This window comes from Hyalella azteca, unplaced genomic scaffold (assembly GCF_000764305.2).
Source record: "Hyalella azteca isolate HAZT.00-mixed unplaced genomic scaffold, Hazt_2.0.2 contig5093, whole genome shotgun sequence".
Lineage (NCBI taxonomy): Eukaryota > Metazoa > Arthropoda > Malacostraca > Amphipoda > Hyalellidae > Hyalella > Hyalella azteca.
Genome location: NW_025935295.1, coordinates 1 through 232,202, shown reverse-complemented (window position 1 = coordinate 232,202; position 232,202 = coordinate 1). Strand labels below are relative to the sequence as shown.

The following is a 232,202-nucleotide window of genomic DNA, read 5'->3' as shown; positions in this document are numbered from 1 at the left end:
GCATTCGAGCGTAGACTAAGTGCGATGCCTCGTATGAGTTATGGGGCAGCCCTCCAAAGCCGGTCTGTTTGTCATGAACTTTTGCGTTCCGTTCTACCGAAGAGCCTCCATTAAACTCGAATGCCAAGCAATTTGTTAACCACAAATCGAAAAGTGCAAGGATATTTCTCCCATAAATCAGGCGCGAAAAATTTCCGGTACGGGGAAACTGAAACAGAAAATGTAGAATTCGCTTTGTGAATCGGAGAATTTTTCGAAATTCTCAGGCCTGTCAATTACGAAAAAGCACTGGGGATTTTTTTAGATAATCGACACATAATAGTGAAGCAACGCAAGTTCAACGAAAAAAAATATCTGAAAAATTATGAGGAATATAATGCAAATTTCCATGAACGATTTTATTTAAGAGGCACGATTCAATGCGAGATAATTTTATAACTCGTACTATAATTTCACTTCACGTCAAATTTTCGATCAGATGAATGTTTTACCACATAAACCTATTATGATAGTTAATTATTACAATCCACTTCCATGAATAAATTACCTTTAATTTTACAATTGTAAACGGTAACCAAAGAATATGACGATTTTCCTCGCAACAAGCTATCTTTGAGACTACACCCCACTGGTAGTACTAGCAAACTCCCAACTCCTTGCAATAAAAGTGATGATGGCTCAGCCTGATGCAAGGCAAAGGTTGCACGAGGCATTTTGGCTAAGGAGGCAGTGATGGCACTTATGCAAATAAGGCACTCATCAAAGCCACAAAATGGAGTTAAGTGGCTACCCTCCGTCCATGGCCAGCGCTTCTGCCAACACTCGATGCCTGAGAGCGAAGAGCGCTCATGCAGGTCCCTCATCGGCGCTCAGGCCGGGACCCGAATTACCGAATTGTATTTGCCGCTGAGAATTAAAATTGCTAATGAAAGTTCAGTACGAATATTTGCCGATGATCGAATCATTCCTTTAATTTTATTAGTCGAGTTGAAGTCCTAAATTTAACCAACTACAAAATGTATTCAGCTGTAAGCCGAAATATCCGAAACGCATTTATAACGTAAGTGTTGCACTATATTTCCAAGCTCATTAATTGGAGTCAAGAATATTTACCTCACACAAGACCATAATAGATGTATACCATTGAAATAGCGGGAAAAATTTATTACAACATATAAGAACCAAACTAAACTAAACCTAATAATGAAACTAAACTTAATAATGAAACTAAACCGAATAAGCGTAATACAATACAATTTGAATATTAAAGCGTCAAATAGTTCCAGAATTCTTTGTAACTTTACCGAGTTTATATTCTCTTTTTACAAGGGATCATTTTTCAAGTCAAAGAGTATAATGAAATGTAAAGTTATGGATTCGTTAATTGTGATAGAGATGATCGATCCTATCAATGTTCACGAGTAGATGATATTTTACTTAACACTCTACCGCCTGAAATTCGAAATCGTGATGAAATAATTTTTATCTCATTTTTGTGTTATTTGCGATGCAATAAGATCATATCTATGGCATTTTCAAACTTTTAATGTTACATCCGGGACCCTAAGGCTGGGCAACCTGCCTATGGACGACTTGGCGAAGGAGGATGACGAAGGCGGCGCATCAGCGTGACCTTGGACTGAGAAGTCTTAAACTCATTATTTCAAGGGGACCATCCGTCAAAAGAAGTCAATAATATACGTGTCACTCATAAGGAGCATCAGGCAAACAGCTAAAATATTGGATATTATTTTCTATTATGAACATGATTAACTGTTATGAAGTGTCGACGAATAAACAATCAGTTAAAAAAATGTACTCTACCAAGATTCAAAGACTTGATAAATATATTGTCCTTTTTCTATATTATTAGTAAATTCCGTTTGAAGCTTCAGTTCAATTTCCGCTATTATAATCAACAATGGTTGAAAATATCTAGAAATAAAGAAAATGAAAATTTGAATAGATGTTCTAAGGATATATACGAATTATATACCTATTGACTATATAAGTATTTCATGGGACAATAATTAAAATTTATAAATGTTATCAGTTGAAAATGATAAATTTATCTGAAAATGCTGGCAAATATCATATTGTTCCACAAACAATTTCATGCAATACAATCTCGTGACAGTTGTTTGCTCTCAGTGACACACTAAGAACAGTGGAGTGCCTGGTGATCCCTCACATTGACATACAATAAACAGTTTAAAACAAATTCGTTAAAGAGCAGGAGGAGAAACCAAAGATATCAAACATGACCAAGCTTGATGCACAAGAAAAGCGTATAAAAAATCACAGCACTGTGCCTCACAATTGCTTTTATCCATGACCAGTTGAAGATGACAAACCAGAGCAATATTGTCACAAGCCTACTTCACAAAATTGATACGAAGCTAGTGAGCACAAAATGACTTGCATTGCTGGTTGCTTCCATGTACGACAACTTTAAGATGTCCACGGTAGCGGACAACCCTTAGGGTCGCTACGGACAATAATTTCCGTACAATTTAACTTAAAAGTTATATTCCCGGAGAGCAACATACGGCGGTAGAGAGTTAACTTCTCCAGAGGATTAAGTTTAATCAATTTGCTATTCATATTCAAAAAGATTCGCTCAATTATAAAATATCCATTAGGAAATGAAATTATCACAATAGATCAGCATGACTGATAGCTGATCGATCATATGGAAGAAGAAGACAGAGTGCAATACCAGCTTTCTTTAAGACCAGGACATTTTATGGATGATTGAAGAGCAGATGAGGCAATCTTTTCTGAGTAAAGGCTAATATTTCAGGTATAGAGAGAAGGAGCAGAGCACCTGAGACTGCCATCCATCAAGATCCAGCGGCTCATTACACTCGAGGCGTTCATGGCACCGAGGATAAATCATCGAAGAGCTTCACGTGGTGCGCGGAGTAGAACACGCATGCAGTTCGTGCGTGACTGAAGCATTTCGACGTGTTCAACTTCAAAGACATTCCCTCGCGCCAAAGTGGCGCACATCGCACCTCAGCTGTTAATAGTCGGCTGCAATGCGCCATCCATCACAGAGCCTGGCATAATTTACTGGCAATTGAGTCGACGCAGACCTCCAATAAAGTCGTGTAGCCCGATTACCGAGATTGTTGGTCGCGCTGCTAGTGAGCACCGAGTGAATAAATGTGCAGTTATGTTATTGGAATCTACGAGCACTAGAACTGAGATATTGGAGCTTTGCATGAGCCGCGATTAACGACAATAGTTCCGCTTAATTTCCAGGGCCCAGGTATTGTTCAGCAAGCTATGAATTCGCAGTGCAATTCAGACCGCAATATCGCATAAAGTAGGAAGATATAAAAAGATTCATAATGATCTCATAATTCAATATGAAGCCCTTTCTTATTCCTTAACCATTCTACAAGATCTGTGTTATTAAATTAAATAACAAGGCAGCACTTTGCCAAAAAAAGGCCTGAACAATAAGGAGTAATTCTCATTGAAAGTTGTTACATCGTGTAAAGATCATAAGAAATCATAGTCTTCACAAGGATATTAACATATACATGTTTTTTAGACATATACATTTTTTTATTTGAAAAATTGAAAAAAAAATATTTATTGGAAATTAAAGTGATAAAATAAATCTACTTCTTACATTATGAGTCTCCAAAAAATCGAGAGACCACCGTAAATAAAAAACGCTATGCAACCAAACTGTGATGAAATAAGACATATTTTTGTATTTATATCAAAGCTCACATGAAGACCAGGTATTAAATACTTCACGCACATCCGTACTATAACGTACTTCATTCTGTACTGTAACCACCATCCCTGAGTGAAATTATTAGCTAAAAATAAAATATATTCCATTTTTATTAAATATTTTGTAGAATATGCAATTATATGATTTACAGTTGCCTTTAGATATCTCAATTTCTCGTCATCAAAAATAAAGTATACCTTTAAATGGCCGCCCTTATGTACTGACCACTTGATCGTTTCATTTACAGTAAAATAATAAACTTGGTAGGGCAAATTTCTGATGACACGGAAAGAGTTTACCCCAAACACCAAGGCAAAACAAACTATAACTATGCGGCAATCTAGCACGATCTTGCACTCCAGTGAATTACGTAAAAATTATATTGGTCCAAAAAATGTAATTGTGTCATCTAATGAGTAATTAATAAATTTTCGTCACCCGAAATCAAAATTTTTGCACGTTTATGGTCATTGTACTGGTCATTCATCTATTTATGAATTAAACTATTTTAAAGCAACTGATAAAGACGCCAATCAATGTGACAAACTTACTGGAGGCGGTTTTAACTGGTAAGAGTCTCTACTAAATTTCTACAATAAAACTCGGGGGCTTGGTAACTTGAAAGAGTTCAATCAGGAGCCCGCACATGTGCTAATAAAAATAGTGTAGCAGCGAATCTTTTGGAGCGCAAAGAGAAATATGCCTAAAGAAAACTCTTGTTGAAGTCATTAGAACTCCTCGCTTTAAGTCCTGAAGATTGTCCCTGCGTGACTACTTGTTGAGCCTCGTCTCCACAAAAGAACACGCCGAGAGCTCACGCCAACAATTCAAACTTTTATCGGAAAACTTTATAATGGCTCGAAGGTTTTAAGTCGCTGCGAAAAGCAATTTCAATCCTAGGGATGCTTTTCACGCAAGCTCGCGCTCATTTATGTCACAAATCTGCGTCCCTGGGAACAATACCAAAGAAACTTTGATGCATTACCTAAAGATGCCGGATAAAAATATTGCATCCTTTAGGGCAAAAGTTTTTAATGGATTCACATGTAAAAAGTAAAATGAAAATTTTTACGTCTGCTAGACAGAGCAAAGGGCCATAGTGTTCAACAACAATCCGGTAAGCAATGTCTTCATAAATTCAAACTCTACGCTCTGTTAGAAACAAAACCAATACTTGGATCAATGCCAAAACATATGCCTAGAACTCGACGCTGGAAACAAACACTTGTTTTTTTTATTTATCCATCCTTTTATGTGGAAGTTTTGTGCGTATTCGTCACATAGTGCGTCCAATTCGCATGCATTGGTCATTCAAGCGGAGGTCATTCTGAAAAATAATGACCACTCGGTCATTTTATCTACCGGAAATTGCCCGGGGGTCAGTTTTGGAAGATACATACTTCCACAACATAAATAGCCAATAAAAAAATAAATTACATCCTGTGGGATGAACTTTCTTCGCGCTTGTATTTCGAATATACTTTTTATTCGCAGGCTAAATTCTGTTTTTTTAAAGCACTCATAACATGGGTACCGAAGTGAATCGTAATTTAATACTAAATCTTCGTTAGATACAAGCAAAATACAAATTTTGCATAAATGTAAACTATAAAAATGATTGAGACAAAAACAAGAAAATACTTTTTCGGAAAGAGCCCACCGTAACTCGAACTTAAGTCTTTCCAGCTCGGTGCTGAAAATTACAATTTCTTCTAAAGTATGATAATTATTCTTTCTTCAACCCCTGCTATTTTCTTGAGTTAAATATAATCGAAGCTATGGCAACATATATTCTATGTATTCAAGTTTTGGCCGAGTGCCGATTGAAGGAGGAGAGAGAAGATTTTACTGTCAGAAATTATTCCACACCTTGAGAAAATAAAGTCCATTTCAAAATTTACATGTTCATTTCAATTGGAATGTCAATGAACACTGTTCATCAATAGCGTTATGGTACATAACTGTCCAAGATAGGAGTAAATACTGTATTATGATAGAACCATCATACACTCTAACGCAGATCTTCTCTTCGGCATTCCGAAAGTCCAATCTGTTATTTTTTGAAATTGTACATAAAAGGAACATTTACGCACAGAAGTGAGTTCTGCGAGATCAAAAGTTAGTGATCAATGGATGAATGAAGTCCATGATGCGATTGCAGGATGCAAAGACGCTTCAATATACCTCGCAGCGATTCACTTTACTCTCTCAAGCTGAACACAAAAGAAAAAATAATCAAGTTTACTGAAACTCCTGACAAACATGGAAGCAAAAGAAGTAACGCGATCTTCCATGAGTCAATGCGAAGGATTTGGAGTCGGCTCGGTCGGAGTGAATGTGATTAGAGAGCAGCTAACTGCATCAAGACTGAGCAGTCACTTTCATCCTGCCCTCTGCAGGCAACAAGTACGACTTGTCTCTGACTAGTCAGATGATTGTCAAATTCTTCCTTGAATTACAGAAAAAATTGTATTAAAAAAATCACATTTATTAAAACTCGCACGAAGCACACTACGGCACAACAGCCGATTACGCACGTGGCAATAAATACATGACCAATTTTATTTATACAACGCCGGTTAAAAAACTTTTTATATTGTATTTAAAATCTTTTCTTTAGCTTCAGGACACAGAAGCCGTTGTCGCTGGGTTTTGGAAGCCATTGATTCCAAAAGCCGCCGGGCTTGTAGACTTTCGAACAACAAGCACTACTCTGAGGCAGACCCGATGAACTGGAAGCCATTTTTCTCTCCGTGTAAGCCAAGCCTAGTAAACAAAGCTGAGTTTGCTTCATGCAAAACACATCTTAAAGATCAGCCGCTCTTTGATCGGCAATCGTCGCTAGGATTTTTCTCCGTCGAAAATTTATGGACAGCAATGCGATACCGAGAACCCGTCAACCTGACTGTCAACTTGAGCTGTTTGGACTTGAGAATAAATAGGCGTTCAGCGATGGGGTTTTCATGTAAATGGAGTGGCTGATCTGCAACGCGGCACGGGAAAAGCTTTCGTCGTGCTTTTGGCACATCCTGCAGATGCTGGTGTTATTGGTCGCTTTGAGTGACATGTGCGCCGTTGAGAGCCGAGCCAGACTCAATTTCACACCCGTCAACATCAAATTGATAAGGACTAAAGGGGCGACACTGAAATCTTCAGCACACGAGCACAAACTTTCATAAAGAAAACTGCCAAATAATGCCTGAGATTGATTAGGAAGCTTTGACACGAGGCTTGCCTCAATCTCACTTGGAGATGATGGATCGGAAATTTATCTCTGATATGGAGAGTGATATGGTTTTCTCGAAAAGACTAGCTGTACTTCATCAGAAGTATGGTTCTCAGAGGTTGAATTTTACTGCATAAATGTGTTTGTAAAAAGTAGTCGACGAAGACGACAGAATATCAAGAAAAGGCAATACCTGCAGATCAGATTTCCTTTGAAGCTGGTTTCTCGTTAGTTCAAATAGATTTGGCTCCTTGCCTCACGCAAAAAGATCTAAAATCTAAATCATTGATATAGCGTTCTAAAAATGGCTTAACTAATCAATAATCTATCATGAAATACGAATATCGAGTAAAATTTCGTTTCAAAATTATGGATACACAAGTTGAGGTTGCAAACGACGTCGGATGATGCGTGCAACAGTTATTCAGAATTAGAGTAAATTTCTAGTGAAGATGATGTCAATTCCAAGTTTTTCAAAAGGTCTTCAAAAGCCAATTACTTCAAGTATTTGCAACTATGAATAATCAATTATACGATGCAATGTTCATATGTTATTGTTTAATTACTGAGATGACCAACAAATCATCACTGTCATATTCTAAAGAAATTCGTAGATATGCAGAAGATAAGCAAACGAGTGATTCAAGGAAATAACAGACTCCGTGTTAACATAATTTTCAACTTGATTAGCAGGCCAGTGTCACTTGGGCAGTAATTCCGTTTCTTTGGAACAAAAAAAAATACAAAAACAGCTTTATAGTTTGAAAAATTCTCATAAGAATTGACGCACGTGAACAATTCAAAATTAATTTGGCCAGCCTGTGATCATAAGCGCAGTCAAGCATAAGAGAAGAAACAGCGGCATTGCTGGCCGGAATGCAGCAGACTGCAGGAATGCGTGTCCAGCGAGGTCGGGAATGCAATTAGTCCTTTACACTTTGCAGTCAACTTACGGAGCCTCCCGCCTCTGCGCCTAAACTTACGGGCCGTCCGGGCACCTCGATCATTGCGAGCCTGCATGGCTAAGTTACATTATATAGCTTTCTAATAATAATTATATAAATAATAACTTATAATTTCTCACACTTTTTCGATTTCATTACAAACACAAATTATTTTTATAAGCCTTATTAATAATAATTAGCATAGCAATAAGCCACATGATAAGAACAGCTAGAGCATGCAACAATAACAACAAAAAAAACGCACAACAATAACAAAAATAACACGCGGAACAAGATTTACACAACATGCATAACAACAACACCGGTAACATTCAAAACAACAACACCGGTAACATGCATAACAACAACACCGGTAACATGCATAACAACAACACCGGTAACACGCATAACAATAACACCGGTAACACGCACAACAACAGCAATAACAATCTCTAGGTTGTCAGCCCGCAATTTGGCTGTGTTGGCTATAGCATAATTTCTCTGACCAAGAAGATTCGCTGTAACTCTGCGCTAGGATAATTAAACCAACGAAAATAAAACATTCTGATTGGATATATACAATTTTACTCAAGTTCATATATCTCCAATTTACGATAATTTAACTGGAAATATAAAAATCTTGTTATTTAATAGTAAGGGAAAGTGAAATTACGCAGTGTGCCGCTTCATTCTTCACTTATTGCATTTTTTCTGGACTGCCCCGTGCTGTAATATTCGTGACTGGCTCTTCGATTTTTGAATTAACGTCCATGTAGGCGAACTCTAAATTTGATAGCTCCTTCGTCACAGCTGGAAATAATTTTAATCTTTTGTTTTCAACATTTCTAACATTTTTCTAGTATTTGTTTTATTAGGTTTCAGCTCGTAAGGTTACCATGGCAGCACTCGTGAAATTTTAACTCCATTAACACTGATCCACATGCACGAGCTATTCACTGGCCACCGATAAGCCGCTCGTTATTTGTTACGAGGATAAAGTGTGCCCGCGTGGTTGTCTATTATGTCGCCTATGACATAAGTAGGATGTCGTTTAAATGTTGTCACACCTCAAGCTGAACCTTGCTCTTAAGAATTTATAGTCTTTGTAAAAACTTACTGGAATCTTTCTTTACACTTCGAGGACAGCTGAACTCACTTCCTGAGCTCCTGCATCTTTGAAGAGATCCAGAATCGCTAAGTTGGGGACAAAAACATGCCAGTTTAGTTCCACTTCGGAATTATGGTCGTGAAGTTAAATTTTTAAGCGACATTGAAATATAAATTTGCTTTCTAAGCTTGAGACGTAGTCTGTAAGGCAATGTTTGCAGATAGATTCTATGCACTAATAAAGTTATTGCAGTACTTTCATCAGTATAAGTTATTCCTTTCATCAGCATTCATGAAAAATTCTAGACACGAATTTGTGTTAGGTCTCAACAAACTTCTATTACTCGATTTAATTTAAACCTGTTTTTTTCAAAACTATGACCTGATTTAATTTAAACCTGATTTTCATAAATTTCAGTATGTACTATAATGCAAGAATATCTACGTGGATAATTCACCCGAAGAATTTTTTGTTTAAATTATTATCATTTACACAAGAGTGAATGCACTCTTGTGTAAATGGTGATCGTGCATTCTAAAATATTAGTCACTCGATTGCTCGAATAATGAATTAGCTAAGAATTCAATGGCAAGTATTCGTCCATCTTCACTTTTGTGAATTTCGACTTTGCAACTTGAGCAGTCCTTGATTTGTGGAATTTTTTGACAGAAGACTAAGCTGGTCTCCGAAGCATTTTCTAAAAAGGAATGAGTGATTGATGCTGAATTTTTTCTAATTTTTCAGTGCATTGATTAAACTTCAATTGATTAAACTTCAAAAAGTTTGCAAATTCGGCTCGTTAAATAATTTTAATTTATATGTCTGCATGAGGTAAAAAAAATACAAATGATCATATATCAAATTCATTGTTTATTTATATAAGTACCACACATGAATGAACGAAAGATTGCAAATAAATTCACAAAGGAACGGCAGAATTTAATTTCGAGAAAAACGTCTGAAGGCAGCAGCGGAATTTGCAGCGTGCATGAGAGTTGGCATTAGGATGATGGTCTGTGATGCGAGCTGACTAAAACCGAGATTCATTTGTCAGTCGTGGATGAGGTAATGAGGGACTCTGAGCCAGCAACATTGGCCCCAGTCATGTGAGCCAAAACATGCAAGTCTCGTGAGCACCAACGCCCGAGTCCCAGTCTTCTATGGCCGTACTATCTGAACTCGCTTAGTACACGTAGCAGCCTAAGACATGTAAAGGCCTGAGTACACGTAGCGGCCTGAGTACACGTAGAATTTTGGTTGAAAGTCGTGGTACCGAAGACCAATGATGAACCTTCCGGGCTGCTATTGGTAGACATGCATTGAAATCCCGGCCAATAATTGGTCTAGATTATAAAGTTAAATTTAGCTTCCCCATTTGTTAAGTCTTCAAGAGCATTTGTGTAGTGTCTCTGGACTCTTGTAAGAGTAGTCTATCTACGCATGGACTTTTAAATTTATTTCTTGTTTAGAAAAAATCAACTCATTTAACCGCTTGTATGACTAGCATAATTTAATTATGTTGCACTTTACCATAACTTTGAAGTACTAGTTTCATGAAACCAATGAGTAAAGTGCAAAATTATCGATGAACTGTGTACGACACGCGGAAAACATTTTAACTGATCAATTGTGAATGAAAAATGTATTAGCAATCTAGTTAGCTTAAATTTTAATCAGCAATAACACCATAAATCAAAACACTAATTTAATGAAGCAGAGCTCAAGTGCATTCAGAAAGGTCCCCATGATTAAGCGCGGTCCTGCGGGCGGCGTTAGCGAGGTAATGTGGTCCTGGATCTCCGGTGGTGAAGGGGAAGCGGAAGGTACGTAGGGTTGAGGTTCTATTGTTGCGTCGCCTCTAAGTGGCTCCCTGTCACTGGTATTGTCAGTCTCTTAGGCCTCTGTTATGGCACTGCTTTGCTTCTGTCTAGAGAAACAGACCGTGATGGCAGACGCTGTTGTGCCACTCAAATTGCCAAACGCTGTTCATTGCAAGAGCGTTTTGCCGCCATCCAAACACGCCATTGTCCGGCACCGTCGCGTCTCAACAATTAGGAGAGATGCATTCGCTGGAAATGCTATCGTTTCACTTCAATTCCTGATAATTTAAACGGTCATTCAAGACGAGCGAAATCGAATTGACTGGTTGCGCAAAGCAGGACAACACAGCTTGGAAATGGCATTTAAATGTCAACATTTATGCCTGCTCTTGAACACACGATTCTAAAATAAATTATTTATATAACAATTCATCCGAATTTTACGTACAGTGAGATTTTACGTACCCATGATTTGTACGTTAACACAAACATTTTAATTGGCTGCGGAACTCGTAAGTAAAATTTTATCCTGACATGGCTCCCTACTCACGAATTGCTTTCATTCTCAGCCCATTTGCTTGGCAGATCCGTTTTCATACCGAGCTCCAAGAAAAATCATACCAGTACAGAAGTCATCTCAAGAGCTTACAGCAGATATGAAGGGATCGACCTCATTGATACGAGCTTCTCATTCCCACACGCTACTTGGGCTGCTCGGAAACTGGTATGGTTTGAATTCTGACGAAGAGAGCTGAACGCTGCAATTCTTGTGTAAGTGACTCCATATAAAGATTACGCTCAGAAACAATTTGTCCTGCGCAAGAGGAGACTTAAAGTAGAACAACAAAGATTGCTCTTCGGCTTATCGTGACAATCAATTTGATTACCTAGAACGAATGTAATTATCAATCGTCACTCATCATAATGATTTATTTTAAATAAACGATAAAGAAGGATTGTTTGGCGCATTGCAGTTGCTGTCCTGGTACAAGTGACAACAGCGACTTAATGAAAGAGGATATTTGTTGCATGTTCGCGCCAATTTAATCATACACCTGAACTCAATATTATATAATTCTAAGCCAACGCTTGCGCTCAATAATTATGATTTAATAGCCATCTCTTTTCGAACTGCCATGAAATCAGTGCAAGGATGATATTTGATAGCGTTGTGGTATTTAAAATAAACGCAAAAATGTCCATCTAGGCAGAAATTCCAGGGAAATGTGAGGCAATTTAGCAATTTACTTAAAGAAGAGAGATTTATAACAGACCGTATACCTAACGTTTTCAAAGTTGGCCGCTTCATGTAGTCGTGTACATGGAAATCTAAAATGCGTACATACGAAAATCATTCAATGATATTTACATGGAAGGCAAAATTACAGGTAATATCAGTACATTTACTGGTTCGTCACAGAGCTTTGTGCTCAATGAAAGTATTCTTGCATAGTCCTTCGTCTTGAAATTTTTTGGTTCTTTCGTGCTAGTCATAACATTATTCAGAACTCATTCTCGATTCCATCGCCTGATGCTGCAATAATTAAAGGTATTTCAATTTTAGCACTTTCAGGTTAACTAAATTTTCATGGGAACTATTAAAAACCGAAGAAATTATGAAGTTTGCCTTCCATATTTTATTCATGTAATCAGTTTAAATTTAGTGAATTGTAATTTACAGTTCAAGTTATTTCAATTTCTTGTTACTTGAATTTCTTGTAATAACAATTTCTTGTTACTTCCAAACAAAAAAATTGCAACGAAGAAAAGTGGTTATTTTATTCATAAATTTCCAAGTGATAAAATAGCTCAGCAGGCTACGAAGACATTTGTTTTTCGGACATTGTTGACTGCACAATTTTGTTCAGGAATTTTCTCCAGATCCTGCAAATGATCTGGAAGTACTTTCGAGCACTAGCAAATAATGCACGAATTCTTATCAAGGAAAATAATGAACACGTGCGATGCACCTAAAAAGTTTGGTCAATTTAATTAATAAGAACCAGGGGATATTTTCCCCGCCAGCTTATGGAAGTAACTTTTCGTGGATAAATTTAACCTTATAAGAACTATTTTATGCAAGAGAAATACTTTCTTATCACGGCCCTCTGCCGTTTGTCAGCCCTACCAGAATATTTTCTTCCGTAGCACATGAAGATATTCAACCGTTTTAACGTCGTACAATATGGCCTTTACATTAGTAATAATATTACTCAATGCATTTTAGGTAGGGAAGTTCAGCACAAACTTAGGAATAGCCAGCCGCAAGGAAGTCTGCGCAGCCGCCGGCTAGGAAGATAAACAGGCTTTTCGTGTCCAGGATTGCCGTCATCAATAAATCTCAATGGCGCTCAGTTAATCCCATCAGTGGGGATTTGTGTGCACCCTTAACGCGATTTCCAGGAATCTGGGACACATAAAAAGCTCGAGGTCTTTTAGTATTTTGCAGATGCAACAAGTGAGATCAATGAGGCTTGGGTGCGCATTCCCGTCAAACGACGCAGGCAGTGAGCCAGAAACGCAAGCATTCACAGAAGCCATTTCTACGATCTTAATATCTCGAGCGTTAGAGCCCTGAAATCTCTGTCAGTTTTGTCTGAACGTTGAAGTCTTGAAATTTGTCTGTCAGTTCTGTCTGAACGTTGAAGTCTTGAAATCAGTCTCTCAGTTCTGTCTGAACGTTGGAGTCTTGAAATCAGTCTCCAGATTGGTTCTACTACAAGCACAGCGAAATGTAATTCTAGAAAGAAGCATGCAATCCGATTTAGCGTAGATTGAAATAGCTCCTTAAATTTAGCTGTAGCTACCAGGCCATCCAAAATGGATAGAAATAAGGACGGTTAATATATCGGTAGACATAGGACAACTTTATAAAGCATACACTGCATGGGGCAACATTCACTACTATTGGAGTATGAAATCATTGACTTCGTACAATCAATATAAAATACCACTCATAAAATCATTCAGAAAGGAAACTCTGGAGGGACTTAGTCTTTAGAATTTTATTACGAATGCCTGCCTGATTCCCGATCATGCAACGTAGCTACGTAACTTAAGTGAACATATGTCCAGTAATGTCCTAAATATTACGGCTTACGTCATCGAAAAGATATTCCTGGAAAAATATCGAAAGTTTTCGCTGTCAATGTACTGATGAAGCACCATGGTAACTTGTAAAGAAATAATGCACTTGTATCAAGCGATAACGTTGAAAGTAGAAGGTCTGTCATCCTATCTGCTTGACGAGGGTGACCCAGTCTGGGCTTATAATTTACATCTTTTCGCGCCACCTAACTTCCGACGACAACATTTAATTCATGCGCGGCCTAATAAGAGTTACCGTCTAGCGCCAAAAATACGTCTTTCATCATTTCATTCTACATAAAATTGACGTCTGAAAGTTTTTTTTAAAGGCTAAACTTAATTAACTTAAAGTTCATTGTTACCAAAGTAGCTTCATTTCCAATTTCCCTCTACATTTAATGATGAGAAATGATAAAGATAAAACCACTTAAAATTCCTACTTGGTTGAAACTTCACGCCTGTTCAATTACAAGGTCCGTGAAGCTAAGAAACCTACAGTATGACGCTTTCTATTAGACAATTATTCCTTATTGCACGAAGACGATCCATGGTTTATGGTACGGTATTAGTTGGCTACTGCGACACGCAAGAACTCGAAAAAATTTGTGATAGCGGCATGAATTTTCCGAATTATCATTCAGGACCCAAAAATGCATTAAATATAAATATGAATAATTTACTAATAAACTATATTAAATTGTTACTCTGCGAAACAGACTGAACTCTACATAGACAATTTGGAGCTCAAATTAGATACGCGTAGTTACTGCTCTCAGATCGTGGAGGCGCGGTCAATTTGAAGACGACACAAACATTTAACTTACCTAAATTCTCATCATTTCTTGAATTGACGCGTCTCCGTAAACATAAAAATTTCTAATGTATGGATTTCATATTAATTTGCTACGAGCGGTGTCGAAAACAGAAACAAGGGCACATAAAAGCTACATCTAAAACAAGCTAGACGTTAGAGACAATTTGCAGAAGCAATTAGTCAAAGGGTACACAAATTTTCAAAGGGTACAATTTTCACCTTTCACTGCGGGCACCAAGCTGTTGTGCCAGACATTTGCCAAAGCCCAAACGATTAACTATTTTTATTATGATTTCAAGGCTTCGGGTATATCATTAACCCACTTCCCAGCCTGAGCACAACTGAGATTTCAAACACTTCACATTTAGACCACCTCACTCTTCTTTTTCTCTACTTCTACTTGCGGCATTTCCACGTACATACGTGTTTCGAGCCATGCAGTTCTTGTCTACTTCTGCATAGCAAACTTTCAGTAATACGACTGACCACTGAGTCATCTTTTGAGTGTACGCGAGCCTCCTGAGTCGAACAAAATATTAGCTCCCAGTCACCCACAGGACGACACAGCATACAGTACATTTGATCTATGAATAGATAATTAAACTATAAATAATTAACGACCTTCACAATATTAGCAGAAATGAGAACAATTACGAGTTTTAATGACAAGTGTGCTCACTCTACGCAGAAACACAGGACTAGGTTTGTTGTCGCGGAGACTCCGGTAAGTTATCTTTTTTCTTCCGTCGGTACGCTTTGAAATTGTATTTTTTTCTTATTTTCGTGAAGCAGTGCGACTCAAACGAACAAAATGATTGTTTTTGTTGCAGCTAAGCCTTTAGGAAGCGACCCTTTGTTCTTCAGATCCCGCAGAGCAAAACCGGTGCGGCTCGGGTGTTTTTGCTCGGACACCGCCGGATTTTGCCCGGACGCAGCATTTTTAGCACTTCAACGGCAAATGGATTGCTTCCATTCCGCTCTCAATAATTTAAAGCGATAGCAAAGTCGTTCATTTCGAGGGATGAAGGCGCGTACGCACTGATGTTCTTCCTCGAGAATTGAGTTTTTCTTTTGCGTAAGAAGCATCGACATTTTTGATAGCGAATAGACATGATTGAAAGAGGTAGAGTGAGGGTCATGATGGAGCTATTATTCTGCTTTACACGAACATCGAATAGTTTCACTGAAATGATATGAAAATCGATTACATCTCTTTTCATTACCTACACAATACTACATTCTTCATGTGCATGTCTTCAAATGAAAGAAAATTTTAAGTTAGTTCATGGCCATTGCATGTAAACTAATCTCATCAATTTAAGTCATTTCGTTATATAAATAGTAATTATATAACCTTAGATCCATGCTCTGAGTTCACTCAGGATTCTGAATCATGCCTTGAGGACGCGCGATATTCTAAATTGTACGAAATAGAGATGGCAAAAAAATCTAAATTGCATCGTAATAAATACGGTTACGATTTTGCGTTCATGTAATAAAAGAAAATTTTTAAGACAGCGCTTTAAGTGTCAAGATCTACTTACATTTGTACTTCTAACTAATTAATCACGCAGCGTAAAATTTCCTCGTTCAAACTTCGAAATTTGACTTTCTCGTCGGTACCTGACACACCATTCATATGCAGGAATTCAACATTGATGATTAATATCTTCATGCACAACGCTGTGGTGATACAATATTCGAATAATGTTTGGTAGAGCCAGAGATCCCAGCTCCTACAATTCAGTGCTTTTTAAGGCTCGCGGCAGCCATAGCATGTATTTCTGAATTAATTTCACTGCATCTTTTCTGTTTAAATTTTAGTGCCCGCGGCTCAACAGCATCCCAGATTTACGACAGACTTCGCAATTTAAAGCCCAAAACCCCTTTAAAATACCACAAATTGCTGTCGCAGAAAACTTCGGTGCGGCCTGTTTATTAGGCAGACTACGCCAAACACAGCAATGCCCAGAAGTGCAAACAAATAACATTTAACGAACGATTCTCACCAAATAAAGGCCTTGGCGCAGCTGCTTTATGGTCAATAAAAAGCTAAAACGACCAAATTTACGCAGCTAACGCCAAACAAAAATCGAAATATAAGCTCACGAACTTAGTGTCTTCAAATTCTTGACCTAGTCTAAAGTCAATGTAGGTATTTCATGACGCAATATAAGAGATTGCTTTCTTGTAACTCAATGTTTCATTCCAACTTAACGCTTAACCTCCAAAAGCAGCTACAATAAGGTACTTTGAAGAAAACATCTATGCCGAAACATCTTTAATTAATTATTGACTGTCAATTGATGCATAACACATTGTGTAGTACATCATAGCAGTATCATCATTATTATTATTTTAGGTTATTTTTTTTCCTGGTAATGATATTTATATTATACCCAATAGATAAAAGAGTGGGGGTGGCATTAGAGTGATTATCATCATTCCATTTTTATCATTCCATTTAGTTTCGACTGAAAGCTAACCCATCATCATTCAAGCTTTCAGGGCCAACTCCAGCTATACGGAACACGTTGATCCAATTATATGAACTTTTACCCAGCGCATAAGGCATTAATTACTCAAGCGAGGATTTACCTACCAATGTATGCTTAATTCTCACATCGCTCATTCATATGATTCGTTCCATATAGGGGAAAAATTCAACAAATTACCGTCCAAAACAGAAACTAAAATCATACCAAATAACAAAAAAATGCGCGAAGCTCAGCGTAACATTAGAAACACTCTTTCGCACAGAACAATAAAAATATAATAAGTCTCTATAATAAGTGTCAATAATAAGTGTCTCTGATTATAATAAGAGTAGTAAACACATAAGAGATAACTGAAAACGAACAACTTATTACAATAGACTTCTTAAGAGTTGAGTTCACAATATCCACACATTGAGTGTGGCTCGGCAGCGCTTACTTTTGAAGCGCGCGCGTGCAGTTCTCCAGGCCGATCATAACTCGCATGGCGACCGCCATAACGGCCGCTAAAATGCGCTCTCACAGCCCATTATTTAGGCGGCTATGGCAAATCCAGGCCTTGAAGCTACAATGCAGCTGCACAAACACACACAAAATCTTATAATTCTTTGGGATTTTCATCTGTCAATGATGTGTCTTACATGGCGGTTGTTGCATGGCGTGGTGGTGTTGCGATATAAGCGTTTCATATAGGCTTTTTAAACGATGAAATACCATCTCTGAGAAAATACTTCATGGTGTTGATGGTCACTTTATTTGTATATTTTTCAATTATCATACACTTTTTTAGAAATAATTCCCACAAGAGAAATGCTGACATACAGTGGGGGGAAATAAATATTCGTACACTTGAAAAATCGTATTTTAATGTATGTAAGTAAACAAACTTAACAGGAAAAGTGATTTAAATTATGTATAGAGACGCATAGTATTCAAAAATACTATCAAAAGAAATTGAATCTCAATGCAACAAAAAACAATGCAACATGTTCACTTTTCGGGTGAAAAAGCATTCGTACAAACATTAATCCGCATTATTTTAATTTAATACTTGGTTGAATACCCTTTATTCAGCTCAACAGATACCAGTCTATTTCTATACGTCTCGACCAATGATTTGCAGATGTCAACCAAGTATTAAATTAAAATAATGCGGATTTATTGTTTTGTACGAATACTTTTTTCACCCGAAAAGTGAACATGTTGCATTGTTTTTTGTTGCATTGAGATTTAATTTCTTTTGATAGTATTTTTGAATACTATGCGTCTCTATACATAATTTAAATCACTTTTCCTGTTAAGTTTGTGTACTTACATACATTGAAATAAGATTTTTCAAGTGTACGAATAAATATTTCCCCCCACTGTAAATTCAACGTTTAGTCCTAGTGATAAGATCTGTAATCTTCCCAGAGTTTACACATTTTTTATTTGTTTCCGCGACAATCAAGTACACTTTTAGCGTCCTTTAAAACTTGTATATCCTTAGATATTGCGAGTTAAGGCGCCTAATGGAAGGATAACTGTGTGAGATAGAACTCGCTCAACATAAACATCTCATAAAACATAAAGATCGATAACTGTTTAGCTACGAATTCAAAAAAAAATTTAATATGTCGGCATATGTTTTCCGCTTGACGTTAAGGTGTAGCTTCTTTAGCATATTGATCTACCCTCCGGGAATAAGATGGTAAGAGATATTTTTCAACTACAGCTGAAATTTTTTCAGTATTCGTTAAGATTGAACACCTGCCTAGTTCTTATTGGCAACATATCGTGATCTACACAGCAGATATTTGCATATTTCCGCATGAATGTCTTGGCAAATGGACAGCTCCGTCTACGTTTTAAGCTAGCCATTTTCTGCCTAATTTTTCAGGGATGAAATATCAGGCAACTCGACTTTGCTATAATATTTTGTGAGTCCGTTTAGCTATACTCTCGTAACATTCAAAACTTATTGTTAGAAATTGAGGCCTTACATCTCAAAATATTTTAATGGCACTTCCGACATTTTTCATCAATAATAAAAGGCCTTTTATGAAATTATGTTATTTTCACTTGAGTGCCTCAAGTGAAAATAATGAAAACTATATAGAATGGTTGTAATAAAGTGAAAGAGCAGTTCTTCAATATGCAACACCTTGTGAATTCACCAGGAATTTAAAAGCAAAGAAAACAGCCAGAATATTAACCATTTCTTAAGAATGAAAACGTTTCGGAGTCCAGCTCCATCGTCAGTTCAAAAGTTCAAAACCTATAAGAAAATCAGAATCAATTAGAAAACTAAATTCACATCGAAGACACATTTTCATTCTTAAGAAATGGTTAATATTCTGGCTGTTTTCTTTGCTTTTAAATTCCTGGTAAACTTGCGACTTAAGCAATCTAGTGATTTTTGCGCTTGTGAATTCAATGTCAGGAATTGAACTGAATATCAATAAATTATTTTAAACCGAGCGTTACTGCCGTCTAACTAACTAATTGCTCATAAAATCTGGTCTATAATCAACCTGGCACGGACTGAAGCATTCCTAGGAGTGAAAATTATTGAATATGTTTAAAAAAGTTGCCTTCATATTCTACTAAACTTAAAGAACAATGTACGGCCGAACAGATGCTGGACAAACATTGAAGATGTTCTGAAGTACGGCAGTTTGACAAATAAGAGACGATCCTGGACTATTTATTGTGGATTGCATGCCCAAGAACTTGACATTATAAAATTCCTCAATGTTGCGGCCTGAATTCTTCTTCAGGCCGCAACATTGTTAATAATATCTTCAGAGGGTACGAATGTATTCCTGACAACAAATGTCACGATTAATGTACTTCAGATGTTATGTCAGATCAGTTTGACATAAGGAAGAACCTTCAAAACTGAGCAAATGATTTTAAAAGTTAATTTTCATATATGCACTCAATGAATGAGAACATTTTTGCTATGATGAAAACTTGCAAGGGCTATAAGCAAAATGTATGTCATCGCATCAGAAATCAATTATTAGGCAATATAAAAAATAATATGTATATAAAAATTCTTTATTGAGATGACTTGTGCATGAGATTATTGATGCAGGACGAGTAGTATGCTAGGGCAGCTAGAACTGGGCACCCGCCAGCAGCTCGTGGTGCCAGTCAGTTGGCAACAGCATGCGCTGCTGCAGCAGCAGCAGTACACTCTCGCCCCTTGCTTGCTTTCAAACTCTAGAGAGCAAAGCCCGTGAAACAGAACAACAATGCCTGCTTAAAAGCCGAATCAAATACCGTTTGTTTACTGCTGAGATTTTAATCTGATTTTCGCTGTGGCGGTGCTACTGAACAATGCTTCTTCTGAATTGAGCGTAATTTTTCAAACAGTAATTCTCGTTATAAGAATGGTTGATTTTACATCATGAGAATAATATAATTACCGGAATATACCGATCCATTAATACGCGTTCCACAGAGTAGTGTCAAAGAGTGGACTGCTAACATTACAGCAACGTTGCCGAGTTTACTCTATAGAACTACGCTTATTTCCTACGAGTGCTATGCGCTGCGTGAGATGACAAAGATACGCGCAACAAACGCTCCTAGTGCTGTGTTTTGTGAGATAATGAATGAAATGATGATGAAAAATATTCAACTCGTTAAATACTTGCAGTTGTCTCTCTGAAGTTGAAGCCATGGTGATTTATCCTGATTGAATTAGATTTATCTCATGAAAGTCACGAAAATGTGTTTGCCACGAGTTTACACCGAATTACCTAAGAACTCTGCCTTCAGAAACTTGAAAATACCCAATGCATATCCAAGAAAACCTTATATTTTTGTTGCACTTTGTCACTTAAACCATCCCACTTATAAATTTTTTCCGGCATCTGTCTAATGTACTAATACATTTTTCTGTCATTAATGATGTTGTGTTGTATGGATGTTTACCAACTTCACACATACACATTTTTAACGGCAGTGTTTGAGTTTTAACTTAAAACTTACATTTTGAACTTTGAACCAAAGATAAGCAACAGTGTGCAACATTTTTACAATTAATTTTGCACTGTCGATTTTTCAGAATTATTGATTATTAAGCACATACAAACTCTTTCAGGATATCTAAATTTTGCGAGCAGCACCACAATGTGAATCGAAATATCCAAGAACTCACTACTAGGTGAAATCCATTATCAATCTACAAATGATAATATCTTTGAAAATATGCTAACAGATGTATCACTCATTTAACGTAATACAATATAACCAATCCTCAGTATTTCAAATATTCACGTATTAACTCACAACCTGTAACGCACAACTCTCTGTAGCAGAAAACATCTATTTCTTCTCGTTATGAACATACATAGGATAAAATAGAACGTTAACTAATAAGTGAGACGGAATAGTGCGGACAAAAATGCGGGATTATTGGGGCTACCGTGCAAGGGAGCAGCGGAACAAGAAAATATCTCTGAAGAAAGGTGAAGTTGTGCTCACGTCGGAACCTTTCGCTTACGTTATTGAGAACGACCGGCGAGGACAATATTGCGAGTCCTGCCTCGTCTCCAACAGGTGAGTGCTGTGATGCATGTCTTCTTCCTTGCCGGATCACACAGATTAACGCTGTAAAACAAGAAACCTTCCCTGCCCTATCTTACAGATTAACACTGTAAAACGTGCTTCCTTTATACTTGCCGTATCTTACAGATTAACACTGTAAAACGTGCTTCCTTCCTTGCCGTATCCTACAAATTAACGGTGTAAAATCAAGCTTCCTTGCTCGCCATATTCTACAGGTGAGTGCTGTAAATCATGCCTTCATATCAACGCTGTAAAATATACGTTCTCCCCAACCGTATCCTACATGTCAACGCCGTAAAATATACCTTCTCCCTAACCATATCCTACATATCAACGCTGCAAAACATACTTTCCTTTTTGCCACATCCAACATTTGAGCTTTAAAGAAGCAACATAAAAAACACCTTGTGATCAATAGGTACTTAGTTATTTAATTTAGAAAGTAAAACTGCTCTCACCTTTATTTTTTCAGATCAAGATATTACGCAGACAATAAATGGTAATAACTCGGTGCACATTTTGTGTCTTGTAATCATCCAGTCATTTGTACTCGAAAAGAATAATGAGAGTATAAAAGAAACACACAATGCCGAATTAATGGTTATTTACGAATCAGTGAAAGACTTGGCATCGCGAGTCAGATAACAATTTAGGCATCGCCTAACGAGCTCCTCTGTCTTGCGCCTTCGAATTTACGACGCTCGCAAGAATCTCGTACAATTGCCAGAGCGTTGAAAAACACACACTATTGAAATTCTTGGCCGAATGATACGTGGCCAAAGCCGGTGATTGTGTAGCCATCAATATGATCCTCCAGTCGGCTTTTCGCATCGGCGATAAATTGATGAGCTTTGTTTTAATCTGAATTCCTTTGATCCTGACTGAACGATTTCGTTGCCTCATTATCACTGAGCTTGGATTACGAATCGTTCGTTTTCTAGATTACTTGATGATGAAATTTTAAATTCGCGAATTGCCGGAAAGATTATAATTATCCGTTCAGTTGCTTCGGAAAGACTGATAGATAACGGCAGCATAATATCCTTTTCTTAATTGAGATAGATATTACAGAATGCATCAATAGAATATTATTAAGAGTAATATTAAATAATAAAAGTTGTTACAAATGGATTATTGTTGAAAGCATTAAACGTAATATTACTGAAACCATTTTTTAACCAAGGAACATCAGAGTTGTTTCGAACAAAAATTTACAAAATACAAAAATGAGTGCCAAAATACATTATTGGGTGAGATAAGCTACAGCTCTATAACTGTAATGTGTCTTGTCTTCAGCTTAATTAAACTTTGAGAGTTCTGAAGCTGAAATCCCTAACGGTACCGACAAGATTATTCTGCTGTTCTTTGAAGTGATAAATTAATGTGTATAAATTATTGGAACAAATGGATTCATATTGATCATAAAAGAAAAAAATTGCAGTTATTTCAGAAATGATAAATTCTTTCATTTGGAATTTGAACGTTTTTCCATCACTTGCGATACAAAAGCATTTTATTTAAATAGTAAAAATTACTTTGTGCTCTGAACTACTCACTGTCATTTCTTTCATATGAAAAACCTTAACTTCCATTTATCATAACCGGCTTAAATTTTAAAAAAGACGGAGTGATAATTTAACGTTTTTTTGCAGCTTCAACCAGCAAAAGCATGTAAATTTTTTAATATGGCGTTGCCCAAAAGTCTTCGTAACTTAGTATAACTCGACGATTTAATATAAGGGGCTTTCAAAGCAGAAAAAATTGCCGCCTGCCAGTGCTTTATCATATCCACAAAATAAATAAAATTTTTACTCATAATAATTTTGAATTAACAAAATACAAACCTCCATTAAATATTGTAATTAAATTTACTCGAATATATATCTATTCACATAATATATAAACTTGCAGTTCATACAGTGCATTCGGCACGCTAAAAACTCAGTGGTCATAACACTGGACTGACTGTTATATTTAGTGTGTTAATTGGGTTAACATTACGTACATTACGTACATTATTTGAGTGAACATTACGTACATTCATTGGGCTAAAATTACGTATTTTTTACAAAATTAACAATTTTTTACAAAATTAAAAGCCCCACACATTAGCCTGTGTGGGGCTTGGACTGCTATATTCTCTGTGTAAGTCATTAGGGTGAAAGACTCATGTTCTGAACCGCAAAACATTGCAGCGTTCAGTGTTCGTGTGAGCCCCTGCTCAGCGAGGTGATGTCTTTAAGGTGTTAAAAAGTTGACACCAATAAACCTGGTCGTGCGACACAACACAAGCTGGTGTGCGAGAGTTCAACCTGCGGAGCTACAGGGGGAAGGGTGATCCCCCCAAGTTACAAGTAGAGCATAACAATTTAATTGTGAGCAAGTTTCTATAGTAAAATGTAAAACTTAAAACGCAGCTAATTTTGATATTCATCTAATTTTTTTACGCTTAAAATATTTAATTATCATTTAGTATATTAGCCATAAAATGGTTGGTGTAAGTAATTTCGATAACTGATGGATAATGTTTTAGCAAAAAATAAGAGGAAGGGAAGAAATTATCTTTTTAATGGATAAGAAACTGAAGAAACTTCAAAAAGTTTATGATTATAAATAACTACTAGTCTACTAAATTGCCATAGAGGTAAATATTGATTAAAAAATCGCATGCTTGTGGCGAATCTGCAATAGAAGCATCTCTTGAGTGACTGCATGCCTCAGTGGGCAATAAATCTGTCACTCTAACATCTTCCGCGTGCAAACACTCGTGACAGGAACTGCAATGCAGGTCAGACTGCAAAAAAAAAACTATCCTAATCCCGCGAACAATTTTTGTCTTGGGATATGAGATAAGGGTAGTACAGGGTGCTATTTGAGCAGAATTTCACGTACATAAGAGCATCTCAACTCGTGAATGCGTGTGCAATGTGTGGAAGTTCAACTCGACCAATAAAATTTATAGTGGCCCGTGTGCCAACATTCACGCTACGGTCACACACGATAATGCACACAGAGAAATAACTGAGCTTTTGTTCAAATAACGATGTACTTTTGCCCATATGTGTGCCATCCTGATCCAGTTTGTCCCAGAAACAGGACGTGTCAGTGCTACACTCAGCAAGTTCGTCACTATTTGGACAATTTGACCCATCCATTTTTCTAAGTGTTTGCACAGAATCGCACCACTTTCCCCTGAAAGTCTTGGCGCCAACGGAACAACAATGTGTGCTGGTAATGCTATACTCGATGCTGCTTCAGATACCTCCGAGCGTCTCGTCGTAATAGAATGAACAGCTTGCTAGTATCCGAGTCGTGGTCGAAGGTGGTGCAGTGTTCGTTTCATACCGCTGTTGAACTGTAGAAAAATGGCGATCAGGAGTGAGCTGACATTTTGTGTGTAAAAGCTATTCCATTTTTGCAAAGCTGAAGAAAATTGTGAAAAAATAACAAAGGATCAGTTTCCGGTCTAAAGAAGTCTAAAGAGGTCTAAATCAGTTTCCTGTAATAAAAATTGCAATATGCCCTTCCTTCGCACAGAAGCAGTAATATATTTTTTAATATTTCCAAATAAAAGTCATTTCGTTTGATCATTAAACTGTACATAATAATTTGGCTTGTGTTGAGCTGTCTTCTTCTGCTTGAATAAAGAAATAAGTGAAATTTTCAAGGCCTTTTCAAGAGGTCACTTGACATTCGAGTGGCTGCGTGCCAGCAAGACGCTTAGGAGCCTCAGGAATGAATCATTGACAAACATTTTGTGTATAACTGATTTAGAAGCTGTGCGCAAAATGTTGATTTGTTGTACGAAATTTTAGACGATTTGTACACTTTTTTCCTGAACTTTGAAGTTATAAATAAAATTTTGATGAGTTGTACGAAATTTTAGATGATTTGTACACATTTTGTGTTCAACCTAGAAGTTGTACATGAAACGTTGATTTGTTGTACGAAATTTTAGATGATTTGTACACGCGTGTTGCGTACAACTTAGAAGCTGTACACAAAATGTTGATGAGTTGCTCAAAAATTTTAGATGATAACTAAATGTGTACAATTCATCAATTGTTTTTGAATACTGAAAAATTAAGTGAAAAATAAAGTCCATGTATATTAAGTAATTAAGTATAAGTTCATGAATATTGAAAGTAAGTAATTAATATACATGCAAAATTATTAATTTATATTAACGTTTAGTTCTATTGTGAAGCTTTTCTTAACTTAACTAACAAAAAATTATTATCTTCTGAACACAGTAACAGAAAAAATGCAGAAATCTGTCAACAGTAAATGTAAAAATTATCGATTGTTTATTTCGTTAAAAATACAATGCATCCTCGGCATATATCTTTTAAACATTTGTAATTGAATTTTTGAGGAATTGAAAGAAGCAGGAAAAACAATAATTGGGGGAAAATACAAACATTGTCACACATATTGTTTGCAAATTTGAGATCAACGGCGCAAGTTTTTTGTTATAAGAAGAATACTATACGACGTTTGCTACGATGTACTGCTTATTAATAATGGGATAGAATGAGTTTATGGCAGCCAAATTCATAGAACATATGAAGATTGAAACTGTTTCTGACTTTACACAATTCAGGATTTTTACAAGTTATATTGTTCATTATGGAAAAAATAAATCATTGTATGAAACTTTTTACCTTTTTGGTTTATATCAATTAACGGTCAGAATAATTTCGATAAGGTTACAGAAATTTCCATTCTTCGCGTGCTAATCAAGTATACGAACTAGAACGCATACAATTATACGTATGTTAGATCAATATATATCTAATATACATAAAAAACGTACATTAGATAAAAATACTTATCGATTTCTAGAATTTATAAAAGAAATTCAGGCACAAAAATGCCAGATTTCGTGAGCTTCAAGGCGCGGGAGCTGACTGGGCGACGGCCGCTCAAGAAGGGCGATGTTATTCTCACCTCAACGCCCTTCGCTTATACAATTTCCAGGAGCAGACGCGGCCAATATTGCGAGAATTGTTTCGCCAACTACAGGTAAGTATCGGGTTAGGAAAACGCGCCTTAAATCTTCCTGTTTTAATTGGACATTTGTGGGTAGGGGTAGTAAGAAACCGTTGGGGAAAAAGTTCAAAGCTGGGAAACGGTAAAACAATTGAATGATTTGTAAGAATGGTGTAGCTGGTGCTGAAAAAATTGTTTCGCATTATACGTGTACATTACACAGCCTAAAATTAATATCATATAATCAATGAAATGAAATGGTAAATTATTGAAGCAATTTTAGTGTTGAAACAATGGAATGTAATATTTAAGCTAAGCAGGTAGAGCAAAAACTGACATGATATTCCATCAGGCTTTCGTATGAACAATTAACGTGGTGCGGCCTGCAGTGTGAATAAGGTCGTCATTGCATTAATCCTTCGCAGTATTAATCCTTAAGTGAGCTAACATTAAATCAGCATCGATTCCTTTAATCCTGAGTTATGCTGCAAGCTGCAATATGAATGTTGAATATGAGTCGGATCTTTAGTAACTGCATCCCAGCTCTACAGTGATGTACTTTGCTGACAATGTCTAACCTTATCTCATAGAATTTAAGCTGATAATTAATTGAACGCTAATGAAATATTATGATATGAGGTATTTAAACAGTTCCACGTTAGAATGCAGGCGTCTGATAAATCTGGATTTCTTTTTAGAAAAAAAGAAGCACATATTTTGTGTACTATTCACGTTTTTCCATAAAACCAATTGCAGTTAAGAATAGAACAATTATTCACACATGATCGCGTTCGAATCGTTTTCTAAAAAAATATCAAACTGAGAATAAGAAAAACTTAATTATTACTTAATGCTATAATAGTCTTATTAAAAGAAATAGCAATAGCTTTTGTATTTTAAGAAATACCGAAGTTCAACTGCGTCTTGAGAAGCAGCACGTTATTGCCAAGCCCAGTAGACACGTCCTACAAGAAGCACATAAATAAATCATGAGAAGGCCGCGAGAAGAACCGCTGCTCAGCGTATAACTTTCTGAACAAAGAAATATGTCGGCGTCAAGCTCGACACTCCGCCTCTGGAACATCGGCCAGTCGATGCTTCTTGCTTCGGCAGTTGGAGCAAAAGAGGTGTACAGGAGTGGTTACATAGCTATCTTTAGCCAATAATTTACACTATCTATATATTATATTGTTTAACCTATTTAAGCTATGGCAACAGCATACTAACTTCAGTGTCCAAAGTAAGGTTCAAGGAACCAAAACAACAGGCTCCTAAACCGCGTGTCTGCCCCCACCTTTTCATATCTTCTCAGAGCTCAAAACCTAGAACACAGGTACAAACAATTAGTAGCCTAAAATTCACATTCAAACAATTCACCAAAACTTGGGACAAGAACTAAAATCGAAGATAACAGAAATAAAAATGAGATGACATGTAGAGAAGGTTCTATATATTTACAATTTGTAGATGATAGGAACTGAATGCAGCATTTAAACTGGTTTTCTGTTTGAAAATAAATAATGATTCTAAAATTCGTAGGTCAGAAACACCGGTTGTGGAGGCTAAAACTCTAAAATCACTATTGGACACCAGGACGTTGCACTGCTCGGCATGAATACGTACGGCTGAATGAGGGGGATGCGCAAGTATGTTCCCTGTTCTATAACTCCTGCCCCTATGCTCTGCAAGCCTAGCATAAAAATTGCGCGATGTCATACTGACATGCGCAGATGCGCACTGCGCACAACTATATTGATAAACTAGGGATGATTGCATAAAAACCGGGAGAGGATCTTTGTACTTGAAAAACGAGCTAATTTTAAAGTTGTTCACTAGCAATACATTAAGATTAACATTCGGGAGGTATTTAGAGAATAGATCTTTCAACTCCTTTGCCATCGTCTCAGATGCGGGGCCAAAGTAAGGAAAAGAACAATAAGCACGATTCCTATCGTCACTTTCGGGAACCACCTCAGCATATTGTTTAGACAAGAATTTCTTAATTTGAGTATACACCAATTGTGAAGGAAACCCATTCAGTGAGAACATACTGCCCAAATATTCAAATTCCGTGTGCACACTATGGGAAGTAGAGCAAATTCGGAAACCGCGAATCCCATTTAATTTAATTAATTTAAATCCCATTTAATTTGAAACGAAAAGAACAGAAGCTAAAAACGAAATGTTTTCTCTTATAAGAAATGGTGAATTTTTTGGCACCCAAGTGATTTTAATTCTCAGAGCTCATAAAAAAAGAGGATCTATTATGAGCTGGCTTAGCTGTTGTATTCTTTGATAAAAATGTTTATGGGTCTGTATAGATGAAGTCCTTGCTAAAGTTTATTCAATAATAAATATACCATGAGGAAAGTTGGTTACCAACGAAATTAACTGATTCCCGTTGCTAGAGAAACTAGGATCAAATTTTGAATTTATTTTAGAATTTTGAAATATGACTCGGATATTGCACAATATAAATTAACTTTATTGAGAATTTAAAAGCAAGGAAACTGCCGACGAATCTTCTGAAAGACTTTTCGAGAACCTTTAGCAATTTCCTCCTCTCCTTTGTTAATAAAATATCGCGATTTAACTAACGATATAAATAAATTTACTGTGCAACAGAATGGATAAAAGCGATGCTCTGCCCGCAACAAAAATCAACCATTGGCCATCGATATTCGTTATTTTGCTAATTATACTGTTAACAAGTACAAGTTGCACGGAAAATTTGATTTGCCACCTACGCAAAATACGTGCTGCAATGCTTTCTAAAATAATTAAGGCGCTTTGAGAAAATGTTTCAGGCTCAAAAACGCAATATTTAAAAATTTGAAATCAATTTCAGAAATTGTCAAAGTGTATAAATCGGAATATCATCGTGAACTAGAATATCCTTTTATTATGAACTTTTTGTTTGTTCAGATTGGAGATTTAGTTAATAGGCTACTTTATTTTCCCCCATTTAAAACTTTGATGAGGCAGCCTCCTCAATATTTTAATTAGCATTGTATGTACCACTTACATAACAAGAATGCCTAATAAGAGAAGTATTCATCCAACAGAACTACATTAAATAATGAAACATAACATAAATACGCAGAGCAATTACCGGTATCTCTGAACATTATAACGCTAAATATCGTTATACTCCGGTAATATCATGCAATATGAGCTCGTATATTCTAAGCGAATAAAATTGATTATTTACGACACCCAAATTCTCGGTTCTCAGACTTAGGCGTCTTATGCACGCGTTGGCAAGAGGCTTGCGATAATCTCTTTAATATCGCACCCACTGCAAATTATTTCAGGTCATTAGAAGTTTGGCAGCTCAGCAGCGATCTCCATGATCTTGGAGAACTCATTACCTGGAGCTGCTCACTACTCCAGGCCTCGTATATATTGGGCTTCATGCGTTGCGGCTTCTAATGATACCCTGGCCACGCGTGCACTTCTCACGCTGATATACTCAAACATATGTACGGCAAGCAGGCATTGTGAGAAAATGTAAATAAAAACAAATAGCTTAATGCAAAGGTATAAGTATATTTTATTGTGTAACTATTATTAAGGACTGTGGTGTATATTTGATAAATACACTGCAGTAATAATTTCCTGTTATTGTTCAAGTTTACGTGCAAGCAGTTAAAAAAGCCATCGTCGTCTAATTCCCTTGGGCTAAAGAAAATGTTAGGCAAATTTTTCTTCATTAGGTTCATTGAATAATGTTGCGTAGTATCATTTATCTAGGACGGAAACTAGCTCGCTCTAAAACTTCTTGCGAATAATGATTTGGAAAAATATTTTTCGATGACGTGATGCATCAGATCCGCATCCTGATAGCGGACTAAAGTACTGATTAAAATAATTTTTTACAAGTTCCGATGCAATTTGTAAATTTTTAATCTCATGTGGTCGTCAACTTTTCTTAGCAGCTAAGAAAAACGACCCTTGCTTGGATCGAATATGAGGCGCGGTAGGCAGAAAAAATCGCAACGTGAGCTGCAGTAATGAACATCGGCTCGGCTGTCGGTGCCTCCTCGAGGGTTACAAGAAGAGAATACAAAAATTTCCTTTAAGCTCAATTGGATAAAAAAGTTATACGTACCAAAGACGGGAAACTCCTGAGAATGTTAAGTTACATAAGAAACATAAAGCAAGTATTTCCATTTAAAATATCGATATAGTGGAGAAAGAATGATTTTATCATCTCTCATTTTCCTTTCACTCAAAACTGCACCAATCAGTGATAATCCAATATTTCTTTGATCTCAGTTACGTTTTTCGTTAATTTGCGACATCCATAATTAGGTTATTTAACCATCTAAGTACGAATTATCGACACTAATAAATATCCGAATGCAATTTATAACAAAAATATCAGATCATCGCCTGGCTGTAATGTTTTACGGACACTGGTAGTTTGCATGCAAGCTTGCATATTGTTTAATTAACTATGGCTATTGCACCACAAAAGAGAATGAAGGCATTAATGTTGATGAAAATGAATATAAGAATAATTTTATCATAAGTTGTATTCATTATGAATGATGAATTGCAATGCACATAGAGAAATGAAGCTTTTCTTCTGGCTGACTGAACTCACTGGCCACTCCTGCTAGTCGCCGGGCCTGGTCAGGGTTGGTCAATCTTTTGGTCCTATACTGAATTCTCTATGCCGTGTGATGACGTGGTCCCAGTTCATGTCCCTATCCGTAATGCACAGTCGGAATTTCATTGAGGCAAAAATACCTCCTTCGGTGACGCGATTCATCTTGATTAAACAAAAATAGTAAGCTTGTCCTTGTTTTCGACCAGACTGAAGTCGATGTTGCTCTGCGAGAAGTATTTTTTTTTGTATCATGATACAGTCCAAGTAATTTATTCTTAAAGCTCAATAATTCCCAATTTCCCTTGTGTCCGACCAGACTGAAGTCGATGTTGCTCTGCGAGAAGTATTTTTTTGTATCATGACACAGTCCAAGTAATTTATTCTTAAAGCTCAATAATTCCCAATTTCCCTTGTCCCCGACCAGACTGAAGTCGATGTCGCTCTGCGAAAAGAATTTTTTTGTATCATGACACAGTCCAAGTCTCTTATTCTTAATGCTCAATAATTCCCAATTTCCCTTGTCCCCAACCAGACTGAAGTCGATGTCGCTCTGCGAAAAGAATTTTTTTGTATCATGACACAGTCCAAGTTTCTTATTCTTAAAGCTCAATAATTCCCAATTTGCCTTGTCCCCGACCAGACTGAAGCCGTTATCGCCATGCAAGAAGTGCGGCTTCACGTTCTACTGCAGCGCAGCGTGCGTGCAGGAGAGCTGGGACGCTGTCCACAGTCGCGAGTGTAGCAAGCTCAAGCAGTACCGCTGTGGCAAGGGCGAGCTCATTCCTAGCTTCGCCAGACTACTCGCCAGGATATTGTTCAGGCTCCAGGTCGGATTAGTATTTAAGAATATATTCAAATGTTCACGTTCTTCACACAGCAGTTTGTTTATTATCTATTTTGTTATCCTTTCATTATTGACCGAATTCGAAATTACTTTAAAACTGCCTGATGTCGCACACGTTTAAAATATTGATATCTCTCACGTTTAGATAAATCAAGAGCAAACAATGCAATTCATCCGGAAGTGCAGTGTTACTGTAGCTCAATCTCGTTACCAAACCTGGCAATATTTCTGTACTAAAATTGGCACTGCAATCATGCTATCAATATTGTCACGAAGTTACAACATAAATTTAATTCCAATGTGACAAATTCGATACGACAAAAAGAAAACGAGAAAGTAAATTCTTTTTAGATTCTTCATATATTAACCCAATACATTTCGGAAACTAAACCAAATATAAGATACATTTTCAAATTGCAGTCCATGAATTATACCATCCGGGACAATAATTCTGCACACGAAATTCCGAAGTGTAATTATTATATGAGATTTGCGTTTCAATTTCTTACTTTATATAAATCTGGCTTATCACGAGAACATTTCCCAGATTAATTTCTTCGATAGATTGCATCTTTATTCGCGCACAAGCCTCACAACCACAATAAAACTTAACGCCAAATACAAACGCGTGCTGGAACGTTCAGTCACAGAACATAGTTCGGTTGCAACGAATAACTTGGAGCAAAATCATCACATGAGTTCCTTAGTGATTTTCTCGCTTAAATTGAATACTTTTGCTGATGTTTGGTAGGAATCAAGAACTTACCTATGAATACTAATTTTTTCTACAATGAACTACTATTTCTATGTCTCTGATAGCTGTCCTAGTGATACTAACTCAGGCTTATTAATTCTTTTTTGATGGTAGACTTACCGGAAATTAAACTCTTCCTAATTATCCATGCAATTTATTAATTTAAGTCGTGATCCTATAGCTTTCTACGACGAAGATTTTGTGTTTAAATCTTTCATTTGCTAATTATTCAATTAAAAAGATGCACCTTTCATCATTCTTAACTGTTAAAAAGATTATATATATTAAATTAAATTGCTGGTTCTTCCATCGACCTTCTGTTTTCCAATTCTTGTAATGGCTCACTTAGAGCGCATGGGCTGAGAAAAAAATTCGATAAACTCAAATTTCTTTTCTGTTTCGCCGTATATTCAGGATGGCGGAGAAAAATTTGAGGAAAAATACTGTAACAATCGGGGAAGAAAGTTCAAGGATCTAATGAATCGTAAGTGCTTATTCCGGTTATGCATAACTAAAATGCATGAAAATTGGTGGGTTGTTTTCTTTCTGAAAGATGCCAGGGCTCACTTAGCTTCATTTTATTTTTGCTGCTTATTGGAAGGGCATATTTTTTGACTCAGTCAACTAACCGTAAAATTCTATCTAAGGTCTCTTTTTGGATTCCAATCCCAGAGCATATGAAGTTTCGTACATTTCCTACGTGTTCAAAACGGTCGTCTAGACTTAAATCTAAAAAGCAAAAACAAATCAAACAATCAGACGTAAAACGAGTCACACAAATCTAACGTTTTAAAAGTCCAGGGAAGACTTTTTTCGAGACCTCCAATTTTAAAATGGAGTTTTGAACTCTTTAAAAACAGTTTTCTGAGGATAATGATAATGATATTTTTTCTATTTTTTTAACGCTTCGGCTTCAGAACTATTATTAATCACTAAATTACTAAATTTTATTTTATGACTCTTTATCTTATTACTCCATTGAAAGTGCTTGTGAACAATTTATTTATTTATTTAAAATACTAATATAATTAAAATAAACATTTTAGCACATATTTTTTACAATTATTCGCAAATATAAACTTTCCCTGCCGGATTTTAACATAATTAATTTGATATAAAATATTAATACTTTGCCTTTATTACATCGGGAAAGGAGAAATTTAATTCACGCTACCATTATTGCATCATTAAATTTGGGCAAATTAGTTATTGACGTATGTGCATGAGAGTTAAAAAATACATAAGTGGTGTTTAATGAATTCCAACTATAAATAACCTGCAAATTTTGTACATCTATAGGTAAGCTAATTGATTTGTTCCAATCTATTTCTCAATCGTGAATAAAGTAACGAGTATCTATCTTTTTAATTATAATTTAAACGGATTTCAGTGTGCCGTCGGAGAGCGCAGTCTTTAATATTAGATGATGAAATTTAATATTAACTTTAAAAATATTATTAAACGTTGAAAATTCTTATAATTAATTTTCCCTCACGCAGATTATAAGGACATAAAGAACGATTCTGTGCGCATGCGCGACGTCCGTTCAATGATGAGAATTTTGAACGAGTTTATTGGGCACGAGAACGTCCCCAACGAGAGCGACTTCATCGGGATATATGGCAGGGTGAGTATGACTTATGGTATTTTTTTATTCTAACTCTCCTTTAATTGTTTATGGTTCGGTTAAATGGAAGGGTGTGTATACCTTATGGTATTTTCTTATTCTAACTCTCCTTTAATTGTGTATGGTTCGGTTAAATGGAAGAGTGTGTATACCTATGGTATTTTCTTATTCTAACTCTCCTTTAATTGTGTATGGTTCGGTTATATGGAAGGGTGTTTATAACTTATGGTATTTTCTTTTTCTGACTCTTATTCCGATTAGTTTTAGAAACCAATTTGTGACATTCATGTAATTTTAGACAGTTCATGATTCCTGCTCACATTTACAAGTTGAAATAAACAAAAGTTTATATCAAAACATGATGGATGCTCTTAATGATAAAATTTATTGCAGCTTATGTTTACGGCCGAAGAATAATTTTCCCATTGTTTTCTTAATATGACGGATCAAACTTCTTGTACGATTCAAAAGTTGGATTATAAGTCTAACAAGGGACATTTGAGTACAATACAACGATGTTACGAATACGCATTATTAATTAGAAAGGATTGTGAAGGTTAATTGAAACTAAATTATATTTCCAATCCCACACTATTAACTTTAATTGTGTAAGCCACAGCTGCGAGTTATTCTTACCAATATAATTAATGTCCACACCAGTGAGCCTATCAAGGCCTGCCATCATGATGTGTTTTATAGCCTCTTCAGGCATATCAGGCGCAATTTTTTTATTCAGTCTTACACAAGCGCTCGATTCAGCATCATCGTAAGCCATTAATTCTCAAGGCACGTCAGATGATACGAAGCATAAGGAAGTGTCAATGGTCTCGTAGCTTCCTCGTCTTTGATATTGCCAGTAAAACAGCTACGTATTAAAAACATTTTCAACATCACGCCCCATTGCTCGCCATATTATTACTCCTCCAGGAGCTCACGGCTTTTCAAATCATCAGTCTACCGGCTTGAGTTGTCAGCAAACTAAAAAATTCACTATTTTGCAAAAAAGTGAATTCCAATTTACTAACTCGATTGGGACTCATATTTTTATCATGGCTAAAGGCAAAGTTTCTGTCAATAACGTTGCATTTAAAAAGTGAAAAACTTTTGGAAGATAGTAAATGTAATACGATTATACCATATATACTCGTACATAACTTGTTCACACACGATCTTCTTACCATCAAGAAAAATTAATGCATAAAAGTCAATTAATAACTACGGACAATTCTGTCTTATGAGATTTCATTCTCTTTACCGATTGTATGATTCATTGAAGACATTTTCATAAAACTTTCACTCCTGCTGAAGAGTCATGTAACAAAATTATTCTATTATTTGCTCAAAAATAATTTATTATGCAAATAAGTTGTCATTCTTTTGTAAGCATGCCAGCTCATAGTTAAGTATGAACGATCCTCGTGAAGGTCTCATCTTTTTATGTCTCTGGCATGAGTCCAAGACACGACGTCACTGAGTTATATACGGTTAGTCTCTGCTATTAATAAGCGAACACCAGTCTAACCAGCTGCTTTGGCTCGAGAACAAACGAAAGCCGCGTCTAGCTTTCTTATAATGTCTTCAAGTGACTTAAGTACTCCGATATGGTCGTCGAAGCCATTAACGCTTTTGGCCATATAATTTAATATATTATTCTGTTCTTGGCAACACTTTAAGCGATATTTTTGTTTCACTTTCAACATCGTTGATTTTCGCTGCATTTTAATAATAATATTCATTCCAACTGTAGGTTAAATTTTTGAAAATTTGTCGAGAATTCCTAGGAACTGCACTATTTGCACTATTTTTCCTAGCTCGAGGAACTGCACTATTTTCACAATAATTTGTGTTGAATAATATTCTATTCAGAATCACGACGAACGCGTAATATTTGTTTCGTTGAGAGATTAATTTTCACAATGTGGCTCATTTGAATATGTATTTTATTATAAAATATGCGTAGCTTGTATGTTCATTTCAGTATCTCAAACCGATCTTATGAACATGAAAACTAAAAAAGGATTCTCCATATTTTTCTGCCGAGGTGCAAGAAATAATTAGTCAATCGTAGTAACTTAAACGGAGGCTTTGCCTTCAGATGTTATCTATAACAGCATAAGACAGAGCAAAGTTGAAGTTTAATTGGATATATAACTTTTTAATGTATTAAAAATTCAATACCTCCTGAATTCATAACCTGCAAGTTCTTTCACATTTGGAAACGATGTTCAGATGAGGTTTTCGGCTAAATTTGCGCTTAAAACATTATTTCTCTAGCTTTCCTGTCTTCACTTAGAGAACTATTATGGCAGCGGTGAAAATATTTTTTAGCCCAGTTAAGTCAAATTGTTCATGAACATTTCGACTGGTTTTAATCATAAGTGTTCATGAGCCTTTGTACCTGGAATAATTTGTCAAATATATCTAAGAAATAAATTATATCTAACACTGAAACAGTTGATTAAATTACCAAGCATTTTGGACGGAACTCGGAGGCAGCTTTAATGTATATCTCAAGTTGCTTCGGGTCTACCGGCTGTTATATTTCATTAATTGCCGCAGGCTCTGACAAAGAAATCTTTATAATTTAAAGAGTTCATGGTCTAATATTCAGGCGCTGGTGAACCGCTTCTGCTTGAGTGATGAGGTGAACGTACCGATGGGATCTGCGGTGTTCCTCGCCGCCTCGATATTCGACCATTCATGCATGCCCAACGCCCATCCTTCCTTCATCGGCAAGAAGCTCTACATCAGAACTCTAGTCGATCTCCCGGAGCTAAATCTGGACAAGGTATTCCTCGTAATTACGTTATTTAGCTTTCTTTCCCTGATTGATCATCGATGTAAATTAATATTTTGAGGTCAATCCACATATGCCAAACTTTACTCTCACTATAATCATCTGAACAAGATGCGCCTGTGTCTTGGTGATAACGATGAAATTTTATTTTTACCAACATATTTAGAACATAAATCTCCGCCTGTAGATAAGCCCTTAGAGTATAAAAACCATAAAAATTTTCTTAAATTCTTACAGATTCATAGTGCATATCCTGACTAACATCTAGGAATTTAGATTTAAAAAATGGCATGAATGCAAATAACTTCGAGGATATGTTCTTGGCCGCCCCTGGCAGGTTTTCATCAGTTACATTGACTGTGTGAACAGCAGAGAGATGCGACGCCTGGACCTGCACCGCAACTGGTACTTCATGTGCGAGTGCGACCTCTGTAACGACCAAGAGAGGGCGCTCTATGAGAATTACATCACTTGCGGTAATCTATTTATTATGATACTAAAATTCATCTATAAATTATTGTATTCAATTGAATTAGATTCATTCGTGTTATTCGAAATTCGAATTGAATATGTATCAAGCAAATATCATTTCATTGTTGACAAATAAACGAAACCTACGGATAATAGACCGAACATTTAAATACCTGCAAATTTTGTAATAACATTTAAATGCCTAATCAGACCAAACAACACATCATGCTCGCTTCATGAACATGAACACTAATATAAAAAAACTATCTTTGCCGTTATTTATCTCAAATTGAAAAAATTTTGACCCAACAGAAAACCCTATGTGCGAACAAATGATCCGAGTGCCAGACCGTTACAGCAAGCCTGAATGCACGCAGCCTCCTAAACCCATGGACGATGACAACTCCACAGCCTTACAGAAAGCCTTGCAAGCTGCCAAAATTCAGTTCAAGTTTGCCAGCGTTCCAGTGAACCCTTTTGCATCCCAGGACGCTTGTCTGTCCTACATGTTCTACGACAAGAACCGGTTCCAGCCAGCCTCTGACTCAGAGTGCTCTGAGGTGACCGATGAGTCGGAGCCTAACACGCCGGAGCGAGCGCGCTCGCCTGAGCCGAACTTAAATGGGTCTGGTATGCTCTTCAAATTATTCGAGGCAATTTTAAATATACAAATAAAATAACGCTCCCATATTAATGAGCTATAAATTAAATTTTGCATATAAATTTTATGAAGTTATCTTTGGGGTAATTCAATATTGAAAAACAGAGCTAGTAAAAATAGATCTTTCTAGTCTCCATACATTTTTTATATGAATTCCTTCGTGTGATTTCCTTTCATCAGTATTAATCCTCTTGCACTCTTCCATAACATCTTGGCATGAGGTCATTGAATCATCAATATTTTTCTACGTCTCCATAATTAAAAATTATGGAATTATAAATAAGGCTTAGATAATTGCAATCTCGAAATAGAATTAATCTCAACTCATAAATAATCTCAACTCATACTTAATCTCAACTCATAAGTAATCTCAACTCATAATTAAATTTCAACTCATAATTAATCTCAACTCATGATTAATCTCAACTCCTAATAAATCTCAACTCATACTTAATCTCAACTCATAATTATTCTCAACTTCGCTTCCGTGACAGAGGAGGAAATGCTGCAACCTCCTAATGGAAATGAAGAGAACATTTCACTCGAGAGTGGACTGCAAAATTCCGAGGAGTCCCAAAAAGTTCATATCAATGGCGTGAGTGATGAAAAACAAGATAGCGTGCAGAATGAAAGTAATGACGCTGTTGTCATTCACAAAAATAAACCTCGACATGAGGATGCGCTAACGAACGGCGAGCTTACCTGCGCAGCGAATCGAGACGACGCAGCGACAAATAAAGCCACGGGAGCCAAGCCAAAAACATTCAAGAAGAAAAACAAAGCTCTATTGGAAAATAAAAAATCCGGAAACCCTGATGGTAGGACTGATAAATTGTTGAATACGAACGAAGGAAGCGTAAAAAGCAGGAGTAGTGACAGCGAGTTGCAATTAGTCATAAGTAATGACATTGGTAAGGACGAGAGTTCGTCTCACATGACTAATGGTGGTACGTCAACAGAAGATTTTCACAGCGCCACAGAAAACAAGACGCCAGTTGTTGACGGTGGGAGCCAGCCAGAAGCTCCCCGAAACAAAAAGATAAAGAAACTACGGCGCAAAGCGCCGGTTTTTGAAAAAAGTGACGTGCTGTGCGAGGGATGCAAGTGCTACGTGGACCGGAACACTCTACGGGAGTATCGCTCCACAGTCAGCTTCACGATACAGAGGCTCAAGGATATGAAGGAAGACAACCCCAGTATCCTTTATTGCGATCAATCAAAGTGTTTGTTCATATTTATTTTTCATTTTCACACATTTTTATTATATTTATTCATGTATTACTATCTGCCCTTGTACTTGAACTTGAAGGTGATTTTAGATTTATTATTTAAGTTTTTCTCGTGGGGAAGTTGTATTCAACCTTAGTTGAATAAATAAAGTTGTATTCAACTTTATTTATTCAAAATTTTAGTCCATAATCTTAATGAATACAGATAATCGATCATAAAAAATCCAATCGATGCTAGCATCACATAAGTGACAGCAGTTCCTGAAATGGTATGGCCAACCTTGAGAATTCTGAGAAACTGAACTGCAACGCCAGACATTAATTTCATTTTCAATCGGTTGTCCCTAACATCGGGATCCCAAATAATCTATTCCCATGGTTTGAACTTTGTTCATATCATAACAAGAACCCACTTAACTTGAAATGATTTCTTTGACTAAATGCTCGCAGATTTCCAGGTAGTAACGGACGTTCTGGAACGTCAAGGAACCATCCTGCCAAAGTTGAATGTGTGGCGAGTGCGCGCCTTAGACTTTGCTTTTAACGCCACTTTTTGCGGTGGCGCTTGGATGCTTGCCCTCAAATACGGCATGGACAACTTAGAGGGAATGAAGTGAGTCTTGAATTAATATGATACTTGACCGAATGTTTCGAATGGAGTATGATAGAATTAAGTTCTACTCACAGGGAAAAAATTTGATAATTAATAATTTAATTTCACTAAAAACTTGAATGCAAAGAAAACTCCTCAAAAATTCATAGTACGGTATCTTTAAAGAAAACGTTTCGGAGTCCAGCTCCATCGTCAGTTCGAAAATTGAACACAGATAAATCAGTAATTAGTACAGTCAAAAATACAACGAAAACCCTAAGCTGTAAAAACCTACCTATTTACAATTTCAAGTAGGTACCTACCTATTTACAATTTTCGTTGTATTATTGACTGTACTAATTACTGATTTATCTGTGTTCTAGAATTTTCGAACTTACGATGGAGCTGGACTCCGAAACGTTTTCCTTAAAGACACCATGAATTTTTGTGGAGTTATATTTGCTTTTAAGTTTTTAGTGAATTTGCGATTCAAGCAAACGAGTGACATTATAATTTAATTTCAGTACTCGTACGTCTTCTGAGTTGTCAGATTGTCCTGCGCAACTAAGATTGCCCAAAATAGAACGTTTCAAAACGTGATGAAGTTGTGAAATTTTCACTCGATTTTTCCCTCACGTAATAATAATAATAATATTATTATTCAAACTATCGTCAGTCATGAAAAGATCCGGTCAAATGACACGATTTTAGATCTTCTATGAACAAGGCATGAAAAGGAAAAGAATCGGCGACAGGCCACATCAGGCCTACACTTCAGCGCCGACATCACTATGTTATGTTATGTTATCTCCAACAAATGCGTAAAGAATGTATTTCAATGCACTAATATAAACTGAACTAAAGATTAAGGACCATTTCAGGTATTACTACGGACCAGAGCATCCAACACTCGGCCTATACTTCATGAAGCTCGGCAAAGTGCACATGAACCTCAAGGAGTACAGAAAAGGCCTTCAGTTCGTGCAAGAAGCACATAATATTTTATCGGTGGCGATGGGCCCTAAGCATCCGTTCATCACTGAAGAACTTCATAATTTGGAAATGATGGCTAATGAAGACATTGAAATTTACATCGAAAGACGACTAGCGAAGCGTTGCCAACAACGAACTGAAAGCGCGTGTCCGTGTTGCGGCAAAAAGAAAGGCACGTCACATTATGGTGGCCATGTTCAGGAAGAAGATGAGAAGCCTTGGGAGAAAGATCGGAGAATCAAACAAATGATGCAAGAAGATTCAAAATATTTCAGCTCCAATGATTTCACAAAGTACTGATTAATGTTGTGCTCGTAGTTGTTTCGTCTATAGTTTCTTGTGTCGGAAACAAAACATACGTGCAAATCAATAGTTACTCTAAGAGTTTTACGTGCGATTGCAATTTATTCCGGAATTTTGTGAAGCTAAGCTAGCCTCGAAGAAATCATTATTGAAAAATTGCTGCTGGCAGCGTTTTCATTTGCTGAATTAAAAGATTGTCAAGACATGTTTGTGTATCTAAGAAAACGTTTCATATTTTACTCATGATTAGTGTGCAATATGAATGTTTTTTTATCCAAAATACCACCCATTGCATGGCAAATTTTAAACTGTATCCTGTGTCCCTCAGGAAATCATCTCTAGACGATAGTCATGAACTCATATTGAACTCGCGTTCTTTCTTATTTGTTCGAAATGTAAGCTGTGGACACGAGAAAATAGTGATAAACCGGATTTCATATATTGTCAGACCAATTTTTATGTCAATAATTCGACATATAATATATTGTGCCTTTATTTGATTGTGTTGATAGGAATTTTTTGCTGATTTTCATTTTTGGCTTGTAACTTTTTTCAGGGTTGAGTCAAAGCCACCGACAGCTAAGATAGTGTTGAAAAAGTAATGCCTTTCTCAGCTCCTGACAGCCTGAGAAAAATTAAACAGAAGTTTCTGCATCATTTTCGCTATTGCTGAATCTATGCAGCCGATTTGGTGAGATGGTGCGAGCAAACCCAATTGCAAAGTTCTTTTCTCGACTTTTAGCCAACTAAAACAAAATTATAGGGGTCGCTTTAAACTAATTGAACTGGGTTGGATATAAAATCATTTAGGAAATGAATTTAGCAGGTGTCACCATAAAAAAAAATCGCAATCGGAAAACGAAATTCCAAAAAAGGTTTTTATACTTCACGATTTTTTGATGGTTTGTCGATAGTCATTTCAACGACTAGGGCTTTTGATAGTGCCCAGGCTCCACCCTGCTCTCAAGAATGACTATTCATTGATCTGCGGCAATCGATTGATTTTTGAAATTGAGAATACATGTAATATTCAGCATGAATGAGAATAAGATGTCAATTCAAATCTTAAATTAAAATATGCCAAATGAAGTTGTTTTTGTGCTTCTACGGCAATAGACATTTTATAAAATAAATGGCTATTTGACAAGATTTCAGTAGTGACAAGTTATCCTTGAATGAGCCGAGGGTTTTTGCCCAACATGATTTTATTGAAAAAAAAAATGTGAAGAGCGAAATAAATGTTTCATTAGACCCCAAATATCGTATTGAAGTAGGAGGACTGCAATGCAACTAACTGATTCCATGAACAATTGATAATTCTAACTGAGAACTTGGTTAGCAGTCCTTATGGTTGTTTATTTGTTTTGGTGGCCACTTTTGCTAGCGCTTCAGATCGAGCTATCTCGCGCCGCATGTCGCGTTGGGCATCATGGACTGAAATTTGAGTACATTACATGTATTAGGGTACAACACATACCGGGTTATATACCGTCGAACACACTTGTTTCCCTTAGCTGTTCTCTGAGTCGATCGACATTATAATGGCCGTGTTCTGCTTGGGCCAAAAGACTTGTTGTGTGTCGGGGTTATTTCGACATAGGTGAAGGGAAAATTGCCGTCGGGCATCACCAAAAGACGGGAATTCAGAGGAAGTAGCAATCCTTAGGCAAATCGATTGATACCTGAAGCTTAGTTTGAATCTACCAGCGATTTCAGATTATCTCTGAGGTCATCAAAGGACCTAATCAATACTTATAATCACGAAATTTCAGTAAATATTTTATGTTTCGCCAATTTTATGTGCAAGTGATCAAAACCCACTTTTGAAATACTGAATATGTTTATTCATTCCTCTACGTGCATACAAAATATATATACAAAATGTAATCCTTCAAATATATTATCTATTTTCTACATGACACTAGCTTTCAGTAACAAAGCTTACATTGCCGGTTAAATTACAGAAAATAGAATTCGCATAAAATACATTGTAAACGTGCACGCTATTTGGGCTTCCATCTCTAGCCATGACACAGAAGTTTCCTCCAATACTCTAAGCCTATAAATGCAGGCCTAAATAAAATCATGTCCGGAATGTGAAGCATAACAAAACGCGACACACATCCCATGCTCTACAACGAGTACGGTATCTCCAGACACAACCGGACTCTTGAGTAATGTAGGCAAGATAATGTTTACAATGGCAGAATATAGAAGGCTTCTGAAGTCCTGCAATTAACAATAGGCACCAGGCACATCTTCGCAAACTAAATGCCAGGCCCTGCACTAATAAAAAAGTGAAGAAAATGTACATAAAAATAAGGAGAAACCGAATATTTTAGCTACCCTAACAGTTCAGGCCATAAAATAAATTCAATACCACAGAAAGCGAATTGTGCAAAATTTTCCGGTAACTTTGACACCTTCTCTTAGAATAATGATGCCTATCAATGGTCATAAATGCTTTTTGCTGACTTGTACATCACGCTGGTTATACACGATAATCTTAGAAAAGCGAAGTCCGGAGAAGACGTTCCAAAGATAAGCTACGTGTGAGTCTTTAAAAACAGTCAAGAAATTGTCAACGTGAATGCTGCAGAAAATGTGGTAATAAATCTGTCTGGCTTTGTAAAGCCGTTGTAAAAACCATACAAGTCATCGTACCATATGTGCTTCACATATACCCTGGACATTGATTGCTTGCATTCAGAACAAAGTGATAGCAACAACTACCATGTCGTGGGAATTGCCTCAAACTTCATTAAAGCTCTGGAGAAATTGGCAGCATTTCTAGCTTTCGTGATACGGTGCATTAATTCTGATATTTCTCATGCATTGGTTCTTCAATATTATACAATAGTGTGATAATATCATATTAGGAATCCATCCGAGCTCAAAAATACGTTGGAAGAATAGTCATCTTGTGGCTAAGTGGAAGAGCTAGAGAGCGTTCAATGGACAATGCAGCTTTTAATCCCTGAGAAACTGGTCTCGGAAAATCTTTTCATTCAATACTCGCGTGGATCATCGCAAAGAACATCAGAGGTAACCAACAAAATCAATTAAAAAATGTCTCCAAAAACTAAAGAAATTCTTGCGCATTCATCATATTAAAAAAAAGTAACATCAAGAATGAGGTCGCAGCTACAGTGAAAGTTGGAGATAAACATATTCGAAAAAACGTGCTATCAGCTTTGGAATACCAGCAAAAAGTAGTATCGTCAGCAATTCGCTGATGTCTTCATAAAAGTTGGCCGATTAACGTGGAACGTTATCCTACTATTAAAGGCATTAATTACACAAATAATTTGAGCAAAAATCAAAATTACAACTAAAAGATAAGCTAAGACCAAGGACGCCAGCTGACGATATCAAATTACATCGATATTTTTAGCCGAAGAACGAAGTAATTTAATGAACTTAAGCCTCAAACTATTTAACCGTTCCATTAACAACAGATTATAAACTAAGCGTTTAAAATGATCAAACTGTTTCATTACTCAAGACCAAACTAGCACCCATTTTAATTATTTTAGTAACAATATATGATATGATATAGTAATTGCAACAGCTCTAGGGTTGTCATCATACATTATTTCCTAGCATGATAAGTGAACTGATCAGCAACCAATGCACTGGCACATCATGGATTCCTGTCTAGGACGATGACAGCTGCATGAAAAATATTGTCGAAATATGGCACGTATCATTCATCACGAATATAGGATTCAGTGCAGCAGGTATTGGAATGTTACATAGGAAATGCATGGTAATGTTCACTTGATCAGTTCACATCGAGTTGACTTGGTCCTGCATAAGAATAATACACAGCCACTAGGAAGGCTCCACGCTCTACTTCCAGACAGTGTTGAAGAGGTCCATGAAGGAGTCGTAGATCATGAAGGTTATCGCTACGTCCAGACAAACTCTGCTCAGTCGCGGCACGGTGCCTTTGTAGAACCTGCGATCAAATGCATGTATTAGTTCTGGTTAATTGTATCTCCATGCACATATGGAGTCGTGACACTATAAATCCCACGCGCTTCTGAGCTTCATAGGTGACAGTTTCATAGTTGAGCATTCAAACCTGAACAAAAAATTGAACAGTCAAAGGGAAGGAGAGCAGTAAACTCAATTGCTATGATGATCCTTCTCATATGGGGTGATTAGTCGCACTGAATAAATCAAGTCTTAACCATTAACCGTCGTCAATGCAACTCGCTTCTACCTGCCTGGTTACCAGATTTGAGACATAAACCCTTGTCCGACTCCTTCATATTACAACGTTATAAGTAATCTAGCCGTGTGTGAGCAGTCCGAAAAAGGTTAAACAAACAGCTACAGATATAAACATAGTACTGAAGGTAAGATAAAGGTGAGCACGACTCACGCTCTTGGTCCCTCATTCTTCCATATTTGTACGGCGCAGTCGAGCGTGTTCTTGTACTTGCTCGCCTCGAGGCCCTGCATGCGGGTCTTCACGACGTCCACGGGCGTGTTGCCGTACACCGACGCCGCCCCCGCCAGCCCGCCGAACATTCCTGCCCAACAGAAGATTTTAATAATTTTTGATGCATGAACAAAAAGGCTTCAAAGGGGCTCGTCAACAGCACCAGCCAGCCCGTCAAATATTCTTGTCCACCAAAGGCTATTATACTTCGTACTGCATAATACAATGCTACTCGTATTCCACAACCGCCATGCCAGCGAACATTTTGGTCCAGCAAGCTGTTAGAAATTACGACTACCTACAACACGAACTTAATTTTACTGCTCATTTTTAACTCAGCCTATTCACCGTATATTACTGCCCAACAGGAGTCTTGAATTTTAACTACACACACTTTATTAGTCATTTCCCTCGTCAGTCTGACTCATGAATACTATGATAGTGTTAACGAGCTTTCATAAACTTTATTTGAATATGAGTTATTTATCAAACATTTTCTTAGTAAATATTAGACATACTAGAGATCCTTCCTTTAGCCTACTAGTACTCGTACCAAACCGATGTTAATATAATTTAAAAGCATGAAAGCTGCCAAGAAAATTCACAGTAATTTTATTGGAAACGTTTTGAAGACCAGCTACATCATACGTTCAGAAATCAAAAGAAACAAAAAAAATCAAATCAAAAGAATGACCAGTTCGTTGTGCTGAATTTGCGCTTTTAATGAAATTAAGGCGAATTTAATAGGAATTTTCTTATATTTCAAATTATGGATTCATTTGTAATCTAAGCAAACTAATGAAATAAATTCAGGTTAAAAGTTGAAGAAAATAATGCAAGTTATCAGCTGCCGTACCATCAGAATTTGATTAGTACAAGTAGAGGCCGATTCCTCGTCTGTAATATGAGCTTTCTGCCTGAACACCCGTCAGTGATTAACTGACGGAGTTTCGAACAGATGATAAACGGTCACAGATGTCCACTAAACGCTCCATTTCCACTCCAATATGGTTTCCGCGCAAGGTGACTAGGTACTATTTTAGCATGGAAAATTTCCCCGTGATTAATATTAATGCACGATGAGCGAAGGTCGTGCACTCATATCCAGTACTGACCCACAACGAGCTTGGGAACCTTCTTGTCAGGGTCGCCTCCTCTGTACCAATCCTTCAAGGTCTCCATCACGTAGAAGCGGATCGCCTGGTTGCTGCCCTGCTTTATGATGGTCGCCGTCACCCCCTGGTAAACTCCCCGAAAACCTGAGAATTTAACAGCAATATTTATTAATATTGAAACGTGTGAAACGAAATCATTTTGGAAATTCAACGATCATGAACGATACATGAAGCAAGACTGTCCGATAATTTTGGCACGGAAATAAACCTACAGCAAAGAAAACTATGAACGACAGTTGCTCAAGCAAAACATCCCATCGATCAACAATTAACACAAATCTTAACTATATATGAAGTTCTTCCCAACTTTCTTCTAAATACTATTCGTTCAATTTCAAGTTAGTTAGTTAGTTTAGTGACCCTATGATTACTAGCGCTTCAGCTGCTAAGCTATCTCGCGCCGAATGTCACGTTGGGCATTATGGGCTAAGAACATATTGCATCACATGTATTCAGCGTTGACCAGATCATATACAGTCGAACATGTTTATTGCTCTCAGGTACTCTACGAGGCGGTCAACATTATAGCTACCGTGTTCTGGTTGGGCCAAAATACTTTTTAGGTGTGTGTCGGGGTCGTTTTGGCTTAGATGGGGGAAAAATTGCCGTCGGGCCACACCAAATGATGGGCACTCACAGAGGACGTGGATTATGGTCTGGGGCACTAAGCAATCCATGCAATAAGGTGCAGGCGTGCGTTCCATAAGATGGCCATGAGTGATTCTTGAGTGTCCAGTGCGGAGGCGGGTGAGGCATAGTTCAATTTCAAAATTATAACCAATTTCCAAGCTGTTTGAACATGCCGCACATACAACAAAATAACAACATGATTTAATAACTACACACATTTTATTTCTGTATAGTTATTAACACATATTAAAAGTGTAGTTCACGAAATGTTGCAACTTGAATACTGGTAACGTCTCAATTCAATGACATTTTAATTATGCCTCAGAGCAAAAACAATTCCAAGATGGATAAGCATTTGAATTTTAATTTTCGTTTTATTTCTGAAAACTCGCTCAGTGAGGACGACACAATAAACATTATTAAACAACCCAGTCCCCGCACCGCTCTCCTTGATGATGCACGAGACGCCGTGAGCGAACCCCCTGAACCTGGGGTTGGCCGACCGCTGGTCGTTAATAAACTTGACTTTGACGGTCTCCATGGGCGTGACTGCGAGGATGGCCTCCGATACTCCGGCGCCCAGGCCGCACAACAGTCGCTTGCTCGCCGTCAGGTTACCTGAGGCGTCCACGTTGCGCTTCTTCAGCTCCTCGAACGCCCCGAATCTAACCAATTAAATTCGTTAGATTAAGTTAAATTAATCGAATTGAATTAATCGAGGGAGAGGTCGCTATGCTTTCATCACCCATTATTATAGTGAGAAAACTATAATTAAGGATTTTTAAAGTTTTTATCTACTGAAAAACAGAAGTATAAGACAATAAATTAATAAACAATGCAGATAATTTAATTTAGAGAGACAATGTTTTGTATTTATCACTAGCAGCCAAAATAACTATAAATAAACTAATCATTTATTTTTGCTATTACCTGACTGCACTTTTAGGTATAGACCCATAAAGCAGCACAGAAAGACCTCTATAGAGTCCTCGCACGCCGTTGGTTTTGACAGTTTTCTTGACGCAGTCGACGATGCCATCGTATTTCTTGGCCGCCGTGCCGCTCTTCTCGTCCAGCTGCAGCTGAGTCTTCACGTACTCAGTGGGGAATGTGATGCAGATCTCGATCCCACCCGTGATGCCGCCTGTACAATAAGAGGTGTATACCCGTTAATGCAGGGATTAATGCCAGCAAATAATGTCCATATTGAAGTGAATTAACTAGAAGGATTCACTGTTGAAACGAGTTCTATACCCGTTAATGCAGGGATTAATACCAGCAAATGATGTCCATAGGGAAGTGGATTCACTGTTGAAACGAGTTCTGAGTCGAGTAACAACTCAAAGAAAAATAATATACCCTTGACAATAACTTCGGCAAATTAACGACTGGGCGGAAATTGGCACATTTAGCGACTGTTTACATATAATACTATAGAATCTCTGAAAGCAATCACTTATTATAACAAACAATTTTCATGACAACCAATCATTTTAGCAATTACTTTTCCCAAGGGCATTTCGATTGTTGCCCGAAAGAATGATTTCGGCCGTATACAATCGACATTAATGGACCAAACTAAGACTCTAGAGTATGCGATGCATTGACTATTACTGACAACCACGTTTGATGCACACACTAGAAAAAGTTCGTGTGCCTGAGCCTTTTTTATCCGAAGATAATTGTGATATATAATAATCTAAGCAACACTCGACCAAAAAAAATCAATCGGTCTCGCAATAGATTTAGAAATAGGCACATCACGAAAAGATTTCATACTTCTCTCAGTGAAAGATTATCAATAGTAAAATAAATTTATAATACGCCAATTTTTTAGATCCCCTGTAACCGAAGATCCGTGTAGAGACTCGAACTTTACGCAATTCTTGAGGTAAGGTGCGCCGAAGATGATTTCCAAACTATGGTTGGCAGCGAGAGCCAGGAGTAAACGGAATTCGTCACATTATCTACACGCCAATTGTGGGCTTTTGAAGCCATGTGATAAGGGCCATTTGATAGCAAACGCATGTGTTCGATTGGAAATACGGCGTTTAAACTAAATAATTAGGAGTCCAACACCTGGCAGATTTCAGACACAATAAAGATACTGAGTACACGGGTTCATGCTGCGTTTTTTTTATTAATGCCGACAAAAATGTTAAACTAGATATATAATTTATTCAGAGCAGAAATTGATTATGTTTGCGAGTTATGAGCAAATGCAAGAGCAGCGTAGATTTCTGTCGTTTCATCCATTTCTTTAGCAGAATTTTGGATCAGCTTGCTTCAATGAGCTCACCGGTGGAGGGGCGACCTGCCTATATCGACGTCTTGGAGACGGAGGGCGACGAAGGTGGCGCATCGAAGTGGGACCGTGGACAAGAACTTCTTAAATTTTACATAAGGACAAAAAGTGTAGACTCCTCCTCAGGAAGTTGAATTGTTACACGCAGCAGTGTAGGCAATGAGCAATTGGCTGGCAGAGCCACCGGTGAACGCGCAGGGCAGGAGCAGAGAAGAGCGGGGCAGCGCTCGGCAGGTGTGGGCGGGCAGAAGAAGTCAGTATTGATCCCAGGCGCGGTCGATGTCACCTCGACAAGCGTGCCCAGGGTACCAACACGCCCTCTCAGGCACCCCTTTCATGAGCGACGTTATGTACCCCAGAACCAAACTTGAGGTACAAGTGACATATTACTCCATCGTTCATTATTCGGAGAGAACGAATCTAGGTAAAAAGTAAGTGTAACCGTTACATGTACACGAATTATAAATTTTTACGAAAAAATAATTATTTAAATCACAGCTTAAACCGAACATCAATGCTTTTTCATCTGACCTCTTCTAATGTACGGACAGTTGAAGTATATCAACAAATACTAATGCTCGATTTCCCCGTTGTGCTGGGAATATAAGAATTCAAGACCGACATTAAAGTATCAATTTAAGCATCCTATCCAAAATGGAATACCAGTAGTCAATTGAGAAGCTACTGAGAATCACTTTAACATCAACGACAAAGATTAATTTGAAATTGAAATCAATACTTTAGACCCCGTTACTTAAGTATCCGAACGAACATTTTCTGTGAACGACTCAATAGCATGAGCACTCACTACCACCTTCATCAGCATCTTCGTTAGTTAATTAACATTACGAGACCAAAATGCTCATACTGCATGTATTCATTTTTAAATCGATCGACCGACAGCCACACCAAATTTCCCAAGCAGCTTCGCATAAGCCGAGCAAATGAAGGAAAATACGCGTCTAAAGCGCACGTTCTGAAGACCTCACACATTTGACAATATCAATTTGTTCAGCGTTTAAGTCAGGCTACTTTTGGACCGTGTGTCTCGCGCACGATCGCCGGAAAAAAATTACTCGATGTTTGACTGGGTGATTCATAATTTCTACAGGCACGACACCATCTACCAAAGGATTTTCGACAAACATTGACTTATACTTCGAGTTATTAAAGGCAGAATCACAGATCTTGGAGGCAGCATTAGGTTGCGTTTCTTGGTACCTATTTGAGCTCTAAGCAGGATTAGAAGTCGAGGGATACCGTGAATGTAAACAGGTGCCAAAGACCATATAAAACACCTATACACGCTGTCGTAAATCACCCACCTTCGCATAACAAAAACTACGAAATGAAACGAAAAACGTGCTTATACACAGCCTGTGGCTCAATACAAAGACGTAGACTAACTGGGCACAATGAAAAAAATGTAGACAGTCTGGGCTCAATAAAAAAAATGCAGACAGTCTGGGCTCAAAAAAAAAATTACACTGTCTGGGCTCAATAATTCTCAGCTTTGGCACTGTTTTTTTTCTCAACTGCACAAGGTTCTAGACACTGATTTGTACGCAAGGCGAGCAAGGACCTACTGACCTTTACTGTTAGCTGGTAAATTAGCGAATAGGGCACTAGCAATGTCGATCACAATATTGACTACAGGAAGCGTTAGTCCGCCCAGAATGCTGTTCAGTGAACGACAAAACAATTTTAGCAAGTCAGAATTTCTAGACACGATTCCCCAGAAGCTGTCAGGACTGGTCAAGTGGCTTCGAGAGTTGAGATAACGGCGGACTAGAAACAGGTTTCAAGGTTGCTAGGGTAACCCTGAAGGAACACCCTCAAATTAAACTAAATTAAATTACCAGACGGTCAGACAACAAGATAATACTTTACATCTTCAACTATAACTAGGCACATTATGGAATAATCAAAACTTTCAGCCCACGATTATATTCATGAGCCAACAGAACGCAAAACTCAGTGAGATATGGCAGAAGAATCCAAGTACAACTAAAATACACTAAAAAATAATTTCTTTCGCTTATGTGAACAAGGTGTCAAATAGGTCTACGAATGAATGATAACAGTAAATTCCTACTGGTTTCACTTTGTGATAGGTCAAATATGATACTCGTACAATACGTAGCATGTAACTAGTACCGTACCTAAAATAGAATTTTTTACAATAAATCAATCTAAATCAAGTTAAATTGCAATCCACTGTGAATAAATAATAATTAAAGAATGAAAATGAAACGCGCCACATTCTAAGCGTGAGCATGTTGCGTCAAAAACAATAACGCGCACTCCATAATTGTGTCAGGAAAAATGCGGTAGGAGGCCATAAACGCAATACGAGAGCTGCCTGCTAATGACAGGACAAACAAGCGGTTGCCTCGAGACGAGTCACTGCCATTACCGGATAGACACAACGTCAACACGTAGCGTTAACTACAACAAACACAAGAGATGAAGTATAACATAACACTGCCATTAACGGACTGGAATACGACACTAGATAATAGCGTCGTGAACGGAAGAATAGATGTCAGGCCAGTTGACTTTTTTATTGGCGATTGAGGACTGCAACCAATGGGACAATCGAACGGATATCACGCAATTTCTGTGTCATTTTGGAACAAGAATCTATTCATCTCCGTTGCGAATGAATGTCTATATTTCAAATAAAAATACCGCCCGCACCGATTGCATGACAGCGGCGAAAGATTTACCTAGAGGGAGTTCGGTTAGAAAAATAAGACCTAGGGCCTACGTCACAAATTTTCATCAGACGTTTGTTTGTAATTACCCAATATCCACTATGGGTCGTCCTCTCTTGGCCGCGCACAAAATTTATCAGACGAACAACTTATCTCGCAGCCTTATCTATGGCGGTAATGGGTTTGTTATGTAACACTCCTTGGTTAGACGAAATACGCTTCAGGCAAGTTTCGCCGTACGTTAGGCAAAAAGGAAGAACGGAAAGGTCTCGTAACTAGAAAAAGTTCACGATCAAAACGACTATATACAGCCGCAACGATAGCATCGACTTGCAAGTTTGGTTTAATCGAAAATAATCATAATATTTCTAGTAACATTTCCTTAAATGCATTTCCTAAACATAACACCTTAATCAATAGATTTTTCGGTTTGATTTTGACAAAGGATAAAACATTTCACCAGACATCCAGAGCAGAAGATTTACAACGCTCCTCGACGATAACAACTTTTGAGCTCCATTGCTGAGAGAACCAGTGAAGCGATTCAAAAACACAACTGTAATCAAGTTAGCTCTAGACGTAACACGTAATAGAGCTTGTAGATAAACAAAGTATTCAGTACCAATATTAAAGGAATGTAAAAAAATTAGTGTCTTCACCTGGAACAAAGAAATTTGTTCTACGTTGAAAAATTGAGTGCATCATTCGATTTCTCCTGGAACAACAAAAAAAATCTGTTCTACATTGAACAATTGAGTGCATCATTCCATTGAGCAACAGGAGTGGTCAGCAGCAAAAGACGACACTAAGATCAAGCAGTCAGTCATCACTCAATAAGTCAAGTCTCGGTGATAAGAGAAGCTTATCAGTGTCCCTGTGATTGCATAACAATGGCGAGGTTTGATGCAGAACAAGACTCTTTGAATTAGGCTCTAGAAAAGCTTCAAAATAGACATGTATAATACTGGCGTTCAAAAATAATGTTATCCATAAAGGCAAGGAAGGTTACTCATCTTGAGCGCATCTGTATGTAATTCATATTTATTAAAAATTCATATATACCTTTAATAACATGAGCTTTGATATGACAAAACATCCAAACTTAGCAAAAATAGTAACAATGAAAATAAAAATTCTGATAAGCTGTATTTGTAACTGGCACAAATTTTTAAACAAAAATGCACCTACATATGAACAGGAAAATGCAGACAATTTTTCAGTATGGGTAACATTAAAAAAAAAAACTTTTAATTCAGGACAGAAAAAAGCAATTCCCCAGAGTAATACATATGGACAGAGAGCTAAAGGGAATGCAGTGAGAAGTTGTATTTCACAGCCAGGAATTTAATTTCCACAGGAATTCCAGCATTAGTGCCATAAACATGAATGCTTTATGTCATCCATTGTCACTCTTAAATACCTGTAACCTGGCTATGGTCTTTGAAATTCACACTTCTAAATTTTTTAATCATTGATGAAGGTATTAATCGAGCAATACTTATCCACTTTTATCAATAAAGTTAAATACTTTTATTTTCCTAATAACTTTTGTTAGACCATTGCAAATAATCAAACTCCATCAAATGGGAGTTAAGTAAATGTTCTAGAATTTGCATTCAGACAACAAGTTTCCCAAGACCAACACAATCATGTCAGTGAAAGAATCAACTGTAGGCTTGATTCAGTAAATAAATTATCCATTAAGAGACAAGAAAATGTTATTCTTAAACTTAACTCAACTTTTTAACTTGACCTTTTCTTCAGTCCAAACTATTACATCTGTGAAAAGCAATAATAGAATCATTTATTTGAAAATTAAACTTGAAAATTAATGCAGGGATTGTGGTAATTGTCAAGTTCTTTAAGATCAGAGCACAGTTCAGAAAACAAAAGGTATTCCAAAATAAAATGTGCCAATAATATGAAACATACAGACAAGATGGAACATAAAAAATATAGACTAGAATAAACCAATCATTACCAATGTATTTCAATAAACATAGCTTACCAAAATAAGCAATACACATAATAGGTATTGAAAAGCATGGCACATATTTTACACTCAAAGTATGAACTTGGAGTAAAAATATTAGTATAATAGCATCTCAAAGAAGAAGCAAAACAAGTACCTAGTTGAGTACTATATTATACATTATATAAAATAGGATGTTCATGTCAAATATATTTTGTTGGAGTTTCAATTTCTTTGATTTGAGAATTCAATATTTGTATTTTGATATACAAGTCAAAGATGATTAATAATACATAAAAGAAAAATTATTTTGTCAATGTTAATATAATTTTGGAGCAGTTGCTGGCAAAATGTTTTGAAAGCAATTGCTAACTTATATTACATTTATGTTGAAAATATCAACCTTAAGACAAGTTGAATGATGCTAGACAATTTTACATTTAAACCTTCCTATTGATATGTACTACTAAGATGATAAGCAAAATCATTAATGGTGGTTAGTCTGATTCATCAATATAAAAAGATTAATTGAACTTATGAATGCAAAATTCAATTGATTTTACAATAAATGCTGTTATGAAGTTACTGGCATCAAAAAATTCATGTTAGCCAATAAAATTAGCCTTAATATATATGACAGTAGCTAATAAGAAAAAGGCTAGTTCTAAAACATACAATAAATTCTTGGGTTTCTCTTGACTCTTGAGAAAAAATTTTTTTTACTAGCATACTAGGCTACAATCCAATCCACTACGTACATAATGTGCTTTTGAAAGATAATTGTTAACTCATGCTTAGCAAGCACTTATGAGTGGTAGACTGTAGAGCAATACAATTATTTACTATGTAGATCCATGATAAATTCTTCCTATTAGCATCACAAATATCAAATTTCAAATTTGTGTCATTAGTATTACTGCTACTGGAAGCATGCAACCTTATACATTGCTTCTTTTTTGCTTCTAGCCTAATAGTCCAATTCTATCTCACAAATTATTTCTATAAATCTATTCATACCCTAAGGCTAAGCTGTCTCTAAACAGACTTAATTGTTATTTAATTTGCCCAAAGCCTGCACAATTTTACATTTTCTAGTATAATAATTACTAAATCTCAATGAATTATGAATAGGGAAGTTTTACTTTTCTACAAATCTTAGCTCCAAAATTGTTTATTAATTTATTAATTAAAGCATTTCAGTGTCTTATAACTTGAGCTTGAGCCATGCATGTAGAATTATTCTAAAATCCTTGACCAGGATTATACAAACAAATGATTTGACAAATCAGCATAAATTTTCAAGCTTGAATCCCCAAGGCCCAATTTGCTTATCATCTGGATTGCTGGTAAAACTTAAAAGTAGAGAAAATACCATGCATGAGCTGACAGTGACAGTACTGTAAATGTGACAGTGAGGCAATGAAATGATATGACTATATGAGATCTGAATAGTGCCGAGTGCGGTAACGGGAGTCGGGAAGTGACATCCACACGATAGCGATGTCCAAACCAATTTCTTTACTTTGGTATTGACGACAGAAATTCTGCAGCATAATCATTTTAACGATAATGGTGACTGATACCCATCTCTTCTTAAGCATGATATAAACATAAAGTGTTGGCATGAAACTCAGTGATATGTAAGTCAGTAACAGTAAGTGTATTCGGGTAATAGGCTGTTCCGTAGGGCAACTGGCAAGCGAGGTCACTAGATCCGATCGTCCGTCTCAAGTTCATACACAGCGCGAAAATTTTGCAACCACTTTCACCGAAAGACTGAATTAACATTTATTCATTCACGACAAACTCGCCTGCAATGATTCCCTTCAGTCCTTTGTTTCCACTTCCGGTAGCAGATGCAGCACCACCGGAATAGCCCATCCAAGGCCTTCCAAAAGGACTCTTGAAAGGCGGGGAGCTCATTGTGGAAGGAGAAGGGAAAAAATAACACAACCGTACCACGCGGTGGCTAGTCAGCTACTGATTGAAAATTACATAAAAAATGATCAAATCTGAGTTGGTGAATACGCAACATATAAATTAAAAAGTCTAGTGAAGTACCTCAATTCCTTTTTTACATACGCCTCAAGCGCTGTTGAAGCGAATAAGTTGCTACCGAAATTGAAGAACAGTTCTGTCCTAGAGGCTAATGTCAGAATCAATATATCTAATACGCAGCATCAGAAGAAATATTTGATAATGACTGCCGTAACCGTTGTCAGAACTCCATTTTACTCAGAATTTATTAAGAAACCCTATTCATCCATGTTATTGTTGAAAGTATGATAGTTTCGGGCTACCTTATGACTGCTTTAAAATTAGATTTAAGAACATTTCATCAATTTAAAGGATTTAGGCAATAAATTGTGAAATTTTGTCCTCTATAGTAAGAAAAATATTAATTTAGTCGTTCCATATAGATCAGAATCATCATTTACTTTGAGTATCAAGTTGATATTAATGACTTTTGTTTTAATTTTTTTTTTATTTCAGTAGGACATTATCAGTAAAGTGCTCCGCGAATTAGGTGTCGCGGCTGAAGATGTATTCCGGCTGATAATCGCTCGTTTCACAAATGCAAAAACGGCGGAGACTTGGAGGAAGAGTTAGGTTCGTTGTGAAATTTCCACAGGTGAACGCAGAATTTTTTGTCGCTAGTTGACTTGAGTGTGTAAATTGGCTTTATCAAGTATTTAAGGTTATAAATTGTTGTGAAATATATGTGACACAAGTCACACAACTCACACAAGCAATTCTGGAACTGAACAAGTTAGTTCTTGCCTTTCCTCTTGCTCTTGGAAGCTGCTGTTGGAGACTTGGAGTACTGTCTAGCATCTTGGTGTCAGCAACTGGCTCAAGTAAGTTTGTGTAACTGATGAATAAACCAATTTAGGTCATATTGAATTGATATTATCAATACAGGCTTTAACTACTCTTTAGACCCAATGCCTTTGGTTTGAGCTGCCAGAGCTGGATTGTGCACATTGGAAATTTGGACTTCTTACCAATCAAGTCAGGAAAAGATCTACTCTGTGAGCCGCATAGTGACAAACCAGAGAGTTTTTAGAATCAGTTCATTTTTAATTTCCTCATTTACCCAAGATTTAAACCAATTTCTCAAGTATGATAATGCTGGTATCCAGGATACTTTACTGGTCTACTTATAGGACTCAAAAATGAACTTGAGGGAGAGTCTAAAAAACTCTCATTTAAACCAATTTCTTAAGTATGATAATGCTGGTATCCAGGATACTTTACTGGTCTACTTATAGGACTCAAAAATGAACTTGAGGGAGAGTCTAAAAAACTCTCTGCTTTGCCACTATGGTGAGCCGCGACTGGATTTTTTGAGCCGCGAAATAATGAATTTTCAAGCCGTAAGTCTATTTCTCAAGCCGTGGAAAGCCATTCTTGAACCGCAAAGTTGCGAACTCTTGGCGGCAATGGCACGCGCGCAGCGCCGCCAGCGCGCGATCACGATTCACGAATAAGCTCAAATTTTGCCCTAGAAACAGCAGTTAAACATTATTCCCTTAATTTCCCTAATTCCCCTAACTAATTTCCTAATAAGCTAAATAAGGAAATAGCTAAACTAATTTCCTAATAGTTTAGCTCATGCTAATGCCTACCTTACGTCTTACGATATTGCAAAAATATAACACAGTTTTACAAGAGTCTGAGAGGCGAGTTCAAGATCTTCATCTCTTGCTGCTGTCACAGTTTAACATATACGTTATACGAGTATGACGAGAGCGTAGTACTAAATCGCGGAGGCGTGGACTTTAATATTTGATAATGATAAATTTTATGATAAAGAAAAAAAAAGAGTCGAACATACAAAGTTCGGGAAACACTTGTTAAGATGTTTTGACCAACCAGTGAACAAAAACGGTTCACCTGCAATCCACACTCAGGATGATGCATGTTTTCGGTAAATTTTCCCGCGCATTTTCACTTTTTTTAAGCTATTGCTGTGCACAGTTGGCGCAATGTAATGAAAATTGATCATCTTCGTGCACGTGTTCGCGCAATCCCGGCAATCAATTCTACGTCGCGCTGCCGCGCACGAGCAGTTTGTGGAGGAACAGACGTAATACTCACATTACTCAGTACAGTATGCCTTTAATTATCTTTCAATAATATATGATTTTTCTTGATACGGAAATTTGGTGAATGAGAAATCTAGAACTTTATTTTAGAAGAAATTTTCTCCAGTCATATGGCAACACTGAACACCGTCTGTTTACATTTCGTATGTATAATAGCCGCAGTTTACAATTACCGTACGTTCCGTATCTGACAAGCGGAAGAGTCAGAAGTAACCCGGACATGTCTTACATCTTATTATTGTCAGTTCGACTCGCGTAGTCAATATACTTGCGTATATTGTCGACTAAAATGGTAGAACTATTTTAGCTTTCTAAAGTACGGCGCACAGCGCCTTTTTTTACCAGCATAGTACGGCGCACCGCGCAGGTCGTTAAAATGACAAAATAAATTCCCGCGCACCTGGCACATCTTCCTGACCATGGCCTGCAATCAGGATGGAATTCTAATTTTGGAGGTTCATATATTATTTCGATCCACCAAGACCACTTCTTCTATCCAACTATTCCAACATCGTTATTTGAGGCAAAAAATGAACTTCTTGAAGGCTTAAAACACGCACGCTAACTTGCTCAGTTTCTATAAAGTACCTAATCACTTGGAAGTTGTAAACCTGCACCTATCACTCAACAATTAAAATTAGACTTATAAAAAAGTATTAGTTAGTTGAAAATTTGTATCTTAAGTTGACCGCAATGAACTAAACTTCATTAAGTAATCATTAGGCAGAGTTTTTCATCATGCACACTAAACACGCAATTCAGAGTTCAGACGAGACGAACTTCATAACACGTGATCTAGGCTAACATGCTACTGAATTGAATTGCTTCTTTCCCGCTAACGGTGATCTAGCGGGATGATCAATCGTTACTTAATTCGTATACGGTTGTATACGAATTACGAATTAACTAATCGTTTGTAAACTTGATGCAAGAGAATGAATAATTATGTTGTTTCTGATCAAACAAACAAAAACTTTTTCTGTTTCTGATCAAACGAACAAAAACTTCTGATCAAACGAACGAAAACTTCTGATCAAACGACTGAAAACTTCTGATCAAACGACTGAAAACTTCTGATCAAACAAACGAAAACTTCTGATCAAACGAATGAAAACTACTTTGAATTCTAATACGGATCGTTAATTTTAACATCGTATTTCCAAAAATCAATTATTGCATTTCTTTTAATTGAAAAACCTCCTTTTACATAAAAAACAACGAATTTTTTCTTACAGCTTCTCAGGAATGATGAATGAATGCTCCTCATATTGACAAATGACAATCTTACTCTTTTAGCTAAAAATTTTAAATTGAATGATTTTGTCATTTCAAAAACTCCATTGAATACAGAACTTTAGTTTTTGGAGGTGTATTCAAGAAAAGTTTCTGAAATAGTAGAAACATTTCCATTATCATTCTGAAATAGAAGCGTCATTTCCGTTCTTATATATAAACAGGATTAATAAAATACCTATCAAATCCATCCAATGTCATTCAATTTGTGATGTATGAACGACCGTTTTACTTTGATTCCTATGATGCTCATTTTAACCGGTTGAAGCTGTAGAATTAAATTAAATTAAAAAATTAAATAAAATTAAATTTTACTTAATCAAAATTTATTATTTAATACACTAGATGGTACATGCTGTAGAATTAAATTCTATTAGAAAAATGTTGAATTAAAAATCTGATTATATTTTTTAAATTAAAAATTAATTTTTATTGAATTAAATTGTATTATTAATTAACTTTATAATTGAATCATGTTAAAGACCATTCACAATATAATTCTACTACTAGTCTACGTTCTGTTCGAAACGAACTATTGATAAGGCCATATGTATATGATGATAAGAATACTTACAGGTATCAAGCCACCATGCATCGCAGACCGGCGCCAAGCCTAGTTGTTGTGGAAATGGGATTAGGAGTTATCACTGCACAACCGCACGTGGCAACAACATGAGCTCAAATGATACAGTGATACATCGGCCGGTGCACTTGTCTTTATCGTTTTGCTGCCGACAACTGCCAACCGCTGGCTTGCCCTTCCATCACACGTCACGTGACCCATTTCGGAGCCGCGACATTTCTAAATCAATATATTTTACCTGACTTCCGAGCCGCGAGATTTCAAACTTACATATAAATGGGAGATCTCGGGCCGCAAAATTTCCGTTAAAAGTAGATGTATTCCACCCCTGTTACCAATAGATGGTACTTGGTGCCACCAAGTTGGTGGCTCTGTTCCAAAACATTAAGCATTATGATTTGTAGGCAGGATTCAAGATTGAAATTATTCTACTTATCAATGAATTTTGCAACTTGCACAAGACATTTTTTCTCACATTTAGATATGAATCCTTCCAATTTGAAATATTAGCATAAGTTTCCTAAAATTGCAAATAAAAAATAGGGTAAACGCGGTATATTCCGACACTCTAAGGGCGCATCAAGAAATGAAAAACTATAAAAAAAGTATGTGTTACGTAAGTTCTGTTGCCTTCACATGACTCTCAAAACACTTCACTACGCGTCAGCAACGATGAAACGTCACAAAATGTTGCCAAATTTATTAAAAAGTCTTTAGAATGGAAACCTACCAAATCCCTATATTCCGTCACTTTGTGTGGCAACATCCGACACGTGGTGAGTCGTATTGTGTCAGCGCTTCAAATTTAACTGATACGTATTGCCGACATCCACGTGTTCGAATTCCGTTTGCTGTGTGAGCTGTATTGGGATACAACACGCCGACACGGCTTTGAATTAGAACACTAACGAATATTGAACACTACTTAATTACGTTTTAATTAACAGCTATTAGGCTTTTAATTAAGCGAATTTCAATTTTTGTACAAAGCTTTGAACAATCTGTGTGTGTCCAATTCAAGTTGTGTCGGAATTAGTTTTCATGTGTCGAAATCCAACATCTCAACTTAATCATCTATTAATTTATTTACGACTTGAAATCAGCGAATACAAGTATACTTAAAGGATTCCTAATATATTCACAGACGTATTTAAAAGTCTCAAACCATAATATTCTTCCTATAAAAACAGTTATTCACTATTTGGTAGAGCCATGTCAACTGTCAAATTTGACACATTTTTCGATGATCTCACCACGTGGCATGCATTGTCTCTCTTTGGATCTCAATATTTTCCCACTAGATGGCCAAGACCTAGTGTTTTTGCAGTATTTCGACACGCAAATGTATGATGTCACCATTTCAACCATCAATGAACGCATGGAACTAAAACAAAGCTTAATATGAAGGAAAAACTAGAGAAGTGACGGAATTACCTACGATGTTGGAATATACAGCGTTTACCCTAAGAATTTCACAGATGATTTTTGAAACAGGCAGTAACAACTAACTCCTAACAATAGGCCATTATTTTTCTTTTTCCTTGTAGAAATTATTCAATGGCTATGTGAACCCCAGCATAGTGGCAAAGCAGAGAGTTTTTTAGACTTTCCCAGTACCCTAGGGCGCAGAGGGTGGATGCAGTGTTGCCAATATATGGGTTTTAAAGCCCAAAGCGTCGCCGGGTAATTTTAAGATGCATCGCCGGGTAATTTTGAGATGCGTCGCCGGGTAATTTTTAATGAAAAGCCATTTACGCTAAGTAATGAAAAAACTATTTACAAGCCAGTGAAGCCACAAACTTAGTTACAAGGTTGCATGCACGTGTTACCCCAAATAACTAATTTTACCCTAAAAACAGTCCGATTGTACAGCAAGTGTCAACTGAACAGGTGATAATGCAGTCTAACCGCTCTAATGTGACCGCCACTACGTAATCGTAAGCTTGATGTTTACATTTTTTGGTGGGAACTCATCGCAACTGATTTCCGTACAAGCTTCACTGCATCCTGATCCATCCAACATATCGGAAACCTTACTTTTTTTTAAATAGTTGGCAGAAGACTGACAAATATATTAAATGCAAGAATTTCAATCTAAATGTGTTGGCAAGATCTTCTTAAGGCGTAAATTTTGCTACTGAAACGTCACCAAAGATCTTGCAATATTCATCCACTCTCTGCACAGTGGTGTGAACCAGTCAAATTGGCCTGATTCACAATAATTTCGGTCTGATTCACAAGTAGCTGCTGCATAATTTTCCAATTAGGTGCCTGGCAGAGTGACAAAAACTGCATAGTGACAAACCACAGTTTTTTAGAATCAGTTCATTTTTAATTTCCTCATCTACTCAAAATTTGAACGAATTTCTTGTGTACCGTAAAATGGGGTAACTTAGACCGTTGGGGTAACTTAGACCACTTTTCGTTTTTTCAACAAAAACCCCCACAACTCAAAAACTATTTGACATAGAAAAATTTTGTCAATATGCATTAAAGGCCTAATACTGAGGCTACATAACACAATAGAAAGATTTGAAAAGTTTGCATATCTAATAGGTTGAAAAATTGAAAATGTGACCCATGAAAAAAAGCTATTATTTAAAGCCTGTCAGAGTACCCCCTCCAATTTTTCTATTTTTTGGTTAAATAACTTCAGGTTTTGATGCATTGTAGTAGAACTCTTCTAGTTACATATGCAAATGACAAATTTTAGGAAAGTGTCATAGTTTGCAAATGGGGGGCACCATCCCCAAATGGGGTAACTTAGACCACCTAATGTCAGCCCTGACGGGGTAACATAGACCGGCTTGGAAGTTAATATAAAATTACCATATATAACATATTTTATGTTTGACAGCCTATTTATGTCTTTTCTTTACGTTTCAGACTCTACAGTCTTATATATGGTAATTTTAACTTAATTTCCAAGCCAGTCAATATTACCCCATCAGGGCTGCCATTAGGTACTAGTCACATTTCCCTCATTATGGGGCGGCGCCCCCCATTTGCAAACTAAGACACTTTCCTCAAGTTTGTCATTTGCATATGTAACTAGAAGAGTTCTACTACAATGCACCAAAACCTGGAGTTATTTGGAGTTATTTTACCAAAAAATATAATTGATTTTACCACCCGGTCTAAGTTACCCCAGGAGCTGGGGTAACAAAGACCATCACTTTTTTTGAGATTACATAAAGACTATGAGAGGCAGGAGCCAGCAATTTATGGTGAGTAAAGCTAGAGTATAGACCTGTATTTTGCATGTTTCAATTCAAGTTTAATTTAGCTAGTAAAACATGGCATCATTTATAAAAAAGAAAGTGGTCTAAGTTACCTCATTTTACGGTACCTTAAAATGGGGGTAACTTAGACTACTTTTTTTTTAAATGATGCCATTTATTTACTAGCTAAATTAAGCTTAAATTGAAACATGCAAAATGCAGGTCTATACTCTAGGTTCACTCACTATAAATTGCTGGCTCCTGCCTCTCATAGTTTTGATGTAATTTCAAAAAAAGTGATGGTCCTTGTTACTTCAGCTCTTGGGGTATCTTAGGCTGGGTGGTAAAATCAATTATATTTTTTGGTAAAATAACTCCAAGCTTTGGTGCATTGTAGTAGAACTCTTTTCGTTACATATGCAAGTGACAAATTTGAGGAAAGTGTCATAGTTTGCAAATTGGGGGCATTGCCCCCAAATGGGGAACTTAGACCACCTAATGTCAGGCTGACATTAGGTGGTCTAAGTTCCCCCATTTGGGGGTGGCACCCTCCATTTGCGAACTATGACACTTTCCTCAAATTTGTCATTTGCATATATAACTAGAAGAGTTCTACTACAATTCACCAAAACCTGGAGTTATTTTACCAAGAAAATAAAAAAATTTGATGGGGTTCTATGTTAGGCTTTAACTAATAGCTCTTTTTTGTGGGTCATATTTTTCAGTTTTCAACCTATTAGATATGTCTAATTTTTTTTATCTTTCTATTGTGTTACGTAGCCTCAGTAATCAGTATTAGGCCTTTAATGCCCATTGACAAAATTTTTCTATGTCAAATAGTTTTTGAATTTTGGGGTTTTTTGTTAAAAAACTAAAAGTTGTCTAAGTTACCCAGGGAGTCTAAGTAACCCCCTTTTATGGTATAATAAATGCTGGTATCCACTATCCAGGGTACCATACTGGTCTACTTATAAAACTCAAAAATGAACTTAGAGTTCATAAAAGTGCTTTGATACAAATCTTACAATGCAGTAAAGTATGGCTTAACATAGGTTGAAGACACCTCCTTAATTGCCCAAAGATGCCAAAATATGATCAGAGTGGCAAGCTAGAGATTGTTAAGAATTGGTTCATTTTTAATTTCCTCATGTACATGGTGGTTTCATGTGGTGGCAGAATCTGCATAGCAATTGCTATTACAAATAGCTAACTTACAGTCCCTTACCAAATAGAGCCCCATTGTAGTCTACAAAAACAAAAGTTTGTTCACATAAAATATAACCTTCACTGACCTACTTACATCACCATCAGTCACATGCCCAGAGCACAAAAAGTGGGTGAATATATAAAGATCTTTGGCAATGCATCAGCAGTAAAATTTACGCCTTCAGAAGATCTTGCCAACACATTTGGATTGAAATTATTGCATTTTAGAAATTACTTTGAAATTATTGCAAATCTGAAAGACTCAGTCATGGAAAACCTGGAAAGTCATGGAATATGATTTTTCATTTTCCAGGCCTGGAAAGTCATGGGATTTAATTTCAGGTTATGGACAGTCATGGAATTTGCAAATAAATGAAAAAAAGAAGTATTTTTCTGTGCTGCGTGTGTTAACCCATTAATGCCAAGCGGTTCCATTTGGAACCAGTGGAGAAAAATGGATTCATAATAAAATTTTAAGATCAAATAAATATACAAGTGGATGTGTATATTTGATTAACATCTTGTACATGTTCTGGGAAAGTTTGGTTCTGCTGTGCCAACTACCGTCAACCGGGGCTACTCGGGACAGATTTGATCGTTTTTTTTTTTTTTTAATAACTGTTAATAACTTCTTACGATGAAACATTTCATAAACAAATTTAGGCTCATTTTATAGCTCTTTGCAAGGGCTATCGAATGGCATTGTCAAAAAATTCCATATGCTATTCGTAAGGTGCCAGACGCAAAATAAAGATTGTCCCGAGCAGCCCCGTCAGTCGGGGCTACTCGGGACAATGGTAATAAAACTTCATTTCAAAACATTTGAAGCATGCAGAGCGTACTCATCCATTACTAACAGTACTCTGAAGTCCTCCTCTTTCATTGTAGATGATGTAGAGGTAGAATAAATGACATTTCTGTGATTTTTACTTGTTTTTCCTTTATTGATATGATATTGCCATATACATTAATTACCGTATTATTGATTTGCAATTATCGTATTATTGATGCGATATTACCGTATCCATGAACATGCCATTGAGCATTTACAACAACCTTGTCCACTGCAAGCTTCATATCAGCAGCCTTATAGCAATTTTTTTTTTGTATCTGTACGCTTACAAGACGGCTCGTAATTTCACATCATTTTAATTGGGTTAAGTGAATTTACTATAGTAAAAAAGATAGTGAAAAACATACCTGAAACAGAAAGGAATGTTTCAGTGACAACCAACGTATCTTTTGGATAAATAAATCATAGTTTAGGTCAATTACTTTTCATTCTATGATGCCTGGTGCAAAATTCTATACATGACATGCTATGCACAATTTTGTGATGACCGATGATGCACTAATTTTTTGATAAGTGAAATTTTTTTTGCTGAGCAAGGAAAATGTGATCAATATTCTTTGTTTTTTATCAATTTTTTTCGTAATTGGAGCCTTTGCTGAGGTTCTACTGTAAATGCGTTTTTGGGGGTGTCCTGAATAGCCCCGGAGGGGTGTCTTGAGTAGCCCCGCTGTGCGGAAAGGCTGCAATTTCTTTTTGGAATGAGATAGGCAAATTCTGTCAATTACATTTTCAAGCCGACGCCTGGGTGTAACTTTTACGTAAGTAAAATGTTTTAATACGGCGAATATTTTTTTTGCACATGCCTTAGCAGTTGTAACTTTACAAAATATAGTTTTTCACCATTTTTTTTCAGGAATTTTTCAAAGCAAGTAAATGTAGTATTTTTTGACTTTTTTTATACTACTACATAGATAAGAAAAATGTTGACGTTTACGCCACTATTTTTAGTTTTGCAATATTCCAATTAGTTTCGCTACTACAACAGTTTTACGCCGTGTCAGAGTTTCACTACTACAACAGTTTTACGCCGTGTCAGAGGCCTGTTCCGAGTAGCCCCGCTTGTCCCGAGTAGCCCCGGTTGACGGTACTCTCTTTTCAGTTATCATTCAAAGATTACTACAACCAGGTCATGGAAAAGTCCTGAATTTTTTTTCTATATACCGGTACCGGAGGTACGCACCCTAAAGACTGCAAGCGTACAGTAAGGTTTCTGGTATGTTGGATGGATAAGGATGCAGTGAAGCTTGTCCGGAAATCAATTGCAATGAGCGTAAGTGTTGCAGTGTGTGGAGAGTAACTTGGGATATACTATCAACCGTTCAGTTTAAGGTCATGTATGTATTATAGATTGATTGAAGAATGCATAGCTTCCAAATATGCTTTTCTGTCTTAATGCTTATTTTGATTGTTGGTTCCAGCTAGGTCACCTGTTTAATCCATAAATGGCAGCCAAGTTTTAAAACAAAGGTCCAGTCTCCAATAAGATTGCAATATGGTAATCCATGCTATTTTCTACAGTCTTGTCAATCTCTGGCCCCTCAGAGGGGCCCTGACATGTGTCTGTGCTTGTTAGAAGTCCTATGGGATTTCGTGCTCCGGGGGATTGTTCCTGAGCGCCCCACCGCAGAGCTTGCGGTGTCTGACTGCAGGCCTCAGTTGTGGGGCTAAGTTATTATGTAGTCGGGATCCCTTACATTAAGTTGATATGTAGGCAGGATTCCTTACATTTCCCTTCTCTGTCTCTCTCGTGTGGGCAGCCAACATCCTGTGTAAGTAACCTCTTGCTCGAGTGTCTTAATTTCTGTTGCTTTAAACCTGTCTTTCCTTGTCACTTCGTCTCTTAGAGATGCTAACTCTGCTTATTTCGAGCAGGCTTCAGCAGAGACCTCAATTGAGACCTCTCACTCCTTGTAGGTGATGATAAATTTGAGATTTTTTAATAATTTGAGACCTTCTGCCTAGCTAGCAATGCTATATTTTGACCTTTGGTGCGAAATAGCTTGATAGCTGAAGCTCTCGTAAACCATAATATTACTACTACTACTAGTCAATCCCTGGGCCTCCAAAGTTGCTTTTAATGCATTGAAAATCATTTGTCTACAAATTTATCAATTTTTATATGATCTTCAATAAGATAGCTTGCAAGTAAATAATTTTAAGGTTATATTTCTAAGCTGCTCCCGCTTTAAACATTGACTGTTGTGTACTGGTTGCTGTAATGTAAAGGCATGGAATATGTCTATTTTCCAAGTGGCAACTTAAGCTCCAAGCAGCCACTAAACTCAAGCAAAAAATTTTCTAATCTAATATTGTTGATAACCTGATTGGAAATATTTTGATAAATGATTAAGATATTGACTTTTCTGCATGGATGGACCCTTGGACATGCTCTTTGTGAAATAATTTCCAGCAAACACTTCCATGCATATGGTGGCTTGTATTTGTATTTACTATTTACCCTGTCTTGAATTTTATGTCACAAATGTAAACCTATTGATTTTAGGATTTATTCTCAGGTGGATGGTTGATTTGTGAGGCAGCTCCCCTGCTTGTGGAATGCCAGCATATTCCTCAGCAGCAATGGCAAGCGATGTTTGGTCTCAGTGGTTCACCTGCTGTATAACTCAGCAGCCTCCCCAGGTAAGAGGATAACTCAAACAAGGATCCAACCAATTAAAATATCAATTCTGTTGCTAACTGAGAGTTTTGTTCTGGTATCAGTTATCATCATGCTTTTGAAATTAGTTCATAAGTTTGCTACTCAGGCTCATACTCATCTGATAACCAGGCTCCTATCCATTTAATAATCAGACTCCTAGTCACCTAACATCTAAATGAGAACTTAATCACATGATATATATGCTATTAGTTTTCTTATATTATTGTCTTATAGTTATTATATAGGCTTACAGTCTCCAGATATACCAGTTGTCATATCTTTTTTGAGCTCTTGTCCACCTGATATATGTATAGGCTCTCAGTCATCTTAAACAGTCAACTTTGCCTGCAAATAAATTATGTGTGATACCCTATTCACTTATTGAATATTAGGTATGTATCCAACAGGGTTTACACAAAAATTTGCTGCATAACATTTTATCTCAGTTTTAATTCATCTTGTATCATCTAATAATTCTAATTTATAATTCTATCTACGGTATATCTTTACTCCATTTGTGATAATAAAACGGTAACAATTTTATTACAGAAATGTTGCTCCTTGTACAGTTGTGATCTCTCTTTTGTGTTTTATATTTATATCTAGTGCCATATGTATGACTTGCAGTTCTGTTGTGTTGAACAATAATTTTTATTTGCAGTGATTTATATAGGTAAACAATAATGGTTTTTGAAGAGTTTTTTTAGATATAGAATTATTTATGCTTCTTGCTAGTGTTTAATGGATGTGAAAAATTATGTGTTTTTTTTTTTTGGAGGTTCTTAGTGAGGTAATATAGTATGACTTTTGGTATAGTGCTATATTGAGGTTAACGATAATGGTTTTTTGCTCAGTACGGTATTGTAGTGAGGTAAACAAAAGTGGTGTTGCAGAATATTGCAATGAGGTAAACAATAATGGTGTGTTGCATAGTAGTATTGTGGCGAGGTGAAGAATAATGGTGTGTTGCATAGTATTGTAGTGAGGTAAACAATAATGGTGTGTTGCATAGTATTGTAGTGAGGTAAAGACTACCGGTAATTGTTTGTTTTGTGATGCAGCGTCGCCGTCGCCGCCGCATCGACCCCTCCATGATCGGCGCGCCGACGAACTTCGTGCACACGGCGCACATCGGCTCAGACGACGTGGGTGTGCCAGGTAGTCAGCTGGTGCAGCTGCAGCAGCAGATGAAGAGCAAGGGCGGCTACGACGAGACCACCAACACTGATGCCACTCAGGTGCCTCATCTCATCAACGCCCGGCCCATCATGCAACACATGTCACCTGTGCCGTCATAGCTCGTGCCGTGTGGGTGTGACTTATATTGTATAGAACAACAGCCACTCAGGTGCTCCACCTGATCAATGCGATACCCATCATGCAACACATGTCACCTGTGCCGTCTTAGCTCGCGCCGTGTGGGTGTAACTCATATTATATATAGAACAACAGGTGCTCCAAGTGATCAATGCGCGGCCCATCATGCAACACATGTCACCTGTACTCTCATAGATCGCGCCTTGAGTGTGAAATATATTATATATCGATATTGCATGATCTGACAGGATAGAAGCAGTTCTTCAAAACCTTGTAGTTTTGTTGAAGATTAGCAAACTAGATTACTAGACTACCTATGACGCATATTATAGGTTATTGTAATGAAACCATTTTAGACCCACGCTGCAAAATGCTGTAGGAAATAAGCGTGGTGGAGTTTGATGAGGGCTACTACATGTGGTGGTCCTGACCCAATCAATTCATCAGAAAATAAATGCAAACTCGCTAAAGTTTTGAATCACTACTTCGATTAATTAACAGTTCCTGAAATAAGACTAAGTTTTGACCCGACTTCACTGAAGAGATTTCTGGCAGTTCATGTGAGAATTTAACCCGAAATTTTTGCTGAACAATAAATGTTGGCAATGATAGAATTTTTAATAAAGATTTCTAATGTATTTTGACAATTTAATCTAATTCATGACGAAAGTTTAATGTCTGCGAATATTCTATTGTCCACTAGGCTTTAGCTTCCTTCAGCGCTGTGTGATGATCTGGCAATATTAAATCAATTTGTGGTGTAGTTGTCATTTTATTGAGGTATGAGTGAATAGTACATTTCATTATAAAATATCGACTGTTTAGGCATTCATATGGTTTTTCAATTTTAATGTTGCGACAGGCAGTTGTGATAGCTCATTCAACAAAATATCTATGAAAACAATTTGAAATATTTATTGTGCATTTCATCTCAGTTAAAAGCACCAATTTTCTCCTAATCTTCTACAATATGATCAAAGATTGCACCTTAACATCGTGTGTGTACGTGTTCAGCAAAAAGTTAAAGAGTTTTACGATGCGCTTAATTTTTCATAATTTTGATGGATGTTCAGGCGTCTGAAGCTTACTATGCTTAGACCAGCACCCGATGATGGCGTTTTGTCTGTACTCAAAAAGTGCCATGAGGAAACATAAGATTTGCCCCGATATGTGGACGACAAGAAATACATCTAATTATGATCCTTATAGCTTGTCGATGGAAATTTTTCCATCGGCAAGTGTTTCCACTTTGTGCACGTGTGAGCTTAAGATTACACAAACGGTGCATAAGTTGATTGGCTACGGTAGTGCTCCTCCATGGTGCATTTTTTTTCTTAGTTCAAATATGTTCGTTGTCTTCATGTTCTAATTCTTTGTTAAATAACAATGATGTATTATGTGGATACAATATATAGTCTTTTTGCATTCCTGTTTTACTAAATTCTAAGTTTTGGCGTATGTTGTGGCTTTGCAATTAATTTATAGAGCTTTTCCTAATGATAGCGATATTCTTATTATTGACCTTGAAATCGTTTTTAAACTACCAAAGGCACAGTGAAATCTTGGCAAAGAATTTGTCTCTATGTGAGGCTTTGTTGCAGTAAATATCGAGTGCTTCTGTTGCTGGACACTAATAACTGTTCAGTAATTAATCGGGGTCTTTGGTGTCACTCCAATTGTTGATTCATCCATCAACTTGGTCTTGTGATCGGGCTAAAAAAACTCGGCTGGTGTTCTGAATCCAAAGTTCTGAATCAGTGTACGCCTAGTTGTGGTATTTGCAACTAGTTGTTTCGTGAGTACCAAATTATTTGATATTGAGAACCTAGCTTGAAATGTGCCATCCGCTGCTGCCTAATGAGAAGATTTGCTCACAAACTTGTTGACATCAAAGTTTGCCTATAAAGCAACCAAGAACTATTTTCTAATTAGTATGAAAGGCATGTCGAGAACTTAATCACTATATATTTGATATGAACACTACAAAATTCGAATGTTTGTCAAGTGAGGATAGGATCAGAGTTTCTTTGTTGTTCTCCAGGTGATGCGACTTTTGGGACAGATTATACCAGGTAATTTCATTGATGAAAATAGCTTGCTTAAAAATTAACGAAGAATTCGGGTCATTTTAGGTACATAAATGATGTGTCGTACCTGCCAATGTTGTGTCAATTTTAAATGAAAGTTTTCTTAATTTTCTTTACAAAAATAAATAAAAAATTCCACAAGATCCGGTTTAGAAAAATGTACAATATAAATGTAGGTGACGTCAGCAGAGAGCAGTCGCGGTTCTGACAGCCGCGTGAGTGGTTGTGCTCCTCCCGCCCTTCTTCCTCTCGCGCATGGAAGTCATGCGCAATTTTATATATCTTTTTAATATAGCTCATTTTCCCCAACTTTTTTATCTTAAGCCTTTTTTACGGACCTTTTGTAGGCTATTTCTTAGAATGAAATGACACGTTTATTGTAACATCGAATAATAAGTGTAACTCTGTACCACCTTTTCCTTATCAGAAATTTGCTGAGCTTGTTTGAAGTATTAAATTCTGTATTTCTTTGAAGAATAATATTTCAAATTGCTGTTTAATTCGGATAGTGGTATGTTTCACGCCTCTGAGCCTGTGTCTCTTCCTTTGGCATGACGAACCTCAAACAGATAACGAGACGATAATAAATTATCTAATATAAAAGTGTACGATGCCTGCCGAACATTCTTTATACGCATGATGCGTTGAGATCCCTTGTGCATTAAATTTTCTTTTGATCTAATGTTTTTTCATCGTATATTTTTAAAAAAGTATGATAATCGTATTGAGAATCAGAGTACGGCTTTACATTTACTTGGTCCTCAGTCCCAGTAAATTCAGCTTGATTTTGCAGTGAATTTTTCATGAGCTTCCAGAAATGGTTTTCTTCTTGATATAAAATAGTATCCTTCAAAATTTGCTCTGTGATTAATTCGTTCATTTTTGAAATTAAGGAGAATTCTTTGTAGTGTTTATTCGATACTTGTATTTTTCATTACTTTTCTCTCTTTTTATCTTAGATTTTTATCTCTGCGCATTGTCTTGCCAATTCCGTTACAAAATGTTTTGTCTTCACGGTTTTGTTCATAGCTTGTATTTATTTGTGACTTCTGAAATAACTGAAGTATTAACTCTATTTTCTTATATTAATAAGGTTTATTCTCCCCTACTTCCCTTTACAATACTGCGAAAATAAATATATCTATATACGCTTTTAAATCTATAAATCATAGATATTATTTCGTTCCCATAGTAAATTTGTATGCGAGGCATCCTAAGATTTTATTTAGTAGGTGTGGTCTATCATTAATCTATATCATTGTACTTAACTGTGCTACTGCCAAGATCTTGCTCCATGCCCTAAAAGGGTATTACTTTTTCGAGTAATTGTGTTACTATAAATTCACTCTTGTAGGCACTAACTCATTTTCCTCCGTAAACGAATAAATCATCGTTATGAGGTTTTCAATTGAAATTTTTGATTATTTATGGAAATATTTAGCGCTTGAACTTCAGGCACTTCAAAGCTGATTAGTTGCAATTCGTCAAAGTTTGTACGATAAATCACTCATCATCACGCTGTTTTTGCACATTATTTATGCCGTATCTTGCTTCTCGGTTCTAAAGCTTCAGTGTTGGAGAAATTATCACACGTTCTCGATTTTCTTTTCAGCCAGTTCTTTATTTTACAAATATTTTGTAACTGACTCCGCTCTGTGTGAAGATATGAATAACCCTTCAGTTCACGAATGCAGGGTTTTAATTTCTAGTTTCCAATATATGGTCTCGCATACCTTTACCCCTCGGGGGGGACTTCTGACGCGTGTCTGTTTTCGTAAGAAGTCCTATGGTATTTCACGCTCCTAGAGGGATTGTTCTCAAGCTCCCCATCGCTGCGCTCGCGGTGTCTGAATGCAGAACTCAGTTGTGGTGTTAAGTTATTATGTAGGCAGGATTCCTTACATTTCCCTTCTCTGTCTCTCTCGTGCGGGCGGCCGACGTCCCGTGTAAGCGACCTCTTGTTCGAGTGTCTTCGTTTCTGTTGCTTTTCACCTGTCCCTCCTCGTCACTTCGTCTCTTTGAGATGCTAACGCTGCTTCTTTAGCGCCATCTTCAGCGGGCTGGACAATTGAGACCTTCCGCTCTTTGTGGGTGATGAACGATTTTTTGATTGAGGAACTTTCAAAATAATTGAGGAGACCTGTCACCTCGTTGGTGATGTTCATCTTGACTTTCGGTGCGAAATAGCTAAATAGCTGAAGTGCAGCAAACATGTTGCAACTAAACTAACCAACTCGAATACCATTAAGGCTATTTACATAGCTAGATTATTTGACCCGACATCCAGTGATGAACCTAATGATCTATCTCGGTTGTATTTTATGTACTTCTTATGATGGGCAAATGCTAGTATTGACGGTTGTATTCATGGTTGAAATGAGAAGACCATTTGTTTTTTGAAGATCATTTATTCTTCAGTACGGTAACTTAGGTGTTTTTTCAAGAGTAAATCTAGGTCTGTTAGGTAGTTATGGCTTGCTCATCAAGCTGTCTATGCCTTCTGCATATTTACTTAGCCTCATGAGATCTTATGCCATGAACCGCCCAAAAAATTCACTTGATATCGTAAATCCATCTAAGAATGTCACTTGTGCGCGTTGAAGAAATTTTGAAAATTCTCCCAGTGGGATGGGTTCATTTATTTTTCTTGGGATTATCAACTTTAAAGTATGATTTTTTTAACCAGCAATGAAAATACGCAGGTATTTCTGTGTGTACGTGTAATGCATTTATAGATTATAAGTGTTATGTTACCTCATGCTTAGTGCCACGAAAACGCGGCATCTACAGAATCATTCTCACGGCTCCCACTGACATTGGTGTTAGAAGACGTGAAATTGCAAGCAAAATACGGACTTGCGATATGATGCACTTGCGATATGACACACTTGCGATATGGCACACATGCGATATGACACACTTGCGATATGACACACTTGCGATATGACACACTTGCGATATGACGCACTTGCGATATGACACACTTGCGATATGACACACTTGTGATATGACGCACTTGCGATATGACACACTTGCGATATGACACACTTGTGATATGACGCATTTGCAATATGACACACTTGCGATATGACACACTTGCGATATAACGCACTTGCGATATGACACACTTGCTTGCAATAGGACGCACTTGCGATATGATGCACTTGCGATATGACACACTTGCAATAAGACACACTTGCGATATGACGCACTTGCGATATGACGCACTTACGATATGACACACTTGCGATATGATGCACTTGCGATATGACACACTTGTGATATGACGCACTTGCAATATGATGCACTTGCGATATGATGCACTTGCGATATGACACACTTGCAATAGAACACACTTGCTATATGACGCATTTGCGATATGACACACTTGCGATATGACGCACTTGCGATATGACGCCCTTGCGATATGACACACTTTTAAGAGTATTTTGACCCACCATCTCATTAAATGTTTGAACACGTCCTATAGCCGTGGTTGGGCGCTTCCTATCGTATACTTGTTATCCTACAAACCATGAAAACCTTCGATGTGCTGTGGAACTTGTCCAATAAACCAAACTATTTCCCAAATAGCCAATCGAAATTTTTGTATGCAGGATAACTTATAACCTTATACATTAGAAACCTGTCTGGCGTCCAGCAATATTGTCGAGTTTTGTGCCTCAGCGTGTGCGAAAACTGCATTGAGCTCTCCTTATAAATGACATGTTATCGGGTGATCTAATCTAAAAATTTTCAATAATGATAGTGGTGAATTTACACTCAATTCTTCATAGTCATTTGCCTATCCATGGTTATTTTGATCCACTCTTGACGATGCAATAAGGACATTTGGCAAGTATGAACTAATGTCACTAGATTGCTTGAATCACAGATTCACTAGAAATTTAAAAGCGAAGAAAACTCCACAAAAATTCAGCATATCTCTATTGAAAACGTTCCGGTATGAACTATTAGTATTAAGTTGTACTGATAAAAACGACCTGCTGATACGAGCAATTGTCAATATCAACTATATGAACTAATTATAAATTTGTTGCTAGCCTATAACACAGTTATCGCACACGCTGGACAGGGCTTGCTGTGGCCGCCGTCGTCCGTAACCCCGAGTGCCTTGCCCGTCTTTCCTACCGCGTCGTCCATCTTAACAATCATGACCTGGGCCTATACTTTCAAAAAAAGTTAAGAGATCGTAAGTTCATCAGCCAATCATTGACGGCTTTTCAAGCAAAATTCGCCAATCATGACAAGAAAATAGAGCTTAAGTACTTACGTTGAATACGTTCACTTAGAGAATTTTGAAAGTATAGGCCCTGTGCCTAGCCTTGACTGCTGTTTGCACTCTCAGAAATTAATGTGGCATATTGTCCTAATAGTGACACGCTTGTGCACGTACACCTGATACACCCGTTTCCCGGGCCAAAGTGAGTCAGGATAATGCACACAGAGGGCAAGAAGCGCATCGATAATTATTGGACAGTCTCGCTCATTTCTCTGACGTGTTGTCTTCCTGGTCGCTGCTCGCCGAACTTCTTGCTTTTTCTGACAAGACGAGAACTTATAAATCTTGTCGTACAGAGGACATTAAAATTATGAATTAAAAATTAACTTTTTCGGGCCAAAAAATTGAACACCCGCAACCCCTAATAAGTGTTGTGTCAAAGGGAAGCTTCAAAATACATGCTTTGTTTTTAGTTTGGTCTGGTGCACTTAGATTCATTTGTGATCGAATGAATTGTAATAGCAAAGAATTATTCAGTTCTGCCTCAATTAACAGCATGTTGAGGATCTTGGTATACAATAAGTTGTATTTCCCGCCAATATTATTGATGCACGTTCCCTTAGCGAGAATGATCCTGGTAACGCACTTTACCCAACTAGTGTACCTCCAAATTTCGGTCGGTGATTTTTGGCGTAAGTTGTTGTTCTCGCTGATTAATTACAATTGGTGTCGTTTTGAAAAGCTCAACTTGCGCTCTCGTCGTTCTGAGGAAATGTTCTCTTTCTTGGCAGTAGAAGAGGTGGTTCGTAAACAGAATCGGAAGAAAGATAGTAAGTCATTGTCCCTCGTTGCTCATCAAGTGTATGTTATAACCTAGTTATGGTAGGTACCTAAATGTATAACTTTTATTTCCTGCTCCTTTCGTGCATTTTATGTTTTTAATTGCGAAATTTTGGTAAAATATCAAAACGAAACCTGCATCGAGGACCCCCCTTCAGAATCGAGTTACCACTTATAATGCGATTCTTTTAAGTGACTCAGTTGACCGCCATGGATTGTGTCGCGTGATTAAAATGCACAAGCAAATGTGTCGTGATTATAAGAAACGTTGATGTGACCGGAGTGACCCAACTCGATGTATTTGCGCACAGCATTTACGTTCATCGATGTTTTTACTAAATAAAACAATCTGTATCCCCGCGTTTGTAAGTCTCGCATCACTATCGAAGAGTCTTAATGTCATTTATTTAGATGAATGGTTCCCGAACTTAAGTTAAATTGCCCTTCGGTGAGAATCTGTCTAACGTTCTATATAAGTTAATTAGGTTGAAAAATACTTCAGTGTTTTATTTAAGTCATCCGTATCTATGTTGACTGCATTTGTGACTATAAGTAATGCGCATATTGTGGCATGTTGGCCTGAATTATGAGGTGGTAAGGTTTAAATTAACTCCTCCCAGATATGCTCGTTGCCTGCCTCGTAGGGACCTGGTCACGTTATTGTCCAATCCACTACTCCACTGCCTATATACTACAAATAAATGCTTTTGCGATCGACAATGTAAAAAATTAGCTCGCTAATTTGCCAATTGATAACTCGGAAATGCATCATTGCAGTATTGTCGTGTATTTCTCTATGATATGTGGTGTGGGTTGAAATATAGACAGATAATGGTTCATTCCGTTCCTATATTATTCTGTACAATATGCCTATTTGTTTTATTTCCATAGAACCTATTGTCTCTATTCACACATACGTTGTTCACTGCAGATGAAGGTTATCTTTTCCACGTGTCCCAGGGCTTCCTCAGCGCACGTTTTCTTCTTTAAAATCCAAAGCCAGAAATTATGACGTGTATGTTGAGTGTAAATGTCGTAGTTGTCGTTCTTGACGTTATATTTATGGAAACGATGTAATAATGTGCATTTGTTACGTATCCTGCACGGGGAAATGATCGTTTAAATGGCGCTTTTCTCTTCACAGATTTGCGGCAAGTTTATTCTCACAGAATTTTGTCCCAAATTACTATTCAAAAGTATTGTGCTTGAACTATCCTCTAGAAATTTGAGTTAACCACGAGTCGGTAATGTGTCACGATATTTCTGGCCTGAGAAGCATACTACAAGCAAATTTATTTCTCATCTGAACTATTGTAGTCTATAGGCCAAGTTTCAGTTACTTAGTATTTTATCATCGAACTTTATCACAGATTTTATTTGTGATTATTTTCGTTGAGATTATTTTCTCCATTAGAGATTATTAGATTATATAATATAAAAATAATTCGCTCGGCTTCAGTGACGTTAGCGCTTGAAATAAGCGAAGTGTAGACAATTTTTTCTCATACTTGATGAACTCGATTCGCAAGAACTACTATATTTTTTATTATTTCTTGCTTTGCATTTACGTGAAAATTCCCAGAGATCTGATGTTTGTGGCAACCGCAACAGTTGCTAAAAGTCTGTATGAAAATGTATTTATTGTCACAGATATTCTAATTTTATGCTTCGTTCGTTGTATCGTTCAATTTGTAAGTGTGCATAAGTTATTTCTCTGGCTTAGATATTTATATTAAATTTCGTTTGGTAATCTCTCGCTTTAATGTCCTTAATCATGATCGTGTTTTTTGTGTCCACGTTACGAAGAACTGCGTTGCGTATTTATTGGAAGCTACACGTATAATACCTTTTATTTTTCCTTGTAAACTTATCGAATTTTTCTTCACTTTAACGTCTCTAATAACGGCGCCAATTGTAGAATCGTAATGCAACACACTAGTTAGTGAATAAAAAAAATGACAGCAGCAATTTTAAATTCTGACCGACTTCGAAAAAAATTAATATAATCATAAAATATATTGCTGGGTTGGATTAATGAGAAGTGTAAGCAAGCGCTCAACCCTCAGGGATGTGCTGGCATGACCAGCATACCAGGGAATACCTGCTCTCCCTAGGGTTCCCTAGCAGATATTTTCATAATCAGTATCCATCATGCCTATTACCATACGTGTAAAAGAATCTCTTGGTCCGTCATTTACCGGAGTATTTTGATAATTACTAGCTGTCATTCCTAATACCATACGTGTAAAAGAATCTCTTGGTCCGTCATTTACCGGAGTATTTTGATCATTAGTATCTATCATGCCTATCACCATACGTGTAAAAGAATCTCTTGGTCCGTCATTTACCTGAGTATTTTGATAATTTGTACCGTATCTATCCTGCCTATTACCATACACATAAAAGAATCTCTTGGCCCGTCATTTTCCAGAGATATGCTTATCTTGTTGAATGGATACGTTGAAAATAATAAAAATCTTTAAAGTTTTTATAATCTTCAAGTTTTTAAAGAAGTTTGTAATGGTCAAGCTAAGTGACGCTCAGTAATGTATGCATGCTGTCAGATTGTGCGCCTCTATAGGACGGTCCACACGCTCAGTTTTACTCAACGATTTGTCTGCGCAGTTTTAAGTCGGAATAAAATCGTTGCAATTTTTAGAGCGTCCACATGCACGGTGCCGACTTATCTGTGTAGTTTGCTCAGTTTTGCGCGATCTCGCCACGGAGACGTCTCGGACAAATTTACGGCCGGACTTGCGACCGGTGTCCAAATTCAGTGAGCATGGATTATCCCCCAAAGTAATGAACGTAGCTCGATAAAACTTGGTACACGTAGTCATTAGGACCTAACGGTGTTGTTTAGCTCGTGAACATTTTTTTAATTTCACCTTCATTCGTGAGTTTTATGATGATACGTGCCGAAATTTGCAGTGAGCATGACATTTCTTCTTAACTCTGTACAGATTTGAACGAAACTTTGAATATAGAAACTTAGCCTCTCAACGGCGATGTTTAGCTCGTGACAATTTTTAGATTAGATAAAGCCGTATAACTCGCAAACGAAGGCAAAATCTAAAAAATTTTCACGTGCTAAACATTACCGTTAGGTTCTAATGAATACGTGTACCAAGTTTTATCGAGCTACGTTTATTACTTTGGGAGATATTTGGGGAGACCGGCCGCGAGTCCGGCCGTAAATTTGTCCGAGACTTGCCACGGAGAAGGCATTATTTTGATCAATTAAGGCATTGTGCCTTGTTAAAAAAGAGATTGAATCATTTAGGAAATGCGAGGAATCAAAATACAAGAGAGATGGCTTGTAGATGTCATCTTCTCCAGGTCCAGATGGAATCGATTTTTAAAACTTTTTCCCAATTATTTACGGTAAATGCTCCTCGACTTATTAATTTTTTACAGCTGTTTCTCTGTTTGCGCTTTCATCGATTTCTTAGAATTTTTCTACTAAGCTCTCATATGTCTCCACCTTTTTTGTCCCTGTTACTATGGAATTGAATTTTACTCGCAAAATGCAAGAAAAACTTTCGTATTGAGCAATAAATTCCCGAGAACATTACCGAAGTTCCGCCATTGCCGCCAGCATCATTGAAACTGAGCACAAATTGACTCGAAAAACTGTGCTACCGTCTACAGTACACGTTCCGACTTATCTGCGCAGTTCATCGAAATCTATGCTGTGTCGCTCAGATATCGATGCAACTGTGCAGTCTTCCCTCCAGCTTCAAAACTGCGCAGTTTTCCCGTCCACACGCAACGTTTTATCTGCAACGATCTGAAGTGCGCTGACAAATAGTTGTGAAAAACTGAGCGTGTGGACGGCCTTAAGATAAACCTCGTACGTTTTTCTCTAGAGATGCTTTTCATGTGTGAGGAATTTATCTTCTTCGATATCCATTTCAAATCAATAAAGAAATGGGCGTATTTATTTCAAACAGGTACCAGTCATATATGTGCAAAACATAAACCGGTCGTTACTCTCACGGAAACCATTCGTATTTATTGAAAATAGGAATTGGTCATATTTAGACGAAAAACGAATGGTCCATACTTGTACAAAATAGGGTTGGGTCATGTGTATACCTCACTTTTAATTCAGGCCCATCATCGTGTGGTGGTTGACGTGACTGAAATTTAAGCATTTAGCCTAATTGTGTACTTAGTTACTTGGTTATTATCTCAACGTCCCTATATATACGGATGTAATGAAGAGCGATACTGGTGGCTCGGAAAGGTCTCGAGGAGTACATGTCAAGAAGAGGACGATGAATTTAAATGGCAGTGTTTATTTTACGTTCATTCATTGTTTTTGGCAACGCACTTTCACATTTTCAGATTGTACCATTGTTATGCAATCTCATAACAATCAAAACCTCAAGAATGATACATTAATATAATATAATTTGATACGTTAATATTTCATTCGTCGTTCATCGGCCATTGACATGTTGTAAACTCTGTTTCTTTGGAAGTCTAATAATTTACTTGATTGTTGTATAACCATATATCGATCTGCCTGCGACAGTCTTGCATCAAGATATCCAGCGTTCTAAGACGTTACATATTTAATTCCATCTGTAATTTATTCAAATTCAAACGCTAATAATTCATCCAACTCCATTCGTTACGTATCTTACTCTATACGTAGTTTATCCAGCTTCATAAGAAACGTATCCAACTCTATTCATAACTTATCCAACTGCATACTCCTTTTTGACGTTGTTAGACGTGCATTAATGTACCGGCTCTTCACGCGTACGTTGTCTTGTGAGTTTTGCAACGGCATCCACTTTGTGCACGTGTGAGTTTAAGATTACACAAACAGTGCATAAGTTGATTGGCTAGTGCTCCTCCATGGTGCATTACTGGGTGTAGCGTGATAATAAAATCGAAGCTTCAAAATATTCAATCATCCAAGACGCATCGCCAGTTGGTGCGTAACAAGACATCTCTCGAGAGCTACAAAATATATTTTGGGTTACCACAGTTCCCTAAATTGTTAGATGTAAGTATTGTGCTGATCGCATTTCTCAATGTGATTGAAAACGACTATGACGCTAGGCATAATTTGAAGTCTATGAGATGCTGCGGGCGTCGCTCAGTACAGTGTGAAGTCTATGAGATGCTGCGGGCGTCGCTCAGTACAGTGTGAAGTCTATGAGGTGCAGCGGGCGTCGCTCAGTACAGTGTGAAGTCTATGAGGTGCGGCTGGGAGAGCGGGAAGGTTCGTCTCAGGCCCAGGCATTTGTCGCGGTCGACGTAAAGCGAGTTCGTTTTGACCGCGATGTCGTGGTCGAGCTTTGCCCTGACTTGCGCCAGTCGATGGAGGGAGTCCTCAGCCTCTTGTAGCTTTTGTCGAAGTGCCTCCACGCTCTCACTGATCTCTTGCACCTCCAGCACCATCCTTCGGTAATCAAAGAGCCGTCATGTTTACGGCAATGCATTCATTGTAATCAGGATTTAAAATCAGAGAAATGCCAAGTCAATTCATCATATTTTCATGAAAACGTTTCGGAGACCAGCTTCATCATCAGTTCATGGAATGCTAAATTCTTGGTGAGCTGGCGATTTAAGACGACTAATGATATAAGTTTTAAGTATTATGTAACTGATTTATATCTTACGACAACAATTCGGTGAAGTTGCAGCACTAGGCTCGAATTTGATCAATGAATTTAATTCGTTAGATGTGTGCTTGACTCTGCAAGTTGTTAGTGAGGATCTGATGTAGTTTAAAATTTGTTATGTAATGGGAGTATTACTGATGATGCTGCTGCCTCCAATCAATAAGTAATTTCTAACTATGGTCATAATAGGCTATTTGTTTAGTGATATCGACTATGAAAGGCCTATTACTGAAATAATTATTATTATGCGAAGTTTAATCTTAGTGCTTGTTATTATTTTCAAACAACCACAAAATATTGTAATTTTGTTTTTTGTCTAGAATATGAAACTGTTGAAATAAAGCCAACAATTATTATACATTACAAGCGCGAATCAGTTTAAAATTCAACTCGTTCATTATATGGACGTAAACTGTGTGCACTAAAAATTGAGCAATGCTATTATACGCACAACTTGGGCCCATGAGCTCAGGATTTAATTCCCGGCATGTGAAAATTATTTGTATACTGCGTACGAGCGTGGCCGTGGACCGAGCCGTACAGAATCTAGCATAAGATGATAATTAATATAATTATAAGATGTAGAGACCTGTGCTGAGGAGGATCCCTGCAGAGTTCAGTCTCGGGCCTGTGGGTGCGGCCCTCAAGGCGGGTGTGCACCACCTTCAGCGGCTGACTCTTGTCCAGCAGCGCCTTCTTCAGCAGGTCGATGTGGCGCTCCAGGTCGTTCATTTCTTGCTGTACCTGCACCCGCGTGATGAGTTAAAATGTTAACATCGTCATAATTACAGTATATATATTGTTTTGAAGATATTGATTCTTTAATAATTATAGGGCTTTTATTGTTTCGTTTCGGTTCAGCTGTTCTGTCGAGACTAAATATTTTCGCTGTTCTATATAACCGCGACATTGGCATTAGACATATTTACAATGCTGTTTGTGTTCGTAAAATATGCTGTTTGTATCTTTTGTCTCATGCACCCACCTTGTTCCTCTGCTGGATGAGTCTGTTGCGGGTGTCGTTGGTCTCGCCAGCCCGGTGTGTGAGGGCGCTGTTCGAGGTGCTCCATGCACACCACATATCCTGGTGAGTGCTCGCTAGCAACGACTCGACTTCAGCGCGCAGCCGCTGCGACGAGTTGCGCTCTGTCTGACTCTGCTGCACGTTACGGTTGCTGATCTCCGCCCAGGTGTTAGGTACTGTCACCCTGTACAGGGGCATACATGAGGCTCTTTGTCTCCGCAACAACCGATTGTAGCTCACGATCGTCAAATATTATTTAAAGAATAGTTTTAAGGAATAGATAAGTTTTCCGTTTCCCAAATTTGATACGAGAGTGAAATTTTTTCTTGTTCTGTCAAGTTATTTTTTGGAATCATTGTTCAGTGAGATTTTTTTCTTGTAATGACAAGGTTGGTGTATATTGTCCCGTATATATTCTTAAGTCTTTCGAGTCACAATAGCCAATTTTGCAAATCCATGTCAGAATTACTTTGGAGAACTGATACAGTTTTCAAATTTGACGGAAATCTTAAATCAATTGTTATATTTACGATTATTGGAGTCTGAACTTGTCATCAGGTTTAATGTCCCGATGATGGTTAACTGATTTTCATGGTCTGAGTCTGAAACTTATAGATGTTCTATCCACTTTTAATTTCTAATAATGTTGTAAATAATTACGTGAACGCAATAAAGGTAATTGTTAATTGTGTGTATTGTTTTACGTCGACGCCCAGGAAGATAGGCAATGCCGGGGCTATGAAAATTCTCTTTCCTTTTGATTTTTATAAATGGTGCCAATGATTACATGAATGTTTATGTAAAAGCCAATTACTCTAGCTGTAAGCAGGCCTACGTGTAGTCGAGCCGCTCGACGCCACGGAATTAGGTGATGCCAGAGATATAGAAATTCTCCTCACCCTCACTTTTAATTTTTTAACGGTAAAAATGTAATTCATGTAATGATTACATGAGTGCGACTAAATGCATAGATGAATTATTATGTAGGCGCACGTGTAGTCGAGCCTCTCGACGCCAGGGAAGTATGTTATGCCAGATCTATAGAAATTCTCACTTGTACTTTTTTAACGGTAAAAATGTAATTCATGTAATGATTACATGAATGCGACTAATAAAAATGCTAATTATTATGTAGGCGTACGTGTAGTCGAGCCTCTCGACGCCAGGGAAGTATGTTATGCCGGGGCTAGCGTTGTGGAGGCCGTGGGCAGCGCTGTCGATGCTCAGGCTGTGGTTCTTGTTCATGGTGTCGTGCTCGAGGTCGTGTCGTGCTGCTCTGTTGCGACTCAACTGCACCAAAAGATTAATCAATTTTATAAATATACCAGAGCATAAAAAGTCTTCAATTATAATGTAAATAATTAGTAATTATTAGATTACCATGAATTAAAAAATTTAAAAGCGACAAGTTTATTTCGTTCAGCATGTTATTCCAAAATTGTTATAAATGTCATTACGGCTTTCTTTATTATAATTAAATCAACTCAACTTCAAATGACAATTTTGATTATACCGTAGCTACCGAAATAAATTTTTCTAATAGTAATAATGATAAACGAAAAACAGCTACCATAAAAACGATAAAATGCTTGAATCCGGATATTCATTCAACAGTACATTCATGAAAGTGCTGTATATGCAGCATATATGATTAATGATATATGATTAATGATCGACGTTATATTATTAAGTGTCGTAGACCGCACCTGAAGATTCACTCTCTCAAGCAAGTTCTTCATCCTCGCCTGGCAATCCTTGATCGTGTCAACCTCTCTGAGCAGACATTCCTCTGGACTGTCTCTCACCAGGTCGATACCTTGCCACGAGAAAAGACTGTTATCACATCACTCTTCGATATTGTACAAGTCGACTTTAAATTTTCTTAAATTGAAATGATTTGCGTTTTTACTTAGAATATAAAGCATTTGTTAGTATTTAGGCCAATTTTTCCATTTGCATACTTTAGATGTTAGAATTTTATAAATTTGCTTTGTTACTGCTGTCTACAGACAGAAAATATATAATAATCATCACCATCTAACAGTAATTATTATTAATACTTTAACTTTCTTGATTCAGCTCAGCTCTGGCCCTAATTCTTGATTCCTAACTCCAGAGTTTCGCAATTATTTGTTCCTTATCATTGTATTTTACAATTGAGATTTTTTATAACATGTCCTTATCGTTTCGGGCTATTTTGCGGGAAGTTTGTTATTGAAATGTTAGACGGAATTACCGCAGACTTTCAAAAACTTGAATATTGCTAAAAATGTGTTTCGCATTTGTATATTTCTTGCAAACTACAGCGAAGAAAAGTATGAAAAATTCAGTTGGTAAATTGGTTTGGTTGGAACCAGCAGTGCATGGTATGTGTTAGTCTCTCCTGAAGCATGAATTTTCAATGAGGATTGTGCATATAATAATTATTTCAATTTAGAAGCAAGAGGGTGGAGTGCAACTATCCTAAACCGTGATTCAAGGGACAAAATCTTTCCCTGTGCAGAATCTTCCCGTAGCAGATGGCCTCACTGGCACAGTTAATCGGTAATTTTTCTAAGATTATTTTTCATAGTTTATTCATAAGCTTAAATAGGCATTATAATTAATCTATGCTCGAATTTAATTTATATGTCAATCTAAAATATGTCATTCCAAGCCTTCCTATACCGTGTCGTTTTTTTCCTGAAAAAGATGCCATTGTTAGTGCAGGGCAGCGGACGCTCGTTATTCTTCCATTGTTTTATCCTAGACTCAAAAGTAAATTATTTAATATTGTGTCCTTACCTTAATTTCATGCAGAAATATTAATAATCATGATTAAGTCTTGCTCTACCTTGTCGAATATTTCTGAATTTTAAAGCCTAGAGCCTTTTGGTGCAGTGCAGCGGTATTCTTGCATTGTTTTTTGAGACTTAAAAGTAAATAATTCAGTAATAGAAGCATCCTTATCTTGACTTTGTACTTAAATTCAAATTAGTCCTGATGAAGTCTTGCCCTACCTTGTCGGTTTTCCCTGAAATATAGAGCCTCTTTGGTGCAGTGCAGCGGTATTCTTACATTGTCCGAGAATTAGAAGTAAATAATTTAACAATGAAAGCTTCCTTATCTTGACTTTGTGTGTGCATAAAGTGAAATTAATCGTGATAATGTCTTGCCTTACCTTGTCGGTTCTCCCTGAAATATAGAGCCTCTTTGGTGCAGTGTAGCGGGCGCTCAGTATTTTTCAAAGCAATTTCCAAAGCCCGCCTGGTTTCCTCAAGTCTGCTCGTCTCGCTCATCATCCTCTCGAGCTCTTGCGTGATCTCGCTCCTCCAGAAGCTGATGTCGTTCACGCGTTCCCCCAGTCGCTGCGAACTCTCCCGCTGAGCCAGGTTTGTGCGGTCGTATGTGTACCTGAAGGCAATGTGCTATGAAGGTCATGTCATTTCTGCGTATTGACGTAAGAAGAAAAATACTCAAAGGTTCTTGAGTATCTGAGGGTGATGTACTATGAAGGTCATGTAGTTCTGTGTGTTTACGCTAGAAGAAAAATACTCAAAAGCTCATGAGTGCTCGAGAGCGATGTGCTATGAAGGTCATGTATTTTCTGTGTGTTTACGTTAGAGGAAAAGTACTCCAAAGCTCTCAAGTACCCGAGGGCGATGTGCTATAAAGGTCATGTCATTTATGTGTGATTACGTAAAAATAAAAGTACTCAAGTGCTCCTGAGTACCCGAGGGCCATGTGCTAAAACGGTTATGTTGTAATAATTTCCAGAGTGGTGTACCCTGGAAATCATTTAACTTCTGTGCCTTTACTTGCACGAACAGGAACCAAGAATCCACTGCTGTGAACGTTTTCTTTAACGCGTTTATGTGCATGAACCAGTCTTAAAAGCCCCTACAGCAAACGATTATTTTGTAATATAACGTACAAGAACAATTGCTCAAAAGATTTTAAAGTTTACGCATTTCTGCGCTCGTTGGCGTTCACTTGTTGACAAGGGCCAAAAATCTCCTTAGAATTTGTATTCAAGTTTCGCGTTGATGCATTGAACCTTACTGAAGTGTGACAGAACGCCCGTCATTATAGCCATCCGAAAGTGAAATCAAACCTTTGCACAACTCATCATTTTATTCTTATTTGTTCCTGAATTTGGACCTATCACAATCGCAGTAATTTTTGGGATGGCCGTGGGGTTAAGAACACTAAGTTTGGTGCAGCGAGTTTGGTGCAACTGATACCACTATATTCTGTTATAGAATATTATTATTTTGCTTATCATATATTTCATTATATTATATTATCATATACTCCAATATATTATTATATATTACATTATATTATACTACTCTCACCCCACGAGACGCACGGCATCATCCCTGATCCTGTTGGCGACGCCCCGCGAGTTCTCGGCCTCGCTCGAGTTGTCCATGTTGTCTGTGGCGAAATTCTGGCATCACGCAACAAAAATTGAAAAATATTCCTACATTAATTAAGAATTAAAGTAATTTAGCATTTTCAGCTTCTTCTGTGTTTATATATCCACTCACCTTGATTGAAGATTAAGTGCTAACTTGATTCTCTGAATATATATATATATATATTAAAAATTTTTCCTGTTGAAGAACTGCATATTCCGTTGGCAAGGTTTAAATTCAACTCAAACCAAGCCACTGAGCAATGCTTGAATGCTTAATCAACGTCAGAATAGCTCGTGGAAATTATTCTGTCCTTATTAGCAGAGCATGCATCATGCGTCAGCATAGTAACCATTAGACTCGAATTTAGTCGTCTCTCGCTGAAGAATTAAATTCCATATTTGAGCCATATGGAAGCCAGCAACCGGTATTATTAAAAAGAGCCCTCTTCGGATACCACTAAGCAGCTGACATCACTTGATCTACCATGACCCACTCTTTGCACGACTCACTCTGCGTCCAGTCGGCGACGGTGTACCGCGTCTTCATGGTCGAGGTAGCGGAGCTGAAGATGTTAGGGAAGCGCACGGCGTCGAGCGTGCGGCTCTCTGAGGGGTATGCGCGGGCCAGCGGCGGCGGCAGCAAGCTAAGGCTGCACAAGCACATGAGCTTGGTTATTGAGATCAATTTCTATACTAAACTTCTTTGTAAGCTACGTTTTATTAGCTGGATAATTACCGTTTTTAGTCTTTGTTGCGTCGTGAATTTTATATATTTTGAACAGCAAATGTGTTTTTTCTCGGCTTCATTTCATGTTTGTGTCACACTGCACAATATTTTTACGGGTTGCAGATGCTCGCGACTTAAGTTTGACGGGAAGTGCAGTCATAATTAGACTAAGTACGCATATAATATAATCCTGTTGATAATATTGTGTAATAATATAATAATACCGGGATTAAAATGAAATAATATTCAATTATCGCTTTTGTTTGTGGAGCAGCTATCGTTGACTTAAAAATATTAGAAATAATGAAGATGATGACCACGATGTAGTTGATGTTGATGATGGCCATGATGATGCTGTCGTACCTACCTGTGCTCGATGGGTGTGGTGTGGATGGTTCTCGTAGGGATGGTGGTGGTGGTGATGATGACGGTGCTGGTGGTGGTGATGATGATGGTGATGATGCTGTCATACCTACCTGTGCTCGATGGGTGTGGTGTGGATGGTCCTCGTAGGGATGGTGGTGGTGAGGGCTGTCATACCTACCTGTGCTCGATGGGTGTGGTGTGGATGGTCCTCGTAGGGATGGTGGTGGTGAGGGCTGCAGCGGGCGGGTGCAGCATCAGCGGCAGCCCCGCCATCTCCTTTATTTTTATCGCTTTGATTCTTTCTTGTTATTTTTTGCTAATTTTCTAGATGATGAATGATAATAACACTCGTTATTAAATATTAATAGTAAGTGTCATATCTGGTAGGGTAATTATTATACTACCAGATAAAATAACCTATCAAAGTTACAGGTCAAATAACCTACTAAGGTTATAGTTCAGTCTAAAATAGCCTACCAAGGTTACAGTTCTGTCTAAAATAAGTCTCTAAGGTTATAGTTCATTGATATATATAAGTCACGAAAGTTATACAAGTTCAAAAGAAGAGTTGTGTAAGTGGATCCGTGAACAACTGAGATACTCTGCCATGTCTTCAGTGCCGGAGAACGCCCCTGAACGTGAGTGTATAATGTATTTAAATTTTATTGTATTGACGTTTATTCGATCTTTATTAAACAAATTTTACATTTATAATTTCTATCTATTATCATTTCATTTATAATTTATATATCATTCTATCTATCATTAATTCAGGCTTTTTAAATTAAAATGAATTATAATTCAGTGTGTACCATCATTTTTTGCGTGAATTTCCAGTATAAATTTTTTAATATATTCGCTAAAATTACGAACCAGATAGCTTTATTTCTGAAACTTTTTTCTTTATTTGTGTGTTATTGTAATGGCTTAGATCAGCGATTATTAAGAATTTTGGCGAACTTTGTCCAATTTTTAGACCAAAGTTATTTCGAAAAAAATATGAATTAAATGAGTTATGTTGATGATGATCATGATCGAATCAGGGGTGATTTATGTCGATTTTATTTAATTAATCACTACGCATTGGTTTTGCTTGTTGCTGTCATCATGAAATCTGCTTTCGTATTACTGAACAACTGAAATTTTATAATTTTTTACATTGATATTCATATTATCTTGGTGACCACACTCTAATACTTTTTTTACCTCGAACGTTATTCTCTAGACAACCACACTGTATTTTTACAGACAATATTTTTTTCTAGACAATCACCAATATACTTGAATAATTTTCATTATTCAATCACATTAAATGATTAATTATTTAAATCAAATTGATTAATCAAATGTAATTTCTCATCATATATATAAGACTGCCCCGGCACGGACAGCAGCAACGCTGGCCAAGCGTCTGCGTGCGCCGGCTGCCCCAACCAACAAATCTGTGCCTCGGGCGCCGCTGCCGCACCTGACCCAGGTGGGTCATTTACCACGACCTAAGTGGGTCATGTAAATCAAACATGATTATTTTAAATATCTAGGCATTGGAAAACAGCGGTGAGTATCAGTAGTATACCAAAGTCCTGCTGCGTATCAGTAGTGTAACGTACGGCCTTGCTCGTGGAGACGTATCGAGCAAAGTCGACCTGGAACCTTAGTATCACAGCTCACTTAGATACACGTAGCCACCTAAGTACACGTAGCGACCTAGGTACACGTAGCGACCTAGGTACACGTAGCGACCTAGGTACACGTAGCCACCTAAGTACACGTAGCGACCTAGGTACACGTAGCGACCTAGGTCTAGTACACGTAGCGACCTAGGTACACGTAGCGACCTAAGTACACGTAGCGACCTAGGTACACGTAGCGACCTAAGTACACGTAGCGACCTAGGTACTCGAAGCGACCTAAGTACACGTAGCGACCTAAGTACACGTGGCGACCTAAGAGGTCAGAGTTTGGCTGACGGCTTTATAAGCTCGTAACTAAACTGACAGTCCGGCCTCCGGTGCTGCAGATCTGGCGGCCATCTTGGCGCGTCTGGCGACCATCAAGCACAAGCTGGTGGTGCTCTCAGGCAAGGGCGGCGTCGGCAAGACCACCGTCAGCGCCATGCTCGCCAGGGCCCTCGCCGCCCAGCCCCTCACTCAGGTGAGGGAGGGGAGGCCTTGGTGGGGGTAAGGGAGGGGGGCTAAGGGGTGCTTAGTGGGGGTAAGGGAGGGGGGCTAAGGGGTGCTTAGTGGGGGTAAGGAACGCTTATATAGTGGGAGCATGAGAGGCTTAGTTGGGATAAAGGGAAGCTTAGTGGGTGCTGGGGAGAAGGGCTTAGTGAGTCCCTTGCTGGGACTCACAGTGGTGCTGAGGCTTACTAGGGGCTAAGGGAGGAGGCTTAGTGAGCGATGGATGGACTTAGTGAGGGCTAAGGGAGGAGGCTTATATATAGTGAGCGATGGATGGACTTAGTGGAGGCTATGGGAGTGAGCTTATTGGGTACTGAGCTTAGTGGGTGCTGGAGTTAGTGGGCAGTGTGGCTAGTAGGCCTAAAGTGTCCTCGCCCGATTGCTGAGTATTGCGCTTAGAGGGCACTGTGCTTAGTTGGCTTAGCAAACGCAGTTCTCAGTGAGCTTAGCAAGTACGTATAAAAATTTAAATACACTTGAAATTAATTATAAAATATTGCCTTCGGCCTGCGATATGGTGGAATTGCCAATCCTGACATGGAATCTTATAACTTACCGACAAAAAAAAAACTGCGTAAAAATTCTCAATCTTAATCAATTCCAAATTTTCAACGAGGAGCGACGACAAACAAGGCCGGAAATGTGCCCGGCACCAGCACCCTTGAGCGCAGCATTCTTATAAAGCTTCCATTGATCATAGCCACCATCTATTTAATATACCTCTGATTAAACGTTGTTTCAACTAGTTCATCTCGTAATCAACGTTGTTTCAACTAGTTCATCTCGTAATCAACGTTGTTTCAACTAGTTCATCTCGTAATCAACGTTGTTTCAACTAGTTCATCTCGTAATCAACGTTGTTTCAACTAGTTCATCTCGTAATCAACGTTGTTTCAACTAGTTCATCTCGTAATCAACGTTGTTTCAACTAGTTCATCTCGTAATCAACGTTGTTTCAACTAGTTCATCTCGTAATCAACGTTGTTTCAACTAGTTCATCTCGTAATCAACGTTGTTTCAACTAGTTCATCTCGTAATCAACGTTGTTTCAACTAGTTCATCTCGTAATCAACGTTGTTTCAACTAGTTCATCTCGTAATCAACGTTGTTTCAACTAGTTCATCTCGTAATCAACGTTGTTTCAACTAGTTCATCTCGTAATCAACGTTGTTTCAACTAGTTCATCTCGTAATCAACGTTGTTTCAACTAGTTCATCTCGTAATCAACGTTGTTTCAACNCCCAAATTTTACCCCGAATCTATCCTCTAAATTCACCCCAAATTTTACCCCGAGTCTATCCTCTAAATTCACCCCAAGTCAATACAATTTACCCCAAACGCGCACGGGATGCGGACGTAACAGTGCACCAGGCGTGACTGTGCCCCACGCGTGCCCTGGGGCAGGCGCCGCGTCCTTGGACTTGTTTCCAGCAGTCCGTGGACGGTCGATAGCTCCCTGCCAGTCCGCAGTCTACTTTTGTTGCAGTTACTGTTGTTGTAGCCGCAGTTACTTTTGTTATCGCGCCGCTGCAGTAGCGCTAATTTCCTGATTAACTTTGCTCAATGGACAACGCAATTGAAAAAGCTTCTCTTTTGTTCTACGCTTGAACAATGTATCTCTGTTTCTTCGTTTAGTTTTAATATAGTAAGCAAACAATTTATTTTGTATTTTCTACCACTCGTGCATACTTGTATCATAACCTAAGATTCCTTCTTACAGTGGAGATCTAATGGTGATTAAATTTAAATCACGTTTCCTATCAGGAATTTAAGTTTCGCGTAAAAATTACAAATAATTTCAAAAATAATGTTAGCTACAGTTAGTACGCTTCGTATACTATAAAAAATAACGATGATACATCAAAAAATATGCTCTTTGAGCGATATTCGTAAGTTCAACACAACGTGAGCAACCTTATTTATAATTTGCATTCGTGGAAGCAATAGCGTATCTGTGTTTTCGTTAATAATTAGCCTATAGTGCGTTATTCATTTAATTCACGAGTATATTTTTACAATTTTTTTGCCTAACTATATTTTTTACTGTATACCCAAACTTAGTATAACTTTAAATCTGAAACATACCATGTTTTGCCCATGCCCACGCACCTGCCCTCGGATGAGTCAGTGCCCTCACTCATTCGTGCGCCGTGCGTGTCGTGAATGGCTGCCATAATCCCGGGCATTTATGCCCGTTTTTTTCCTATTATCCGCAGCAGTACAAGGATGTTGTAGCGTCCAGTCTGCCACACACACGCTCATTCAGTCTTTAATTAGGGTCACGCCAGCTCTAGATTTTCTTCTACCGACGCTACACGCAATATATTTCGAATGTTTGAATATTTAGCATGACGATGTATGCTATTAATGCGTGACAATTATTGTTGTGTATTATTGCTATCGGCTTCAAATGAAATTCCTTCGTTGATAATTGAATCGTATAGGTATATCGATTAGCGTAACGTATCTGTGTTTTCGTTAGTAATTAGCCTATAGTACGCTATTCATTTGAAGTACGAGTGTATATTTATAATTTTATGTCTACTTTTTTTTAGCGCGAGTCATGCACGTAGTACATTTTCGTTTAGTAATTCAGTTTATATGTTTTTCCCTCCGTGTTTTCCCGAGTTTATGTTAACACTCTTAACTGACTGCCACGTATTTATTATATTAGCTTTTATATTACATAGATTTCTCCACCTTTTGATATTATTTTATCCTGTGTGTGTATATTATTTTATCCTTTATTTTATCCTCAGGCACGAAAAAAATCATAAACTGTCTCGATTGAATCGCTGCATTATTTCTTCGCATAGAAGCGTTTGTCTCTAGTATATAATACAGGATACTGACTGCCCTCCTACGAAGCTGGACAAACATTGTGGCTGTTGTGAGGGATTTTGTGTAGCGCTCGCGTGACCTGCGCTGACCCAGTGGCTGGCAGCTCTGCTGCTGCTGCTGCTGCTGCTGCTGCTGGCAGCTCTGCTGCTGCTGGCAGCTCTGCTGCTGCTGCTGCTGCTGCTGCTGCTGCTGCTGCTGCTGGCAGCTCTGGTGCTGCTGCTGGCAGCTCTGGTGCTGCTGCTGCTGGCAGCTCTGGTGCTGCTGCTGCTGGCAGCTCTGGTGCTGCTGCTGGCAGCTCTGGTGCTGCTGCTGCTGGCAGCTCTGTTGCTTCTTTTCATTCGTTCTGCGCTCGTGTCCCTTCACCTCATTTTTTTTCCATTTTTATTCATTGTTTACGACTCCTAAACCCACTACAGTTTCCTTTTACCCGAGAACCATTAAGGCTCTTCTAACATTGACGGTGTAGGTGCATGAGCCTCAAATTGACTTAGGATTGATGGCCTGTATTTGGGGTTCAATAACTTGCCGGTGCTAAGCAAACCGAGTCTTGTCGTAATTGGCGTTGGCTCATTACGGTCATATTCATTGCGACTTGTACTGTCTCGGTTCTCCGTGGGAATATTTGTCAATAATTAGTGTTCCCTCCATAGTAAAGGTGAGCAGGAAACGTTTATTTATTATGCTGGCTATAGAGATTATAAAAATCACCAGCCGTGGCTAGTGATTGTAAATATTTCATCTCGTTACTGCTCATTATTCCAACATAGGCGTCGCTTTACAGCCGCCATTTGCGTAACCGTATAAAACAGTGGAATTTGTTGAGAGTTTCGTCCCTTGAAAAAGATGTGTTCATTGATATTATAAAGATGGGTTATGTTGAACTTTAATGCTGAGGTGTGGCGTGTGTGGCATGATGCTGAGATGCGTGACATGATGCTAAGATGCGTGACATGATGCTGAGATGCGTGGCACGATGCTGAGGCATGGCGTGATGCTGAGGCATGTGACATGATGCTGAGGCATGTGACATGATGCTGAGGCATGGCATGATGCTGAGGAGTGTGGCATGATGCTGAGGTGCGTGGCATGATGCTGAGGTGTGTGGCATGATGCTGAGGCATGGCATGATGCTGAGGTGCGTGGCATGATGCTGAGGCATGACGGGCAGGTAGGCGTGCTGGACGTGGACGTGTGTGGCATGATGCTGAGGCATGGCATGATGCTGAGGTGTGTGGCATGATGCTGAGGCATGTGGCATGATGCTGAGGCATGACGGGCAGGTGGGCGTGCTGGACGTGGACGTGTGTGGACCGTCACAGCCCCGCGTCACGGGCACCGTTGGTAACGCCGTCCACACGTCCGCCTCGGGCTGGTCTCCTGTCGTGAGTTGCGTAGCGAGAATAGCGTTGTTCTTATTTAAACTTCTTATGTATCATATAACGTTGTTGTTATTTCAACTTATATATCATTTAACGTTTTGTTAATTTAACTAATTATCTATCATATAACGTTGTTATTGTAACTTCTTATATATCATATAACGTTGTTGTTGTTTTAACTTACATATCATATAACGTTGTTGTTATTTAAACTTCTTATGTACTGGTATCATGTAACGTTGTTGTTGATTTAACTAATTATCTATCATATAACGTTGTTATTGTAACTACTTACATATCATATAAAAGTTCTCTGGGTATTCCAGTTCTCTGTACTTCTCGGTTGTATTCACTGCAGTACATCTGTCGCATTGCAGTACATCGGTTGTATTACAGTACATCGGTTGCATTACAGTACATCGGTTGCATTACAGTACATCGGTTGCATTACAGTACATCGGTTGCATTACTGTACATCGGTTGCATTACAGTACATCGGTTGCATTACAGTACATCGGTTGCATTACAGTACATAGAGGACAACCTGGCGGTGATGTCCATCGGCTTCCTGCTGGAGAGCCTCGAGGACGCCGTCATGTGGCGGGGGCCCAACAAGAACGGTGAGCGCTCAGGAAATAATGTATTATTCATCACAGTTTATGTTTAATGTCACTCACAATGTCTGAGAATTCATGCGGAGTAGAATGAAGTAAAGAGACCTGCAACGTAACATTGTAAGATTTGGTTAAATGACTAAATTTTATTAAATACCGAGTGCTTGTAGTGGATTTAACTCCTAGTTTTGAATCAATGGCCGTCATGTTGCCCATGAGGCAGTGCTGATGCTGATGTACCCTTACCAAGAATTTGTTCCTGAAGATCCCGTGTTAGTTATGGCTTTATCAGTATCTCGTTGTAATGAAGGCTGTCTTCCATCGGGTTCGTTTTCCTCTCACGGATACTTCAAACAATAGTAAACGCCAACAATTTAATAGAACAAAACAAGAAGCAAAATTTACATTAAAAGATAACACCATAAAGTAAACTATCTGGCACATTAGCTGTTCAATCTATCGATTCCAAGCGCGACATCTGCAAATTCCTGAAACATAATAGTCTGCGGCGCTTCTCCGATCCTCGAAGTGAGAAGTCGGTCCACGAGGTGAACATTGAGCACGAAAAGCTTCAAGACAAACTTGGAGAGTGCCACCTCGAGTCCAGTCCACGCGAGATCCGCAACCCTACAGATTGAAAATAATAATTATTAGAAGTGACCGAGACTAATCATTTAACTAAGCACTTAAGTAGTAGAATCGTAATATTACAACTCGATAACCACTGAATATGAAATGGGTGCAGCCTATTTTGTTGTCTAATCTTAATTTGATTGAACGGAAAATCTTACCAATAAAGGCAGGGTATGTTAACTGGAACCAATCCAAGTAAAGGCGTAATGGTTATCGTCAACCATGCCTAGAAATAGGTTGTTCACCTTCTAGAATGCAATTTACAACCTTACACCCATCATCCGTCTTCTTGAAGCGTACACGTCAGGACTGATCAAGAGGTTACTGAAGGACGTGGAGTTATGCCATCATCCCTGCTATCATCCCCGTCAGTTTTATATCACCATCCCCCCCGCAGGACTGATCAAGAGGTTACTGAAGGACGTAGAGCCCAGCTCTCTTGATCCTGTTATTCACATCCACTTCCGAACTCACCCAGCTTCCAAGTACTCTGATTTCGCCTCCCTCTTCCGTCCCAAACTCAAGCACCTCCTCTTTCTCGTCATTGTTTCGTTCCTCCCACTGACTCATCACCTCTTTCACTGCTCTCACACCATTCTCAATCTCACCCTTCACACCCACAATCGTAGTATCATCCGCAAACAAAGCCATGGACACTCTCACTCTCACACACTCACTACTCCCCTTCTCCCATGCACCTGTCTCTTATACACATCTAGATGTGTATAAGAGACAGCCCTAAGGGCTGCTGCCAGCCTGTCCAAGACGGCTCGACACCGTCCGGCAGGCACCGATGCGGGCCCCCGAGGGGCCCTCGCCTCGAAAGTATTTAAAGAGGGGTCCGGGGCGGCTACTCCCTTCTTCCTCTGCTGTGAGCGGGGGGGTGTTGGGCATCTCCCCTTGCGGCTTGACCCCACATTGCCCCCCGCCCCCTGGTGGCTCCTTTGCCGCTCCAGGGGCCAGCAGCTGCCGGCCCCGGGCGAGTCCCCCTTGCGCCACAGGAGGCGAACCACCGAGCAAGGCCCTACCATCATCCCTGCCGTCATCCCTACCATCATCCCCGTCAGTTTTGTATCACCACCCTGCACGCAGGACTGATCAAGAGGTTACTGAAGGACGTAGAGTTGTTATATCATCCCTACCATCATCCCTGCCGTCATCCCTACCATCATCCCCGTCAGTTTTGTATCACCACCCTGCACGCAGGACTGATCAAAAGGTTACTGAAGGACGTGGAGTTGTGCCATCATCCCTGTTATCATCCCCCTCACCACCCCCCCCCCTCCACGCAGGACTGATCAAGAGGTTCCTGAAGGATGTAGAGTGGGAGGGCCTGGACTACCTGGTGATCGACACGCCCCCCGGCACCAGCGACGAGCATCTCACTCTTGCCCACTACCTCCTGCAGGGCAACGCTGCTGCCGCTGTCGTCGTCACCACGCCTCAGGTATGCCTTATATATTATTATATATTACTATATTATATAACTATTATTATATTATGTAATTTGTTATATTGTATAACTATTATTATGTTATGTAACTTTGTTATATTGTATAACTATTATTATGTTGTGTAACTTTGTTATATTGTACAACTATTAGGTATATTATATTATGTAACTTTTATTATATTAAACAAATAATATATATTATATTACATTATATTACTATTATTATGTTATGTAACTTTGTTATGTTGTATAACTTTTATATTATATTATGTAACTTTTATTACATTAAATAAATAATTTTATAGTATATTATTATTATAGTATATAAGTAATTTTATATTAAATTACGTTAAATTACACCCCAGAATAGTGCTTCGCAAACTGGGATGTATTACTACCTCATTTCATACACGTAGAAGATTCGTGCGGGGGTTATTGTCCAAATTGTGACGCACTTTTTTACCCACAATACAGTCTCATGCAGGTAGCGTAAGTAGCAGTGATACCGGTACACCTTTTGCCGGGCTAAACTGGGTCAGAATGATCTGAACTGGACTGAAAGTGCATCGTTGTTTGAATAAAGTCGCGCACATTTGTTTGAGTGTAATTTCCTGATTTGGTAATTAACCTCCAGTTATTGGCTTAACCCGTTGTGACGGTAACGTCATTACCACGCCTTTAATTACGAAAATCATAGACGAGTAAAACGACATTAAAAGAATTTACCAAGGAAAAATTAATTCTTAGGAAAAATTAACTCCTAATTAACTCTTTTCTGACGGTTACTCTACTTAAGAAGCGTTTAAATACCAATACCGTGGGCTGCCTTTTATGTTTTATCAGGTAATAAGTCATAATTTTGTCTACTGCCAGCCACTCTATACCACTCATTAAGATACGATAATTATTGATTACGGTTATATATCAATATATTCATTATATACTGACGATATGTCCATTACTGGCCTTCAGACGCAAGTACCGTCGATGATTGTTGACGCGTCTCTAAACGAGAAATTAACTGTTAAAGCGTGCCTAATGTTCTGAACATTCATGAAAGGCTAAATGTTACAGCTTTAGCTCATTTTAGCGTATACTAAAAGTTAAACGTTGAAGCATTCATGCTCCTTTGAACATTCAGTAAAAGTTAAACGTTGAAGCATTCATGCTCCTTTGAACATTCAATAAAAATTAAATGTTGAAGCATTCATGCTCCTTTGAACATTCAGTAAAAGTTAAACGTTGAAGCATTCATGCTCCTTTGAACATTCAGTAAAAGTTAAATGTTGAAGCATTCATGCTCCTTTGAACATTCAATGGTGAAACATTCCCTTGAATGGTGAAACATTCCCTTGAACTTTCAGGAGGTGTCACTGCTCGACGTGAGGAAAGAAATCACTTTCTGCGAGCGCGTCAAGCTGCCCATGGCGGGCATCGTCGAGAACATGACGATGTTCGTGTGTCCGAAGTGTAAAGTGAGTTGCGATATTTACATTTGCATTTACATTTGCTCTTTTTTATATCATTGTGTTTTTGGTGGGGAAAAAATCTTAAAGATTTTTTTATAGTGTTTGAAAAAAAGGCTTGGAAGTGCTTGTGGCGAGATTTGTTAAATTAATGGAGAGAAATGTGCTAGTGTGGTTTAAATCCACGAAAATAATTTAGGTGAAAGATGAACAAGATCGTATATAAGATCTCATTATAAATAGAATTGATCCGAAGTTGAGTACAGTGGTGCCAGTCTGGTTGGGAAGAGATCTTAGGCTGGATGTATGCAGGAGCGCGGCGTTGGTTATTTTGATACCTACTTTAAAGGTAAATTTATTTGAGACCCATGCCCTCGCCGACCAAATTGTTTCAGTTGTGCGGCAGGCAAACATCTCGTGTTTACTCTTACTCTACCCTTACCCTACCCTTACTCTACCCTTACCCTACTCTTACTCTACCCTTACCCTACTCTAACCCTACTCTTACTCTACTCTAACCCTACCCTTACCCTACTATAACCCTACTCTTACCCTACCCTTACCCTACTATAACCCTATTCTTACTCTACCCTTACCCTACTCTAACCCTACTCTTACTCTACTCTAACCCTACTCTTACTCTACTCTAACCCTACTCTTACTCTACTCTAACCCTACTCTTACCCTACCCTTACCCTACTATAACCCTACTCTTACTCTACTCTAACCCTACTCTTACTCTACCCTTACCCTACTCTTACCCTACTCTAACCCTACTCTTACTCTATTCTAACCCTACCCTTACCCTACCCTTACCCTACCCTTACCCTACCCTTACCCTACCCTTACCCTACCCTAGTTTCTACCACATTTAGCATTCTCCCCTTGCCCCATGAGCAGAGCTTAGTGTTGCACATATCAACGGGCTTCACGGCGAGTCTTCCTCTGTCTACTGCCCCTCCTGATTCTATCTTATCCCCTCTTATACCTCCTTATTCCTCCTTATACCCCCTTATACCTCTTTATTTCTCCTTATTCCCCCTTATTCCCCCTTATTCCCCCTTATACCCTCCTTATACCTCCTTATTCCCCCTTATACCTCCTTATTCCTCCTTATATCCCTTATACCCTCCTCCCCCTTATACCCCCTTATACCTCTTTATTCCCCCTTATACCCCCTTATACCTCTTTATTCCCCCTTATTCCCCCTTATACCCCCTTATACCTCTTTATTCCCCTTTATACCCCCTTATACCGCACTCATGCCCTAGGGGGAGAGCGTAGTGTTCCCCAGCGCTACAGGCGGCGCGGCGAGTCTGGCAGCCGAGTCAGGCGTGCCGCTGATCGCTCGCCTGCCGCTGGACCCGCTGGTCGCCCGCGCCTGTGATGAAGGCACAAACTTCTTACTCGACCACCCGGACTCGCCTGCCGCTCGCGCCTACCTTGATCTCGCACAAAGTCAGTTTTAAAAATTAGTTTTTAATTACAAAAATAATAATATTATAATTATACAATTATTATTATTAATTAATTATTATTAATACTTTTTATACATATTATTTTAAAATAATAATTATAATATTCATTTAAAAATTATTATAGTTATTATTTAAATGATTTTTTTCAATTATTAAAAAGTGGGTTAATAAATTATTATTTAAATTTCAATTCAAACTGACTCGATGCAGGAGGTGCTTGCGATAATTATACAGTTTTCCAGGGGTACCTTATGACCTTATGATGAGTTTAGGACTTCTTAGTCCACGGTCACGCTGATGCTCCGCCTTCGTCGTCCTCCGTCTCCGAGTCGTCGCTAGGCAGGTCACCCCGCCCTCTGGTCCCGGATGTAACGTTGGACGTGTTCCGTATATTTGCCCTCCTTTGGGCCAGCTGATGCAAGATGCTGTTGCTTGTCACTTGCTGAGGGTACTTTCCCATCTGGACAATCTTTCCACTGGACAATCCGGGATCTTTCTCAACCACTTGTCCAGTCGTCTCTTGAATGTTGCAAGGGTGAACTCCCCTCCTCTCAGCACTTTTTGCAGGGCATTAAAGAGCCTCGGTCCTACCTCGGACAGAGATCCTTCCTGAAGAGTTTGTACTCTGGCCGAGGCTCGGTTATTAAATGGGTGAATCCTGCACAGTCTCCCTCTCTTTTCGTTTTTTAGGTCACTATTTTGGATGTCTCACTCTCAAAGTTGGGAGCCTGTCCGGTCATCACCTTTCAAGTGTACAATATAATATACCTCTCTCTTCTCTCCAGTGAGTACAGTCCCAGGTGTTTCAATCATCCCCAGTAGTCCAGGTTCAGCTCCTTCATACCGCTGATCCTGGACGTGAAGGTCCGCTGGACTGACTCTAGTTTCCGCACCGCACCCGCCTCGAGCGGCGCCCAAAGCTGGCAGCAGTACTTAAGATTAGGGAGCACAAGGGCTCAGTAGAGTGTAATCATTGGTGCTGCTTCTCTCGTTTGAAATACCGCCAGATCCACCCCATCCGTTGTCGGCTTCGGACGACTATTTCCTCGATGTGGGCTTCAAACGTGGCTTCAGTACTCATCAACACATCGAGATCTCGAACTAGTTGCTTCTCCTCAATTTCTGTATCTTCTGATGCCAAGTAGCGATGTGGCATCCCGATCTCTGTGAGGACTCTGTATCTCATTACTTCGAACTTGGTGCCGTTTAACTGCATTTTCTTCACTAGGGCCCAATCGTAGATTGCCGAAAAGTCATACTGTAACCTTTCGTAGTCTAGGTCATCTGTGATCTTCATCAGCACTCTTGTATCGTCCGCAAATGACGATCTAGATGCGTGGGTAAGCTTCGAGTCTATATCGGCAATGTGGATGAGGAAGAGGATCGGTCCAAGCACTGAGGCGTGTGAAACTCCGTTAATCACCTTTGCTTTTCTCGATTTCGAGTTTCCAATTGCGACAGTTTGCACTCTATCTGTAAAGGCCGGTCCACACGCTCAGTTTTACACAACGATTTGTCCGCGCGGTCTCAAGTCGGAATGAAATCGTTGCAATTTTTAGAGCGTCCACACGGTGCCAACTTATCTGTGTAGTTTGCTCAGTTTTGCACAATCTCGCCGTCGAGGAGGCAGTATTTTGCTCAATTTTAGCATTGTGCCTTGTTAAAAAAAGATTGGATCATTTAGGAATGCGATGAATCAAAACAACAGGGAGATGGCTTGTAGATGTCATCTTCTCCAGCTCCAGATGGAATCGATTCATTAATTTTTTTTTTAATTATTTACGGTAAATATTCTTCAAATTATTAATTTTTTACAGCTGTTTCTCTGTTTGCGCTTTCATCGATTTCTTTGAATTTTCTACTAAGCTCTCATATGTCTCCACCTTTTTTGTCCATGTTAACGATATTCCTTGGATTTTACTCGCCAAATGCATTGACAACTTTCGTATAGAAGATAGAGCAATAAATTACCGAGAACATTACCGAAGGTTCACTATTGCCGCCAGAATCGTTGAAACTGAGCACAAATTAACTCGGAAACCGGTGCTACCGTCGACACATTCCGACTTTTCCGTGCAGTTCATTGAAATGTATGCTCTGTAGTCAGTAGCTCAGATATCGCTGCAATTGTGCTGTCTTCCCGCCGGCTTCAAAACTGCGCAGTTTTTCCGTCCGCACGCAACGTTTTATCTGCAACGATCTGAACTGCGCAGACAAATCGTTGTGTAAAACTGAGCGTGTGGACAGGCCTTATGGAAGTTGTTGATCCACCTTAACACGCTTCCTCCTACCCCCAACAGCCTCAGTTTTCTAAAGAGCACTCCATTTTCAACTTTGTCAAAAGTTTTAGTAAAGTCTAGGTATACTACGTCCACGCCAGCTCCCTCCTCCAGCTGGGCCACAATGCGGTGATGGTGCTCCAGTAACTGTGAAAAACATGAACGATTACACCGGAAACCATGCTGTCCATTATTATACAGTGCAGCCTCTTCCATATACTGGACAAGCCTCCTGGCCACTACCTTCTCAAAAACCTTGATCACATGTGAGGTCGTCACAGGTCTGTAATTTTGGGGTCTGTCGCTCGGACCTCCCTTGTGGATTGGCGTTATCAGTCCCATTTTGAGGCCCTCAGGGATAATTCCCTCCGTCATAGAGGCTTTCAGGCATTGTGAGCGGAGCCTTCAGTGCTCCAACACACTTCTTCAACAGCACTGTCGGAATTCCATCGGGTCCTGGCGCTGAAAACGTCGCCAGTTCTGTGATACTTATTTCCATGGCATCTGGTTTAAACTCAATGTTCTCCAACCCCCTTCCACTTGGCAGCTCCTGGAGAACTTCAATTTCATTCTCCTGTCTTGAGTAGCTGGGGTTACTGAACACTGATTCAAACTGTGATCCCAGTAACTCACACATGCCATGGTATCTCCGATAATGACTTGGTTATCCTTTTAGCGGGCACACTGGTGTCTTTATTTTAGCCTTTGACTGGGCATATTTGAAAAAGTGCTTGGAGTTCTCGCTGATAACCTCAACCACTCGCTCTTTACCAGCTTATTCTTCCATCCTGTGCGAGTCTTACAGCCTGAGCTCGATTTCCTAACGCAAATCTTCTAGCCTCCGTCTCCTCATATCACTATTGAATTCAGCTATTTCTTTATTTAATCGCTTGCGTTTTCTCATGATGATTCGTCGGTCTCCCGGAATGCTGCGGATTTTAGGGCCCATTTTTCTCGGGGTATGAGGGTTCTACACCTTGCGATAATTAAACAGGGGTGCAGGGGTGCTTGCGATAATTAAACAGGGGTACAGGGGTGCTTGCGATAATTAAACAGGGGTGCAGGAGGTGCTTGCGATAATTAAACAGGGGTGCATGAGGTGCTGGCGATAATTAAACAGGGGTGCAGGGGTGCTTGCGATAATTAAACAGGGGTGCAGGGGTGCTTGCGATAATTAAACAGGGGTGCAGGGGAAGCTTGAGATAATTATACAGGGGTGCAGGAGGTGCTGGCGATAATTAAACAGGGGTGCAGTGGGTGCTTGCGATAATTAAACAGGGGAAGCTTGCGATAATTATACAGGGGTGCAGGAGGTGCTTTCGATAATTATAAGAAGCTGATTCACGATCTATGTGCAAAATGTCTATTACGATGAATATACACGAGGTTGTTCTACCCTTCTGGTCGGGGTTTTTTTCGAATGAGAGAGCAATGATTGAAAAGCCTAGTGCGGAAAAAGATTTGGGAGTTTATGTCGACAAGGAGCTAGAATTTTCTAAGCATGTTGAAACGCAAGCAAATAAATCCAACAAACTTCATGGACCGATCAAACGCTCTTACGAGTTCCTAGATGCAGAAGCGATGAAGCAGTCGTTTGTTGCTGTCATGCGCCCGAACCTAGAGTTTGGAAACGCCGTGTGGTCACCGAAAATTGAAACGGGCAAAATTTTAGTAGGGAGTGTTCAAAGACGTGCAGCAAGGATAATTCCAGGCTTGAAATGCAATTCTTACGAAGAAACATTAAATATTATGAAGCTTATCGACGTCTGCTTGGTGACCTCATTGAAGTATACAAGTATACTTATGGTTTATACAAGGTCCCAGAAGGATTACTAGAATTTGAAACAAAAACCAACACCAGGGGCCACGGCTATAAACTAAAAAAATTTGACTCAGTACTCACTGCAGTGATTGACAGAGAGCGCATTTTCTCGCCGAAAACTTGAGGTCACGGACGGACGGACAGACAGACGGACATGGCGAGTACAATAGTGCATTTTTTCCATATATGAGAAAATACGTTAAAAAACGGTGTTGCAACTCATCTACGCGCTAACATTTCTTCTCGCTCCGAGTCACCGCGACATGTGGAGCAGCCTCCCTGATAAACATTGTTGACGCTCCGCGTATAAACGCGCTCAAGAACAGATTAGATAAATTTATGGAGAAATATAAAATTAAAAAATACCTAGCACCATATCAAACCTAGCGAAAATCTATTAACTATTTCAAACTATCGTCAGTTTGGAAAAGAATCGGTCGAAGGACCTGTTTTTAGATCTCCTGTGGAAAAGCCAGGAAAAGTACAAGAATCGGCGACAGGCCACATTAGGTCTATTATTCAGCGCCGACATCACTATGATATGACATTATAAATGCGCTTATTAACTTCGCTTTCAATGTTATGTGTTGGGCCTGGGTATAATGTTCTGTTTGGCCCGAGGATGAACGCATTATGTGTTTCATTTCGTATCAATCTATTGTTAATTAAAGCATTCATGCACTTTTTGACATAATATTAGGTTGAAAATTCAATAAATGTGATTACTGAGGACAACAAAATTATTGACGATGTTTCCTAATTTCAGAAATCAAGGAGTACTTCTCAACGAACGGGCCATTCGTGAGCTGACGAGCGATATACGACATCTACAACGCTTAATAAACGTTTATATAATATTTGTTTTATTGCTCTGCAATTATATTTTGTATTATAAATCAAATTTCTTTTGATATGTTGGGCTGCATACATCAAAAAATCTCATCTATTTTTTAAAGAATAAGCATCCATTTTTTTCTAGAATGTTCACCGTTCGTAATGAAAAAAGGCTTCTTATGAGCCATCATGAACCGTATTTGGCGTCTAGAATTTGGTCACTTTGAATTATGTGAAAACCAAGGACGTGATTTATAACCAATATGTTTCTTTACCAAATTTTATTGCAATATAAAAAGGAAACTGATTATTGGCACTCCAAATTTTGGATAATAAATTAAATAAGCATTTGAAAGCAATGAAAATGGCTCATGAATATTTTATTGGAAAACTTTTTTCGTTTCGATACATTTTTTCTGATTTTCAATTTTTAAGCTCACAGTTTTACTGTAAAATCGAATAATATGCTTCTGATAGACGTCTTGTTAATAAAGAAACTAATTAATAATTTTCCCATTTTATCTACCTAGCATGTTTCATCATGCTACAAATGAGTTTTTCCGTGTTTTTCGTGAATTTGACGGAAGAGTGTTTCGTTTGGCGGGAGTGAAGCATTATTATCTATGGAAGATGTCAGTCATGTCACATTGTTATAGATCAAGTGAAAAAGTACTTTAATACATTGATATCCTGGGTAAATCAGAATTGCCATGGATCGGAGACGAGTAAGTTTCTATAAATGTTTTTTTACTATTAAGTATGTAATATCTATGCAGAAGTTCACTTAGTTCAGAACTATACTGCGTAGCTAGGTAGTTGATGTGAGAGAGTGAGGGGTGGGTCCGGTGGGCATAGTGGCAAACCAGAGCTTTTTTAGAATCAGTTCATTTTTAATTTCCTCATTTACTTGAGATTTAAACCAATTTCTTATGTATGATAATGCTGGTATCCAGGATACTTTACTGGTCTACTTATAGGACTCAAAAATGAACTTGAGGGAGAGTCTAAAAAACTCTCTGCTTTGCCACTATGCTTTACTTGTCTACTTATAGGACTCAAAAATGAACTTGAGGGAGAGTCTAAAAAACTCTCTGCTTTGCCACTATGCCGGTGGGAAAATGTATTTTGTGATATACAATTTATACATTATACCGTAATATTATCACAATTAACATTTTTCATTGACCCTACCGTTTATGTGACCCACTTTCCACTGAGTAGTGAGTACTGACAGTCAACTTCAGTCTTCAATGTCATCCACGGTCAGGAAGATGTGCCAGCGCCAGGTGCGTGGAAATTTATATTATCATTGCATCAATTTGCGCTGTGCGCCGCATAGTGGCAAACCAGAGCTTTTTTAGAATCAGTTTATTTTTAATTTTCTCATTTACTCAAATAAAACTCAAGATCATAGTGACAAAGCAGAGAGTTTTTTTAGACTCTGCCTCAAGTTCATTTTTGATTCCTATAAGTAGACCAGTAAAGTATCATGGATACCAGCTTTATCATACACCACTGTGCCAGACTGTAAAGCATGGCACAACATAGGTCAAGGACGCCAATTTCATGCACCAAAGACGCCGAGGTGGATGCCACTGGACACCACTGGACGCCGGTCGCAAGATAAGGCTTCTCCATAAATCGCAATTTACGATCGATATGGCCGATCGATATGGATCGTAGCGCATAGTTCCGATGGCGGTGAGAGCTACATTTGAGCACCCAAGCATACAAGCTCATAGCCACCTGAACTACGCAATGTAGCGCGCAGTTCCTGCGCCTGTGAGAGCTACATTTGAGCACCCAAGCATACAAGCTCATAGCCACCTGAACTATGCGATGTAGCGCGCAGTTCCGGCACCTGTGAGAGCTACATTTGAGCACCCAAGCATACGAGCTCATAGCCACCTGAACTACGCGATGTAGCGCGCAGTTCCGGCGCTGTCTCTTATACACATCTAGATGTGTATAAGAGACAGGCAATAGATCACGTTAGAACGCAAAAGATCACGTTAGAACGCAATAGATCACGTTAGAACACAATAGATCGCGTTAGAACGCAATAGATCGCGTTAGAACACAATAGACCGCGCTAGAACGCAAAAGATCACGTTAAAATGCAAGAAATCGCTCTAAAATTCAATAGATCATGTTAAACTGCAATAAATTGAGTTAAAATGCAATAGATCTAGTAAGAACGCAATATATCTCGTTAGAAAGCAATAGATCACGTTAGAACACAATAGATCATGTTAGAACTCAATAGATTACTTTAGATCACAATAGATCATGCTAGAACACAATAGATCGCGTTAGAACACAATAGATTTTTTCAGCAGTAGCATGGGGCACGCCAGACATGCAAATTGTGATCAGGTGACAGATACAAGCAATCATGAATCAAATAAGCTGAAGATGCGTGCGGTGACGGCAGGACTGATTGAGCAATCTATAGTTTATGATCGGTCATGGGCCTCATGGCTGCCTGAGTATAGTTTATGATCGGGCCAGATCGGCCATGGACGCCGATTTAAGGTCGAGGTGGCTGATTGAGAGCTTGAAAAGACGCCAATATCTCGAGCTGAAAGGCCCTACTCTACAGCCTGGCCACTGTGCAGAGAGTGAACGAAGATTTAAAGACCTATGGCGACGCATTATCGGCAAAATTTTCGCCTTCAGAAGATCTTGCCGACACATTTAGATTGAAATTCTTGCATTTAATATATTTCTCAGTCTTCAGCCAACTATTTAGAAAAAAAGTAAGGTTTCCGGTACGTTGGATGGATTACGATGCAGCGAAGCTTGTCCGGAAATCAGTTGCGATGAGTTCCCGCAAAAAATGTAAACAACATTTTTTTGATTGCGTAGTTTCGGTCATAGTGGCAAACCAGAGCTTTTTTGGAATCAGTTCATTTTTAATTTCCTCAATAACTCAAGATTTAAACCAATTACTTAATTATGATAATGCTGGTATGATGTGGTATCCATGATACTTTACTGGTCTACTTATAGGGACTTGAAATTGAACTTGAAGGAGAGTCTAAAGAACTCTCTGCTTTGCCACTATGGTTTCGGTCGCATTAGAGTGGTCAGACTGCTTTATTACTTGTTCAGTTGACACTTGCTGTACAACCGGACTGTTTAAGGGTAAAATTAGTTATTTGGGGTAACACGTGCATGCAACCTTGTAATAAGTTCGTGGCTTGTAAATAGTTCGTCATTACTCAGCGTAAATGGCTTTTCATTAAAAATTACCCGGCGACGCATCTTTAAAATGGCCGGCGACGCTTTGGGCTTAAAAATCCATATATTGCCGACGCTGCATCCACCCTCTGCATAGTGGATCATACAAAAAAAATTGGTGTAAATCTTGATTAAATGAGGAAATTAAAAATGAACTGATTCTAAAAAATCTCTGGTTTGCCACTATGCTCAAGATTTAAACCAATTTCTTTATCATATGCCCTCTGGCTCTCCGACGAGTCTCACCCATCCATTGCACTTTCACGAAAATCTTATGTATGGTAATGCTGGTAAGTGGTATCCACGATACTTTACTGGCCTACTCATAGGACTCAAAATTGAACTTGAGGGAGAGTCTAAAAAACTCTCTGCTTTGCCACTATGGTGCGCCATAATATGCCGGTAAAAAAGTGCACCATGCGCCAGCCTGCGCCATGCTCCTAAAGTTATTTAAAGGTGAATGCGTGCCGCGTGGCAACGCTATCACACACGAACAAATATCTGCATCACGTTGACTAGATTTCTAACGTGTTAACTCAGGTTCTAAGAGTCGGCAATGTTATGAATAATTATTCATTATTCATACACATAGTGGCAAACCAGAGCTCTTTTAGAATCAGTTCATTTTTAATTTCCTCATTTACTCAAGATTTAATTAAATTTCTTAAGTAGCCTATTATAATGTTGGTATCCAGGATACTTGACTGGTCTACTTATAGGACTCAAAAATGAACTTGAGGGAGAGTCTAAAAAACTCTCTGCTTTGCCACTATTGCCCCCCATTTGCAAACTATGACACTTTCCTAAAATTTGTCATTTGCATATGTAACTAGAAGAGTTCTACTATAATGCATCAAAACCTGGAGTTATTTAACCAAAAAATAAAAAAAATTGGAGGGGGTACTCTGACAGGCTTTAAATAATAGCTTTTTTTTAGGGTCACATTTTTAATTTTTTAACCTATTATATATGCAAACTTTTCAAATCTTTCTATTGTGTTATGTGGCCTCAGTATTAGGCCTTTAATGCCCATTGACAAAATTTTTCTATGTCAAATAGTTTTTGAGTTGTGGGGGTTTTTGTTAAAAAAACGAAAAGTGGTCTAAGTTACCCCGCCGGTCTAAGTTACCCCATTTTACAGTATGCGAGTATATTGACTACACGAGTCGAACTGACAATAATAAAATGTAAGACATGTCCGGGTTACTTCTGACTCTTCCGGTTGTCCGCCTTGTCGGATACGGAATGTACGGTAATCGTAAACTGCGGCTGTTATACATACGAAATGTAAACAGACGGTGTTCAGTGTTGCCATATGACTTTGGAGAAATTTTCTTCTAAAATAAAGATGGCTGGGATTGCGCAAACACGTGCGCGAAGATGATCAATTTTCATTATATTGCGCCAACTGTGCACATCAATAGCTTAAAAAAAGTGAAAATGCACGGGAAAATTCACCGAAAACATACATCATCCTGAGTGTGGCCTCCCGGCTGGAGAAATGGGTTTGTGGGGTGCAAACCCATTGAAAACAAAAATACAGGCACTGCACTTTTTTTAAATTATCAGTTCTCATTTTTTGCAACTTTGAAGGTTAATTATATAGACTAACAACAAACCTTAATAAAATATGAATAGCTTCAAGAGACTCACGCATTGCGTAAAAAGTATGTAGAGACAATGTTGGGAATTTCTGATGACAGTTATGTCTAGACATATTTTATTTACAAAAGATTTCGCACTCAAAACTATTTTTCATTAATTACAATGATGAAATTATTTCTGACTCCTTTCATTAACCGTAGAATCTTTAATAACCCTATTAGCGCACTAATAGTATATATAGAACAAGCAAAATCTGTCATCTAACACTAATATTTGTTTACTTCATATGCCCAATTTCTGAGGACTTGGTTAATCATCGCTTGCCTCACGTCTGGACTGAATATTGCCTCACGTCTGGACGGTCTACGGAAGGTAAACAAACGATGTTCGTCAGTTCGTATAAGAAATTTGTAGAAAATTTCTTCGAAAATGAATTTCTAGATTTTTACTTCCACAAAATTGCCATATCAAGGAAAATCATAGATTTTTGATGGATAATTAAACGCATATTGAGTATTATACGTTTTCTGTCTCTTGTCCCTTGACAAAATGTATGTGCGTGCTGCGGCCTGCACCGACGCTTGCGCGCGCAAGCGGGGATGGCCAGAATTTGCACCATCTGTGCGCAGCAGTGGCTTTAAAAAAGTCAAAATGCGCGGGGAAAATTCCCTGAAAACATACATAATCCTGAGTGTGGAATGTCATCAAGTACCTACCTATTTCATGCACTTGGATTAGATTATCTAAAATTTTGTTGAATTATTCCTTTGTAACAATTAACCAAAAATTCTATGATTTTGATTTAACATCAGTATGACTGCAAATGCTTGCTTGTTAGTTGATGAAATTTCATTGTATGCTTTTTTTTAAATTATGAAGAAATTTGCAAACTTTTTATTTCATATAGAAATATGAGAAAATCTAACCTTGCAAGTTGCAATGTTATTGTATTGAAGCCAATTGCAATAAATTCCAAACTGAAGAATTGGGGAGAAGCCAACTGCAAATTAAACAAAAATGCCTAGGGTAAACGCGGTATATTCTAACACATTAAGGACGCATCAAGAAATGAAAAGCTATAAAAAAATAACCGTATGCGTTACTCAAGTTCTGTTTGCTTTATGTGACTCGCAAAACACCATACTACGCGCCAGCAACAATGAAACGTCACAAAATGTTGCCATATTTATTTAAAAGCCTTTAGAATGCAAACCTACCAAATCCCTATATTCCGACACTGTGTGTGGCAATATTCGGCACGTGGTGAGGCGTATTCCGTCCGCGCTTCAAATTCTACTGATACGTAATGCCGTCATCCACGTGTTCGAATTCCGTTCGCTGTGTGAGCTGTATTGGAATGCAACACAGCTTTGAATTAGAACACTAATGAATATTGAACACTACTTAATTACGCTTTTAATTAATAACTATTAAGCTTTTAATTAAGCAAATTTTAATTTTTGTACATAGCTTGGAATGATCTGTGTGTGTCCAATTCAAGTTGTGACGGAATTAGTTTTCATGTGCCTAAATCCATTTCTCAACTTAATCATCTATTAATTTATTTACCACTTGAAATCAGCAAATACAAGTATACTTAAAGGATTCCTAATATATTCACAGATGTATTTAAAAGTCTCAAACCATAATATTCTTCCCATACAAACAGTTATTCACTATTTGATAGAGGAAGGTCAACTGTCAAATTTGACACATTTTTCAATGATCTCACTGGGTAGCGTGCATTGTCTCTCTTTGGATCTCAATATTTTCCCACTAGATGGCCAAGACCTAGTGTTTTGGCAGTAGTTTGACGCGCAAATGTATGACATCATCATTTCAACCATCAACGAATGCATGGAACTAAAACAAAGCTTAATATGAAGGAAAAACTAGAGAGGTGACGGAATTACCCACGATGTTGGAATATACCGCGTTTACCCTACAAATTTGGCTGATTTGAGTATTAATGTCACTTATTTGCTTAAATCGCAAGTTGACTAAAAATTTAAAAGCAAAGAACAGTCCACAAAAATTCATATCTTTATAGAAAACGTTTTAGAGTCCAGCTCCATCGTCAGTTCGTAGAATCTAGAACATACATAGAAAGTCACAAGTTGATACAATTGAAAGCACAGAACACAATTAGAACCTAAATTTACAAGTAATAGGGCATAAAAACCTATCTATTCACAATTTCAAGGGGATAGGAGCTCACAGCTGAATTTAAACTGGGCCTAAGCTTAAAAATGTACAATGATTCAAAGATACGCAGATCTGAAGTACCGGAGGCTGAAGCTAACACCCTAAAGTCACTGTCAGAAACAGGCACATCACACTGCTCGGCGTGAGTGCGCACAGCCAAATGAGGGGGGCGCGATAGCAACTGTCTGGTCCTACAACTCCTGCTCTTTTGCTCAGCGATCCCCATGGTCCACTGTGCAGAGAGTGGATGAATATTGCAAGATCTTTGGCGACACTTCAGTAGCAAAATTTATGCCTTCAGAAGATCTTGCCGACACATTTAGATTGAAATTCTTTCATTTAATATATTTGTCAGTCTTCGGCCAAGTATTTAAAAAAAGTAAGGTTTCCATTATGATCAGTATGCAGTGAAGCTTGTCTGGAAATCAGTTGCGATGAGTTCCCACCAAAAAAATGTAAACATCAAGTTTACGATTATGTAGTTGCGGTCACATTAGAGTGGTCAGACTGCAATAATACTGCATTATTACATGTTCAGTTGACACTTGCTGTACAATCAGACTGTTTTTAGGGTAAAATTAGTTATTTGGGGTAACACGTGCATGCAACCTTGTAAATAAGTTTGTGGCTTGTAAATAGTTTTTCCTTACTAAGCATAAATGGTTTTTCATTAAAAATTGCCCGGCGACACATTTTGAAAATGGTTGTGATGCTTTGGGCTTAAAAACCCATATATTGGCGATGCTGCTTCCACCTTCTGCACCCTGGATTAGGGCCACAACTAGAGCTTTCCAGCCATTTCCGGAACTGTGCAATTTCCGCCAGATTATTAACTCCTATCTAATTGTTAACAAAAGTGCAGGATCGGTCCATGAGAATCCAAATGTATCAAAAATTTGTCCAGTTGGAGCCACCAGATTTCAGAAACAAGTAGGAAAATTCCAATCCTATTAAATGTCCCCCAGGGTGCAAGCACCAAGCAGCATTGCCAAGATATGGTTTTTCAGCCAAAAGCGTCGTTGGCCATTTTCAAGATCCATCGCTGGGTAATTTTTAATAAGGGAAGTGCTGCAAGCAACTTTGATAGTATATCTTTAGTTTTACTATCCACACCAAAACACACACAACATACGGTAACTGATTTCCAGACAAGCTTCACTGCATCCTGATCCTTCTGGCGTATCGGAAACCTTACTGTGTGCGCTTGCAGTCCTTCAGATTTCCAATAATTTAAAGTTATTCTGGTGAGAAGCGAGAGTCTCACTTCTCCCTCCCACTTTTCAAGTGAGCAGCCCTGAAGTGCTCCGGCCATGGTGGCGAACAAATTTTTTACCCGACTCATTTTCAGACGCGTTCATAACTTCATAATTCGCGTTCACTTTTAGTTATTTTACTACACTGGGCCTGATATGGCATGTATTAAGTATTTTCAAATTTTTGGTGAGAGAATCATGGCCATCTTTGGTGAGAGAGAATTTCAAAACCAAAGATGCCTCTCATCAAAGATTGCCATGATTGTTTCACCAAAGATTGCCATGATTGCCTCTCTCCAAAGATTGCCATGATTGCCTCTCACCAAAGATTGCCATGATTGCCTCTCACCAAAGATTGCCATGATTGCCTCTCACCAAAGATTGCCATGTTTTTGTCTCGCCAAAGATACAAAAAATAAATCAGCAAAAAGAAAACGTGTCAAAACAACATAATGATTATGCAAAATGATCTTACTGAAACTTTGCACAAGCACTATTTGGCACATGTCACTGAAAGTTCTATCAAACACTTATGGCTACATCGATCTTTCTGATTTTTGGTGGAGAGATGGAGAAAAAAATAGGGAAGAAATTCTGACCTTCCAAATTTTTTTAACTCTATTACTTTTCCAGTTACAGCCATTCAAAGTTGAATATCATTTTTTTGGACACCTGGTATAGAAGTATAGTGGCAATAACCATTCACCACAATCCTACTTTGGCATCTTTGGGGCATTGAGTTTGGTGATTTTAACCTATGTTGTACCATGCTTTGCAGCCTGACCAGTATAAACTTAAAACAAAAACTATAACTAGAATATAAAGCTTCAGTACATTATTTATAAATGAAAATTTTATGTGAAGCCCTAGCTGAGTGGTTAAATAAATCTCTACACTTAGTCCAGGAGCAGGTGGAAGTGGTTATTGAGCAGTTAACACAAACAGACGAAATTAATTCAATCACCTAAGGCTTTAACCTTCTACCGTCAACTGGGGCAACTCGGGACTGGCGGGGCAACTCGGGATGCACCTCCGACACGGCGTAAAACTGTTATAGTAGCGAAACTAATTGGAATATTGCAAAACTAAATATAGTGGCATAAACGTTAATGTCAACATTTTTCCTATCTATGTAGTATAAAGGCAGTCGAAAAATATGACATTTACTAGCTTTGAAAAATTCCTGAAAAAAATGGTGAAAATGCTGTTTTGAAAAGTTACTTCTGCTAAGGTCTGTAGCAAAAAAAATATTCGCCGTATTAAAAAATTTTACTTACATAAAAGTTGCACCCAGGTGTCGGCTTGAAAACGTAATTGGCAGATTTTGCCTATCTCATTCCAAAAAAAAATGGTGGCCATTTCCGCACGGTGGGGCTACTCGGGCCACCCCCCCAGGGCTAGTCGGGACACCTCCAAAAACGCATTTACGGTAGAACCTCAGTTAGCAAAACCTCCAATTACGAAAAAAATTGATTAAAAACAAAGAATATTGATCAGATTTTCCTTGCTCAGCAAAAAAAATTTCACTTATCGAAAAATTAGTGCATCATCAGTCATCACAAAATTATGCATAGCATGTCATGTATAGAATTGTGCACCAGGCATCATAGAATGAAAAGTAATTGACCTAAACTACGATTTATTTCTCCAAAAGATACGTTGGTTGTCACTAAAATATTCCTTTCTGTTTCAGGTATGTTTTTCACGATCTTTTTTACTATAGTAAATTCACTTAACCCAATTAAAATGATGTGAAATTACGAGCCGTCCTGTAAGCTTACAGATACGAAAAAAATGCTATAAGGCTGCTGATACGAAGCTGTCTCTTATACACATCTAGATGTGTATAAGAGACAGGTTGTAACTTTACAAAACATAGTTTTTCACCATTTTTTTCAGGAATTTTTCAAAGCAAGTAAATGTAGTATTTTTCGACTTCCTTTATACTAGATAGATAGGAAAAATTGTTACGTTTATGCCACTATTTTTAGTTTTGCAATATTCCAATTAGTTTCGCTACTACAACAGTTTTACGCCGTGTCATAGGCCTGTCCCGAATAGCCCCGCCTGTCCCGAATAGCCCCGGTTGACGGTACCTGAAATACAAAATCAAGAAGAAATAATTTTTATCTCATTGTCTTTATTATTTTTATTGCCACAACATATCTCTACCATCTTTCAAATTGTAAGGCATGATAAAAAATTTATAAAATGTCCCTCAGGGGGAGTATTTGTCACCAGAAGCTGATAATATACATCACTCACAAGCAGGGTTGGTGATTTTTTTTATTTAAAAAAATCAAAAAAATAAAAAATCAATTACCGTAAAATGGGGTAACTTAGACCACTTTTTTTTTTATAAATGATGCCATTTTTTTACTAGCTAAATTAAACTTGAATTGAAACATGCAAAATACAGGTCTATACCTGTCTCTTATACACATCTAGATGTGTATAAGAGACTGGAGCAGAACCGATTGAGCAGTTTTGAGGTAAAATAAAAGAGTAATGGAGGTACATAAAGAAGAAAGTTTATTTTCCTAGAGGTTAGCATAACATACCATTTAGAATACTTATGTTTTGAAAACAATATCTGGAAGATGGGGGCTGTTAGCTGTAACACACTATTGGAGTCGTTCTCAGAGGAGGGAGTAACCATGACAGTGAATTCCGATTGCTATGCTGCAATGTTGCAAATTTCTTGCAGCCCAGGATGGAAAACATTGTTGAAAATTAATCATTGTGAGACGTGTGGTTCCAGCAGGATGGGGCTACAGCTCACACAGCTCGAATGTCACTCATGTTTTGAAACGCATGTTTCCCGGAGGTCTGGTGTCTCTGAGGGGTGATTTACAGTGGCCTGCAAAGTCACCTGATTTGAGCATTTACGATTTCTTTCTTTGGGGACATCTAAAAGAAAGGATGTTCAGAAGTTGCCCTCACTCCATACCACAGCTAAGGGGTCAGATTATTGCAGAGGTTATGGCCATACCTTGCCATATGTGTGAATGTGCTGTAGGAAACTTCTGAGAACGACTCCAACAGTGTGTTGCAGCTAACAGACACCATCTTCCTGATATTGTTTTCAAAACATAAGTATTTTAAATGGTATGTTATGCTAATCTTAAGGAAAATAAACTTTCTTTTTTATGTACCTCCATTACTCTTATTTCGCCTCAAAACTGTGCAATCAGTTCTGCCCCACTCTGTATAAGCTAGCTAACACATTTAAATTGTATATTGTAATCAATATATAACAAATAGTCATATAGTTAGACTTAGACTACTTATAGGTATGTCTTATAGCCTTATAAGAATTAGCTAAGCTGCTTGCTATGTACAATGTATTGCACACTTGATGCCTCTGTACCAAAAACATTCCATTTATTGGAACCTAATACACACTAAAGGCAACAAGTTTATATACCAATTTGTCATTCATAGTAAATTTATACTAAACCATGAATAACAATACCTCAATATAAATTAAAGACTGCCACTCAATATTTTTAAATATATGAAAAAATCGAAAAAATCAAAAAATCATGATTTTTTATAAAAAATCAAGTGATTTAATCACATGATTTAATCATTTTGATTTAATCATTGCCAAACCTGCTCACAAGGAGACTCGTGCAAATATATTAGAAATTATTTTCTATTATGAACATGCTTGGTATAAAATGAGGACAATAAACAATCAGGTAACAAAACAAATTTACTGTACCAAGATTCAACAATTTGAAAAATCTACTGCAGTTTTCACTCCCGTTATTAGTAAATTCACATTGAAAGTTTCCATTCATTTTCTGTCATTAGAATGATCATTGTTGAAAATATCTGGCCATAAGGAGAATGAACATTTGAATTGGTTTTATAAGTATACCTATATACAAATTATATTTTAACTTTATATGACCCATGAGATTTTCATAGAACAATAATTAAAATTTATACATGTTATCATTTAAAAATGATGAATTCATTTGGAAATGCAGGTAATCATCATATTGTTTCATATAAATCTCGTGCAATATAATCTCATGATGTTTATTTATTCTAAGCAACACAATTAGAACAGTGAAGTGCCTGGTGTTCCCTCTCACTGACATACAATAAACAGTTCAAACAAATTCATTACAGAGTTGAAGGAGAAACCAAAATTATTTAACTTAAAAGTTATATTGCTGGTTATTGACATAGGTATGGCAGTAGAGGATTAAATACTTTACCAGACTGGAAAACATTAGGTATATTTTTGAGAAACTAAAGAACTCTTGGGCTATCATGCTACGTAACAGACTGTAAAGTTGGGCCTTTTTGGTCAAGATGTCAGCATCTTTTTAAGCTTTCCATCAATCAACATTGACTTTGAATTGGCACCTGTGCTTAGTTATAGGTTGGATCAAAAAAATCTCTCAATCCCCCATCAGTATCTTTCACTAGCATCTAGTGCAGTGGTTCCCAAAGTGGGCGATATCGCCCCCCTAGGGGCGGTGGAAAGATTTTGGGGGGCGGTATGGAAGAAGAGGGCCATAGTGGGGCGGCAGTCCGAAGTCGAAGTCAGAAGTTTGAGCGTTTGTTTGACAATTTATACACAACACTTGCAGCACAGGACTCCCAGCGATGTTTTTTTTTCACTCAGATCTGTTTTTTAACCTCCCCTGGGTTTGCGTCTTGGACAAATTAACGGCCGGACTCGCAGCCGGTCTCACGGCCAATTTCCAAAATCAACAAACGATCAAGGAATATCTCTCAAACTAATGAACGTAACTCGATGAAACTTGGTACCTACACGTATTCATTAGGACCTAATGGTAATGTGTAGCACGTGAAATTATTTTTAATTTTGCGTTCATTTGTGAGTTATATGACGATACGAGCCGAAATTCACAGCGATCAAGGAGTTTCTTTCAAACTACTGAACAGATTCGAACGAAATTTTAAATTTACAGTCCTAACTACCGAACAGTAATGTTTTGCTCCTGAAATTTTTTTTTTATTTTGCCTTCGTTCGCGAGTGTTTTTTCAATTTCACCTACATTCGTGATTTAAACGGCAATACGTGCTTAGATTCGCAGTAATCAAGAAATTTCTTCCAAACTACTGAACAGATTTGAACGAAACTTAGTATTTCAAAACCTAACCTCAACAACAATGATATTTAGCTTGTTACAATTTTTTTTTCGATTTTGTCTCCGTTTGCGAGTTATATGGCTATACGTATACGGCTATATACGTAAACAGCTCTTGGTTAAACCGGCCGGTAGAAAAGCCGGTCGTTTCTCCTATATCTGTATAACTCGATAATGATAGCAAATTATAAAAACTGTTACAAGCTAAACATCACCGCTGGGAAGTAAGGTATTTACATACAAAATTTTGTTGAAATCTCTTCAGTAGTTTATAAGAAATTTCTTGATCACTGCGAATTTAAGCGACAAAATACCCAGCGATGCAAGGCAAATATAAGGAAGTGTGAAATCAAGAATGACGGTGAAATGAAAAAAACTCGCAAACGAAGGCAAAATCAAAAAGTTTATTGACAGTTGAACAAAAAATAAAATTCCCGTTTTGTAGTTAGGAATATATATACAAAATTTTGTTCAAATTTTTTCAGTAGTTAGGAAGAAATTCTTTGATCACTGCGAATTTCGGCCTGTATCGCAATATAACTCACGAATGAAGGTGAAATGCAACAAATTTTCACGAGCTAAACATCACCGTTAGGTTCTGATGAATACTTGTTCCAAGTTTCATTGAGCTGCGTTCATTAGTTTGGGAGATATTCGTGGTCACTGAATTTGGAGATTGGCAGGGAGACCGGCCACGAGTCCGGCCGTAAATTTGCCCAAGACGTCCTAGGTTTCTAGTTCTGAAACAGTTGAAGCAGCTGAAATACATAATGGTTTGCTAAATGGGGTTCTATTTGTGAAATACACATTTGTGTTTAGCCATTATGTTTTAAAATTACAGCGTACTAAATTTCAAGAAAGAGGCTTATGTTTTTATATGTCGGTGGGGGGCGCTAGAAATTCACTATGGAGCCAAAGGGGGCGCCAGCCTGAAAAAAGTTTGGGAACCACTGATCTAGTGTAATGTGTGCTATGTTTGTATTGATCATTTGCCTTTGGCCATATTGATTGTAAGCCGCAAAGGAGGAGCCAAATTGTGACTGTCATATGCCACAATCCTACCTGGCCAATGAATTTTGTGTTCTTGGCCAATGTCCTGCCTCAATTTACACTCTTGACTACTTATAGTGGTAAAATAGAGAAAACTTGAAAGCATTTAATAATGAGTGCTGCAAGTGATCATATTACAGGAGGTTGAACTGGACTATAGACAATCTAGAAACCAAAAGTACCAAACTTTAAATGTAAATAGCCAAAGCAAATGATATGATAGGACTCAATAGCTTCGATGAACATTAGAAGAAATTTGAAAATAACTATGATGAAAAATGAAATAAAATGAAGTAAGTTGGAAAACTAAACTGGTAAAAAATTGAATGAATAAGTACAAAAGGCAAACAAGGAATCACCTAAAGATCCAATAACCTCAAATATTCTACATTCCCACAAATAATTATATCAAAATTAACCAGTAGGATGTGGGAATAATTTGTTGTACATTTCCTATAACCTAATTAATATTTATTTTTCAGACTGCAGTCTTGAAGCGGCGTAACAACTTGAAGGAAACTGTCAATGGACACGAAAGCCCTACAAAGCGGGCAAAAGTTGATGATGACTCTGCAGCGGAGTCTGTTGCAGAAGGAAGCTTGTTAACCCAAGAAGTATCACTCCTGTCATCACAAAGCCTTCCTGATTGTGGCAGAATTGAGAAGATTTCCCTAAGGAACTTCATGTGCCACAGCAATTTGGAGTTCAACTTAACTCCCCACATTAATTTAATCCAAGGAAGAAACGGATCTGGCAAAAGTGCCGTCCTTACGGCTGTTGTTGTGGGTCTAGGAGGCACCAGCAGAGCCACCAACAGAGCTGCTAACTTGAAAGGTTTGCTCAATCTGCATTCTTCTATACTTATTTAGTATATAAATACCTCTTGAAACTAGTCTTTAAAAATCATTTCTGATTTGCTACAAAATGCTTGATAAAATATATATTTTCTTAGTGGTTTAAAATTTCCTTGATGAGAAATATATCATTGCATATTATATCAGTGTTCAAATTAACTTTTTGCTACGTATTTTAATTAGTGCAAATTCCTATATCTTGCATTGATGTCAAACTGTGAGCTCTTGTTTTGGTCAATTTTGCTAACTTATTATCTCTCTTCAGGCTTGATCCAGTATGGACGACAGATGGCAACCATCGAAGTGACACTTTCCAATGAAGGAGCAAATTCCTACAAGTTTAGCGAATTTGGCCCTTCAATAAAAATAGAAAGGAGGATATCATCAAATGGAACTACTCAGTACAGGATTAAGGATCATCGAGGTTAGACTGATATTAATTAGAATCCTTGAAGAATCATGTTGACATTTTCTTAAACAGATTTCAAATTTCATGCTGCAGTGGCAACCACCTGTTATTGAAGTGTGGTAATACTTCATCAGGTTTGGCTTTGAACTCTCTGCAATTCAGTGGAGCTTTCCAAGCTAATTTCATCCCAATGAAAGGTTAATGTATTGTATACCTATAAAAAAAAACTGATTTCTGTGCAATGATATGGGAAGTTTTTTTTTTAATGATTAAGTTTCAGTTTCACTTATTCTTCTCATTGAATTTGATTTGGCCAGAAATAAGGCATTGTGCTTGTTAGCCATGTCATTGCGGTTTCTTTCTGTAGTAGTAGTGGGCATGAGGGATATTTGTTTTGATATACATCATTGTTTGTGTTGAAATGTATGTTTAAATCAAACCATTTTTTTCTTGTTTGTAGGTAATGTTAAGTCAACCAAAAAAGAGCATCTTATGAGGATCCGAGATGTGTTTAATCTGCAAGTTGAGAATCCCATAGTCATCCTCAACCAAGATAAAGCCAAAGAATTTTTACCGAAAGAGGTCAGTTATAAAGTAAATTTAAAATTATATTTAAAGAAGCTTCCTTACGTAGGCAATAACAACTAAAAAACTTTGTAAATATCTGATACTTTTTTTAATAAATCATAACTAACGTTTATCTAAATATCATGCAAGCCATCTAACTGAAAATAATTCATAGCAATGCAGTTGGTACAATCACAAGTTTGTTGGAGATATGTGCATGTCATGTTGTGTTATGGTTCAAACTTACGGTGCCGGAGAAGCAGAAAGAAATACAGACAAGTTTTTGTTGAGCAACCTATGTGGTAATTTTCTCACAATAAACTTACATTCTAAGTAACTTGAAAATTCTTTATTTTGTACATTTATATTTGATTCGTCAATATCTGGAGATCACATATGACTCCAAGTAACCTGATAATGAATGATTTATAATGTATCTGCTAGGTTTGATTGATGATTTTAATTTGACTTTATTGCAGTTTCCATCCTTGTAGGCCTATTCTTGAAACTTTTTTAATACCCAAATGCATCTTCCTTCCTCTGACTTGTACAGTGGGGGGAAATAAATATTTGTACACTTGAAAAATCGTATTTTAATGTATGTAAGTACACAAACTTAACAGGAAAAGTGATTTAAATTATGTATAGAGATGCATAGTACTCACTCACTCACTCACTCACTCACTCACTCACTCACTCACTCACACCAAACTCACTCACTCACTGACTGGTGTCTGTTGAGCTGAATAAAGGGTATTCAACCAAGTATTAAATTAAAATAATGCGGATTTATTGTTTTGTACGAATACTTTTTTCACCCCGAAAAGTGAACATGTTGCATTGTTTTTTGTTGCATTGAGATTTAATTTCTTTTGATAGTATTTTTGAATGTTATGCGTCTCTATACATAATTTAAATCACTTTTCCTGTTAAGTTTGTGTACTTACATACATTAAAATACGATTTTTCAAGTGTACGAATATTTATTTCCCCCCACTGTATGTATGCATTTTAGATTATTGATTGATATTATGTTCAATTTTCAGACTCCAAAAACTATGTACAAATTATTCATGGAAGCAACGCAAATGCAGTGTGTTCGGGATGACTACGATTTACTGAAGAATAATGTTGCCACTTCTAAACAAATAGTCGAGGATAGACGCAAGGTTTGTTTCTGAATGCCGTGTAGCTGGGCCTGAGGGTAGGATTGTACTATGAAATTTATGTGTATTTCAGTAGATTATTTGGATTTTAGGCTTTTTGAGTTGTATTAGATTTCGTTTTGGGGAAACACAAACTGAACAGAGTATTTTTTTCAAATAGTATTTTTGTAATTGTAGAATAATAAAATGCTAGGTTTGAGGAAATTTTCAAGCTAAATTATAATAGTTATATTGATATTATTTTTATTCAGAAACGACTGAACTTAGACTAGTGAAATTCAAATAGTATTATTATATATATTTTGTTTGTGAATAGGACTGAATATATTCATTCATAATGTGCATAATTTTCGGCTTGAAATATTTTCATACACCTGGTGCTTAGAAGTTATTGATACAGATTTAGTTTTATTTTTAACATATCCATTACATTTATATTTTTGATGAAGTTATATAATTTATTGTATATAGCTAGTTTATATCTGACAAAAGTCTATTCTCATTGGTTGCTGATGCTCTTGATGCCTTCCAAATGAACTAATTTTTTCTGTATATTTAAGCCTTCAAAATAAGCTAATTTTTTTCTGTATATTTTAAATTGATGTAACCATTAATGTTTCGGTTCATCAGAACCTACCTAAGCTGGAGAGGGAAATGCTGGAGTGGAAGAAGAAGAAAGAATTCTTAGTATCCCTTGAAGAAAAGAGAAATGAGGAGAAGAGATTACGGAGTGAGCTGTGTTGGACTCTGGTGAGTCATGAGTCGGGGAGATGATGAGTTGCGTACACGAACTGTTATGTGCACATTTTGTTGAGGGTCTGAAAGAAATTTTCAATTTTTGTAAATGGCTTTAATTTTGATTAGGAGATATATTAGGTTCCCATGGGACATTTTGTTTTATTTTTATAAGGCTTTGAAAATCAATCTTAATCAAGTAATATGGTTTTGCAATGCTTAAAGAGATTTTGAAATTATATGAAAAGGGCACCTCAGCTTCAAGACGGCAGTACATATATACAAGTTAACAGTAAAAAATCAGAAATATTATCCCTTGATTTAGTGTTACTTAGCTTATCATTTATATTTTTAAAATTGAGATGTTGAAAGTTTAAATGCAGAGTTATTTTCAATAAAATATCACATGAATTTGTCAAGCTAGGAGACAATTGAGTGTATTGTTTCTCTAATATTATCCATTTTCAATATTACTAATTCATTCATTATAGTGCAGAGAATTTTAATGTTTATTCATCAAATTTTCAATCTCACAAGGAAACAGTGTCAAAAATTTTATAATTTAATTACTTATAAACATGTTTAAGTGCATTTTAAATGTTGCAGGTGGCAGAGGCTGAGCAAGATGCTGAGACCCAGAAAAGCAAGCACACTAATATCAAGAAAACCAAACAGAAAATAACGGATGGCTTGGCTGAGATTGCCAAAGAAATTCGTGCTGGGAGAAAAGAGAACAAGTGAGTTAAATTGTGAAATTTAATCCAAGTACAGGAACAGGCTTTGGCATATATAAACAAATTGACTACTTCGAGTTGTGCAAATAGCTTGTTCTTATACGTATCTATAATAAAGTTTTCTCCAATTTTAGTTAAATCCACCCAAAAGTTTTGCACGATTCTATTTATTGTGTTTTTTGAGAAACACTTGCTCAAATTTTGTCATAAGAGGATGTATTAAAAAAATCTACTGATGAACATTTTATGAATGTATTTTTTGTTGTTGTTGATTATGGAAAGGCAGCTGATGTGTTTAGCTTAGTGTTTCAAATACCTACCTGATACAACTACAAGTTAACGTTTGTTTTTGTGATGATTTTAGAACGTGAAAAGCTCAAACAAATGGATAAACTTAATTCGCATGTTGCTTATATGTGCAGTGACCTGCAGAAAGATATCGAGGTGGTCGGGGACGAATTAAAGACAGAAGAAGAAGCCCGTAAAAAAGAGTCTGATTCTTACGTTCTCCAGCGACGGCTTTACAATGATCATCAATCAAAAAAGAAGATGCTAAAAGATCAGATCAATAAACTGAAGGAGGAAGAGAGACTTCTGAAGAAAGCCCTCAGCAAAGATCATAATGCGTGAGTGCTCGCGATTTGCTCTTGTATTGTTATTGTCTTGACATGCCTTCAATTATGATCGAAATTCTTAAATTAAAATCGAATTTCTTTAAATCTGTCCGAAGTTTTTATGTACAACTTATGCACTGGCTTATAGAAACCTTTCCATTTCGGCTGCTGGAGACCAATCTGACCTTAGTGTTCCCAACAGCCCTTAGTCTAACCCAGCAGCCCTTAGTGTTCCCAGCAGCACTTAGTGTAGCAGAGTCAGTCTGCTGCGTTTTATTAAATTCCAGTAATTACCGTGAATAAAATTATCATTAAAAATGCCACCAGGAGAAGTCCTGTGTCGTCAGTTTACCATTAATTTACGTTCGTGATAATTACTGCACTTGTTGCGTGTATGATTGCCATGAGAGACCGCGCTAGAATGTGCAATAAAATAATTTAAGATTAAGTTGTGCCCCTCAACAAGTTTCTATTAATATATTATCTTGACAAATGTTTCCAGTATTTCATCCCCTTGTCTTGATCCACCATCAATTTATGTCCCTGCAATGACGAGTTTTTTTCATGAGGATGTCTTGCTTACAAGCCACCTGGCATCTGACGTCAAAACAACGATGTTTCAACTAAATATACTCATTATCAACATCGTTTCAACGAAATCTAATCTTAAACAACATTGTTTGAATAAAATCAAGTCGTAATCAACATTGTTTTGATAAAATTAACTGAAAATCAAAGTTATTTCACGGCCATTTTTGTGTTGTGCAGCGACCATCGCGCCTGGGAGGCGAAAAACAGCGCGCGGCTGGCCGAGATAGCGGCGGTCGAGGCGCAGATGAAGCAGTGCGAGGAGGCGAGTGCAGCCGCGGACGAGGAGTGCAACGAGCACAACAAGCTGATCATGGACCTCAGGGAGCAGCTGCAGGACCTCAAGTGCGAGGAAAAAGGATACGAACAGCAAACAAGTGAGTGCTCTGGCCGCTTTCGGTTCTAAGAAGGATACTTGTTAAGAATTGCTATAGGAGAGTCCTCGTGATGGACTACCTACCTCATAACACTTTTCTGGTGGATGTGAGCTGATGATTTTAATGTGGCTTATCACTCTCGAATGTTTATTGGTGTCTATTACTATTTCTACGACTGTATGAATGTATAAATTACTCTGTATGAATGTATGGACCACTATATGAAAGTATGAAATATTCGGGATGCATACATAAATTACTCAGGTCTAGTGCGCATGCCGCCATTCTTCTATTTTACTGAAGGCCGCCAACATGTTGGTAAATCTGCTTGTTGACGTTATTCTAGTATCTTATATGCATTTTATTTTACATTTAGAGGATGGCAGCTGTGGTCTGCACAGCATCTGATTTAATTTCGTTCAATAATCTTTTATTCTGTATATACTGTGAAATATCATCTGAATTTTTTTTTGCAGGATCTTTAAAAGATAACATTAAGAATGCACAAAACAAAAAGGTCAGCAAATATACGGTTTTTGGCGCTTGGGTGCCTGGGGCTCTCGCAGACATTGAAAAAGCCAACAAACTCGGGAAGTTTGAGAAGAAGCCAATCGGACCTCTAGGTGAGCTTGACTAGCTGCTTGTGCTCTCTAGTTATGTCAATTGCGCTCAATAGTTATGTCAATTGTGCTCTCTAATTATGTCAATTGTGCTCTCTAATCATGTCAATTGTGCTCTCTAGTTATGTCAATTGTGCTCTCTAGTTATGTCAATTGTGCTCTCTAGTTATGTCAATTGTGCTCTCTAGTTATGTCAATTGTGCTCTTTAATTATGTCAATTGTGCTCTCTAGTTATGTTACATGTGCTCTCTAATTATGTTACATGTGCTCTCTAATTATGTCAATTGTGCTCTCTAATTATTTTACATGTGCTCTCTAATTATGTTACATGTGCCCTCTAATTATGTTACATGTGCTCTCTAATTATGTCAATTGTGCTCTGCTAGTGACCTCTAATCATGTCAATTGCGTTCTGCTTGTGATCGCTATTCATGTCAATTAACTGACATGAATAGATATTTTTTTACCATGTGTTGACATGAATTTATCGCTTGTTGATGTTTTTCTTTCATGATAATGCGGTACATATAATTTTTTTTGTATCATTGTATCATGCATTCTCAATTTTACATGTCAATCTCGTCTTATGTGTAAGATTTTGTTGTTTTTCATAATGGTTTACCGATAGATTTTACCGTATGTTCGCTCGTGTTCAAAGCTGCCTTGCTAACCGTTAAGAAATATCATTCCCACAGGTGCCTTCATCGAGGTGAGAGACCCCGCCTGGGCGCACATAGCAGAGAAAGCTCTGGGCAATTACTGCAATTCCTTTCGCTGTCACTCGTGGCAAGACTGCAACTTACTCAAAACTATTCTGGCCAAACACGTCGATCGCATACCAAATATCAGCTGCGGCAGATTCTCTGATAAGGTTGGTGCTCCATTTGCATAAAGTCTAGCCTTCTTCATGAATCTCTGAATGGTGAAGTCATGCAGTCTGTTAGCGGTGTCAGCCTATGTGAAATTTTGATGTGCAAATTAATGTTAGTGACTCATGAATTTCATAACTACTATTGAACAATGTTTAATTTCTGTTGGTATATAAAACCGTCAGTAAACGCGTTGCAATGTGCGAAAGAAAATGGTCATGTGCTGTACATTGTGAAAGCTGCATAAATTTTATTACATCCTTTTCTCTGACACTTTAAGTGAAATAATTACTGAAGTAATGCATAATTGGCAACATTTGAAATAACAAAATGGTTATTATTTATTTTAACATTGTTATTGCAGGTTCACGACGTAGCTCCACACGAGACGTACAGCCCAGAGCATGGCTACAGGTCGCTGTGGTCTATACTGAAGTTCTCACACCCAGTGGTGGCCAATGCAGTCATTGACAGCTGTTCTGTGGAGAGTACCCTACTCGTGCCCACTGCTGAAGAGGCTGGTGCAATCCTTAAAAACCGATACACGTGAGTTGAGAGTCATTCTCTTAATAATTTATCTTCCAGAGTGCGTTTTCTTTTCCGAAAGTATCTTCTTTAGCCAAACTTATGTTCATTTGTAATATTTTCACATTGTAGCAGTTACTTTATTTACATGCTAGCAAGCCTCAGAGCTCTCCTTTTTATCGCATTTCCTGTTCGTAGTTAAACTGTGCTAATGTTATTGTGAAAGATATTAGTTAGAATCTATTTCTTTGAGAAAAGCTGCTGATATTTTTTATGCATTAAAATCTATTTACTTGAGAGAAGCTGCTGATATTTTCTATGCGTTAGAATCTATTAACTTGAGAAAAGCTGCTGATATTTTTTATGTATTAGAATCTATTGACTTGAGAGAAGCTGCTGATATTTTTTATGCATTAGAATCTATTTATTTGAGAGAGGCTGCTGATATTTTTTATGTGTTCATTTGTTTTAGGGTTCCTAGAAATTGCCGAGTGGCATACACCTTGAACGGCGACAAGTACTTGCCAGACCCGAACTTCAAGGTATACGGCGGTCAGGGCAAGAATCCTGCCCGCTACCTCCAGGTCTCCGTTCAGGACCACATCTTGTAAGACCTTCGGCCCTTCTCCATCCTCTAAACTGTACCAAGATTACTAATGAACTCTGAATTTACTACTCAGAGGGTAGTAAATTATTCCTCACTGCTCATAAATTTTGTTGGGGAGAATGGTGCGTCATTCATCTTCTGAACTCGGCGGTTTCCTGATGGGTGACAAATTAACCATTGCTGAATGTTTTGTTTGAATGTTATGTTAATTTTTTTTTCGAGTATAATGGAGAGGTGAGGTCCCTAATTTAGTATACTTGATATGATCTCTAACTGAAGAAATTGGTATATTGAAGCATGTTATTTTGGATTTGGATTGCGAAAGTTTGCGGGCCTCTAAAGTTTATGAGGTTCCATGTAAGGAGCCTCTGATCTGCGTATAATTTCATAGCAATCTAGGTATGTGTTAAATCTGGAATCTTATTGTAGCTGCATATATTTGTTAAAAGTTTAAATTGAGAGTGATTCTAAAACTAATGGATAACAAATTTTACTTCGGGAGGGGGATGTGCAATTTTCGCCTATATAAGCTCATAGAAAAATTACCAGTTATTAGTTGAAAATTCGTGTGGAATTTCAGGCGCGAAGTGAAAGGAGAGTTTTATTTCTAGTGAGGCTTTTGCTGTTTTCAATGTTTTGTTTGATCGTTTTTCTAAATGGCCTTAAAGTTGCTACTGTATCAAACGTTCTGTGTGAGTGAAAGTAATTATACACGTAAAATGCACGCCCTATTCGTTTTAGAGTGGGTGTTGTGTCAAGCTGGTAATTTTTTGGTCCATTACTGTATAAAGATCAGTGTGGTTCTCTGTAAATTTAGTCATTGACCTCCCAACAATATTTTGTTTTAAACTTGGAATTATCACGAGGTTCAGACTCTGAGTTTACTCTTCAAATGGAGATACTGCAGCTGGAATTAAAATGTACTTTTATCCATCAGGGATTTGGAGAACGGACTTCGATCGTGTCAGCAAGAGCTCGAGAAGATGCGAGAGGAGATGAGAGGCAAGCAGAGGGAGATGAATACTCTTGAATCCGAGCAACGCAGAATCCAGGACAATCTTAACAATTGGCGGAAAAGGGTATGTCTCATGGCGTTGATGCCGTCTTCTGTTATTTGCCTGTAGTAATTAAGTCGTGTGATCAATTTTAATTATCTTGTGATCGATTCTTATGGGTTGAGTTGCATCTGAAAAATTAACTGAAAATGTTGCGAACGCACTCCATCATTTTCGTTGGCGGTTTGCCTGCTGAGAAGTCAGCATTTTATTCGAATTCAATTGTAATATTTACTAGTACACGCCAACAAAATTTCATATTTAATGAAATTTTATCATTTAGATTTGTCCATTTTAAATATATCGCAGCACACGTCTTGCTATTTCATTCTCAATTATTTTTTAAACTTTTTATCTGATGGTAACTAGTATTTGGCCTCCAGAAACCAGAAGCTTTGAGACTATTAATGTATCTGTAAACACAGTGTTTAATCTTTATCCAAGTGTATTCCATTACCGTGAATAAAGCGTCGTTTGTGGCTAATGTTGGTGGTCGTAAATTAATATTGCATAGGTGTGACCTTCACTGTTGTAGGTTAGTGATGATCTAAGTCTAATATAGGTATGCTTCGCAATTATGTCAATGGTTCGTAGTTCATCGCGGTCATTGTGACTAGAATCCGCCGGCCTATGGCCATGGCCGTTGGGCACATTTATGGTACTGCAGATTGCGACTCCGGCGGTCAAACTTTGAATTTCAATTCATAAATTTGAAAATTTATTTAGGTTCTCTTAAAATACACCCTATTCAACCCATCTTCAGAGTACAGAAAACATCAGCAACGGTTAATGTATCTTTACTATAAGGGTTCCAGGTAATGATATCAGTGACGCCGGCTAATACTTTTCTGTTCATTTATTTTATGTATTTGTGTTCAGATGGTCGGCTTGCGGAGCACACTGACGAGGCTGCAGAATGACGTCACTGACGAGCCGCTGCCGCCCGATTTGAACCATCTGCAGGAAGAACTTGCAAGCGTCTTGGAGAGGCAGCAGCAGCTTGAGCAGGAGTACAAGGTAAGAGCAGTACATGGTGAGATCAGTACATGGTGAGAGCAGTACGCGGTGAGAGCAGTACACGGTGAGAGCAGTACACGGTGAGAGCAGTACACGGTGAGAGCAGTACACGGTGAGAGCAGTACGCGGTGAGAGCAGTACACGGTGAGAGCAGTACACGGTGAGAGCAGTACACGGTGAGAGCAGTACACGGTGAGAGCAGTACATGGTGAGAGCAGTAAACGGTGAGAGCAGTACACGATGAGAGCAGTACACGGTGAGAGCAGTAAACGGTGAGAGCAGTACACGATGAGAGCAGTACTTGGTGAGAGCAGTACATGGTGAGAGCAGTACATGGTGAGAGCAGTACATGGTAAGATTAGTACGAGGTAGGAAATTGTTGAGATGGTATGATCTCTTGGCTTTTATCATTGACGGAAAGTTTATACTTGTTTCTGTCAGCGGACCATAGATCTGTGAGGAATCTCTGAACAAGTCAGCAAATATTACAACAAATATTATAACATGACCACAAAATGAATTAAAACCACATGTTTGTTTTCATTATGGTGATATTTTCCCTCAGCCCTCAGGTCATGCAACTAGCGTAACTTCAAACTTATGCTATGTTGTCATAAAGCAATTCTAATTGGCGCTTTTATTAGTGTTGTACGGTACTTGAATAATTTTCGTGCCAAAAAATTGTGTTTTATTTGTATGTAGAATATTTTTTGTTAGTTAATATAGTTTGGATATCCACGGACCACGAATGGATAATGATATAAATGTTCTGACACAAACAAATAGTTCTGATTCCGTAACAAAATAAGCTAATATTACGTATGAATGTTACAGTCTGCCGAAACCGAAGCCGCTGCGCAACAGAAGCTCATGGCTGCTGCTCAGGCCGCCGCAAAAGAAGCCATGTGCAAAGTGAATGCCTGCAAAGACCGCATCAGCAACATCAAAGTAAGTTTTCCCTACAATTCTAAGTTTCAATAAAACAACTCGAAAGACATGAAATAGTTTTAATAAGACTAATAATTTAAATTAATTATATTATCAAACCATATCTTACATATTTAAAATTTTTTATCGTTTGTATTTTCTATTTTGCTTTGTTTTTTGCAGAAATGATTCTTCATCATAGTATTTTTGAATTTAGGAAAAAATGGGCAATATTAGTTGAAGTGGTTACCTTGACATATTCAAGCCAATCCCGATTCTAATGCGTTAAGTATAAAATAAATTAGATCATTTACATATTCCTGTGCATGTTAATTCAAATTCTCTTTACCTGGTTAAATTATGACAAAAAAATACTTCCCCGTGCTAACATCCTGCTGCATTAATGCATATATAAATTTGCTTCTCTGTCTACCTCTACTAATCAGAGGCTAATATTTTAATTAATGTGACTAACTAATCATCATAAATATTTACGAGCCAATCACTGGCGGCATTTAAAGCTAAGCAAACACAATTATCATGAACAATAAATCTGTGTTTGAAGAAAGAAATCAAGCCATTGTAGTGAATGTAAGAAAATTCCAATATCATTAGAACCCATGCTTTTTTCATGGAGGCGCATATGGTAAGCATTTCCATCGGTCCAACTTCCTACTACATCCTACTCCAACTAATATTTTCATTATACTAACCATGTGTTCTAAGGCAGGATTTGCGCTATTCAAAACGTGGCAAATTATATAATTTGCCACGTTTACAACCTGTATAGTTTAGATAGTTGTGATTATTATTGTGATTAAAACATTGTAATTAAAATGTGATTACAACTGTAAATGTGATTACACCTGTAAATGTGATTACAACCTCTAAATGTGATTACACCTGTAATTGCGATTACAACCTGTAAATGAGATGACACCTGTATATGTGATTACAACCTGTAAATGTGATTACACGTGTAAATGTGATTACACCGTTAAATGTGATTACAACCTGTAAATGTGATTACATCCTGTAAATGTGATTACAACATTTATAATTTCTTACGTTACCTGTAGCTCTACCTGTCACGTCCACCAATGCCAGGATAAATAATATTGAACGTCTAACAAGTAAGAGTGATGAATGAATTCCATGAGAAATGAATGAATTCCAAGTAAGAGTGTTTATGAATTCCATGAGAAATTCCAACTTCAAGTAACTTTGTCTTAACAATCTCGGATAAACTGAGGGGGACTGATTTCAATGACAAGCGAAGAATGATTGCATGTAATTTGAAGAATAAAACATTAATCACTACGGATGACTAAGAAGGGCTTTTGTCACTGACTGTCAAATAAGTTTAGGACTCCATATAAGTATTCGCCGCTCATTGACATATGGAAAAAAACCCGTTGCTTTCAAATAGCGTTCCAATAGAAATATATTAGGATTAATAACGAGATCTAATGTGAATGAAGAACAAGCTCCGTAGTGAGCATGGTTTTACAGCGCGATGCCGATCAAGCCGCTAACGCTCTTCCTGGTGCGGTAATGACCAAAATGTTGAAGTCTTGTTCTTGTATTACACTAGGCATTTATATACTCAAAAATATAAAAGAATCGTAGTGTCCAAATAGTGAGCACTTTCTAAACACGGCACGAAGAGAAGGCGGACGTAGCACTGATATGATATCTCTGTTGGTCATGCCGAATTGCGCCAGCATGACACACAATAAGGATAAGTGTACCTCTTAATTTTGAAAAGTCCCGCTCATTTCTCTGAGAGGCGACGATCCATCGTTGCCTGGGACTGCTACGACCGAAACGAATACTCGGGATAAAGTGTACGTTGATTTCCATTTGTTACAGAATGAGATGTTGACGGGCATGGAAGAAGTCAATCAGCTACTCAAAAAAGAAGAGGCGCTAAAACAAAAACTACACAAAACAGAAAATGACCTCCGAGAACAGCAGAAGTTGGTGGAGATTGCCTTAGGCAAAGTTGAAGAGACGATAGCGGCCGCAGAAAAGATCGAACCAGTGAGAGTGCCCGTCAAAAGGTATACATTTTCTTCCAATAATAATAATTAATGTGATATCTGTCGCTGCCAGGCTAAGTTGAATTCTTGAGTTGGTCCATTCATATGTAATGTTTTAGTATGATTCTTTTCATTGTGGTTTTGAATAGAAATTGAACGATTTCCAGCAATTTCATTTGTTGAGAAGAATCCATTCCATTTATCTCTGGCTAGTTTGGTTAGAAAATAATACGGTAGGTATGCGGTTAAAAATTACTTTTTAAAAGACAACACTTCTAAAGATTCTAGTGTCTCCGATGTTAAACATGTACAATGAATTTCTAATTTTATCTTCAAATATCGAAAAAAAATTAGTTCTCAAATTATTTTCAAATTTTTTTTAATATTTAAAATTTTGTACATTTTCAAAATTATTTATTCTGTCAAATGATTCATTTATTGCCTCTGACTTTGTGCAAGTGTGCAAAATTTCAGATAGATTGGACATGTAGAAGTGTGTTAATTATCGATTATAAGATTTGTAGCAGACCGACAAACAAACAAACAAACAACAAGAAATGAAGTTGAAGTGGTGTTGTAAAAAGAACTTCAATTGTGTGTTAAGACGAAGATTCATGTATTTCCTCATATTTTGGCGTTCATAAGTCCTAGAATATATTTCAGTGTTCTCATTCTATCTACATTTATTGTATGTTCTCATAATATTTCAAATTTCTACTGCTAACTGACCAGATCGAGCAAAGAAGTCGACAAGAAGCTAGTGTCGCTTTCAGCGCGTCTGAGTGAAGAAAACAAAAAGATCGGGTCGGTTGAGGAGGTGACAACGATGTACAAAGAGAAGTACAAATTACATCACAAAGCCAAGACAGAAATTGCGAAACAAAGCAACTTTCTAACGGTACGGCTTTGATGTGTTTGGATATAATATTCTGTAACTTGGATTATGATCATTGATGTTTTTGTAACTTGGATTTTCAATGTGACCGACGATTAAACTTTACATGTCCAATGTGGATGAATTTCAATGCAGGTACGATGGTTCTGAGGTGCTTATAAGCTGACAGCTATCAATAAATTTCTAATTGGAATAATCATCTGATCAGTAATTAGTACATATCTAATTAGAATAATCAATTTAAAAAACATTTCCTTGTTAACGCGTGTCTCTACTATTGGTTTTCCTCCATATACAGAATCATGAACTGTATCTTGTGTAGGTATTTGTATCAAATTAGTATTAGCTTCTGACCGGTTGGAAGTCTAAGAAAGAATAGCACTCGTCGAGTGAAGTTCAAGTATATTCTAACTGCACAGCTGTCAGATATTCTACAGATATTCACAGCTATAATTACTGTGAACACTGCTGCAAAAATAACTCGAAATGTTTTCCTTTGCGCTGTGTTTATTGCTGATGTTCTCTCTACTACTTGATAGGTTCTATGGTTCTTTTGAACGTGAGATGATCTATATTAATATCTCGAATTTTATTTACTTAATTTTTGTTCGTGTTTCGTTGAATAGAAACTTCAGGAAGGTTACGAGAAACGTGAAGCTAATTTTGTTGACATCTGCAAGTACCACAGCATTTACCTTCAGCATCACTTCGCCAGGTCGCTACGGAACAGAAACATAGACGTGAGTGTCATCACCATTATAAAATAAAAATTAATGAAATTCAATTAATACGATCTCATTTTGAATTGTTGTTTGTGAAACGCGTAGCTGGCAGATTTACATTGTTATGTCAAAACAACTTTTATGACCATTAACGCTCACTGCATTTTTGCCTCAATTGAAGGGTGTTCTAGACGTCGATCATGATAAGAAGCTCCTCACAATCAACACGTGTAAGAGTTCGTCATCTAAAGTTACCCCCACGTGAGTTTACTCGTCAACAGATGCCTGTTGATTTTTCCTCACTCATAAATTTCTGTGCGCTTCTTTTTTTCTTCATTTTGAATATTTGTGTAAGAACGTAGCTGGTTTAAATAGCTGTGCACATAAGTGATTGTTATGATTCTCACTAAAAAATTAACTTGAACTGAAGAGTTTTTTTTAGTAGTTGCGACTATGTGCGATAAATAATATTTTGTTGTTACAGTAAAGGCAAGAAGAGCAATCTTGCCATGATGTCGGGCGGAGAGCGCTCATTCATCACTGTTTCCTTCATGTTGGCACTTTGGGAAACGGTCTTCAGTCCTATCCGCATGTTGGATGAATTCGACGTTTTCATGGTGAGTGGGAAACGGTCTTCAGTCCTGTCCGCATGTTGGATGAATTCAACGTTTTCATGGTGAGTGAGAAACGGTCTTCAGTTCTGTCCGCATGTTGGATGAATTCGACGTTTTCATGGTGAGTGAGAAACGGTCTTCAGTCCTGTCCGCATGTTGGATGAATTCAATGTTTTCATGGTGAATGTGAAATGGTCTTCAGTCCTGTCCGCATGTTGAATGAATTAGATGTTTTCATGGCGAATGAGAAATAGTCTTCAGTCCGATCCGCATGTTGGATAAATTTATTTACATCTATTTGCCAGAACTGTTTCTAGTGTAGATTTATTAATGCTTTTGTGTGGGTTTTTTGAAGCCAATTTGCTATTGCGGACAGAACAAACATGCTTTCACTCTGTTAACTCGAAGATTGGATTAAAATTGGAATCATTTCATTTATTTGAACGTGCAAGATTGAAATCGATGAATTTAATTATTTATTGTGCAAAAAAAAGTGTCACTGATCATTTTTTGTCACTTTATGAATAAAGAACAAACATGAATTCGGGAAGCCGCTAATTATTTCGTTCGATTTCGTGACTTAATTTTATTTTTTCATCTATGTTGTTTAAGCTATTGTGAATATCTACTTACAGTCATTGTTATCTTGCAGGACATCGTTTCTCGGAACCAAAGCATGGACATGATGATCCAAGCGTCGAGACCTCAGACTCAGTACCTCTACCTCACGCCTCTGGACGTCAAGAAGCGTTATGACAAGAAAATTGCCATCTTCCGGTGAGTTAAATAATTATTATCTCTATGTCAAATTTCGTATTCTGCGAGCCAAGACACCGAGAGCTGTCTGAGAGACTTTGCGCTTAAAGACCACAGGCCGTACTGTCAAAACCTGCCTAGGTAAACGTGGCCGATTTCTCTTCTGTGATTGGCGGGTTTAGCTTGAAAAGCTGTTGTTGATTTGCTGATGGAGTTGAGAATTCGATCTTTTTTCATAGTGCTGCCCCAGGCGCACTGCGTGTTTAAGATGTTCATGTTATCAACCGCGATATCGCGATCGCTTCAACCCGATTTCTGTCGGGGTGATGTTTGGAATCGTCGGGCGGTTTTTAGGTGGTCGATGAATGGCCAGTTGACTAGCTCCCATAAGCGATTTGGCCTGCAGCAACCTCGTATGTCGAGGCTAAGCACCGGACACTCACACTTGAGGCCACGTCCAGAGTTACTCGTGACTGTCACTCCAGAGTGACTCGTGATTGTCACTCCAGAGTGACTTATGACTGTCACTTCAGAGTGACTCATGACTATCACTCCAGAGTGACTCATGACTGTCATTCCAAGCGACTCATGACTGTCACTCCAGAGTGACTCATGACTGTCATTCCAGAGTGACTCGTGATTTTCACTCCAGAGTGACTTATGACTGTCAATTTAGAGTGATATCCCTTCCTCTTAATAAATTACCTTACCGTTAGTCGAAGGAAGCAACTCTTCTTTATAGGGTGCATTTGTGTTTAACAATTGTATGGTAATAACAAGTATTTGCAGCAAGCACACGCTGATTCGCAAATGCCTGTTGTACCAATCACTGCAGAATAAATATTGACATCCGTGATCATCCTAAAAAGTATATAAACTACACACTTCATGAACATTTATGTGCCAAAAATGTCTTCAGTGTTACAAATTCTTATTGCTCAGCAAAAATTGCAAGTAAATTGTCGAATAAAGATGATAAAATTCAGAGTGTTATCTAATTTATGAGTGTAGTAAGGGTGAAGCCACTGAATCAAGATATGCCTTTCGTAACCGCCAAGCTTGTCTGAAGTCTCGCGACGGTGAACCTGGGGTCGCAAAATTGAAAGTTGCTCAACTTCACAAAGCGCCAGATTTCTCGTCTGTGATTGATGGGTTCAGCTTGAGAAGTCGCTTGTCATTAGCTGATTGGGTTCAGAACTAATGAATTTTCCTGATAATTTGGCCCTAGGGTTCTAATCTGATGATCTTTATTGCAGGATGCCTGATCCGGACCGCAACGCCCCGCCACCTGAAGAATGATTCTGATCATACCTGGAAGTGAAGCGACTGATCATACTTGAAATTGGAAAAGTTTATTTTTTTAGATGTTTTTCTGTTTTCCCATAACATTAGTCAAGCGGAAACTAGTTGGTCCCAATGGATATTGGATTGAAACGGTTTTATTTGAGTATACAGTTGAAAACATCGCGGTTTAATAACTATCCCTCCAGTAATCAGTAATACTGTTAAAAGTGAAACTTCACATATTTCTTTTGTAGCGCTAAACTTCGGACATCGACTGTGAGATAAACGATTCAGTCTGACTCTCTGTATACTCAACTTATTTTCAATCTTAGTATTCCAATACTCGTCGTGCAATGAGATTTTTTACCGTTCATGTCGATGGATTTTCATTTCCGGAAATGCCTTTAAGGTAGTTTGACTGTTCTACTTTTCTTGAAAGGAGTTTTATTTTCACATCTGAGTTAATTTCACTTTTCTTCCCTGTCATTGTGAATGAGTTGTGCTCACTTATTTTTCAGACGCATTCTCTATTCAGCTACTCCTTTTGCCCCGGTGAAATGATTCCCAGATTTTATAGTCATCAAAATTATTACATGAGGAACAAGTGGAAATGCATTTTGTTGACCGCACCGTCTGATATTCCCAACATGCTTTCTCGAGCCGATCCTACCGGTCAACGAAAGTTCGAGTCGTTTGAAGTTTACATGAGAATGAATTTTTGTCCTAATCCATTATCAGCAAACTTTTATACTCTTTTCATTTAGTTTTCTTCTCATTGTATTCAATCTTTATGTTCATTAGGATTCCTCCTTTCATAGGATTCCTTTAAGCTTTTTTTGTTCTTGACGCTTTTCTACTTTTATTTTATGTATTAGTTTTCATGTACTCTAACTGTACAGAAAGAGGAACTTACATTAAATTTTGTAACGCCTATATCCTCTCATTCAACCGGGTCCAGCCCATTACAGAGACGCCGTTAATTTATAATCAATATTTCATGCAAAATGTAACATTTATTTGAGTTATCCTAGAAGCTTATGCCTTTGGATATCAATGTTGGAAACATTAGTGATATAATATACAGTGGGGGGGAAATGAATATTCGTACACTTGAAAAATCGTATTTTAATGTATGTAAGTACACAAACTTTGAGATTTAATTTCTTTTGATAGTATTTTTGAATACTATGCGTCTCTATACATAATTTAAATCACTTTTCCTGTTAAGTTTGTGTACTTCCATACATTAAAATACGATTTTTCAAGTGTACGAATATTTATTTCCCCCCACTGTAGTACTTACTAAGGTGTGCTCATTGAAGTAAGTAACGAGAACATTTTGTGAATCCCTGCATTGAAATCTCAAATATGACACGTTGATAGCATTCATGTACAGGGCAGCAAATAACGAGACCAGACCACCTCGTCAACATTCATTATACAGTAAAAAACTAATATGCGTTATTGAAGATGTCTGTACAAATTTCCTTTATACCAACATAATAAATTGATCAACCCTCAGACACCGTACAATATAATAAAAACTCAGTAGTCATAAAGTTCGCTTTGACGCTCGAACGAACTCAACCATTCTTGGTAGAAATTACCTGGAGGGCACTTCCAACCACATGAAAATTATTTAATGATTGTAATCAGAGGTTTGCGCTTGGCAATGAACTTATAATAATAAGTGATTGTAGACAACGCACTGGCATTTCTCAACGTAATACAAGCATAAAAAGAATATCACTGGCACGCCGGTACAAAATATTCCAGTATCCGCAAGAAGAAGCGAACCGTGAAATTTGAATGTTCGCCCATAAATGTTATTATAGAATGATTTTAACCATCACAAGTCGTAGAAAACCTTTATAATAATTAAAATGACCGCCAGCTAATCATTTCGTTGAGTTAAACAAGCAATTACACACAGCATATTGAAATATAATACTTAGTTATCGAAAGTTAAACTCGTCATTATCATTGATCTGATCACTAATCGGAATATGAAGAGGAATGCAAATTCACTACTCAGGAATCGTTTTAGCAGTCACTTCCTTGCGCGTTTCTGCTTCGGTTCCATTGGCAACTTTTTTGACAATATCCGCATTTGATGATTTGCTCCCACTTGTTGATGCTATTTTTATGTCTTTGCTGACGACGGCAGTTTCGTTGCCTGTGGTCGTCGCTTTGACCAGAGCCGTGCTACCTGCTGGCAGAACAATTATCTGTGTGGGTGCGCCACTCTTGCTAGCTGAGGTGCTTGAAATCACTACAGTCCTAGCACCAGAGACATTTACTGAACTTTTGGACCTGTCACTGCTCTGACTTTTTTCGGATACGGCCACAGCAACACCCTTTAAGCTTGAAGAATCAGATTTCTTGGTTTTGGTGGATTCAGTGTTTTTATAACTGTCTTCTTCATGCTGGGCTTCGATAATTTCTTTCGACGGTGACGCAATCTCAGCTTCAGATTCAACCTCGCACTTGATTTCATGTGGAGCTTTTTTTGCGGCCAAAGGAGCAGGCGAATTCAAACTGGCATCAGTATCCTCGTCTTCATTCTGAATCTCGTCTTGCATCTCTTCTTCCGGATCATCTTCCTCTTCCTCAGGTTGGTCAGCAACATCGGCTTCGATCGTGTACATTTCCCCGCCATGTTCGTCACCCGTCACTTGTGTATATATTACCTCCGACTGCTCGTCGTCTGCAGGTATCACTTCGTGGGCTTGGATGGTGGGAAGAGTGTCCAAGACTTGCAGGGTAAAACCTTCAGTCTCGGCCTCCTCCATCTCCATTTTCCTCACCAGTTCCCTGAGCTTTATGTTAGACCCAACAGCGAACCTGTTATACTCGGGTATGGACATAGCATACACATACATGATTCTGTCTTTGGTCTGGACGCGTTCGCGAGGACATTTAGATTTCAGTTTATTCTGGAATGCAGTACGTGCATGCTCGCTCTTCCGACGACTGAAGCAGTTGGTGAGATGGTCAATGACAACCAGAGTGTCTCCGTACGGCGCGGCTCTCAACAGCTCCGAGTGTATATTTTCATCACTTTCATGGATCAGCGTCGAGTACCGGAACCCGAACTTCTCAACTGATCTTGACCAGATCTTCTTGGCTACGAAACACTCCAAGTACTTGGGCTCGATATCCTTCACTCCTTCCTCGGCGTCGTGATCCAACTCATCACACCACTCACGAATCTCACAGGAGCTCTGATGTTTATTGAACCATTCGGTCATTTCTGTTGGGGTCATCGATATGATTCTCTTGGCATTAATCTTGCACACGTGGCAATACATGTTTGCAACATCGTAGTCCAGCACAAGGCCGGTCTGCAGTTCAATAACAGCGCCAGCAACGAGGCAGAAATCACTGCCCCATTGATGGTAGGTTGTGGTGAACGAGACCGTGATGTCAAGAATCTCATCAACGCCTGCATCGTACACTCTTCGTACAATGCGAGCATTCGATTGCAAGTTGTCTTCTGTGTCATTCACAACATCTTGGATGACTTGCCGAGCATACACAATAAACGTAGCTTCATTGAGGCACCTGGCATTGAAGTATTTACAGTAATGGCGGAGGCCGCTGTAACCCAATCCATTGTCAAGGAAGGCGGCCACGTGTGCATAGTTTATGTTCTCTGTTTTCTGCAGCACAAGGTTCTTGACTTCCCTCTTGCGTTTGCGCTCTCTTACGAGGTTGGGTGTGATTGTGACTTTCTTGGACTCGCAAACGGTGCACGTCACGACGAACTCGGAGATCATACCTTTGGTTGTGGGACGGACGGAGATCGAGACGCTTTCGCCGCAGTCTTTACACGCCACTAAATGTGAGAGAGCCTTTACCTGCGAAATAAATGGCATGCACTCTATGAAAGAAGCTAACTAAATTTGTGCACAACAATTGTGTGAGTGGATTTGTAACATATATCATAGCTTAACTACAGTTTAGAAATAAAATATTTTTATTAATTTTTTAGTATCTTGAAATGAATCAAATATGTACAAGCAAATGTTACACTTTTTCTCGACGTCTAGCAGAATAAGTTGAAGTGAGGGTTAATGAGCTTGAACATTACTAACCTGAACAGTAGACATATGCAGGCCACAAGCCTGCTCTTCTTCCAGTACAGGCACCGTGACGCTGCTCTCCCCAGCTTCTTGCACCTCTACCTCCTCCTCCTCTTCCTCCTCATAATCGTCATCTGAGAGAGGAGGCAGCTGAGACTTGCGAGGACGGCCTGATGTCCTCCTGCCACCTCGTCCGCGTTTGGAGAGTCGTGGTTTTGCCTGCGTTAGTCAATGACAAGACATCCAAATATTATATGATTACTTGACATACGTTAAGGTATATATTATTAGCATTTGACATATTAATAGGAAGACATGCAAATGTTGAAATATTATGCAATTACCGATATGAAATAGATATTTTTATTAGTTGACATAGAGATGACATATGAATAACAATATTGTTTGATTACTTGACTTTGAAAGTCTTGTTGTGGACAAGAAGTAACAAGCACAAACCAAACATCTTTTTGACATACAAAGAAAGTATAAATACATGCAACAGCTTCAAATACTCAGATCCAAAATGAACAATAATATTAACAATTTTTGTTTTTTTGAGTGTCTAACATGCACCTTGAGAAAGAATGGCTGTCTGTCTCTCGGCGTGTTGCTCTTTTCAACAGACTTTCGCGAACCAATTTGAGCATTTCATGCAATAACCATGCTATCTGACTTAATATATCATAACATAGCAGTAAATTTATTGACACTGGATAATTTTTTCACCAATAAATATGCGACACAGGATTTTACTCTAAAATCTAGAAAAAATTACCGGTCCATTTTCTTCCTCTTGAAAATCCTCACTGGGTTCATCATCCAGCTCAACTTTAGCAGGTAGGTTATCAGCATCATCGACACGAGGTGGTCGGCCTGCGCGGCGCTTCTTAGGCTTTGGCTCATCGTCTGTAGCTGGAGACGACACAGCAGGCTCAGATGTACGTGGACGTCCACGTTTGCCAGTACCTTAAGAAATATAACCTTTGAATTAGAAACTTGATGGGAAGTTGTTTTTCTAGTATCATGACAGCTCCAGCAACAAGAATATTGGAAAATTTCATGATTTCCTTTCAGAAGTCTTAAAACCATGCAGTTCTACTGGTTACACAAATAGGAAAATGTGTTTGTCTGAATATTGATCAAATAAGCGTACTGAAAAAACTTTCATTTGAAGTGCACTTCAAAGTTTCTTCCTGGTACTATTGTTAACATTGTAAAAGTAATTTTACAAAGTAATTTTGTTGTTATGCTTTCAGTTAAGTTGCGTAGTTCCCAAAGTGGCTCAGTCTTGCTTGGCTCATTCTTTGCAAAAAGACAACCATTCCATTGCCTTCCAAGTTCAGCTTTGTCAAGAAGAGACACAATACACACAAATAATACTAGTATTCCAAATTTCCAATATTTTAGCTAAACTAGTTCTCATATACCTATATAATCAACCACACACATAGCACAAACAGTATCCTGATTAAAAGAAATAGTACTGTTTTGCAGATTGGAAGATCAATAAGGAGACTAACAATATCAACTGAATGACTACTATCTAAGGCCCATAAATTGTACATATATTTTGATGCAAGGTTTACAATGTAATTTTGAATACTGGTACCTATAATGTACTCTTAACTGCTGTACGTATGTAAACTTGAAAATGTATATATTAAAGGAAACTAGAATTGTATAGGTATATAGGAAATAGAAATGTGTGAAGAATTGTTTGACTCTCTGATAATTTAATTCAACAAGGTCTCTGATCATTAATTGCGCATGTTTAAAGATAACATTAGCAAAGCAATGCTTTGTTCATTGTACTGATTTCTTTCTCAGACAGACAAATAGCTAAATCACCAAAGTGAGGAAAACTTTAAAACCAATTTTAAACAGCTCAAAATTTCCTGTACAGTTCTACCTAATGCTCCTTATAGCTCCAACATGATTATATTCATCCAAATAAATTAAAATAAAAAATTCCTCCTACATAAATTACCTGTAAATTCATATTCCACATCTTCAACAATTTGTGAAAATTGGTTATTTTAACCCAAAAATCTAAAATTTATGAAAAAAAATTGTATTCTACATAAGAAATGATAATACTGGATATTCATCCACCTTAATAATAAAAATAAACAATGAATATGGCTAGTTATTTTAATACAGTGGAAATCTAGAAATTTCTGGCTTCACTGCATGATAGCACATAGCCTAGTAGTTGCATTCTGGTGCAGTGATGCAGCCTTTTAAGCATCTTTCACTAATTTTGGCATATGATGTAGGTATGACAAGTTTTCATGCACAGCAAGGATTAGAAAATGGCTGTTCAAAATCCAAAGCATCCAGCCCCACCTATATCTTAGATAGCTTAGGCATCATGTCCTAACAAGAAATAAGGAACAAATTACTCAAGGCAAGTGGGCGTAACACACCATGTTGAGCAATGTAAAGTGTGATGTCTGACAGAAAGCTCCCAAACTCTCTTGTCATAACTGATGGTCTGTGCAGCATTGAAGGATTTTGCATCCAATGTAAGGAAGATATTTTACTGCTCAATTCTTTATTTTTTAACTTACTTTATGAACTGCAATTTGTATAGGTTGCATTGAATATGTTTACATTCTATTGTATGGTTCAGCCAAGTGAGCCAACTTGACTGGTGATGACTTCACCATTTTTGGTACTTTGATATTGACATTGGATAGTTATAACGGTACTTCATTCCAACTATGAAATCTCAAAAAATAATTAACTTTTATATTATTTAATAGAAGTTACCTTTACATAGAATAGAAAAATTTTTGGTGATTATATGCTTTTGATCTAAAATTAAATTATTTAAATTCCTAATTTGGGTTTGTCAGAAGTTTGGTCTCAAGATGCCAAGATCACTGTGACACAACCCCCTGGTCTTGGAGGGATAGAGTAAGCAAAGACTGGGCACCCTTTGCCAGGACCAATAAGTACTACCAAACACCAATCCTAGAATTGCACTGTGGTGGTAATGCTTTACATATATACCCATATGTGCATGGCCAGGAGGAACAAAGATATGACAGCACAGCTGCCGCTGTAGGTAGGAGCCGGCATCCAACATTTAAATTGACAGGTAGATGAGTAGTACATATATGTTCATATAGAAGCAATGAGAGGAACTGATTGCATCCTTTCACAGCCACAGCAGCTGCCACTGTTGATAGCATCAGGCATCCAATGTATTTATATTCAATAGTAGTCCATGTACTTTCATACAGAGGTGGTGAGAGGATATGAAATCTTGTGGCATCTTACAGCCACAGCTGCTGCCAGTGCCACTGTTGACAGCAACAGGCATCCAACATATTTAAGATGACTAGTACATGTACATTCATATAGAGGTGGTGAGAGGATATGATTTAGTCATCTCACAGTGGCAGCTGCAGCCACTTGAGGTAGCAGCATGAAACCGGTGTATTTATATTTACTAGCATATGTACATTCATTTGCATGTAGAGGTGGTGAGATGTGAGAGGGTATGATTGCATCATTGTATAGCTGCAGCTGCTGGCTGAGGAAGCCATTGAGCTACATACAGTTGCCAATTAATATACAAGCTATGAGCCTGGACATACGCAGGGTTAAGAAGATACGATCCTGTCAAACTGTACACAACTATATATATGGTTATTAATCAAGATATCTATATGCTTAAGTGCTATGTATATTGCTGTGTGGCAGTGTTGTTGTTGCCCTGCATCAAGCGCAAGCAAGTTCAAACTAATTTTAGTGACAGAGCAGGGCACATTTTTTCTATACATATTACCATGCACTGCACAGATTGAAAAAAATTAAACTCCAATTCCCGCGCACATGGCACATCTTCATGGCAATGGGTTGGCCTTCATCAAGTTCATTTTTGAGTAGGTAGTAAAAGTAGATCAGTTAGTGTATTGGATACCAGCATGCAGCATTATCATACACAAGAAATTGATTAAAATACTTAGTGAATGAGGTCATGAGGAAATTAGAAATTACCAGATTCTAAAACCAGATTCTGCCACTATTGCTCCAGCCTTTAGTTGTAGTTTGAATAGTAGATATGTTCTATGCCAGCCTGCCAGAAGTGCAGACTTTGGCCACTCTGCTCAGTTTGCCGAGTGGTGACTGGTGACTTGATGGGCAAATTGTTCTTTAATCCTTAAAAGCTCATTTAATTTTATATCAAGCCAAAATTGCCCAAAACATACCTGATTGCTCTCTACTGGTAAGCATTGAAATTTTCAACCAACATTAAGCATTTGCTTTAATGTTTCGATTTATTCAATACAAATTTGTACCTTTTTAAAAATTATTTATAGTTATTTCAGGTCAGTGGTTGACTTAATTCAGGACTGGTAGAAGTTACATAGATACTACTTATGGAATGAAATGAGGTTCAATTACTTCAGTTTTCAAACTTTTATTACATAATAACTAAAATGTAAATATAATAGAAAGCAGATAAATTATATTAAAATTGTTTTAGAACAGCTGGATACAAACGATAGGCTACTCACAAAACAGTATTCATTAGGGAAAATTTTGAATTTTCATACTGTGAGCTTAGGTAAGATGATTTCATGGAGAGGTAAATGAAAACAAGTATGTAATGCTGCATTTTCCTAACAAATTCGAAGCGAATTTCAACTATAATTTTGAGATCTCTAATGCGAGTAACAAGGCCACTTTGAATTTAACTTGACAAATTCATTCTAAATAGTAACCGCTAGAATTTTCATTAGAACCCAAAAAATCGAACGGAGAATTGCACAGTGACGGAGGGACATTAATAAATTCGATACAAACACTCAAATATCACTACATGAGCAACAATATGACGTTGAAGTACAATCAACTTCTTCTACAGTGAACATAAAGGAATCTTTTCTTACCTCGTCCTCTTCCTCGTGGCATTTCTCATGTAAATATCGAAGTTTCCACGTAACCACGGACAAGACACAATGGCTGACTGAGCTAACTCTGCACGCAGTAAAAATGGCGAAGTGACTAAATTGTTGCTATTATCCCTCGGAAACGCTGAGCGAAGTGTGTAAGTATTACTGTGTTTCAATTTTCTCTTGATTTTTAGTGCAATATGATTTCTATTTTGAAGTTCGCTGTAAATTTTTATTGAATTTCTACAGTTGCCGCTTGAGAAATTATTCCACTTTTCATTTCAACAAGAGTTGTAAGAAGCCTTCTGATTGGTCAATAGAGCCGGAGCTGTTTCTCAAAGCCAATAGCATTACTCGTTCATAATTTAAAAACTTCTTATTTTTTTCCTCAACCAGAGACTTAAATATTTTTATTTTTGTGCTTCCAATCGAAACAAAACACGAAATTTGAACATTTGCTTGAATATTTTCTCAGCATTAGTGACGAAATTTTTTAATATCTTCTTCGCGTGCAAGGGAGAGTAATTAAACAGGAACCACCTAATTCCTTTGCGCACCTATGTTTAAAAGTTTTTGAATAGAATAAGTTTTGCATAGTTGTTTCATTGCCTAAAATAATTGTTCAGCAGATGCCAACATACTCATCACTCGTTAAAATAGGGATAATTATTCCTTCTGAATTTATGCATTGGATAATAACATTCTAAAAGCCTCTAAATGTTATTCCGAGTACCTAAGAGTTTTGTCTCTTACTAAATATATTAACGCTCTTGGAACCAAATTTACCATTTTGACTTTTTAGATACTTATATCGCGTACTGTAGAGATGTTGTTGTTGTTGTTGTTGTTGTTGTTGACCCTCCCCGCCTCGCTTCATGGCGCGAGGCGGGGCCTAGACCCAGTTCTGGGGCCAGCCAAGTCGGTCGCCCCAGCGGGCCAGCAGCCCTGCAGCGTTTACAGGGTCCGACCAAAGGTCACCCACCGACAGGGATGTTGATGTCGATGTCATGTTGTTTTGTGGTTAGTTTGAGGTCTTCTATTTTGTTTGTGAGGCCATTTGTATTTATTTGCATTATCTTGATATCAGAGGGCGTTTTTCGGAGTCTGATTGGTGGAGATAGGGGTTGTGTGGGATTGTTAGGTGTTGTGACTGGTGGGGGGAACGGAGGTTGGGGTGCAGTGGCTGGGTTTGGAACAAGTTGCAATGCTGGTGGTGGCTCTGTATCAGGCCTGGGAGGGAATGGTGGAGTGTGTTGGGGACAGGTCCAAGACTTTGTGTATTGACGGAGTGTTATGTTTGTAGAGATGTCTGCAATTCAATTGGAGCTCGGGCAACTATACAACAAGGGCTTCCTGTGCTTATTGGAATTGATGCCCGCTCTGGGGAATTTCAGCCTTATACGAAATTTTTTGACCTGCTGCGCGTGTCGGACCGGTCTGCGCTTACAGTGATTTTTTGCAACACTTCTCTTTAACTTCACTTCTTGTTTGTCTGTCTGTCTGCTACAAATCTTGTAATCGAAATTTAACACATTTCTACTTTTCCTATCGATCTGAAATTTTGCACACTTGCGTAAAGTTGAAGACAATGCATGAACCAAATGACAAAATAAATAATTTAAATTTTTTTTGTTTTCAATATTATAAAAACTGAAAAAAATAATTTTGTCTGCTATAAATCTTATAATCAATATTTAACACACTTCTAGCTGTCCAATCTATCTGAAATTTTGCAAACTTGCGTAAAGTCGGAGACAATGCGTGAATCAATTGACAGAATAAATAAATTTGAAAATTTAAAATCTTTTATGTATTAAAATAATTATAAAATAATTTTTTTAATATTCGAAATTAAAATTAGGAATTCATTGTACATGTTTTACATTGGAGACACTGAACTTTTTAGAAGTGTTGTCCTTGAAAATTAGTTTTTAAACGTAGATTTTAATGGCTCATATTTTATCAGTTTATTATTCTAAACCAAAAATAGCAAGTAAAATATCACCAGTATCAGAGTTGCCTTGCTAAATTCGTTAATTTGAAACCCCCAATGTACTATTCTTTTTTACAATATTGTTCCTCGGTCTGTACAAGAGGAGCGCTCCAGTTAGACAGATCCGCTCCACCGAGTCGATGTCTAATGATTGCTGGGACTCAATTTTAATGTCGTTCGGCAATTTTTGGCAATGTCGTTCGAAAAAAAAATCATTTTAACAGCGTCAAAATCAAAACAACGGAAATACTTCTGCCATAATTTTCCCGTAAAATCTTCACGCTAACAAATAATAGGCAGGCAATGGTGATGTTATTCGCTGTTTTCCTGCGTGATTTATTATTCCATGAGCACTTGACACGTCGATAGTAAATTATTGTCTAACATTTTATGATTAAAAATATTTAGCTATTTTCTTGTTTCTAACAAATTTTGATACCCACTAATACTAGTGCTGGATGTGCACTTCTACGCTTTATAAATCGCATAACATGGAAACGGAAAACTTAAAATATTGACGTCGTTAAAAATTACAAAAAAATTCGTCGATATTGTGGTGGGAAGTGAGGTGCTATAGAAATTGAATTAAATGTAAAATGAGAGTTCAATTCAAATTAATGCCCTTTCAAGGCATTAATTGAAGTTATCGTGACCCAAAATGAAATCAGTGCAAAAAAAAAAAAACAGTCACCCTTTCAGAAATAAAAACAATTTTCAGATTTTTTTCAGATCCGTGTAATCAAAGTTAAACTTGTAAGAAAAGCAGACTGGGTTATCAGTTTTTCCCGGTGCTTTTTTGCGGTCGTTCCTGAGTGACGGATAAATGATCGTTATACGTGTACGGTTGTATGTGGCAAATAGTTGATTGATTGGCGAATAGTTGACGAATAATTGATCGTTTGCAGGAGGCGAATAGTCGATCGTACATGTATGGCGAATAACTAATCAAATGCACGTTGCGAATAAGTGATCACTCGCACGTGGCGAATAATTGATCGCATGTGTATGGCGAATAATTAATCGTGTGCATGTGGCGAATAGGTGATCGCTCACACTTGGCGAATAAGTGATCGTTTGCCCATAGTGAATAATTAATCGTATGTGATGCGAATAATTAATCGTGTGCATGTGGCGAATACGTGATCGGTTACATGTGGCGAACACGTGATCGGTCGCTTGTGGCGAATAAACGATCGTTTTCTTGTGACGAAAAAATGACTTGTATGATTGATCTAGCATGCATATGACTGATCGTTTGCATCTGGTGAATGTCGTATGTATGTCGTGTATGACTGTATGTGAGGCTCCGCTAATTTTGTTTATAGAGACCCAATCGGGTCGCCTGCCGATCGAAGACCACAACTGCCCTGGATATAATGGACCATCATGATTCCTGCCTTCCGGAACGTAGCCTTCAACCCTTCAAGCCGTCCGTATCTAGGCCGTGGGTCGAACCAGCCCTCGGTCGAACGGCCACTTGTCGAAGGACGATAAATTTTGGAACAGAACTATGCTATCTGAAACCTAACCTCAGATGTGGTGAACGTAAAGTTACTTAATTCAACGATGCCCGGAAGTCAGATTCGATCCGCGGCCTGGTGGTGCACGGCAGGCGGTGGTCAAGGCCGGAGGAGGACAAAGCCGAGTGGTGCACGGCTGATTGGTGGATATCCGGAGAGATCCAAGGCGTTCGATTCAGGGCTTATTGGTGCACAAAATTGGTGGTGCACGGCTGCGCTCCCGACCCAATCTACATGCGGTGGACGACGTCTGAGTTGCCCATCCTTTGGTGCGGAATTAAGATTCGGTGTCACCATCAAAATGAGGGTACCATCACATTAGGGCAAAAAGTGTTCTTTTCTTTACATGAATTTAGAACACATTTTAAAAATCAGTATAGCGCATATCCAATCATTTTAATCAACGTGGAAACTATTTAGCCATCTTTTCGATCGATATATAGGAAATGCATTTAGATGAAAATGTATTCTATGTTTTATCTATCCGAAAATCAGCCTACGGCTTTCTACAAAAAAAAATCCGAGCTGAGAATTAGACTTTCCTCAGTTGGACTCATACAGCATTAATTATTGTTAGAAGAAATGCAGTAATGAAGGTTTGGTCAATGCATTTATCCTCGTTAGATGTTTTATGAAAATTTGCGTCAAATTCTGTATGAATTCCAAAATTCCAAATTGTCATAGTTAGATAAAGTGTGGGTTGTTTTTAAATTTATATGCAAAGTCAATTCTACTTTAGATTAGGAAATGACGGATTCGTTGCAACTTGTCATATAAACTTAGCATTTAAATAAAAAAAAACGCCAAAAATTCATTTGGTCTGCAGTGAAAACTTATCGGAGTCCAGCTCCTGTTAGAAATTTCCACATTCCTTAGGATATAAATTTGTTCTTTTTCTTCATACCTTTGTTGGTATGAATTTGTAAATAGTAAGAGTTGGCTGTAAGACTTGGTGGTGAAAACATCACATTAATGTTGCTCCGTTAGGAGTGTATAAAGCCATTCCTTCCTAATTTGCTATTTATTATTTTGAGTGATCACTCTTTGTTTTTCGTTTTATTTATTTACGTTGATTATGCATGTTCGCGCTTTCTTTGATTAGGAAAGGGCGGACTCCAGTGCTAAATTTGGGCTTGGCCTTTTCTTGTGGCTCGACCACCTTAGCTTTGAGCTTCGACTTTCTACTCTGATAAGTATAATATTTGTTCCTAACTTATTGGGGAAGCTTGGTGCTTTCCTAAGCTTAAATTACTTGTTTATTTTGGAGTCTGCCCTCTCTCTTTCTTCTACTTTCATTATTTCCCTTTACATGGCCTCACAAGCCTCTTAAAAGTTACAGCTTAACCGCTTGGTGGCTAAAGATTTTAAGGTGGGTCCGAGGCTGTTATAGTGACATATTGCGTCTTACATTTATGTTCATAGAACTTATGATTTAATTACCAACTATCTAACGGCTATTTATTCCTTCTATTCGATAGAATAACTGCATATCCGGTGAGAATCAACCTTCGATCTTTTTTATGAGGACTTTCAGCGGCACTGTTTGCGATAGAAAGAGCCTTCCGTTTACCATGGTGTGTAAGCCGTGTAATGCTTTGCTGATATGAATGTATTTGAAACTTCCGATATTGGAATACTACTACTGGAATGCAGAATTGTAAAATTTATGAGATATTTCTTGCTTCTACAGTTATGTTGGGCCGGGTTTATTCGTCGGCATAACGGCGATAAACTGTATTGGAACCGCTGCCAAGCGTCATTTTTCGTGACTTCGTTCAATCCTAGATTTTTGTGAATACGTCTGCTTTCTCAAGATTTGGACCAGTCATCTCTGAAATAAAAGTTCCATTTTGTTTACTGTTTTTTGTATCAAGCCTAACACTCCATCATCAGTACAAAAACTCCATTAATACGATTTTGACCAAAATAGGACCTACAAATTGCCTAAGGAATGCAAAACCTATTGCATAGGTTTCAACGGTTTCAAGTGGATCCGAACTCATATGTCATAACATCGTTTACTCAGGTGACGTCATAGTTAAAAGAAGATGAGAGAGTACCACGGGTAGCTATCGCTATAAAAGTTTCATCACGATGGTATGCTGCTAATCTATCCACCGCAGCTATATATAACCGTCTAATTGTCAAACTCCGAAGAAGAGGATCAACAATGATTGAACCGTAACCGATGACGTGAGCTCTAGAATAGAAGTGTCGGCGTTGAAGAAACAGGCCCATGGCCTATTTCTTCAACGCCGACACTTCTATTCTAGAGCTAGGTAAAAGAGCAGCCACTTAAAGACGTTAAAGTGCTACTTTCGAGGTGCTACTTCAAGATCCCGAATAAATTTATCGAACTGAAACTTTAAACGCGTGCTGCGTCTAAGCTTTTCCAGGATTTCTAAGTAGAAGCCGAGCCAACTGCCACAACCAAACAGGGTGACCCAGTGGTTACAGTTCTGCCAGAGTACCAGGATTGGCGCAGGAAGGCGCGGGTTCGATCCCAGCTCTGCGCGCCAGTTTCTGGTCAGAATCGGCGAGGAGGCCGGGCGGTTAAGCACAACAAAATTGGAGCAGTGAGTTGCGAGTTCGAGACCGCAATAAGCTGTGAATATTCTGCGATGTTAAGAATCGGCGACAGGCCCACGGCCTAGTAAAGACTGAAACCGCTATTATTATTATTATTATTATATGATTGAAGCTGCATCTTTCCATCACATAAGGCCCGGTGCAGTAGTCAATAGTAGCTCTATCGTCCCCTAGATAATATAATTATTAGAAATGATACATGAACGTGCGTTGATGTATACAATGGCATGTGCGGATCCTAGGCCATCAAAGTTCGTTGATGCATCATGGCTAAACAAACAGTTTTTGTATTCGTCAGAGTTCATCTTATTAACAAATAATCTATATACTCAATGAATCGACACTGAACTTTTTTCACCGCGACATTGACAAATATACACGGCCAACTGTTTAAACGTTATTAAGGCGTCAGCAAACTTCATTACTTTTAAAAATGTTGCGAACTTGTTCAGTCGGAAGTAATTAGAATAGAATAGAAGTGTCGGCGTTGAAGAAATAGGCTCATGGCCTGTTGCCTATTCTTGAACTTTTCGTGACTTTATTCACAAGGGATCCGGCCTTTGGAACCCGATCTTTCCATAGCTGACGATTGATTGAGATAGCTGCTGGACTTATTGCCTGGTCCGTAATTTGCTAGGCATTTTAAGACTGAACACGTGCTCCTGCATAGCTTCGTCTAGTCTGTTTTTGAAGATGTTCATACTCGGAGCGTCAACGATGCTATCAAGGAGGCTGTTCCACATGTCGGTGACTCGAAGCGAGAAGAAATGTTGTCGCATGGATGTGTTCCAACGCTGTTTTTTTAGTTTATAGCCGTGGCCCCTGGTGTTGGTTCTTGTTTCAAATTCTAGCTGTCTCTTATACACATCTAGATGTGTATAAGAGACAGCAGTTAATCAACTCAGTGAATTCTCGCTGTGAACTTAATCAGTCAATCAACTCAGTGAATTCTCGCTGTGAACTTAATCAGTCAACCAACTCAGTGAATTCTCGCTGTGAACTTAATCAGTCAACCAACTCAGTGAATTCTCGCTGTGAACGTAATCAGTTAATCAACTCAGTAAATTCTTGCTGTGTACCTATTACGTTGACTGATATCATGTGAACTCAGTTAGAGAACTTTCGCTAGAGACACTCTGTGAGCTATAGGCACAACGAGCACGTCCAGTAAAGTATATAGTGTGTGAGCTTTCTACGTGCACGCTCAGTTAACTTCGTCAACCTCACAACGTGCATCGAATAACCTCCCCAACGTCTCGCCACTCAACCACGTGTATATCAACGCAACAACCCAACAACGGTGGCCCGTGGACCCGCATCAACCTCCTGCATCAAAACGAGCAGGTCACGTGAGCTGAGCTGATAAATAACCTAACAATTTATTGTGTGTTCATTTCTCCCAACCAAATTCGTCCTGCCGATCTCTATGTTTCTGTCCGTGCCTTGGTGAATAATTCAAGTTAACTAGCTAGGCCGGTCAATTCTCTGATTGGAGTTTATAACTTAACGTGGAGTGGTAAATGAAAACCCCCACACAGGATCTCCGGGCAATAAAGCCATGTTGACAGTCTGATAGGAGATTATTAGCAGTCAGATGATCTATCAATCGATTCCTCACAACAGATTCCATTACCTTGCAAACGACACTTGTCAAACTGACAGGGGCGATAGTTGCCCGGGCAGCTTTTGTCACCTTTTTTGAACAATGGTGTCACTTCACACTTGAGCTTCTTTCCAGTCAGCCGGCAAAATTCCTTCGTTCAAAGTTTTTCGAAAAAGTGACGTCAGAGGGCCGGCTAGGACAGTTGCTAAGTCTTTGAGTAATCTGGGGTGGAAGCCGTCTGGTCCACGTGACTTGTTTGGATTTACAGCGATAAGGCGCTTGAGAACCTCTTCTTCTTGTACTTCAAAGCTTGTTTATTTAGAGCCGACTGGGCGCTCCTCTATAGCTGGAATACTGTTCAAGTCCTCTTCAGTGAATACGCTATTGAAGAAATGATTAAGTACGTTAGCTTTGCCCTCATCAGAGGATATCTTTCGCTGATCTACTTTCAAATCAGAAATACCGTCCTTCATCTTGCACTTCGAGCTAGCATACAAAAAGAAGGCTTTCGTTTTTTTTTGCATTTTTAGCAATACTTTTTTTCGAGGGTTTTTACTGCGGTGCGACAGCTTTCTTTAGCTTGATTTCGAGTTCTTGCGTATAGGTTATAGTCAGCATCGCTGCGAGTCTGTAAATAACGCTGGTATGCTTCCTTCTTTGTTTTCAGCTTAGCTAAAACTGCACTGTTCATCCACCTAGTTTTTTTGGCTCCACCAAGCTTAATTTTAGGTACACACGCATCAACTGCAGACATAACCATGTCCTTGAGAAGTGATCATGACTCAGCCACATTCATGTCCTTAATACAGTTCGAAATATTCACTGCATTCACTGCTTCACGGACAATATTCATGTCCTTAATACAGTTCGAAATATTCACTGCATTCACTGCTTCACGGAGTTTATCATAGTCGCCTTTCGCAAAATTCAAACGCTCACGCTTCCGAGGCGTCTTTTCTGTACAGCACTTAAGTCTGAAAAACAAAGATTGGTCATGGCTTTTGCCCAACGGAGCCTCGTGACGAAGCTCATCCAACATTGATTCATCACGGGTAAACACCAGGTCTAGTATATTGGGAGTCTGTTTACTTTTATAATGGGTTGGTTTAGTAACGTGCTGGACTAGGAAGGAGTCTCTTACTGACTCCATGAACAAGGATGCTGGGTGATTCTCTTCCCTTGGAGAGGATCCATCTATCCAGTCTAGCTCTGGATTAAAATCACCAACGATCAACGTGTGTGACCTACGGAAAGTCATGCTCGGTAAAAGACTGTTTAGTACTTTATCGTTATGGCTGCGCAGCCCTACACCACAAATTTAGCTCGTAAACAAGCCCTGGCGCCAACGCCTACCCTATAATGCAATAACTAAACTCAGCTCACACCCAATAAGCTGTAGGTAACTGAGTCATCTCCCCACACCAACTTTAAGCAACACCTACCTCACTCCACAGCCTGCTGAATCAAATAGTCAATTGTCAACAGGTCCTACTCCACAGAATTTTACCCCATACTATCACTTGTTACACACGCCGTAAGCCTTACTGGCCGCAGACACGCCGGATCAAAGTAAACCTGCTCTGCTATTTGCAGGACTGGCGTAATCCCGCTGCACTCCACGGGCAGAAGCGCAAACCGCCGTCCCTATAACGACATGCCCCGACTCTCCCCCTTCGCATCCATAAGGCTTTCTTCAATTGCTGATCAGTTGTGCGCTAGGATAGGTTAGGTTATGTTAGGTCCCTCCATCGCGCCAGGCGCATTACTGATCGGGCAACGAGAAAAGCCTTCTGCTGGCTGCGAAGGGGGAGAGCCGGGGCATGGCGTTATAGGGACGGCGGTTTGCGCTTTAGCCTGTGGAGTAGAGCGCTATGAAGCAGTGGCTGTGACGTAACGGCGCTGTTATGTCAGGCGCTTACTTTCAAAAGCCGCGAATACGCCAGGCTGTGTTTAATACAAGCACGCAACAGTTCGGCTATTTGCTCACGGCTGTTGCTTCGGTGGCTTGATGTTATCTGGCTGATTGATTCATATCCAGGAAAGGGGGACGACTGAAATAACCCAGCATTGCCCAATACCAGCATAATTTTCATACATCACCCCGTGCGCAAGCATGCTGCAGAGCAAATTAGCCAACATGATTACTTGCTGAAAGCCAAGTATCAGTTTGTGGGATGAGGCATTGCTTGTTTCAAGCTGGTGTGGCGAGATGAGGCAAGTAAGAACAGCTGCATAGGTATTAGACTGACTATTTCTATTGCATGTAGAGGGTTGGCATTGGCTTTTGGGCTGATTTAAGAGTCAAATTTTTGGGCTACGGCAGCGCTTCCCAGGAAAGGAAATGACGCCTATGGCTTTAGGCACTTAATCACACAGGCTAATATGCCCTCTAGCGTGATTACGAGCGGAAAGGAATAGATATTGAACTGTGGGCAAGGGCTATGTAGCGGTCTATACTGCGTCCCGCCTCCTCATAGGCGTCGTGTATAGATCACCAAACCGTTCTTCTGATAACGATGGGACGCAGTATAGACCGCTACATAGCCCTTGCCCACAGTTCAATATCTATTCCTTTCCGCTCGTAATCACGCTAGAGGGCATATTAGCCTGTGTGATTAAGTGCCTAAAGCAATAGGCGTCATTTCCTTTCCTGGATATGAATCAATCAGCCAGATAACATCAAGCCACCGAAGCAACAGCCGTGAGCAAATAGCCGAACTGTTGCGTGCTTGTATTAAACACAGCCTGGCGTATTCGCGGCTTTTGAAAGTAAGCGCCTGACATAACAGCGCCGTTACGTCACAGCCACTGCTTCATAGCGCTCTACTCCACAGGCTAATTAAAGCGCAAACCGCCGTCCCTATAACGCCATGCCCCGGCTCTCCCCCTTCGCAGCCAGCAGAAGGCTTTTCTCGTTGCCCGATCAGTAATGCGCCTGGCGCGATGGAGGGACCTAACATAACCTATCCTATCCTGGCGCACATCTGATCAGCAATTGAAGAAAGCCTTATGGCTGCGAAGGGGGAGAGTCGGGGCATGTCGTTATAGGGACGGCGGTTTGCGCTTCTGCCCGTGGAGTGCAGCGGGATTACGCCAGTCCTGCAAATAGCAGAGCAGGTTTACGGTGATCCGGCGTGTCTGCGGCCAGTAAGGCTTACGGCGTGTGTAACAAGTGATAGTATGGGGTAAAATTATGTGGAGTAGGACCTGTTGACAATTGACTATTTGATTCAGCAGGCTGTGGAGTGAGGTAGGTGTTGCTTAAAGTTGGTGTGGGGAGATGACTCAGTTACCTACAGCTTATTGGGTGTGAGCTGAGTTTAGTTATTGCATTATAGGGTAGGCGTTGGCGCCAGGGCTTGTTTACGAGTTAAATTTGTGGTGTAGGGCTGCGCAGCCATTCTACATACGTAGTTATCTTCGAACAGGCATACACAACAACATATATGCTTCCGATTAGGTATTTGAGTCGATGCTGCGGTCGTGAATAAAAATTTATGACGATGAACTAGTAGTCGATCAATAATAATAAAATTAGTCATTCATTAAAATTTGAGGTATATTTTACTGTTTTAGGGCAATAATCAACGTGTGTACTACAGTGTGCCTGTGCGGCTGTGCCATGCTTCTGTCAGTTTAGGTCAACTTTCATAAGCCATGAATATGCCCATGGCCATGATCATGATGAAGAGATTGTTTGAGACATCTGACTGAATGAAGAAAGGTTTGCGACTTTGCGTTGCTGAAAAGTTGAATAACGTGTTGGTTTGATGTAATTGCTCAGAAAAGTTGGTTAGCTGTAATTAGTCTGGCAGGGATTTTTGACTAGGTACACAAATCTTGAACTTGAACTACTTTAGAAATATCGGGTAACAATATTAGTGTGTCGTGTCGTGAGGTTTTCTTCAAAATCTTGACCGCTCATTTCACAAACGTAACGATATTGACCTACTGTGTAAAAGGTTCACTGAATAACCATGGATTGCAAGGTTAGTAGGTACAGTGTAAGTGCTAGCTACGTAACTACGTAAGTATTGGTAAATTTTTTGAATCGGAGAAAATTGTCTTTGCGATGTGTTGAAAATAACTAAAACTGTAGGTACCTAACTGTTGCCGGTATTATTGCACTAATTGCAGATTAACTACATCCAAAAAAAAGGGTGTTTTTTTTTTAATTATATGTTTTTTGGGGTGTAGATGGTATTATTGCAGATTAACTACATCCAAAAAAAAGGGTGTTTTTTTTTTAATTATATGTTTTTTGGGGTGTAGATTACGAATCTGAAATCCATTTTTGGCGGTCGGCATCGGAAAACCGATTTTTTTCGCGACTTACTAACATGGGGGTTACGTAACTTTCGTTACCCACTCACCTTTATTTACTAACATGGGGGTTACGTAACTTACGTTACCCACTCACCTTTATATAAAGGGTCGGATCATAGTGGCAAACTAGAGCTTTTTTAGAATCAGTTCATTTTAATATCCTCATTTACTGAAGATTTAAACCAATTTCTTATGTATGATAATGCTGGTATCCAGGATACTTTATTGGTCTACTTATAGGACTCAAAAATGAACTTGAGGGAGAGTCTAAAAAACTCTCTGCTTTGCCACTATGGGTCGGATTGTTCATCGAAATTTTAATGGGTCACATTTTTAATTTTTTAACCTATTAGATATGCAAACTTTTCAAATCTTTCTATTGTGTTATGTGGCCTCAGTATTAGGCCTTTAATGCCCATTGACAAAATTTTTCTATGTCAAATAGTTTTTGAGTTGTGGGGGTTTTTGTTAAAAAAACGAAAAGTGGTCTAAGTTACTCCGCCGGACTAAGTTACCCCATTTTACGGTAGACCAAAAAAGTATCATAGATCCCAGCTTTTTCATACACAAGAAATTCATTAACATTGGTACGGTATTACTTTAGATTAAGTGCATCCAAAAAAAGGGTGTTTTTTTTTATTTAATTATATGTTTTTTTGGGGTGTTGACATAGAATCTGAAATCCATTTTTGGTGGTCGGCATCGTAAAACCGATTTTTATATATGCCAATTTTTATAGAATTTCTAATGTAAAATGCAAGTTAAATCTTGGCCCCAATATTCATGGATTTATAGTGTTTTTAACTTAGCCTCGGTGACCCATATACCCACTGTGCAGAGAGTGGATGAATATTGCAAGATCTTTGGCAATGCTTCAGTAGCAAAATTTATGCCTTCAGAAGATCTTGCTGACACATTTAGATTGAAATTCCTTCATTTAATATATTTGTCAGTCTTCGGCCAACTATTTAAAAAAAGTAAGGTTGCTGGTATGTTGGATTGATTAGTATGCAGTGAAGCTTGTCTGCATCCGGAAATCAGTTGCGATGAGTTCCCACCAAAAGAATGTAAACATCAAGTTTACGATTACGTAGTTGCAGTCACAGTAGAGTGGTCAGACTGCATTATCACATGTTCAGTTGACACTAGCTGTACAATCAGACTGTTTTTAGGGTAAAATTAGTTATTTGGGGTAACACGTGCATGCAACCTTGTAAATAAGTTTGTGGCTTGTAAATAGTTTTTCATTGCTCAGCGTAAATGGCTTTTCATTAAAATTACCTGGCAACGCATCTTAAAATTACCCGGCGATGCTTGGGGCTTAAAAACCCATATATTGGCAACGCTGCATCCACCCTCTGCACCTTGGCAATATACTCTTGCAACCATGACATTGCAGACAACCATGACGTTGCAACCATGGTTAGGTTAGGTTAGTTTTTTTTTGCCGATTTTACCAATTTTTGCCCGATTTTTTTTTGAGAAATTAGAGCCTTGGCGGTGGGGGGGGGGGGAATCGGTTTTCCGATGCTGACCGCCACAAACGGATTTCAGATTCTTAATCTACACCCCCATAAAATCTAATTAAAAAAACACCCTTTTTTTTGGATGCACTTAATCTAAAGTTTTACCTTAACATTTTGAGTTGATGAGAAAAAATAATACCTACCGTAAAATGGGGTAACTTAGACCGGCGGGGTAACTTAGACCACTTTTTGTTTTTTTAACGAAAACCCCCACAACTCAAACACTATTTGACATAGAAAAATTTTGTCAATGGGCATTAAAGGCCTAATACTGAGGCTACATAACACAATAGAAAAAGATAAAAAGTTTGCATATCTAATAGGTTAAAAAATTAAAAATGTGACCCATGAAAAAAAGCTATTATTTAAAGCCTGTCAGAGTACACCCTCCAATTTTTTTATTTTTTGGTTAAATAACTCCAGATTTTGATGCATTGTAGTAGAACTCTTCTAGTTACATATGCAAATGACAAATTTTAGGAAAGTGTCATAGTTTGCAAATGGGGGAGTAACAAAGACCATCACTTTTTTTGAAATTACATAAAGACTATGAGAGGCAGGAGCCAGCAATTTATGGTGAGTGAAGCTAGAGTATAGACCTGTATTTTGCATGTTTCAATTTAAGTTTAATTTAGCTAGTAAAAAAATGGCATCATTGATAAGAAAAAAAGTGGTCTAAGTTACCCCATTTTACGGTATGCTTTTAATATGCTTTTTTAAAATTTTAATACTTTTTAAGGACAACACTTCAAAAGATGCCAGTGTCTCCAATGTTGCACCTGTAGCCTACAATCTACAATGAATTTCTTATTTTATTTTTAAACATAAAAAACAAATTTTTTTAATTTTTTAAATCTAAAATTTTTTTTAAATGTATTGAATAATTTATTCTGTCAATTGATTCAAGCATTGTCTCTATCTTTCATGCAAGTGTGCAGAATTTCAGATCAATTGGACAGATATTAAATATCGCAGGCAAGATTGGAATTTTCCTACTTGTTTCTGAAATCTTACGGCTCCAATGTGATGAAGTTTTAATACAATTGCAATCTTGTGGCCCGATCGTGCACTTATGGTAATAATTAGATACCAGGGTGCAGAAGGTGGAAGCAGCGTTGCCAATATATGGGTTTTGAAGGCCCAAAGCGTTGCTGACCATTTTCAAAATGCGTCGCCGGGTAATTTTTAATGATAAGCCCTTTACGCTGAGTAATGAAAAACTATTTACAAGCCACAAACTTATTTACAAAAATTACCTCCTATCTAATTTAGATAGGAGGTAATTCATCTGGCTGTAATCTTGCAGTTCCGGAAATAGCCGGAAAGCTTTAGTCGCGGCCCTAAGCCCCTAAAGGTAGATGTTTATCATGCTTGATCACAGCCTCATTCACAGGTGTGTTAAGTATTGATTGTAAGATTTGTAGCAGAGTAGCAGACAAATAAACAACAAGTGAATAAACAAACAAGAAGTGAAATTAAAGGGAAGGTTTGTAATAAAATGAAATGATTTTAAAATATCTCATGTTTGACAGCTGTCACTATGCCTTAAAATTGAAGCAACTAAACATATTGCAGAATGTGACTAGGTATGTCTGTGCCATGGTCAGGAAGATGGGCCAGATGCATGGGAATTTATATCGTCATTTTATCACTCTGCAATAAATTCAGTGTGGAATTCTAGATGGATATTAAATTAACCAGTACAGATAGCATATTGGGAAGCAGGACCTGAAAGCTTGGAAATGCAAGGAACTTTCATTCTATTATATACATATCCTATCCTTTCCAGCTGTGATTGGTTGTGCCCAAAAGCCCTGCCCCCTACTATGGTATGTGTACTACAGTACTGGTTAACTTAATATTTAAACTAACTTGACTTAATACTGAACTTAAACTCAATCATTATTAATTGCAAACAAAGGGCCTGGAATTGAAAATTGGAAAATTTTCAGAAAATCCATTAAATAAAATAAAAATAAAAAAATCAATCAAATAAGAGACAACTAAATGATTCGATAATAAATCTGAGGGACCATCAAGTGGTGTAATAGGGGACGGACAGGGTAATTAGGGACAGTCCACCAACATTTTGTAGAAATGTTGTAGCAGCCAAACTAATTGAAATATTGCAAAACAAAAAATAGTGGCATAAAAAAAATTTACTACCTCAAAAAATTCAGTGAAAAAAATGTGATAAGTGAGATTTTAGAAAATTACTTCTGCTAAGGTCTGTAGCAAAAAAATATATATTTGCAGTATTAAAAAATTTTACTTGCTTAAAAGTTACACACTGGTGTTGGCTTAAAAGTGTGACTGGTAGAATTTGCATAGCTCATTTAAAAAAATGGTGGCCATTTCCACATGACGGGGTAACAAGGGACATCCACCCCCGGGGTAATAAGGGACACCCCTAAAAACACATTTACAGTAGAACCTCAGTTAGCAAAGGCTCCAGTTAACAAAAAAATAACAATTAACAAAAAAGAATTTATATAACATTTACCATGCTAGGTGAACAAAATTTCCCTTAACAAAAAATTAATGCACCATTGGTCATCACAAAATTGTGCATAGAATGTCATAGATAGAATTGTGCACCAGGCAACATAGAATGAAAAGTAATTAACCTAAACTATAATTTATTTCTCCAAAAAATATGATGGTTGCACTAAAATATCCCTTCTGTTTCACATGTTTTTATGATTTTTCTTATAGTGAATTCACTTGACCCAATTAAAATGGTGCAAAACCACAAGCCATCCTGTAAGCTTACAGATACAGAAGAAATGCTATTGGTACAGCAGCTGATACGAAGCTTGCAGTGGACAAGGTTGTTGTAAATGCTCAATGGCATGTCCATGGATACGGTAATATCACGTCAATAATACGGTAATGTGTGGATATGGTAATATCTTATCAATAAAGGAAAAATGAGTAAAAATCAGAGAAAGTGTCATTTATTCTACATCTGCATCATCTCATCATCTACAAGTAAAGAGGAGGACTTCAGAGCACTGGTAGAAATGAATGAGTACACTCTGCATGTATACAACGTTTTAAAATTAAGTTTTATTTCAATTGTCCTGGATTACCCCTTTCCAAGGGTAATTTGGGATGCTTTTATTATGCATCAGCACCTCCTTACAAATAGCACGTGGAATTTTTCTGGAGATCCCATACAATAGCCCTCGCAAAGGCCTTTAAAATGAGCCCAACTCATTTATGAAATGTGTCATGGTAAGAAGTTATTAACAAAAAACACTCACTCAAAACCATCCCTTATTACCCTGTTTGACAGTAGTTTCCAGTTATGGAGCTGGAGGGAGTTTTGAGAGCTGTATTGAGTTTGACTGAAAAATGGGTAAAAATTCCTTTGGAAACAATTCACAGTTTGTATGAATCAATACCTCTGAGAATTGAGGCTGTAATTGCCGCACCATACTAAAATGTTTATGTTTAAAATGAAAATACTCAAATTTTTTCCAAATATCTTAAACATTAATCAATGATTGACAAGATTGGTCATTCTTGGATGTATGAATTTGTTTGACACATTTGTTGGTATGTTTGTACAAATTGCAAACCAAACCAACAAGTAAAAATATAAAAAAGCATTGAAATATAAACTATGGAAAATTTTTAGTAATATCAATCCATGTTAAGACATTTATCATGTTTATTGCCTTTGCACAATTCATAAATTAGAATTTTTTCTGAAATTTTTTATCTTTGAACAAATTTGCTTTGCAGATATGTATTACTTATAATTGAACAATATGATACTAGTGCAGAATCAGCCTGAATGACTGATTCAAAGTAGTGAATTAATTTCCAATTATTTTTCTTCTACAGGATTTGGCAGTGCTAGATGCTGTGTTAAGCAGCCAAGCATTTATTTTTGGCTCTGAGGCAACTTTTGCTGACAGTCTTGTGTACTCTGCTTTGACGGATAAGCTTCCAAACACACCGGCTAATGTGGTGCGCTGGGCTCAACACATGGCTGCCCTCAGCCCCCAGCAACGCCAAGCCTTGCCTCAAAACACTAATCTTGCTTGTGGTCAGACACAGGTAACTAATGCTTTTCAAGCCTGCCTTTGGCCACTCAGATCTTCCAACATATTTTGGATGAGTCTCACATGGGAGTTTGTTCAAACCTGTCTACTGAGGATTACTCAGGGCTTTCTCAATTTTAGTAGGTATTTATATTCTGCTGTGAAAATGTTATTTTGCTGGCTCTTTGTGGTTTTATCTTGTTCATTAATAAATGTTGGAATTTTTATCAAGGCAAGGCTTCTAGGTTCTCATCCATGACCTTATATGGATCTTTCAATGTATGTATACTGTACCTATATACTGCTAGAATTCTTCAAAGTTTCTTGGGATTTTCATTTATCAGTTGCAGGGACTACACAAGCCTATAACTTTTTGTTTTTATGGGCAGCTTTAACATGCTTCTGAAACAATATAGTCTTGGACATGATATGACAAATGATGTTCAAATACCATAGTTTACCAAATTGTGATATCAGTTTCTATGGTTGCAGTGAGGTAGTAGCAGTGGTAACAATCTGTCTCTAAACTCATGCACTCAATGACTTGCAAGCCTTGTTCACTATGGAACATCTAAGGGTAGCTGCTGCTAGAATTACCAGGTTCTCTGCTGCTACTCTCTACTGCAAAAATTTCAAGGTACTTTGATATATATTTGTTTAGCAACTTCAGTTAGTTCTGGATCACTTTTTCATGGCCAGCTATTTAGGCTTAGAAATATTTACACTTGTTGTTCCCAAATTTAATAATTAATTTTTCAATGCTTGTACCTACTAATGATTGGTATCTACTTAAATAGGTTTGCATGTTGAATATTATGAATCTTGCTTTAAATACTTGGGTAAATTTTCTTTAAATAATTCCTTTTTATCAAGCTTGTTCTGCATTTAACATGTGCGTGCATTCTAACTACCTAAAACCAAAATCAATACAATTGAATATTTGAATTTGTTTCAGATTGATGGAAAATTGAGTTTGCTGCTTCAGAAAACCTCCATCGATGGGCATAGTATCTCCGAGAACTCGAGAAATGCATCTTCCATACCTCCAACACTTTCCCTGTCACCAAAGAAATGTGTGAGTCTCTTTTGTTCAAGTTATGTACTCCATTCACAAGATCTTGAAATTTTGATACATTGTAAGTTCAGAATTTTTTTACTTTTTTATTCAATGGACCTTGCTCTCACCAAAGGGAGCAATGTTGTCCATAAAGCTCCAAGTCAAATCAAGATTCTAATTATAATGCCACAAATTTGAACTAAAGAAACTTATTTTGACAACATTGACATGAAGTAAAATGGCTTTTTCATTTCCTGGTTCAGATGTATACTGGTATACCTACCTGTTCTTGTGGCTCATTATTTTAAAGATTAGGAAATATATCTCTTGCCTAAATTTCAGCAAGCCCCCTTAAAATTTCAATTAGATGTAGGAAGATGATGAAGGTACCCATCAAAAGCATATTCTAACTTCTAGGAATAATTTTAAATTTTTTTCAATTACTTTTGTTTGTGAAAAATATTTTGTTCTTTCCAATTCAAAATTAAAACAAAGTTTTAATTTAAGTGGAAATCAATTACTTTTGTTTGTGAAAAATATTTTGTTCTTTCCAATTCAAAATCAAAACAAAGTTGTAATTTAAGTGAAAATTTACCACACTTGCCTTTTGTCTCTGGCTAGCTGAAGGCAAGTCCAGCAAGACCAGGCCAGAAAAGTATCGGAAGCAACTGCAAAGGCACGAAGCTCATCTTGAAAACACCCAAGGGGACACGTGACTACCACCCACCCGAGATGACTGTCAGGAGAAAGGTGACTTTCTGTTTAGAAATTGATATTTTAGAAGTATTGCAGAATTCGCTGGTTCGTATTTGCACGAGGGCTGCAGTGGAATGTAACAGGCAGTACGTGGGCACACCACAAAAAGAAAATGCCATTTAAGTACATTTTACTAACACTGTTGCTGCAGTACAATGGTAAAATTAAGTTTTTATGATTATTAATTACATTCAGTGTAGTTTACTCTCCCTCGCGCAGTTTGCCGGACAATCTAGCATAATGTTCTTGATGCAATTATTTTGACGTATGGTATGCTGTATTCCTTTGGACATGATAACTAAGTTAGGTGTGTATCAAAGATCAATAAATGATTATTTTAAACATTTTTATATGTAGTGGTATTCTCTTCGAACCTGCAAGCTCTTTCCTCTGCCTCCCTTCAACCCCTTGCATTCATCGAACAATGGTATATATTTGTCTCAAGATTGATTATGTAGCTGATTGTATTGTTACTCATATCACATAAACTTTTTCATTTTCGTGCAGGTGTTTGACAAAATCTTGGACGTTTTCCACATGCATGGCGCAGTAGAAATAGAGACTCCTGTTTTTGAATTGAAGGTTAGTATTTGTGCTTGTTGAGTTGCATCTATCTTTTATAAGAAATATTTGTCGATATAAATCTCTAAGGTTAAAAAATGGATAGATCAATAAAAGCAATGAATTATAATGTTTTAACTCACCAAAACACAACATGGTAGTACTATTGAAGAAAATGTTTCCTGCAGGAAGTTTTGACTGGCAAGTATGGAGAAGATTCCAAGTTGATATATGACTTGGAAGACCAAGGAGGAGAGATCCTCTCATTGCGCTATGACCTGACAGTTCCCTTTGCTCGCTATGTTGCCCAGAACAGGATTGGGAACATTAGCCGCTATCACATTGCTCGCGTGTATCGCCGTGACAACCCAGCCATGACCAAAGGTTGTATTATGAGCAATTTTCTTTTGTGACCCATCTTTACTTCATTTTGTGACCCATCTTTACCACATTTTGTGACCCATCTTTACCACATTTTGTGATCCATCTTTACCACATNCCACATATTCTGACCCATCTTTACCACATATTCTGACCCATCTTTAACACATTTTGTGACCCATTTTAACGCATTTTGGGACCCATCTTTACCACATTTTGGGACCTATCTTACCACACCTTTCTTATCAATATGAAACAGTTTTGCTGAGAAAAAGAGCTTCACCATTGGTGTAAATTGCAATTTGTTCCGATGTCATGACACTTTCTATTTAAAAGAGTATTATATATACTTTCCTCTCTTCATGAATATGCTAATTGCTGTCAAAAATCTTCTCCAGTAAATACTGAATTGATTTTGTAGTCGTAAAATTGTTTAGTACTAAATTTGTATGATTTGCTCTCATTTCGGTAGCATACAGTTAACTTTTGATTTTTTCTAATATTTTCAGGACGGTATCGCGAATTTTATCAATGTGACTTCGATATTGCGGGCTCCTATGACCAGATGTTGCCTGATGCTGAGTGTGTGCAAGTCATCCATCAGGTTCTGTCCAGTCTTGACCTGGGCGACTTTGTGATCAAGGTGAGATCTTGTTCCAGCAAATACTATATTTTCTTCAAAATGACGATGTAAACGAATGTTGTCTCTAATTTCACTAATTTTGAATGCAATTAGTGGCAATCTGACGATTTTAGTCTGACTTCTATTCTGAATTTGTTTCAGTATTTAATGTACAAATGGCGCATTTTCGACCTCTATATTTGGTTTGCCTTTTGGCTCTCAATGAAAAGGTGTTCACGTATGTATGTCAAATGTTTTTTCCAATTATTCATGTATATTTTTAAAAGTGCATTTAAGCATAAATGATTTCCATAGTGTGAAGCCCTGTTCTTACATTTTCACATGTATTTGTTGCATATTTTGCTATTGATTATCATGTTTCTTTCCATTAACTCTGATAAGGTTGCGTTTTTATAGTGTTGGGTAACTGGAAAGTCATTATGCTAAATAGAAAATGGTTTTAGTTTGGTCAGGCTTTTACAAATGTATCATGCTAGCTATTATATCGCTTGTGCTTTTTTAGGTTGATGAACCTATTTATATTTTGCTATGTTAGAATATCACTTCTTTTTTGACAGAACAATCTACATTTACTTACATTGCCAACCCGTTATTCGTTTTCTTTTGTTTGATCTTTATTTTTCTTAAGGTTTAAAAATGAAGTTAATGTTTGGGCAGGTAAACCACCGTAAGTTGTTGGATGGAGTGTTTGGAGCGTGTGGCGTGCCGAGTGACAAATTCCGTCCCATCTGCTCTGCTGTAGACAAGCTCGACAAGAGCCCCTGGTCTGAGGTCAGGAGGGAGATGGTCGATGAGAAAGGCCTGGAGGCTGATGTTGCTGACAGGATCGGCGAATATGTCAAGCTTAATGGCAAGCAGGACATGCTTGACGCGCTCAAGAGTGATGAGCGTTTGAAGAATAATGAAGATGCACAGGTGAGTGGTGAGAAAATCCCTACATAATAATTTGAGGATTATTATGGGTATGGCTTTATAATGGTAACATTTCGTAAGGAATCGTACAATGGCAGTTAAAGGCGAGTCTTTACTGAAAGGCGCCGCTTGAGTTATTGTTTGCTTTTAGTTAGTGAAGGTTTCTAGAAAAACATTTTGCAATTGCTTACTACTTTACTACTTTGAAATTAACATTTTTGAGGATGAAAATTTTTTCTACTCTGGTTCTCTTTAGAAATAACTCTTGCACAGTTCACTGAAAATTGCTTCCTATATACCCGTATTCGTGTGAAATATTATTTAATGGAAATAATTTTTGTGCGTGTCGGCAGGCAGCCATCAAGGAGCTAGAGCTGTTGCTGCACTACACATCATTGCTGGAATGCGACGCCAGCTTGCTGCTCGACATGAGCTTGGCGCGAGGACTCGACTACTACACAGGTGCGTGTCTGCTCGCTTGCCCTCACTCATGGCGGCTTTAAGCATGGCTTGTTTCCTTTTTTTAAGAACAACTTCAGCTGCCTCCATAGACTTAGCAGCTGGTATCTTGGAAACAATTACTCTACCATTAGATCATGGTTTTGATTGCCTCATTTTTAGAGTGACTTCAGTTCCCTTCCCGCTATTGCTCGGACCTCGGTATTTAAAAATTCTTATACCGTACGAGTACCATGTTCCTAAGTTAGTGGGTGGATATTTGCATTTATGAGCAAATCAACTATTTATTTTGTATTTATATTTATTTTTTTTATTTAAATTTTATTATTCACCATTTATAAGGTAGTGGGTGGATATTTGCATTTAAGTTTCATTCAGGGCTTTTTACTCTGGCTCATTTCTCCAATAAGTTCCAGGTTGTGGTATTCAACTAAGAATTGTCGAATTTTTAAATCGGTGTTTAATGGTGTAGAAGCAAGCTATGAACATTCACCATTGCACTATGTCGAGTCCAAGTTTGTTCAGGTTATTAAATGTTTTCGTGTTAGATTACTTCCAGTTACTAGAGTTTTTCAATTAATTTTCTGCGCTAAAATTTTAGCATATTCGATAGGTGTCAAATCTAAATGCTCTAAAGTCATTATTTTTCCTCAAAGCATATTCTTCTCATATTCTGTTTTGGTTATAATTGCCTCAATCTCTTGGCAGGTGTGATTTACGAAGCAATACTGAAGGAGAACCAGAATGGGGAGGATGCAGACTCTGGTCCCACCAGTAAGAAGATCAAAAAGAAGCAGGAAGGCGAGGAGGAAGATGAAGAGGGAGGGGCAGTGGGCAGCGTGGCAGGTGGTGGTCGCTATGACAACCTCGTGGGTATGTTCGATGCCAAGAAGAGAACCGTGCCCTGTGTCGGCGTCAGTTTCGGCATTGAAAGACTCTTCACTATTCAAGAACGCAAAATAAGACAGCAGGGGATCAAGGTCAGTAGCCGATCAAAAATAGGCCGGGGACGTATGTGTTTTTTTTTTGTTGTAACCCAGGCCTATTGCTATAACCTGGGCTCCTGGGGCTGTACAATCAATACTTCCTTGCGTACACGCCAGCGTCATAAGTATACGTTGCGGCCGATTTCTTGTCTATGATTGATTGATTGGTGGATTTAGCTTGAATGGCCATCAGTGATTGGCAAACGGAGTTAGGAACTCGTAACTATTTTTTGAAAGTTTGGCTCTAAGAAAACTTTTACGTCACATGATTCATAACTTGTATTTCATTAATTAAGACAAAATTGAATTGATGGAATTCTGAGAAGTACCTACTACTGTCGATGCTAATTTCCAGTACCCAAATCTTACCTGCTTACGTGTCCAGAATCGTGAGTTAGAATTTCGTCTTTTTCTTCAATTATTTGTTATTTTATTTTTAATTTTTACAACGTCCTTTTGTGAGGAATTTTTTGGTGCTAAGTTTGGTTCCAGCTTTTAATACACTTTAATTTAGTTTGATGAGATAATGACATCAGATCGCGATGATATCAGTTCACTGGTTCCCAGATACGCTCGAGCTGCACAAGCGTGCTGGTCGTCGGCGCCGGCAAGGGGATGCTGGAGCCGCGGCTCGCTCTGTGCGCTCTCCTGCACAAGTCCGGCATCAGGGCTGAAACTTCGCGAAAAATGAACCCCAAGTTCCTCGGTCAACTGCAGGCAAGTCCGGCAATTGACGACCAGTCTGCTTCAAATTTATCTAAAATCTGTACTCGGCGGCACTTTTCCTTAACTGAGAATTGTTAAGATGTACGCAGAAATAAGATTTATTTTAGCCCAAGTCTACCTTAAAGAGAATGTAACTTTTAAGTTTTTATTGAGACAAGATGCCAGCCACTATTCTGAAAACCGTTCCAAGAGCCATAACAGTCCCTGAAACCTCTGACGCTATCTGGCACAATGTAACTCGCTTCAAAAGGTACTAGATAATACCTATTTGATAGTGACTCCAGGCTACATTTAAGCCTAAAGATAAGCTTAACTTCGCTTCCTACGTTGCCAATAAATCATAGCGACCACAAGTGTGACCTGCAAACGCTTAACTGACCAACAGAGAATGTCTGAGGTAAATATTGTCATGATAAAAAATAAAATTGGGATTGGACTATCTGCGTCATAGTGGAACCCGATAATGGCTCATTGTAATCCTTCCAGTTTTTCTGAAGTGATTGTAGACTTTCAACTTCATGCTAAAAAAATAAGTTCGAGGTGACATGTTCTTTTAATTTGTTCATTATTTCGCCTCCAGAAAATCACGGTTAAATTATGATTGTTTTAAACGAGCAGCACGCAGAAGAACATGGCATCCCGGTGGTGGTGGGGGTGGGAGAGAGCGAAGTGCAGGAAGGAGTTGTGAACGTTCGCTGCACCGCCACTCGACAGGAGACCCAGGTGCCTCGCGTCCAACTTGTTGCTCATCTCCAGCAGCTGCTTCCTACCCTTGAAAAATTGTAACTTTTGCCCCCTGAAATAGTTTTTTTTTTCAAATGGGAAATCGTCTGCTCTCAACTCTCGTACTATAATAATAACTACGTACACTGTCTCTGCCTCTGTAATATAGAGGTTCTCCATGAACGTTTCAGTTGGTATATTTTTCTCCTGACTCGCCTAACTGTTGTTAGAAAATTCTTGCCCTGTCTAACATCAACAATTTCACGACGGTAGGTAGTACTTGAGTTGAAATAAATTTTCGTCAACTTCCATACAGAAGGTCTTGCTGAGAAAGTTTTTCCAACTTATCGTTCACGATTCTTTCAATTCACTCAAAAAGTTATTTATCTAAATTTCTAACACAAGGCAGCGGGAATATCAGGTTTGATCTGCTACTGATCGAAATGTTTTACCATTCCAATAACCGTTGGTCGCAATCGTGTCATCTTTTTGCTTACATTGTGTGTCTTGTGCAAGTTTTATTTAATTACTCTTCTCGAATGTGAAATTTACCATGCGTTCAAAAAACATCTATAAGAAAGTGAGAACTCTGTATACAGCCTGTATGGCTGTATCAATTATTTAATATCTTCATTTTAAAATTTTGCAAGATCAGGCATCTGCACGTCTTGAAATGTGTGTTTAGCGATTCTGCGTCACTGTAAAAATCAGATTGTGAAAATCGAATTAGTTTGGTGTTCGGAATCGTAAGAAGTGTGACCGTCGCCATAATTATGAGAGGGTTGGCTTGCTGAGTTGCTGTTAACTTTTGTTATGAATTAAAATCATCACTGTATAAGGAAGTAATCGGTTCTGTTTTCTTGAAATTATCAATTGCACCTGTACAATTTGTTCCACATCCTCAACTCCTGACGACTCTACTCAAATGCCTTGTAGTGATTACCTCTCCCTGTGCTTCCACCTAGTTGAATTCTGTTGAAGCTCCGAGGAATGAAAATACTGATTTACAAATACCAAAAGGTTTATGAATTATTTTGGTATTTGGGGGTGGAACACAGACTCGGTTGCGGAAATCAGTTGTAGGTAATTTTGATGACAAATTAATTCAGAATTTTTTTTGCCTTGATCACATTTTGTACGCAATTCCTCGAATCAAAATGAATATCTCTCTTCCTGGCCAGCAATCGCTCTAGACACTCGAATCAGCTTAGTAATAAGAACGGGAATTATTTGGTCTCCTAGTGCTGTGCGTAGTGTATTTCCGAATAGATCTTGGTTCAACATCATTCTGATGGGGTTGTAGCGTTATAGTATCGTACGTAGGAGACTTGGTAAATACTAGGTTTTTTGACTGCAGAAAAGCAAACCATTTTAAGGTTATGTACTTATTATACATCAAAAAACTGTTGAGTAGACTGCGCATCCCTGCGGATGGGCCTGTAGCGATAGTCGAGTCGTTTTTCTATCAAGTTGGTTTCTTTGCGGCATGACACCGTTCACAAATTTAGAAAACTTCTATTTTTCGGTATAGGTATTATCAAGTCATGATAGTCTCATGCCAAAGTTCATATTCCTAATCCTCTGTGGTTTCTTGTAATTATGGAATAAATGAATATTTCTGGGCGTACTCAGTCTCCTAAATAAGGTTGGCAATATTTCAATTAACTTGCCAAAATACGTTTACCAAGGTAGTATTCATCATCCAATTGGTAATAATTGGTGTTTGTTTGTCTGTCTGCTGCAATCTTATAATCAATATTTAACATACTTATAACTGTCCAATTGATCTGAAATTTTGCACACTGCATAAAGCTGGAGACAATGCATGAATCAATTGACAGAATAAAAAAAACACATTTGCAATCTTGAAAATACGTGACACCGTTCACAAATTTAGAAAACTTCTATTTTTCTGTATATTCTCAAATCATGATAGTCTCATGCCTAAGTTCATATTCCTAATCCTCTGTGGTTTCTTGCAATTATGGAATAAAATGAATATTGATGGGCGTACTCAGTCTCCCAAATAAGGTTGGCAATATTTCAATTAACTTGCCAAAATACGTTTAGTATTCATCGTCCGATTGGTAGCGAGTAATAGCGTGCTTTTCGATATTAATATATTACGACTCGTCAGAAAGTGGGCTTAGTCTGGCATTATAAATAAAAGTAAGACCCAAATTAAATAATTGAAATCAGGCAATGTCATCTTAACATGATATCTAGTCATTGTTACAGTTGGCGCCCAAATTGAATGTATGGTCGCTTGTTATTGTTTTCAGTCTGGAGTGATGAAATTAGGTACTTCGTTCCTGGGGACTCCGAAGATCGGGTCATTGGGTTTGGGGACTGGGGTAGTAGGAAAAATTAACATGTCATTAAATTGTCTACTTTTATTGTAGATGCGTTAATTTTCTCACTTGACTATGACGAGAATAGATATCTCGAACCCGGTGGAAGTCCAGTAGCTATTTCAAACTATCGTCAGTCATGAAAAAAAGATCCTGTCAAATGACACGATTTTAGATCTTCCAGACTTCTGTGAAGTGTGAACAAGGCACGAAAATTAAAAGAATCAGCGACAGGCCACAGCAGGCCTACACCTTAGCGCTGACCACTATGTTATGTTATGTTTTCTGGTTTACGTCAGTAAGTTAGTTACCTTTCCTTACCTACTGGCTAGTACATAGTGGCAAACCAGAGATTTTTTAGAATCAGTGCATTTTTAATTTCCTCAATTACTCAATATTTAAACCAATTTCTTACGTATGATAATGCTGGTATCCATGATACTTTACTCAAGTTTACTGGTCTACTTATAGTAATCAAAATTGAACTTGTGGGAGAGTCTAAAAAACTCTCTGCTTTGCCACTATGGCCGCTAGTAGCTACTCGCTAGTAGTGGCTACCTTCCCTTGGCCCTTGGGCAAATAATGGGCAGTTGGGCTTGGAGTATGGAGTGTGCCAATGTGGGACTCAAAAAGTGATAATTCTAGATAGAAAATAATGGAGTCTGTACCTGTACTCCTGTAGAAATACCTAGTTGAGCAACAAGAGGGCTGAGGGGGTAGGGTAAACGCGGTATATTCCGACACATTAAGGACGCATCGAGAAATGAAAAACTATAAAAAAACGTATGCATTACGTACGTTCTGTTGCCTTCACATGACTCTCAAAACACTTCACTAGGGTAAACGCGGTATATTCCGACACCGAGATCGTAGGTAATTCCGTCACCTCTCCAGCTTTTCCTTTATATTAAGCTTTGTTTTAGTTCCATGCGTTCATTGATGGTTGAAATGGTGACGTCATACATTTGTGTGTCGAAATACTGCAAAAACAAATACAAGTATACTTAAAGGATTCCTAATATATTCACAGACGTATTTAAAAGTCTCAAACCATAATATTCATCCTATAAAATCAGTTATTCACTATTTGGTAGAGCCATGTCAACTGTCAAATTTGACACATTTTTCGATGATCTCACCAGGTGGCATGCATTGTCTCTCTTTGGATCTCAATATTTTCCCACTAGATGGCCAAGACCTAGTGTTTTTGCAGTATTTCGACATGCAAATGTATGACGTCACCATTTCAACCGTCAATGAACGCATGGAACTAAATCAAAGCTTAATATAAAGGAAAAGCTGGAGAGGTGACGGAATTACCTACAATGTCGGAATATACCACGTTTACCCTACTGCCGTACTGGGTAGGTAGGATTATAAGGTATATATTGTATCATTTTGTATGGGTACAAAATTTGTGCCATTTTTGCAAGACTTCTCTTTAACTTCACTTCTTGTTTGTTTGTCTGTCTGCTACAATCTTATAATCAATATTTAACATACTTATATTTGTCCAAATAGACAGAGAGCAATAGATAGAGAGAGAGAATGAGAGAGACAGAGATAACGCGCCTGTCCAATTGATCTGAAATTTTGCACAATTTCAGATCAATTTTTGAATTTTTTGCAAAATTTAAAAATAAAAATTTCTGCTATAAATCTTATAATTGTAATTTGACAACTTCTACCTGTCCAATCATAATCAATTTGAAATTTTGCACACAGCACACTTGCATAAAGTTGGAGACAATACATAAATCAATTGACAGAATAAATAATTACTACCGTAAAATGGGGTTACTTTGACCGGCGGGGTAACTTTGACCACTTTTCGTTTTTTTAACAAAAACCCCCAAAACTCAAAAACGATTTGAAATAGAAAAATTTTGTCGATGGTTATCAAAGGCCTAATACTGAGGCTACGTAACACAATAGGAAGATTGAAAAAGTTTGCATATCTAATAGGTTAAAAAATTGAAAATGTGACCCACGAAAAAGAGCTACCTATTATTTAAAGCCTGTCAGAGTACCCCCTCTAATTTTTTTATTTTTTGGTAAAATAACTCTAGGTTTTGATGCATTGTAGTAGAACTCTTCTAGTTACATATGCAAAAGACAAATTTTAGGAAGAGTGTCATAGTTTGCAAATGGGGGGCGCCACCCCCCAATGGGGTAACTTTGACCACCTAATGGCAGCCGTGATGGGGTAACATTGACCGGCTTGGAAATTAAGCTGAAATTACTATAGGTACCTATATAACATATTTTATGTTTGATACACCTATTAATGTTTTTTTCTTTATGTTTCAGTCTCTACAGAGTCTTATATATAGTAATTTTAAGGGGACCGTCTAACCCAAAAATCGAAAAATTTCACTTTTTTCGTTTTTTGGTCCATTTTAAAGCTGCTTTTCAGGCGCATAAATCGGTGTAATTGGCATCTCTGTGCGTGCGTTAGTTTGTTTTTTATTCATTTTAGTATGGTTGGTACTATTGGCCGATATCAGTGCGCGGACCTCTGACGTCGGCTCTGACGTCGCTCTATAGCCGGTCTCTTATACACATCTAGATGTGTATAAGAGACAGGTTTCACACGTCCGGCCATTCGCGTTTACAGTTTTTACCTAAAAATATTATACGTTTAAAAATTACGTTTTAAAGACAACAATTCTAAAGAATCCAGTGTCTCCAATGTTACAGATGTACAATGAATTTCTCATTTTATTTTCGAATATTAAAAAATTATTTTTTTTTTATATTTTTAATGCATAAAATTTATTTAAAAACTATTTATTCTGTCAATTCAATGTTCAAAGATTCAATGTTCAAAGACGTGCAACAAGGATAATTCCAGGCTTGAAGGGCAAGTCCTATGAAGAAAGATTGAAGATTATGAAGCTTCCAAGCCTCAGTTATCGACGTCTGCGTGGGGACCTCATTGAAGTATACANCGATGGCCACGTCGATAGATATGGTCTTTACGAATCGAATGATACGTGTCTCGATGTTGTAGGACGATATTTGTGGGAGGAGATAGATTTTCTATAGTAACCGTTATTTTGCCGTTTTCTATGAATATCACGTTTTCTATCAATTTTTTCGAAAAATTCATAGAAGTAAAATGTTTTTATTTTTACATTTTACGTTTGAATGTGAAGTTTCATGATGATCGGATAATAACTTTAGGAGTTATAGGCTATCTCCAATTTAGGTTAGACGGTCCCCTTAACTTAATTTCCAAACCGGTCAATGTTACCCCATCACGGCTGCCATTAGATGGTCATGTTTCGGCGGTTTCGCCCGTTTGCGGACGGCGCCCCCCATTTGCAAACTATGACACTTTCCTAAAATTTGTCTTTTGCATATGTAACTAGAAGAGTTCTACTACAATGCACCACAGCCTGGAGTTATTTGGAGTTATTTTACCAAAAAATAAAATTGATTTTACCACCCAGTCAAAGAAACCCCAAGAGCTGGGGTAACAAAGACCATCACTTTTTTTGAAATTACATCAAAACTATGAGAGGCAGGAGCCAGCAATTTATGGTGAGTAAAGCTAGAGTATAGACCTGTATTTTGCAGGTTTCAATTCAAGTTTAACTTATCTAGTAAAAAATTGTCATCATTTTGAAAAAAAAGTGGTCAAAGTTACCCCATTTTACGGTACATAAATTAATTTTTTTTTTCAATATTAAAAAAAATTTACAAATAATTTTGTCTGCTACAAATCTTATAATCCATATGCAAAGCACCAGCTGAGAAAAAAGGAAATAATCTGAAAATTATAAAACGAAGACTTGAATTAAATAATAATTAATTGCTGAGTCCAGGTGTAACTTCAGTAACAAGCAGTCCATGCATCATGACACATGACTTCTTCTACATCTTCAAACCGACATCAAATCAATCAATCCATATTTGATACACTTCTAGCTGTCCAATCAATCTGCTATTGCTAACCAATGCAATTTTGTTCAGAGACAATGCATGAATCCTTTGACAGAATGAATAATTTTGAAATTTTTTTTTATATTTGAAAATAAAATTAGAAATTCATTGTACATGTGTAACATCTAAGACACCAGATTCATCAGAAATATTGTCTTTAAAAAGTAATTTTTAAAAGCATATTATTATTAGCAGATACTTTTTGTGATACAAAAAGTTTCATAGTAAATGTATAAAATATATCTTTTTCTTGCATTTGTGGTTATCTCATGCCTCATGGTACTTTAAGAGGCTAAGAGCCATCAACACAGTTTTTCCAAGGCAAGAACTTTTTGAGCTACGTATATTGTTATTTTTTTTTAATGTCAAAACAGTCCAAGTCACATTATTTTACTGCATGTTCCAAGCCTGATCTGATTCTGTTAAAGACTGTAAGTGTTGAGTAAAGCCTCAAACTAATGAACTTTACTCAATGAAACTTGGTACACGTATTCATTAGGACCTAATAGTAATGTTTAGCTTGTGAATTATTTTTTTTTAATTTTGCCTTCATTTGTTTTTGCCATAGTTATATGGTAATAAGGGCCAAAATTCAGTGATCAAAAAATTTCTTCCAAACTATTGAACAGATTTGAACGATATTTTGAATTTACAGTCCTAACTACCAAACAGTAATGTTTAGCTCAAAAAAATTTATTCTATTGTGCCTTTGTTTGTGAGTTTTTTTTTTCATTTCACCTTCATTTGTGATTTAAACAGCAATACATGCTTAAATTTGCAGTAATCAAGAAATTCCTTCCAAAACCACTGAATAGATTTAAACAAAACTTGGTATTTTAATGCCTAACCTCAGCAACGGTGATGTTTAGCTTGTTACAATTTTTTTTTGTTTTGCCTTCATTTGCGATTTATACGGCTGTGCGTATTCGGATATACATACAGTGGGGGGAAATAAATATTTGTACACTTGAAAAATCGTGTTTTAATGTATGTAAGTACACAAACTTAACAGGAAAAGTGATTTAAATTATGTATAGAGACGCATAGTATTCAAAAATACTATCAAAAGAAATTAAATCTCAATGCAACAAAAAACAATGCATTTTTGTTGCATTGAGATTTAATTTCTTTTGATAGTATTTTTGAATACTATGCGTCTCTATACATAATTTAAATCACTTTTCCTGTTAAGTTTGTGTACTTACAAACATTAAAATATGATTTTTCAAGTGTAGTAATATTTATTTCCCCCCACTGTAAATGGCTCTTGGTTAAACAGGCTGGTAGAAAAGCTGGTCATTCCTCCTGTATCTGTATAACTTGCGAACGAAAGCAAAATAGAAAAATCGTCACAAGCTAAACATCATCGTTGGGAGGTTAGGTATTTATATACGAAGATTTGTTGAAATCTGTTCAGTAGTTTAAAAGAAATTTCTTGATTGCCGCAAAGTTAAGCGACAAATTATCTGGCAATATGGGCAGAATATAAGGGAGTGTAAAATCAAGAATAACAGTGAAATGAAAAAAAAAACTTGCAAACTAATGTAAAATAAAAATATTTTTTAAAAGCTAAAAAATCACTGTTTGGTAGTTAGGAATGTATATTCAAACTTTCATTCAAATCTGTTCAGTAGTTTGGAAGAAATTCATTGATCACTGCAAATTTTGGCCTTTATAGCAATATAACTCACAAATGAATGTGAAATTTAAAAATTTTTACAAGCTAAAAATCACAGTTAGGTTCTGATGAATACATGTTCCAAGTTTCATTTAGCTGCATTCATTAGTTTGGGAGATATTCCTTGATAATTGAATTTGGAGATTGGTCGTGCGACTGGACACAAGTCCGGCTGCAAATTTGCCCAAGACGTCCTAGGTTTCTAGTGCTGAAACAGTTGAAGCAGCTGAAAAACATATTGGTTCACTAAATGGGGTTCTATTTGTGAAATACACATTTGTGTTTAACCTTTATCTTTTAAAATTGCAGCATATTAAATTTTAGGAAAGAGGCGCTTGTTTTTAGGTCTGTGGGGGCGCTAGAAATTCACTGGGGAGCCAAAGGGGGGCGCCAGCCTGAAAAAGTTTGGGAACCACTGCTTTAATGCAATAACAGACATCATGTGTGTTGGATGTGGTAGAAGCTTTGATTAGAACAGGGTTACAAATTATTACTGCTAAATATGTTGATCACTACTTATTGGCTGTATTGATCCTTGTGGCCATATTGATGACCAGAAGCTTGAAGTATATAATTTTGTATTAAATCTTTTATTTTTTTCAGTCACTTGGTTGCATGAAAATATCACTATAATTATTATTGATCACCATGGGCTTCCATGGTGAATATGAGTTTGTGATCCCTCTGTCACTGGATGCCCTGCAAGAAGCTTCATCAACTAGGCAATATGTTGTGAGCAATATTTCTACAGCAAATGAGATTCCAAAGAAATTGCAAGGTAAGTGTACATGTACAGTGGTCCATACTAACAGGCAATTATATCATACATCTATTTATTTTCCAATTTATGAATGAATTACCAATACAAATTATTTATCTAGTTGTTCATCTGAAAATTTGATTCAAAATTTTCCTAATGTGAAATAAAATTTCAGATGCCCCAACCAATTACATTGTTTCAGAATGTCAATCCACCTTTCGAAAGGAGGGCTGCTCATTTGTGCTGGATGGCCAAATGTTTGATGCTCTCTACAGTGTGCTCTGGCATTTTAAATATCTTGATGCAGCAGTTCAAGATAATGCATTCAACTTAATGGTTAAAGGTAAATAGTCATTCTTAACCAGGGTTGGTGATTTTTATTTTTTTTTAATAAAAAAAAATCGATGATTTTTTTTATTTTTTAGTGACTTTTATTTATTTAATTTTTTTCATTTTCTGCTTTTTTGTCTTTTTGAAATGTTTTTTTATGTTGCAATTAGCCTACTAATAATAACAGTATATGGATGGTTAAAAAGGGCAGCTATTGCCTTCTAGAATGGAAAGGTGGCAGGGTTGGCAATGATTAAATCAAAATGATTAAATCATGTGATTAAATCACTTGATTTTTTTATAAAAAAATCATGATTTTTTTTATTTTTTCGATTTTTTTGATTTTTTCATATAATTAAATATATTGAGTGGCAGTCTTTAATTTATATTGAGGTATTGTTATTCATGGTTTAGTATAAATGTACTATAAATGACAAATTGGTATATAAACTTGTTGCCTTTAGTGTGTATTAGGTTCCAATAAATTGAATGTTTTTGGTACAGAGGCACCAAGTGTGCAATACATTGTACGTAGCTAGCAGCTTAGCTAATTCTTATAAGGCTATAAGTAGTCTAACTATTTGACTATTTGTTATATATTGATTACAATATACAATTTAAATGTGTTAGCTAGCTTATACAGTGTGGGGCAGAACTGATTGAACAGTTTTGATGCGAAATAAAAGAGTAATGGAGGTACATAAAGAAGAAAGTTTATTTTCCTCATGATTAGCATAACATACCATTTAAAATACTTATGTTTTGAAAACAATATCAGGAAGATGGGGTTTGTTAGCTGCATCATACTTTTGGAGTTGTTCTCTAAAGTTTTCTACAGCACGTTCACACATATGGCGAGGTATGGCCATAACCTCTGCTGCAATAATCCGTTCCCTTAGCTGTGGTAGGGTGTGAGGGCGACTTCTCAACCCCTTTCTTTTAGATGTCCCCAAAGAAAGAAATTGCAAATGCTCAAATCAGGTGACCTTGCAGGCCACTGTAAATCACCCCTCAGAGTCTGGGAACATGCGTTTCAAAACATTGAGTGACATTCGGGCTGTGTGAGCTGTTGCACCATCCTGCTGGAACCACACGTCTCCCAATGCTCTTTTTCAACAATGTTTTCCATCATGGGCTGCAATAAATTTTGTAATATTGCAGCATAGCGATCGGAATACACTATCACGGTTACTCCCTCCTCCGAAAATGACTCCGACAGTGTGTTGCAGCTAACAGCCCCCATCTTCCAGATATTGTTTTCAAAACATAAGTATTCTAAATGGTATGTTATGCTAACTTCTAGGAAAATAAACTTTCTTCTTTATGTACCTCCATTACTCTTTTATTTGACCTCAAAACTGCTCAATCGGTTCTCCCCACCCTGTATATTAGGAGATTGAGATTGTATTGATCTTTTAGGCAATTAGAAAGATTTTCCACCCTAATACGAGTATTCTAATTAAAATATTTAATTTCAATCTTTAAATATGTGAATTTAAAACTAGAAACAAAACAATTACAATTATAAGACTATATATAAATAATTGAATGCAGTGAATGGATATAAAATATTTGATTTGTGCACATGTTTATTTCAAGCAGTATTAGATTTTCTCATAACTTAAGTCTCGTTTCAAGTCGTATGAGGTTTGTTTGGTTATCGTTCAGTTTATGTTTAGTATTGGTTTATTGGTCTGAATTAAATGGGAACAGTGCAGTCAGTTACTCTGTCACTACTAGTTGGAGTGTATAGAGGTTAGAGTCTGGTAGATTTATAGGACATAAAACTAGTAGATCTATTGATAGTGCTGTGCACTGTGCTATCAGCTACAGTCACTATGGTAGATTTATAGGACATAAAACTAGTAGATCTATTGATAGTGCTGTGCACTGTGCTATCAGCTACCTATCTGTTATGTGACTCTTCAATGTTTAGGAGATCTGCATTCCTGAAGTGTTTTTGTACATTGAAGCCAGTTAAATGGTCAATATTTAGCTTATTACCTTGCTCCATACAAACTTTACAAAGCTAATGAATAGACATAGTACCAATAATTGTTTACCCAAAAAATCCCTAAGTGGTAAACACCACCTTGGCCTGTTGGCCATTATTGAAGGCAATAAGTGCCCTTTTTAGCCATCCATTATGATCCATATACTGTTATTGTTAGTAGGCTAATTGCAACATAAAAAATAACACTTCAAAAAGACAAAAAAGTTGAAAAAATCAAAAAAATCAAATAAATCAAAAAAATCATGAAAAAATCAAAAAAATCATTGATTTTCGATTTTTTTTTATTTAAAAAAAAAAAATCAAAAAAATCGCCAACCCTGAAAGGTGGTGTGACTACTTTGGGACTTTTGGGTAAACAATTATTGATAAGTCTATTCATTAGCTTTGTAAAGTTTGTATGGAGCAAGGTAACGAGCTAAATATTGACCATTTAACTGGCTTCAATATACAACAACACTTCAAGCATGCTGATCTTCTAAATATTGAAGAGTCACATAACAGATAGACCTGTAGCTGATAGCACAGTCAACAGTGCACAACACTTTCAATTGATCTACTAGTTTTATGTCCTATAAATCTACCAGATTCTACCCTCTAAACACACCGACTAGTATAGTGACTGAGGGACTGACTGCACTGTTCCCATTTGATTCAGACCAATAAAGCAATACTAAACATAAACTGAACAACAACGAAACAAACCACAAATGACTTGAAATGAGAATTATGTTATGAGAGAAGCCAAAACTGTTTTAAATAAACATGTACACAATTCAAACATTTTATTTCAATTCACTGAATTTAATTATTTTATATATAGTTTTATTATTGTAACTGTTTTGTTTATAGTTATAGATTCACTTATTTACAATTGAAATTAAATATTTTAATTAGAATACTATTATTATGAATAATTAATATTAGGTTGAAAATCTTTCTAAATGCCTAAAAGGTCAATACAATCTCAATCAACCCTTCTTATATAAGCTAGCTAACACATGTAATTGTATAATGTAATTAATATATAACAAATAGTCAAATAGTTAAAGACCACTTATAGCCTTATAAGAATTAGCTAAGCTGCTAGCTATGTACAATGTATTGCAACACTTGATGCCTCTGTACCAATAACATACAATTCATTGTAATGTAATACACACTAAAGACAACAGGTTTATATTCCAATTTGTCATAGAACATTTATACTAAACTATGAATAACAATACCTCAAAATAAATTAAAGACTGCCACTCGATATATTTAAATATATAAAAAAAATAAAAAATCATGATTTTTATAAAAAATCAAATGATTTAATCACATGATTTAATCAGTTTGATTTAATCATTGCCAACCCTGTTCTTAACCTCCATAATTGCTTAAGCTTTTTGTTTAGTTGTGTAGTTGGTAATCACATTAGTCGACCTAATTTTTTAGCCTGGTTTGAATTTAGGTTCATATGGCTCACTAACTAAGTGTATTCAACAGCAAAGTTCCATCAATTGTGTTAGGTAATAGGTATATTTGTGCATGTTCATGAAAATATGGTTTTAGTTAATAAGTTCTAAACTAACTTTGATGTATGAAATCTTTTGTATTCAAATTTAAATGTTTAATTTTGTTTTGAAAATTTTCATTGTGGTTGTTAATCTTTCATATCATTCAACAGTGATGACTCAGCAGACAACTGACCTTGCTTCTCTGTTGGATGACATTGCCAATGTCAGTGCCTCAGCCCGCAGTCAGAATTTCACCATTTTGAAAATGAATACTTTCTTAGCTGTTCAGCTGACTGAAGCTTTTGAGAATCATCACAACAAGCCTTCTCAGGATGCTTTTCTTGCAACTGGCAAGGTTAGGATTTAATGTTTCAAATCATCCATTTGTTTTTAACTTGCATTTTGAAGCTATTGGTGCACAAATACTACCTATATCTTTAATTTTCACCAGCAGTGTATTAAGTTTCAAAGATTTGTCCTCTGCTTTATTAATGTCTTTTAAATTTTTTTTCTGATTGAAGTGTTTTTTTGTTTCAAGGGAGTCCCAACTTTGTCTTGTCATGTGAAATTTTTCTGGACTATGAAGATTTTGTATAAAGGTTTTTTGCCCATTGTAGAATTTCTTGTCCTGGTTATCTTTATTTAATTAAATTGTATATTGAATTAGTCTCGTAAGCGTGCGGCGGGCGGAGCTAAGGAAGACAACCAAGCAGCCTGGGAGAACCAGAGGATGCAAATGTTGCTGCAGCTCTGCTCCGTCTTGCACCATCCGCTCCATAAGCTATGCAGCCCTCCCATCATGGAAGAAGATTATGTCAAGTACTGCCATTATTTATTATGTTTATTATTATTGTCCATACAATTACAATAACTTGAGACCCGAGACCTGTGCTTGGGGCAGGAAATAACCAAAAAGTGAACTTTTTGGTTATTTCCTGCCCCAAAAGCTATAGTACTGATTTTGAAAGAAATGTACTGGTAAGTTAAGCGTGATAGTCATACTAGAATATGAGAAAATTTACAGATGTACTTGTGATTATCTTTTACTTTCTTTTATATATTCCTTTTGGAAATCTACCCGTTTTCAGATATAGTTGTCCACTTTGCTTGTTCATCTTGCATTGTGTGCACCAAGTTTTTAGCTTCATCTTGAGTGTATGCACTTTATGTTAGTGCTGCTGCCTTCTTCTTCATGCAAAAACTTTTTAACATCAAATCCTGGTGCAAGTAAAGATTATTATTTGTTTATAAACTATAGAGTTATTACCGTGTTTTGTGAGAAATTTTGTTGCTAGTTTACCGGACAATGTATTTAAAAAGTTTTAACTTTCGTGATTTAGGTTTTATATTCTAATAGTTGCTTTATATCACATTTATATATTTTGCACCCCCAACTTAAAACTTGCAGAATCGTTTTGTTTCATTTTCAGACTTATGTGGAGTAATATAGTGTTCTTTATCTTGAAACCAATCCGTAGCTGAATTTATTATTGTACAAAGTGTGCTCAATCAATATGATCTTATGATCAACTCTCTCTTTTGTCATGAACATTTACCTATGTAAATCTAATTTTATGCCCTCAATTTTTGAACGAGAAAAATAAATCTAGAAAAATTGTAGAGAAAATTGGTTGAATAGTCACAACGTGACGAAATGGAGTTAATTTTGTTTGTTTCATCAGCTTTCTAAATATTTCCCTATTCAATTTAAAAATGTTAATTTTTCCAGTTTGGTGGCTAATATGTGCTACAAAATCTTGGAGTCGCCATCCATGGGTCAGAATCGCTGCAAGGGCGTCCGTGATTCGCTCTTTCAAATCATTGGGGTGCTTGTGAACCGATTCAATCATGGCTTGGCTTGCTCTCTCAAAACCATGCAGGTAATTAGATTTGCTTGACAGTATTTGCAACAAAAACTTAATTTTAGTCCTAAAAAATGTATTAATAATGAAGATCTCTTGCAATAACTTACTGCAAAGAAATGATTCATGATCAGGGTACTCTGGTATTCAGGTAAATATTTTGTATTTATTAGCAGTTGACATTGAATATACTTCAAAGTACACTCGGTTATCAATATTTTTTTCATTCATTACCGGTTTTGTAATTTTTTAATTGGCTGTGCAGTTGGTGCAGCATTTTGAGCACTTGGCAAGTGTATGTGCCCAAGGACTAGCAATGTTGGTGAACCAGTTTGGCTGCATGAACGTCATTGGTGAAGTTGTGCGTGAGATAGCCAAAATGGACCTTGGTAAGTTGCAACTAATTTGCTAGCTCAGGATTGACATAAATCGTAACTTCTCGAATTGAAATTTCTGCTATATTGTTGATGAACTTCTGGACAACTTGAAAGTGTGTGTGGCATCGAAGAAATCATTTTAGTGATATTGGACTTCTTCTGTTTAAATCTATTGTCATATTGACCAAAATTATATGCTGTAAATAATACTTGAATACCGAGAAATCCTGCCTTTAGGATGCATGGAGACCAGCAGCAAGGACAGTGCAGCTGTGCGTAACTTCACACTGTTTCTGGTGGAGTTAGCCGAGCTTGTACCCCAAGCACTTGTACCGTCTCTACCGCTGCTCTTCACGTTCCTGGACAATGACAACTCCTCGCTGCGTAACTGCATGCTGTCAATGATGGGCTCCCTGGTGCTCAGGGTGCTTTCCTCTGAGAACCTGGATGACAAAAAGAAAGATCTCAGGGATAATTGCATCGATGCTATTGAAGATCATGTTATGGACGTCAATGCGTTCGTCAGAAGCAAAGTTAGTTTGAATTCTTTAAAAAAAAAAATTATTTGTGGAGGTCCGAATTACTTGATCGAGAGTAGGGAAAGATTTTCTTTGAGCCTAATGCTTATTGCGGAAATATTACTTGTTCCAAATAATTCTCTATACTCTCACTTGATTGGAACTGCAATTAGGTTGGAAAAAGGGTAATTTTTTGTGTGTAAACTTCACGTTAGTTTCATTGAAATTAGTAAATTAAATGTTGCTCCTTATAGAAATACATTAAAGTTGCCATGAATTTCTTTATTGGCATTATTTTATTTTTAGTTGAATTCAAATAATATGTGTTGCTTACGTTTTCTTTTCAATTTTCATTTTTTTGTTTTGAACGATTTAATTTTTTCGAATTTGTTTACCCTAATGCTCAGTGGACCACTGGCAAATTGAACAATTACTTTAGCACAAGATTCTCATTTGTGGTCTATTTATTGGTCAGTTTCCTTAAATTTTCTCATGAGTTTATTATTTTTGCTTTGTTTGACGCAGGTTCTGCAGATCATCCACGACCTGGTGAAGGGCGGGGGTGTGCCGCTCGCCAGGCAGCAGCGCCTCCTCGAGCTCGCCGTGGGCCGCATCATGGACAAGAGCGCCTCTGTGCGCAAGAATGCCATCTCTCTACTTACTGCCTTTCTCAAACAAAACCCTTTTGCTGCCAAGGTTTGAAACTATTTTGCTTCCCATTCCTATTTGATTCTCTTTCTAACGAGACAACGGATGTATTGCTAATTTTTTTTTAATATTTTTATTATATTAGTCACCATGTATGTCGCGGTGCTCAGCCACTTATTTTCTTATTTCTTCAATAGTCAAATGTGGCTATTGAATTTCTTATTGGAAACATTTTATAAATTTTATAAATATCTAAACGTTAGTAATCAAGTCAAACTTGATGAAATTAATTGTATGATATTTTCAGTTTTTTTTTCACCTTGGTGAGCATGTGTTAGATCTGCTACAATAGTAGGAACAAAAAAAAAAACTTTGTAAGCGATTAAAACTGGTTTCAATTGAGATATCTTCCAAGCCTCCTGCTTTGTTTCAGTTACCCATGGCCGACCTGCAGCAACAGTACGAGATAGAGCAAGAGAAACTGATGGAGCTGTGTCCTGAGTCGGTCACGGCTCCTGAGATCGAGACGCGTTCAAAAGAAAACACTGTACACCAACTGTGGCAGGAGAAACTGCCCGCTCTTGTTGATGCCGTCAGGGATGTGATAGATGAAGGTGAGGAGTCCTTGATGAGCTCTTGGCGCATTAATAGTGGGCAGTGAGAGAGGATTTAAAGTCACTCTAAAATCAAAAGCTCTTCATTGTGGTATCATTTGTAGGTTGGTATCCCTTGTAGGTTGGTATTCCTTGTAGGTTGGTATTCCTTGTAGGTTGGTATCCCTTGTAGGTTGGTATCCCTTGTAGGTTGGTATCCCTTGTAGGTTGGTATCCCTTGTAGGTTGGTATTCCTTGTAGGTTGGTTTTCACTTGTAGGTGCTAGAATGAGAATTTTTATTTGTTCAAAAGCTCTTCTTTATGCATTACCTGAAGGTGATAATATGAAGATTTCTTGACGTTTATCTAATCTCCAATGCTAATCTCTGGAAAGCGTGTGATTTCATCCGACGGTGTAAACGGATAATAAATCGAATAACTAGATGATGCATGTAGCAAAATAACTTATTCAATACATAATATAGCTTATTTCATTATGTTATATTTACGGCAGTTAATATAAATAGATTGGTGGTCAATATAAAAAACTCCAAAAAACGTAGAGAGAGTTAGGCGTTTCTGCATTCTCCTCAGCCCGTAAACACGCTGTTATTCTGGGTATTTTGAATAGCAGTGTGGTAAAAATAATCCTAAAAGAATTGCAATTGCATCTTTAAAAATTGTCTGTGGCGCAAGAACTCACTGACAACGCTTCTAACATAGTAACTTATTTTAATATTTTTTGTTTATCTTTACTCCGGTAGTACGTATATGTGGGCAATTTTTACATTCATTTATAACAGTAATTGCTAGCATTTTCGTCCACGTGTCAAAGGTCTGTTCTGTAATATAGCGACTACCTTTGTTTAAGAATTTAAAATTAACCCTAGGTAGGTTTCCCCTTGAAAATTTGTAAAATGACTACTCACATTACAGACAGTGATGCCGAGGACTTCTCGGACGATCAGCTGTCTGAAGACTGTTCACTGAATGACGCCCTGTCCGCTATTGCCGTGGCGCTGGACACTGGCAAGCTGCACCGCGCCGCCGTGTTGCTGTCAGGGGCTTTGGAGGCGTTCCATGGGGCAACCGTGCTCAGGTCTCCCTCTACTTATGAAGAGGGACTTGATTCTCGCTTTTATAATTAGGCTTGTCTGTCACTTGTATATGTGACTCGAGCTCGAGTCTCCATTTCACCTTATAATAAATAAAGATTCATAATCGCTTTCATTGATAGACTTACTCGCCACTTACCAAGCTAAAATTAGCTAGCATTCTCATAAATAAGATGGTATTTGCATTTAATCAACATCTGCAATTTACTGAAATATTAACAGTGTACCAAAATTTTTTATTTGCTTTGGATTAACGTTTTGTTGGGGCTGAAAATTTATCTAACTATTGGGTTATAAATCGTCTGTTTTGATGCTGCCAACTAGTTGGACAAATGAGGCAGTTATAATTTTCTAACTATTGCATTGCTTCATTCTTTAGTTCTGTTTAAGTCAGGATCATTTTGTCCTGATATCCGTTTCAATCGATGTTGGTTATTTTGTTAATTAATACACTGGGTTTTTCACTCCGTCGTGACATTTCAATTATATCATATAACGATATTTAATACGAGTTACTGGTGTGGATAGCATACCCTAAAGCACACAATTTATATGATGCACCCTGACAGCTATGACCCTAGCACATCGGTGCCGCCACAGCTCCCTCATAAGGATGCCGGTGATGAGCTCACGCCACTGCAACTGCAACATCTGGCGCTACTGGAGCGCATATTCCTCTCGAGCCATGCTATGAACAATAAGGTCTTAAACTATCTAGACTTTTAGCTTAACCTTGCTATTTTTCAATTTTAACTATTTATTAATGGTTTTGTTGCCTTTGTTGTTTCTGACCTTTTTGAGAAATAATGAAACTGGATATTATTGCCAGGTTATTCCTTTACCATATTGATAGTAAGCTTTTATTCTTATATTCGTAGATATTAATTTGGGAATTGAAGATATCCCCAATTATATGGTAGTTTCACGTATTTTCTAGTGGCTGCACTCTCATGTCTGATATTTTGCGCTAACTTGTTTGACTTGTTAGAAATGAAGTGGATGCTCACACGTTACACTGCAGGTTAGGAATACTCAACTTAAATTTGAAGAAATAAGTCAGATTAAATTTTATGAGTTAGAGGACCAGATGATTTTCAATGTCAATGGGTCTTGAATGGACTACTTGGCAGTTTAGTCTCGCACTGCCGTCGGTCTGTTGGTAACTCCTGCTGTTGATAGTTAACTTGAATATTTATATGTAGGAGAATGGAGAGCACGAGGAACCTGTTGCTGAACAACCCAAGGAGAGCGAAGAAGTGACAAAGCAAAGAAAACTTGTGACTTATTTGAAGGCAAGTCGTTATTTGGACGTCAAAAAGGCTTAGCTTTAGTAAAAACAAGCTGAATCCTGATCAAAAATTTTCACTGAAACTGTTCATTAAATCCCATTTGGTTGATGTTATACTAAACCTGAAAATGGCTCACATTGCTGGCAAAGTCTAATATATTCTCGTCTTATGCGTTTCTTATTTTATATTTCTTGTTATGTAAATTTAATGCTGATAATGGATCGGCTTGCTTACGGAAAAGAATGTTCCAGAAAGCAATGACAATAAAATGATCAAAATGAAATTAAAGCTGTACTTGTGTATTCATATTAATATTTCTGACATGCCGACTTGATGCCAAGATCAATCTTTAAAATTTATAATAAAGTCATTTTTAACATTATGATTATTTTTTGTTAAAATGAATCAATCGAATCATGTCTGTACTTACAACAATTTTTGGAAATGTTCCATGAAAAACTTTTTGTCTTGGTTTATTGTTGTTATTTTTATTTCATGTTACTGAAACAGATGAATATTGATGAGTGCAGGACAGCGTGGGCTTTGCCAAGCAGCTGGCAGTAGCGTTGCCGCTGGTGGCGCAGCTTCTGTGCAGCAAGCTTGTGTCTGATAGCCTTGAGGCCATCAAGTTCTTCGTGACGTGTGAGTGCGGAGAGCTAGATAGCCCGATACAATATCATTTTCATGAATTGTGTAATTTGTTCTTGACACTTTCTTTGCTTTTTCTACATTACTGCTGTAAACGATGCATTATTCATTTAAATGTGGCTTGCTGCAAGCTTGCTGACCTGATGCAATACCCTTGCTGCAATTAAATGGAAAATTTGCTATCCCTGAGAGATGCTATATTCTTTGTTTTTTGAACACTAATACCGTAAACTATGACTTAGATTATTATTCCTTTAAAAATAGGAATAGTTTAAAGTTAATGTGTAAACTTCATTTGGAATTGTCAAAAAAAGCCATTTAGTGATCTCATATTATTTATAACAAAGTGATACATAAAAGCTGTATGTACTCATTGATGAAACGATAATAAAAACTTTTTATATATTGTAGTAAAGATTATTCGACAAAGTATAGACTAATTTATAACTGAAACACATGCTTGTTTTTCCAGCGTTTGAATTCGGCGTTCTGGACGCTATGTCTGGAGTGCGCGAGATGCTTGTGCTCGTGTGGTCACAGGAGCAGCAGGTGAGCTTCCTCTTCATGTGGCGGATTACATTTATATTGATACATCGCTCCACGTTTCAGTTTGTGTTGGATATCAAATTACTATTCTGCTGTCCAACAGATTAGGATGATTATAGAACTTTGTGCTCTTATGATGGTTTTCTCACTATTTGTAGTTTCCTGGAAGAGTATCATCTGTCGAGTCAGGATTGAATATGAATGCTTTGTCTAGATTACTACAAATAAATTTATGCAGCTGGTGCATCACTCTAAATTATGTCTGAAGGAGATATATGCAACAACAGGTGCAGTCAGCTGTTGTCGAGGCATACCGACAACTGTACGTCACTGGAGGTGAGAGCGGTGCAAGTGACAGGTGCCGCGCTGTGCAGATCGTCCGCAATCTCACGTCGCTCACCACCGGCGCAAACCTGGGCGAACTTGCCTCCCTTGAAGTGATCATTGCGCAGTTCATGGCTAATGGTTCGTTGGTTGTCTTGAAGTTGACTTATTGTTCCCTTCGTTAGCAGGTCGTTGTTAATGTGCATCTTATCTCAACCGAATTGCTTCTCATTTTCTTATAATGTGATTCATGATTGCATTTAACATAATTTCTTCTGTTATACTGGTCGGCTTATATGAAGTTCTTTGGCTCATTTCAGGTTTTTAGGAAAGAAAGTACATTTTTCAACTTCGGCTAACGCAAATTGTTTCGTTGACTCTAACATAGGTTTGAACGTCACGTTACATGGACAGTGTTTAAGAATTGCTGCTTCTTTAACAATGTTAATAATTTTCGTTGAAGGTGACCTGAACAAGGCGTGTATCACTCTGTTGTGGGAGCGCTTCACACTCGCGCTGCCGGACACCTCCCCTGAAGAATCTAAGGCTGCACTCACACTCCTGGCCATGGCTGCCAAGTTTGTCTAAGAAGCGTTTTATTAACTGAAGTGTTCTGCTGCTTATTTTCCGTGGCTTTGGTCGCCATTTTTCCCTTTATTTGTTGATGCATAAAATTTGTATAGCTGTTCGTTTGCCAGTCCTTGTCAGTTATTCCAGAAACATTACACGACGGCACGGCGTTGATAGCATAGAAATCATAATTACACCATTTTAATACGCGTGTTTTTAATGAGCTTTTACGGTTTTACTTGAATCTTTACCTGCAACGACTCAAATTAACCTATTCATGAGGCACCGATATTTACTGCCGGGTGTTTTCGTAGGTAATCATTTCTAAATTTATTTTATCTTCTACAACAATTGGATTCTATTTTTTCATCAGTATTGCAATTTTTTATCAGTAATGTAATGTTTCATCTATGCAATTTTGTTTGAATAAATCCATATTCTAGACTCTAGTAGAGATAGTTGGGTAGTATTGCTTATTATTCAATCCAATTTGCTAGTCAGACCAATAGTATTTTTTAATGCCGACATTTAAAGTTCATAACTGAAAGTTAACAATTATACATTACGACTTGTTATTAAATTTTTTTGTTTGTTATCGGCTCTGTGAAACATTTTAACTCGGATCAGCAATCATATATTGATACACTATCAAGTATTAGTAATAACATTTTGTGTTTCACTACACACTCGAGTAATAGTAGTATTTTGTTTATTCAAATGCGCATTAAAGTATCAGTAATGGTATTATGTACGTTTCATTACCCTACTCCAGCATTATTAATCCAATGGTATTTTGCGTATTTCAGCTCGGAGCCGAGCATCGTGAGCAGCAACATCGGCGTGCTCATAGACACAGCCTTCGGGACGCGCGGGGAGCAGGACTTTGGGCTCGTCAAGCAGGCGTTGGTCGCTCTCTCTAAACGTGAGCAGCAACATCGGCGTGCTCATAGACACAGCCTTCGGGACGCGCGGGGAGCAGGACTTTGGGCTCGTCAAACAGGCGTTGATTGCACTCTCTAAAGTCGCCACTGATAAAGCAAAGACTGAAGATGCTTCTGCTTCATTCAGGTTGGTCCTTGCACATAATTTCTCAAATGCGCTCGTTAGGATATTCGTTTCATGTATAAATACCGAAAATAATTAAAACTAGAACTGTGTAATTGATTTGAAAAATCACTGAAATTATTATCTCGTCATTGTTGACATGATTGATTCTTTGCTAGTTTCTTTGCCGAGTTCTTGCTCGTTAAGGCTGCACTCACACTCCTGGCCATGGCTGCCAAGTTGGTCTAAGAAGCGTTTCATTAACTGAAGTGTTGTGGCTGCTTATTTTCCGTGGCTTTGGCCGCCATTTTTCCCTTTATTTGTTGATCAATGCATAAAATTTGTACCTATAGCTGTTCGTTTGCTAGTCCTTGTCAGTTATTCCAGAAACATCACACGACGGCACGGCGTTGATAGCCTAGAAATCATAATTGAGCCCCCGATCTGGACATTTTAAAAATAGTTTCTACATTTTTCTCGAGATTTTTTGTAAGTAAGGGAAGTTGTATGTTCATCAAATCTGACCTGATAATATAAATTTCGCTGTGTTATGAGTAGGATCGGAATTTTGATAAGTCTCTACTTCCTTATTGATTCTCGCCATAACATTTACTCTACCATTCTTCACTGTGCCATTTCTTCCTGATGAATCCTCACTGTACCATTTCCTGCATAATTATCTGCACTGTACCATTTCCTGCATAATTAATCCGCACTGTACCATTTCCTGCATAATTAATCCTCACTGTACCATTTCCTGCATAATTAATCCTCACTGTACCATTTCCTGCATAATTAATCTGCACTGTACCATTTCCTGCATAATTAATCCGCAGTGTACCATTTCCTGCATAATTAATCCTCACTGTACCATTTCCTGCATAATTAATCCGCAGTGTACCATTTCCTGCATAATTAATCCTCACTGTACCATTTCCTGCATAATTAATTCTCACTGTACCATTTCCTTCCTAAATAATTCTCACTGTACCATTTCCTTCCTAATTAATCCTCACTGTACCATTTCTTTCCTAATTAATCCTCATTGTACCATTTTCTCCCTAATTAATCTTCATTGTACCATTTCCTTTCTAAATAATCCTCATTGTTGTACCGTATCCTTCCTAAGTAATTCACTGCACCATTTTCTCCCTAATTAATCCTCACTGTACCATTTCTTTCCTAATTAATCCTCATTGTACCATTTTCTCCCTAATTAATCCTCATTGTACCATTTCCTTCCTAATTAATCCTCACTGTACCATTTCCTCCCTAATCCTCACCGCCCTATCGTCCCGCAGACTCGAGGCAAGTCACGAGATGTTCACACGTCTGAGCGACTTGCTGGTGGAGGGCATCACGAGGGAGGAGGACCGACAATACGGGCCCATGGCCGTGCAAGCCGCCACTACAATTTATGCCGTCAGTTCTCCATTGTTATCAGTCTCTTCCCTTATGTTATTAGGTCTTCATCGTGGAGTTCTGTTAGGGAGAGTTCTGACAGTGAACTAATTTGAACGCAGTCGGCACCTAACCTTCCTTCTAAATTTCTTTACCATATGCAACCAATGATTTTTACTTCTCTGTTTGCGTTTTAAAATTTTAATCTGTGTTTGTGATAGCCTTTTGATGAACCCTCTAGCTGCGGCCATCAGTGGTGAACTAAGTACGTTTAGACATTTTTTTCTAGCTACCTAACTCGGAAAATAACTTTTCATTCAATTAGAAACCATAACACTTTTTCAGGAATTAATTATAGCAAGGCATGTTAATTTATATTTTTAATAACCGGAAAACTCACTTTCTAAACTCTTCAAGATTGTTGGCCCTTTTCGCTCATTCTTTATATTTCTCTTTAATTGAAACTATGGTATCTATTACTGTTTATTGTTTATTGTACCAATTATTCATTATAACGTGATATTGTAATGTTATTGGGGCCCTTTCAGCCACTCTGTTCATCATTTCCAAATCTCAAATTTATCAAACATTTAATATTGTTGATTACATTTTCTGAGCAGTTGTCAGAACATCCAGACCAGGTTTGTGGCTCCATCATCAAGCGAATCCACGAGAAGATGATGAAGCTCAAGAAAGCTGACGACGATACAGCAAACTCGCCTTCTGAGGTAACATTTTTAAACAATTTGATAAAATCTCCCGGCGGTAAATGGGATCATTTTTTTGGTCAGATTCCTTATTTATTGACAACAATAAATAGGTCAAGTATTAAAAAGTAATAAGTTAAGTAAGGTATGGTTTCTATAAGTACTATATATGTATGTTGAAGTATTGTCAAATCATTTTTTTATGATAATCCGATATTTTTAAGGCTGTTCTGGTGCCTACTACGCTACTGAAGCGATTCTTGATGTTCGTTGGCCGAGTCGCCATCTGCCAGTTGGTGCACCTTGACACCTCCATCTTCTCTGAGCTCAAGAGGAGGAACCATCTTAAAGAACAACACGATAATGCCAAAAAGGAGAAGAAAAAAACAAAGACTAAGAAGAAGGAGGAAAAAAATAAGCGAAAGAGCTTGATGACATCCGCCACTGAGGCTTCATTGATGCGTAATAGTGTAAGTTTACTGGCTTTCATGCATTTAAATTCATGTTGATTATTGTGAATTAGGTAACCAAATCATTATTTTGAGTTTTAATTAACTGTTCATCGCTCGGCTCCTACATAAATCTAGAGAATTTCACGAAATTTTGCTCATCGTACCTGATATAGAATTTGAATGACTTGTATTTACGTAACTCGGGATGCGACTCCTAACTAAAGAATTTTTTAATTTGCTTGTGACGTTGCTGTAGCTTGCATTATCTCCAGTCTCAGGAAGGGGACTTGGACGAAGAGCTTGGCATGATGGGCGCCGTTGCTGACGACATGGAGGCCGAGTACATACGCAGTGTGTGTGACAAGGAAATTGTTACCGGGCCAAACCTGCTTGCAGCTGTGATGTGAGAATGATCTTTCAGAAGTGTTCAGTCGGCTTTACAAACATTATGCTTTTATAAGTTCATTTGCGTGATAGTGTGTAGTTTGAATTATTTTTTGTAACATGCTCTGGAATTTTTCTGAAAAGTCATTCTTAATTAAGCTCGTTTCCTTTATACTTACGGTGCATTTGAAATAATTTTAAAGTTCTCTAATGAATTATACCAGCAAATGGCTTTGTGGACTATCGAAACTTAGCTCGAATACTCCCAATGCATCGTAAAATTTTGTAAAAAATTTTATGCAAATAATTTCTTTGAAACCTTTCGTAATTTCGTTTTGCAAGACCAAATTTTGTTGCGTCGCAGGCCCGTGATTGAGTGCGTGTGCTCTAACACAAGCCAGTATCGGGACCCTGAACTGCGCCGCGCCGCCGCTTTGGCCCTCGCTAACTGCATGATGGTCTCGGCTGACTGTTGTGAACAGCACCTGCAGGTGTGTACTTGGGGTGTGTGAGCTGCACCTGCAGGTGTGTACTTGGGGTGTGTGGGCGACTGAAGGTGTGCGCTTACTAAAATATGTATACTTATAATTGAGTTGCTAGGGTTCTTCAATTGTTTATTCATTAGTGTGTGAAGCTGCACCCAAGCTAAAGTATTACTCCATTAATGTTGTTAATTTTTTGTACAAAATGTAATGTCTGGATGTCTAGATGTTCACACTTTATCAGATTGTGATGGCGAATTTTTTAGTACCATCAGTTTTACGAGCAGTATCAAAATTGACTGCGTCCATAGTTGCGTAGGTTCTCACTTAAAGCAGTTGCTCTTGCGGCTTTCATATATATTTACATTTTGTAATGCGTTTATCGATGTCAGATTAAACTGTAGAACCGCGTGTGTCCAGTTTACGGTATTTATGCAGTATTTACCTCGCATTAAAATGTTAGAGCGTTTCTTCCTCATGCATGTAATGTTTCTAATGTTAATGTCGCCAGTTGCTGTTCACGATTCTGGAGAAGTCCGACGACGCGGTTATTCGTGGCAACATAATAATAGCTCTCGGCGATCTCTCGTTCCGCTTCCCCAACCTTGTGGAGCCGTGGACACCTCGCATATACGCTCGGTATGTTCACCTTAATAAATCCTGTCTCTTCAGTTGCTCCTGTAGGGATATTTTCTATCTTGATATTCTCTTGAGTAGTAGTAGTAGTATAATGGTTTGCTAGCGCTTCAGCTATCAAGCTATTTCGCACCGAAGGTCAAAATATAACATCGCCAAAGAGGCGGAAGGTCTCAATTATTCAAAATATCAAGTTAATCATCACCGACAAGGGGCGGAAGGTCTCAATTGTCCAGCCCGCTGAAGCTGGCTCGAAGGAAACAGCGTTAGCATCTCAAAGAGACGAAGTGACAAGGAAGGACAGGTGAAAAGCAACAGAAACGAAGACACTCGAACAAGAGGTCGCTTACACGGGACGTCGGCCGCCCGCACGAGAGACAGAGAAGGGAAATGTAAGGAATCCTACCTACATAATATTAACCTCACAACTGAGATCTGCAGTCAGACACCGCGAGCTCAACGGTGGGGCGCTCAGGAACAATCCCCCTAGGAGCGCGAGATCCCATAGGACTTCTGACGAGCACAGACACACGTCAGAAGTCCCCCCTGAGGGGTATTCTCTTGATATGAACGAACTACTTGCTTAATATCTCAAAGTAGTACGTATCGGATAAACCTTGCTTCCATTTAAAATGCATAATCCTATTTACCAGTGTTTGTGAAATGAATGACGTTTGTTAGACTGGAAATTATTTATCAATGAGCAGGCTTCGTGATGACTGTTGTTCAGTTCGCCACAACACCATCACGGTGCTGACTCATCTCATCCTCAACGACATGGTCAAAGTCAAGGGACAAATTGCCGACATTGCGCTCTGCATCACTGACAAGGAGCCCAGAATAAATGGTAGGTATAATTAGGTTGTCATAGAGTTGATAAACTTCAAGCTATAAATTATCAGGTGGTTTGTGATGCCGCATAAAGGATGAATATTCTTTGTTGCATATTAAAAAAGTCAGCTTGTAAACCCGCGTAATTATCTAAATTTGCGTATTTATTTAATGTCATTATATTATACAACCTATTTTTCAACCTTTTTTAATTCGTGATATTTCTTTTCAATTCGTGCCAGCTACGGGTACCTGACATGCAAGTAATAAAGTAACATTTACTCTCAAGGTCTTGCTAAACTCTTCTTCACGGAGCTTGCTCGCAAGCCCAACGCGCTGTACAACGTCCTGCCCGATATCATCTCGAGACTCTCCGACCCTCAAATTGATCTCGATGAGCTCAAGTACAGGACTGTGATCTCGTGAGTATATTTGGGTTTTGGGATGTTTTGGGACTAGAACTTGAATCAAATGGGTTTGCTGCTGGTCGTCCATATGTATAATGTCTCCAGCTCAAATTGGTTTTAAAACTGTTTTTTCAGATATTGTAATCGAAATTATTAGGGTCTAAATTGTTTCAATCTGGAATATAATTAATGGTTGGCTTTCAGGCACATATTCAGTTTGATCCAGAAAGACAAACAAGTGGAGGGTCTCGTAGAGAAGCTGTGCCACAGGCTGCAGGCGAGCTCGCTACAGAGGCAGTGGCGCGACATAGCATACTGCCTTTCTCTGCTCCAGTACAAGTGAGATATTGGACTTGTCTAATTACTTTCAAGAATTTATTTTTACATGATCCATGGTTAAATTCGAACTCTTCTGTTTGGCGGTTTCAGAACTTGATATACGGTAATTGATGTACCCGATATGATAATTAAGTACCCGATCCTTATTAATTAAGGATCTTTATTAATAATCTAGTATAGCTCTTGAAGAACTGTGAATTGAGCTGGGCATAACTAATATAACATCAAATTAGATTATCAGAGTTCTTAAAAATATTCAATTCATACTTTGGTTGATATTGTAACAAGAGAAACTGAAAAATATGCATTTCCAACAAGATAAATTTGCCGTATCGTTGCTCTGCGTTCTCCACCAGTGAACGATGTGTGCGAAAGTTTGCCGAGTTGTTCCCATGCTACGGAGATAAACTTCACGAGCCCGACGTGCACAAAATGTTCCTCAGCGTACTAGCCAAAGCTCGCAAAATTGTCAAGCCTGAGACTAAAGCTGTTGTCGAAGAGCTGGAGGCCAAAATCGAAGCAAGGTAACTTCTTGCCTGATTGGCAAAATATTTTTCGAATAGGTGATAAGAAGCTGAAACTGTTGATTTTGTTGACAAAATCATACTAAGGCTGCTATCTTTGTACGATTTTATGACATAAAACAAAATTTTCTCGTTTCAGTCACTCCAAAGCGATGCAAGAGCAGAATTTGCTCAACAAAGCGACGGCTGCTAAGGGCGACAGGGCTGCTACAACCAAGCGAGCTAACGTCAGAGTTGCAAGTGAGTCGTTCGTTTATGTTGAGGTCCTCCGGCATGGCGTGTCTAATAAAAAAAAAGTGGAATATGAATGCGTTCGTTATTCAGTGGCTAAAGGTGATGAGAAAGAGTTGCAGGTGTGCAGTTTGTTCATCTACTGCGCATTTACTGTTGCAGGTATGTTAGATGCGCTTGTGACCGTAGAGCGATTTTAAGTCGGATCAATCAATGATAAAATAATAACAACTAGTTGATCAATAATGAGTGTAAGAATGTGGACATATATTTTAAAGATGAACCGCACGGTTTGTTGAGGTCTGTTAGTAGAAACGTTGCTACTGACAATATCCGGATCACTTTCATTGCCGTCATTGTAGTGCTGGCACATCGCATCTCCTAATATCCATTTTCCTCGTCAGAACGTAAGAACCGAAGATCCGACAGCGACAGCGACGATGAAGATTTTAATTCCAGCAATGAAGAAAACGTGGCGCAACCAGTAAAACAACCAGGTATAATTTAAAATCTGGCGTGATGCAATTTTTCATCATTTGATGATTTTAGACGAAGTATTATTAATATTGAGTGAAATTTTCGAAAATTCATTTCTATGTTTCAGATCGTTCGAGCCGGCGCATCGGCAGCCGTCGACAGCCTGCTGTGGCGCACCCTAAGGTTGTGGATAGTTCAACTGACGAGTCTGAGCAGAGCGATGCATCGTCAGGCGACAGTGAAGCTGACAGCGACGAGACAGGCGACGCAGATAAACGCAAGTCAGACGAGTCACCACTAAGGGAGAAGCCCCAGAGTAAAAAACCGGTATCGTCAACCAAGAGCAGGCAGAGAAACGGGCCAAATGTGCGTCTCACATTCGATAAACAAACGAAGTGCTATTTGTAAGTTGCATCTCAGTCGGTAGGCTATTACGCAATTGGCGCCGCAGGGAAATATGCGTCAACTTCGAGGCAATATTAATCGGGTTTAGAAAAGCCAAAGGGAAGAGAAACTAAAATGGATGGGAAATTGAAACGATGGATAATCGGTTACAAAAATTACATAACTAGCATACATGGGCGTATGTTGCACCAGCTGTCTCTAAGAAAATTTATAGGGGTCATCTGATTGTACATCATGGTGACAACATTCTTCTATGGAATGATGTAACACCACTTGAATAGTTAAATGGTAGAATAAAATACGCTTTAGATTTTAAATTTGGAAATAAACAAGTGTTTCAGTTCCCGAGTTTAATTTTTCAACTCTACTTCCGCAAAGCAGAATTTATCAGCCGAGGTTGGTTACAGCTTCGTTACATGTAAGCCATAGCAGGTTATCGAAAAATAATGTCTTACATTATTTCACATTCTTCCGCCAGGTCGGAAAATCGGTCTAATTCTTTGGTGCTAGAAGCTTTGAAGTCGTGTTTTTTGTTCTCGTCCTGCAAGACTTAGAAAGGCCATTGTCATCAAAAATGGCCAAATAAACCAAACAAGTGTTTAAATTTACACCTGGGTTTCAACTGGACTAATGGAAAAACTCCGAAGAGATTGGCTTGAAAAAAAGCAGCGCCGCAACAATCGTTTATGTAACAATGATTGACATTAGTTGCTGAAGGAGAAATTGTCAAGTGCTGACTGCGATATAGGCAAATACTTCCCGACCTAAAAATTCTGCAGCATTACTACGACAGCGAGAATTAAAATAACGCAAAATAATGATGAGCTTCTCCTAATTCTTAGCAAAATAATATTTCATCTTATTCTTGGTTATGTTGAGGACTCACCGATACAAAGCATAAACCTCGCAAATCCAGATCATTTTCCTTCAAGACGTTTGAGGTGATTATCACAGTTTGTTCCTGTGGTGTTGCCTAGCATATGTGAGACAGTTAAATCAATATAAAAAATTGAGCAGAAGTAATTGACGTTTTAGTAGTGAGCAAAACAGGTGTACAAGAAATACAAATTTGGTTGTTAGAGTAAGAGACATTTTTGCCTTTCAAATCAGTCGCCAATGATCCTCGGCAAAGGCATTTAACGAAATCAATCAAAATTCGCGCAAATAAATTCGATCGTGAACATTAGAAATTAACTTAAATTATGTTACGCACGCAACACAAGTTAATGAAAAACTGACTTCAAAGAAGCAAGTTAGTGGCAAATTAAGAGTGAGTAAGAAGCGAGTTTAATTTTCAAAATCGTATCAAGGGATAACTTCCATTCTAATCAACATCTCATGCGCGATATAAAGTGATTGCAACTATAAAAAATAATAACTCCAGTACTCACTGCAGTGGGTGACAGAGAGCGCACTTTCTCGTCGACGAAAACGTGAAGTCACGGACGGACAGAGGGACATGGCGAGTACAATAGTGCATTTTTTCCATAAATGAGAAAATGCGCTAAAAAACATCAAAAACTATCAAAACCCCTGCCAGGTGCATGACATAGCCTGGAAAAGGAAGAAATGCTCAAATGCCGAATTCTTGCAGAAATATCAAGCTTGGCAACACGATCAAGTATTGGTAAGCCTTGAAATTGGTGCTATCGATGGGCAACGTGTTTCCAGCTTAAGGGCATTTCAAGAAGAAAAATTGAGCTCATGTGTTGCAACCACTTGCACTGAACTGTGCATTTTCAGAAAACATAAAATCAAAAAGAAGCTTTATGAGCGCAAAACCAAACACTAAAGAAAGAAAAACTTGACAATCAAGAAAAGAAAGTGTTACAGAATGAAAATAGTGAGTATCACAACCAGGAGCGAGTACTTAGCAGAAGATAAGTTTCGGATGTATCCAGTTGCTTGGCGGGAAAATTTTTCCATTCAAATTCTGAAATTTTTCAATGACCATCAGCTTCAAAAAAGTGGCCACGGTTATAGTGATCCATTTGAATTCATTCAACCGACCCTGGAGTTCACGTTGATATTTTCGAGGAACCGTATTTTCTTGCTTCGTACGTACATGCATGAAAAAGAGCCTTCGATTATTTCACAATATTGATCGCATCCGATAATAACATGCATGTTATGCTCGTCTACTTTAGGAGATGAATTGTTTATAAGCAGCTGCTAAAAAATAGGGTGGTTAAGCTTTATAATCGCAATAAATTTGCTTGAAATTAGGGCCGTAAAGAGATCTTCGAAGATATCGGCATATAAAAACAATATAAAATAATCATGTGATCAGGCTGGCAGAATTATAACTATATACTTCAAATTAGAAGTTCAATATTTTTGACAAGTACTTTTACCACTTCAAAGTCAGAGCTACAAGAAGTTGGAACAAGTAAAAAGATCGAGTTTGAACCAACCAAAATGTAAAGAAAAATAAATCCATAACTTACATTCGCAAAATATGAGACGACTCCGTTATAAACAGTACAAAAATATTTTAGTACGCACGTGCTGCCGAAGAGGCTACAGGCGCTGAAACGCCAACACTCCGTTACCTTCTAATAATGAGACGTATAAATTTGGTAAGCTCTTCTAACTTCATGCAAAAGTATATTTTCTACCATTATATTCCTAAAAAAACCCACAATTTTACATAAGCACGTCAAAAACGTGCTAAAAATAGGAGCAACACAAGTTAGTTGCCAGAAGTAGCTACTTGCCAAATCACCACACTTGTTTGCTACATCGACCAGCAAAAGCAAGTTGAGAGCGAGAATGTATATACACTCAACAATAAATAACAAACAACAGCCAAAAATACTTAAGAAAATTGATTTTGTCTAAGATATTTAGTGCTAGTTGTTCCTCTCGAACTTATTTTGAGCTGCCTGCTTTCTGGCTTTATTCTTTTGTTCCATTTTTCTTCTAAAATTTGGATCCTGGGCCTTTCCATGGTTGGTATCTTCTTTCCCTGCAAAATAAATCATGTTAGTTCATCAGTCTCTCATAACACGAAGATGGTCTGCCGAACACAAACATATCTGCTGTTGGAGAAAAACAACCAATGGAGAAAATCCTTGCTGGAGGAGAAAAACAACCAATTAACAGATTCACAAGGAACGATCTGAAACTTAATGCGAAGTTGAGAACGCCGACCGACTTACCTCAGAGCTTAGATCGTGAAACATGTCAACAGTTGAGTATTTTTGAATATTAGATCCTTATACGAATGTTGAAAATGCACTGAAGTCACGCATATATGACCTGCTGTACAGTTCCGATTAACATCGACATGAGGTAGACAAGACAAAGAAGTGAAAAATAATGAATTTATACAATAGAAGTAGCTTAAATTAAAGCCTACACAAATAACGCGTAGAAAATGAAGCTATTATAGTTAACTATACATTAAATACGTCGAAAGAATTTTCAAACGAATGAGACACGTAACTGACTAACTTCAAATTCTATTCAACATTACACACATTAGTAATTCGCGTAAAATCATGAACTACTTCCAAACATACCAACCCTTCAAAAACAAATATTTTTTCCCCACTGTGCATTTCCGATAAGGATCTTTGATTTCCGGAATTCGTTACATCGAAGTCATTCTTTTCAAAGAATGACTTTTTTATCAAAGCCATTTCAGTAAATCCTTACATTAAAGTCATCCAAATGACGCTATAAAATCATCTCTACCAAACACTTTTTTGTCATTTGTACTCACACTTGCCACCTCGTGATCCCCTTGCTTCGTCATCAGTTCCATGGCGCCAGGACTTGCCCGACTTGTTAGTGTAGGTCTTGGGTCTGGCGCCACCGCGGGCACCGGCGCTGTCGCTGGTGCCATTTACGACCGGCGCTGCAGGTGGGGCGAGACCGCCGCTAGTGAGGCCCTCGCTGCCTCCATAGAAACCGTTGGACAGTATGGGCTGAGGAGGCGGCATGGGTCCATGGTCGCGCTGCCCTCGATTTCTATCACACCAAATTTAGAAACGATGACCCTACTCTAAAAGGAGCAGTTGCATAAAGTATTAGCTAAGTGATTAAAAAACTATTTATTTAAAATTGCATAATGAATTAATGGATAGGGCTAATTTGCCTAATTCTTAGGTATGAGAAGTTACCTTTTTTAAACAATAACCAGTTGTAGTGCTTTTTTGTGGTACTACATCTCGTCTTAGCTTAAGAACTATTCAACACCAGCGAACTCAACTACGGCATGCGCCAAAAATAAATTTATTCTCACCCTCGTCGGTTGCGAGCTAAGTCTTGAGAAGCTTTCCTCTGCGCCATTCGCTGCCGAAGCACCTCAGGGTTCTCACAAAAAGGCACGAAACTCAAGTCATTTTCAGCTGGCTCTGGAGCGCCTGATCCCGTCGGGGCCTCGATAAAATCGTCTTCATCCGCACTGACTCCTATATAAATGACAACCAGATGTTCATAGCAAGACCTCTGAGACAATTTGACAACCCAGAAAAAAATGATAGGATCCATGAGAAATATGCCCAGTTTTGGCCAAAAATTACATAGCATTACAACAATTTATGCTACACATGAGCAACTCGCTGATAATTAAAATGATAGTGCATCAATCTTATGCAAAGCCTGACCCCAGACTTTACCCTGTGGTTCTGACGCATTTTCCTCGTTGCAGTCATTCCGGACAGGCTTGTGGTGGTCCCTGTGGAAGTCGCGAGGCAGGAAGCGCTGGTGCCGTGGCCTGTTGTTATGGAAATCGTGGCTGGCGGGCAGATTGCGGTCCCGCACCAACGGCTTGCGATTGATCACACCTCTGCAATGAAGTGACACTTTTATTGAGGCTTGAGATTTTGCGTCAATCATGCTCTTCGTGCTGTACATTTTCAAGTGATACAAGACGATTGTCAAGAACGACTTTCTGTTCTAGAGAAACACAATATATTTTAAAGATAAAGATCGTATCGTGATCGCCAGTAAGGAAGACGCAGGAAAAGAAAATCAAGCTGTAGGCTAAATCAAATCGTATACTAGAAGCTCTAAACAAAACTATTAAAATATAAATTACAACTTTCTTAAAAATTATAACTAAACCTTCAGGAAAATAATTCAGGAAAAGGGAAATAGTTTTATGTAAAACCAAAATGAAACGATGATGATTTTTTAGTATTGTTTTCCTCACCCATACTCCCGGAGTTCTGCAATGAACTGAGCACCTCCAAGACCTTTCCTCAAGCCTCTCCGTCTCTCGAACTCTAGTTCATCTTCCTCTGCAGGCAGCGCTACGCTCTGCTCCAGTGACGCTCCGCCGGTGCTGCAGTCCTCATCGTTCTCAGAGTTCGAGTCTGCTTGGAGGGGCGCGTTCAGGGCGCCACGGTTGAAAAGTGGTGGTCGGCTGCAACATTTGTTTATATTATTCCATTGCATTGCAATGAGTCGTTATTATTACACGATTGGCAGCTGTATTATAACGTGCTGTTATTGTGCTAATGGAATTATGAAGCGCTGAGCGCGACCCACGACTAAAAAGAGACAGCCAGCTGAAATATTTACCCTCAATATATTGTTGATTGTTTTCAAAACAGTAATACAGGTCATGTTGGCTAATTCTGAACGAAATAGTCCGTAACAAACAGGTTCTCAATCCATAATATTTGGATAGGCAATAGCCTCGATAGGCGTTTCACGTATGTAGAATTTGTTATCACTAAGGATATATCTTGCTCTTGAGAGCCCGAGATTAGTCCAAATACATAAATGCAGTATTAATCTTGAATCAACATTAAATATAATTGGTTATACTGCAATATTAAACGAAAATAAAGTTATTTCATTAAATTTAACAGCATCAACTTACTTCATCGCCCTCTTCCTGATTGGCATGGCAATTTCAGTGTTGGCATCCATATTTCCAGCTTCGTTGTCGTCGTAAGTATCGTCATATTCGTCGTTGTAGTCAGCAATAGGCACAAGACTGTTCTCGGGATCCTCGTCTTCGTATATGCTGCGTCCTTGTCGTTCGTCATACATTCGTCCTAAGGCGCGCACTCTTTCTCTGACGTCATCGTCCGTTTCGAGCGCATCTTTTTTCTTCTTGCCGCGATGAACTTTGGTCGTATCCACACGCCCGGCACCGAACACATCGAACTCGTCGTCGTTATAGATATTGGCTCTGTTGAGCACACTAAGCTTGGCAGCGTCTTCGCCTTGTTCGTATGTAGAGTGATAACCTGGTGCGGCCGCAACAGGCATGTCAGAACTTGAAGGCTTAGATTGCTCTGTAAGCTGCATAGACTGCGGAGCAGTTGATAAGCTGGGATCTAAGCTAAGAAGCTCGGGCGGGAGTGTGCCCTCAAGAAGTGCATTGATGAGCTCCTCGGAGGAATATCTGTAGTGTTTGAGACACGCAGCGATGTAGCCTGCCCCAAGGTGTGGCATTAGGTCTTGCACGCTCGACACGAGCTCAGCTAGGTGCACAGCGTCCACTTCGGTACTGCCGGTCGCGACGTATTGCGTCATGCCGCTGTTATCTTCTAATTTACATTTAGGATGAACTGTCGCATTATTGCCGTTAGCAAGCGTTCCATCATTGACACTTTCTGTTATATTCATATCACTGAGTATGCCTTTCACTGCATCTTCTAGGAAGTGGACGGCAGTTGTATCTATGTTGTGTTTTTTGTACAATTCAATATCTTTAAAGAAGTTAAACGATGTATGATAATCAGCTATGAAATGTTTCTCCGCAAGACAGGAAGACACAATATGATGATATTTTTCGAAACATTCGTTGCTTGCGGCCCCACTGGCGTCACTGATGGGATCAATACACACATTCTTGATAATAGCTCTGAAGGTAAGAAGCATCGTGGAGCGGAGCTGCTCGAGTCGCAATAAGGTTGCAGCTGTAGAGCTGAACCCAGAATCGCTATCTTCATCTGCTGGAGAATCAGCTCTTCTAGCGCTTGAGTTGTGGCTCAGGCAAGGAATTACTCGTTCGTAACAAAGGCACGTCCTAAAAATAAAAGAACCAAAATTCAATTAGAACTAATAAGAAAGATAATTACGACTCGATATTTTTTAAATTTTCTAGTTACTTTGACGAAGAAGAAATGCAATTTTAGAAGAAATAAACTTTACTCATGAAAAATTGTCACACAAAATAATCAGGAATTTGGTGAGAACGCACCTGATGTGCATTTCGCACTCATGGAAGATCGTCGCCGACTGAGGGTATACACAGAGAAAGTTGTGCAGGGAATAAAAAGTGTCGAGCAGGTACATGAGGACGGCGTGTAGCTCCTCGGCACTGTGGGAACTGCTGCTCGTGTGTTTCAGGCTCATGGGTGCACCTCCGTCGCTCACGGCAAGCTGCTCCTCGACATTGTCCAAGGCCTACATAACGATTAAGTCAGTGAAACTACGATGCTAAAGAATAACGCTTCAATAGCGCTAATAATTATACATGCCTAAGAATTTCTAAGGTTATAGAATCTCTAGCGCACTCCTATCCCTGCCGAACTCGGCAAGAAATGAGAATGTAAATGTCAAGCCAGAAGTAGAAGATTTCAAATAGGAAAGTATGAAAGATAATTGATAGGAATCTTACATACAACATTCTTTGAAGGTAAAGAGCTCAGCAGAAAGCTGAGGTCTCGTCTAGTGATCTTGTTTCTAATAGTACCCGAAGTAAACATAGAATATGAACAAGAGAATTGGTGTGGTTGTCTGGTGTGATTGAGAGTTTATCACCATTTTGTTTATTTATCAAAATCCATCTCCAATGGATCAAAATAAGAATAGACGCCATATTTTAGAAAAAAATCTCAACTTTTTCGGCAATGGAAAACTAAAAAACATTATTCCAGTTTGGGGTAAGTTTGCAGTAAGAGAGAATTTTGCAAATGATAATCAAAGCTCCAATATTTCAAGCAAGTGCAGAGGGCAAATCCAAAATATTCCAAAATTTTCACATGTCTACCATGCACTTTTGATCATTTAACAGGCCAGAAAATAAAGAACTCACACTAATGACGGACTCAAGTAACTGGCGCAGATCGGCTTTGTACTTGGGCTGGTGAGTGAAGACATTAGATATGGCCTTAGAGAGCAGCGCTGAGTCTGAGGGATGGTAGAGGCTACAAAGATCCAGCAGCTGGCACACGTCAAGCACGTAATGGTCGTACAAAAGATCACCAAATGCGCTGGCGGATATGTGATTACTCTGTAACAGAGACAAAAACACTACATTGATGAGTTTTCATCAATTAAACACAAGTGTAATATAAAAAATAGAGAAAATACTTCTGGGAGCAATTGTGGACATCCTGTATGGCTAGACATATTGCATCATTGAACAAACATGATAGAGAACTATTCGCATAAAATGAGAGAGAATATTTGCATAGAAAATTTTAGTTATCCAAGTAGTGCTAGTAAAAATATTGATCGGGTGGCATCTGAGGCGAATTTAGGACCACTCACCTTAGATTCCTTATAAGTAGACATTCTAAGATGCACCAGAAATACGAGTTTGTGCACAGAGAGAAGCACTGGACCAATGATGTTCCTGTGCTGAATGTCGTTCATGATGTTGAGGTAGCCTTCATCATACCAGCGTGGTGCCTGGCTCAGGTATGACACCAGACACTTGTGGATCTTGCGCGAGTATATCAGCTCGGACCAAAATCTGAAAGACATTTCAGTACATAGGCCGCATTCAAAGGTAGTTTTGTGCACTGGAAAATATGAATGAATAGTGAAATTTGCAGATCATGTTTATTAAAAATGTTTGTTTATAATCAAGATGAGATCTAACCACCAGTGTAAGAAATTACCACTTTCGAATGCATTGCTGCCTTCATTTGTTGCCCAGGTGACGAGGTAGCTCACCTTCAAATTAGCTCAGATTCGTTCCGGCAGCCGACTGAGCAACAGCGCCAACAAGCGTAACAACGACCTGAATATCGCAAAAAGCATAAACAGCGCCCACACGCTCACAACACCACCGAACACCCCCATACCACGGTCTAATAATTCTAAAGAAACCTAATTCCGAGCACCAGTTAAACAAAAATCTAGAACCCGGGCATCATACAGAAAGGATTCACCGGAGGAACACCAAAATACAAGCAAAACGACAACCGCCACCCGGGAAGGAAAACCCAAATAAAGAAAACCAACCTCAAACCCCTACGAACAAAAATAGATAGAACGAGGATTAGAAATCCATGCCTAACCTAACTATGTACCGAACAGAAAAACCCCCTACAGAACAACATACCAAATCTCGCGAACCCTCAACCAACTGAACACTCAAATTTAAAGAGGAATCCATCACTCAAGTAAAACTACAAGATGCAAATACAGCGCAACAAGGAATAAAGAATAGATAAAAGGGTCAGCCAAAACCATCACCTAAACACGATGAAAAAAAAAGACATAAACATACCGGTGATAACAATCTGTAAACCACAAATACTCGTGAAATAAAGGCATTAATGCCTAAAACAGCAAAAAACAAGCCCAACATCACAACCCAGCACAAAACCCCCCAGCACCAGGACCTATCAAACCCGAAGACGCAAAAGTCCCACGCCCAGGTGAACAAAATGCTCCAGCCCAGTCGCACCACCGAACAGCAGAGCATCAATAATCAAATAACAGCAAAACCTACGGAGCAGACAGTAAATGAAGACCCAAACAAGAAAACACAACATGCAACCGATCCAAAAAAAAGATGAAAGTTCCCCCATGATAAAGCCAGGCAAAAAAATACTAAGTAGAAAAGTGCGAGCTATACCAGAGATGTAAAATTACCTCAGTTGCGCATTGAACCATTTAGTGGTGAAGGCACGTCTGCCCTGAAATTTCATTCATTCATTACAAAGTTTCGTAGTATTGTTGATAACCGGGAATCCTTGTCTCCTGCCGCTAAACTTACTTACCTCAAAAGTTACCTGACAGGCTACGCCTATCAGTTACTTGATCATCTCACTTTTGAAGATCAAAATTATGCGCTTGCACTCGAACTTCTTGAGAAAGAATTTCTTAATAAAGACAGTCTGATTGATCAGCTGTGCAATAAGTTATTTGAATTGAAATGCAAGACTGATTCTTCATTTCATGAGACAAGGCTCTTCATATCTTCCGTTAAGAGTATCATGGCCGATTTAAAAATCTACGATTGTGACGTACTTGCAGAGAAGGCCGCACTTACCATTGTGAGCTCATTAGTATCTTCGAAATTGCCTTCAGCATTCAGGCCGGAGCTCGCCAGAAAGTTGGGTTCCAACTATCCAACTCTAATTCAAATATTTGACAACTATGTGACTGTTATTGAAACTCTTGCCTTACGAGTTAGTCATGATAAGCCGAAACCTGCTCCGGTTAACGAGGCTGCTGGTAGTAAACCTTTCAGCAACCGTTGTAGGGAGCTGAATGACGATAAACCTCGACAGGTATTCAGCAACAGTGCCCTTGCATCTGCCACCACCAAGCGTGCGTGCAAGTTTTGTTCTAGCTCTGCGCATAGCATGCTTCAGTGTACTCTTTACCCTACGCATAAAGCGCGCTTTGACAGATGCAAGGAGCTTAAAATATGCCAGCAGTGCACAAGTTCAAAGCATGAACTCAAAGATTGTTCAGTTAAATTGGATTATGCATGTAAATTCTGTAAAGACCGGAGACATATTTCAGCATTGTGTCCAAAATTCAGTGCATCTGCGCCTCAATCTACTACTAACGTATGTCTGCATTCCTCCGTAGATAAGAATTCAGTCAATATCTTGCCCACGGTCCTAATTCCTGTAGCTAAAGGCAACTACGTTACAGATGCGCGCATGCTTATTGACACCGGCTCTCAACGTTCATATGTCTCTGGCGCTATCCTTGACAAAATTAACTTTCCAAATGATCGAAAGAGATTTCCTTGTACCGTAAAAACTTTCCTTGATAAAGGAGTGAAAGAATTCTCCGAAGTTGCTCTCCAATTCACTTTCCCGACACAGAAAAGGCAGTTGCCTATCCTAGTAGATGATGCATTTGAAATGTCGTTTGCAGTGCCGTCATTGTACCGTGCATTTGGTAACGTGAAGCAAAAGTTCAAACTTGCCGATCCTTCCTTGGCCGAAATAAGGGAAGAAAGCACCCTTGTCAAAATCGACGGTATTATTGGGGTGGATTTAATTCCTTGCCTTGGATTGGGAATTGTACCTTGTTTGAATGGCTTTGCGTTTTCAGTGGGCTCAAGCGTAATTCCTTTCGGAAACGTAGATAGTTTTTTGACGCAGAGTCAAGCGGCACGTATGCATCAAAATTTGCTCGGGCAAAGTGCCGGAAATAACACTTATGTAAACTTTGTTCTCGATCCCATTCCTAAATATCCTGATCCAATATCAGAAGCGCTCCCAGAGAGTTGCGTAGAAGGGAACCTGGATAAATTATTCCGATTAGAGACTATCGGCATCTCTGAAAAGGAGAATATTTCTCCTCTTGACGAAAAGAAAATCGAGCAATTTGAGAAAAATGTTAAATTTGAAGATGGTAAATACCATGTAAAGCTCTTGTGGAATGAAAATTTGTGCAATGTAAAATCTAATTTTCATATAGCCAAAGCAGTGATGGAGCGAGTGCTCGATAGACTGAATGCAAAGGGCTTATTTGATCAATATGACGCTATTTTCAATGAGCAGATAGAGGAAGGCGTGCTAGAGCCCATTTCGTTGAAGAATTGTTCAGGAGATGAAGTGTTCATACCCCATCGTGAGGTTGTACGCGATGACGCGACTTCCACACAGAAGGTCCGCCCTGTGCTTAATTGTTCGCTTAAAGTGCGCGGTTCTACTTCTCTTAACGAAGCTTCCTTTCAGGGTGTAGATTTGATGTCGAATCTATTCAGTTTGCTGCTAGGATTGCGTCATGATAAATATTTATTGATTTCTGACATTAAACGTGCCTTCCTTCAAATTAAGCTAAGCGACAACCATGATCGCAATAAATTCTGTATTTTATGGGTTAAAAATGGCCAACTTCAGGCTTACCGTTACACATCTATTGTGTATGGCTATGTCGCCAGTCCATTCATTCTAAATTTTGTAATCAAGCACCATGTCGCCCAGTACCCTAACGACATGTGTTCTTATTTCCTTAAGAACTGTTTGTACGTTGACAACCTATTCCTGACGGGCAACGTTACATCCCAGATGATTGAATTGTACCGCACTGCCTACTCGCGCATGCTGGACGGTGGCTTCGTCCTGCGCTCCTGGGCTTCTAATTGTGACGTGCTTAATCAGACATTTGAGACGGACGGTGTGGCTGTGCAGCATCGAGGTAATGCAGAAAAAATTCTGGGCTACATGTACAACAAATCCAACGACACCATGTATCTTGCCTTCAATGATGCTTCCGGTCAGCATGACCCGGTAACTAAACGTTCAGTTCTGTCTAAACTTTCTAAATGTTTTGATCCCTTAGGTTTGCTAAATCCCATTTTGGTTAGGGGCAAGTCTCTTATGAGACGTCTTTGGCAGTCGGGCATTGCTTGGGACGACCAAGTCCCATCCGACATTAAAGTAGATTGGCTCCAGCTGCTCGCTGAGCTCAACTTGTTGAATACCTTTCAGTTTGATAGACAGGCTCTAGTTACTGGTGAAAATGTGAAGCTAGTCCTCTTTACTGACGCTTCAAAAGCGAACTACGGATTCAATGTCTATAGTGTCGTTGAAGGAGAGGTAGGAAAGTCTGCAAATTGGCTTTTTAGCAAGACGAAGGTGTCGCCCTTGAAGTCGAAAAGCCTGCCTACATTAGAACTGCTAGCAATATATCTCGCTATAAAATGTTTGATGTGTCTCATACGATCACTTGACAGGGTAAAAATTACCAGTATCGTCATTGCTGTCGATTCGCAGATTGCTCTGTCATGGGTCTTGAACAAACAAATTAAATCCAAAAATGTCTTTGCATCCAACAGAGTGAAAGATATTTTAAATTTCTGTGACCAACTGAAAGATGAATATAACCTAAAATGTGAATTTAAATATGTGCCCACTTCGCAGAACCCTGCAGACCTCTTGACCAGGGGGATTACCGTTAAACAATTTAAAGACAATTTTTCTTTCTGGCAGAAAGGTCCCGAATTTCTTTGCCAGGATGAACAAAGTTGGCCTAAAGCCAGCTTATTAAGTTTGTCTGATACCAATAAGAAGGTCGTCTGTGGCGCAGTATTGAAAAATTGCGTCAACGCTCCTGTCATTGATCTTCACAGGTATTCGAAGCTACATAAATTGATCTCTGTAACAGCCGGGTTGTTCCACTTTGTCAGTTTGCTTCGAAAGACAAATCCCGATCGCGTGAACAGTTTGACGCTGGCACGCAAATACTGGATCAAATTTGAACAATCTCTGCATTACAGGGAGGAACTTGCCTTTTTGCTTTCAGATGGCTCAGGTACCGTGCCTCCTTTGGTCAGAGATCTTAACCTATTCTTAGATGATGATGGTATTATTCGTTCCAGAGGACGATTAAGCAGATGTAATTACATACCATATGCTATCAAGCATCCTGTCCTCATTGCCCGCGATAGCCATTTCACCAACTTGATAATTAGAGATTCTCATTTAAAGTGCCAGCACATGGGACTTTCTTCCACCCTAAATACTCTCCGTAACCAGGGTTATTGGCTACCCAAACCACGACCTCAAGTTAAGCGCGTGCTGAAGGAATGTGTCATCTGCACTAAAATTAATGCATTTTCTTACAGGTATCCCAAGGTAACCGACTACGTGCGTGACCGCGTCAATTTCGTGAGACCGTTCAAAAACACAGGTGTTGATTTTACTGGTCATTTTTTCGTGCAGTTGGCCGGTACCTGCGTCAAAATGTATCTTGTCATATTTACCTGTTTGAGTGTGCGTGCCATTCATTTGGAAGTTGTGCCTGACATGAGCACAAAGTCGTTTCTTTCTGCTTTCGTGAGATTCATGAACCGCTTTGGATTGCCTAAAAGCATCTACAGCGATAACGCTCCTAGCTTTGTTCAATCTGCCGAATTGCTGAACAAGTCCTTTTCAGATAGTTGCTTCTCTGAATATTTAGCCAAAAATAACGTAAAGCATTACCGTGTTCCATTATATTCACCTTGGGCTGCTGCCAGTTGGGAGCGCCTTCTGAGAGTAGTTAAAAACTCTCTGTACAAATCCATTGGCAGAAACAAAATAGAATACTTCAACTTCTTGACTTTGATATCTGACGTCCAGGAAGCAATAAATTCCCATCCATTGACTTACCGTGATACCAGCGACCAGTCTCACGATGTTGTAACTCCTAATTCTTTCATCCGTGTTGGCATGAGCAGTAACTTGACTTTCGGTGCGTTGTCGGGTGACCTCAACGTACCTGCCCGTGCTGATCTAATTAAAACCCTTGAAATCAGGGAGGACGCTCTGGATAAATTTAAAGACTTGTGGTACGAGGAGTACTTACTCTCCTTGCGAGAAACTCGCACTAATCTCTATCAGCCCAAATGGGAAGATCGAATTAAAATAGGAGACATCGTTCTCATATCTGCACCTAACAAACCACGTCCACTGTGGATCATGGGTCGCATATGTAAATTATTTACAGGTAATGACGGCAAGACGCGCTCTGCTGAAGTTTTAAGACCAGACCGCTCGACGGGGGTCTACTCAATTTCATTGTTGTATCCTTTAGAATTAAATTTAGATTCTGTGTCTCCGTATCGTCCTCCTGATGTTCCTCCTACTGTTGCAGGCGCCAGCAGCGGTGGCGGGCTCGCGGAGACGAGAGTGAGACGCAGAGCTGCTGAGCAGTGCTTACAGCGACTGCGTGCCTCTGCTGAAAATTAATTTAATGTTTAACCTTGTATAACGACCATAATTCATTGATGAATTTTGTTCCAATTTTGTGCCCCGGGAGTGTGTAAGAAATTACCACTTTCAAATGCATTGCTGCCTTCATTTGTTGCCCAGGTGACGAGGTAGCTAACCTTCAAATTAGCTCAGATTCGTTCCGGCAGCCGACTGAGCAACATCTCCTCTAATCTTACCTGCGACCTGAGTATTGGACTACGCATCTTCAGCGTCCACAGGCTCCTAATCCTTGCTGAGACCTTTATTCTACTGTCTTATAATTTTAGGTGAATGTGGTTTCTAGCAGGATTTACATAACTATTTATTACTCGTGTATTATCTAGGTAGGATTTATCTTAGGCTCACCATAATTTACGTTTTGGGATAACCTCCATTTGGGACGTTTAAGGTGGATAAATTACACTATGGTCATTTGCTTAGGGTCTAGTATAGGTAGATGGAGGTTTAGGGTTTCATTCCTCCTCTAACTTTTTCCCGTGCATTTGAACCTCCTACTGTCCTGCCTGTCCTTTCTGGTGAGCCTTCCTCCAACTTTACACTCCTCTTTTGTTAGGGTTTCATTCCTTGATTAAGCCTAGCTGTTGTAACTACGGTTCAACACTGAATCCCGAATAGATTTAGGTGTGTGCCATTACTCTCATTTGAACATTATGATATATACTGCCTTAATCATTGCGTTTGTCACTATTTGTGTACCATATCTACTCGTGTTATAACTTGTTTAATTTCTCTAACAGTATAAACTTCTCCGTTCCTGTGACGCCAGCACCGACCCCGCCCTTACCTGGTTCTATTCATTCTGAAGACTCTAAATTCTGATGTCCAGTTGAACTAAATTGTGGAGCCTGGTCTTCCTACTTAACTTCTTTGGATGAATACTTAATTACCATCAAAACTTCCGGCGCTTCCCGTGGATGAAGACCCAATTAAGAAGATCCAACCTTGAACCTCTCCTAATAAAATTTGATGGTTCTCTTATTATAAATCTTTGCTTAACCTTATTATGTAGCGAATTACTTGTTTAATTTCTTTAACAGTATAAACTTCTCCGTTCCTGTGACGCCAGCACCGACCCCGCCTTTACCTGGTTCTATTCATTCTGAAGACTCTAAATTCTGATGTCCAGTTGAACTAAATTGTGGAGCCTGGTCTTCCTACTTAACTTCTTCTCTGGATGAATACTTAATTACCATCAAAACTTCCGGCGCTTCCTGTGGATGAAGACCCAATTAAGGAGATCCAACTTTGAACCTCTCCTAATAAAATTTGATGGTTCTCTTATTATAAATCTTTGCTTAACCTTATTATGTAGCGAATTGAAAAATTCCTTACACCAGCCTGCAATTACTTTTCTAAGCTTTGTAGCAGCGCTTTTCAAATTTTAGAGGAGCTAAAGCAACATTTTCAATTGACTCTGAGCAGTAATATATACAAATAATTTTTAGCTGTAGTGCTGACTGTGCTGTACAAACACTTTCATGTCAATTGCGCTAAATGGACCAACTTAATTGCATGAATTCAAGCAGACTTCTTTCTGCAAGATGTAAGTCAATTTATGATCACAGAATCAGATCACAAAGTTTGTTTTTGAATTGTTACCAAAGGAAAATTCTTAATTTTGTATATATCATCAAATTGAACAAATTATGATAATCCACCTGAGAGTCATGAAGAAATGATATGGTACATTAATGCTTCAAGTGTCTGCAAGCACAACAGCTTGATGAAGATAAATAGAGAATTAACAAATTCTTTGCATTTCTATAAGGTTAAAAGTGTTTATTGAAGAATACCAACAAGGGTAAGGAAATTTTTTGCAATAATTCTGGACCCATGCTGAACATCAAACAGACTGAAATTTTAGCAAAATTGTAACAATCTTATACAATGGGGAAATTTTCTGCACACTGTCAAGATTACAATTTTGAAATAAGTCAGAAGGTGGTCACCATTTATCAAGCCTAGAAGTGAATGCAGTAGGTATATTTCAATTATCAAACTCATTTGTCAGGTTTGAGCATATGGAAAGTCTTAATGTATCAAAGCAGTGTGAGCTTACTTGTGATGGGGCAATGCTAACATCCACTCAAGGTCTTGTCTGAAGAACTCTATCTGCTCAAGCCAGGCATCCAAGGCACCCGGGAGCTCCAAGCCGTGCTGGGGTGGGGGGCTGTACTTCATCAGCTCTCTTAATTCACACCAAGATTTGCTCTAGAGACATATACGGAATTACAATTCTTCATAATTAGGATAAGAGGTTTGCAAAATGTACTAATAAATATGATCTCTAACCAAACCACGCAACTAATATGATCATAGTAAATTACCTATTATCTAATTTAAAAAATACAGTTTAATAGAATATTTCAACCAAATATTTTAAATATATATAAGAAATCACAGACAATGAAAAAGTACTATTGAAGACATGGCCTAATGTATTTTAGTTGCTTATCTCTAAAATGATACTTTATATAGGTATACATTGCAAAAGAGTACATATATATACCAGTAATTAGACAAACAAATTGAGAATTCCTAGTTAAGCAGTTGGGAATTTTTCAACCAAACTAGAAAAAAATTTTTGATGCATGTTAAGGCTCACCAATGCTGGAATTTTGGTCTGAACTCCATTAGAACTGATGGTCAAGAGCTTGATGTCAAGAGGCTCAGATGCCTCCTGGCCAACCTGAATAAGGAAAAATGATGGAAAAAGAGAACTCATAAAATACACAAGAATATTGCATTCCACTAAAAAGCATAAGTTGTAAAAACTAGAGGTTACTTTTTCCTATGTAACCATGAGTCCAAGACTAGGTACTGTTCATGTTGATAACTTTACATCCTCACCAGCAGCCCTTAGGTTGCCAGCCTTCAATTGAAATGTTCCATTTTATAGATGAAACCAAACCATCTCTTTCTTGCATGATCAAAATAGCTTTGTAGTCATCATGTTGTTATCAAATTATACAAATCTTAATTTTGACAAGTGTTATATGGTTGAAACAGGTTTTGGCCAAACTGGACAATTGGGCAGTAGCCACCCATGATTTGGACAAAGACGACTGTGTATTTGGCCAATTTTACCTGTTCCTTAGGCCTTTTTCCCTCTATTTCTTCAGTTACCTATTTTCACCCAGACACAAGCAATTGTCAAATATTACCTGTGAAACAATTGCTTTAACCCATAATTTTAGGGAAGTTTTGCCCAGTATTCCAGATTGAGGTTTTGGTAATGGTAATGAGCAACAAAACAAGGTAGGTAAGGCCTATGCAGGCTATGTGCACTTGCATAGTGGCAAATCAGAGATTTTTTAGAATCAGTTCATTTTTAATTTTCTCATCTACTCAATATTTAAATAAATTTTTTTATCATAATGCTGGTAGGTATCAAATAAACTTACTGGTGCACTTATTCTTATAAGACTCCAAAATTAAGTTGAGGAACAGGAATGGCAGTAAAAATGTCCTCCTTTGCCACTGTGAATTATTAGTTCCATTTCTGCTGAGTGATGCTTATGTGGCATTGATGGACGATGGTAGATGAAATTTAGGGCTTAGGCTGATAAGAGTGTTAGAGTGGTATTATTTATAGCCATAGCCTTATAGGTAATTGAAGGACAAACTACTATTTTTGCCATAAATTTCTAAAAATTGAGTTTAAAATAGATTGTTAACTGGAGATTTTCAAAAATTGAAAGCAAACAGCCTAGGCTATGAGCTCTTGTTATTTTTACATGGTAGCTTTTGCTCAATTTTCCATATTTTATTAGATTGCTGTGTAGTGTGTGACTCAAGGTACTTTGACAGTTGACACCAGATAGGTATGAGTATGATGGAGGAAATTTGTTAAGATTATAAATTTTATATCTACACAGGAATGCAGCTTCTATTAGAACTGGATAGCTAGGTACATTCTTGATTTTTGTTTATGTGTTTCATAAAAGCCTTAGGCTTTTTAAATATAATCTAGCTACCTAGGCCTAGGTATACATAGGTATTCTCAGATTCATCAAAATTTATTTTAGAAGATAGGCCTACCTAAATCCTAAATTAAACTACCTAAATCAAATTTTATAGTAGTAGCTAGTAGGCTACCCACATTGGTATGAAAATACCTAAAGAATCAAAGCAAACTAATTTTGAATTAACTTCTAACTACTTACCAAAATTTGAACATCATGTGGCAGGGTTGTTGGGAATCCTGGGGGACTCTTTAAACTTGTCAAAGAAGAATTTGGAATCTTTTTCACGCGTGGAATAGCTCCAGTGCTGGACATGACGAGTTTAAGCGGCAGGAAAAATTTTATTTAACTAACAAAGATAATAAAAACTGGAGCCCTTCTTCAGACAAAGGAGTATTACGGGCGAGTCGTAACTTTAAAATTATTTAATTACTAGTTGCTGGGCAACATATAAGAGGCTGAATGCCAGTTGCCACTGCCGAATGTAGGAGTCAGCCGGACCGACTTCACTGCCATAACATTTCCCGTTGATTTTCGTTTCTGTTAAACTCGTTCAAAACGAGAAGTAGAAATTTTTGGCTCACCAGAAGAATTATAATTTAACGAGCTAGAATAATATATTCCTATCGTAATACAATACTTTTTGGATAAATTATAGTTTTTTATTTCCTCTGGAGAACGCTTTCAGAAATCACCCTATGACAAAAGTGTTAATATAAATGATGGCTTAAATGTCATAACGTGATGCAACACTGGTTCAGATAGAATTTTGCATTTTTATTGATTTTATGGAAACAGCAACAATTTTACTCTGCACGAACCTTCAAATTAACATGAATTCAATCATTGTATAGTTTTTTCTTATATTATTTTCAAAAAACGTGATATAAGAATTTTACGGGAATTTTTAGTGACGATATGATTAGGGCCAAGGGGCTGGTTTGGAGTCCCAATATGGATTGTGTCCTCATTTTATGATAAAAAATTGATTACGATAAGAAATGACTTAAAAACATAAAATATATAATTTCCGCGGTTCAAAATGTATGAATTTTCAATGTAACCTATGCCATTCCACGCATCGGGCGATGGACGATGGAAGTTCATTGAGGCGTGTTACTGAAAAAGATACACCCATGGATACACTGACTTCGAAGACTTGTCAAACTACTAAGCTTGCGAATGAAGCGTCAAAATTTCAAATATTTTCATTTATATATATGTTTGATGGTTCATTGTGGAATTTGTGGAAGACACAGTGATAATAGCCATCCGAAAGATTCAACGTGGGCATGATTCTCTCTTACAAAATAAAATTCTTCTGATGCACGTCGTGAATTTCTTCTGTACGTAGTTAAATGGAGCTCATGGACGCTACCGTATTCTTAATAATATCAGACAAGCATTACCTTGCTGAGGAAAACTTTCCTAGCGTGAAAGATTCATATTATTTCTGCATTACCAGCATCTTAGATAGTTCTATCGTAATTTGAAATTGCTGTCGATTTCCTGAATATCAAGAGAAAATTCCAAGCAACTGCAAGATCTGAATCCCTAAATCTTATAATCAATTGCTCCTACAAGTCACTAGATCCGCCTTGCCAAACTTCACACTTAGTTCATATTCCTTTCCATAGGTAAGAACGCTAGAGAGCATAACGGCCTATGAAGTCAAGTGCTCAAAGCCATAGCGCCGGATGTCCACAGCCACAAAATAAGCTTGCCAAAGGTAACCATGGCCATACTGCATCTGGCCAAACCTCCTCTGGCCTAACCTCTTCTGGCCTTACCTATACGAGCTGCAACCTTTCTCCACCCAAAACAAACCTGAGCGGACCTAACCTAACCTCATTGGCTGCAAGAAGTTAGGAAGGCGGTCCAAGTGTGTTGGAAGAGCCAGTCATTGACTGCAAGAAGGTTGTGAGCCGGGACAGCGTGAATAGGTTAGACCAGAAGAGGTTAGGTCGTAGTAGGTACAGCCGGATGAAGAACAGCCTGTTTATGAGCGAGCATGTTAAGCATTGGCTGAAGACTTACGGCGCACTTATCTTTCGGCAGTGTGTCTCTTGGCTGGATAACGGAGTTCAAGCGTAGTCTGCGGCTTCTAGTTCTGAGGCTGAGTAAAGTTAATGCATGGTGAAGCTAGGCGTTGGCTCCAGGGCTTATTTAAGAGTAAAATTTGTGGCCTACGGCTGCGCCCTCCTCCGAACACGCCTGCAGACTCAAACTCGCCTGCTCAACTTGCCCAGTCATAACTTCTTCAATTATGAACTGATTGGGTTTAAATTCTGAATTTAATTACTAGTGGTTGATAGGATAGTTCGTTGCCGGAGGAATTATCACAGATTTATAAAAATCTGTACAAATCTACAGACTTAACAAAAACTGTAATAATTCCTTCTGGAACGCATGGCTGGAAGCAGTTATGACTGGACAAGTTGAGCAGGAGAGTTCGGAGAAATTCCGAACCAGTCTGGTCACGGTCTTCGCTTAAGTAAATACTTGTGTCCTCATGCACTCCAATGTCTTTCTGTAATCATCTCTTGCATGTCAGCAGCTGTTCTACTGATCTCGTCTTTAAAAATGACAGCACCTCGTCGTTTGCTACTCCCATCCTTAACCTAGGTTAGTGTTTGACCATATGACTTGAAGTGATCTGTAGCTCAACCTTGCTGCTCTGCGTTTCATGTCTTTGCAGCTACTGGCATTGTACTCTCATAATCGTGTTGTGACTTCTGACATCACCGTACCTTGCCTCATGCTACTGCTTTTGGAAGTCCATGTTTGTTCCGCAAGTGTATTGACTCATATCCAGAGGGCGCTTAATAGGCTTTTCTAGATAAGTAGGCTTTTCTGGATAAGTTTTCTGGAGAAGTATTTTCCTGTTAGGTGTTTGAAAGAACTGCGTATTATGATCAAGACTCTGCCCTTAAATTACTCAGCAAGGTTCCTGAATAAAAAACAACAATCCGTCATCCCCCACTTGTCTCTCTCCACCTCAGTCTTGATTACGCCATGGATTCCATTTATCCTGATCTGTCGTTTTTTTGACAGCACCTCACACAACACAACACATTACAACACAACACAACACATTACAAAACAACACAACACATTACAACACAACACAACACAATCCTTGTGGCACGCCACTGCGCATTGATGCCCAGTCTGACACGGTTCCGTTAATACTGACACGTTGTCGTCTACCTACTAGAAAATCTCTGATCCATTGGAGTACGTTTCCCTCAATTCCCAAAGACTTCACTTTATGCAACAGCCGCTCATGCGTAATACTGTGAAATGCTTTGGTAAAATCGAGATACAATGCATCCACTGGCTCCCTTTCGTCCAGCAGGCGAGTCCAATCATTCGACGTAGATAATAAGTTTGTGGTGCAGTATCTGCCGGCAATAAATTCATGTTGACAATCTGACAGGAGATGCTGAGCAGTCAAGTGATCGATAATCCTATCCTTCACAACAGATTCCATTAACTTACAAACAACGCTTGTCAGACTGACAGGGCGATAATTACCGGGGCTACTTCTGTCACCTTTTTTGTACAATCGAGTTATATGAGCTTCTTTCCAGTCGGGCGGCAAAGTTCCTTCGTTCAAGGTGTTTTGAAAGAATACTGTCAATGGGCCGGCCAGAACGATTGCTAGTTCTTTGAGCAATCTGGGATGGAAGCCGTCTGGTACACATGACTTGCTGGGATTTAGAGCTACCAGGTGCTTGAGAACCTCTTCTTCGTGTATTTCAAAACCTGTTAACTTCGAGCCGACTGGGCGCTCCTCAACTGGTCTACTTTCAAATCAGATATACCGTCCTGTGACTTACACTTCGAACTAGCGTACAAAAAGAAGGCTTTCGGATTCTTTTTTGCATATTAGCAATATTTTTTTCAAATTTCACCGCTTTTCGACAAACTTTTTAGCTTGATTTCGAGCTCTTGCATACAGGTTATAATCGGAATCGCTGCGAGTTCGTAAATAACGCTTGTAGGCCTAAATTTTAAATTTTAGTTAACAGCTTTGTGTTTTCGGCATAGATGCAAATGTTGGCTACCACTTTCCATAGAAATTGTATATACAAGTAGACGTTCATAAATAATCATAGTCAAAGGTGAAGTACCACTTTCAGAGTGTACGAGTAATTGAGAATCGTAGGTACTAACTTCATATGGCTGTGTGGGATCTTCGATGCCGAGTATAAACAACGAGACAGACCTAATATTCAACGCTGACATCACCTTGCAATATTATACGAGTATTAAAACGCTCCATGCTCCAACGACCAGAACACCAAGTTTATTTCCGGCTATGAATTTGTTTCAGATGATCCATTAACGGTGCCATAGCCAATTTATGCATTAAATTGACATAGAATGCACTGCATAAATTAAAGCGGCTGGTATTAACTTTGCTGTGATATAAAAAAGTAATGCAAGTGAAGTTGAATTTTCTTCATCTATTCGTAAAGACTGAATATAACATGTCCTACATGCAATGCCGAGGACACTATTAATCATTTCATCTTGCATTGTTCTCTCTACACAAACCAGAGGAGAGAGTTTCGTTCCAACTTGGAAAATATTTACTTCCTTGGAACCTTGTATCAGCTCTTGGCGAAGGAGATATCCCTCAGAAAATACGCACAGCAGCAATTCGTCGGCTGGGACAATACCTGCTGAGCTGCAGCATGGTAAACACCCTATGGAGAAGCCCAGTAACTAATTCTTTTATCTCTTCTTTCACACAACAACCACCGGCTGGTGAGAGTGAGCTTGAAATTAAACTGTGAACGACTGGTGACAAGAGAAAGAAGGCTCAGAGAAAAATCAAGTTGTGCTCAGACTGGGAGGTGTGATCTCATCGTACCCGAAGTTTGAAAATCAATTATAAAAAACGAATATAATATACGCGTTGAAGAGATAATTTACCCTTCATTGGTTGATATCGGCATGAATTCAGTAATTTGTAGAATCAGAAATTAATCGCATTAAATACAATATCGCGTAGCCCCATAACAAATTAGTTATAGCACCATTTGCAAGCATTTCTGCTAAATTTTAATGGCTAGTTGTGCTTCCATTCTAGGTATCTTCATGACACTTGTTGATTAAGAAATCTTTGGAATACCGCGTCAGTGTTTCCATAGGTAACGAATGCGGTTCAAACAATAGAGCAGCAGCTGACGAAATGAAATTTAGTCTGTAAGACTCGAAAGGAGTTTCGTTTGGTAACTCGTTAAAGTAAGACGTGTGGTGTGTACTCTCTCTAAAAGCCGGCTGTGACGCAGAGCCCAAGAAACGGGTAGCTGTGTATTGAAGTGTGGTGTCGTGAAGTGAAGTAAAGTGTCGTGAAGTGAGGTGCAGTGTAGTGTCGTAAAGTGAAGTGTTGTTTGAGTGAAATGACTGCTATTATTCGAAGTGCAGATTCAGCCGACCTAATTGATCCCGGCGATTCTCATGGATTAACCAACTCACAATTGAGGCAATTTTGCGAAGATGATCTTACTAACTCTGAGAATAACGACTCTCCCCTGGGTCCAATTCCCAGTGAAGGGCTTCTGATCACGGATGTGCCAGTGCCTCCTTCTACTAACTCTTCTGCCGGCGAACTAGTCATTCTTATCCGCCCCGCCGACGAGGCTTCAAGGAAGATGCTTACTTCACCTGAAATACTATGCTCAGCACTAGAGGCCTCACCTTTTGCTTCTATGCAACTTGAGGATGTCCGAGTGAACAGACGGAAAGGTCTAGTAGCCATACAATTAACAAAGTCTCCCCAGTGTAGTGCTGAATCCATTGAGAGCTTGCTAGAACTGACACAGTTGGGCCCATGGAAGGTTTCCTGTACCTGTAGTGAACCCAATCAAGGACGGTTTTCCTATGGAGTGATCTCTCCTGTAGATGTGGAAGCTGACATTAGAGCGATGGAGAAGAGGGTGCGAGTCCCAGGCTCAAGTAGATTTGTCTCTTATACACATCTAGATGTGTATAAGAGACAGTCTCTGGATGAATACTTAATTACCATCAAAACTTCCGGCGCTTCCCGTGGATGAAGACCCAATTAAGAAGATCCAACCTTGAACCTCTCCTAATAAAATTTGATGGTTCTCTTATTATAAATCTTTGCTTAACCTTATTATGTAGCGAATTGAAAAATTCCTTACATAATAATATACTAAATCTTTCGTATGCTTAATCCTTTGAATACTTAAATTTAAAGTTTAATCTGTCATTTAGGTGTAATTTCAGTATTCTCTTTCAGCGCACCTAGTGCTAAATCTTGTTTGAAATGTTCATGTAAATCCATTCCCTAGGGTCGGTTTCCTGAGACGAGATATATCTACGTGTGATGCTAATCTTTAAATTCCTAATCCTTGTGAAATGGAGGCATTAGTGCGTAAGCGCGCTACCTACAAGCGCAAGATCACTACGGCTCTGAACAGTGCCGAGCGTGAGGACTTCTCAGACTCTGCTCGGGAGGTGTGCCGCGCTCAGGTTCGGAGTTTGCTCCAGTCCATTCGCACCATCGACGAGGAGATCGTCGATCATCTTATTAGCGGTGAGTCTACTGATGAGAGATTAAATGACGAGGTTGACGGGCAAGCAGCATATGCCACTGATGTAGAATTGCGATTGAAGTTGCTCCTTGCTCCGGCCAGTGAAGTAAATGCTGAGTCTAAAAGTGTGAGCTATACCAGAGATGTCAAATTACCTCAGTTGCGCATTGAACCATTTAGTGGTGAAGGCACGTCTGCCCTGAAATTTCATTCATTCATTACAAAGTTTCGTAGTATTGTTGATAATCGGGAATCCTTGTCTCCTGCCGCTAAACTTACTTACCTTAAAAGTTACCTGACAGGCTACGCCTATCAGTTACTTGATCATCTCACTTTTGAAGATCAAAATTATGCGCTTGCACTCGAACTTCTTGAGAAAGAATTTCTTAATAAAGACAGTCTGATTGATCAGCTGTGCAATAAGTTATTTGAATTGAAATGCAAGACTGATTCTTCATTTCATGAGACAAGGCTCTTCATATCTTCCGTTAAGAGTATTATGGCTGATTTAAAAATCTACGATTGTGACGTACTTGCAGAGAAGGCCGCACTTACCATTGTGAGCTCATTAGTATCTTCGAAATTGCCTTCAGCATTCAGGCCGGAGCTCGCCAGAAAGTTGGGTTCCAACTATCCAACTCTAATTCAAATATTTGACAACTATGTGACTGTTATTGAAACTCTTGCCTTACGAGTTAGTCATGATAAGCCGAAACCTGCTCCGGTTAACGAGGCTGCTGGTAGTAAACCTTTCAGCAACCGTTGTAGGGAGCTGAATGACGATAAACCTCGACAGGTATTCAGCAACAGTGCCCTTGCATCTGCCACCACCAAGCGTGCGTGCAAGTTTTGTTCTAGCTCTGCGCATAGCATGCTTCAGTGTACTCTTTACCCTACGCATAAAGCGCGCTTTGACAGATGCAAGGAGCTTAAAATATGCCAGCAGTGCACAAGTTCAAAGCATGAACTCGAAGATTGTTCAGTTAAATTGGATTATGCATGTAAATTCTGTAAAGACCGGAGACATATTTCAGCATTGTGCCCAAAATTCAGTGCATCTGCGCCTCAATCTAGTACTAACGTATGTCTGCATTCCTCCGTAGATAAGAATTCAGTCAATATCTTGCCCACGGTCCTAATTCCTGTAGCTAAAGGCAACTGCGTTACAGATGCGCGCATGCTTATTGACACCGGCTCTCAACGTTCATATGTCTCTGGCGCTATCCTTGACAAAATTAACTTTCCAAATGATCGAAAGAGATTTCCTTGTACCGTAAAAACTTTCCTTGATAAAGGAGTGAAAGAATTCTCCGAAGTTGCTCTCCAATTCACTTTCCCGACACAGAAAAGGCAGTTGCCTATCCTAGTAGATGATGCATTTGAAATGTCGTTTGCAGTGCCGTCATTGTACCGTGCATTTGGTAACGTGAAGCAAAAGTTCAAACTTGCCGATCCTTCCTTGGCCGAAATAAGGGAAGAAAGCACCCTTGTCAAAATCGACGGTATTATTGGGGTGGATTTAATTCCTTGCCTTGGATTGGGAATTGTACCTTGTTTGAATGGCTTTGCGTTTTCAGTGGGCTCAAGCGTAATTCCTTTCGGAAACGTAGATAGTTTTTTGACGCAGAGTCAAGCGGCACGTATGCATCAAAATTTGCTCGGGCAAAGTGCCGGAAATAACACTTATGTAAACTTTGTTCTCGATCCCATTCCTAAATATCCTGATCCAATATCAGAAGCGCTCCCAGAGAGTTGCGTAGAAGGGAACCTGGATAAATTATTCCGATTAGAGACTATCGGCATCTCTGAAAAGGAGAATATTTCTCCTCTTGACGAAAAGAAAATCGAGCAATTTGAGAAAAATGTTAAATTTGAAGATGGTAAATACCATGTAAAGCTTTTGTGGAATGAAAATTTGTGCAATGTAAAATCTAATTTTCATTTAGCCAAAGCAGTGATGGAGTGAGTGCTCGATAGACTGAATGCAAAGGGCTTATTTGATCAATATGACGCTATTTTCAATGAGCAGATAGAGGAAGGCGTGCTAGAGCCCATTTCGTTGGAGAATTGTTCAGGAGATGAAGTGTTCATACCCCATCGTGAGGTTGTACGCGATGACGCGACTTCCACACAGAAGGTCCGCCCTGTGCTTAATTGTTCGCTTAAAGTGCGCGGTTCTACGAAGCTTCGGACGTGTTCTTGATGCATGCGCCGGAGATTAGGAACGGACTATGTGCAGTGGCGAGTGAGTGGCCTCACTTGCCTACAAGTTCGGTGTCGCGCGTCCTCTTGTGCTGCGGCGTGCGGCATCAAAAAAAGGTTTTCTGAACCTTGGGGAAGCGTGAAAGAGAATGAGAAGCGTGAAAAGACACGATGTGCATACGGCACCGGTGACGGAGTCTCGGTTGTCTTGCCCATTTTAACAGTGTTGCCAGCTTTTTTCTTAGGGAGAATACCAGATTGTCTACCTCAGAATACCAGAAATATACTGGAAATTCCATTGTTCAAAAACAGACTAATACCTACAAATTTGATGAAATTATTCGTCAGAAACGTTGGTTAGAAAAAAAATGATTTTATGTACTGTGCATTTATCTGGCTTGACGATAATTAGCCAAATTGAATACGTTAGATTTTTTCCCTCTGGTTGGAACATTTTGACACTTTTTTTTCCTGTGTTTATTACATTGACACTTTTTCCTTTTTTTATCACAGAGTGGCACTTCGTCCCCTTCGCTCAACATGAGCAAGCCACGGAAACAGGTCATCATCCCTTTGCTTATTTCCTTATTTTCGTACATGCTTCATTGCTTGCATATGGCATTTATCTAACATTTCGGGTGCGATCACTTGTTGCGGTTGAGCATATAGCTTTTGGTCCGAATAGCGGACTCCAATACCTTAGTTGAAATTTTATTTCGTTGTTTTTCACATAGGTGACTAGTGAAAACACTCGCTCCACGAATGCATTGGATCCAGACATGTCAAAGTAGACAAGTGATGCAGAAGGCAGCCAGTTCTATGAATGGATGATGATTTTTCAATATCAGTGAAATATTGAATGGCACCCCAGAATTCAAGTGGCACTCCAATAAGTGACACTCTACAATTCAAAACCACCAAACAAAAATGGTGGAGCTTGCGTTGCAAAGATCGGTTCGACAACATCACTCGTCATAGTCCATATCATCATTGATCATTATTCAATCAAGGATCATCACTCTCGTGCTTATATTGCACTAAGCACTTTTTTTAATGTTAACAATTAGATTGGGGCTATTTCATCAAGCGGTAAAGTTGCGGATTCAAAAATTGCGGGAAACCTCTAGTCGCGCCGCTCTGAAGGTAATCTACAGTATATAATCCACGCCTACGCTGGAGGAAGTTCAAACGTCAAAGATGGAACTTAATGCAGTAAATTTGCAGGAAGTCAGAAAATACCAGATTTCGGCAAATATTCCAGACCTAAAATATTCATACCAGACACCTTCTGAAAATACCAGATTTATGAAATCTGATATAGAAATATACCATCTGACAACGCAGTTGCCCAACCCAAGATACTCGCTAGAAATCTGACCAGCTGCGCAGGCAGAAATGTACGTACCTTTTACAAGTAGAAGCAGGGGAGCGAGGCTTTTGAGTATTTTCAAGGTTTTGGATTACCTATATAACCTGTTCGTTCCATCTGGGGATGTCAAATCCATCGTTTTTGTTGGACTTTTTATTACAATGTTGTCTATATAAATCGCTACATGAACACTTATAAGCCTGACATAAGACACTCATATGCATGAATTAGTCGTTAGTAAACTTTGAGATTATTTTCATGCTAATCTCATATCATTTATTGTACTGAAATCGTGATAGATTTTTACTCAATAGTGTTTATGAAAAAACATGCTTTTCTATGCCGGCGTCCCGGAGGCACGTTTATGCGCCTACGACTTATAAGATATTTATAACTGAACCTGAGTACAGGAAAGCGTTGACTAAGTGCGTTAGGATAAGTAATACACCATCTGTCTAGTGAACTTATTTTGACACGGGGTGGTAATACGTGAGTGATAGGAATCATAGGATACAGGTATAGGCTGCGACGTCGACCTTTAGGTCGGAGTTACAGTAGCTCTAACGCGAATTACATTGCGGGGCAGTTGTCAACTTCTAGGGAGCCTTTTTAAGGATTCCAGCCAATTTATAGACTTCGTACATCCGTGACACAATGCGGTAAAGCTGTCGACTCAGCGTCTGAGGCAACCTTTCAGTGACGCAGTGGACTCCTAGCTAACTAGGTCTGCTGGCAAAAAACTTGAGGATTTGTATCCGCAAACTTCACTCGGACACCGTACTCATTCCCTCAAACCTCAAGCACTATCTCGAGCGAGACCTTCCCGCTTGAAGAAATCAACAAACGCATATCGAGCAGAAGCAAAGGGAGAACGGAGCAGACGTTCGTCTAAGCTTGGAAGCCAACTGAGCCACCAACGTTAAGGCCCGTTCACACTAGGGGCAACACACGAGAATCAAGTGCCTCAAAGCGCATGCAGAGGCGCTTTGCAGCCTCTGCATGCGCTTCTTGACCGATTGACGAGCTAGCGATTGACAGGGGCCATGCCTCATGCAACACAAGCGCGGC

At 38.1% G+C, this 232,202-nt stretch overlaps 9 protein-coding genes and 2 long non-coding RNA genes across 19 annotated transcripts; 7 read left to right on the top strand and 4 right to left on the bottom strand.

Moving 5' to 3' along the window:
• Positions 1–21,303: 21,303 nt before the first annotated feature.
• Positions 21,304–42,927, top strand: LOC108672533. 3 transcript variants are annotated; one of them, XM_018160220.2, is made up of 10 exons: positions 21,304–21,799; positions 32,056–32,242; positions 33,428–33,497; positions 34,513–34,640; positions 37,252–37,428; positions 37,775–37,913; positions 38,221–38,538; positions 39,064–39,765; positions 40,249–40,411; positions 41,272–42,927. In XM_018160220.2, exons 1-10 carry the CDS (start codon positions 21,645–21,647, stop codon positions 41,681–41,683), a joined length of 2,451 nt encoding a protein of 816 aa, XP_018015709.1. In that variant the 5' UTR covers positions 21,304–21,644; the 3' UTR covers positions 41,684–42,927. The 3 variants fall into 3 exon arrangements, with proteins under 3 accessions (XP_018015709.1, XP_018015710.1, XP_018015711.1); XM_018160221.2 differs by lacking the exon at positions 21,304–21,799 and adding an exon at positions 26,535–26,833; XM_018160222.2 differs by lacking the exons at positions 21,304–21,799; positions 33,428–33,497 and having other exon boundaries at positions 32,180–32,242.
• Positions 42,928–43,507: 580 nt separating this feature from the next.
• LOC108672529 (putative tricarboxylate transport protein, mitochondrial) lies at positions 43,508–56,904 on the bottom strand. Its single transcript, XM_018160216.2, has 6 exons — positions 56,747–56,904; positions 48,872–49,085; positions 48,383–48,606; positions 47,252–47,395; positions 46,077–46,227; positions 43,508–45,647 (listed from the first exon to the last, which is right to left on the bottom strand). Exons 1-6 carry the CDS (start codon positions 56,856–56,858, stop codon positions 45,539–45,541), a joined length of 954 nt encoding a protein of 317 aa, XP_018015705.1. The 5' UTR covers positions 56,859–56,904; the 3' UTR covers positions 43,508–45,538.
• A 24,794-nt stretch (positions 56,905–81,698) lies between these two features.
• On the bottom strand, positions 81,699–89,805 carry LOC108672521 (tektin-3). The gene is made up of 9 exons (XM_047880257.1): positions 89,686–89,805; positions 88,925–89,064; positions 88,350–88,431; positions 87,173–87,405; positions 85,719–85,828; positions 85,154–85,302; positions 83,974–84,196; positions 83,578–83,732; positions 81,699–82,765 (listed from the first exon to the last, which is right to left on the bottom strand). The coding sequence occupies exons 1-9, from the start codon at positions 89,778–89,780 to the stop codon at positions 82,540–82,542; spliced, it is 1,413 nt and encodes a 470-aa protein (XP_047736213.1). The 5' UTR covers positions 89,781–89,805; the 3' UTR covers positions 81,699–82,539.
• A 96-nt stretch (positions 89,806–89,901) lies between these two features.
• On the top strand, positions 89,902–106,532 carry LOC108672522 (cytosolic Fe-S cluster assembly factor NUBP1 homolog). Its single transcript, XM_018160204.2, has 9 exons — positions 89,902–90,145; positions 90,880–90,984; positions 91,528–91,661; positions 95,812–95,913; positions 96,440–96,530; positions 98,450–98,604; positions 99,975–100,085; positions 101,348–101,534; positions 106,422–106,532. The coding sequence occupies exons 1-9, from the start codon at positions 90,115–90,117 to the stop codon at positions 106,463–106,465; spliced, it is 960 nt and encodes a 319-aa protein (XP_018015693.1). The 5' UTR covers positions 89,902–90,114; the 3' UTR covers positions 106,466–106,532.
• Positions 106,533–107,032: 500 nt separating this feature from the next.
• Positions 107,033–139,889, top strand: LOC108672530 (structural maintenance of chromosomes protein 6). Its single transcript, XM_018160217.2, has 23 exons — positions 107,033–107,214; positions 121,463–121,814; positions 122,100–122,258; positions 122,704–122,825; positions 123,857–123,979; positions 124,607–124,726; positions 125,318–125,448; positions 125,868–126,071; positions 126,828–127,024; positions 127,501–127,647; positions 128,341–128,516; positions 128,879–129,060; positions 129,512–129,646; positions 130,584–130,725; positions 131,581–131,718; positions 132,553–132,666; positions 134,518–134,708; positions 135,420–135,585; positions 136,209–136,322; positions 136,486–136,565; positions 136,789–136,921; positions 137,571–137,695; positions 138,931–139,889. Exons 1-23 carry the CDS (start codon positions 107,200–107,202, stop codon positions 138,971–138,973), a joined length of 3,309 nt encoding a protein of 1,102 aa, XP_018015706.1. The 5' UTR covers positions 107,033–107,199; the 3' UTR covers positions 138,974–139,889.
• Positions 139,890–140,376: 487 nt separating this feature from the next.
• Positions 140,377–148,244, bottom strand: LOC108672531. 2 transcript variants are annotated; one of them, XM_018160219.2, is made up of 4 exons: positions 147,951–148,244; positions 143,822–144,012; positions 143,056–143,262; positions 140,377–142,818 (listed from the first exon to the last, which is right to left on the bottom strand). In XM_018160219.2, the coding sequence occupies exons 1-4, from the start codon at positions 147,970–147,972 to the stop codon at positions 140,986–140,988; spliced, it is 2,253 nt and encodes a 750-aa protein (XP_018015708.1). In that variant the 5' UTR covers positions 147,973–148,244; the 3' UTR covers positions 140,377–140,985. The 2 variants fall into 2 exon arrangements, with proteins under 2 accessions (XP_018015708.1, XP_018015707.1); XM_018160218.2 differs by lacking the exon at positions 147,951–148,244 and adding an exon at positions 147,267–147,445.
• Positions 148,245–152,506: 4,262 nt separating this feature from the next.
• On the top strand, positions 152,507–153,321 carry LOC125177810. Its single transcript, XR_007156671.1, has 2 exons — positions 152,507–153,040; positions 153,157–153,321. It is a non-coding gene; the product is annotated as an uncharacterized LOC125177810 (long non-coding RNA).
• Positions 153,322–159,260: 5,939 nt separating this feature from the next.
• Positions 159,261–174,389, top strand: LOC108672528 (histidine--tRNA ligase). Of its 5 annotated transcripts, none has more exons than XM_018160212.2 (12): positions 159,261–159,647; positions 165,363–165,578; positions 166,518–166,637; positions 167,247–167,369; positions 167,883–167,957; positions 168,125–168,320; positions 168,827–168,960; positions 169,618–169,875; positions 170,226–170,334; positions 171,040–171,311; positions 171,885–172,034; positions 172,662–174,389. In XM_018160212.2, the coding sequence occupies exons 1-12, from the start codon at positions 159,636–159,638 to the stop codon at positions 172,827–172,829; spliced, it is 1,833 nt and encodes a 610-aa protein (XP_018015701.1). In that variant the 5' UTR covers positions 159,261–159,635; the 3' UTR covers positions 172,830–174,389. The 5 variants fall into 5 exon arrangements, with proteins under 5 accessions (XP_018015701.1, XP_018015700.1, XP_018015704.1 ...); XM_018160211.2 differs by having other exon boundaries at positions 167,241–167,369; XM_018160214.2 differs by lacking the exon at positions 159,261–159,647 and adding an exon at positions 166,055–166,199 and having other exon boundaries at positions 165,535–165,578; positions 167,241–167,369.
• Positions 174,390–181,344: 6,955 nt separating this feature from the next.
• On the top strand, positions 181,345–202,498 carry LOC108672524 (condensin complex subunit 1). 2 transcript variants are annotated; one of them, XM_018160206.1, is made up of 31 exons: positions 181,345–181,521; positions 181,706–181,846; positions 185,517–185,701; positions 186,014–186,165; positions 187,076–187,226; positions 187,474–187,597; positions 187,823–188,118; positions 188,629–188,799; positions 189,185–189,365; positions 190,281–190,443; positions 191,029–191,161; positions 191,662–191,751; positions 192,279–192,390; positions 192,869–192,945; positions 193,230–193,407; positions 193,730–193,844; positions 194,643–194,670; positions 194,771–194,904; positions 196,182–196,302; positions 196,902–197,009; positions 197,213–197,458; positions 197,713–197,843; positions 198,189–198,315; positions 198,818–198,945; positions 199,650–199,789; positions 200,063–200,195; positions 200,385–200,519; positions 200,876–201,043; positions 201,183–201,283; positions 201,679–201,771; positions 201,879–202,498. In XM_018160206.1, exons 1-31 carry the CDS (start codon positions 181,392–181,394, stop codon positions 202,157–202,159), a joined length of 4,473 nt encoding a protein of 1,490 aa, XP_018015695.1. In that variant the 5' UTR covers positions 181,345–181,391; the 3' UTR covers positions 202,160–202,498. The 2 variants fall into 2 exon arrangements, with proteins under 2 accessions (XP_018015695.1, XP_018015696.1); XM_018160207.1 differs by having other exon boundaries at positions 194,643–194,758; positions 194,859–194,904.
• Positions 202,499–203,628: 1,130 nt separating this feature from the next.
• LOC108672523 (activating signal cointegrator 1 complex subunit 2) lies at positions 203,629–221,524 on the bottom strand. The gene is made up of 12 exons (XM_018160205.2): positions 221,193–221,524; positions 219,632–219,715; positions 219,086–219,237; positions 210,620–210,824; positions 210,162–210,359; positions 209,325–209,530; positions 207,993–209,150; positions 207,318–207,530; positions 206,782–206,951; positions 206,406–206,574; positions 205,884–206,131; positions 203,629–205,124 (listed from the first exon to the last, which is right to left on the bottom strand). Exons 1-12 carry the CDS (start codon positions 221,304–221,306, stop codon positions 205,009–205,011), a joined length of 3,033 nt encoding a protein of 1,010 aa, XP_018015694.1. The 5' UTR covers positions 221,307–221,524; the 3' UTR covers positions 203,629–205,008.
• Positions 217,435–218,004, top strand: LOC125177809. The gene is made up of 2 exons (XR_007156670.1): positions 217,435–217,647; positions 217,764–218,004. It is a non-coding gene; the product is annotated as an uncharacterized LOC125177809 (long non-coding RNA).
• Positions 221,525–232,202: the final 10,678 nt, after the last annotated feature.

Excerpts from the sequence above, each read along its gene's own strand:
- LOC108672529 (XM_018160216.2), bottom strand. The coding sequence starts at position 56,858 with ATGAGCTCCCCGCCTTTCAAGAGTCCTTTTGGAAGGCCTTGGATGGGC. Across the intron at positions 48,607-48,871 it reads ATACCTAAAAGTGCAGTCAG|ATTCGGGGCGTTCGAGGAGC; the intron begins GTAATAGCAAAA and ends TTAATTGGTTAG. Across the intron at positions 47,396-48,382 it reads GTGCATCATCAAGGAGAGCG|GTTTTCGGGGAGTTTACCAG; the intron begins GTGCGGGGACTG and ends TTAAATTCTCAG.
- LOC108672528 (XM_018160211.2), top strand. Across the intron at positions 167,958-168,124 it reads CTCCTGTTTTTGAATTGAAG|GAAGTTTTGACTGGCAAGTA; the intron begins GTTAGTATTTGT and ends TGTTTCCTGCAG. Across the intron at positions 170,335-171,039 it reads AGGACTCGACTACTACACAG|GTGTGATTTACGAAGCAATA; the intron begins GTGCGTGTCTGC and ends ATCTCTTGGCAG.
- LOC108672533 (XM_018160220.2), top strand. The coding sequence starts at position 21,645 with ATGCGGGATTATTGGGGCTACCGTGCAAGGGAGCAGCGGAACAAGAAA. Across the intron at positions 21,800-32,055 it reads TCCTGCCTCGTCTCCAACAG|ACTGAAGCCGTTATCGCCAT; the intron begins GTGAGTGCTGTG and ends GTCCCCGACCAG. Across the intron at positions 38,539-39,063 it reads GCCGAACTTAAATGGGTCTG|AGGAGGAAATGCTGCAACCT; the intron begins GTATGCTCTTCA and ends CTTCCGTGACAG.
- LOC108672523 (XM_018160205.2), bottom strand. The coding sequence starts at position 221,306 with ATGTCCAGCACTGGAGCTATTCCACGCGTGAAAAAGATTCCAAATTCT. Across the intron at positions 209,531-210,161 it reads TACTTGAGTCCGTCATTAGT|GCCTTGGACAATGTCGAGGA; the intron begins GTGAGTTCTTTA and ends ATCGTTATGTAG. Across the intron at positions 205,125-205,883 it reads GGGATCACGAGGTGGCAAGT|GGAAAGAAGATACCAACCAT; the intron begins GTGAGTACAAAT and ends TTTATTTTGCAG.
- LOC108672522 (XM_018160204.2), top strand. The coding sequence starts at position 90,115 with ATGTCTTCAGTGCCGGAGAACGCCCCTGAAC. Across the intron at positions 90,985-91,527 it reads CGCTGCCGCACCTGACCCAG|ATCTGGCGGCCATCTTGGCG; the intron begins GTGGGTCATTTA and ends CCGGTGCTGCAG. Across the intron at positions 96,531-98,449 it reads GCGGGGGCCCAACAAGAACG|GACTGATCAAGAGGTTCCTG; the intron begins GTGAGCGCTCAG and ends CCCTCCACGCAG.
- LOC108672521 (XM_047880257.1), bottom strand. The coding sequence starts at position 89,780 with ATGGCGGGGCTGCCGCTGATGCTGCACCCGCCCGCTGCAGCCCTCACC. Across the intron at positions 84,197-85,153 it reads GTCGAGAGGCTCGACTACAC|GGTGACAGTACCTAACACCT; the intron begins GTACGCCTACAT and ends GCCCCTGTACAG. Across the intron at positions 83,733-83,973 it reads TCATCCAGCAGAGGAACAAG|GTACAGCAAGAAATGAACGA; the intron begins GTGGGTGCATGA and ends ACGCGGGTGCAG.
- LOC108672530 (XM_018160217.2), top strand. Across the intron at positions 123,980-124,606 it reads TAGTCGAGGATAGACGCAAG|AACCTACCTAAGCTGGAGAG; the intron begins GTTTGTTTCTGA and ends TCGGTTCATCAG. Across the intron at positions 136,323-136,485 it reads TACGGAACAGAAACATAGAC|GGTGTTCTAGACGTCGATCA; the intron begins GTGAGTGTCATC and ends CCTCAATTGAAG.
- LOC108672531 (XM_018160218.2), bottom strand. The coding sequence starts at position 147,291 with ATGCTTACCAGTAGAGAGCAATCAG. Across the intron at positions 144,013-147,266 it reads TACCAGTAGAGAGCAATCAG|GTACTGGCAAACGTGGACGT; the intron begins GTATGTTTTGGG and ends ATATTTCTTAAG. Across the intron at positions 142,819-143,055 it reads TGCATATGTCTACTGTTCAG|GTAAAGGCTCTCTCACATTT; the intron begins GTTAGTAATGTT and ends TTTATTTCGCAG.
- LOC108672524 (XM_018160206.1), top strand. The coding sequence starts at position 181,392 with ATGGGCTTCCATGGTGAATATGAGTTTGTGATCCCTCTGTCACTGGAT. Across the intron at positions 191,752-192,278 it reads AACTTGTGACTTATTTGAAG|GACAGCGTGGGCTTTGCCAA; the intron begins GCAAGTCGTTAT and ends TGATGAGTGCAG. Across the intron at positions 200,520-200,875 it reads CTTTCTCTGCTCCAGTACAA|TGAACGATGTGTGCGAAAGT; the intron begins GTGAGATATTGG and ends GTTCTCCACCAG.